The 288358-nt window shown below is 44.5% G+C and overlaps 6 protein-coding genes across 8 annotated transcripts; 3 read left to right on the top strand and 3 right to left on the bottom strand.

Annotated features, from left to right (window-relative positions):
• Positions 1 to 26685: 26685 nt before the first annotated feature.
• On the top strand, positions 26686 to 74782 carry NGEF (neuronal guanine nucleotide exchange factor). The gene is made up of 13 exons (XM_081243049.1): positions 26686 to 26938; positions 27652 to 27794; positions 33059 to 33372; positions 52056 to 52216; positions 61247 to 61399; positions 62670 to 62799; positions 65656 to 65730; positions 68078 to 68167; positions 69788 to 69951; positions 70424 to 70579; positions 71448 to 71527; positions 72299 to 72403; positions 73824 to 74782. Exons 1-13 carry the CDS (start codon positions 26832 to 26834, stop codon positions 74012 to 74014), a joined length of 1869 nt encoding a protein of 622 aa, XP_081099175.1. The 5' UTR covers positions 26686 to 26831; the 3' UTR covers positions 74015 to 74782.
• Positions 74783 to 77204: 2422 nt separating this feature from the next.
• Positions 77205 to 83918, bottom strand: SNORC (secondary ossification center associated regulator of chondrocyte maturation; the record flags this gene model as incomplete). The annotated part of the gene is made up of 3 exons (XM_081242272.1): positions 83726 to 83918; positions 77393 to 77575; positions 77205 to 77314 (listed from the first exon to the last, which is right to left on the bottom strand). Exons 1-3 carry the CDS (start codon positions 83796 to 83798, stop codon positions 77205 to 77207), a joined length of 366 nt encoding a protein of 121 aa, XP_081098398.1. The 5' UTR covers positions 83799 to 83918.
• Positions 83919 to 94007: 10089 nt separating this feature from the next.
• Positions 94008 to 225867, bottom strand: GIGYF2 (GRB10 interacting GYF protein 2). 2 transcript variants are annotated; one of them, XM_081241819.1, is made up of 29 exons: positions 225778 to 225867; positions 220481 to 220546; positions 200814 to 200897; positions 190270 to 190399; positions 189195 to 189290; positions 182575 to 182686; positions 178234 to 178345; positions 177352 to 177392; positions 152834 to 153013; positions 148058 to 148275; positions 147803 to 147965; positions 147526 to 147714; positions 144344 to 144540; positions 143212 to 143371; positions 136722 to 136888; positions 133431 to 133522; positions 132259 to 132366; positions 131150 to 131250; positions 129359 to 129459; positions 127294 to 127455; positions 125714 to 125872; positions 122105 to 122341; positions 107182 to 107304; positions 104279 to 104485; positions 103938 to 104143; positions 102615 to 102769; positions 100941 to 101125; positions 100006 to 100153; positions 94008 to 95850 (listed from the first exon to the last, which is right to left on the bottom strand). In XM_081241819.1, the coding sequence occupies exons 3-29, from the start codon at positions 200852 to 200854 to the stop codon at positions 95783 to 95785; spliced, it is 3858 nt and encodes a 1285-aa protein (XP_081097945.1). In that variant the 5' UTR covers positions 200855 to 200897; positions 220481 to 220546; positions 225778 to 225867; the 3' UTR covers positions 94008 to 95782. The 2 variants fall into 2 exon arrangements, with proteins under 2 accessions (XP_081097945.1, XP_081097946.1); XM_081241820.1 differs by lacking the exon at positions 220481 to 220546 and having other exon boundaries at positions 225778 to 225856.
• LOC308621375 (transcription elongation factor A protein-like 2) lies at positions 151379 to 152825 on the top strand. The gene has a single exon (XM_081241821.1). The coding sequence runs from the start codon at positions 151585 to 151587 to the stop codon at positions 152263 to 152265; it is 681 nt and encodes a 226-aa protein (XP_081097947.1). The 5' UTR covers positions 151379 to 151584; the 3' UTR covers positions 152266 to 152825.
• KCNJ13 (potassium inwardly rectifying channel subfamily J member 13) lies at positions 167759 to 174040 on the top strand. Of its 2 annotated transcripts, none has more exons than XM_081241822.1 (2): positions 167759 to 170805; positions 172925 to 174040. In XM_081241822.1, exons 1-2 carry the CDS (start codon positions 170346 to 170348, stop codon positions 173545 to 173547), a joined length of 1083 nt encoding a protein of 360 aa, XP_081097948.1. In that variant the 5' UTR covers positions 167759 to 170345; the 3' UTR covers positions 173548 to 174040. The 2 variants fall into 2 exon arrangements, with proteins under 2 accessions (XP_081097948.1, XP_081097949.1); XM_081241823.1 differs by having other exon boundaries at positions 167759 to 170569; positions 172925 to 173067.
• Positions 225868 to 236033: 10166 nt separating the features above from the next.
• EFHD1 (EF-hand domain family member D1) lies at positions 236034 to 276678 on the bottom strand. The gene is made up of 4 exons (XM_081242167.1): positions 276289 to 276678; positions 253197 to 253344; positions 245283 to 245417; positions 236034 to 237346 (listed from the first exon to the last, which is right to left on the bottom strand). The coding sequence occupies exons 1-4, from the start codon at positions 276579 to 276581 to the stop codon at positions 237212 to 237214; spliced, it is 711 nt and encodes a 236-aa protein (XP_081098293.1). The 5' UTR covers positions 276582 to 276678; the 3' UTR covers positions 236034 to 237211.
• Between the last annotated feature and the right edge of the window lie 11680 nt (positions 276679 to 288358).

Genomic DNA, 288358 nt, shown 5'->3' with positions numbered 1-288358 from the left:
GGGCTTCCCACACGAGGGAATGCCAAAGGGGTCTTGGCTGATGTGAGAAGCAGCAGAATGGAAGTTAGAGCAGTAGGGGCTGGAGGCTAGATTAGAGGATTAACGTCTTCTGAGACCCAGATGGCCAAGGAACCAGTCCTCTATTTGCTAGAAGTTTGGGTGGTGTTGATATGAAGCATGTAATGTTCTTCTTAGTGGTCAGTGCCTATCCCCAAATGTTCTAGAATTGTCCACAGCTCACCCAAGGGTGTCCTGTAAGTCCTCTTCCATATGCCCACAAGCAGGGGGTTCATGGTGTTGCTGGGCAGTGCAGCAGGAGAGGAACACAATTACTATAGACAGACGTGCTAGCAAGAGGAGTACAGGAAGGGAACTAATGTCTTTTGAGGGTCTTTATGTATACTATCGCTTTAAATTCTCTTACATTATTCCCATCTCACAGATTAGAAACTAAGACTCAAAGTTAGTAAGTAGCCTGAGGTGGCACAGCTAGTAAGAGAGCCAGACCAGGAACCCAGAGGCTTAGACTCCACACCCCATCATCTCCCACTTCCCAGGCTGCCCTGGATGGAGGTATTGCCAGGGTAAACTTGGCTGTGAGAAGGAGGGTGTTACTGTTAACCTGCCCACAGTGGGCAAAGCCCAGAGGCACCCCCAGTCTGTCACCAGATTGGTCCCTTAAGGGTCCTCTCAAGTCAAGATGTTATAAAGTTGGGTCTTTACTATAGATGTAATGTCCCAGAAATCATTTCATATCATAAAAGTACCAAATTGATAAATATAGATACACACATATGAGAAAAGCACTCAAACATGTGCTTTGATGAATTGACATTTCTATATAAAATTAAACTACATTATAAAATTTCAAATGGGGCAATTTTTCTGCATGAACTGAGCAGACTGATGCCTCTTAAAATATTTGTCCACTGACCTTCCGACTGAAAATGCCTTTGTCTTTTCCTGGCAGTGCCCTGAGGGAATTGCAGGAGTTTCTAATTGTTCCAAGGATTGTCAGCCTGTATTAAGCATTAGAGTCACCCCAGGGTTAACACTCGCGGGGCAGCCAGGGGCAGCCTCACTCAGTGTTAACAGCTCTGATCTACTTGATCCAGCCAAACCTTCCTAATTATTGAATACTGTGACTATTAACCCTGGATCCATCTCCAAAATGATCACTGCCATGAAATCCCTCACTGCCATTAAAGGCTCATGCATGGCACTGTGAGTCTTTGAATGCTGATATGAGGGAGGGACCGGTTTCCATATTGGAAACTGTATATGTTTCCATGGAAATATGCAAGTTCCATGTATTGTAACCCTGGGGGCAGCTTGTCAGATGTTCATAAATGCTAGTCTGGGTTGTCACTAGGAGAGCCCCACAGTCTTTACAATCCGTAAACACAAGAAACAAATGTTGAGTCACTGCAGATTGGCGGCTGCCTCTTTGATTCAAGGAAGCTGTTTTGGGTTTTGCCATTAGTCAGTCATTTGGGGCAATACAGGAGCTGAAGAAATGCAGCCTGACTCGAATCAGCCTCTAGAGCTACCAGTTTATAAGAAACACAGGAGCAAGAGGAACCAGTAAAACACACTGCAGTCGCAATCAACAAAATCCAACAAGACGGATGACCCAATTTCTCAACATAGTACAAGGAGAAAACAAGAAAGTGAAGTAGCAATTCAAAGGTTCTCAAGGAAGAAACAAGAAAGTGAGGTAGCGATTCGAAGCTTCTCAAGCAACATCGACCAACTGCAACACATAGACCTTACTTGAATCCTGTTTCAAACAAACACTGTGTCCGTTTTCTAGAATGGAAAGTTTCAAAGACGATCAGGGAAATTTGAACATGGATCAGATGTTTGATGATACTAAGAAATTATTAATTTTTTAAGGCATGTTAAAGGTATTATGCCTATTTTTAAAGTCCTTTTCTTTTAGAGATACATTCTGAAATATTTTGGATGAAATGGATATGATGTCTGGGATTTGCTTCAAAATAATGCAGGCCCAGGAAGGCGTGGGTAGGAGTAGGGATGAAAGAAGATAAGCCATGAGGTGGTTAGGAATCCACCTGCCAATGCAGGGGACACGGGTTCAAGCTCTGGTCCAGGAAGAACCCACATGCCGCAGAGCAACTAAGCCTGTGCACTACAACTTCTGAGCCTGTGCTCTAGAGCCCGTGAGCCACAACTACTGAAGCCCGTGTGCCTAGGGCCTATGCTCCACGACAAAGAGAAGCCACCACAGTGAGTAGCCCGCACACTGCAATCAAAAGTAGCTCCCGCCGGCTGCAACTAGAGGAAGCCCACACACAGCAACGAAGACCCAACGCAGCCAAAAATAAATAAACAAATTTTAAAAATTAAAGGGACTTCCCTGGTGGCACGGTGGTTGGGAATCCACCTGCCAATGCAGGGGACATGGGTTCGAGCCCTGGTCCGTGAAGATCCCACATGCCACAGAGCAACTAAGCCCGTGCACCACAATTACTGAGCCTGTGCTCTGGAGCCCGCGAGCCAGAACTACTGAGCCTGAGTGCCACAAATGCTGAGCCTGCGTGCCACAGCTACTGAAGTCCGAGCGCCTACTGCCCATGCTCCACAACAAGAGAGGCCACTGCAATGAGAAGCCCACGTACAGCAACAAAGAGTAGCCCCCGCTCGCCACAACTAGAGAATGCCTGCGTGCAGCAGCAAAGAGCCAACACAGCCAAAAGTAAATAATCAATCAATAAATTTATTTTAAAAAAAAAAGAAGATGAGCCATGAGTCTTTAACTGTTGAGCTGGTGATAGGTATTTGGGTGGTTCATTATACTTTTCTGTCTACTTTAGTGTATGTTTGAAATTTTCCGTAATAAAAAGCTGACTTTTTATTATATTTTTTGGGAGCTTATTTTTAAAAAAATAAACAGGCAGGAGTGGAAGTAGAGAGGCCCTTCAGGCCCCACCCCAATCCCCCTGCCTGTGTCCCCTTTTCCAGGAGGTTGGGCAGAATCATCAGCCCCTACCACTGATCATGGTGGTCTAGGGGACGTCGACTGTAGGCTCCCTGAAGGCAGGACCATGTCAAGTTTTGTTCCCCCTGAGCACTTAGCACACGCCTGACTCACCAGGAGCACTCAATATTTGCAGAGGCAGGGAAGCTCCCTGGGCAGAGGTTGCAACCGGGGAACTTGACAACCCCCTGAAGGCACACCTGTGCAAACTAGTCCAGCCGTGGCCCAGGACTGCTCAGACCAAGGCTCTCACAAAGCCAGATCACAGTGTCACCGGGATAGGTAAATACTGCAGTCCTGGCAGGAATGCAGCAGCTCTAATGCGGAAGGGTTTGCCTCCCACTTCTCCAGCTCCTCCAGTAAGACAAGAGACCCAGTACCCTCAACAATAAAAATGCAAATGGAGCATCATCAGTTAACCTCCTCTCCGGCATCCCTCTACCTGGGCACTGGCTAAGCCCGGGAGTGCCCACCCCTTCTGTGCAACATGAACAAAGGACACTGCCACGCTCAAAGGATCTCAGGCCACTTGGACATGGTGACTGAAGAGGCTTAGATTTTCTGTCTCTGAAATCGTTTCTATTCTTAGACTGTCTCAGAACAAATATAACTGTGACTATGCAGCTAATTTCATATATTTTTGACAGCTCTATCTTATTTTCAGCAGTGTTAAACTTTTCTTCCCTTTGGGAAGTTGAAGGACTGTGTTCCCCACCTCCCCACCAGGCCTTGACACGGGCTGCAGGGCAAGTGGCTCTTTCAGGGTGACCTTGGGATGGGCATGACCCCCAGCTCTCCCTCCTCCTGCTCAGCCCAGAGGTGACCAGACAAAGGCTCAGGAACTTGCAAAGGACTCAGATCTTGAGGGATTAAATGGACAGTCTCTTGGATTTGCTAACTCCTTCAACATTTGAAACAATAATAATAGTAATAATAATGGGCATGGGGCAGAGCTTGACACGTAGGTGTTAGTTTGTTTTTCTTGCCTGCATCGCATGCAGCTTTCGGGATCTTATTTCCCTGACCAGGAATTGAGCCTGCACCCCCTGCAGTGGAACTGCAGAGTCTTAACCACTGGACTGCCAGGGAAGTCCCTGATGCATGGGTTTTACCTATGTAATTATATCTTTGGTGTTTTAAGCTGTTGACATCTTCTGACTTGTTAAGTTGTCCTTTTAGGTTACTTTTGCCTTAATTGGGTTATTCTAGTTTATTTTACCTATCATTCTTTTAATTTTTAGGCTTCCTTATTTTACCCTTTTACCTTCCTTCTTATTCTCCGTCTATTTAAATCACCTTTTAAATGCTTTCCTTTTAGATTTTACCTTTATAATTACTTCCACTAATAAAATCCAGTGTTTCTGGCTTTGTTCTAGTACCAAATCCTCCCCCGAACCCTACCACTTTATTTTGTTTTTAACTTAACTGTTTAACTCCCTAAGCTTCTGAGGGGTTGTAGGTCTTAACTTATTGTTTTATTTCTTATTTCTTTTTAAGCTATAATGTTTTATATGCCCTTTTATTTTGTTTGCTTGACTGTTTACAACCATAACTTTTCAATAACTTAATTTTGTTCTTAAATTATTATTTTATTGGTTCTACCCCTTATGCATAATGTTAATTATTGTTTCTTTTGTTAGTCATAAATCTGTATCTTATTGGTTGTATTTTTCTCTAATTCTTTTGAATTCTTTCTTTCTTTCTTTCTTTTTTAAATTTGTTTATTTATTTATGGCTGTGTTGGGTCTTTGTTGCTGTGCACGGGCTTTTTCTCTAGTTTCGGCCAGCGGGGGCTACCTCTTCGTTGCGGTTCGCGGGCCTCCCATTGCGGTGGCCTCTCTTGTTGTGGAGCATGGGCTCTAGGCGCGCGGGCTTGAGTAGTTATGGTTTGCGGGCTCTAGAGTGCAGGCTCGGTAGTTGTGGCGCACTGGTCTAGCTGCTCCTCGGCATGTGGGATCTTCCCGGACCAGGGCTCGAACTCACGTCCCCTGCATTGGCAGGTGGATTCTTAACCACTGCACCACCAGGGAAGCCCTTGAATTCTTTTCTTTTTTCTTTTTTTTTTAAATTAATTTATTTATTTGGCTGCTTCGGGTCTTAGTTGCGGCACACGGGATCTTTAGTTGCAGCATGCGGATTCTCAGTTGCAGCATGTAGGATCTAGTTCCCTGACCAGAGATTGAACCCGGGCCCCCTGCACTGGGAGCAAGGAGTCTTAGCCACTGGACCACCAGGGAAGTCCCTCTTTTGAATTCTTAATTTCAAAAATTTTACCTCCTGGACTGGCCCTGGGGAGGATGTGGAAGCCGGGGCAGTGGATCTAGGAAACCTGTTTCTCTCACCTTCAAGACCCGCCCTGCTCTGACCTTAGGAGGCCCAGGAGGATCCTCATACAGGCAAGAGATCAGAGAAGTTCAGAGCAGGGCTTGAGTCCTGGGTTGTCCTCATACCAGCATGTGGTTTGGGGTAAATAAATTCTCACTCCTCCCAAGCCTCAGTCACCTCATACTATAAAGGAAAAGAGTCGAGCCTGAAACCAGAAAACACTCGGACAGTGTGGAGCACATACAAGCAAACAGTAAACTGCATCTGTCTTTGGGAGGGATCAGACAATACATACAGTGTGATTTCATTTTGGTAAAATTCAAAAACCTGCCAAACTAAACAAGGTGGGCAAAGCCTGAATCTAATCATAGAAAACCTCAGAAAACCCAAATCAAGAAACAGTCTACAGAATAATTGGCCTGAAATCATTGTCAAGGTTACAAATGCCAAAGACTGAGGAACCATTCCAGATTGAAGGAAACCAAAGCAGCTAGACAGCTAGACACACTGGATGACTCTGGATTGGATCTTTTTGCCATGAAGGACATTATTGGGACAATAGGTGAAATCTAATGGAGTCTGAACATTAGTTGGCAATAGTGTATCCAAGTTAACTTTCTGATTTTGGTGATATTTTGGTTATATAGGAGTTGGTCCTTGGTTGTAGAAAATACACACTAAAAAGTATTTGGGGATGATGGGACATCAGTCAACAACTGACCCTCCAATAGTTCAGTAAAAGTTAAAAAGAGAAAAAGGGTCTTTGTACTGTACTTTGTACTGTACTTACAACTTTTGAGATTCTTTCAAAATGTAAGAAAAAATTTTAAATATCTTGAGCCTTGAAAAATAAAGGCTGCAGGCTCTTGATCTAGATTCCCAAGTTTGACTCTGGCTCCATTATTATTATTATTATTATTATTATATTTTATTTTATTTTTTTGCAGTACACGGGCCTCTCACTGCTGTGGCCTCTCCCGTTGCGGAGCACAGGCTCTGGATGCGCAGGCTCAGCGGCCATGGCCCACGGGCCCAGCCGCTCCGCAGCATGTGGGATCTTCCCGGACCGGGGCACGAACCTGTGTCCCCTGCATCGGCAGGTGGACTCTCAACCACTGCGCCACCAGGGAAGCCCTGGCTCCATTATTTACTAGGTGTGATCTTAAGCAAGTTACTCGGGCTTGCTTTGCCTCAATTTATGCATCTTTAAATTGGGGGCGATAGCAATGCTTAACTCACTGGAGGCATTCTGAAGAAAACTAAGTTAATATCTATAAAGTGCTGAGAACAATGATCAACACCCAGCATGCATTACCTGTTTATCTCAAAAGGGACCCCTGGAATTGGACAGTGCACAGCCTGAGCTGCTGTACATGGCAGCCCTGAGGACAAATCAACAGTTGCCTTCATAGATGATCTGTTCTGTTACCCATATACCAGTAGGAAGAATGCATCAGTTTTATGGTTAGCTGCTCTAAAACAAAAATCATTCATCTTGGCAGATGCTTCACCCTGCAAACCAGAGGAATCCATTTATTTATGTGTTCAGTCATTTAGTGAATATTTATTGAGCACCTCCACTGTTCTGAGTGCTGATTTCTATCAGAAAACTCCTTATTTGGTGACTCAGGGGAACATTTAGCAACCACTTCCCTGAAAACTTCCCAGAAAGCCTCAATGCCCTAAAGCCTATGGTCCAGAAGCCTATTGTTGGGCTTTAGTTGTGTGGCTCTGGCGCATTCCTTCTTGGAAAGGTTTCCAGGCCCCAATCAGCTCAAGTCATGCTCCATGGAAAGAACTGTGACCTTGACTACGTGTCCTGGAGCATCCACAGAACAGCTCTTCCAAGGAAGATTATGGCTCTGGGCAGATCACTGAGAAGTTTGTGCCACTTAATTTTCATAAGACGATGTATGTCAACTATCCTCTGGCCTGATTTATTACTGTTTGTTTCTCATTCATTCATTTTGAGCACATTTGTCATGTAGGAGTAGCAGTCTCAGATTTAAACCATCAATACCAAGAGGTAGATACACCAATCCCTTTTCAAAGAGAGATTGATCAAGGCAATTGATTATGTTGCCAAGATTTTCCAGTAAAAAGATGGCGAAGTCAGAAAATACAAACCCCCAAAATGTTGTTTGGCAAATAATACTATTTCCTTCTAGAAAGTGACCCATGAAGTTAACTAATCTACTATTGGAAAAACATAGTAATCACCATGAGAATAATCAATAAAATGGTACTAGATGCAATGATAGATCATCTCCCAGAAATCCTGGAACTCTTACGTTGGCTGGTAGATAAAGCAGTGTACAAGAAAAAAGCAAGTGCCAAGCAGCAGAAAGGTTTCTGAAATTTAGTAAGTATTACCCTGCTCCACAGACTCATGAGAAATCAATTAAATCAATGAAAGAACGTATGGAAAACATTTAAAACAGGACTTGCCACATAGGAGGTGCTTGATAAATGTCTGTTGGAATTTGAATAGCTTGAATTTCCTCTGCAATTCTTATACATATTAACAATTCTTATATTACATGGTTCTTATGTGTTGTCCTTGGATTTATATTCATATTTCCAGTTTCCATTAGCATTATCTGGCTTTATTTTTTATTTTATTTTATTTTTTAATTTATTTATTTTATTTATTTATTTTTGGCTGTGTTGGGTCTTCGTTGCTGGACGTGGGCTTTCTCTAGTTGCAGCGAGCAGGGGCTACTCTTCTTTGCGGTGCACAGGCTTCTCATTTTGGTGGCTTGTCTTATTGCAGAGCACAGGCTCTAGGCGCACGGGCTTCAGCTCTAGGCACGCGGGCTTCAGTAGTTGTGGCACGTGGGCTCAGTAGTTGTGGCTTGTGGGCTCTAGAGTGCAGGCTCAGTAGTCATGGCACACGGGCTTAGTTGCTCCGTGGCATGTGGGATCTTCCCGGACCAGGGATCGAACCCGTGTCCCCTGCATTGGCAGGTGGATTCTTAACCACTGCTCCACCAGGGAAGCCCCACTGGCTTTATTTTTAAAGAGCTGCCTTAATCACCATGCAGAACACACAGGTTCCTTGCCTGAGGTGTGAGCCCCAGCCTGTCACCAACAGAACCCTCCTGGTGGCAGCTGAAGGTTTTGCGGCCCTTTTATCCTTTGGTAACCTGGATTTTGTCCCTGGACGGCACCAGGCCCTCACAGCGCTCTGTGCTTTCCCTCCACCTTTCAACTCTAGCAGCAAAGCCTCCACTAAGCCTCACTTCAATGTCCTGCCTCTGGCTTACGGTATAAGTCAGCCACAGACAGACAAATACTGTATGTTTTCACTCATGTGACATCTAAAAAATAAACAAATGAACAAAACAGAAACAGACTCACAGATACAGAGAGCAAACTAGTGGTAGCCAGTGGGGAGAGGGGGAGGGACAAGATGGGGGAAAGGGATTAAGAGACACAAACCACTGGGTATAAAATAAATAAGATACAAGGATGTAATGCACAGCACAAAGAATATAGCCAATATTTTATAACAACTTTAATGGAGTTTAATGGAGCATAATCTGTAAAAACTTTGAAGTACTATGTTGTACACCTGAAACTAGTATTGTAAATCAACTACACTTGAAGTTTAAAAAAGGAGATACCATAAAAAACTGCCACTCAAAATTGCCCGTCACACTGACTACAGCAATACCATTGATCAAGTCATCTTTCATACAAGAATCCACAGGAGAAATGACTTCTTTCACCTATAAACAATGTACGGGGATTTCCACTGCACATAAGGGAATTGGGGGGTGACGGGCGGGGTGTGCCGGCTAGAGAGAGAAAAGAGCAAGTGATGTGGCCCTCGGCACCCTGGTGGCACCAAGAGCAGGCAGCACGCAGCGCCCTGGGAGTGTCAGACCTCCCCCCTTGCTTTTCTCCTGTCTGACGTGGGTAATTGGCACTGCCTGTCTCCTAAATCCTGACACTGCCAGTCATGCAACTATAAAACCTCCAAATTAAGATCTTGACTCCACACTGTAGAATAATCACATGCTCTATTGTGGCCAAGTTTAATTACTATGCCAGGAGTCAGGTCTTCCCAGGTTGCAAAGTTACATGCCAGCCGAGACAAGGCCATCACACCTGGCCTGGGGAGACATGTAAGAACCTGTGTGTGAACCAAGAAAATGAGATGCTGGGTTTGGGTTCAAGGCGGAACAGCAAATCACAGGTAATTCATTTTACAGAAAGAGTCTGCTACATCTAAAGAGGGCCACAGGAAGTGCCTGGGATGATGCATGTGTGTAAAATCCCGTGCTGCCGGAGGGTAACTCCTGGTCAACCAGAGAGGGCTAAAGGGACAGCAGCTTTGGCAGAAAGGACCCAGTGTCTTTGTCCACTTTGCAGTCTTTGCTTTGGCGAGTGTCAAACACACAATGGAACAGCGACACTGGTTGTCCTCAGAATTTTCTGGCAAAAAGCTCAAGGAATGTGGGGTATTCCTCCTCCAAGACACCCAGTGACCCCACTGCCCAGTATTCATGGCCTCCTATTGAGTGTGGGCTGGACTTCATGACCACTTCTAACTGATAGGAAGGCTTAAAGGCATGTAAATTAGAGTCAAGGTCATAAAAGGCAGCAGGCATTAGTCTCTCCCTCTTGTGGATCGCTTGCTCTGGGGAAACCAGCTTCCGTGTCATGAGGACACTGGGTAGCCCAAGAAAGGCCCACATGGCAGCAGCTGGACTGCATCCCCATGAAAGAAACATGTGCTTCCTGGCCCAGGAGAGAATAAATGTTGCTGTAAGCTGCAAAGTCATGGGGCCATTTGTTACACGGCAATAGATAACTAATACATTGGGAACATTCTATAAACTGGGCTAGAAGGTAAATTCTACCCATATACACAATATGCTGGGCAGAATGCTTGGCATCATATCCCTCTGACCCCATCCGCCTTTCTCCTGTTCTCCTGCCATCTGGGACACTACACACACACACACACACACACACACACACACACACACATGCAGGGCCCTCACAGCCCTCAGGCAATGACTGACACCACAGTATAAAATTCCAGCTTCCTTGTGACTGAGGGGCAGTTAATGTCCCACACTCTTGTGGGGGCAGCTGAGACTGGGGCTCTGCCTGAAACCCTCTGCTTGGCACTTCTTCTCCCTGTCCTGCTTCTCCACTCCCTTGCTCGTTTCTCCTGGGAGCTCTTCCTTAAGGAGTCATCTGCACTCGAATCTTTACCTCAAGGGAATCTGACCTAGGATACCCCATATTAAAACCCGGCCTCCTTGAAAAAAGAAAAATAAAGATGCCAAGTATTAACTGAAATTTCCCCTTAAAGTTATCAGATTCGTAAAGAAATTCTTCCATTCCCATAATTAAGATAACTTTTAAACAAAGAAAATCTGTTTACAACTTTAAGTGTACAATTTATCCAGTAATTTTTCAAGAAGTATTTACTAGGCCTCTATGATGGGTAAGTCAATAAAATAAATCCTTCAGCAACTATAGATGAAATAATGGGCCCTCAACGAGCATCTTTTCAGAAACCATCAGTGTAATATTATCAGCATGGTGTTGTTTGTTGTTTTGGGGCTTGCACATAATGACCATTTAAAGTCAATAACATACGGTATTTGTTTTTCTCTTTCTGATTTACTTCACTCTGTATGACAGACTCTAGGTCCATCCACCTCACTACAAATAACTCAATTTCGTTTATTTTTATGGCTGAGTAATATTCCATTGTATGTATGTGCCACATCTTCTTTATCCATTCATCTGTCAGTAGACACTTAGGTTGCTTCCATGTCCTGGCTATTATAAATAGAGCTGCAATGAACATCTTGGTACATGACTCTTTTTGAATTATGGTTTTCTCAGGGTATATGCCCAGTAGTGGGATTGCTGGGTCATATGGTAGTTCTATTTTTAGTTTTTTAAGGAACCTCCATACTGTTCTCCATAGTGGCTGTACCAATTCACATTCCCACCAGCAGTGCAAGAGGGTTCCCTTTTCTCTACACCCTCTCCAGCATTTATTGTTTGTAGTTTTTGATCGATGGCCAGTCTAACTGGTGTGAGGTGATACCTCATTGTAGTTTTGATTTGCATTTCTTTAATGATTAATGATGTTGAGCATTCTTTCAAGTGTTTGTTGGCAATCTGTATATCTTCTTTGGAGAAATGTCTATTTAGGTCTTCTGCCCATTTCTGGATTGGGTTGTTTGTTTTTTTGTTATTGAGCTGCATGTGCTGCTTGTAGAGTTTGGAGATTAATCCTTTGTCAGTTGCTTCATTTGCAAATATTTTCCCCCATTTTGAGGGTTGTCTTTTGGTCTTGTTGCTAACACATATATATGGAATCTAAGAAAAAAAAAAAGGTCATGAAGAACCTAGGGGTAAGTCGGGAATAAAGACACAGACCTACTAGAGAATGGACTTGAGGATATGGGGAGGGGGAAGGGTAAGCTGTGACAAAGTGAGAGAGTGGCATGGACATATATACACTACCAAACGTAAAATAGATAGGTAGTGGGAAGCAGCCACATAGCACAGGGAGATCAGCTCGGTGCTTTGCGATCACCTAGAGGGGTGGGATAGGGAGGGTGGGAGGGAGGGAGACATAAGAGGGAAGAAATATGGGAACATATGCATATGTATAACTGATTCACTTTGTTATAAAGCAGAAACTAACACACCATTGTAAAGCAATTATACTCCAATAAAGATGTTAAAAAAAGAAAAACAAATATATTTAATGCTCCATCTATTATACAGAAAGAAAATAGATAATAATTTTTTAAATCAATGTATTTCGGCCAAACTCTGCAAAGAAATAAATAGCAAGTAATTTGTAAAAATAAAATAAAAATAAAGTCAATAACAGGCAGCTGCGTGTTAGATGCTCCAGTGGGTGCGGAGGCCTAGTCGTCTGCAGGGGCTCAGAGTGTGGATGCTCAGCAATCACTCGTGGAATTAATTACTGGATACTTGGCAGCTGATACACATTTGTCAGCTGTTCTTCCTTTTTTTCTGAAGCATGTGGTGAAATCAATCATCTGTTGGTGAAACAGACTGAACCAGCAGACAAGGCAAGTCTGGTTTTGATGGTGACAGTTTCAGAACAAACTGTCTCAGAGGAGGGCAGGGGGATAGGCAGTGGGAGGGGACCTCCTGGAAGTAACCTGAGGTCACAGCAACTGTCAGGACTAAGACCCTCCCCTGACCCTCTCCTTGCCCTGGTGGCCCCGGAACAGCACATGTCCGTGGAGAGAGGTCCTGCCCCCCTGGTTGTCCCTTCTGTAAAATCGGAATACAGCTCTTCTAGCCTGGCTGAAGGCAGGGGCTGGACCAAAAGACCCTGTCAGACCTTCCTCTGCTCCCCCAGACCCTCATCACCTAACACCCTGCCCCACACCCCAGTGGGAAAGTGAAGCCAGGAATCCCGGGGCGGGCTGTCAAGGGAGAGTGGCTGCAGAGCCAACCCTACTGCCCATCCCTCGGCAGCCCCAGCAGCCCCGCTGATACTTCCACTCACACATATCGTAGAAATGTTCGTTTCCTACAAAATGGGCCATGTTTTTTAAAATTAATTAATTTGTTTATTTATTTGTTTGTTTAATTTTTGTGGCCGTGCTGTGCAGCTTGTGGGATCTTAGTTCCCTAACCAGGGATTGAACCCAGGCCCTCAGCACTGAGAGCTCAAGAGTCCTAACCACTGGACCGACAGGGCATTCCCAGGCTACGTTTTTTAAAAAACGTATACAAACAACACAGCTCACTGAATTTACAAATCCATTGGAAAACCATAAAAACCCTAAAATTAAAACAAGCAAAAGAGGGCTTCCCTGGTGGCGCAGTGATTAAGAATCCGCCTGCCAATGCAGGGGACACAGGTTTGAGCCCTGGTCCGGGAAGATCCCACATGCCGCAGAGCAACTAAGCCCGTGTGCCACAACTACTGAGCCTGCGCTCTAGAGTCCGCGAGCCACAACTACTGAAGCCCACGCACCTAGAGCCCGTGCTCTGCAACAAGAGAGGCCACCGCAATGAGGAGCCCCCGCACAGCACTGAAGAGTAGCCCCTGCTGGCCGCAACTAGAAGAAGCCCACGCGCAGCAACAAAGACACGATGAGGCCAAAAATAAATAAATTAAATTAATTAATTAAAAAACAAAACAAAACAAGCAAAAGAAAAACATTACCGAACCAGGCTGGGTCCACCCCACACACAGCAAGCCAAAACGCTGAGGCTCCGAGGTTTGCAGCAAAGAGAGGGTTTATAAAGAAAAAGGATGGGCCGACACATGTGGGGAGCATGGGAAGCACGGGGAGTGTGGGAGAGTGGGGAAAGGAAATTGGGAAAAGGTGCAGTCATTATCACCCTGCTCAGATGTAACTAAGCTACAGGCCTCTACACGTCCAACAATGGAGGCTCTTAGCACGATCTGAGGGTGGGGTTTTCAGGCTTCTGACGTCAAAGGGTCACCCACTTGCTCGTGCCCAGCTGGAGGGTCAGTGGTCCTATCCAGTCTTAACCAGCCCATCTCTAACCAGATGCGGCTGACTTTCAGCTCAGCTCAAACTAGAGGCAGCTGACTCCAAGTTCCTCGGAAACAACTCAGGCAAACATCTCACTGTTTAGGCTAAGTGCCATTTGGAAGACATGCAAGTCTTAAAATGACCTTAATTATTGAAGGCAGGTGAAATGGATTTGACTAATAATTACTCAGTTTCAAAAAGATTATTCACTAAAGAAAAATACAAAGCCATCATAAACACACACAAAAACCCAACTTTACTAGTAAAGAAAAAAAATTCAAAACAGTACAAGGTTTCATTTTTCATGTACCAAATTGAAAAATTGCTTAAAATTCAAATATTGAATACTGGAAAGGGTACAGAGAGAGACACTGGTTGGGTGTAAACTGGCATAACATTTTTTAATTTCATGAAATATGTGAAAAGCAATAAAAATCTTCTTAATCTTGACCAAGAGTCTATCCTAAAATAATAATCAGAAATCAGACAAAGGTATTTATCATTGAGCTATTTACACTTCATTGTGTCAGACAGATGCCTGTTGAGCACCTACTATGATCCAGGCTTTGCTCTAGGTACCAGGGGGTCAGTAGCGGACACAGGAGACCAAAAGCTCTGCCTTCCTGGGGCTCCCATTCCAGTAGGGTCTCCCAAGCTTGGCAAGGTGACTAGCAAAGGCCACTTCGTTCCCTCTGCCTGTATACCATCCCTAACTCAATATTCTATACTTTACATCCGACTGCATTCAAAATTGATTGTTAATACAGTTTTTTTAAGCCAAATGTGCCCTTTCTCTAAATACATTTTTCCTTTCCCCCAACTTCTTATAAAGAAAGAAATTTAACCTACAGATATACCCTCAACCTAGACCTCCTAAATTATTAACACCTTGTATATTTGTATTCTCTTTCTCCCTCTTCTGTTTCCACTAAACCATAGGACAGTAAATTGCAGGCATAGAACACATCACCCCTAAATATCCAGTGCAAAGCTTCTAGGAATCAGTATTCTTCTACATAATCACAATGCCATTATCACACCTAAGAAGATTCACAATCATTCCATAATCTATCTACTAGCCAGTCTATATTCAAATTTCTTCCAACTGTCCCCAAAATGTCTGTTTTCTTTTTTTTTTTTTGTGGCTCTGCTGAGTAGCTTATGGGATCTCAGTTCCCTGACCAGGGATTGAACCCCGGGCCACTGCAGTGAAAGCTCCAAGTCCTAACCACTGGACCACCAGGGAATTCCCCACAAAATGTCTTTTACAGCTGGGATTTGTGAATAAAGGTCTAATTAAATTCTGAGCACTGCATTTGTCAGATGTTCTCTTTAGACTCCTATAATCTCAACAGTCTCCCCATTTTTTTCCATGACTGACTTTGCGAAAATCCAGGCTTATCAATTGCAGAATGGCCCCCATTGTGTGTCTGACTGCTTCCTTGTGCAGACTTTTAACCTGTTCCTTTACTCCCTATATTTTCTTTAAACTGAAAGTTAGGGCTAGACACTTGGTTACATTCAGGTTAAACATTTTTAGCAAGAATGCATCTAGGTGGTGTGTACTTCAAACTGCACCCCATCAAGAGGCACTAATGTCAGCTGGCCTGATATTCCTGAGGTTAAGTTTGATCATTTGGTTAATTCAGGAGCTGCCAGACTGCTCCAAAGTAAAGGTACAATTTTTCCTTTCGCAACTAATAGGTTATCTGGCAAGTGATAGTTTGAGAACATGTAAATATCCTTTCCTATTAATCTTTCACTCAGTGGCTTTTAACATCCATTAATGATCCTTCCTGTATCAACCATGACATTGGAAATTGTAAAATGAGAAGGTTCTGTTATTCCTCCTACTTGTATTAGTCCATATCCTTCTGCAAAGAAGACCTCTGTTTTTGGTTCTATTTTGGTTTTGAGTTTCACTCTGGATTCACGGTGGTTGATTGTTGTTGTTTAATTCAACCCGTCCAGTGAATCCATTACTGTCACTAATTTGGCCAGTAAGAGCCCCTTTAAGCTGCCTATTATGTCCCTTTGACACATTCCTTCATGTCCTTGAGCATTTCCTTACTTCCTGACACAGGAAGATACTTTATATAATTTCTACATCCCAGACCTGAAGTCAACCATTTCTCCAAGGAGCCCTAGTTTTAGTGCAGAACGATACTTAGAAACCAAGATCTTCAGGCTGTATGTGCTCCTTACGACTGGAAGGTCATCGCTTCTAGGACATTTCAGTGGACGGAGCGAGGAAACGTGTTTGTGCTTGTGTGTGTGTGCATGCATGTGCGCTCATAGGGACACCTTCAATTCCAACCCGACACACGGCATTCCTCCTCTCTCCCTATTCCATAGTTTCATCTCCTTTTTCTAACAGTGAGGCCCTTGGGTCTCAACATCAATGTATTATAGGATAATGCTCTATTCTATAAATACTCAAAGAAGAATTTCACAATTAATCTACCTATATCATAACCAATAATGAATCTACTGTATTAGTTTCCTAAGGCGCTGCAACAAACGACCACAAACTGGGTGGCTTAAGAGCAGAACTTTGTTCTCTCACAGTCTTGGAGACCAGAAGTCCAAGGTCAAGGCAGGGCCACACTCCCTCTGAACCTGCCCCATGCCTCTCTCCTAGATTCTGGTGGTTGCTGGCAACACTTGGCGTTCCTTAGCTTGTAGATGCATCACTCCAATGTCTGCCAACGTCTTCACATAGTGTTCTCCCGTCTGTGTGTCTGTGTCTCTGTGTCCAAATTTCCCTCTTCTTATAAAGACACCAGTTGTTGGATTAGGGCTAATCAGTATGATATCATCTTAACGTCAATACATCTGCAAAGACCCTATTTCCAAATCAAGTCACATTCAAGGTACGAGGCATTAGGACCTCAACATATCTTTTCAGGGGACACAATTCAACCCGCCACACCTACAAAGTAAAGTTTAAAATGTCTTTGCTTTTTTTAGTCCTAGAATAGATCTCAGTAGTGGCACAAAGACAGAGAACTACATTAAAAAGTTACTTGAATTTTTTTGTGTTGTTATATTATCAACTTGATAATTACTTCAGTTCATCTGTTTCAGTTTATTTTCAATTCTAGGCTTTGATTTTACCCCCCATACTTTTATATTTTTAAAAATTATTTGAATACATAAAACATCTACATGGTTATATATTCAAAACTATATAGACGGTACACTCAGAAAGGTCTTACTCTCTACCCCAGCTCTGGAAATAACCATCTTTACTGGTTTCTCTTCTTTCCTTCCCGTGTTTCTCGTTTGGGATGGGGTGGGGTGGGGTGTGTGATTGTATGACTTCCTCTTCTTTAGTTCACAAACTGCATGTGCTCTTCCATACCTTGCTTCTTTCACGTAGCACTGGAAATCACTGCATACCCGTTCAGAAACGCCTTCCTCATTCTCGATTCTGCTACATAGGACTTCGTTGGGTGACTATACCATGGTGTAGTCAACCAATCTTCTTTGGATGGTTATGTAGGTTGTTTCCAATATTTTGCTCTAAAAAATAATGTCATGAAGAATGACCTTCTGCACATCTTATTTTGTATTTCAGGGCGTGTCTTCAGGGTAATTCTGAGAAATGGAATTGCTGGGTCAAAGGGGAAATGCATGTTGTTTCAGTCCAACTGTGCCACTCTAACAAAATAGCATAGACTGGGTGGCTTGTAAACAGCAAACACTTATTTCTCACAGTTCTGGAGGCTGAGAAAGCCAAGACCAAGACGAGGGATCTCTCTGGGGTCTCTTTTATAAGGGCACTAATCTCGTTGATGATGACCCCACGCTCCTGACCTAATCATCTTCCAAAAGCCCCACTTCCAGCACCTTGGGGAGTTAAGATTTCAGCATACGAATTTGAGGGGGACACAAACACTCAGTCCATTGCACATATGTGGTTCTGTTAGTTAGGGTCAAATTCCCTTCCATATGAGGTTGGACAGTTCTGCTCTCCCATCAGCAATGCACAAGTGCCTGTTTGTCCTGAAGATTTCCAATTCGGTCATAACAGAAAATTTAGAGCACTCCATCTTTAAGACCCGCACACAGCTGGTGGAGATTCACAACATGTGAAGTGCTGAAATGAAGGCCTTAGGTTACGGAAGGGACACCATGTATTCTCAGGTGCTCCCAACAGGAAGGAATTTTCCAGTTCGGTTCTATTGTTTCCCTGACTCACTGTGTCTAGGAGGCTTTCCTCTCTCCTGGTAAAAATCCATCACTTCTTACAGAAAACACTCAACTGATGACAGGTTAGAGCCTCTTTCTTTTTAAAGAACAAGTGCTAATTTCAAAGGGAAGAATGTATTTCTGGCGAGCTTAAGACCCTCTTCTGAGACCCCCTACAAAAGACCCTCATGGTTAGGAAGAAAAGGGAGACTAATAAAGACCATCTCTTTACCCTGAGCCTAACAAAGAAATAAGCCTCGAGATCCCACTGACACTGTGACAAATAAAAGCTACTCCAAGGGCTGAGCAACACTTTAGAAATAGCAATAACTTAGCATGCAATCTTCACTGTGTGGAAAAAATGAGACATGGGTTTAAAATTAGGAAAAGAAGCATCAACCGGTCAGCTCAGGGGAGGGGTGAACAGTATATAGGTAAAGAAACAAAAGTGAAATTTCACTTCTTTGCTGGTAAACTGAAGTTTACCCCGGGAAGGGATGGTACTTCAACTAACAGTGCACTCACCTGTTAAGGCAGTAGCAAGGACAGGAAGTTTGTATTTAGTGGGTGAAAGGAAAGGGTTTGTAAATGTTTCTATGACTGTAATTTACCAAGCACTGGGATGAGACCAAAAGAACGCCTGTGCTTTCAAGCCTCCTCCACTCCACCTCCATTTGGTGACTGTGTCTTGAGCTTCCAGGATGTACAAGGTCTCTGCAGGCACAGTGAGGGGGTGGACATCAATCAGGCTGAGTCCTGTATCCATGAACAGTCCAGGAGGACAGAGAATTCATTCTCCAAGAATACGATCACGCCTTAAAGACAACCCTGGTGAGGTGCTACAGGAGACCCTAAGTGAGCGAATACAGCCTGCCATGAGATAGGATGCAGGGTGGGCTTCATGGAGGAGGTGGCATTTGAGCCAGCCCAGGTGGGATATAGCCATGCAGAAGGGCAGGTAAAGGCTTGTGGTGTTAGGAGACCTGCCTTTGATGGGAGGCAGTTATTTCTTTGATGACTCCTTCCATGGGACCAGGACTTCAGTGGAAAAGGAAGGAGCATTCTGGTTAGGAGTTGTTCATGTGGGTTTATGGAAGGAAAAGGGGAATTTCTGGAAAAGGGACTATTTTTACAACCAGGCAGATTAAAATATCAGGTAAGTGCTTTAATTTTAGAGATTGCCAGGAAGTAATCTACTGCAAAATTTGAATTTGTGATTCTTTGGAAACTGAAGAGCTTTTTAAAAGATAGGTTTATGTAATGAATTGAGGTGTTTTCCCCCAAGTAAATCTAGAGAACACAAAATAGCTAAGCCTCCTTTTTCAAGTTCATCAGGATTCCCTATGTTTATGTGAACACTTTACACTCATGTTCTAGATGTATGCACATTAAGGGATTGATTTTTTTAAGTAACTTTTTCCCCCTTATTACATAAGTGACACATTTATTGCAAAAAAAAATTTTTTTAAACACATCTGAGTAAAAAGATGAAAATTCCCTCAGAATCTGACCAATCAACCACAAGTACTATGAAATGTTTTTGGTGATCATTCTTCCAGTCCTTTTCAAATACATATGTATGCTTAAAAGTCCATATATATAACTCTATTTACAAACAAAATAAGATCGTGCTACCATCCAGTTTGGGAATCTGCTTTTCTAGTCAATATATTATGGACATCTTTCCAGATTAGTAAAGATTTTCTAAATCATTTTAATGATATTCCATTTTAGAGACATGTCATAATTTAAAGTCGATTTCCTATTATTGGACTTTTAGGCTACTCCAAGTATTTCACTATTATAAATAACACTGTAATAAATATTTCTGTAGCTAATTTTTCACATGGATTCTTACAGTTCATTAGGATACGTTCCTAGAATTAGAATCTCTTTGCCAAAGAGTATGAACATTTGCAGATTTATGATACGGGTGTCAGAATGCCCTCTAGAAAGGTTGCACCAATTCACACTCCCACCTCCAGAGGCAAACGACAGTTTCCAAGCCTTGGCTAACACTGGCTGATCATTTTTTAAACTCTTTGATTGCTGTGTATCTGCTGTGCTTTTGAAATATCGTGCTTTCTCTTTATTATAACACTCATTTGTTTGTTGTACACTGTGGTCCCCAGTTGCCTTATTTTAGAGCCTTCCAAATAGAAATACCCAACAGTAGTCAAAAGCTTTGAATTCCTGGGAAGAAAGGCATTTTCATCAACATGATGGATGACAGGCAGTCAAGGACCTGGAACCAGGCACTTTGTCTGGTGGGACACCTCCTTCGTGCTTCTAACAGCTCTTGTCATAAAGTGACCAGTCTCTACCAAAGACATATTGGTCTTTTTATGAGACTCTAAATCCTTGAACATTTAGTCCTGGTGACTCAACACAGAACATTCTTTCTACTGGATGTTAAGGGCGAGGTGGTTTGCTTCGGTAGGAAATGAAAAGTTGTCATGCTACTTACTTCTTGTTAAGGAAAATATTTCTCTAAAATCCAATTATTTGCAATTTTCAAAGAACAATGTGTGAACAACGTCTAGTTATTAATTTTGTTAACTGCATGCTTTTCCTTCAAGTATATTTTATTTATGAATGGACATCTTTTTCTTTCTTGTTTCATATCTTAAATAGTTTTGCTACATTTGGTTAATAGTTATGGCAATGCATTCTCCATTACAATAGCGAATGTATTTTAGCATTAAATGTAGGCTCCCTAAATAATAATAAATCACTTTCTATTTGTATAGTATATACTATAGTTTACAAAATGCTCTAATTCATATAGTACTAAATTAGATCTAACTATATAGTTTGTAAGGTGATTTAAAATGAATAAATGTTTGAGTGGAAGGAAGTGGGCTATCAATGCCTTTACAGTTTGATTTCCAACTAAGAGTGTATAAACCCTAATGGCCACAACTTAAAATGTAAATTATTAGATTAGGAATGTACCAAGGCAACTCCTAATCTCATTTCCTCCGAATTTCATCCTCAACATATTTTGGAAAGAGCAGTATTTTCTCTTAGGTCCCCCTTATTTCAGAAATGCTCCTATTGGTCAAAAGTATATGACATCACCCATAGCCAAAATCCTCAGGCTCTATGTGTCCCCAGCTCCTTGGTTAGGAATGTTCCAAAGAAACCCACATCCCAGGCCCACTCTCATTTTCCGCAGTTTCAGACAAACACACAACATGATAGTGTTTTATCCATGAGTTATTTTGGGGAGCCTGTTTGAGAAATACATTTCTATCCAGGCCATACAACTGTCTGCATCTCATAATTGACGATACGGCCACCATTTGTCTCAACCTTTTAAGGACAGTACTAAGGACACATGAACCGTCAAATTGCTTTGGAAATTCCGACATTTCACTAGCCAAACAACATCATCCCGGCCGCCTCTCACGCCTGGAAGTGGAGCAAAGCTTGGCTGCCTATTTTTGATTCTGAAAATGTATTCAGCAGAGCAATATCGAAGCTTGGGCAGCTAAGCCCTCGGACCGCGATGCCTACTTCCCATGATCACAGAAACCTGTCCAACACTCGCATATCTTCTTAAATCAGACAAAGATTTGTGTGCATCTCTTCATCCCTATGGGCTTTTCCCTATTTAACCAAAACTATAACAACTGTCCACCACAGCAACCACGTCAAAAAAGAACAAAACAAAAACAAAACACTTCACCAAAACAACAAATCCAGTTTTAATGGGTTTTTTGACTTACCACAGCAGGTCAGTTACCTCCCCCACGCCTGAGGCACCAACCCCAGAAACCTGCTAGTTCCCAAAGAGGGCAATGAAAGAATTACCTTCTAACCCAAGAAGGCCAAGATGTAACACCAAGGGAGTGCTAGTGCTAGACTCAGTAACTGTAGAAGAAAGAATGAAACCAAGGACATGTCCACATAACACCTACCAACTTCCCCATATTTACTTATTCACTGACTATTTCCTGATGCTTACTGGCTGGGATGGATGCTGGGGATGCAGAAATAAATGACATCTTCAGAGCTGCCCCACCCCCAAATCTCAGGTCACTGGGAAGAGAAACCATGCAAGTGGGTGATAACAGGGCAGAGCTAACAGAGCAAAGGCAGACTCATGGGAGCTCTCAGGGGTGACCCAGCTCCCAACCGGGCAGCCCGAGTCCAGGCTGCACATGAACTCCATTAGCAATGAAGTGCCAGCAAGGTACTGGGGAGTCACTGAAAACAACAGACGTGCGGAAACAGTGCTTGAGGGAAACTAACCTGGCAGCGGCGTACGGGGCAGATTGACAGAGAGAAAGAGAGACCAAGGAAAGGAAGGCTGTAAGAGGAATGTGGTCACTGTACTCTAAACCAGATTCAAGGCTTGCAAAGTTAGGGAACAACCCACAAGACCACCCTCAGTTCAAAAATTCATGAGAAGGACTCAGAGCTGTTACTGATGGTTATGGCTTATTACAGTGAAAGGCTACAGTTTTAAATCAGACAAGGGCAGAGATGCATAGGACAGAATCCAGAAAATTTCCACTCGGAACTTCCAGTTGTCTTGTCCCCATGAAATTGTGGACAGAGCTAACATTCCCAGGGAACAATGTGTGACAATATTGCCAACCAGGAAGCTCATCTGAGCCTGGGTGCTCAGAGTTTTTACTGGGGCTCCATCAGCTAGAACTAGTTGGCCACCCAGATGGCTGACCTCAGTCTTCAGCCCCTCTGGAGGTTGAGCTATTGTCACGTGGCCCAAAGCCTCCACCTTATCTGATGTGGCCCCAGCCCCCAGGTAAGCAAAGACACTCTTATCAGACATGCCAATGGCTTAGAGGTCACCTCCCGGGAGCCCAAGGAAAAGGTTAGACCTCTCTTTGGGTAAGATTAATTCTTTACTAAACAGGGATAAATTGATTGTGTTTTTTGTTTTGTTTTGTTTTGGTTTTTTTGTTTTTTTGGGTACGCAGGCCTCTCACCATTGTGGCCTCTCCCGTTGCGGAGCACAGGCTCCGGATGCACAGGCTGAGCGGCCATGGCTCACGGGCCCAGCCGCTCCGTGGCATGTGGGATCCTCCCAGACCGGGGCACGAACCCGTGTCCCCTGCATCGGCAGGCGGACTCTCAACCACTGCGCCACCAGGGAAGCCCCTGACTGTGTTTTAAACTTATTTCTGTAAAGTGTTACAATCCCACATTTACAAATTATCCTTCTGATAATAAGTAAGGAAAGATCTCCCCCTCCACCTCACCAGTAAAATACTTCTAACCGCACAACAGAAGAATCTAAATTCGGAGAGTCTCCTTGTGGGGAAGTCTTTTTATCCACTGAGTATGGTTTCTCTTGGAGCTGCAGTGAGAGAGGCTACATCTTGTCCTTTTCCCAACTTTCACCTGGATTTGGGGGGTCCATTTAGCCTCAAGCCTGTCGCCTTCTGGGGACTGACTGTTGGTGCTGCTCCTCTGGTTTAAATTTGTTGATTTCCAAAGCAACTGAAAAAGTCTATTAAGAGTGACAAAAATAAACTGTGTTTATGGATTTAAAAGCTATAGTTAATTAGAAGTTATCAAGCACCTGTTTCTAGAAGTTTTTAAATGTATATTTGAGGATTACCGTCTCACTACAAAGTCATTTTCCTACTAGATTTAAGACGACAGATGTGTTTTAACCTGTAATAATCTGGTGGCATACCATATGACCCTAAAAATATTTAGAATAAGAAAACAGAAACTTGCAGTTCCTTAATCCACACAAGGTAGTCTTGACTTACTAGCACATACTTCCAAAATCTGCCATTAGCCAGCTTTGTGATCTTGGGCTTGTCATTTTAACCCTCTGGTTCTGCTTCTTTTCCTGTAAAATAAGAGTTGGACCAGATCATTTCTAAACTTCCTTCTGCTTCTAGCTATTCTCCCTCAGAATAAAGTAACATTTTATAAACATAAATGAGAATGCATTAAGGCTGAGGTTGCTACATAAATAAGAATCCACTTTGTTTCCAATATTTACCTTTTATAACCCAAAGGAAGAAATAAAGAATCTTTAGATAAAATATATAAAATAACTAAATATTTTTTAAAACATATCATTAATTCCTTAACAAATGCTTATAGAGCACCAACTATGGACTAATCAAGTATAAATATTTGAAATATTTACCTATACTTTATTTTGTGAATGATTTAGAGCAAAATGTCAGTTAAATGGAGATTTAATAATAGCCTACCCAATAAGCACTAAGTATGATTGAAAATAGAACATGGGGAATTTAGCTTAAGGTTATATGCCTTCAGAACGCAGTGACTTTCTAAACTGATTTTATAATTAGAAGGATATTTTTAGCTTATTTTTCAATTGGAAGGTTTTATTATACTCATCTTAATACATGTAATTCACTTGAATATTTTCTGATTTAAAAAAAATGAGTCTTTTCTCCTCAGTGCAACCAAGTGTGAAAGTGACAGCTTCCATTTAGTGTTACATCAAATTTCAAGGGCAGTGAAACCATGCAAAGCAGCAGGCCCTGGTGAATGCCCAGCCAGTGCACCTCCTTGGACCCTAATGAAAGATGAGTAGGACACCAGGGTGCCCACCCTAGAGGAGCCCATGTCTTAGTGTAAGGATGGCCCTCTTCACAGGGAATGACAGTGCCAGGCAATGCCGCTGGTTATACAGGGTTAAGGGCCTGTTGGGGATGCTCCAGGGAGCCTCAACCAGTAACGGTGAGGATTTGGGGGGTAAGGTGGGCAGTTCTAGCCAAGGAAGATGGCAAGGAGTGGGACACCTGGTAAAGAGCCCATTACAGAGGCAGAAAGTGGCCTTCGCCCACAGGGGATGGGACTCCAACAGAGGTTTTTAAGCAGGGGAGGGACAAAAGCCGACCCATAGGTTAAAAAGGAGACAGAGAGGAGGATGGACAGAGAGAAGGAGAGGTCTAAATACCAAGGAGGGGACAGCTTTGAAAGCTTTTGGGGATCCAGGGGGCTCAGTGAGGCATTGACATGTGGGGTGACAGGAGGTACAGGGGCAGTTGAGGCTGTCCCTCGCGTTCTGCCTGGCCTCCTGGTTGGCTGCTGGTGGTGGTGGGGATGTGAGTGTTTAGCAGACATCTAGGTGAAGACTGCCAGTGGACCGATGAAAATGTAGAGCTCAAGAGAGGGCTGTCCCGAGATATGCAGAATGAGTCAAGGAAAGGAGTGGCTTGGGTTGGAAAGACAGAAGACCAGGTGGTTGTCACGCAAATATTATGAGGCCTTAAGGGCAAGAGGAGATCAGACCTGTCCGTTCAGGCCCCTCGAGGGGAACGAGGGCTAAGAGGCAGCTTTAGGAACTGGTTTGCGTCAACCTGAGCACCTTTTCCTGGAGTCCGATGGAATGCGCAGGGACCGCCGGCGTCGCCAGCTGAAGTCTGGGAAAGGGAGTTCCCCTCGTGACAGAAAGGCCCCTTGCTCAGCTGCTTTCTCTCCTTTTCCACTCCAACTCTCCCTTTACAATTGCCGCGCTCTAGACGGCTGGCTAAGGAATGCATTAAAGCCAACCTACTAACTAGTAAGTAAACCCCTCCCAGCAGAAGTATTTGCATCGAAAAACGAGGAATTTGTTAATTTAAACAAATGCCCCGTGGGTAGACTGTGCAGGGGAAGGTGCCGAGAAGATTTTCCACTTTGGTCTGCTTGTACAACCCACCCACCCCCAGGTACCCTCCGAAGAGCGGGAACTGACTCTGGCCCGCAGAGGCAGGCCGCCGTCCCGGCACCCGGCACCCTGCCCCGCCCAGGGGAGCGGGGAACGGAGGGGCTGCCCTCAGAGAAGGCCACCGGGGAGGGCTCCAGTTCTCTTGCTGGACTTGGAGTCGGATTTTGGAGCTGTCCCTCTAGATTTCCAAGTCACACGGGACCACTCACACTCCCCTCGACTCCTGTTTCCCATGTTTGCTTGCTCTCTGTATCCGGAAGCGAGTTGAACTAGCTAACACAAAGGTGCAGATTCCGAAAGTCATGTGACCGGGCAGGGAAACCGGGTGGAGGCTTGGGGGCACTTTGTTTCTCCTCCACTCCCTCCCCTATACCCACCCCGTGCTGCCAGGACCTCGGGGCAGCTGGGGGCAGCCAGACTCGTCCGGGAGAGGCTTCCGCGCTGGCCCCCTCTCCATAGTCAGGTCAGGAGCGGATATCCTTGAGGGTCCCTCGAGGCTGGGCCCGGAGCGACAGAGGCGGGGGTCTCCGGGCGGGTCCCTGTGAAGGACCTCATAGGATGCGTGGGGTGGGCAAGGCGGAAGTTCGAGGGCGCGCCGGGCAGAGGGTCACCTCGCCCCTACCTTCCAAGTTCGCCCCGCGAGCTGTCGGGATCTGGCCAGACGGCGAGGAGGGGGTGGGAAGACGAAGGCGCAGCTCGCCGGCCCCCACCCATATCCTGCCCTCCTCGTCTCCCCGGCCGGGGCAGAGCCGCGGCGGAGGAGGGAGGCGCGGACCTGGCCGGCGGTCCCGGGCAGCAGTCGGCGCCCGCGGGCCCTGGGTCGCGCCCAAGGCCAGGCTCCCCCGCCCGGCTACCGCCGGGCCTCGCCCCCGCCGCGCGCGCCCCACCCGCCTCCCCCGTTGCCGTGGCAACCCCGGGAGCCTCCAGGCGCGCGCCGGGGCGCCTTGCTGGAGCTCTTGGCAGCGGCAGCGGCAGCGGCAGCTCCGGCTCCAGCTAAGCGCGCTGCGACCCTGCTCCGGAGCCCGCTCGTCGCCCCCCCGCCCGGCTCCGGGTCCCCAGCGCGGTCCCCGACCCGGCCCCACAGCCTGCCTGGCTGCCGGCCCCCATGGAGCTGCTGGCCGCAGCCTTCAGCGCCGCCTGCGCCGTGGACCACGACAGCTCCACCTCGGAGAGCGACGCGCGCGACTCAGCGGCGGGACACCTCCCTGGCAGGTGAGGACGAGCGGCCGTCCCGACCCCTGCGCGCCACCACTGCGCGCCTGTGGCCCCAGCTTGCGTCCCTGGCCGGGGACGCCTACCCGAACTGCCTGTCCCGCGCCCCCCGCCCCGCGGGCCCCGCAGCCCCTCACTCCTCCCGCGGCAGCCATCGTGCCCGCACGCCGCCTGGGGTCGGGGGTGCTCCCCCGCCGGACCGCCGACACCCCTGTCCCTGCCCCGGGCCGCCTCCCGCGCCCTCTCTCGGGCGCCCAGCGCGCACGCGTCCCGTTCGGTGGCCCCTCTCCGCGCCGCGTGGCCCTGGGACTGGAGGATCGCTACCCAAAGGGGGCCGTGGGCCGTGTGACAGCGAGCGGCGCGGGGTGCGCAGCGAGCGCAGGGCCCCTGGCCGCGGGACCCGTCCGGGCGGCGGGGCGGCGCCGCGAAGCGGGCAGGACGCGCCAAGTTTCCGACGCCTGCCCGCGAGCTCCGAAAACATGAAGGTTTGGGCGGGCTGGTGTGGGAATGAATTACCCGGTCGCGCCCTGGTGCGGTGACAAAAAGGGCCTGTGGGGCCTGCGTGGCAGGGAGCGGCGGCGGCCGCTCGGCCTGGACATCCCAGTCAGGGTCCATCTGGCCAGGGCCGCCTGTGCGGACGCCTCTCGCGAGCTGGCCGAGGTGTGTCGTTGCTTAAAAATAACCGGCTCCTGCCTCTCCTCTCTCTCTGGCAGCGAGTCGTCCTCCACCCTGGGAAATGAGGCCACACCCGAGGAGTGCCCGGCCCTCGCCGACAGCCCCACCACGCTCACCGAGGCCCTGCAGATGATCCACCCCATTCCCGCCGACTCCTGGAGGAACCTCATCGAACAAATAGGTGGGTGTCCCCAGCGGCGACGGGGCGTCACTGGGGGAAACGTGGGTTCCTGGTGGACTCTGAGGGCTCCCCTGCTTGTGGGATGCCCTTGCATTTCCCCTGGACAAATGTTTCTGACAAGGAAGGTTACTGACATGTTTGGTTCTAAATGGTTCCAGAGGCAAAACTGCCACGTTTTAATAGTGACTGTATAATTGGGCTTTAGCAAATGCATTTGTTTCATGCTCTCTTGGAGAGATGTGCTTGCCCAGGCCTTTCCTGGGGAGGGCTCTCTGTCCTCTTGTGTCTTCTGCCAGAAAGTCCAGGGGTTAGGTGCTTATGGGCCATGCAGGACGGGGGGCTCCATGCATCCCCCGCCATCCCCACCCGGGGGCCTGGAGAAGACCTGGAAAGGGAGGGGACCCTGCAGAGGGGACTTCTGGAGAGAGTCAGGCTGACTGGGGCAATTCAGGAAGGGGTGGCAGTGGCAGACTTTGCACAGGGGAAGGAAAGGTAGAGAGAAGCTGGGAGCCCCAGAGGCCCCTGGGTTAGGAAGGGAAGCCTGGCTCCACCTGCCTGCCCAGAGAATGGCCAGAAGTGCAGGGCACAACCCGCGTGTCCAGCTCCTGCACAGCTGCAGTTGAAGCTCTGTGAAAGCAGAAAGTGGATTGAGAAGGCGTCCCAAAAACCCGAGCACTCGCATTTAAAAGTCAAAAATTGCTGATGACATCAAACTAGTTCTCATCTTCATCACCAGAGGTGGCCACAAGTGGGTGACGTGGGTTCTTCGGGAATGGTACCGCCTAGAAATCTTTCTGTTCTTCAGGGTGGTCAGAGCAGCAGTTCATTCGTTAAATTAAAATTTGGGCTTGAGAATGTTTTTTCCTAAATTCATCATTATTGTTCTCCATCCCAAACACTCAGACGGACATGAAGTGTCTCCAATGGAAGAGGAGCTTCCATTGCCCCAGGAGACCCGTGTTTAGAAGACTTTTTGGGCAGGTTCCCTTTTCCCTGGCTGGGGTTTATTCTGGGCTGAACCCTGGGAGGAGCTGAGCCCTTGCAAAGCTGAGGGTGGAGCGCACACTGCATGCTGTTAAGCAGCGCTGACTCCAGGGCTATTGTTCCTAGCGGGCCCCCTGCGTGTCGGGCTGGGTGCTGATGGTGGTGGCGGCTTTTCCCTTTGTTTGCTGGTGGAAATGGAGAGGGGCTGATCTGAGGACAAACACACCCGAAAATCCCTTTCTTCCACCTCTGCCACGTTGCCCTTTATAGAGAGGAGGGCCACCTCGGCCTTGGCATGTGCTGGAAGCCTCAAATTCCACCCTCTAGAAAGGGATCCTCTGGCTGAGATCAATGTCGGCACTAGGAAGGAAATCGAGGTGGGAGTGGGGAGATCCATGCCTCCTCTCACGGAGAGAGAGGCTCCCTTCTGCAGTGTGGGCGTGTGGAGACCTCCTTCCTGGAGAGCCCGTGGCATAAGCTCAAAGCTGGGAGAGGGGAGCCCTGAGCTCTGGTACCTGCTCATCCTGGCCCTCAGTTTCCTCATTTGGTAAACAGTAGAGACTGACATTCCGAGGCTTTTCTCCCACTATCTCCTGGTGTAATGGTGACTGTGTGTTTCTGGCTCCTGGGCTGGATCCACGGTCGGTGCTCAACAGATGTGCTGAATGAAAGCACAGGACCGAGGCTGCCTTCTTCTCACATCCTTCATCATAGGCTCGAGGCTTATGCCAAGCAGATCGCTACAGGAGGCCAGCTGCTTTTAGCTCACCGAATGAAGTGAATTCTTTGCCAGGTATCAGGAAAGGACAATGCGTTCCTAAAGACACAGTGGAATTAAGGGGGAAGGAAAGTGGGAAGACTATATGGGCATCTTGTAGACCGCTGTGTTGAATTTTGCAGTGGCTCCCACCCAGGCAAGAACAAAATGATGCCAGGACTATGCGTGATGTGGTATACAATTGTCATTGTAGTTGATGGTGGCCCTGAAGATCATAGACCCTGTGATTGTGTGTGTGTGTGTGTGCTGTGGTTGTCTCTGGCACCTAAGAACTGCTTGGTGCATAGAAGGTGCTCACTAAAAAATAAATGAATTCTCTGCCCTTTAGAAGTTTCTATCCGAAGGATTCAGAGAAAAAAATTATTCCCTTCAGAAAGTAAGATTTTGAAGGACTCCAGGAGCTTATCCTCCTTCTGCAGGGTAGCACAGCCAGCCTGATATAGATCATTTTAATTAGGAGAGATGGGAACTGAGCCTTCTAATTCTGCATGAATATAATACCAGGTGCCAGCTTTTACAGGTAAAATTAGTTTTGCTTACTGAATGTACAAAAGAGAAAATAGAAAAACATGATATATCAACAGTATATCTCTACTACAAAAATTTAATCAGATAACATAGTTCCTCAGGTAAGGCTAATAAAAATAAACAGGTCATGAAAATGGTTACACAGTGTGTCAGATGACTCTTTGTAATCATAGTAACTCCAGGAAAATGCGTGTTTAAATTCATATTCTGAAGACTTCAGAAAGAAGTATGAAGTTTTAAGAAAATGCTAAGATTACTTGTATTGGGAGTCTTTGGCTGAGTGTAATAGAATATCCAGCGCCCCCCCAAAAAAATGACCTTAAAGAATGAAAGTATTCTATCTCAGTTGACTCCAGGAATGAGGTAGGAAATTGTGCATTTGGTTCATTAAGTCAAGCAACCACCTAGTTCCTTTCCCTCTACCATTCTCAGCATTTGGGCTTCATATCACAAGATGGCTGCCAGAGCTCCATGCATCACATCCTCAAGCAACCATGTATAAAAAACAAACAAAAAAAAAGAGTGGTTTGTCTTCAAGTGTCTCCTGGGGGGGGACATCTTTTTGAGAAGCCCTTCTTAAAGATGTAAGATGTCCCCTTAGTCTCCTTGGCCAGGTCATGTCACATGCTCATGTCTAAACCCAGCAGTGGCAAGGGGAAGGGAACCATCATGGTGGTTTTGATCAGTCAGCATTCATCCACTTCTCTGGGCACAGACTAGGTCAGCACCCAGACAGAACCCCTCCCTGCCAGCTGGGAAGAAAGGCTGTGAGGGATAGAGGAGAGGCAGCCACAGTGTCTGCCACAATGTGATTTCAGAAATATTATTTTCAACCCAACTACCCACAGTGCTGATATTTTTGTCTCTTTTCCGCATATGTATCACATCATCATGTGAGATAGCATTTACCCATGATTTACCCATCATGCTGACCCATGATACACATGATGTGCCATGTAGCATACATAAGCCATATTTTTGAACTTTCAAAAAGATGCCAAATTGGTTAGATATTTTTGAGAAGCTTGGACACTGCATTTTTAAAGGTGTTCAACTCAACAAATATGTGAGTACCTACTATGTGGGAGACCCTGTGCTAAGCTTTGAAAAGTGAATCCAAGTCAACTCGTGGAATCCTGGTTTCCTTAAACCTCCGTTAGAACAGTATCGGAATCACAGGAGATTAATTGGTTTGATGTTGGCAATAGTAATCATATCTTATGCTCATGACTGAACTGGTTTATGTAGTGACTTTAAACCTCTGTCTTTATAGATCTTCAATCTGGGTTGCATTTAGCATAGATTTAGATTTTCTTTTTCATTCCTTTGTCAAATTAACTCCATGTTGTAATCTGCTGGATTGTAACGTAAAATCACAGGATCTTTTTTTTTTGAAGTGAATCTTATACTTAGCATAAAGCCTTTATAATTTAGCATTATGGAACATAGGAAGCCAACTAATTTAATCCACAAGGTAATTTATTGAGTTCCTGTTATTTATAAATTATGAATATAATTTATCCAGCCATTTTTCAGAATTTTGAAGATCATCTGTTTTTTTCCTTCCTTTTTTGTACTGTTTAGATATATTTAACAATTAAAGAAGGAATAATAGCTAATGTTTGTACTGCATTGCATGAGAAAGTGCTTTACAAGTGGTACACTTATCCCTGTTAGAACTTTCCCGGGAAAGTCATCTTTGTTTTACAGATAGATATATCAAGGGGCCCAGCCGCTTTCCCAGGCTCCAGACCAGTCCAGCTGCCCACTGGTTCTCTCCACCTGCATTCCCTTCAGGTGCACCTGGATCTCACCACCATCCCATTCCGCAGTCAGATCCTCCTCCTATGTTCCTCATCTCCTTGAACAGGGCCACCGGACCCCCTTGCCAACTAGTCACCCAGATATCGTTCATGACCCAGCACCAGCCAATCACCAGGACCTGTCTTCTACCTTATAACTGTCCCTGAATCATGCACATGGCCCTATCCCTCCACCACCACTGCAGTTCAGGCCTCCATCATCACTCCCTTAGAGAACTGGCATGGCCTCTGTCTTCCCATCCACGGGCCTCCTAAGATGTAGACCAGAGCTGCTTGCCTGAGGGGCTTCCCTTTTGCCCACAGGATAGACAAAACCCTTGGGGTGACCCTCCTCTCCTCCCAGCCTCATCGCCAGCAGGACGCCCCCTTCCTCTCCCCACCCAGCCCTGCTTGCCCTCTCCCTGGGCTGGGAGCCCCCTTGCCACTGAAGCTTTTCCGCTGCTCCTGTGTGGAGAGACCAACCCTCTGCCCTGCAGCCAGGACATCCAAGATGAATTTTTCCCTGTGGAGGTGCTACATTTTTGCTGATTCCTCTGTACCCCCAAATCTCCTTGGAGACTTAGACTGCATTTATTTCAGGTCAGGGAAGTAAGTCTGAAAGTGTGAAAGCAAAAAAGGAATGTTTCCCTTTTGAATCATAAGGTTGATGAAATATTGGCTTTTTCCTTCAAAATGAGAATTTATAACTATTCCCATTTCACCAATGAATATACTTGAGTTTTAATATTGAAGCATTTAGGCTTTGAGAAGCATCCTGTTGGGATACTGAAACATAATTGGGGCATTTCCATCAACTCTGTACACATTGGTTATTAACACGTCAAATTCTGGATTCTTGTTGTTTGCTAAGTATGTGTGTGAAAAGCATATATTTTTGTGACTGGATTTTGAATCTGGTCAGGGATTTCTTTATTCTTTGTTGAAAAAAAAAAAAAACTCATGCATACTGATCCTTCCCAAGAAATGAAGACAGTGGCAGTTTGTTCAGTGATAGAGCCTTTTCTGAGACCTGTGCGGGTCTGGCTTTCTTTGTATTTTCACAGGCAGAGCATCTGCCCTTGATAGGCGTCCAAAGCCTTGACTTAGTGATTCCAAAAGATCTTCCTCTGAAATCTTTTTCATGTCTTCAATACAACTCCATTTGATTTCAGGGCTCCTGTATCAGGAATACCGAGATAAATCTACTCTCCAAGAAATTGAAACCAGGAGGCAACAGGATGCAGAAATCCAAGGCAATGCTGATGGGTCCCCGGCCAGTGAAGAGACCCCGGAGGAGGATGAAGAGGAGGAGGAGGAGGAGGAGGAGGAGGAGGAGCCTGCAAGCCCACCGGAGAGGAAGGCTGTGCCCCAGATATGCCTGCTCAGTAACCCGCACTCGAGATTTAACCTCTGGCAGGATCTCCCGGAGATTCGGAGCAGCGGGGTGCTGGACATCCTCCAGCCGGAGGAGATCAGGCTGCAGGAGGTAATGGGCTGCCCTAGGGTGGGAGCTTCCAATCAGAACGTACAGGTGTTTTAACCAACGTGGGTGAGCCTTCTTCTGCCAGGTGAGACTCCCTGGCTGGTTCACCAGAGGAATTACTTGCAGAGTACATACATCCAAAACATGCAGGAAAATTCACAGGCAACAAAAAGTACCCAGTGACCTTCTAGGATAGCTCAACCCCAGTACTGAGTGTTCTCCACATTGCTGTTTCGTCAGATAGTAAGATTGCGTTCTCTAAACCTTTAGTTGTTGTCGTGGGGGCATTTCCGTGTAAGCCTGAACGCTGATGCAGTAGGTGATGCTGAACTCACTGTGACAGTGAACTAACTAGTCATCTGTGCTTTACTTTTCACACACAGTCTTATCCCACATCTTCCTTTTGCAGTCGCTTGAAGCTTGGGTGGGGCTCTGAAAGAAAGCCCTCGGCCCCCTCCTGAAACGGTGTGGGGATCTGGGACTTGTGTCTCTCCCACTTCATCCGATGGTCCAGGCAGACTGCCCATCAGTTAGGCTGAGGCAAGATCACGGAGTCACCTGATAGTTTGCTGCTAGCGAGGAGAAATAAAACATGAACAGTAATAGAAAGGAGTAGCTAAGAAGTCTAGCTAAGTGTTCATTTTAGTTGAACTAAGATTGTTTGTGTAGAGAGGGGAAATCTGGTACAGAGAGACAAGTTGGTCAATAGCAAGAGGAGAGACTGGGGACAAGAAATGGTGACCCTGCAGGTGTGTGTCATCGTGAAAGTTAAAAGGTGGATGCAGAGAGGAAAAGTGAAGAGATTTTTTTTTTTTTTTAACTTGTTCGGGCCAATTCCATCCTCTCTATCCTCTCACGCTCCCTCTCGCCCTCAACCCCCACTCCCCTCCGCTCACATGTTCCTTCAAGCCATGCTTGAACTTGTTCCTAGTTGCAGTCCTGACTCCAGATGTTCTGTCCTTCTTTAACTCTTGGTTCTCCTGCGCGAGATTCTATAGAAAGGCAAAACTGCAGATTGTGTGCACAGGTAATGACCAAGACTGAGACTAGTTCCCGACGAGGGTTATCTGACGCTGACTCGTACAATACCTTTGCTCTTCTAGAAGGCGTGGTAGCACTCGACTTTTGAAGGGCCACCAAGGTTCACTGTGCCCTGCCCCGCAGACTCAGGAGGGATGGGTTTAACCTCTGACATCACGTGTGACTTGCAAGCGGTGATTTGTAAAGGATGCCACAGTTTTTTTATGAAACTTCTGATGTCAGTAGTGTCTCGTCATCCTGATGGGGCTTATCCCAGCTTCTCACAAAGATACTGGTGAGGGGATGTAAAGAACCACTTCACCAGAAGTGAAGATGCATGGTCGGGGGGATCTCCAAGAGGCAGGTGGAACTGGACTGAGGAATGCCACTGAAAGCAACCATGTGGAAGGTGCTGGAAGCCACAGAGAAATCCCCCCCACAGGTGGCTGTCCACCAGCCACTGACAGAGCCGTAATCCTAACTTTTGGGTTTTTTTTTTTATCATCCCTAACTTTTTTTCCTTCCAGTTTTATTAAGATATAACTGACACACAACACTGTATAAGTTTCAGGTGTACAGCATAATGATTTGACTTCCGTGCATCATGAAATGATGACCACAAGAAGTTTAGTGAACATCCATCATCTTGTATAGATACAACATTAAAGAAATGGAGAAATTTTTTTTCCTTATGATGAGAACTCAGGATTTACTCTCTTCCATATGTAACATATATATATACCAGCAATCTTAATTACATTTATCAGGTTGTACATTACATCTTATAAGTGGAAGTTTGTACCTTTTAACTGCCTTCATCTAATTCCCCCTCCCTATCCCACTTCCCCACCCCACTGCACCCCGCAGTTTGATCTCCTCTTCTGAGTTTGCTTTTCGTTTTTAAAGTATAATTGACCAGGGCTTCCCTGGTGGCACAGTGGTTGAGAGTCCGCCTGCTGATGCAGGCCACACGAGTTTGTGCCCCGGTCCGGGAAGATGCCACAGGCCGCGGAGTGGCTGGGCCCGTGAGCCATGGCCGCTGAGCCTGCGCGTCCGGAGCCTGTGCTCCGCAATGGAAGAGGCCACAACAGTGAAGGCCCGCGTACCGCAAAAAAAAAAAGTATAATTGACCTACAACACTATGTTAGTTCCTGTTACACAACGTAGTGATTTGGTATTTCTGTACATTTCAAAATGGTCACCTAAACGTTTTGATTAAGTCTAGTTATGATATGCCACCATACAAAAGCATTACATAGGTATTGACTGTATTCCCCACACCGTACATTTCATACCTGTGACTCACTTATTTTGCAACTGGAAATTTCTACCTCTTAAGATCCCTCACCTATTTCTTTCCTTCCCTACCCTCCTCCCCTCTGGCAACCACCTGTTTGTTTTCTGTATCTCTTTCTGTTCTGTTATGTTTGTTCCTTTGTTTTGTTTTTTAGATTCCACATATAAGTGAATCTTTTATAACTGCAAATATAATATTTGTCTTTCTCTGTCTGACTTTTTTCACTTAGCATAATACCCTCTAGGTCCATCCATGTTGTCTCAAATGGCAAGATTTTATTCTTTTTTATGAATGAGTAATATTCCGTAGTATATATATACACACCATATCTTCTTTATCCATTCATCTATTGATGGGCACGTAGGTTGTTTCCATATCTTGGCTATTGTAAACAATGCTACAATGAACATAGATGTGCAAATATCTTTTGACTTAGTGTTTTCATTCTCTTCAGATAAATACCCAGCAGTGGAATTTCTGGATCATATGATACTTCTATTATTAATTTTTGAGGAATCTCCATACTGTTTTCCATACTGGCTGCACCAACTTACAATCCCACCAAGAGTGCATGAGGGTTCCCTTTTCTCCACGCCCTCACCAGCACTTATTATTTGTTGTCTTTTTGATAATAACCATTCTGACAGATGAGAAGTGATATCTCACTGTGGTTTTGATTTGCATTTCCCTGATGATTAGTGATGTTGAGCATCTTTTCATGTGTCGTTGCTCATCTGTATGTCTTCTTTGGAAAAATGTCTATTCAGATCCTCTGCCTTTTTTTTTTTTTTTTTTTTTTTGCGGTACGCGGGCCTCTCACTGTTGTGGCCTCTCCCATCACGGAGCACAGGCTCCAAACGCGCAGGCCCAGGGGCCATGGCTCACGGGCCCAGCTGCTCCTCAGCATGTGGGATCTTCCCAGACCGGGGCATGAACCCGTGTGGCCTGCATCGGCAGGCGGACTCTCAACCACTGCGCCACCAGGGAAGCCCTCTCTGCCCATTTTTTAATCGAGTTCGTTTTTTGATATTGACTTGTATGAGTTCTTTGTATATTTTAGATATTAACCCCTTACCAGATATATCATTTGCACACATCTTTCCCTTTCGGTAGGTGGCCTTTTCGTGTTGTTGATAGTTTCCTTCTTTGTGCAAAAGCTTTTTAGTTTGATATGGTCCCATTTGTTTACTTTTGCTTTTGTTTCCCTCGCACTATCCCTAACTTTGACTTTCATATAAAAGGGATTATACAATGCTATTTTGCATTTGGCTTTCTTCACACAATATTACCACCATGGGGCCTTTTTTGTAGTCCTCAAAATAAGGAAAAGTGTCTAGTTTCTGGAGGAATACTTGTTTATTTTTTTACCTTGATAATTAGAGAAATAAATTTAAAATAATTTGGAAAGCTTAGAGATAAGCCCCAGTAGGACTTAAAACATGGTATAAACCTTCTCCAACAACAACCAGAGAAAGCAACAAGCAGAGAAAGCAAGGATCTTGTAATAAAAGGAAAGCAAACAGTAAAAAAGCACAAAAAACAAATAGCATAAAATAAGGTGGCAGGGACTTCCGTGGTGGTCCAGTGGCTAAGACTCCAAGCTCTCAATGCCGGGGGCCCGGTTTTGATCCCTGGTCAGGGAACTAGATCCCAAATGCCACAACCAAGAGCCGGCGCAGCCAAATAAATAAATAAATATTAAAAATAAAATAAGGTGGCAGAGTTCATAGCAAATGTATCTGTTATAACCACAAACGTAAATTGCTTAAATCCTCCACTGAAAGGCAGAAATTATCCAACTGATTAGAAAACTAAACCCACGATATTATCATACAGATTACAATTCAGGGCAAGAAAAGTTACCCAAGGGAACAGTGAGTCATTTTGTATTGTTAAAGTTTATCACTTTATTTTTTTAAGTTTTAAAATTAAATAAGCTACTCATTAATACATTTTCATTATTTTAAAAATTGCAAACAACGCACATGTTTGCAGGCCTTTTCTTGGCCCCTGGGCTCTCACTGGAGGACCAGCTCTGTTCACTCTCTCTCTCCTGGTAAATTATAGTCATAAAGCCCGTTGTGATTTTGGACTTTAGACACTTGTGAAGACTCTTAAGTGCAAAATCCTTGTAGATCTTTATGATGTTTTCCCCCATATTTTACACTTGTTTATTCAAGAGCAGTTTGATTTTGCTTTTGTTTTTAGCAACTCGCCTTTAACTGACCTCTTAGAGCTTTCAGCTTACTTTTCATAAAAACAACTCTCTTTGCACTGAAAATTCTTTAGTTTTTATCAAGTAAGGACGTAATTGCAGAGCAAGTACGACTGGCTCGCATAAGTTTAAGGACAAACACGGGGCTCACCGGTGGGGAGAGAAGTGTGCAGGTGGCGGGCAGCCTGTGCCCGGCTCTCAGCAGGTCTTCGCAGGGCTTTGCAGGGAAGCAGTGCACGTGACCCTGGGCACATGGGTCATGTGGAGCTGGGTTAGGAGAGCTTCTGTGTGCCTTCATCTTCACGCCCGTGGGAGACCACAGCCGTAGGATAGATGCCTGGAAGTGAAATTGTCGGTGAAAAGTGAAGTGCGTTTTCAATGGTGGTGGACACCACCAAATCGCCATTCAAAAAGGCAGTTCAAATTTCACACTACGGCAGTGCGACAGAGGCCATTTTCACACACCCTCCTAACCCCGTTAGCAAACTTCTTGATTTTTGCTCTAATCTGTTGGATGAAAAATCATATCTTGTTTTACCCTGCCTGTCCTTGATGACATAAACTGAGCATCTTTTCTTATGCTTATTGGCTGTTTCCATTTCTTTTTCTATGAATTGCCTGTTGTTATCCTTTGCCCATTGTTCTATGGGGTTATTTATGTTTGTCTTTTTGATTGATAGCATCTTTTTACATATTACGGATATGATTTGTTTATATGTTTCAAATGTTTTCTCCCACAGTAAAAACATAGGGAGGTGATGTAGCACAGAATTTATGCACACAGGCACAGGAGCCCAACTCCCTGTGTTTGAATCCCAGTTCTGCTACTTCTTAGCTGAGTGACTTTGGGCAAGTCACTTGACTTCTCTGTGCCTTTGCTTCCTTATCTGTAAAGTTGAGCTCATACACAGGGTTGTGAAGATCAAATGAGTTAGTACAGATAAAGTGCTGGCAACAGGCTGACATTCTTCAACAAAAAGTTGTATCTTTTTCCACTTAAAAATCTTTTCTCGTTTTTATAGAAAATCTGTCAGTCTTTTTATTTATTTAAACCTGATCTTCTGGATGTTGTGTTGTATGATTAGGAAGGCCATTCCCAAAGTGTAAAGGTGCACTTTACAATGAAAAGATTACTATGATAAAGTATCTTGAAATGGAAGCCAAACAGAGCAGAGTCGGTCAGAGACGTGAGCAGAAGCTGTGGTACATGCTGTACTGTTTCTGTAGGAGTGGGACATAACAGGGATATAAGGAATCTGGAAAAAATGATGAGGTTGACTTACAATATTTTCACTGATCTTTGTACTCTCTAAAGCTGCACTGCCCACTTTGGTAGCCCCCTGCCACATGTGGCTCTTGAGCACTTGACACATGGCTAGTCCTAATTGAGGTGTACTGTGTGTGTAAAATACACACCAAATTTTGCAGATTTAGTACAAGGAAAAAGAAAGTAAACTATCTTATTAATAATTTTTGTATTACATGTTGACATAATATTCTGGATATATTGGATTAAATAAGATATATTAAAATTTCCCCATTTCTTTTTACCTTTCTTTAATGTGGTTACTAGAAAATTTAAAACTGTATATGAGACTTACATCATATTTCTGTTGGACAGCACTGCTCTAAAGAGAGGCAATATTTTATTTCCCAGTGTCCATAGATACCACCAAAAAGCAGCCATATATTAAACCATAAGAAAAAGCTCAGTGAGTATTTATTAAAATTGTATAGGCCATAATCTCTCACTACAGTGCACTGAAACAAGAAAATAAATTTAAACAATGTAAAAACCTCAAATCAGAAATGTTTAAAATGTTCCTAACTTTTGAGATAGGGAAATAAATTTTATGATTACAGATTATTTCAAAGATAATGAGGAGGGTACTACATTAAAAAATATATGGGGCTTCCCTGGTGGCGCAGTGGTTGAGACTCCGCCTGCCGATGCAGAGGACACGGGTTCGTGCCCCGGTCTGGGAAGATCCCACATGCCGCGGAGCAGTTGGGCCCATGAGCCATGGCCGCTGAGCCTGCGCGTCCGGAGCCTGTGCTCCGCGACGGGAGAGGCCACAACAGTGAGAGGCCCGTGTACCGCAAAAAAAAAAAAAAAAAAAAAAAAATACTGGATTGCATAAGGCAGAGCAGGGAGGTGGTGGATTATAAAATAAACCTGCAAAAATTAGTTGTTTTTGTATACATCAGCAAAACTCAGGTTTCCGTCAGTTAGAAAGCTCTATGGATAAGAAAAAGATAAGCACCCTAAAGAAAAATGGGCAAAACAATTCTCGTAGAAAAAGTGGCTGGTGATTAAATGAAAAAAGGAAAAAAATCAAAGTCACTGGTAGTGAAAGAGGTACAAATTAAAGCAACATTGAGGCACCGGCATTTCAAAATGGCAGAGACTTTTAAATATAAATATATTTAAAACCTAGCGTTGGGGGGATTTTTAAATGAGTTCTCTCGAACGCAGCTGATGGAAGGAGTACAGCAATGCTTGTATTAACCCCCTTACAAGAATATGTTTATTTACCGACTAGTGTTCCTGTTTCTAGAAATTTATCTTGAAAAATAATCAGAAGTGTACACGAATACTTATTAGGCTGTCCATTCAAGCAAAAATTAGGGGAAGAATGGAGGAAGAACCCTAAATGCCCAATGATAGGGAATTATTTATTTAGGGAGACAGTGTACAACTGTACAAAGGCACGAACATTAAAAAGCATGTTTTCAAAGAATGAAATGAAATGTTTTTCATTTCAAAAAATGAAAGAATAACATATTGTTTTTAAAATGCAGGATAGAACGTCACATGTATAGAAGAGTGGGCATAGAAACTAAAGATATTTAATAAATTATATTTTTGTCATTTCCAGTGGATGAGATCAAGACATTTAAGTAAGCTAGGATGACCTGAGAATAACCGTGGTCACGTGCAGTAGTGAACAGCACAGGGCACACAGGCTTCAATGCATCTCTCTCTGAGTCTTTATAGACTGACTTTTCATACTTATTTTAAAGAGCTTAATGTGAGTTTCTATTTTCTATTTTGTTAATATCTGGCAATGGACACAACACTGAGAACTTAAGACTTTATGTTCCAAATCCGTGACTTCTGCATCAGATCGTCGTTTCATTTATCAGAGCAAGTCGGGCAACTTGCACTGGCAGCTCAACCTGTTGTTGAAACACCTCTTCCTTTAGCTACAAAAGCAGCAGGTCCCAATGCACTACTGTTCACACAAGGAAAAGACCCCCAAATGATGGCCTTTTCGTGGGCCTGAGTCTTAATCAGTCACTGAAGAATCAGGATTTAAGAATAAAATTGTATGTTTTCCACCTCCTTTTTAAAGTAAAAATTAGGCAGCTGAAATTAGAAAGCGTTGTCTTAGATGTAGTGTAAGATTTTCTTGGTTTACTTTTTGTTTTTAACTTACTCTGAAGCGCTTGGTTCCTACCCTCCTATTTGGAATGGTTTCTCAATTACTGTTTCAGAACACAATGCTTTGAGAAAATAAGTAGACAGATATTCAAATTACAAAGTTAGGAAGGGGGCAGCTGGGGAAGGGTCGGGCGTTCAAATGGGGGAAGTGGGGACAGTCACTGCGACAAACCGACAAACCATCAGGCAGCGCTTGACTCTCGCCACAGCTGACACCGTGAGAAACAGGGGAAGCTAGAGGTGCTGCCCCAGCACCGTCCCTGGAGCAGTCGCTCCTGCGCTGGCCTGGGTGGTGCCCCCAGATCAGATAAAGACAGACTTCACATGGTCCCTGATCTTGGGGGGCTGGCTGTGCACAGCTCGAAAAATGAGCCGGCAATGATATTTTGAGCATCTCCATGGAAACAGGGCTACATGTACACTCCTTGGGGCGGTCCACCCAGGCTGGCACTTGTGGTGGCACCGCCCCTACATGCCCGAACTAGACTTCCAGCCTCGTCCCCCTGGGAACGAGGAGGGAGTGACTTCCCAGGGAGCTAGCAAGTTTGGATATAACTCACAGTCTGAGTGTGCTCAGCCTCTGAAATCAGAGTTGTATTTTTGTTATTTTTCAATTTGTTTTCACAACTTGGAACTGAAATATACTTACATTTTTTTTCCAAAAGAAAACAGTCCATTTTAGAAGGAAATTACTTACGGTTTTTAACATGATATACTTCTATCAGAAAATTGAATCGTGATTATTTTATTTACCAACCTTCATTGAATCATATATTTCTCTCTGTAGGATAAACCCTAACAATTCAGCAAATTAATCCCAAATTCAGAGGGGACAGGGATCTTTGCCCCATGCTTTAAGGTGGACAGGAGCCATCACCCAAAATATCAGATAGCTCCTCTTCTATTTGATTTAGAAAGCAAGCACCTATACCTACTTTAGCAAAGTGACAATGTTACCATTTATCTTTTTTTTTTTTTTTTTTTTTTTTTTTTTGCGGTACGTGGGCCTCTTACTGTTGTGGCCTCTCCCGTTGCGGAGCACAGGCTCCGGACGCGCAGGCTCAGCGGCCATGGCTCACGGGCCCAGCCGCTCCGCAGCATGTGGGATCTTCCCGGACTGGGGCACGAACCTGTGTCCCCTGCATCGGCAGGCGGACTCTCAACCACTGCGCCACCAGGGAAGCCCCCATTTATCATTTTTAAAGTAAATCTTTTGGATAAATAATTTATGCACCTGATATAAAGTTGAAACAGAGCAAACAGAATTACAGCGAAAATAGTTTCCCCCGCCAACCCCTGGCCCTCAGGGCCAGTATGTGCGTGCTTGTGCGTGCGTGTTTGTGTGTGTTACACAAATGGTAAACTCTATGTACACTGCTGTGTGCCTTGCTTTTTTGTTTTACTTAGCAAAATGTTTTGACAGTATTTCCAGATCAGCCCAGAGTTCCCCATTCTTGTTTTTCTTTTCTTTTCTTACTTTTTTTTTTCTAGCTTTATGGACCTCCATTGTTTATGATGTTCGATAATTTATTTAACCAGTCCCCTGTTGATGAACTGCAACTAGAAATGTTATGTATCAAGGATGTTCATTGCAGCATTATTTATAGTAATAAAAGACAGGTCTGTACAATGGAATACTATGGGAATTGCTAAGTGGAACTGTTGGGTTAAAGATTACATACTTTTTAAATTTTAAGAAGATATTGCCAAGTTGTCTTCACACTTCAGCTGTATGAGAGGGTGCTGGTTTCCTATCACCAGTGTGGTACAGCATCCAACGAGTTTATCTTGACCAGTGTGCAAGATCATAAATGATACTGTGTTGTGGTTTTACTTTGCATTTCTCTTGTTGTGAATGAGGCTGGCCATCCTTACCGGCATGTGTCTTTTAAAATTTATGTCTACTTTAGTGTGTACTTTTTTGTAAGTTATCTTATTAACCAGGTCATCTTGAGAAAACGTAACAATTGGCTTGTGATGTGTGTGAGCTTGCCAAGGCTTGGGTTTGGGCAGCTGGTGGTATGGAGGCACATTGGGCCCCCCAGGGCCTGCATGCCAACTCACATTTAATGTGTGATCCCTAGTTCCACAGCAACCCCGGGACTAGTTGAGATCACCCTGGGTGACGCTGAGGCCCTGTGGCCCCCGTGGAGGCCCCTGGTCTTGGCACTCCTTGCATTTCCCACACTGACTAGAGACCATGCTGCAGCAGAGCCTGGGCTCTGGAATCTGACTCCATCGTAATTATTTGAGGATGAGAGAGAGGCTCTAGGGGCTGCTTCTTAACTAAAAGCCTTTTCGGAGTCACTTCTGTCCACTCTAATGCCTCTGGGGTATGAATTACTCTTCTAGCCGCAGACGTGAGGAAAGCTTTGTGCGTGGACAGTAGGATCATGCGGGAAGCAAGGTCTGGCAGGGCAAGGATGCAGATCCACCCAGGGTGGCCGCTGCTGGCAACAGAAGGGCTCAAGGCCCAAAGCAGAGAGTAGGCACAGCCTCTGACGGAGGACACCGCTCCCCGGCTCCAGCTGACACCCCCAGAGGAGAGGGGAGGCAGCTCACCTGAGTGGCTGGGGCAGCCTCAGGCCCTCGGGGGCCACGGGTTTGTCTTTGGGGTCTGTGGTCTGCACAGGGGCTGAGCATCTTGAGCACAGGGCTCAGCCTACAGCCAACCAAAGTGGTCATAACTCCCACCAGCACAAGGGCACAGAGCCTGGACTGTGACGTCCCATGGCCTCTAAGGCAGCCTGAGCCCGAGGAGGGACCCCCCCCCCACAAACCCCTTGGCATTCTGGCCCAGCTTTCTGTCCATCTCCTCCTACCCTCCAGGTACTAACAGCAAAGTCCGGCATTGGGCAGGTGCCCTAACGCTTAGCACTCAAGGTGATAAGTGCAAAAGAAAGGTACCCGGGGAGGCTTTGGGGCTGGGGGCCCCCAGCCCTGGCACCAGGGGTCTTCAGACTCTGACATGCCTCAGAACCACCTGGGGATCTTGTTAAAGGACAGGTTATGCAGGGGGCTGGGGAGGTTCCTGGGGATCTGCATTTTCGCAAACACCTGTGGTCGCGGGACCAGGCTGAGAAATGCTGGGTTTTTTTTTCCTTTTTGCCTGGCTAAATCCTGTTGGCTCTTTGACTCTGACAGCCCCTTCCGGAGCCTTCTCTGGCTGCCTGCCTGCCTCCGCATCTCCCCCTGCCATGGCAAAGCCCCCTCCCACTCCACCGTGGGCATCACTGCAGAGCTGTCATTGGCTGTGCCCAAGCCACCTCCTCCCTGGTGTGTCTGTGTCCTTCTGTGTCCCTAGCATCAAGCCGAGCCACTACCTGGAGGTGGCTCTGGGCACGTGTCTGTGGCATGAGTGAGGTGGGGAGGGCAGGACAGCATCACGGACCCCAGCCCCCCGGCAGCTGTGGTCTCCTGAGCCGGCGACCTCCCAGGGGCAGGGATCAGCTCTTGGTCATCTCGGGAATCCCCAGTGCCCTCAGCCCCCAGCCCCCAGCTCTTGGGAGGTGCTCAGTAAACATTTGGAGTTTCCTGGGTGCTGCACCCAGGCCAGGCCTTTCAGGAAGCCACCTGGTAAAGGAGATGGGACACCAGACATTCAGGCCAGCAGGAGCCAGGGAAGGAGGACGAACGACGGGCACAGCTAACAGTGTCCTTGTAAAGAGACACAGACGGCCCCGAGGGGGACAGGCCTGGGAGCCGAGCCTTTGGGTGGAAGCTGTGAGTCGTGGGCACGACTCACCCACCTGTACGACCCATCAACCCGACGCCAGGCCTGGTTCGCATTTGAGCACTGGGTTAGAGGTTTTCTCTTAACGAACTTATGATCAAGCACCTACTTGAAAGCACCATGTAAAGCTAAAAAGATGATTAAGAACCTGGAAAGAACCTAGGGTGGGAAGGAAGTGACTTCTGCATAAATAACAGCAGACCGAGACCGACCTGCAAGGAGAGGGGCTGCCAGCCTGGCGCCACTGCAGGCCTGCAGGCTCACGGGAAAGCCCGGGCATTTCTGTGGAAGGGCGTCTCTAGCAGGGCGGTCAAGACATAGAGCCCTGAGGTGAAAAGGATGGGGTGCGAGCCTTGGTTTTGCCACTCACTGGCTGTGTGGCCTCGGCACTCTCATCTGCACAGTGGGGATGGTTGGATGACCTCCAGGATTGCTGTGAGGACGGAGGGAGGTGACACGTTGGAAGTACTCAGCATTACACCAGGCACGGGTTAGGAGTTGGACAAATGGCAGCTGTTACTATTATTTGCCCGCTGGTGCCATTTTTCTGATAACCCTGCCTAGACAAGGTGGAGAGAACAAGGACGTTTATAGCCACTGTTTACCAATGAAGTGTCACACCCATCAGTGTGTCTCAGACAGGAAGGTACTAAGAGAGAAATGTAGCCAAGAGTTTCCTCGATTTGGAGAGAAAGTGATGCCTAAACTGGCAAAAGGGCATCGGGGAGTGCTCAGCAGATCTTGCAAAACAGCCTTTTACTCCCCAGTGTGATTTTTTTGGAAGCAGTACATGCTGTTTTACAGAATATTGATGAACAGTCATCATTCTGGTCTGAACCTCCCCAGTGACCTGGGAGCCTACTGCAGAGAATGTCTCCTTTCTCTGGACTCTGGTCCCAGGCCTCGTTTACAGCAGTTTGGAATAATGTCTAACGTTGCCTTGTTCCTTGAGGGATGTGTGTCCTGTGTCAGGAGGGGCCCCCTGCCCTCACCCTCCAGTCCATGATCTGGGCTGCCATAACAGAATACCTCAGACTGGGTGGCTAACCCACAGACATTTATTCTCATAGTTCTGGGGGCTGGAAGTCCAAGATCAGTGTGCTGGCAGGGTTGGTTTCTGGTGAGGCCTCCCTCCTTGGTTTGCAGGTGGCCACCTTCTCACTGTGTCCTCACATGGTCTTTCCTCTGTGTATGTGCATCCCTTACACAGAGGTGTGAGGTGTCTGTCCCTCTTCTTGTAAGTTCACCAGTCATATTGGATTAGGGGCCCACCCTTCTGAGCACATTAACTGTAATTACCTCTTCAAAGGCCCCATCTCCAAATGCAGTCACACTGGGGGTTAGGACTTCAACATGTGAATTTTGGGGGACACAATTCAGTCCATAACAGGTGGGAAAATGCAGGCTACCTGAGAAGATCCTTTCTGTACATCTGCTCAGACAAGAGCTTAGTCCCGGCCACTGTAGACAGTCTGTCCTGGAAGGAACCTGGGATGCAGGAAGAGGTGAAGGTGCCTCCTGGGACCCTTAGGGGTAGGGGGATGCTTTTGCTTCCTGGCTCTGCCAATGACACACCAGACAACAACAGTAGTGAAGGGAGGTGGTGGGTATAGCGTCTGTCCTCGGTCAGCCCGCTTTTGTCTCTGACCCCTGGTGACTCAGGCCACACAACAGCATCATAATAAAGGTTATGGCATCAAAGATCACTGTGAAGCATTCACACCAAGGCCAGGAAGCCGAAACCAATCCAAATCGGGATAGAATGACCACACACGGGGTCCACAGAGAATCTGAATTGTAAGGTGGAGACGGTGCAGGTAAAGAACAAGGCAAAGGACTGTTCAGCCTTGAGCTTCGCTGATGCTGTAAGAAGGAAGGACCCATACCAATGGGGACATCAGGGTGGAGTGTGGAGGCCAATGATGTGAGCTGCCTGCCCGGACCACGAGGACCCGCGTCGGAAAATGAGATACCACAGGCTGAACTGTCTTAGATCACGGGAAACTGTGGGTCAGTAAACTGAGTTCTTAACGGACAGTGCTCTTTGTGTGTTAGGGGCTGTTTTTTCACTTTCTTTGATCAGAAGCAGACTTTTCTTGGTGTCCTGGCTTCCTCTTTCATCCCCTTGCTGATGGGTCAGGGGTCTCTTCTGTTTCTTCAAATGCACTGCTTGACTAGGGTGATCCAGGTGGGCCTGACCCAGGGCCACTCTGGTCCCAAGGCTGCGTGAGGGCCCTGAACCCAAACAGCACCGAGGCCTGGGCTGCGTCGGGAGAGGGGTCCTGGTTCTGTGCATCTATGGGGCATCTTCTGTTCCGTGGGGTGCGGGGCTGGCCTGGGGTCTGCAGGCTCGGAAGTTTCTGGACTCCCCCAGGGAAGGGGAGATGCTCACCGACCAAAGCTGGACCCTCTCAGCTCAGGAGACTGTGGCGATGGTCTCAGCTGGAACTCCGGTGATTTCTCTGATACGTTGTTTCCTTTTTTTGGAGAAAAATCTAAGTTTACTGAGAAAAATATAATCCAGTTCTTCCCAAGCCTGTGGGGAGACAGGCATGGCTTCTCATCCACAGGCCGGCGGGGGAAGCGGCAAGAGGAAGCGGCGAGCGCACGTGCGGAGCCCAGGAGCATCGAGCGGCCCCGGGACTCCGGAACGCAAGGCTGTGTGGTGCTGGTCCACACGGCGGCCAGCAGGGTGGACTTAAGACTCTACACAGAAGCCTGCTCTGTCCCCACGTGACCCCCCTAGTGGCCTGGCCTCCAGGCCCCTCCCCCAGCTCCCTCTCCACCACCCGTCTCCCACCTCCACCTGGTGTCCACACCCCTGCTCTGAACGGGTCATACTTTGGCACTCAGACCCAGTGTCACCTCCTGGTACAGGCCCTCCTTGACCCCTCTGGCTGGAGCTCCATCAGTGAAGCACTTGAGGCCCTGTGAAGACGACACACAGATGTCGGATGGATTACGACCCCAGACATCTGTCTGCCAGGTGCTTTGAGATGGGCCGGCTCCAGCTGGGCCTTTCCTCTGGGGACTGTGGTCCTCATTCTGCACACGTGGAAACTGAGGCTTAGTGGGACGAAGTGATTCTCTGGCTAACTCCAAGGCTGAAACCTTGACAGCCCTGCTCCTCGGCGGCCTGTGGCGGACACCAGGCCCAGCACAGCCCTCACTGGCTGCAAAACCACCTGGACTGGGCCCCTCGAAGAAAGGTCCAGAGCTGACCGGCTCTTACCCTTGGCAAAGAACCCAGGAGGGAGTTGGGCTTAGTAGCAGCGGGGTTGGAAGAAACCCAGGAAGCATAACATGACTGTTGGCGGATACCAAGTGGAATAATCCAGCACTAAGCACCAATGGGAGACCAAGCTGTGATTCGGAAAATTCGGGTCCATCTAACCGAGCTCCCGAGGATAACGGTCCTGTGTGAGCCCTGCAACCCGGCGGTGGGCAACGCGGGACCTTAGCCAGCCGGGCCGCAGAGCAGTGGCTGCTTTCACCAAGGAGGGATTCTCTGCAGTAAGTAACTCACACACACACACACACACACACGCACACACTGACATATACGCAGTCACGCACACAGTCACACGCGTATATACACACTCTCATTGCTCACACACACCTCTGCCCGTCTGCTCGTAGCATCCCTCACACCCAACGGGATGCATTTTACTCCTGTCTGCTCTGCCTTCACTGCCCCGGGATGGAAGCAGGGAGTTTGCTGTGTTCACGGAGGAGGAGTGCCGGGTGCCTGGACCAGTGCTCGTCGGCGTTTGTGGACGAATGAATGAACGAAAGAGTGGATGGGTGAGCAGGGCCTGAGTCCCTGTTGGCTCCACACGCCATGCAAAGGCTTGAATGACTGAGAGTGAAAATAACATTGATGAGGAAAAGACGACCACATTGATGTGGCAAATAGTTTGACATATAAAGACAAACACCCTGGAAAACAAAAATCCACGGATGACTAGTCGCCTATAAACGGAGAAAGGGGGTGAGTTTGTGGTGAATGGGCACAGCCGGGATCAAGGAGCAGTGATTCAGGCCCAACGCCCGCTGCATGTCAGCGGCTGAGAGGCCCACCTGCCACTGCCCGGCGGCCCCCGACCCCTCGTCCTCCCGGGGACCAGGATGGTGATGCTCTCAGGGGTCTGGGCACCTTTCCCACGTGTGATCCCACAGCTGTGCCTCACAGGCCTCGCTCAGGGAGACGTTTATCTGCGGGGTTGCATCCTGGGCACGGTGGTGTTTTCCCCTCTTGGTATCTGCAACACTCATCTGTCTCCGTTTGGGGTGTTTTGTTTTATTTCTTTTAGTTATATTTGCTTAGAACTTGCAAGCTGTAATGGCCTGACATTTTCTTAAGAAACTTAAATCTAGCAGCAGGAAAGTGATTTTTGTTTTCAACATCTGTAACAGAGATGCTTCCAGGAACTTCCTGCCCAGCGCGGTCTCAGCCTTGCCAGGCAGGGCTTGGCTGGACGTTGGCGGAACAGAGGGCGGGGCCTTCCGTGCGGAGGCCTCAGCTCTGCCGTGAGTGAGGCCGGCGGGATGTGCTTTGTGTGGTTTCGTATCTTTAAGCAGACCGAGCATCTGTGACTTGGGGACAGTTACAGAGAGGCCGCCAGCCCGTTTCAGTGCCTCCTCTCACTGTGTTGAGTGAGGCACAGACACTAGGGGACTGGTGGGCTCTCCTCTGATGGCGGCCCACGGTCTGTCATTTGTGGGCCACCCTGGGGTGAGCTCTGTATGAACTTCCTCAGTGGTGCTGGGCAGTTTTATGCTGTTAAGCATCCCCAGCTTACAAATATGTCGCTTATTTTAAAGTGCTTTGCCAGGTTGGCTGTTTGCCGGAGCTTTGCAGGGAAGCAGCAGAACGGCTGCCCAGCAGGCCAGGCCACCTGCAGACACCATTGAATCCCAGCTCTGCCTGCGTCTAAGTCACAGGGGTGGGTACTGGTGGGCCGAGCCCAGAACTTGGAAAAACCTTGGGTTGCATCTTCCACACCCTCCAGCAGTAACTTTGGGGCATTACTTAACCTCTGCATCTGTTTCCTTTTAGTGAAATGTGAGCTTCTGTGTGTCCTTCCTGGGGGACCAGTGAGGATGGAACGGGAAAGCGCCTTGTGTGTTTGGAACACGTGCTGGTCCTCCCTCCCCCTTCCCTTCCCTGTCTCCCTTCCTTCGACCATCCTTCCTAGCCCCGGGAGCACTAGCTTTCGTGGCCAGAGCCTTGAGCCCTGCCTGGGTCAGGGTTCTGGCCAGTGGAAGGATGGAGGACCCCAAAGGGAGTGAGATGTGGGGTGGTCGGGACACTGGGAAGGGACCAGGGCCCCCTACACTCATCGCTGTCCCATCTCCCAGCCCTGCTCTGTCTGTCTGTGTTTGTTTCCTGGGCCTGCAGTAAGAAATGACCACAAACTGGGTGGTAATTTACTCTCCCCCAGTTGTAGAGGCCAGAAGCCTGAAATCAGCGTGTTGGCAGTTCTGCCTCTTTCCGCTTCTGGGGGCTCCTGTTCCTTGGCTTGAAGCAGCATCACTCCAGTCTCTTCCTGTGTCCTCACATGGCCTTCTTCCCTGTGTGTCTGCCAGATCTCCCTCTGCATCTCTCCTGCAAGGACACCTGTCGTTGGATTTAGACCCTCAATCCAGGATGGTCTCCTCACCTTGACATCCTTCACTTACATCCGCAAAGACCCTTTTGCCAAATAGGTTCACATTCACAGGTGCTGGAGCTTAGCATGTGGACGCAGCTTTGGGTGGGCGCACAGTTCATCCCACTACACTGTCCCTTTTGGGCAGCCACCGTGGGCCCAGACCTGAACCCACCCTAACTGAGGAACAGCAGAGAGAGATGGGGGAGAGGAAGGTGAGGGTGGTCTCAGGAAGGGTCATGGGTTTGCTTGAGAGTGAGGAAGGAGGGTGAACCAGCAACTACTGCCCTTGCTTCACAGATGACACATGAGGGAACAGAGGTCCGGTTAGTTTGCTGTTTCATAGACTCAATAATCAGGTGATAAGCATGATAGAGAATGAAGGCACCTCCAAAAAGCTTATCAGATTATAGATTTCTTTCTCTGTCTTTTTTCTCTCTTTTTCAAAATGAAAATTGCTTTATCGATTACATTATAAAATAAGACCATGGGGCTTCCCTGGTGGCGCAGTGGTTGGGAGTCTGCCTGCCGATGCAGGGAACACGGGTTCGTGCCCCGGTCTGGGAAGATCCCACATGCCGCGGAGCAGCTGGGCCCGTGAGCCATGGCCACTGAGCCTGTGCGTCCGGAGCCTGTGCTCCGCAACAGGAGAGGCCACAGCAGTGAGAAGCCCGCGTACCGCAAAAAAAAAAAAAAAAAAAAAAAAAAAAGACCATGAAAGAAACAATATATGTTCAGTCTTCAATTTTTAGACAATTGAAAAGGTAAAAAGAAAAGAGTAAAAGTCACCCCCAAACTCCACCCCCTACTGACACCTGTGGTTGACATTATGGCCTGTTTCCTTCCAGACATTTTTCTGGGCATGTAGAAGTGGGGTCCTTCTACTGCTGACTCTCTCACCCATTCCGCACCAGGAAACAGTCCTGAGTCACCCTTAGCAGCTTTCGGGAGCCCAGCAGATGGCTGGCCCCTAGTGTTTGACCTTGTTCCGTACTCGGACACGAGGCTATCTCCGGCTTCACTATTGTGAACGGGGCAAGCGGTCTTGGCCGCAGATGGCAGCGCCCTTGCCAACGCAGACCCCGACAGCAGTCTTCTTTCACTTTTAAAACTTTTGCATCCAGGGGCTTCCCTGGCGGTCCAGTGGTTAGGGCTCGGCGCTTTCACTGCAGGGGGCACAGGTTTGATTCCCAGCTGGGGAACTGAGATCCCGCAAGCCGTGCATGGCGGCCAAAAAACTAAATTAAAATAAAACCTTTGCATCTGTCTGAGAGCGGGGGGAGACGAGTCCTGGGTGCTGACCGCTGGCCCTCCTCATGTCCCAGGCCATGTTCGAGCTGGTGACGTCCGAGGCCTCCTACTACAAAAGCCTGAACCTGCTGGTGTCCCACTTCATGGAGAACGAGCGCCTGAAGAAGATCCTGCACCCGTCCGAGGCGCACATCCTCTTCTCCAACGTGCTGGACGTCATGGCCGTCAGCGAGCGGTGAGCCTCCGCCCCGGCCCTCGTGGGGCCCCTTCCTGTCCCTCCTCCTCGCCTGGGGCACGTCCGGGGCTGGTGGCACTGCCTGTTAACTCTGGCTTCTCTGCTTTTGTATGTTTGAGATTTTCTGTAATAAGATATAACTAAATACATAGATCCAAAGATCTCCCAGCAGCGAGGCCCGTTGCGTCCCCCTGGACAGGACGGCTGCCTGCAGGTCCCTCCTGGCCACGCAGGTGCTCCGTGTGTCTCCCACACTCAGGCACATCAGTGGCGAGTGTCACGACCTGGTCCGGGGGTGTCCGTGTGAGCTTCTCTTTATCCTGACCTCACAAGGCCCTGGCTTGGTGTGTGCGGGGCCTGAGACCCTCTGAGGGCCAACGCGGAGCACGGTCCTGGATTTACACTTTCTCGTCTCCGGTTGCGTGGTGTTTGCAAGAGTGTGTGGAGGTGGCGATTGGGACTGTACTTCTTTTGCCTAAAGAAGGATGGGATGAGCTTAAGTGGAGGAGGAATAGACATCTATTGACTGATTATTGCAAAGAAGAAATGAACTCCAGTCATGCCGTTAGGATAAAAGATCCATTTACCCTTTTCACTGTAGCCTGGGGAGGTTTGCAGCTAAAAGTGCAGAACTCAGCTTTTATGAGCTGGTCCGTCCCCGCCTGTTAGATGTGAAATAGCACGCAGGCAGCAGCAAACCCACACCCGTGTGTGGCTCTCCATGGACCCTCCCGAGTCGGTCCCCCTCCACATGGACACCCCACCTTTCCGTTTGCAGCCCCCAGATCCTTGTGGCAGCCCCCCACCCGATAGGCTCAGGAAGGCGAGAGCTGACTGAGACCAGAGCAGCCTCGGAGACCCCTCGGTCTCTGCCGCTCACCCCCACTGGGGGAGGGGTGTCTATTTATTTTTGTATTTTTTTTTAAAGTTTATTTATTTATTTTTTTAATTAGTTTCTGCTTTATAACAAAGTGAATCAGTCATACATATACATCTGTTCCCACATCCCTTCCCTCATGCATCTCCCTCCCTCCCACCCTCCCCATCCCACCCCTCCAGGCGGTCACAAAGCACCGAGCTGATCTCCCTGTGCTCTGCGGCTGCTTCCCACTATCTATCTACCTTACGTTTGGTAGTGTATACACGTCCATGCCTCTCTTTCGCCTTGTCACAGCCCACCCTTCCCCCTCCCCATATCCTCAAGTCCATTCTCAAGTAGGTCTGCGTCTTCATTCCCGTTTTGCCCCTAGGTTCTTCATGACATTTTTTTTTTAATTCCGTATATATGTGTTAGCATACGGTATTTGTCTTTCTCTTTCTGACTAACTTCACTCTGTATGACAGACTCTAGGTCTATCCACCTCATTACAAATAGCTCAGTTTCGTTTCTTTTTATGGCTGAGTAATATTCCATTGTATATATGTGCCACATCTTCTTTATCCATTCATCCGATGATGGACACTTAGGTTGTTTCCAGCTCCGGGCTATTGTGAATAGAGCTGCAATGAACATTTTGGTACATGTCTCTTTTGGAATTATGGTTTTCTCAGGGTATATGCCCAGTAGTGGGATTGCTGGGTCATATGGTAGTTCTATTTGTAGTTTTTTAAGGAACCTCCATACCGTTCTCCATAGTGGCTGTACCAATTCACATTCCCACCAGCAGTGCAAGAGTGTTCCCTTTTCTCCACACCCTCTCCAGCAGTTATTGTTTCTAGATTTCTTGATGATGGCCATTCTGACTGGTGTGAGATGATATCTCATTGTAGTTTTGATTTGCATTTCTCTAATGATTAATGATGTTGAGCATTCTTTCATGTGTTTGTTGGCAGTCTGTATATCTTCTTTGGAGAAATGCCTATTTAAGTCTTCTGCCCATTTTTGGATTGGGTTGTCTGTTTTTTTGCTATTGAGCTGCATGAGCTGTTTATAAATTTTGGAGATTAATCCTTTGTCAGTTGCTTCATTTGCAAATATTTTCTCCCATTCTGAGGGTTGTCTTTTGGTCTTCTTTATGGTTTCCTTTGCTGTGCAAAAGCTTTGAAGTTTCATTAGGTCCCATTTGTTTATCTTTGTTTTTATTTCCATTTCTCTAGGAGGTGGGTCCAAAAGGATCTTGCTGTGATTTATGTCATAGAGTGTTCTACCTGTTTTCCTCTAAGAGTTTGATAGTTTCTGGCCTTACATTTAAGTCTTTAATCCATTTTGAGCTTATTTTTGTGTATGGTGCTAGGGAATGATCTAATCTCAAACTTTTACATGTCCCTGTCCAGTTTTCCCAGCACCACTTATTGAAGAGGCTGTCCTTTCTCCACTGTACATTCCTGCCTCCTTTATCAAAGATAAATTGGCCATATGTGCGTGGGTTTATCTCTGGGCTTTCTATCCTGATCCACTGATCTATCTTTCTGTTTTTATGCCAGTACCAGACTGTCTTAATTACTGTAGCTTTGTAGTATAGTCTGAAGTCAGGGAGCCTGATTCCTCCATCTCCGTTTTTCGTTCTCAAGATTGCTTTAGCTATTCGGGGCCTTTTGTTTTTCCAAACAAATTTTGAAATTTTTTGTTCTAGTTCTGTGAAAAATGCCATTGGTAGTTTGATAGGGATTGCATTGAATCTGTAGATTGCTTTCGGTAGTAGAGTCATTTTCACAATATTGATTCTTCCAATCCAGGAGCATGGTATATCTCTCCATCTATTTGTATCATCTTTAATTTCTTTCATCAGTGTCTTATAGTTTTCTGCATACAGGTCTTTTGTCTCCTTAGGTAGGTTTATTCCTAGATATTTTATTCTTTTTGTTGCGATGGTAAATGGGAGTGTTTTCTTGATTTCATTTTCAGATTTTTCATCATTAGTGTACAGGAATGCCAGAGATTTCTGTACATTAATTTTATATCCTGCTACTTTACCAAATTCATTGATTAGCTCTAGTAGTTTTTCGGTAGCATCTTTAGGATTCTTTATGTATAGTATCATGTCATCTGCAAACAGTGACAGCTTTACTTCTTCTTTTCCAATTTGGATTCCTTTTATTTCCTTTTCTTCTCTGATTGCTGTGGCTAAAACTTCCAAAACTATGTTGAATAAGAGTGGTGAGAGTGGGCAGCCTTGTCTTGTTCCTGATCTTAGTGGAAATGGTTTCAGTTTTTCACCATTGAGGACAATGTTGGCTGTGGGTTTGTCATATATGGCCTTTATTATGTTGAGGAAAGATCCCTCTATACCTACTTTCTGCAGGGTTTTTATCATAAATGGGTGTTGAATTTTGTCGAAAGCTTTCTCTGCATCTATTGAGATGATCATATGGTTTTTCTCCTTCAACTTGTTAATATGGTGTATTACATTGATTGATTTGCGTATATTGAAGAATCCTTGCATTCCTGGGATAAACCCCACTTGATCATGGTGTATGATCCTTTTAATGTGCTCTTGGATTCTGTTTGCTAGTATTTTGTTGAGGATTTTTGCATCTATGTTCATCAGTGATATTGGCCTGTAGTTTTCTTTCTTTGTGACATCCTTGCCTGGTTTTGGTATCAAGGTGATGTCGGCCTCGTAGAATGAGTTTGGGAGTGTTCCTCCCTCTGCTATATTTTGGAAGAGTTTGAGAAGGATAGGTGTTAGCTCTTCTCTAAATGTTTGATAGAATTCACCTGTGAAGCCCTCTGGTCCTGGGCTTTTGTTTGATGGAAGATTTTTAATCACAGTTTCAATTTCAGTGCTTGTGATTGGTCTATTCATATTTTCTATTTCTTCCTGAGTCAGTCTTGGCAGGTTGTGCATTTCTAAGAATGTGTCCATTTCTTCCAGGTTGTCCATTTTATTGGAATAGAGTTGCTTATAGTAATCTCTCATAATCTTTTGTATTTCTGCAGTGTCAGTTGTTACTTCTCCTTTTTCATTTCTAATTCTATTGATTTGAGTCTTCTCCCTTTTTTTCTTGATGAGTCTGGCTAATGGTTTGTCAATTTTGTTTATCTTCTCAAAGAACCAGCTTTTAGTTTGGTTGATCTTTGCTATCGTTTCCTTCATTTCTTTTTCATTTATTTCTGATCTGATCTTTATGATTTCTTTCCTTCTGCTAGCTTTGGGGTATTTTTGTTCTTCTTTCTCTAATTGCTTTAGGTGCAGGGTCAGGTTGTTTACTCGAAATGCTTCCTGTTTCTTAAGGTGGGATTGTATTGCTATAAACTTCCCCCTTAGAACTGCTTTTGCTGCGTCCCATAGGTTTTGGGTCGTCGTGTCTCCATTGTCATTTGTTTCTAGGTATTTTTTAATTTCCTCTTTGATTTCTTCAGTGATCACTTCGTTATTGAGTAGTGTATTGTTTAGCCTCCATGTGTTTGTATTTTTTACACATCTTTTCCTGTAATTGATGTCTAGTCTCATAGCATTGTGGTCGGAGAAGATACTTGATACAACTTCAATTTTCTTAAAATTACCGAGGCTTGATTTGTGACCCAAGATATGATCTATCCTGGAGAATGTTCCATGAGCACTTGAGAAAAATGTGTATTCTGTTGTTTTTGGATGGAATGTCCTATAAATATCAACTAAGTCCATCTCGTTTAATGTATCATTTAAAGCTTGTGTTTCCTTATTTATTTTCATTTTGGATGATCTGTCCATTGGTGAAAGTGGGGTGTTAAAGTCCCCTACTATGATTGTGTTACTGTCGATTTCCCCTTTTATGGCTGTTAGTATTTGCCTTATGTATTGAGGTGCTCCTATGTTGGGTGCATAAATATTTACAATTGTTATATCTTCTTCTTGGATCGATCCCTTTATCGTTATGTAGTGTCCTTCCTTGTCTCTTCTAATAGTCTTTATTTTAAAGTCTATTTTGTCTGATATAAGAATTGCTACTCCAGCTTTCTTTTGATTTCCATTTGCATGGAATATCTTTTTCCATCCCTTTACTTTCAATCTGTATGTGTCTCTAGGTCTGAAGTGGGTCTCTTGTAGACAGCATATATATGGGTCTTGTTTTTGTATCCATTCAGTCACTCTGTGTCTTTTGGTGGGAGCATTTAGTCCATTTACATTTAAGGTAATTATTGATATGTATGTTCCTATTCCCATTTCCTTAATTGCTTTGGGTTCGTTATTGTAGGTATATTCCTTCTGTTGTGTTTCTTGCCTAGAGAAGTTCCTTTAGCATTTGTTGTAAAGCTGGTTTGGTGGTGCTGAACTCTCTCAGCTTTTGCTTGTCTGTAAAGGTTTTAATTTCTCCATCAAATCTGAATGAGATCCTTGCTGGGTAGAGTAATCTAGGTTGCAGGTTTCTCTCCTTCATCACTTTAATTATGTCCTGCCACTCCCTTCTGGCTTGTAGGGTTTCTGCTGAGAGATCAGCTGTTAACCTTATGGGGATTCCCTTGTGTGTTATTTGTTGTTTTTGCCTTGCTGCTTTTAATATGATTTCTTTGTGTTTAATTTTTGACAGTTTGATTAATATGTGTCTTGGTGTATTTCTCCTTGGATTTATTCTGTATGGGACTCTCTGTGCCTCCTGGACTTGATTAACTATTTCCTTTCCCATATTGGGGAAGTTTTCAACTATAATCTCTTCAAATATTTTCTCAGTCCCTTTCTTTTTCTCTTCTTCTTCTGGAACCCCTATAATTCGAATGTTGGTGCGTTTAATGTTGTCCCAGAGATCTCTGAGACTCTCCTCTGTTCTTTTCATTCTTTTTTCTTTATTTTGCTCTGCATCAGTTATTTCCACTATTTTATCTTCCACCTCACTTATCCGTTCTTCTGCCTCAGTTATTCTGCTATTGATCCCATCTAGAGTATTTTTCATTTCATTTATTGTGTTTTTAATCGATGCTTGATTCATCTTTAGTTCTTCGAGGTCCTTGTTAACTGTTTCTTGCATGTTGTCTATTCTATTTCCAAGATTATGGATCATGGAAATAGAATCTTGGATCAGCTTTACTATCATTATTCTGAATTCTTTTTCAGGTAGACTGCCTATTACCTCTTCATTTGTTAGGTCTGGTAGGTGTTTATCTTGCTCCTTCACCTGCTGTGTGTTTTTCTGCCTTCTCATTTTGCTTATGTTACTGTGTTTGGGGTCTCCTTTTTGCCGGCTGCAGATTCGTAGTTCCCGTTGTTTTTGGTGTCTGACCCCAGTGGCTAAGGTTGTTTCAGTAGGTTGTGTAGGCTTCCTGGTGGGGGGGACTAATTCCTGTGCTCTGGTGGTTGAGGCTCGATCTTGTCTTTCTGGTGGACAGGTCCACGTCTGGTGGTGTGTTTTGGGGTGCCTATGGCCTTATTATGTTTTTAGGTAGCCTCTCTGCTAATGGGTGGGGTTGTGTTCCTGCCTTGCTAGTTGCTTGGCATAGGGTGACCCGCACTGTAGCTTGCTGGTCGTTGACTGAAGCTGGGTGCTGGTGTTGGGATGGAGATCTCTGGGAGATTTTCGCTGCTTGATATTATGTGGAGCTGGGAGGTCTCTTGTGGACCCGTGTCCTGAAGTTGGCTCTCCCACTTCAGAGGCACAGCACTGGCTCCTGGCTGCAGCACCAAGAGCCTTTCATCCACCCGGCTCAGAGTAACAGGGAGAAAAAGTAGAAAGAAAGAATTAGTAGAAGAAAGAAAGAGAGAGGGAAAGAAAGGAAGAAGGGAAGAAAGGAAGGAAGGAAGGAAGGAAGGAAGGAAGGAAGAAAGGAGGGAGGGAGGGAGGAAGGATGGAAAGAAAGAAGGAAAGAAAGGAGGGAGGGAGGGAGGAAGGAAAGGAAGAAAGACAGGAGGGAGGGAGGAAGGAAAGAAAAAGAAAGTGGAAAGAAGAAGGGTGGGAGGGAGGAAAGAAAAAGAAAGAAGGAAAGGAGGAGCGGAGGGAGGGAGGGAGGAAGGGAGAGTAGGAAAAAAAGAAAGAGCAGGTAAAGTAAAATAGAATAAAGTATGAAATATAGTAGCGTTATTAAAATTAGAAAGTAATTATTGAAAAAAAAAACAAAAAAACCGGACCGATAGAACCCTGAGACATATGGTGGAAGCAAAGCTATACAGAGAGAATCTTACACAGAAGATTACACATACACATTCACAAAAAGAGAGCAGGGGGAAAAATCAAAAATCTTGCTCTCCAAGTCCACCTCCTCAATTTGGGATAATTCGTTGTAAAAAGAGGAAAAGGGCGAGAAGTCTGAAATCTTGCTCTCTAAGTCCACCTCCTTAATTTGGAATAATTCGTTGTAAAAAGAGGAAAAGGGGGGAAAGTCTTAAATCTTGTCCTCAAAGTCCACTTCCTCAATTTGGGATGATTCGCTGTCCATTCATGCACTCCACAGACGCAGGGCACATCAAATGGACCGTGGAGCTTTAATCCGCTGCCTCCGAGGCTGCACAGAGAGATTTCCCTGCCTCTGCTCTCACAGCTCCCGGGTCTCAGCCTTGGACCTGGCCCCGCCTCTGCGCGTAGGTCGCCGGAGGGCGTCCGTTCTTCGCTCAGACAGGACGGGTTTAAAGGAGCCGCTGATTCGGGGGCTCTGGCTCACTCAGGCAGAGGGGAGGGAGGGGCGCGCAGTGTGGGGCGGGCCTGCGGCGGCAGAGGCCGGCGTGACGTTGCAGCAGCCCGTGGCGCTCCGTGCGCTTTCCCGGGAAAGCCGTCCCCGGGTCTCGGGGACCCCGGCAGTGGCGGGGTGCACAGGCCCCCCGGAAGGCGGGGCGGACAGTGACCCGCGCTCGCACACAGGCCCCGCGGCGGCGGCGGGCCGCGGCGGGCGGCGGTGGCGGCGGCGGCGGCGGCGGGCCGCGGCGGCGGGCGGCGGCGGCGGCCCACGCCCGTCTCCGAGGTCCGTGCCTTACCCGCGGCTCGCGCCTGTCTCCGGCGCTTCCCCAAGCAGCCCTCTTAATGCCCTCTCCTCGCGCACCAGGAAACAAAAGGGAAAAAAGTCTCTTGCCTCTTCAGCAGCTCCAGACCCTTTCCCCGGACTCCCTCCGGGCTAGCCGTGGTGCACTAACCCCTTCAGGCTCTCTTCCTGCCGCCAGCCCCAGTCCTCTCCCTGCGCTCCGACTGAAAGCCGATACCCGAGCCTCAGCTCCCAGCCCCGCCCGCCACGGCGGCCGAGCAGACAAGCCTCTCGGGCTGGTGTGTGCCTGAGGGCACCGGTCCTCTGTGCCAGAATCTCTCCGCTTTGCCCTCCGCACCCCTGTTGCTGTGCTCTCCTCCGCTACTCCGAAGCTTTCCCCCTCCGCCACCTACAGTCTCCGCCCGCGAAGGGGCTTGTAGTGTGTAGAAACCTTCCCCCCTTCACGGCTCCCTCCCACTGGTGCAGGTCCCGTCCCTATCCTATTGTCTCTGTTTATTCTTTTTTTCTTTTGCCCTACCCAGGTATGTGGGGAGCTTCTTGCCTTTTGGGGGGTCTGAGGTCTTCTGTCAGCGTTCAGTAGGTGTTCTGTAGGAGTTGTTCCACGTGTAGATGAATTTCTGATGTATCTGAAGCATGTCCTTGCCTCCTATCACACTGGAATCCCATCAAGCCTTCAGGCTTCCTACCAGCTTACAGGATGGAATCTGCTGGCGTCTCCCCGCTTTTCCCCTCCATTAATGGCAGGGTCCCAATGTGTACTTGCGACCCATGCTTTTCTCAAACCAGTGCTTCTCCCGTTTAGCGCGCGCCAACCCCCCTCGCGGGCTCCTTGCAAAAGACCTATTTTTGTATTTATTTATATTTTATTATGGAAAATCCCAAACATGCAGAAGTAGAGACACCAGTGTCACGAGCCCACACTTCAGCATCTAGGTTCCGCCAGGGGATCATTCTGAAGCAGATCCCCATCGTCAGCTCACTTCAACTGTAATCGCAGCAGTATGGATGTAAAAGATGAGGTCTCTCCCTTTTAAAAATGCTCCTGATGTCACTACCCACCTCAAAAACTGAACAAGTAATTCCGTGATGTGACGGAATGTGCCCCCCTTGCTGGGACCTCCTCCTGTCGTGTCGGTTGGTTTGGTGGAGACGTGTCCCGAGTCTCCGCAGCCAGCCACCCCTAACCCAGCTGCTGCCCGCTGCAGCTTTCTCCTGGAGCTGGAGCGCAGGATGGAGGAGAACATCGTCATCTCAGACGTGTGCGACATCGTGTACCTCTACGCCGCCGACCACTTCTCCGTCTACATCACCTACGTCAGCAACCAGACCTACCAGGAGAGGACCTACAAGCAGCTGCTGTGAGTATGACTGGGCAGCGGGGCCATCGCGCAGGCGTGGCCCCGGCGGCCCCCTCCTCTTGTGCTGACACTGAACTGTGGTCCCTGGGTCTCTGCTTTCCCAGGACAGCATCCAACTCCGGCACGTTCTGGGGCTTTCGGTGTCACTAGGGAAATGTTGACCCCGGGACAGTCAGCCATGGCGCCCACTGGACCTGTGTCCAGATGGCCGTGCAGAGCTCTGTGAGGTTTAGAAAAGGGAGCTTGAGGCCAAGAGGACAACTCGAGGCCCAAGACGGCAGGAAAGTGGTTTGAACTAGAGACAAGGCAAGGGTTGCGGGGAGGGAGTCTTTTTGGTGGTTCTCCAGCAAAGCGCTTGAATTTACTAATCTGCCCATGTTGTAAACTTTCTTGGGGTTTCCGTTGATGAGAGAGTTTTTTAATTAACTTCCCTCTTTTGAATTCTTCACATGTCTGTACCACGTTTCAACCACAGTTTAACCAGTGACATGTTCTTAGCACACTCATGGGCACCAAAGGGCTCTCCGAGTAGTGACCTCTGGACGTTATGCTTCGTTGGGTCTTTCCATCAAGCTGTGTAGTTCACTGGGGATGTTTTAAAGTTTGAGTCTTCAGGGGTTTGGGTGTTTTACATTTGGGGTTTGAAACTGGGACTTGAGGGAATCGGGATGCCAGTTTTGAGGATGAACATTGAAAAGACAATCACACAGGAGAATAGGATTCTAGATGTTGCAGTGCCCTGGTGTGGCCCGTGAGAGCAGACTCTCTGGGCCTGAGTGCCACTTCCCTAATGATGGGCAGTCCAGGGCCCACGTCTGATCTCCAGCAGTGGTTCCCACTGCCCAGCCCGTCTGCAGACGAGACATCCCCACCTGGCAGGAGTAACACAGGTTCTCCCTACAGCCGTCTCCAGCCTGCTGCCTGCTCCTGTCATTACGTGGGTTTACCTTGCCACCGTTTCCTGCTGGGTAAACCATCGAATTCTGCGTCTGATTCATAGTCTTGGCCACGCAAGGAATTCTTGCCCTCCCACACACAGCATATTTTGCTAAGTCTTCTTGGGCCTGGCGTGTGAAGTCACTATTGTTACTTGACTTGTACATGAACAGTTTATTTTCCATTAAAAAAAAAAGAGAGAGAAGAGAAGAAATCGACGCGTTTTCTGTGCTTGTGGGCTGTCTGGTTCTTAGGGGGCTGAGGACGGGGAGGAACCCCCTCCGATTTGCGCCTCCCATGAGCCAGAGACCTACTCTCTTGTCTGTGTCCCCAGCCAGGAGAAGGCAGCCTTTCGGGAGCTGATCGCGCAGCTGGAGCTGGACCCCAAGTGCAGGGGGCTGCCCCTCTCCTCCTTCCTCATCCTGCCTTTCCAGAGGATCACGCGCCTCAAGCTGTTGGTCCAGGTACCAGCCTCTCTCCCCTGACACACGCTTCTCCTGCTGCAGGCTGTTCCCTTTGGTCATTCCAGGCTGGCTTTCTATTTCCAGAAGTCCATTTGTTCCACAAATCCTAATTAAGCTCCTACTGTGTGCCAAGCAGTGGGGGACTCAGCCCCTGCTTCCACAGAGCCACACTCTGGGGGAGGGTGGGGAGAGAGACACACACACACACACAACCAGGAAGTGGTCATGGCTGAGGACGGTGAAACAGAGTGACATGATGGTGGTGACTGCCTGCCCACTGCCAGTCGGGGGATCAGGAAAGACTCGGCTGAGTGACATTTAAGTTAAGACTTGGCTGACAGGGAGGAGCCATTCATCTGACAGGGAGCTGCTTATGCAAAGGCACTGGGGCAACAAGGTTCACAGACGGGGCGGCCAGCGGTGAGCTGGGGGAACATGATGGGAATGGGTGTGCACATGTGGGCAGAGGCTGATCAGGGGCCTAAGGAGCCAGGTAAACATTGGGTTCTATCCTCAATGTGATGGGGAGTCATTCCATCTAGTTGACGCTGGTAAGAGCTCAGAGCAGCTGCCGTGTGGAAGGTGTCGGGCAGGAGGGCCAGAGTGGAAATGGGAGAAGGGGTTAAGGAGCAATTAAAGAAAGGTGGGTTTGTGAAGGCTGGGGTGGGAGATCCTGGAGGGAAATCAGTGAACTGAGCTGTGCACTTGCTACCGTGAAGAGAAAGGGAAGGAGACTCTTCGGTTTGAGCGGCTCAGGTGATGGTGCTGTTTCCCGAGATGAGGAAGGTGGGGTTCAGTGTTGGACCAGCTGAGCTTGGGAGGACTTTGAGCCATTGCATATCCAAGTTTAAAGTCAAAGGGAGAAGTCAGGGTGTGAGCCCTCGGCATCAAGGTGGCATTTAATAGGACAGACCACCAAGGATGGAGAGAAAGGCGTCCCAAGACCCAGCCTTGGGACATTGTGCCCGAGAAGGAACGCAGCAAGGGAAGAGGCAGGCCAAGAGAGCTGGAGTCAGGGGAGCCTATAGAGGGTGAGATTTCCCGAAAGGGCGTCTGCAAGAGTCAGGCTCCAAGCAAGACAGGGCGGAGAGCCCTTGTGCCTGCCGCATGCTGGTGGGTAGAGGGAGCCCCCGGGCCACCAGGCAGATGAAGTGGGTGGTGTGGATCCTGCTGTGGCTCAGAAAGGAATGGGCTGAGACGCTGACCTGTGACCCACAGTTAGGGGAGGTCAGAGGTCAAACAGGCGGGAGGCCAAAGGCCATGGGCAGCTAGTTCCACAGGAGAAGGGCAGTGTCGGAAAGGAGAGGTCGGAGGCTGGGAGGAAGGGGCTCTCGGAGGCCAAGGACCAAAGAAACCCAGACAGGGGGCAGTGGGGGGAGGTGCATGGCACGGTGGGAGAACAGCTGGGACCAGCCCACGTCATAGGACGCTGCGACTGAAGGAGTTGCATGTGAATTTTTTAAACTTGGAAACAATGAAACAGAAGACAGTAACATTTCCTAATTATGCAGATAAAAAAATTTATAGGAAAAGAATATATAGTGATATATTAAAAATCTTAACTTCTGGATGATAAAAACCAACAAAACTAAGATCAAGACCTATCTTAATGTTGTCACAAGGAGAACGGTGGCATGGGGTGGGGGGTGCAAGCAGGGGGACTGAGGTTCAGAGGCAGCGTGTCTGAGGGGTGAATGTGGGCGGGGTGCTCCAGGTAGACCCGCCAGTTACCGCAGGAGGTAGGGAGGGGCCCACCAGAGAGGAGGCCAGTGTGGAGGGCTTGTGCACCAGGCTGAAGAAGCCACACCATCCTCTGCCTGAGGCCAGGAGCAGGACCTGGTCAGATAGGGTTTTATCCCAAGAGAAAAGGTGGAGCCTGAGCCATCCTGTTCGCTGAGAGATGGATTTGGGAGTCGGGGGATGGTTACAGGCAGGGTTGGTGACCCCATGTTGGTGGGGGGGAGGGTAAGGAGGCATCGGAGCTGACTGCGTGTGTCTGGCTTGGCTGGCAGGCAGAGGCGGGGCAGGTGACCGCACAGGGGAGGCTGGGGGCCTGCAGCTGAGGGACGTCCAGAGGCAGGAGGGATCTGGGTCTGGTCTGGAGCTCAGGAGAGAGTGGAAAGGATGCCCAGCATCCTGGTGTCTGGCTGGCAGCAGGTGGCTGGGGACGTTTGTGCCACCACATGGGGCAGCTGGGGGGAGGTGAGCTGTGCTCAGACGCACCCAAACCTCTTCACGGAATGAGAGCAGATCAGAAATATGGGCACGGGAGAACTGTGAGGCGGAAACCAATGCAAATGTTGTAATTTACAGGCGAAACTCAAGAAAACCCAACCACTGGAAAATAGACATTTTTATCAATAAGACCAGAGTTAACGAAGCCTCGGGGTCGTTGCTACTTGGCTTCAAATGGTAGTCCCACTGATGCTGCTGCAGACATTGAGCTCCCCTCGGGGACAGCCAGCCCCGAGCGACCCTTCCCTCCCTGTTGGGCCGCGCCCTCCCCCTTCCCCAGCGCACTTGGTTGCCCCCTTTGCTTCGGTCTTCGCTGTAAGGAGACTGGGGCTCGGGTTTGGCCCTCGGGTTTGGCCCTCGTAGTTAGTCCTCGTGCAGACCTTGACTTGTGGTTACCATCTTAGAGCCGAGCAAGGCTTGTGCGCGATGCTCGGCCCTCGGCTGGTGGAAGGTTCCCCCGCCCTCAGTCCGTAACCGGTGGGGCTCTTTGCTCCGGGTTGTTGCAGCAACACAAGGCTGTTTGGATCAGTGCGGCAGGGAGGCTGCCACTGCCAAAGGGGGCGGAGAGGGGAGGAATGGCTGTACGTGACGAAACTAAATGCAGACTTTGTCTGTGCTCAGAACATCCTGAAGAGGGTGGAAGAGAGATCTGAGCGGGAAGGCACTGCCTTGGGGGCCCACAAGGAACTGGAGCTGGTGAGTTGTGCTTCCTCTTTCCACATTTCCCCATCAGCTGTCTTCCTCCTCTAGACCCGCCTTCCTGTCCTGCCCCCTCCTGTGCCGGTGTGTCTCTGGAAGATGCAAATTCATTTTAATAGTTAGCAATCCAGAGAAGTCACTGGGTCCAAAAAAATAAGTCGGGTGGGCTTCCTCCTCACCCCAGGCTGCTGACGTGTGGGGTGGACCAGGCCGGCCGGGCACTCTTGACCTGCAGACATGTTCATGGACCCTCCCGCCAACCCCGCTCTGTGGCCACCCACAGGCCCAGGCACTCCCCTCAGCAGCCCTCGGAGGCCCGACGCTCGTCCTTACCTGTTTCCAGTGTCAAAAGCCATGGCTCTGGGCTTCCCTGGTGGCGCAGTGGTTGAGAGTCCGCCTGCCGATGCAGGGGACGTGGGTTCGTGCCCCGGTCTGGGAAGATCCCACATGCCGCGGAGCGGCTGGGCCCGTGAGCCATGGCCGCTGAGCCTGCGCGTCCGGAGCCTGTGCTCCGCGACGGGAGAGGCCACAACAGTGAGAGGCCCACGTACTGCAGAAAAAAGAAAAAAAAAAGCCATGGCTCTTGCCTCCCTTGCCGCGCTCTGAGGCCGGCTCTGGCTCTTCTTGGGCCCTGCTGCAGCTCTGCCCTGTGCGCCTCTCCGACCCCCCAATCCCGCTTCTCCCGGCCCTCGAGCTGCACCTCTCCTATCCCTGCGAGAGGACTCCCCGGCCCTGCCAAGCCTGGGCTCTTCCTGCCCAAGAGTGGAGAAAGCATCTCTGCTCCCGAGGATCCTCCTGGAAGCTGCCAGCAGAGCAGGGGCTGTGCGAGAGGGGTCAGTGAATGTGTCTGTTCCCACATGTTTGCCTTAAAGCAGCGCTGTCTCGTGTGTTTGGCTCCAGTGTGTCCGCTGGAGCTGCGAGCCCACTCCTGGCAGCCGTGCAGGGGCCACTCTGTCGTGCCGGTGACCCTGAAACGGACGAGAGCCTGGTGTTGGGAAGTCCTTTCCACTTAGTGTACCAGTGGCAGCGGCTTAGTAAAAGGACCAGCCCAGTGGGCGTCAGGTGGTGGTTCTAAGCCACGTGGAGCCACATGGAGCCACGAGGACTTTGTCGCTTAATACAGTCTTTTCCCCCCAGGGGCCTCTCCTCGCATCCCTCAGTCAGGCCAGTTGGCCTCCAAAATCCTCCTGGCAATTATACCCTTTGGATACTGGGAAAAACAGCACTCCCCTCCCAGCCTAGCTGGGGAAAGCCTGGAGCCTCGAGCAGGCTGGTCAGGGAGGGTCAGTGACCTGCCAGCCAGGCTGCATCTCTCGGGACCCTCTGCCCACCCCTGGAACGCACACACCTGATCAAGGTGGGAGCTTCATCCTGGCCCCCACTGGGCAGCCGGCCACACTGGGCCCCAAGGGGTCTGAGGGCACCAGCACGTGTTTTCGGTTTTCAAGTTCTTTTCATTTCCCAGGTATACACTTGCTTCTCATTATTTACCTTTTTTTAATAAAGGTGGGTTTTTTCCCTTAATTTATAAAAATGATGCTGAATACAAACAAGTCCACAAACTATTCATAAGCAGAAAAAGAGGGTAAAGGTCAGCAGTTCTTCCACGCCCCACTGCCAGCATGCTGGTGCCTGCCCTTCCAGACCCCTCTCCAAACAGACGCCTGCACACACAACTGTATTCTTTGCAGGTGGGCTTGTGCTTTATGAGCTGGCTTTTCCCTCCATTTTAGTGCATGTAAAATTATTGCACTTCTTCATGATTTCAGAGTACAGGGTTATGTGGATTTATGAGCGTTAATCAACCCCTGTTGATGGACATTTAGGTTGAGGACAGTTTTTCTTGCTCTGAACGCCACTGCAGGAGACATCCTAGTAGGCACATCTTTGGGCTCGTTGCTAAATGCTGCGTGCCTGCTGGGTGCCGGGCCCTGTTCTAGATCCTGTGCAGATATCACCTCTCGGATTGAGTCCCCAGAAGTCCCAGAAAATGTGGTTTCATTCGGCCCCTTGGTACCTGGCTTGCCTCCCAGGAAGGTAGGGGTACTCTGTGCTTTCCCCACAGTGTGTGACGGATCCTGATCCCCAGACCTTGGGCATTTCCAGTCTGACAGATGAGAAAGGACGTCTTCTGGTCGAAATTTGCTCTCTTAGGTGACATGAGGGGTCGGCATCGATGTATGTGTTCTCTGGAGTTCACGTCCCAGCAAAGACAAGGCCCTGATTTTCTGCACTGGAACTGAGACCCAGCTGAGACTGACCAGCTGTGGCCTGAGTGGGCCGAAGGAAGTGGTCAGAGACAGCTGGCTGCGGATGGCCTGACGTGTCCTCCTTCTCATCCCAGGTGGTAAAAGCATGCAACGAGGGCGTCAGGAAAATGAGCCGCACGGAGCAAATGATCAGCATTCAGAAGAAGATGGAGTTTAAGATCAAGGTGAGCCCATGCCCAGCCATGTGTCCCCACCCCAGCCCGGCTGTCCTGGAGCATTGGGCACTGGCCGGGCTCGCTGAATGGCTGCCCTTGGGTCTCAGCACAGCATCACCTCCACGGAGACCTTCCCTGACCCCTTAGCTGAAGGCCCCACCTGCCCCCAGTCACCGGGCCTTCACATTGGCCTAGACCAGGGGTCCCCAACCCCCGGGCCGCGGACCGGTAACGGTCTGCAGTCTGTTAGGAACCGGGCCGCACAGCAGGAGGTGAGCTGTGGGTGAGCGAGCGAAGCTTCATCTATATTTACAGCCGCTCCCCATGGCCCCCCATGGCTCCCCATCACTCCCCATCACCCCCCATGGCCCCCATCGCCCCCCATGGCTCCCCATCGCACCCCATCACCCCCCATGGCTCCCCATGGCTCCCCATCGCCCCCACCTCCCCCCATGGCTCCCCATCGCGCCCCACCTCCCCCCATGGCTCCCCATCGCGCCCCATCTCCCCCCATGGCTCCCCATCGCACCCCATTGCCCCCCATGGCTCCCCATCGCACCCCATCGCCCCCCCTGGCTCCCATCGCACCCCATCGCCCCCCATGGCTCCCCATCACACCCTATCACCCCCATCACCTCCCATGGCTCCGCATCGCCCCCCATCATCCCCCATCGCTCGCACTACCGCCTGAACCATCCCCCCGCCCCCCACCCCCGTCTGTAGAAAAGTTGTCTTCCACAAAACCAGCCCCTGGTGCCAAAACGGTTGGGAACTGCTGGCCTAGACTGTCTCCTGCAGGGAGTCGGGAGCCGCCTGCTCTCACTTACTGGCTGTGTGACCTTGTACAGTCAGCTCACATGAAGAATGTGACATGGACTGCTCCAGGGATTCTTAAATGTGGGCGATTTGAAAATCTGACGGAAGTTACCGACTCTTTCCCCAACTCTGTGTAAAGCTGCAGGCATTAGTGACCCTAAGGGCCCTGAGGGCTTGGGTTTCTGGGGTTTGGGGCACATGAGCGCACGGTACCTGCCGAGGGTCCCTGAGGTCATGCTAGGTTTGGGAGCTGAGCCCCAGCTGAGGACGCAGACCTCCGGGCCCCCCACGTAGTTCCACCTGCAGGCCGCGTGCTGGGTGCTGAGTGCCTGCCCCGGAGCCATAGTGTGGAGACCTGCCGGCCCAGTGTCCTCGCCCTGTGGGACCCAGTTCTCCCCTCTCTCCTGTGAACTTGGCCTCTCCTCTGATCCTGCATCACACAGTAGTAGGAGGATGACAACACACACACACACAGAGGCACCCACGTGGACACACTCACACGTGAGTACAGACACGTACAGGACACGTGGACACACTTAGACGTGAGCGGACATACGTAAAAGCACACGCAGATACATAGACAACAGACACACACCTGCCCACTCAGGCGCACTGCGCATGCGCACACACTCGCCCTTCCCGTGTTTGCCCAGCATCCGTCCGTCCCTCCCACCAGCGCCACGCGCGTCCCGGGCCCAGTGCGGGCCTCACACACCGTTACTCGCGGTCGTCACTCCTGGCAGAGCGCGAGGGGAGCCTCGGCGGGGGGCGCGGAGGGGCACAGCCGTTCTGACGCCGTCCCCCCCCACGCAGTCGGTGCCCATCATCTCCCACTCCCGCTGGCTGCTGAAGCAGGGCGAGCTGCAGCAGATGTCAGGCCCCAAGACATCGCGGACCCTGCGGACCAAGAAACTCTTCCGGGAAATTTACCTCTTCCTCTTTAACGACCTGCTGGTGATCTGCCGGCAGATTCCGGGGTGAGCGGCAGGCAGGAGGGATGGGGGGTCACCACGGCCTGGGGGCGGCGGGCACGGTGCTGCGATGGTGCCAGGCCCTGGACCCGCTTTGAACGCCTGCTCCGTTCTGGTCCAGCCTTGGGCCTTCGGGCAGGTGTATTTCAACGCCCTGAGCTTCCGTTTCCCCTCCGTCTAGCGGGGGCTGTACCCCTAAGGACGTGGAGAGTCCAGCTCAGCGCCTGACGCCTGGGGCGGGCTCGACAGAGCGGCCCCTGCCGTGTCATGGGTGCTGACCCCTCGTCCGCCGTCCACACTGTGCAGGGCGGGGGCTGGGGGTGAGGGGGACAGGCGGTCAGGTGGGGGGCTTCCAGAAGGAGGTGAGGAGTGTCAGCAGTGGGGCCGGCCCCGCTGGCCAGCGTAGAGCATATCCTGGAGATCCGAGCCGCCGCCTCCTCGGGACTGACATGCCTCTGCTGACACCCTCGGTCCCCAGAGACAAGTACCAGGTGTTTGACTCGGCCCCGCGGGGCCTGCTGCGAGTGGAGGAGCTGGAGGACCAGGGCCAGACGCTGGCCAACGTCTTCATCCTGCGGCTGCTCGAGAATGCAGACGACCGGGAGGCCACCTACATGCTGAAGGCGTCCTCTCAGTGAGTGCCCAGCGCCGCTGTCGCCTGCCCGGGTGGTGCGAGGCTCCGGGCCCGCCCTGTTCCTGTCCTTCCTCCCCCAGGGCCCTGCCGGGAGGGTTTCTGTTAGCGTCAGGGTGCGAGCACGTGTGTGTGTGTGTGTGTGTGTGTGTGTGTGTGTGTGTGTGTGTGTGTGTGTGTGTGTGTGTGTGTGTGTGTGTGTGTGTGTGTGTGTGTGTGTGTGTGTGTGTGTGTGTGTGTGTGTGTGTGTGTGTGTGTGTGTGTGTGTGTGTGTGTGTGTGTGTGTGTGTGTGTGTGTGTGTGTGTGTGTGTGTGTGTGTGTTCCCTTGGACGTCAGACTCTGGGCAGGCGCCTCTGTTCTGATGAGTTGTTGTAGAGCCCTTGGGCCCGACCGATGAGTGAACCACGGTCGCTGTGTGGCCTCAGGCCCACCTGCACCTCTGAGCTGCCAGGCCAGCCGCCCTGCAGCCCCTGTGCGGTGCCCAGCACCCCCCAGCCCAGAACTCACAGGTGTCGCCCTGCACGTTGCGGTCCAGTTCTGACTGCCTGGGGCAGGGGTGGCGTCAGCCTCTCCCGATTCCACGGGCCATGGCTCAGGGCAGCTGGCAGCTGAGGGCGCGCCTCTGGGTTAACTTTGGGGTATCGTGGGCTCACCCTCACCCACTGACTTTAAAGATGTACCAGGGAGGTTCTATAGCACTCCGCCCCCGGCCCGCCGCTGGATTCCCGGCCCCGTCCACGCTGTCCTGCCACGGCCCTGTGCCAGGCCTGGGACCCAGTGGCCAGCTTGCTGGATGCCTGGTGCAGCGGTTCCCCTCACATGGGGTCCGTTGCTCTGCGGTTGGGGCATTTGTCCTCTTCCCTGTCCCAGGAGCGAGATGAAGCGTTGGATGACCTCGCTGGCCCCCAACCGAAGAACCAAGTTTGTTTCCTTCACATCCCGGCTGCTGGGTAGGTGGCCCACTGGGGAGGGGGCACCCGCCGGGTGGGGCAGGGGAGGGTCCAGGGAGCCTCGTGGCGGCCCTGCCTGTCACAGCTGCGTCAGCCTCGGGGGCCTCTGCACTCCACCTGAAGGGCCTGCGGGGCCGCTGGGAAGACTGCTTCGCCTGCCCGGAGGTCCCTAGCACCCCAGTGCAAGCTTAGTACCCCACGGAGGACACGGGTGTGCCTGAGCTTTGCAAACGTTTTGATGGTTAATGAAGAAATAAAAGCCACTGGGTCATAAGTGACAGAGACCACAAGGAAACCAAGAGGAATTCGGGCCCAGAAGGCAAACGCCAGCGTTCTCTGGGGTGGCCAGTTGTCTGAAAACCTTACAAAATATAAAAAGGCGAAGGTCCAGCTGCCTGATAGAGACGCTGCCATCCTGACCGAGCTCAGCGAGTCCTGACTGTCCCCAAACTGCTCCCAGGGCCCAGCCCAGGACCAAGCAGCTCCTTTTGAAGTGTCAATAAGAGCCCCTCAGGCCTGTTCATCCCTGTATCCACGTACTTTTTGTTCAGAACTCCTGGCGCTTTAACGGCCTTTTCTTCGGAGCCACACACCCCTCCCTCCAACGAGCCCTCTTTCAGTTGCTGCGGGAGTTTGCGTTGTCTCTTGGACAGGCCGCGTGCCCCTGCTAACTGCTGAGGCAGAAGTGGGGGGCCAGGTTTTGCCCGTGTAGGGACCAGGGCGGGTGCCGTGGTGATGAGGACATGCCGCCCCCCTCTCTCCTCCCTTCAGACTGCCCCCAGGTCCAGTGTGTGCACCCGTACGTGGCCCAGCAGCCGGACGAGCTGACGCTGGATCTGGCCGACATCCTGAACATCCTGGACAAGACAGAGGATGGTGAGGCCCCGGGGCTGGGCGCCTCTCGCACTCGAGGCTCCCTGCCCCACCCCCTCCTGGGGCTCTGCCCCAGCCTGAGGGATGCAGTGGAGAAGCAGACAGAAGAGCCAGCTGAGAGGCGGGCAGAGCCCAGGGCCGTGCTGCCTCTCTGCTCCCGTAGACCGCTTTGCCCCTCGTGGCTTCCACTGGCCTTTCCTCAGCAGAGAGCAGGCATTTCTCCCAGTGCCTCTGCTCTCCTTCCCCGCCGGAGCTGTGAGGTCCACCTTCCCCCACTTAGCATGAGGCCCAGCTGAGCACCTGGCTCCATGTCCCCTTCCCCTCATCCAGCCCTGGCATCAGCCCCCATCACAGTGGGAGGGATGATGGCCAGGAGCACCCTGACCCTGACCCCATATTTGCAACAAGCTTCCAGATGAGCCTGTGACCACCAGGCTTGTAGCCCCACGTGGGCCAGAGAGCCACCCGCCGGGACTCACGCCCACTCCTGCTGTCGGCGTCGGTGCCAGAGGTTCACTCCCCTCCCCTGAAAGATTGATCCCTTATTTCTACATGAGTTGTTCCTAATCTAAATCCCCAAAAGTGCAGAAAGCATCTCCCTCCAACCCCAGTTCCTCCTCTTTTTCAAGACCCTGGCTGGAAAGTCTCAGGCTAGTGACCTCCAGAGAAGGCCATTTCCACCCTTCCCAAATCCTAGGGGCTCACCCAGCATTGGGAGAACAGTGGTTCCTGCCCTCCCGCTCCCCCCGCAAAATAGAAACCGCCTGACACCCCTCCCACGTGGCCTGCAGAAGGCACGCCCCTGGCCCTCAGGCCCCAGGTCTTAGCCCTGCCCCAGGACCTGCCAGCAGGACCTGCAGTTCGGGCCCCAGGCCCCCAGCATAGACACTGTGATACGGGGGTGGGGGGTAGAGAGCTAGGGCACTCGGCCAGTTCGTGCCAGCCACCCTCGGCTGACCACCCAGCTCCCAGGAGGCTGAGGCTCAGGGAGGGGCTGCCCAACCAGAGGATGACAGTAACATTCAAAGCCAGGGAACCACGCGGTCAGCTACCACCCCACCGGCCCCTCGATGCCTCGTGCTTTTGGGGGTGGCCCCTGGGGTCTCCTGGCCTCACGTGGGGCAGCCTAGGATGGTTGAGAGCTTGGGGGTGAGTTCCAAAGTCAATACCTCCGGGACACGCAGTGGTTCTGCACCCACCCTGTGCACACACCGCGCTCCCCGGGAGGGCAGCACGCGCCCAGCTCATGGGGGATAAACAAGGTCTGGGCATTTCCAGCAATGCGTCTGAGGGCAGGGGACCTCTGGAAAGGCCAGCTGGACCCCTGCGTCTCCCTTTCCTCTGCTCCCCACACAGGCCAGGGCAAGGCCCAGCCTGCGCCACTTGGAGAGCTTCTGACCCTCCCCTTCCCCTCCCTACGCAGGGTGGATCTTCGGCGAGCGTCTGCATGACCAGGAGAGAGGCTGGTTCCCCAGCAACATGACTGAGGAGATCTTGAATCCGAAGATTCGGTCCCAGAACCTCAAGGAGTGTTTCCGTGTCCACAAGATGGATGACCCTCAGCGCAGCCAGAATAAGGACCGCAGGAAGCTGGGCAGCCGAAATCGGCAGTGACCCCTGGCCCCCGGCCTGGCCGAGGGATGTGGGTGGGCGGGAGCAGGGTGTGGCGGGCAGCCCCCCAGCGGACAGCGGAGGGGCTCTGCGGGAAGGCCGGACGCCGCCGCAGGCAGCACGGTGTGACCTGGGGTGCCTTGGCAGGAGTCGCCTCCACCCCTCACCCCTGCTACGTGGTTAGTGCTCATGTGTCTTGGCCCCTCGCTCAAGACTGCAGAAAAGGTGCCCACGTCTCTCCTTTGCTGCATTTGTAAATGAAAACGTGTATTTTAAACAGTGTTACACCACCTCTTCTTCTTGTCTCTTGGGGGAGCAGACAGAGGACGGGTATGCTCCAGGGCCCTTCTCAGGCACTGAGAGGCCCCAGACCCAGGGTGTCCCTGGCCAAGGGCAGGTGCAAAGGTGATGATGTCATGACCCCTGCACGTGTCCTCTCCCCTGGAAGCTGTTAGAATCGGCCAGGTGCACAGATGGACCACCCTTGCCTGATGAGCTTGACGAGCGTCCTCTGGTCTCCGACTCAAAGGACTGAGAGACCAACCGCCTCTGTCCACCCCTGCCCCAAGCCTCCGCCAGTCTCTGGCTGCACGGCCAGGCCTGCCTCACGGCCACCAGAGCTTGGCTGAGGGCCCACGCCACCTTTGGCTCCCTGATGGGCTGGATGTAACTCATATCTTCTGGCCCCTTCCGGAGCCCAGGTGTTATAAAGAAATGACTTGGTCACTGCATCCTGTATGGGTTATGGTTCCGAGAAAAGCAAATATCATTTCTGGCTGCATTAAAAGAAGCATCATATATAAAATAAAAGAGACGAAGGTCTACTTCTTATTACCCTTGTGCGCACAAGAATGAGGTGTTTCGGTCTGGCAGGGAGAGAAGAGCCCCCTTCAAGCCCAGTGGAGGAGGTGTGTCCCAGGGAAAGGGCTAAGGAGGCTTCCCGTGGAGGAAGAAGCAGCCGGGGTTGGGGCCTCAGGACGGGAGTGGATTTGGACCTCCACTTGTGGAGGAGCTCCAGAAACCGAATAAGCTGTTTGCGGCAGTGGGGGACACCCTTCTGCAGGTTGAGAAGGCAGGTTTGAACACTGTGGGACAGAGGTGTCGGTGGTGGTCCCGTAAGGGATCTGACCACCAGGTTTGGGACTGCGGCTTCCCACCTGGCCAGTCACTGGCCTGGGACACTTCTTCCCACCTCCAGAGGCGGCAGCCAGTTACCGGAGGCTGCAGCTGGCCCTCGGAGCCACCTGACACCCGGCTCTGTCCTGGAATGTGGAGGGCCTTGAATCCCACCCCGCCCAGCCCTGCCTGCCTGTGGCCATGCCCTTTCTGCCAGGACACACTTAGATTAGGAGCCCAGGATTTAGATCATGTGGGACGTTGCAGCATCTTCCCACAGGCCACAGCACGGCCCTTGGCGTTCTTGAGACCTCAGACCCTTTGAGAACTGGATGAATCCCTAGAAGATGCATACATATGCAACATGCTGGTCCAACTGGAGAGGGACCCCCCCCCGGTCCCAGTGAGGGGCTGATGCTCTTGGGGTCTCCTTGCTACAAGCCCAGGGGGAGTACCTGCACCTGAGTTTCCCAGGAGTGAGGGGATGGGGAGAGGGACCATTTCGGAGTCCCATACTGCTCTTGGCGGGGTGGGGCTGGGGAGGGGAGTCATTGGTCCTGGCCCTTATCCCGCTTTTCTTTTTGGAGCTAGGAAGCAGCATACTGACTTGGGTCACCTGCTCTAAGGAGGGCTTCAGCTACTGCAGGTTATGTGTAATAATGTAAACAGTTTCATGAAAACCAGTCAGTTTCGTAACAGTCTTTTATAAGCAAAAACCTAAGCCATGATGTGTTTTGGGGAGTGTGAGTGGGTACCACGTGTGGCCATCTGGCGTATCCAGGAGGAGAAAACTGATCTTAGCCAGAACAGGTGGGCAGGAGCTCAGAGAAACCAAGGAGGCCAAAACAGTTGCTAAAGACAATGGTGAAAAAAAAAAGAGGAACAGCTCACTCCACCAGCACTCACTCAAAAGGATCCTCTTGTGGCCCAGGTGTTAAACCATCACTGGGGTTTGCAGACAGTGCCCCCTCTAGGCCTTAGGGTCCTCACTCCAAGGGCCCTTGGAGGATGGGGACAGGATGCACTTCTGGCTTCTTTCCTGCTGCACCCAGAGCAGGTAAGCCACTATTTTAAATCCCTCTCTCTAAATTATAGAAGTGAGGCTTCCTGGGAAGTATGGAAAACAGAGGGCATGACCAAGGACCCAGTGCCAGGGCCAAGCTGGGGCGTGGCACGGCTGGGTGGTTCCTCATCCCTCATTCAGCTGCCATAATTTCAGGGTTGAAGTGAAAAGAGAGAGATGAGCTTGAAAAGCCTTTTTGTTTTCTTTCTCTAAACAAACAGCCGTCCTGCATGGGGTTGCCCACTCTGCCAGAGGCTCAGCAAAGCCCCCTGCACAAGCTTACCCAAGCCAGGGGAGGGAGGCGGTCTGGGGCTGTGGGTTGGGAGCCAGGACAGGGGCCCGCACCCGGGCTTCACCCCTCTGCTCATTCGCTCCTTGGTCTCCCCGGGGAAGAGGGGCCCCCAGGGGTCCTGAGGGTGCAGGTCTGGGGCTCAGAGCCCGCAAATAGCGCGCTGGCTGCCAGAGTCAGAAGACGCTTTGAGGATGGCGGCATCCTCAAAGTCACTGGCCTCTGGTTGGGGAGCCGGGACAGCCGAAGGTCCCGCGGACCCCACCATCACCCAGCGAGGTGCAGAAAGCAGGGCGGCGGGCCCGGGGCAGGCCGCTGCCTCTCCTGCCCTCGGGGCCTCACGCCGGTCCGCGCTCGCAGCGCTCCAGGGCCGGAGCTGGGCAGGCCCCGGGCAGTTTGCGGGACGAGCAGGGGACTGCGGCACAGGGACTCCGCGCTCCCAAGGCCTCGCCGAGAACTCTGCCCAGAGCGCTCCGCAAGCCCCGCTCTCGCACACCGGCGACCTCCGGCGCACGCGCATCGCGCACGCACCCGCGCTCCTGCGGGGCCCCGGCGCACGTGCGCTCACGCACGCGCACGTGTGCGCGCTGTCGCGCGCCTCAAGCCCCGAGCGCGTGCACGTCGCCCGCCCACACACTCATTCGCGGACACATGGAGACACGGGGGCGCGCACCGGGGGTGCCGCCGAGTCGCGCCACGGCCAGGACGCGGCCCCTTTATTCGCTTCAGGAGGCGGAAAACTTTCTCAGCGCGACGACGACGAGCGCCAGCACCACGCAGGTGGCCAGCAGGGCGGCGATGACGATGGCTGCGATGGCGCCGGGCCCCAGCGAGCCTGCGGAGGACGGAGGGCCGCGTCAGCCCCGAGGTCCGGCCCCCCCCTTCCTCCCGGCCCCCGCGCCCCAGCCCGTACCGCCGCCCTGGTCCAGACGCTCCCGCGCGGTGCTGTCCTCGGGGCTCGGCGCTGCGGTGGTCGCGGGCGGGCCGCTGACAGCCGGCTCCCGGGCGGGGCTGGTGCTCTCCACGGGGCCTTCTCCCGACGGCAGCTCGGCGGGCTCGTTCCACAGGGTGGGCACGGGCTCCTGCGGGCCCTCGGCTGCAAAGCCAAGGACAGGTGTGGGGGCCCGGGCGGCAGGGCCGACGGGGACGTCGCCCCCGCCGTTGACCGACTGGGAAGGGGCGCTGAGTGCGGGGCTCTGGGGCACAGCGCGGTGCTTGCCGCTTCGCAGGTGACGCGACGGAGGCCGAGTGGCCCACGTGTGGCCCCAGAGCCCCCGCTGGGTTCTGCTCGCCCCTGCCATGAGAGGACAGGTTGATGGGGGAGGAGGGCACTGAGGGACCAACAGGCCCACTCGGGAGGAAGCTGGAAGAACTTCGGGCTGGCAGCGAGCTTCAGGGCAGGGGGGCCGGGGGAGGCAGGGCACTTCGACTCCCAGCAGAGCCTGGGGGCCCCCCATCCGAACTGCTGGGCTCTGTAGGTCCTGGGGAAGTGACACTTGTAAAGGGCCCTCTCCCCGCACCCGCACAGGGCAGACCCAGGGCAGCCTTCACCTCGGAGAAGGCGCCCTCTCCAGGAACCAGGGTTCCTGCCCAGCCGGTGAGGGCCCACTGCTGCAGGAGGTGGAGAGGAGAGGCCCGCCCCACACCCCGGGGGCAGCCGGCCCTGCTGCTTCTCAGCCCTAACCTGGGCAGAGTGGAGCAGCCCCCAGGGCCTGGGGTCTAGCGCCTGCACATGCCTCCACACGCCCCCCGAGTGTCTGAGCCTTAAAGCGCAGGGGCCTCTCTAGCCTAAGGAACTGTGATGCCGGGCTTCCCTGGTGGCGCAGTGGTTGAGAGTCCGCCTGCCGATGCACGGGACTTGGGTTCGTGCCCCGGTCCGGAAAGATCCCACATGCCGCGGAGCGGCTGGGCCCGTGAGCCATGGCCGCTGAGCCTGCGCGTCCGGAGCCTGTGCTCCGCAACGGGAGAGGCCACAACAGTGAGAGGCCCGCGTACCGCAAAAAAAAAAAAGAAAGAAAGAAACTGTGATGCCAGCACGTTGCTGCCTCCAGACAGAACAAGGCCAGAGGGGTGGGCAGGGGTGTCTGTGGTCAGTGTAAGGAAAGCCCCAGGAAAGGGTAAGCCCTCAGCCCCGCACTGGCTGGGGCTCCGTCAGCACATCAGTCTCCGGGCAGCGTTTTCTGCAGGAGCCTTTCTCTGCTCATGGGTTGGGGGTTAGCAGGATTTAGGGTACCCAGGGGCCCCAGAGAACGAGAGGGACAGGCTGAGAGGCCTGCATGGTAACTCCAGGCAGCCCACACCATCTTTGCTCCCCCGTCAAGGATCCTAGCCTGAGGAGCCTCGCAGCAACACCCCAGCCCTGAGTGATCTCTGTTGTGATCCAGGGATGCTAGAATGGGCTTACTGGGCATCACAGCACACCGTCTCATTGATACCAGCTGCTCTATGGTCTTCCAAGAAGACCAAGACTCAGGTTAAGCTGAGGTGGGCGCTGCGCTGGCAGTTAGGTGCTGCTGGGCATTGAAGCCCCTGAAGAGGTTGTGCTTCCCGAGAAACTTCCTGGGAAGTTGTGGTTCCGTCAATACAACCCTGGCCAGCCCACCTGCCGTCCCTGGGGCACATTTCACACTTAGGGGCTCCACCCCTGAGAGCTCCCCCAGGGCACAGACAAGCCAGACCCACACCCTGCTTCCAGGCTCACCAGCTCCTGGAGAGGGGGGTGCTCTGGGAAGACACAAAGGTACTTCCAGGGTTCTTCTGCCAACGTGTCCACCTGAGGCAGATGATGAGTAAACAGCCGAACCCAAATTCCAGGGCAGTCTTAAAATAACTAGGCTTTCAAAAACGTTAAGGTCATGAGAAACAAAGAAAGGGTGAGGAATTGTTCCAGGTTGGGGACTAAGGAACTGTGACAACACAATGCACCGTGCGTTCCTGGATGGAGCATTATGGAGTCCACCGGTGAACCATGAACAAGGCTGTAGTTTAGGTGATAGTACTGCGTCCGTTTTCACTTCCTGATTTGGATAACTGCTTATGGAAGAGAATGTCCTTGTCCTTAGGAAGTATTTAGGGACAAAATGGCATGATGTCTGCAACTTAACTGTCAAATGGTTCCGCAATCAGATAGGTAAGTGAGTAAATAGAGACAGAAAGACGGTGAGAAGAGCAAATATGGCAAGATGTTGGCGGTGGGTGAATCCAAGTGAAGAGCCTACTGGAGTTCACTGGATTATTCTTGTAACTTTTCTGTATACTTCAGATCGTTTCATGACAAAATTTTACAAGGTCCCCAGCTACCAGGCCCCGCCCCTGGTGCCTCTCCCAGGCCTCAGCTGGATCAATTCCGAGGCTCAGCTTGCAGGTAGGGACCGCTGTCATATTCCCAGGGCTTGCCCGGGCCTGTGCCCCTTTTCAGAAACACCCCTGGCAAGGAGGCCTCTCAGGGGCGGAAGGCCCCTGCACCCACTGTGTGGAAGCCTCCCTCTCCCAGGGCCCAGGCTGAAGCAGTGCTGGTGTGTGGGGGCCACCCTGGTCCACCACCAACTTCAAAGACTTCCCTGTGAGGAAGGGGCAAGTGACTCTGTCAGGCCTCCCTTGTCGCTGCCTGGGAGGGCTGGGGTCTGCAGCCTGCAGCTGCCATGGAAGGCTCCAGGCCCTAGGCATGCCTGCCTCAGGCTCTCCGGGGCTGGGCAGAAAAAAGGCCAGAGTCTACCCACTGCTTGGCAGGCCCTGAGGTCTAGGGCTCGCAGACTGCCTGTCTCCCAGATAAATGAACAAACCACTGGTCCCCACTTGCACACCACACGCCCAAGACAGAGTGGCAGCCAGGCACCTCCCTGTCCTACCACCACCAGCCAAAGCTCACCTCCAACTGCCAGGTCTCTGGCCAGAGAGGCCACCACAGGGCTACTGGGTATCAGGGCCAGCCAACCTGGTGGCGTCCAAGGAGTCAGCCCCAAGCTCAGGAAGAGGAGTGACAGACTCCACACCCCCTGGAGGGCAGGGGCTCACTCCCAGGAACTAGTGGTACCCTCTGCCCTTTGCCAGAGCCTGGGAGCCATCTCTGGGGGAGAAGTGCCCTCTGAGCAGGGTACTTGGAGACCCACCCAGACCTTCTCCCTGTCTGCCCCCAGTGACCCAGCCTCACTCTGTTCCTCCCCGCAGAAGCCTGGACCCTCCCTGCCAGATACACCAGCCCAGGCCCCCTCATCCCTGCTGTGTGCACCCCCTCCCGCCCCTTCAAGACTCAGCCGGTCTCTGAAGCTTAAGGGGCTGAATCCATTGGCTTCCAAATCGAGAGGGCTGGGTCCAAATCCCGGCTCCGTCACAGCCTCACCCTGGGACCACCGCGGACTGACTTGGCCACCTGCCTTCGCTTCCCGACCTGTGGGATGGGGGTTGGACTGTGCCTCTCACATCCCTCACAAGGTGGTGACTGTGCTGTCAAGGCCATCGTCGGCTGCTGCCTCTGCCCTAGGGCCTTTCTGGCCTGGGCACCATGGCCCTTGCCACCCTGCGGGCTTTGCGCCTGCTGTAGCTGAGACCATCACCAGGAGCCCCCAGAGGCCGATCCGGGCTTCAAGGACTCATCTGCACCCAAGCAGCCAGGGCCCAGGGGCCAGCCAGCTCCCTGCCAGCCCAGGTGGGTGCCCCAGCGGCACACATGGGCCAGAACCACAGCCTGCGCTCAGTCACCAGCCCTCCGGCAAAGGAGGCGCAGCTGCCGAGGAGGGCCAGGCGTTTTCTCGTCCTCATCTACGTGCCTCCGTGTTCTCTCAATTTGCTGTAGTCAGAGGGGGAAGCAAATCTATCCCCCAAATCTATCCTTCTGGGGAGCCATGAACAGAAGCCGTTGTCAGGGAGCTTCCCCACGGCAGGCCCCATCTGAGGAGGGGGAAAGATGGGGGAAAGAAATGCCAGGCAGAGGGACTGGTATGAGGGCCGGCGTGGAAGGCGAGCGGAGATGTCACGTGAGGACGGAGAAGGGGGAGGACAAGGACCGGGGTGAGCAGCGACCTGCGACTCCGCGCGCTGACTGAGAAGACCAGGAGAAGTGGGGGCCTCGTGACCCTGCCACAGGCCTGGGCACCGCAGGCTCTCCTCCAGCCCCACCGCCTGTCAGTAAATAAGCTTGTTTAACGCTCAGTCTGACCACTGGGCCCGGAGGCCAGGCGCCCGAGCTCACAGACGGCCTTTGTGCGGCCATGAAGGGCCTTTTCATCCCTGCCCTGGCCTCCCGCCCGCTCAGCCTGGCCTGCTCCCCCCACCTCGGTAGCTGTGGCCACGGGCGACCCGCAGGGCGGGCAGCAGGCCGCCCCCTCCCCGCCTGCCTGCTCAGGACCCCAGCCCAGGGAGCAGCGGGCCAGGGGCCTGTGGGGCCGGCTGCACACCTGCTCTGAGCCTCCAGCCGGGGGTGGGGCGGCCAGGAGCCTCCCGAACCCCCTTCCTCCCGGAGTGGCAGGGCGAACCACAGCCAGCCGGAACCCCAAAGACTCCGGGGTGGGGCTGGCCTGCCTGCCCTTGGTGGGACACAAGGAGGGGACTCGGGAGGTGAGGCCAGGTGAGGTCCCGCTGCCGCCAGACACGAGGCTGTCCCCAGGCATTCCTGCGGCGGCAGACACAGCCCACCCACCCAGGCTGTGTGTGCACAGTCTGATCCAGCGCTTCTGGCTGGCAGCCTGGCTGGGAGGGCTGGCTGCATGGGGACCAAGAAACTGGACAGAAGCTGCCCACACGGCCCCACCCCAGGCAGACGGACGCCAGCACCTTCACCTCCACCCACTTGGACCAACAGGCCGGAGAAGCTTTTCACTGGGGTGGGTGGGGTATAAGGGAGCCACGGGAGACGCCACCCCGCTTTAGATCACTTCCCCAATTCCCTGGGCACCACACCAGCCCCCTGGCTTGCCCAGCTGGCCCCTCTCCCACCAAAAGGGAGGCTGGGTGCTTTCCTAGCCACGTGAGGAGGTGCTTCGGCCTGAGACTACCCTGCACCCAGCAGAGCGGCTGGGGATGTTTTCCTCCTAACATGTGCTGAGCGCTACCAACTGCCTGTCCTGTCCTGAAAGCTCACGTGTGTGAACTTGGCAGACCTACAGTCTCCTGCGAGAGAGGCGGAGGCGCTCTGATTCTCGCCATGGTACAGCAGAGGAGAGGCACAGAGAGGCTGAGAAACAGCGAGGAGGACAGGGCCGGAAACGAAGCCAGCCTGCAAGCTTCTTCCTAGGGCATCTAGAGGGAGGCCGGCAGGCCCACAGGCTCCTCGCCACCCCACCCCGTTTCCTTCCGTGTTCGTGCCTGAGTGTGTGACCGTAAGGGTCCCCCCAGGCCTCGCATCCCCCAGCAGCTCTCCCAGCACCACGTCCACACAGCCCCCCTCAGATCCACAGACACTCCCCCGAAACCCATGCCGTGGAGGGTCTCCAGGGGCTCCCCACCCGCACATTTCTCCAGCCCCAGGACTGCCCTCAGGAGCCCCGAAACACCTCCCTTTGGCCCACCTCACAGCCATCAGGGATGGCTTTCTTCCAGGAGAAAGACCACCCATGACCCGTCTGTGCCTTCTCTTGCTTATGCTTTGAAGCCCCACAGCTGTGCCCAGGACGGGGGCTCAGGTCCCAGGAGCCTGCCAACCCAAGCCTGGTGGGACCCTTCTCACCAGACCCCAGACCCAGCCATTTTCAGCCTCAGTGCAGCACCTCAGTCCAGCATCCTCATGGTTTTACAGAGGGGTCTCTGGCCCTGTGCTCCCTCTGGAATTTTTTCCAAGATGGAAACAGTACCTGGGTCTTCACTCTCAAAGGACATTTCAGAAAACTAGCAGAGAAGGGCTTGCGGGGCTTGACAAATAAATGGTAGGGCTCTGTGGTCTTACATCTAGGGGCCTGGGGCCTCCGCCCCTCAGCTGCTTGCCTGGTGCCCCCTCCTGACTCCCAGATCTGAAGGCCTTCAGATATTAGGGTGCTGGAGTAATCCCCATGTCCCCTAGGCAGCTAATGTCCCTGGCCCTGCTCCCCAAGTCACCCTCCTACTTCAGAGGTCACCGTCTCTATGACTAACGATTCCCTGAGGCCTCTGACACAGCTGCTGCCAGCCTGTCTTGGGGGAGCCCTTCACAGAATCACCCCAAACTGCCACCCCATCTCCTGTGAATGGCCTTGCCGGTGGGCATTAGAGATTCTGGCCTAAGGTACTTCTTAGCTTTGGGAGGCTGGTGGTAGCAGAGCCCAGGGAGCACCCTTACCTGTGAGCACCGCAGGGGCCAGGACCCCGGACAGGAGCAGCAGCGCCATGCGCAGGGCCAGACCGAATGCCATCCTGGCCCGTGAGTGAGCGCGGCCGGCGAGCGGGATGCACGGGGGACGGAGGACTGAGCTGGTTAACTTCAGGGCAGAGGGAAAGAGGCATCAAAGGGCTGGGAAAGGTTTCATCAATGCAAACTCTGTCCTCCTGGGACACCGTGCCCGCCCCCCACACATGAAAACACACACACACACACACACAGAGCAGAGCTTACAGAACTGACTGCTTTCCTGAACTCTGGAGCAGCCCCACCCTCAGAGAGGGAAAGAGGAAATTGCTCTCTTTCCCGCTCTCCTTCTCTCTTTCTCTCTCTCTCTCTCTCACACGCACACACACACACACACCTGGGCCACTGAAAGTGAGAGAATCTCAACCGCCATGTGCAGGACTCACCCAGGGAGCTTGATAAATGCAGATGGCCCTGGCACTCTGTTTCAGTGGGTCATGGATGGGCCCAGGAATCTGCATTTTAGTGTGCAAGGCCCAGGCTTGGGAGACTCCAACCCTAGGCTGGCAGCACTGATGAGGGCCAGGTTCTGCTCACGTTTGGGCTCTTGATGCCAGGCGGGGAGTGGGCACACAACAGCCCTCGTTAAAGCAGCACTTTTTTTTTTTTTTTTGCGGTACGCGGGCCTCTCACTGTCGTGGCCTCTCCCGTTGCGGAGCACAGGCTCCGGACGCGCAGGCTCAGCGGCCATGGCTCACGGGCCCAGCCGCTCCGCGGCATGTGGGATCCTCCCAGACTGGGGCACGAACCCGTGTCCCCTGCATCGGCAGGCGGACTCCCAACTACTGTGTCACCAGGGAAGCCCTAAAACAGCACTTTTAAAGCAGTTTCCATCCAAACCTTCTGGCAGCTCTAGTCTCTCCAGAAAAACTCACGTCATACAACGCCCTGGGTTCCTTCTTGCTCTCTCTTCTCCTAGGTACCTGGGACTTGAAATACCACCTGTGTGTTCATGACACACATTTCCAACCCAGTTCTGGCCCAGAACTTCAGCCCCGTCACCCACTGCCTCCCGGACAGCCCCAAGGGTACCTAATGAGCATCTCCAACTTAACGTGTCCAAAACAAACCTTGACTGCACTGCCTCTCCAGCCCTGCACAGTAGGTAAATCCCAGTCCCCCACCTTCCAGATGTCGTAGCCACATAATTAAAAGTCATCAGAGGTCTCTCTCTTTCCCTTGTCTAAGCTCTCAGAAAGTACACCCCCCTACTTCAAACCCTTCATGGTTTCCCACTGCTCTTAGAATAAAAAGCCAAATGAAGGACTCGCCTTGGCCCTGCGCACTATGTTCAGTCTGCTGGCCTTGACGAGGTTCCTCCAATCCACCAAACTTAATCCTGCCTCAGGGCCTTTTCACTCGCAGTCCCCTCTCCCAGAAAGCAGTCTCTCAGCTCATTACATGGCTACCTCCTAATCACCATTCAGGTCTCAGCTCTGATCATTCAGGCCCCCATTCACCCATCACATGGCTTTAAATTTCTTCTTGGCATTTATATTTGTATGAAACTCTCATTTCCTTTTTTTTTTTTTTTTTGGTTAATTATTTGAGGGATCTATATATTGTGAAGTACACAAATCTTATGTTTACAGCTTGATGAACTTTCATACATTTGTAAACACCACCCAAATCAATATAGAACATTTCCAGCACACCAGCAGGATTCTTCCTGCCCCTCCCTAGTCAGTACCCCCAAGGTGCCAGTCTGTCTTCTATCACCATAGATTAGCTTCCTCTACTCTTGAACTTCAAATAAACTGAATCCTATGACATGAACTCTTGTGCCTGGCTTCTTCTGCTCAACTTCTGTGAGATTCATCCACATTGTTGCACGTGGCAGTGGCTCATTCTTTTTTATTGCTGAACGGTATTCAATTGTATGACTATGCCACAATTTATCCATTCTTTTATCCATTTTATCCATTTATTTATGTCAATTTGGGTTATTTCCAGGTCTGAACTTTTATGAATATAGCTCCTGTGGGTATTCTTGTACCTGCCTTTGGTGAACATATACACTAAGTTCTCTTGGTTATATATCTAAAGATACGATTGCTAGGTCAGAGTACAGTGTTTAGATTCTGTAGATGCTGACGAGCAGCTTTCCAAAGTGTTTGTTCTCATTTATACTCATCAGCAGTATGAGGGTTCCTGTTGCTCCACATCCTCACCAATACCTGGCATTGCCAGTCTTTTTTATTTCTAGCCGTTCTGATAGGTATGTAGTGGTGTCTCATCGTGGTTGTACTGCCATGACTAATAAAGTTGAACACCTTTTCATATTTATTGACCACAGGAATAGCCTCCTGTGTGAAGTGTCTGCTCAGTTTTTTTTTTTTTTGCTGATATATTAGGGTGGTCTATCACGTTGAATTTATTTTTAGGATTTTTTCGGTGTGTGTACCCAGATAAAAATTCTTTGTCAGATATATGATATGGTGCCTTTAAATGAAGTGTCCATTGGTTGTCTGTCTCTACTCTGTGACTAAGTCCCAGACAGGTGGGGCTGTGTTTAGTTCATCAATGTATTTCTAGAACCTAGCGCATGATAGGAACTTAATACTGGACTTCAACCAGTTGGGATTTCTGGGGTAGAATTAACATCGAGCATCTTCTCACTTGTTCAGTCTTTTGTTGGTGCTGCTCGTTTGCTGTCTCCCGTCCTAACCTTTCTGTGCCCTCAGTGTAATGTAGAGTCAGACTCCCAGATCACACTCCTGAGAGATTCTTGCCAGCTGACTCCCTGTTGGCATCTGCCGTGGAGGCACTGGGGGGAGATGAAGGCGGGAGAGAAGTGTCTCTTTCCGATACAGATTCCTGACAATGTCTCTGGCAGCAGCAGCAGCAGCACTGGCCACACCAACTTCAGTAACGAATAAGTGTGGCTTGCAAAATTACAGTCCAACTGAATTCACAGCTGTGTCAATTCTTTCAGGTGACATTTACGGCACTGAATGGGAAGGAGTGAGACCTTGAGATCTGGAATGGGGGTATTTGGGCAGACTCAAACAAATCTGAGAGTCTTCCACTCACAAATCCTCAGGGCTCCCTTGCAGAAGCAGCAGGCTCCTTAGAGAAATGGCTAATTCCAAATCTGGAAAAGTACAAGTAAATGATGTGCCTAGAATATCTCATGCCAAATTAAGAAAGTGCTCAAAGGATGATAGGGATATGGAAAAAGGACACAAATGTCAACTTGGAGGGGCTCCAAATGGACAAGTTGTGCACAACAGTATCCGATTATAACCTACAGTGTGTGCATGCATGCATGCATGCGTGTGTGTGTGTGTAAAGCTCTTCCTTATAGAATGCTGACTAATAAATTACAGGAAAGCTTGACAACCACGAATTGTTCAAGCAAGAATCATCAATGACTGCTAAAACTAGTGGATAAAAGTTTGATGAGAGCTGGATATTTACATAGTCTCAAAGTATCTCCCATAAAGAGAAAAATCATTACAGTGGAAAAACCTGGCAGATACTGTCTTTAAGTAATTAAAGTTAACATCACCAGTAATGGTTCAAACTGACATCATGTACCTCCTGATATGACACATCAAGGACATAACATCACTTCTGTAGTATTCCTGCCCAATTGCATAATCTCAATTAAATCATGAGAAAAATACCAGACAAATGCAAACTGAGTGCATTCTACAAAATAATTGTCCTTTAAAAATCTCAAGGTATGAAAGATAGAGGAACTGTTCCAGATTAGGGAAGACTCAAGAAACATGACATCCAAATACAAAAAGCAATCATGATGGCATTCTGTACCTTTTTGTTTTTCCTTATAAAAGACATTAGTGGAACAACTGGTGAAATACGAATGAAGCCTGGATATTAACTAATAGCATCATATACTTTATTTCCTAATTTTAATAAGTGTACTGTGGTTATATAAATGTCCTTTTCTCAAGGAAACACGCCCTGAAGTGTTTAGGGGTAAGGGACATAATGTCTGCAATTTGCTTTCAAGTGATTCATAAGAAATAGTTACTGAGAGTCATTATTGTGAGTGTAGTTATTGAGGAAAAAAATAATAAAGCAGGTGTGGTAAAATGTTAGCAATTGGAGAATCTGGATGAAAGATATGTGGGAGTTTTTTCTACTGTTCTTGCAAGTTTTAAGTCTGAAATTATTCAAAAATTTTAAAATGCCCCTTCTCCCCAAAAAGAATCACTATATTTCAGTGACTAATGAAATAATAGACCTAGGCAATGATCATCAATGAATGTTAAAACTGCTACATGAAAGATCAACAGAACTTTTATAATGGATGAATCAGCCTGATAGCAACAGGACTGATGAATTGTGACATAGTGAAAATGGGACAACCAGACAATGCTGCCTGTGATGCAACAGGACGTACAGCAAGTAAGTATTCTTGGAGGGGGAGGGGAGAATCTGAATCCAATAAAGTTTCTAGACCTGACTACTCATTCACAGAAGATGTGGGGGAGAGTAACAAATTGACACTATAAGGACGCTCCTTGCTGAGTCCACATTATGGGATGTTCTGTGGGTAAATGATCTTGTTTTTTCAAATTTTTTTTTTTTAGGGGAAACTGGTTAGACTAAAAGAGACTTAAACAGAGCAACCAAATGCGATCCGTGAACCTCATTATGATTTTGATTCTGATTCAAACTTTTGTAAAAAGACATTTTAAAGATAATCTGAAAAAATCATACAGACTGGGTTTAGATACTAAATTATTAATATTCTTAATGTGGTATTGGCATGTACTTTTTTTTAAAGGTATCTTTGTCTGTTACCATGCACATTAAAACATTTACGAGTGACTCAATGATATCTAGGATTTGTTTTAAAATATTCTAAGGGAAAAAAAGTGAGATTAAAAGAACAAAATTGGGCTTCCCTGGTGGCGCAGTGGTTGAGAGTCCGCCTGCCGATGCAGGGGACACAGGTTCGTGCCCTGGTCCGGGAAGATCCCACATGCCGCGGAGCGGCTGGGCCCGTGAGCCATGGCCACTGAGCCTGCGCGTCCAGAGCCTGTGCTCCGCAACGGGAGAGGCCGCAACAGTGAGAGGCCTGCGTACCACACACACACACAAAAAATTGGTAAAACGGTAGGAGTTTGTTACATTAGCTGCTGTGACTGAAAGTTGTGTCCCCCAAGATTTTAATGTTGGAAGCCCTAGTCCCAATGGGATGGTATTCAGAGGTGGAGCCTTGGGGAGGTGGTTAGGGTTAGATTAGGTCATGAGGGTGGGGTGCTCGTAATGGGATAAAAAGACGATTTTTAAGAGATAAAAAGATGGGATAGAAAGAGAAAGACCTGAGATCTCCTTCTCTGCCATGTGAGGACATAACAAGATGGCGGCCATGTGCAAAACAGATGACTCTCACCAGACACTTTATCTGTCAGCACCTAGATGGTGGGACTTCCCAGCCCAGACTAAAGACACTAGTCTACTTCAATGTATGCTTAAGTATTTTCAATTAAAAAGAAAAAAAACTGAACTCAGGCAAAAGCTAATTAAAGACGAAAGCTGCAGTAACCTCAGCACTGTTAGGGACTCAAACCCCTTGGGAATGAAGGTTTAAGTCAGCCACCAGCTCAGGGGCTGGTGGAAGGCAAAAAGAACATGAAATGGGAAGTAAACAAGGAAGTTGTACAAATATCACCCACAGCCTCATGACAAGGAACAGAAACAAAAACTGATGTATATTTTATTCCTTGCTGTATATATACATATATACATATACACCAATTTTTCATATATATCTGTGTGTGTGTATATATATATATATATATGTAAAATAAAATTTAGTCATTAAGATAATAATTATCCAGGTGAGACTGTGAATTTAAGAGATATTAGTATCACCTAGAAAAGGATGACTGACCATTAGATAAGGTATTAGTGATTTCCCTAGTTACTAATCCTTCAGTAATCTTACCTTCCTACTCTTCCAATGCCAATTCTTTTTTCTCCCCTGCCCTCCGCCCGCATTTCTTTTGACTGAATATTTAAGACGGTTTCTGATTCATGATGGGACCCTGACCTGCTTAGGGCTTAACTTGACGTTATCAAAAGAAGTCAGAAAATCCAAGTCAGTGACCCGTTCCCTTAACTGAGGCTCACCATGCTTACATTTTGACCTGCGTCTGCTTTAGTAAAACCAAAATGGGTATTTGTCAGACTCACACTAAAACACAAGTGCTAAATCTGCAAACACCAAGTGTCAGCAATATGCTGCAAAGATGTACAGATGCACACACAGATCACACTTGCACATATGCACTCAGGAGATGAGAGCTGAAGGAAACCTCACAGATCAGCTAGGCCAGTAGTTCCCCACTCAAGCTGTCCATTTAGGATCACTTAGGGCACCTAAAAAATAATTTCCAGTGCTGGGCCCCACCCTAAATAAGAAACCATGGGACATGGGGCTCAGGGACTGATTTTTGTTTCAAGTTCATCATTTGATCTGGGCCAACCCCCTCATCTGACAGGCAAGGAAACTGAGACCCAGAGACAGGACAGGAAGGACAGGTTAATAACGAAGCTGGTACTAATATCCAGTCTCCTGGAACCCACGCGATATTAGCTCCCTGAGGGGTACTTCTTTACACTGATTTTCAGATGTCTAAGAGGGAGGCTGCCCATTTTTAATATGTTCCACTGCACCTACACATGAGCCCACAAACTCCCTTCTCCCTTGCAAAATGGCCTACAAATATTTATCAAGCATTTATGTGCTGGGCATTGTACTATGCAATTACATTTTAAGTTACTGATCACAGCTACCTCACAGTTCCCATTTCACAGATGGGGAAACAAATACTTGCCTAAAGGAGATAGCAGGATCAACTTTCAAATCTGACAGCTTTACTCCAGTGCCCCCATCCACAAAACCACTCATAGGTTCATGCCACAGGGTACCTTTAAAAACACACACACTCACACACACCCCAAAAACCTAGATTCTGTATAGAATTGGGGGTTGCTAGACACAGCAAGGTTGAGCCCTTGGAAATCACTCGTTTCCCAGCTCTGCACAAGAATGGAACAGAGCCTGTGCCAAGCCCCCTCGTCAGGGTAACCACTAGGATTCCTTTCCCATGATGGATGTGCACAAACTCAACCATCCCAAACTCTTCCAACTTCAAAGCAGGCTGAAGAGAATGACAGTGGTAGAGGCCGCTAAGTGCCAATGTAACATCCATTCCCTGTGTTTCTTAGAAACAGAATCCCAATGGTATTTGGGGTGGCAAACCACTCAACTAACCCCCCCAAATTTCCAGCCTTTTTTTTTTTTTTTGGCGGTACGCGGGCCTCTCACTGTTGTGGCCTCTCCCGCTGTAGAGCACAGGCTCCGGATGCACAGGCTCAGCGGCCATGGCTCACAGGCCCAGCCGCTCCGCGGCATGTGGGATCTTGCCGGACCGGGGCACGAACCCGTGTCCGCTGCATCGGCAGGCAGACTCTCAACCACTGCACCACCAGGGAAACCCTCCAGACTTTCTTGAACTAACTATAGTTACGTATCCACATTCCAGTTGAAGAGACTTAAGATGTTTGGTAGAGCTCCCAAAAGAGCTCCTCAAGGAAGGCTGACTAACAGGGAGGTGTGCTCCCTGAGCCTCACCCCAGTCCTTCGTCCTGCCTGGAATATAGGCACGATGGTTGGTGCTCTAGCAGTCACCTTGGACCATGAGTGACCTTGAGAATGGAAGCCACAACCAGGAGGGTAAAACAGAAAGAACCTGGGTCCCTTAGCCACACCAGCCTTGGCCTGATGACCTCCAGATTTCACTTGAGAAATAAACTATCTTGTTTAAGTCACTGTTACTTTGTATCTTACTATATGCAGCCAAACCTAACAATGACCCACTGACCTTCAGGACTACTTCTCATGCTAAAGGAGGCATTCAAAGGAGAAAACTGGCTACCAAGGGAAAATAATCCCCCACTCCTAGATTTGGGGGGACAAGTAAACAATCTTTAAGAAATGATGTCTCTGCTTAAGACCAGCTGGACTGAACTGAGTGTTGAAGCTATGGTGAGTTCCATCCCCATGATGTCATCACTGCCAGCAACGAAAGGGGAGGCAACTGCAGCTTTTAGGCTGCAGGGCAGTTGCTGCAATTAGGGAAGAGCCCAGTTCTCTTCACTTGCTTCCCAACATCTATGTGCTGTTTCTCCCATACATTGAACCACAGCAGTGTTTGTTACTTTAGCTGCAAAACATTCCCACTGACGAATCCCTGGAGGGAAACTCTTCTCTCAGAGGCCCCAGGTGCCCTGTCCAGAACCAACACTACCAAAAGCTATGCAGGTCCATCGTACTCAGGGCATCTGACAATGTCTGTAAAATGATCACACACCTGGCTGCCTCACGGTTCCCAGGCTCTCCACGGTCCCAGCAAGCACTGCTGCTTCATCAGGAATTGCCTGTGCTCACAGCCATCCTCTAGAGCTGGGCTTTTTTCTTTTTGTTCCCAAATAACCTATTAACTATGAGGCCAACTTCCATTTGGAATGTGCTCTCAGCTGCACCTTACTCTACGTAGCACGTGCATGCCTGCTGCTCTTTTAATGAAGCTCTGCTTCGCACACTGGAAGCACAGGAGAGAACTAGGTTCATTTCACATCAGAATCATACACAGACTTTTTCATTAATAATGTGGAGAGGACATTTTGTTTAAAATAAACTTCAATTTCTTCACCTGATCAATTTAAAATAAGGTGTAGAAAATGGCACACACTCTATTTATGCGTGTATATATTTGTATATATGTATTATTTAAAATAAAGCCTGAAGTACCATTACCCTGAAATTAAAAAGAAAATAATCCCTCAATTTAGAGTCAACGAAGAATTGAAGTTCCTTGATGTATATGCATAAACTAATTTTATGCAGCTATTTCCCCAAAACAGCAACAACAGTACCTCTCATCCCACATGCTCTTCTATAAAGTGACCACTCATTCCATCAAGGGAGATGTTGGAGGTGACCATGTTCCCCAACCCCCTGAATCTGAAATAGCTTGTGACTACTTTCACAAAGTGTCACAGGAGTGACACTATGTGACTCCTGAGTCCAGGTCAGAAGAGATGTGATGCAGCCTCTGCCTGGTTCTTTGGGGAAGCCAACTGCCAAATAAGAAGTCCAACTACCCTGAAGCTGCCATGCTGGAAAGGGCACACGTAGTTCCTCCAGCCACCAACCCAGCTGAGTTCCCCGGCAATAGTCAGCATCAACTGCCATTCACACGAGTGAGCCATTGTGCCACCCAACCTATCAAACCTTCCTAAGATCGCAGCCCCAGCTGACCTCTGACCATAACCAGAGGAGACACCATGGAAGAACTGCCCAGCTGAGCCCTCCCCCCAGAGTCCTGACTCACAAAATTACCAATAAAATGCAAGGGTTGCTGTAAGCCAGTTTGCGGGTAATTTGTTATGTAGCAACAGTAACCAGAACACCAACTACCTTGGGCAAAGTATCCATAATCAAACTACCTTGTCTGGGTATGTTTTTTAAATCTCTGACTTAAAACAACTGGAAGCAAACAGTGTACAAAACAAATACTTTAAAACTCAGGAAGAGTTTAGATAATCTGCAAGTAAGTTCACAGAAAGAGATACGAACGTGTTTGCTGAAAGTGAAAGAGTGAGCAAATGAGAATGTGAAAATTGGGAGAATTGAGACAGAAACAAACATTCTTAGGAAAGAGTGGTTTCTTTCCACCATGTGGGAAATTCCTCAGGTAGAAGCAATGCTCCTCATTAAGCAAATGGAATGTTCCATGACTAAAACGACGTTGCTCCCTGAAATATGCCTCCCCCTCCCCCAAATGTTTGTGTTTTATTTTTAAATTTCCCCTGAACAAGCATACAATAGAATCTAGCTTGGAAGGTGTGGGCAGGCTCTGGAGGGGTGGGCACCTTCAGGGGTGTGTGTCTGTGTTGTGAGGACAGGAGACGATCTGCAGGTCAGCAGAAAGGGGCAAAGGAGCAAAGACATTTAATCAACTTACCCACGTTTACCTTGACCTCTACATTCTCAAATACAGAACCAGTCAGCATTGCATAGCCTGCCAGAGAAAGCCACAGCTGCGTCCATATCTTGGGTGCTCACGTGTCTGGGGCTTTTCCATGGTGCCAAGAAGATGGTTTGGTGGAAAACTCAGCCTCGACAAGGGTGAGTACAAGAAGTGTACTCAGATAGAATACCACCAGGTTTTATTTAAGTTCCTTTTTATTTTCCTCCACACTGGCAAAAGTTCCGAGGGAGCTTAAAGTTTTGTAAACATTTTAACTATCCCTCTTCCCCACCCCCCACTTTTGAATTTACAAAGCAAAGGAGAGCAGGAGCCCCAATTTTTAATGGTTCCCCATCTCCTCATGCTATTTGATCCAAAAACTATGTACAAGTCTGTAGCAGTCTCTGTATAGTTACTGTACATGTTTAAGAGGGAGGGAGGCAAAAAGGGACAGGGAGAATGGTGATCCAAAAGAATAAAAACAGAAACCCAAATATAATCATCCAAAACCAAACTGCTCTCAGAGCAACTCCAGCCTTCTTCGGGCAATGATGACAGAAAGAAAAGGCGCTCTACCAGGAGCCACCCGAACCACAGCACTTCTTGCACAGGGACGGACGGTCCAAAGGCTCCAGACCAAAGTGTGATTGGCAATTCCAGGTGATGTTCTGTGGGGGGTTGGCAGAGGCAGGAAGAGTATTGTTTATAAATAGGGCTTGAATACATTTGTATCTGAAGTGAAGGGGTATTACGAGGCCACAACCAGAAGCCAGAACCAGGCTTCTCTCTCCTGTTCTCTCCCATCCCCTCCATCCCACTGCAATCTCCTGTATAGTGGTTTCCATGGATGAAGGTCTTAAAGATGGTCAGGTTTTGTATGTTCTTTTTTCAGAAAAGGCAAGCAACTTGCCATTCCAGAATCTTTAAACAAAACCTTTCGGGGCCACAGCAAGACACACACGCAATGCTCTGAGGAACCAGATGAAATTCCGGGCTTTTATCAGAAGCAGAAGTTTATCCCTATCCAAAATGAAATTACACAAATTCATACATATGGTAAAGATCCTAACTGCCTCTTAAACGAGACAAATTTTCAGCAGAAAGGCCCAAAACAAACTGGTCCTAGTCCTCTGAAGTAAAAATATTTATGGGAAAAAAATCCGTTTTTGTAAGAAAGAAAAATTAAAAATAAGTCCCTCTCCCAGGCCACAGGGCTTCCTTTGTCCAATCAGGTTGGAGTATGCCAGGGGAGAAGTCAGCTTGCTTGGAAGTCACTATCTAATGAAGAAAAAACAAGAATCCTTTCTCTGAAAGGATGCTCAGAAAGAAGAGGCGAGGGGTGTGCAACATCAAACCAATCAATCTAAACTCCATCCCACTCAGGGCCTCTTTGATGCAATCCCAGAGTTAGCAGTGACAACGCAACCTTCAGACTGCAAGAGCTCTCACTGTCTCTGTCGGACACTCAAATCACAGTCCATGGGCGTTTTTGTTGCTGGCCAATGTCTGTTACCATTAACTCTCTTCATGATTGCACCAGTCAGACCCCATGCCCGTTTTTTTTTTGGGGGGGGGAGGGGAGAAGGAGAAGAAAAACAAAATAGAAGGAAAAAAGTGACAAGACAAAGTAAATTGCTATTGGCAGATCCCAACACACTTTCTGGGAGACAGTAGGTGAAATCACGGCACAGTCAACACGTCTCTGCCCCAAATCAGCCTTGTTGGGGAGTAATCCCAACTGCCACCCCAAGACACAGGGTCTGGTCCACTTATCTACAGTCTGAGATGCTCACCAACAAAAATGGTTTAAAGAATCTTGGACACAAAGGGCTGGAAGAAAAAGCCTGAGATGATCGGTTCTGTGATTTGTTGCAGTGATAAAGAGTATATGGTGAGTAAGTGTCGTGTCCAAAGGTGCAGAATCCATGGTCAGCAGAGAAAAGAGGGAAGGCCAGTCCGCTCTGGCAGGTGCTCAGTAGTCATCCAAAGTCTCGATTTCACCCATATTGAGTCGCTCCGATGAAGCATTGACTGAAAACCCTGCAGGGAAAAATTGGCAACGAGTGACTGACCACACCCAGACAACCATGTGGCTCAAATTCTAGGCAGGCAGCTGGAATTTTAGTCTCCTGTTTTTGAGCACACAAATAGGGATACTAAAAGGAGGGAGAAGAAAGGATAAAAGTCAGTGTAATGGCTTTTTTGCCTTTCCAATTAGACATTCTATTTTTATATGCTTTATCTTAAGGTTCTGATATAATTTAATTAGGGAGGAAACACACACACACACACACATAAACCCAGCACCACTGCTTAAAAAAAAATTGCAAACCACTGCCTTAGAGAGTCCTGAGTAGAGCCTGGGTTGTAAGTGTGTTTTAAGGCCAGGCTGGCTAGGGGGGAAAGTTCATTCAGAAGGTGTACCTTAAAAGAATGGGGCAGGGGGAGGACAGGAATAACACACTAAGTAAGTACTTTGTAACCACTCGAACAAATGATTGTGAAATGTGAGTGGGAATAACACTATTGGGTTGGCCAAAATTTTCGTTCGGGTTTTTCCATAAGATGTTATAGAAAAACCCAAATGAACATTTTGGCCAACCCAATACTTCAGCCCCATTTGCTATCAGGAATACTCTGGGTCCGAAACTTTGTCAAAGTTCTGGTCCAGAGATTTTGCTTTCAGTGGTAGGAGGCTCCAGGGAAGACCCCACTCACTACAAGATCCTTAGAGCCCTCAGATGTGCTTCCTATCACAGAGAAGACAGTATAAAAATATTCAAGTACTTTATTCGACTCCATCTACTCTAAGTAGACTAGCAAAGGCAAGGATTTCATTTAGCAAATATTAATTGACTGAAATGCAATCTGGTTTAGAAAAAGCAGTACTACCACAGCCACCGAAGGCAACAAGCAGCACCTACAAACACTACTGAGGTTTGAAAACCTAATGCCATCAGCCACGTGTAATTTTTCAATGAACTCCATGATCAGAGATTGATAAAAAGTACTATTAACAGGGCCTCTTTGGAATGAGTGATTCTCGAAAAGCTTTCAGTTCATCCACCCGAAATGAAATCCCAAACTGTTTCAGCTGCTATTTGAATATCAAGAAGTAAACAGGCGATGCTCTCCAGTCTAAAGGCAGTTCTGTTAATATGGAGTTTTCTGCCCCCTCCTGTTTGTTCTTTAATGTTCAAGTTTTCAAAGACACATTTTAAATGTACCAATAATAAACAAAAAAAGTCTTACATAATAAAAATAGCTTAATTACATTACATTCTTGATTCCAAAATATCATGATTTGAAAAAATAAACACGCCTATTTATTAACCAAGGAAGCTGTGGTACAAGCTGCTTACAAGGCCTCCTACTGGGAGAGGCTAGGATTCCAAATCCCAACCTGAGTTCTACCCCTCAACTGTGTTCCCATAACCTGCAAGATTTTTTTCCCTTGAAAATAATGAAAGGCTTAGTGTTCGTATTTGAAAATAACAGTTAATTAGGTAAGTATAAAAACCTAAAGACCAAACAGTTTATGAAATGAACTATTACTCTGTTCCGAAGCAGGTTTTTCTTTGACTTCACATATATCTCAAGAACAAATGAAATGTGACAAAAACAATGAGCTACATGAAATAAAAGTGGGAATGTAACAAAAACACAAACTAAAACAATTTTAGTCATACAAAGACAGGAGGGAAAAGAAGCCTGGGGCCAAAAAAAAGTTAAGTATTCGGTGCTATAATATGACGATTACCGGGCTGGGCTTTTAGCAGACCTGGTGGTCTCATTTACCTGTCAAAAAAAACAGAAAGGAGGGCACGTCTCCTCCCCACTTGACAGAAGGGGGAGCTCTGGGATATAATGAGACCCCATGCAATACAAATGAGGATGTAAGCCCAATATGCCCAACTCTGAAGACTATATTAGGTTCAGAACAACAGACTCCCACTCACATAATTTCTTTAAGGTTTGGCAGACCGTTTATATAAGGAAAGTATGACTGGTGAAGAAATGGTGTTGTGTGTGTGTATTTCTCACATCCAAGTACAGGATGCCGGCTCACAATGGCACTTGGTAGCTCTAAAAACTAGAGGAAAACACAAGAGTACAATGGAGGACATGATCAGTAAAATGAAGCTGGGATCTCTCTGAGGTTTGTTTTAGAAGCAAAATTCTCTTTTGATCAACGACCACTTTCTCAATGGATACTTCAGGGTCAAATTTGAACCTGTTTTCCCATTATGTGCATGGGGAACTTGTGACTGATGGATATTTGTTAATTTTTCTTAATCTATAAGTCAATAAGGCATAGATCAATTAAAAACAATAATAAATGGATATGAGTAGGTAAGGGGCAGAAGTTATCAGAGGAATTTCCAGAGGAAAGTTTATAGTTGAGCAGAAATTCTCACTAAATGGTCCAAGCAAGAGCCCACCCAAGTGAGCTTCTTCAGTATTTTGTTGAACAGTTTTACTTCCCTTATATTTAATTTTTTCCCTTCCCTTTCAAGATATATATTCCTTAAAACTCTATTCCTAGAATGACCTATGTCTCATTCCCTTGAAGGGGGATTTTAAGCCCCTTCCTTTCTTAGGTCTATAATAGGAGATGGGGTCAGATCAGATATTTAATCCAAAAGCCTTTACCTCATTTTCAGAGGAACCTTTTCCCTGGCCACCTCAGCCCGGCCAAGCACCACAGCTAAATAGCGGGGGATTCTTAGCTGGAACTCACAACCAGAACTAAAGGAACACTCTTAACTCTACATTCACCTATCTCTGTCAAAACTGGATAAAATTTTGGACTGTTCCATCCATCCTTAACATAAACTTCCAAGACATGCAGAAGAGAACAAAATTTCACCAGATCTCTAGGTTTCCAAAGCCAGCTTGCAGAGCATCGGTTCCAGAGGGCAATCCTCAAAGCTGGGTTCCTGTTACTGTTTGATTTCCCCAGCGCAGGAAACCTCTGCAGCGTGGATCCTACCAAGGGCAGGGCCATCTACCTCTTGCTGTGCTACCCGCTCTTTCATCTCCGTATCACGCCTCCTAGTCACTTCACACTCCATCTACCCAACACTTAAACACTGCATCATTCCCCCGTAAGCCTGCTCCACTTTCCAGGGCTCATCATTTTAGCAAAAGGGCAACTCTTTTCATCCGGCTGCCCAAACCTTTCCCTTCTCCTTGTCCATCCCCTAAATTTCTAAAATGCATCTAACTCCTCTCCATCTCCACTGCCAAAACCCTATTCCAGGCCACCAGTATCTTTCATCTGGTCTATAGTGCAGCCTCCTAACTAGTCTGCCTGACTTCCCAATCTGCCACCTTTGCCAATATAACCATTCTATTCCAGACAACAGTTTTACAATAGCCTATTCTACATCCATAAATAGAGAATAATATGAATTTCATCATTGCCTGTGAGGTTGTTAGGCCAATTTAAGAAACACAGGTGGCCCATCAGCTTTGCCTATGCTGTTTGTTATTCCAGAAACACCATTCCCTATTCTTCCTGTCTTTCAAAGCCCCAATTCAGGTGTCACCTTTTCCCCAAGGCTGGCTGCCCTGTATGAAGACACTGGTCCTCAATGTTAGATAAGAGTAGCCATGGGTAACACAGAAGAGTGAAAACAGGCCTGCTCTGAAACCCCAGCTGCACTGCTAAATGCTGTGTGACTCTGGGAAATGTCTTAAATCCTCTGGGCCTTGGTTTCCTCATTGTTTTAAAGCTGGAACATTGCCTCATAATGCAGGATAATTATGAGAATTGTATTATACATACAGTGAATGTCAACAAATACTGGTTCTTTTCTGTGAACATCTGATTGGATTTATGGTCTGCTTCCACACAAATCAGCATTTTAAATTTTAAACAACTTTTTCTGTTGTCCATTAGTATTATTTTCCAACTAAATTGAAAGTTTTTTTAAAGAAATTCATATTAGATATGAAAAAAGACTTTAAAACTGAAGGCACCGCACAATGTATTACTTTTCTTACTCCCTATAGTACATGAGGCATAGCTCCTGCACTGAGATGCCCAGTAAATACTGACTACTAATTTTGAACTGGTCAAAAACATTTATTTTTTATAAGAAGTATTTCCCTTCATGAAAAACATTCCACCATGGGACTCACATATCATCTCCCCCCAACACCCAGCTAAGACATTAGGCCTGTGCTCACCTAATAAACTTGGATCTGCTCGGACCATCTTCTGCTTTTTCTTCTTCTTGCCACTTTGTACAGCTTCAAAATTGGACTGTTGGTTGTTGCTTTGATTGGTCTGAAATACTGAATGGAGTGCACTGTGGTTCATCCCCCACACCGAGTCCTGTAGAACGAGAGAGCACAACTGAGGTTCCATGGTGGGTACAGGCGTGGCCCACCCTAAGGAAATGGTGGATGTGGGTCTCACCTTACCAAGGATGAGTTTAAAAACAGAAAGCCTACCGTGGATTCTGGTAATAACGCAACTAAGAACAGGCCACTGAGCCACGCTTTCCCTTCATTTAGATTCAGACATCCCGCTTGAGCTCGGTCTCCACAAGGCCCGTCCTGGCAGCGCCAGGTGTCCACACAGCTGTGAGAGCACAGCTGTCAAACCCTCTCCAGACATACAGGGACTCCGCGTCATCCACTAGGAATGGGCCCTTTGGCAATCCACACCTCGCACCTACTCAAAGCGGAAGGTTCCTTTGTTCGCCGGGGCCCATCAACAATGTGTGAAATGTCTGGCAGATTATAGTATTGTCAGTACTGGGTACCAGTGGATCCTGAGCAGCAGAGAGCTAACATTTGTAAGTTTTAACTATTTAAAACCCAATTTATGGTCTATGACAAGCTGGAATTTGCAATTTGACAGAGGCACTGATATAAACCAAGAACAAGGGGGCTGATATGCCTAACAGAGAATGAATGGCTCTATCTGCTAATTGGGAAATTCACAAAGGTCTCTGGACACTGAATTTGAAAATATCAAGTCCACCATGTTTTAAAAGGTTCCAGTCATGTGATGTACAAAAATGGGAACACTGCTCGAATTTTCATTTCTCTGGCCGCTCAACGTTTCAAGACATTAACACTCACAAGGGCACGGCACTCACTCCGCTGCCTCATACCTGCTGCTGCTGCGGTGGCTGTTGCTGTTGAGGCTGCCGCTGGCTGGCTTTCTGTTTGGCGCGGCGCTCGAGGAACTGCTTGGCAAACTCCTTGGCCTCAGAGGTATCTCCTAAATAGGCCCTAATGTAATCATGGACCTCATAAGGAGATTCTACTTCTTTCAGGAAAGAAACAAATGTGGGAACTGTAATATGAGAGGGAACAAGACATAAAGAGTAACAATGAAATATCACACAGAAGAGATCAGTTTCAGTTTTTAATATATTTTAACACCCAATACAGACATTAATGATGGAAACTTGAAAGGCATGCAGCTATTATGTTAAATATTCTTCAGTCTCCTCTGGAGTAGTAGTGGGGGGGACCCACTATCACTGCAAGGCCCCAAATCATCTGAAATAGCACAGAGACAAAGATACCATGCATGTTTCGTTTCACTAAACGTTATTTTGGTAGAAACGAAAAGTCACGTTGATCGAAACAACTGTTTGCCTAAGGCTAAAGTCATCTGGGGATTCATTTCTTTTTTTCTTAAATTCAATCAGTATTTATTAAGTGTGATAATGTGGGCAGGCACCACAACAGATACTGAAGATATAGGCATAGCCTCCTTTCACTTCACGGAGATATATCCTAAGTTTACAAGAAAAACGGAACATGAAGCAGTGTGGTGCAGGAGAAAAGCACAAGTATCAGAGTTAGACAGACATGGGTTTAAAACCTGATTCTGAAGTTTGCTGACTGTGTGACCTTGATGAGTTACTTAACCATTCTGAGCCTCCGTTTCCTAATTTATAAAATGGGGATAACATCACCTACATTGTAAACGTATATCATAAAATTACTGCAAAAATTAGATACCTAGGATAACACATGTTAACCCCTAGAAAGTGCCTAGTACATGGTAGGTGCTTAATGGATGGCAGCCATTGCTATTTTTCACTACTGTTTTCTCTGGCTCGAGCCGACTATTAGCTATTGTTACAATGCTACAAAGGAACCCTTCAATTCCTTTACTGCTCTGTTTTTAAAAGATTCTTCGTTTTAGAAAAGACATCAGAGGTGGACTAGTTCAACAAAGCCCAAGAGTTATGGGAATCCCTTCCACACCAAGCTGGAGGGTAAGGGAAAGACTCACTTCCATCCAAGGCTGATAATTCTCTTTGTGAACAACTAACCATGAGCAAGTTTTTCTTCCAATTGAGCTGAAATCTTTTCACTTGCATACACGATGGGTCTTAGCTTTATCCTACACAAAATAAGTCTACTTGCTTTGTCACATGATTCCCATCCCTGCCCCCAAAGGCAGGAAGGGAAAAACCTCACATCACCTCAGCCCTCTCTTGCCCAGGCTGACCTCTGTCCCCACTATAACAGTTACTCTCCTCTGTCCATCTGGCAATGCCCCCCATGAAATGAGCAGTATGCAACTATGACCTCTTCCGCCCTGTACATCGTAAGACAGCCTAAGATAGCACCTACTTTTTGGTAACCACTGATAACCTATTTCAGCATAGTATTATTAAAGAGTCAAGTTCCTATGGTAGGTGCAGGACTTGACCTCCATCAGATTTCACCTCCTGAGTGTTGGCCCATCATCATTCCAATTTTCTAACTCTTTGTGGGTCCTGCTCTGCCGTTCCACATGCTGGGTTTCCCTCCCCAATTCTTACCATCCAAGTTATTTGCCGTATTAAGGGCATGAAGCATCTGTTCACACCACTGGGTAAATCCATCTTGGGCTTTATTTACTCCCTGAAAGAGCTTCAGCAATTTTTCTTCTTCTTCTACTTTCTTATTCTGCCGGTTAGACACACCTACAGATTTACTAAAGCAAAACAATAGGGCGATATTATATTCCCAGAAACTGTTACTATATGATTATACTCTAACACCATAAATAGATAATGTCTTGGCAACACTGGATGGCTGTCCAGCAATCCAATTCTTGGTTCCAAAAATGAAAACAAACAAACAACAACAACAAACCCGAAACAAAAAAACTAAAATACTGGGGGTGGGGGGGAGGGGGGGTTACTCAATACCCCCTTAAAATCTAGCCTCAGTTAATACATTCTAGTTTGTGAATACAGGGCTTCTTTTCAGAGAAATTATTAAATGCTCCCCTATGTGTCCTTCAGGAAGACTTTAAATTTTGCTAAGCCTCAGTTTCCTCATCTGTAAAATGGTACTAATACTTCTTTGGGTTATCAAAAGGAATAAAGATACTATATGCAAAGGCCTAGAGCATAGTGCCTGGCAAAAATGCTCAATAAACTGACATTTAGTGTCCTATTCATAACACATTAAGCCCTCAATCAAGAAGATATATTCTGACAACACTACCATTTATTAAGTAGTTACTATGTGCCAGGCACTTTACTAACTACTTCACATGTATTCATTTAACCTTTAGAACCACACCCATGAAGTTATTATCTTCATTTTACAGATGAGGGAACTGAGGCTCAAAGAGGTTCCCTCTTGCCCAAGGTCACACAGCTAATAAGTGGTAGTGCTGGGATTTGAGTTGATGTGTTTAACATGAAAACCCATGTTCGTTCAAAAAACCTGTATACTGAGGAAAGAAAGATGAATGTAAAATGTAACTAATTTATCATAAAAATAAAATGGTTTTAGTGTTTATAATACTCATAGTATAAGTAACTTAAAAATATAAATTTAGAGAAAAATGCTAAAATCTAGAGAATACCTTGGTGAAATATTCCACAGCAATAACAAAAATATTAAGTGGTTACCATGTGACAGGCAATGGACTAAGTGTCCAGCAACCAAAGGAGCTCCTAGTAATAATACAGATGTGTTTCCACAGGGAAGAAAAGCAATCATCAAACTATGATCTCACGTGTTAGGATATAGGTGAAAATAAGTAAAAACTAAATAACTACCTTTCTCTGGCCACCCCATATCCTACTCCTCATACGCCGCATCCCCCAACCCACCAAAGGGCATAGGTTGATCATTCTGAGCCCTACCTGAGACTGGCGTTGTTTTTATTTTTGTTTGTTGAATTCCTGGGTCCCACCTCTTTCACTGCATCATCCCAGAATCCCATGTTGGAGTTTTTAGTGTCAGCATTACTCCAGATACTACTGACTAGGTCAGATGCCCACTGGTTAGGGGGACCAGCATTTATCGAGCCCCAAACAGAATTCCCAAGGCTGGTGTGCAGGTTGGAATGCTGTTAAAGAAAAGGAGACAAATAATTACAGTTAACAATATTAAAAAGATAAAAAGGGAGTCCACAGAAGTTGGGAAAGATGACTTAACTTATAACACCAGTCCATACAGTGACTGCTTAGGAAAATGAACCCACCGGATTATTCCGGGCTCTGCTGGGTTGCTGGTGCTGCTGCTGCTGCTGCTGCTTCTGCATTTGCCTGGCTTCTTCCTGTTGTATCTCCAGAAGGGACTTTGCAGTACCTGCGGGTTTGCTGACATTCCCCCACCCTGAGAGTTTCTGCTGTTGCTGCTGTTGCTGCTGCTGGAGAGCTTTCATCAACTCCCTCTGCTGGCGCCTCTGCTGCAGGCACAGAAACAGAGGCACCTCAGGATTCCGTTGTTAAACAAAAATAGTTACAAATGTCCAGTATACTAAATGGAATGTAAATACACAGCAGCTATATAAAATTAAGCACCATGACAGAGTTAACTCCTCTACTGCAAATAAAGATGTAAACTGCCAGAAGTACGAACAGGAGAATAAAAAGAAATTAAGAATTACTTCTTAAAATTCAGTAGGGCTTTTGGTTAAGCATAAAAGCAAAATATATGTTGACTTCCAAAGCCCTACCAACATGACAGAAAAAAAGTTTTTTCTAAAGCATAAACCTTAAGGACAAGAAGAATAAAATAGACTTTAAAAGCTGGAAAGCAGGCAGATAAAGATAGCCAATATAAAAGACCGAGTAAGTTGAAACCTAAGTAAAGGAAGCTCAGAAACAGGCCAATTCACAGAGAAAGCTCAGGAATTAGAGGTAGGGGTATCTCACATAGAAGAAGACAGGCTGAAGGTCTGTAATAAAGCAGCACGGAGACCCTAACTACCTCCCCAACCCAAAGCAGTTAACAGCTATCCCTCTCTCCCCAGAAGAAAATTAAAACTTTCCTTTTTCAAGAGGCTGAACCAGATTAGCAGATTAGTCTATAGGAAAGCTGACCCAGGACAAGAGAATACACCCACAGATACCAACAGATGGTGGGACTCCAACAGAACAGACCATTACAGCAAAGCCCAGCAAGGTGCTGTATATACCAGAACCTCCAAACAGCTTTTCTGTGCCTTATGCCTAAATATGAACGAATAGCTCAGGATCAACAAACACTTGACAGAGCTTCTAAGATGAAAGCCAAAGACCAAATCAAACAAACAAAATTCTGTGGAAACAGAAACAAGACAAGGGAAAACAGGAGCTAGCTTTTTAAAATGCTATCAGTAAGTAATATTTTTAGAGGTAAGATAGTGCAGTCAGTAAAACAAGAGTAAGAGGCTATAAAAAGAAACACTCAGAGGAACAACATACGGACTCAGAACTTCAAAATAAGAGAACATACATTAGAAGTTCAATAGAAGGACTGAAAGATAGGACTGAAGAAATACTCCATCAGAAAAGATAAGAGACGGAAAGCGGGAGAGAAAATATGAGAAAACCAAAATCAGTCCAGGAGGGCAACGTGCAGATGACAAAAATTCGAGAAAAACAGAGCACCGGTACAGCAAGCCAAGCACGTTCAGATCTGAACAGGTTACAGGGTCCTGGGAAGGACACCTCCAGGGAAAGAATGAAACAGAATTGTCATAGGTTTTCCCTATGTGAGAAATACCTACGGAGTGGCATTTTATACCTTTGGAAGAGTGCAGGAAGACTTAAGAGTTCAAAGAAAATTAATCAAATAAAAACACAAGGCAATAATTAACTTCTAACAGACAAAAATATGAATAAGAAAAGACCTGTGATTTCAACTCTGAGGACCACTATTATTATTTTTAAGCAGAGACCAAAATTATTGGAGCAATTTCTAGCCTCGAAGGGGGAAGATATACTCTGCTCTGCATTCAGCTGTTAACCTTTTAGAAAAGAGAGATGATTTCAGAGAAAGTTCAGTCTCTTTTTTTTTCTTAAGAGCGTGGGAAATAAGGTAGTTTTTAAGGTGAAGCAACATTTTAACCTACTGGATGACGTCATGCACGCTACATGGTAACCGTGCACAGACAATTCCCGTGGTCTTCAGTGCACCACACCACCCGGACCAGGATGACAGCTGGCATTCGCGACCAACTTGACGGCTCCGCCTCAACTTATATCCACATGAATCACTTTCTTCAAGACTCTGCTACCTCATACCACCTTCTCAGAGAGGCCTTCCCAGACGGCACTACCTAAAACTAGACAATCACTACCACCACCAATACTATCCCCAACTCCTAGGCCCCTCCTCACTTCATTGTTCTTTCTGACACATACTGCCTTCTAGAACTCCATGTTTTACTTCATTTTTATTGTTCATATCCCCTCAACTAAAGGTAAGCTTTATGAAGGCACAGAATTTTGTCTGTTGTAGACTCAACTGTATCCCCAGACTAAAACTGCAACTGAGGAGCAACTATGTGATGGACAGATGGATGGATGGGTGGGTGAATATGGCACCTAATGGCATGCTGAGCCAAACCATTTTACTTACTTTCTCTTTTCTGTCAAGAACTGTGTTCTGCTGCCCTCTCCCTAACACCTTTCTCTCTTTTGTATCCTTCCTATCCTAATGAGGAACTATAGGATAAAGACTTATAGGCAGAGAGGCGTTATTTGTGTCATATTTTAAGTTTTTCTAGGTTAGTCAGAAAACCCAATACCCTTTAGGGAAAAAAGTGTTCTGCATTCTAAGCATCAAATTTACAAAAGGATATCTGCACAAAACTCACCCCTAATTTTGAAACACCCAAGTAACTTTTATTTATGAGCTATTCTCTCAAGAGCTATGGTTAAAATGTTTAAGGTAACTGAACATTTATGTACCCAATCTTAATGTTATTCCTATGAGAGCCTCCTTCATACTTGCTAGAGACCATATTACAGGATAAAGAGTTGAATAACAAATATCCAATTCAGACACACAGCAGCTCTGACAATAATAGTTATCTTTAGTAGCCACTCAGCCATGATGCACACTAGCTATTCTGAAACACTGATTGTCTAGATCACTGTTACTTTTAATATTTACCTCCTCTCGAAGTTGCCGTTCTCGTTCCTCTTCTAGTTTTTGGATTTCAGCCAATGATAGCGTTGCCTGGGACTGACATGCTGTCGTACTGGACTGCTGGCCCCATGTTGAAGAAGAGGGAAGCTAACAAAAAAAGAAGGCAAATGAGTTCATAAGGAAACATGGACAGGAAACAAAGGGGCAATAATGCATTAGGTACAGCCAGAACATTCATGTTTCTTTCAACTCCATTTAAAACACTCAATTCAAATTTCCTTCTTCAATCCTTTTACGGACTACTCTCCCAGTCAGTCTGCTTCTTTTACGTAATTTTTTTGTCACAAGATTTAAAACAACTTAAGTACATCAATACACTTTTATTTGATCTACCATTAGGAAACTGCAAATTTGTTACACCTGGCATTGACATATACAGCAATATACAACCATAAAGAGAAAGAAGTAAACAAAAGAATCACTAAGTTTTTAATCCAAGGAGGTAATAAAGGACAAGATATGCTACTTTCCAATGAAAGTAGCAAGGGCAAGGTTTCTGAAGGGAGAGCTGAGGAAAGATGCCAGGCACAGTTTTCTATCAGTCTTTCATGAAAGGGAGTTAACCAGGCTGTGCCTTCTAGTAGTGAGCACTAAGCTGGTTTTAATCAATAATTCTATTTTTCCTATGCCTTAAAATTATCAACTAAAATAAAGTGTAAATATATGAGTCCTGAATACTTTAGCGTTCTCAAAATCTTGATTATTTCTAGGGGAATCCCTTGGTCTTTCTGGGCCAGAAGAAAGATACACTCTAATTTTGAGACATCTTATGGCTCTTAAAGGCAAACAAAAACCAAATATAACCAGACTTAAAATATGTTTAATAAAAACAATACATGAGCATGGATGGATCAAAACAAACAAAATGCCAAACAGTCCCAAAAAAGAGTGGCTCTTCAGTAGGAATCTCTAAAACTGGAACTGATGGGATAAGAGTAAAAACAGTTTAAACTGTCACTGATGTTACCAGACAGCTCTCCAATGAGTACCCTCAACACTACCGAACATAATAGATCCTTTAACATTTTTTGCCCAATGATGGGTAGTAGCGGCACTTCTCTCAAAATGCACCTGCGCTAGGGTAGGAGAGGGGTACAGGAGGCAGCTAAGAGAGAAAGATGGGGGACTAAGCAGGCCAAGTTGAGCACAAATGAACTCTTTTTCTCCACAGGAAATGACATGTTTTGGAAAGCACTATCAAGATCAAACCTGGCAGCAACACCTGGAGGACCCGTAAAAATGTAGATGCCCCGGCCCCACACTTAAGGAATCAGAAGACCCAAAGGTAAAGCCAACTAATTCGCATATTTTTGTAATTCTGATGCAGTCAGAACCAGCAACCACTGATGCTGTCGAAACTCTCAGTGGCTGCATCAGCCCGCCGTACCCAGAAACCAATCGCCAGTCCTCTTCAGCAGAAACTCAGCCAGCATCAAGAACTGATTCACTGCCTCCTGAAATGGCCTATTCCTCTTTCAAGAACCTCTGAAATCCTCCTATATTTTGTGCCAAAGTATACTTCACTGTACTTTTTGCTCATGATGCATGCATGAGTCTGCTCTCTGGAGTAATGCAGAACAAATCCAAGTTTTTTCACATGACAGACAAACGTCTGCAGATAGCTATCAATTCCCCTTAAGTCTTACTTGTACATAAGAAATAATACTCCATCACTCCATCAACATTGCCTCAGGGCATTTTCCAGTTCAACCAACATCCTGTACTGCCCACTCAGAGAACTGAAGTTTGTCCATCACGCTTTTCAGAACAACTCTTTCCCAAGTCAGAAGCAAACAGTTGGGAATTTGGTACATTTTCTGCCCCCTGAATGTCTAATTATGCTTTGCTTATTTAAAAAACCTTACTTTTTTTTTTCCTGCCCTGACACTGCTACCTTACTTTTTCAACACTATCTTTGATAACATTTTTTAAAGAAAATCTGCTAAAACTCAGTAAGAACAGAGAGTCTGTGGTACTAGCACCATGACCCACTCTCTCCCAACTCCTAGCTCAGCCAGACAGAAACACTACTTCAGATGAAGGCAGCAAAGAACACAGGCCTCCCTCTCTCCCCATTAGCTGACAGTCAGTGGGCTGGCTTCCTGGAAAGAGCACAATATCAGCAATTCTCATCCTGGCTCCAGCTACCTGTTGCAAAGGCTAAGTTACGGACAAATACAGCTGAGAGGTGGGGTGGCTCCCTTCTTATGCCTAGCCCCGACTTCTGGGATGGAAACTACACAGTGCTTACAGAGACTACTAGGGCCCTGACTGCCACTTTGAAAGGCAGAGGTTCCCCGCCACCAGGAGAGGCAAGCCAAGAAGACCTAAGGCTACTGCCCCTCCCCCAAGGGCTCAATTCATAAAGCAGGCGCCACTGTTCCCAGCTCCAGAGCTGTGACTCTGGGACTTCTGTCTTGAAGCACAGGTGGGAGGAACAGATTCGAATAGAGAGAGCTGCAGATCTCTTCCCAAAGGAACTGGCTTCATTTGCAACAGTGTGTGGAGAGTGAGGAGTTCAAGCCTAAGGGCACTTTCAAAAACAGTGGATGTTGCAGTGAAAGGCAAGGGGTTAACTGGTAGATTCACTGGAGATACAGGCTAAACTGTACTCTGCTTCTTTGTCTCAGAGAACCAAGCTACAAGGAGTCTGCCTGGGGTCAGAACAAATCTCAAATATAAACCTCAGGAAGTACCTCTTCAAAAGAGCCTGAGTTTGATTGGATCAGGCTTTTGGAACATTTTATGCCCGAGGGTTCTTCTGAGAATAGAGTAATCCAGTTGGCAACTAGTGGAGTGAGTTTAACAGCTAAATGTGGAACAAGCCAGTCAAAGAGAGCCCAGCCCAAACCACTGTCAGCCCAGAGTGACTGTGAGCATGCCCAATGCTGCATCCCCAGAGAAGCTGCAGCAGAGGCTTCACACTACTGGGGAGAGGCGGGCAAGTTTACTAAATTAATCTAGCTAGCCACAAAACAAATAATAATAAGGAGTGGGGGCGGAGGGAGGACCAGAACCCAGAATTGCTACAATGCATTAGCAAAAAAGTCTAGTTTCCAACAAAAAATTATGAGACATGTAAAAAAATTATGAGAAAGTATATCTATATACCAGGAAAAAAGCTGGCAACAGAAACTGCCTGTGACAGTGAGTGATCAGATGTCAGATTAAACAAAGACATCAAAGCCTTATAAATATGTTCTGAGAAGGAAACCATGATTAAAGTAGTAAAAGTAGACATGTTAACAATGTCACATCAAATAAACAATATCAATAAAGATACAGAGATTATTTTTTAAATAATCCATGAGATTAGAAAATGCTATGAGATTAGAAATGAATTACAGGGAAAAAAACGTAAAAAACACAAACACAGAGAGGCTAAATAATACGTTACTAAATAACCAAGAGATCACTGAGGAAATCAAAAAATACCTAGAGACAAATTACAAAAAAACACAACGATCCAAAACCTATGGGATGCAGCAAAAGCAGTTCTAAGAGGGAAGTTTATAGCAATACAAGCCTACCTCAAGAAACAAGAAAAATCTCAAATAAACAATCTAACCTTACACCTAAAGGAACTAGAGAAAGAAGAGCAAACAAACCTCAAAGTTAGCAGAAGGAATGAAATCATAAACATCAGAGCAGAAATAAATGAAATAGAAACAAAGAAAACAATAGCAAAGATCAATAAAACTAAAAGCTGGTTCTTTTGAGAAGATAAACAAAATTGATAAACCATTAGCCAAACTCATCAAGAAAAAGAGGGAGAGGACTCAAATCAATAAAATTAGAAATGAAAAAGGAGAAGTTACAACAGAACCACAGAAATACAGAAGCATCCTAAGAGACAACTACAAGCAACTCTATGCCAATAAAATGGACAACCTGGAAGAAATGGACAAATTCTTAGAAAGGTATAACCTTCCTAGACTGAACCAGGAAGAAATAGAAAATATGAACAGACCAATCACAAGTAAGGAAACTGAAACTCTGATTAAAAACCTTCCAACAGGGCTTCCCTGGTGGCTCAGTGGTTAAGAATCAGCCTGCTAATGCAGAGGACACGGGTTCGAGCCCTGGTCCGGGAAGATCCCACATGCCACGGAGCAACTAAGCCTGTGCGCCACAACTACTGAGCCTGCGCTCTAGAGCCTGCGCGACACAACTACTGAGCCCACGTGCCACAACTACTGAAGCCCGCACGCCTAAAGCCCGTGCCCCACAAGAGAAGCCACTGCAATGAGAAGCCCGCGCACTGCAACAAAGGGTAGCCCCTGCTCACCACAACTACAGAAAGCCTGGGTGCAGCAATGAAGACCCAACATAGCCAAAAATAAATAAATAAAAGTAAATTTATTAAAAAAAAAATCTTCCAACAAACAAAAGTCCAGGACCAGATGAGTTCACAGGTGAATTCTATCAAACATTTAGAGAAGAGCTAACACCCATCCTTCTCAAACTCTTCCAAAAAATTGCAGAGGAAGGAACACTCCCAAACTCATTCTATGAGGCCACCCTGATACCAAAACCAGACAAAGATACTACAAAAAAAGAAAATTACAGACCAATATCACTCATGAATATAGATGCAAAAATGCTCAACAAAACACTAGCAAACAGAATCCAACAACACATTAAAAGGATCATACACCATGATCAAGTGGGATTCATCCCAGGGATGCAAGGAGTCTTCAATATATGCAAATCAATCAATGTGATACACCATATTAACAAACTGAAGAATAAAAACCCTATGATCATCTCAATAGATGCAGAAAAAGCTTTTGACAAAATTCAACACCCACTTATGAGGGCATAGAGGGAACCTACCTCAACATAATAAAGGCCATATACAACAAACCCACAGCAAGCATCATTCTCAACGGTGAAAAACTGAAAGCATTTCCTCTAAGATCAGGAACAAGACAAGGATGTCTACTCCCACCACTATTATTCAACATAGTTTTGGAAGTCCTAGCCACAGCAATCAGAGAAGAAAAAGAAATAAAAGGAATCCAAATCAGAAAAGAAGAAGTAAAGCTGTCACTGTTTGCAGATGACATGATGCTATACATAGAGAATCCTAAAGATGCTACCAGAAAACTGCTAGAGCTAATCAATGAATTTGGTAGACTAGCAGGATACAAAATTAATGCACAGAAATCTCTTGCATTCCTATATACTAATGATGAAAAATCTGAAAGAGAAATTAAGGAAACACTCCCATTTACCACTGCAACAAAAAGAATAAAATACCCAGGAATAAACCTACCTAGGGAGACAAAAGACCTGTATGCAGAAAACTATAAGACACTGATGAAAGAAATTAAAGATGACACAAACAGATGGAGAGACATACCATGTTCTTGGATTGGAAGAATCAATATTGTGAAAATGACTATACTACCCAAAGCAATCTACAGATTCAGTGCAATCCCTATCAAATTACCAGTGGTATTTTTTACAGAACTAGAACAAAAAAATCTTAAAATTTGTATGGAGACACAGAAGTCCCCAAATAGCCAAAGCAGTCTTGAGGGAAAAAAACGGTGCTGGAGGAATCAGACTCCCTGACTTCAGACTATACTACAAGTCTACAGTAATCAAGACAATATGGTACTGGCACAAAAGCAGAAATATAGATCAATGGAACAGGATAGAAAGACCAGAGATAAACCCACACACCTGTGGTCAACTAACCTATGACAAAGGAAGCAAGGATATACAATGGAGAAAAGACAGTCTCTTCAATAAGTGGTGCTGGGAAAACTGGATAGCTACATGTAAAAGAATGAAATTAGAACACTCCCTAACACCATACACAAAAATAAACTCAAAATGGATTAGAGACCTAAATGTAAGACAGGACAGTATAAAACTCTTAGAGGAAAACATAGGAGGAACACTCTTTGACATAAATCACAGCAAGATCTTTTTTGATCCACCTCCGAGAGTAATGGAAATAAAACCAAAAATAAACAAATGGGACCTAATGAAACTTAAAAGTTTTTGCAAAGCAAAGGAAACTACAAACAAGACGAAAAGACAACCCTCAGAATGGGAGAAAATATTTGCAAACGAATCAACCGACAAAGGATTAATCTCCAAAATATATAAACAGCTCATGCAGCTCAATATTAAAAAAACAAACAGCCCAATCCAAAAATGGGCAGAAGACCTAAATAGACATTTCTCCAAAGAAGACATACAGATGGCCAAGAAGCACATGAAAAGCTGCTCAACATCACTCATTATTAGAGAAATGCAAATCAAAACTACAATGAGGTATCACCTCACACCGGTTAGAATGCACATCATCAGAAAATCTACAAACAACAAATGCTGGAGAGGGTGTGGAGAAAAGGGAACCATCTTGCACTGTTGGTGGGAATGTAAACTGATACAGCCACTATGGAGAACAGTATGGAGGTTCCTTAAAAAACTAAAAATAGAATTACCATATGACCCAGCAATCCCACTACTGGGCATATACCCTGAGAAAACCATAATTCAAAAACACACATGCACCCCAATGTTCACTGCAGCACTATTTACAATAGCCAGGTCATGGAAGCAACCTAAATGCCCATCAACAGACGAATGGATAAAGAAGATGGGGTACATATATACAATGGAATATTACTCAGCCATAAAAAGGAACGATACTGGGTCACTTGTAGAGACGTGGCTGGATCTAGAGACTGTCATACAGAGTGAAGTAAGTCAGAAAGAGAAAAACAGATATCGTATATTAACACATATATGTGGAACCTAGAAAGATGGTACAGATGAACCGGTTTGCAGGGTTGAAATTGAGACACAGATGTAGAGAACAAACATATGGACACCAAGGGGGGAAAGCGGCAGGAGGGTGGGGTGGTGGTGTGATGAACTGGGAGATTGGGATTGACATATATACACTAATATGTATAAAATGGATAACTAATAAGAACCTGCTGTATAAAAAAATAAATAAAATTCAAAATAAAAAACAAAAAAGAACCAAAAGGAAATTCTGGAGTTCAAAAATGTAATAACTGAAATGAAAAATCACTGCAGGAGCTCAAAAGTATATCTGAACTGGCAAAAGAATTTAGTGAACTTGAAGAGAGAGCAACAGAGATTATGCAATCCAAAGAAGAGAGAAAAAAAGAATAAAAAAAAATGGAGAGCCTTAGAGAAATGTGAGATACCACTGAGTGCACCAACATGTGCATAACACAAGTATCAGAAGAAGAGGAAAGAGGAGCAGAAAAATTGTGACCTAAGTCTCAAATTTATAGAAAAAACACTAATCTACATATCCAAGAAGCTGAACAAACTCCAAACAGGATAAACCCAAAGAGATCCACAAACAGACATTATCATGGTAAAAATGCTGAAAGCCAAAAACAAGGAGAAAATCTTGAAAGCAGCAATAAGGAGGAAAAACAAATTATCACTCACTAGGGAATCCCAATAAAATAAACATCGGACTTCTCATCAGAGACAATGAAGGCCAGAAGGCAGTGGGATAAGATATTCAAAGTCTTCAAAAGAACAAAAACTGTCAACCAAGAATTCTATATTCAGTAAAGCTACTTTTCAAAAATGAAGGCGAAATAAAGACATTCCCAGATAAAAGTAGAAAATGTGTGGCCAGCAGACTCACCTTACAAGAAATACTAATGGAAGTTCTTCAGGCTAAAAGCAAGCGACCCTAGAAAATAGTCTGAATCCGCATGAGAAAGTGAAGAGCACCAATAAAATTAATTATGTAATTATAAAAAACTGTAATACATGTATATTTCTTCCTCTTTTAACTGATTTTAAAAGCAACTGTATAAAACAATGTATATATATTGTTGGACCTATAACATACAAAAATCTAATATGTCAAAAATGGCACAAAGGAGTTAAGTGAAAACAAAGCTGTATTAAGCGAATGACTCCATATGGTTAACTTGAATCCACAGGTACAAATTAAGAGAAGCAGAAATGATAAATAAGGTTATATAACAAAAGCTATACGTACATACTTGCTCTCCTTCTCTCAGCGTCTTTAAGAGACAATATAATATAAAGTAATAAATATAACATTTTATCATTGCATTTGTAACATTTACAAGATGTGATACAACAAAAATACCACAAAAAAGGAGAAAAAAGGAACAGAGTTTTAAGAGAGTAGCATATCTGTGTCAAACTGGAATTAAGTTAGAGTAAACCTGAAGTTGATTCTGGTAAGTTAAGATGTGTATGGTAAGCCCTAGATCAACCACTGAGAAAATAACACACAAAAAATATAGTGATGAAAATCATTAAGGATATTAAAATGCTATATTAGAAAATAATTTATTTAACACAAAAAGAAGCAGTAAAAGAACAGAGAAACAGAAAGGATGTAAAAAACAGAAAGTAAAATGGCAGATATAAATCCAACTATATCAATAATATCATTAAATATGAATAGGCTAAAGAATCCAATAAAAAGGCAGAGATTATCAGACTGGATAAGAAAATAAGATTGAACTATACTGTCGAAAAGAGATGTAATTTATATTCAAAGGTATAAACAGATCAAAAAGTAAAAGAATAAACAAAGATCAGGCAAACAGCAACCACAAGAGACCTGGAATCACTACACCATTATCAGACAAAACATACTTTAAAACAAAAAAAATGTTAATAGAGATAAAGAGGAACATTTTATGATAATAAAAGGGTCAATCCAGCAGGAACGTATATAACAATTATAAACATATATGCACCTAACAAGAGAGCACCAAAATACATGAAGCAAGAAATGGCAGAAATAGAAGGAGATATACAATTCAACAGTAATACTTCGAGACTTCAATACTCCACTTTCAGTAAGAGGCAAAACAACTACAAGATCAATGAGGAACTAGAAGACTTGAACAACACTATAAACTGACTAGACCTAGTAAACATCTATTGAACACTCCACTCAACAAGAGTAGACTATACGTTCTTCTCAAGTGAACATGGAACATTCTTCAGGATAGACCTAAAGAAGGTAAAACTTTATGCCAGAAATAAAACTTTATTCTAAGACATAAAACTAAACTTCAATAATTCATTTAAAAGAATAGAAATAATACAAAGTATGTTCTCTGATCACAACGGAACAAAATTAGAAATGAGTAAGAAATAAATTTTGGAAACTCTCAAATAAGTGAAACTAAAACACTCCCAAATAACCAATGGATCAAAGAAGAAATCAAAACTTACGGGTAGCAGCTAAAGCAATTTATAACTGCAAATGCCTAATTGAGATACTAGAGAAAAAGAGCAAACTAAGCTTACAGCAAGCAGAAGGCAAGAAATAATAAAGATGAAAGAAGAAATTAATGAACTAAATAAGCGAAAAATAGAGAAAAATCAATGAAACCAAAAACCAGTTCTCTAAAAATATCAACAAAACCGACTTAACCTGACTGTCCATGAGGAAAAAACCCCAAAAGACTCAAATTACTACAATCAGAAATAAAAGAAGCACATCACTACTGATCTTACAGGAACAAAAAGAAACAGGAATACTATGAACAAGTGCTTGCCAATCAATTAGATAACCTAGATGAAAAAGACAGATTTCTATAAAGATATAAACTAACCAAAACTAACTCAAGAAGAAATAGATGATCCAAACAGACCTATTAGAAGTAAAGACATGGAATTAGTAATCAAAAAACGACCCACAAATAAAAGCCCAAGCACAAATGGTTTCATCACCACTGAACTCTACCAAACATTTAAAGAAGAATTAATACAAATTCTTCACAAACTCTTCCAAAAAATTGGAGGGAACATTTCCCGACTCATTCTTCAAGGCCAGCATTACCCTGACACCAAAACCAAAGAAATCACAGGGGAAAACAAACACACACTACAGACAAATACCTCTTATGAACATGGACATAAAAATCCTCACTTCCTTTAGCCTAATGAAGGGCATCTACAACATTAAATTTAATGGTGAGAGACTGGATGTTTTCCCCCACATCAACCCAAGATCAGAAATAAGACAAGAACATTCACACTTGCCATTTCTATTAAACACTGTACTGGGGTTCTAGCCAGGGCAATTAGGCAAGAAAAAGAAATAAAAGACTGGGGGGAAAAGTAGTAAAACTACCTCTATTTGCAGATAACATGATCTTGTGTACAGAAAATCCTAATGACTCCACTATGACACTATTAATTAACCAGTCCAGCAAGATTGCAGAATACAAGCTCAATACACAAAAATCAACTGTACATCTATACACTTGCAAAGAACAATCTGAAAACGAAATTTTGAAAATTCCATTTACAATAGCATCACAAAGACAAAATACTTAAGAATAAATTTAACAAAAGAAGTACAAAAGTTATACTCTAAAAACTACAAAACACTGAAAAGAAATTCAAGAAGATCTAAATAAATATAAAAACATCCCATGTTTACAGATTAGAAGCCTTAATATTGTTAAGATGTCAAAACTCCCCAAACTGATCTACAGAGTTAATGCAATCCCTATCAGAATCCCAGTTGGCTTCTTTGTGAAAACTGACAAACTCATTCTAAAATTCATATGGAATTGAAACACAGGAGAGCCAAAACAATATGGAAAAAAAAGAACAAATCTGGAGAACTCACACTTTCTGATTTCAAACTTAACTACAAAGCAACAGTAATGTCAAAGCAGTGTTTTACTAGCACAGTGATCATACAGATCACCTGACTAGAATTCAGAGTGCAGAAATGAACCCACATGTCTAATTTTTAAGACGAGCACCACAGCCATTCAGTGGACAAAGAACAGTTTTTTCAACAAATGGTGCTAGGACAACCAGATAAATCACATGCAAAAGAATGAAGTCAAACCCTTACCTCACATAATTTACAAAAATTAACTCAAAATGGATCAAAGAGTTAAAACTACAAAGCCTTAGAAGATGGGATTCTGTAAAACTTTATGACCTCAGATTTAGCAATTCTTAGATATGACAACAAAAGCACAGGCAACAACAACAAAAATAATTTGGACTTCATCAAAATTTTAAACTTTTGAAAAAAAAAATTTTTAACTTTTGTGTATCAAAGGCCACTATCAAGGAGGTAAAAAAAAACAAATAATAGAAAATATTTTTAAATCATTTGATATGGAACTTAAATATTGAACATATAAAGAACCCTTAAAAAGCTCAGTAATAGGGCTTCCCTGGTGGCGCAGTGGTTGAGAGTCCGCCTGCCGATGCAAGGGACACGGGTTCGTGCCCCGGTCCGGGAAGATCCCACATGCCGCGGAGCGGCTGGGCCCGTGAGCCATGGCCGCTGAGCCTGTGCGTCCAGAGGCTGTGCTCCGCAACGGGAGAGGCCACAACAGTGAGAGGCCCGCGTACCGCAAAAAAAAAAAACAAAAAAAACCCCTCAGTAATAAAAAGACAAAACAGTTTAAAAATAGGCAAAGGAGGGCTTCCCTGGTGGCGCAGTGGTTAAGAATCCGCCTGCCAATGCAGGGGACAAGGGTTCAAGCCCTGGTCCGGGAAGTTCCCACATGCCGCAGATCAAGCCCTGGTCCGGGAAGTTCCCACATGCCGCGGAGCAACTAAGCCCGTGCGCCGCAACTACTGAGCCTGCACTCTAGAGCCTGCGAGCCACAACTACGGAGGCCCGCATGCCTAGAGCCCGTGCTCCTCAACAAGAGAAGCCAACATAATGAGAAGCCCACGCACTGCAACGAAGAGTAGCCCCCGCTCGCCGCAACTAGAGAAAGCACACACCCAGCAAGGAAGACCCAACGCAGCCAAAAATAAATAAATAAATAAATTTTAAAAAATAGGCAAAGGATTTAAATAGACATTTCTTCAAAGAAGATATACACATGGTCGATAAATACATAAAAAGATGCTCAACATCACAAGTCACCAGGGAAATGCAAACCAAAATCACAAGTTATCACTTCACACCTACTAGGATGGCTATAATCAAAAAGTCAGATAATATGGGTTGATGAGGATGTGGAGAAACGTGAACCCTCATACACTAAACGTAAAATGGTGCAGCCACTTTGGAAAACAGTCTGGCAGTTCCTCAAACCATTAAACACACTGTTATTATATGACCCAGGAATTACACTTCTAAATGTGTGTGTGTGTGTGTGTGTGCGCGTGTGTGTGTGTGCACATAAAACTTGTACATGAATATTTAAGGCAGTAGTCATAAAAGCCAAAAGGTAGAAACAGCTCAAATGTCCATCAACTGATGAATGAATACACAGAATCTGGCATATCCACATAATGGAATATTATTCAGTTAAAAAAAGGGAGAAGGGCTTCCCTGGTGGCGCAGTGGTTGAGAGTCCGCCTGCCGATGCAGGGGACACGGGTTCGTGCCCCGGTCTGGGAAGATCCCACATGCCGCAGAGCGGCTAGGCCCGTGAGCCATGGCTGCTGAGCCTGCGCATCCGGAGCCTGTGCTCTGCAAGGGGAGAGGCCACAACAGTGAGAGGCCCGCCTACCGCAAAAAAAAAAAAAAAAAAAAAAAAAAAAAAAAAAAAAAAAAGGGAGAAAAGTATTGATATATGGTACAAGTGAACCTTAAAACATTATGCTAAATGAAAGAAGCCAGTCACAAAAGGCCACATATTATATGATTCCACTGATCTGAAATGTCTAGAATAGGCAAGACAGAATAAAGACAGGAGGTAGATTAGGGGTTACTTAGCCCTAAGTTAGGGAAAAATAGGGGCTGGGGTGTGACAGTTAGAGGGTTTGGGGGGTGGTAATGAAAATGTTCTAAAATCTATTTTGTTGATGGTTGCACCACTGAACTGTGTGCTTTAACTGATTGAATTGCATGGTATGTGAATTATATCTAAATAAAGCCGTCTTAAAAAGCTTTTTTCTCACGAGAGCCTTCAGCAAGTCCTCATAACCATCTCAAGCTCTTTATCTTCAATCAGAATGCTTATCCATAAAGTAGCTCTACAGTCTTCATGGGAGGATAGGAGGGCAAAACCAGACACACAAAAGACACAGAAAAGTTAGGGATCTGGAAGTTACCCCTGCCTTTGTCTTCTCTCTCACCTCCACATTCTTATCGGTCACCACAGCCTGTGACGTAGGGCCTCTTAAGAAAGCCTTTTGACAGCCTTTTCGAGGCCCTGGAGCCAGAGACACATGGGTTCTAATATAGGGCTGTGCTATCAACTGTCAGCTGGACCCAAGGCAAGCGACTTGGTTTCTTAACATTTCTCCTCTTTGGTAAAACACAGGTATTAATACCTAAGCATTATAGGGGTGGTTGTGGGAAAAAAAATGGAAAACTGTCAGTACGTGCCTGACACAAAGCAAGCACTCAGTTATTAGCAGCTTCTCCAACTCCTCCTTTCCAATTTTGCCACCAGTAGGCTTAGGTCAAACTTTTCTATTCCTTGCCTGGACAACTCCATCACCCCCTCTCAACTGGTCTACTGACCTCCAGTTTTGTTCAAGTCCATCTCCTATTTAGCTCTCAAAGTGACTTATTCCCTCCTATAGATCTAGCAGTGTTATTTCCTAGCTGAAAATTCTTTTTACCACTCTAGGTCCTAATTTCTTAATAGAGTATATACAGCCCATGGTGATATGAACCCTGCCCACACTTACCTCTTACCTCACTCTCCAGCAACTTCACTCTGCTCTCACAAACACCCTCTATTCCCCAAACTGTCTGACTTTTTTTTTTCTTTAAATTTAATTTTTTCCCTCCCTTAATGACTCAGTTTAGAAGCTATCTTCTTTCAGGAAGCCTTCCCTAACTTCTCAGGTGGACAGTGGTTCTCACATATTAGTGAGCATCGGAATCCCTGGAGGGCTTATTCAGACAAGATTGCTGGGTCCCATTCCTAAGAGGTTCTGATTCAGTAGGTCTGGGGTAGGGCCCAAGAAGGCGTATTCCTAACGAATTCCCAGGCGATCACGCCCTGAGAATTACTGCCTCATGCCCCCTCTCTCACTACACCCACGCCCCTGTATTCTAATTTTCTGTTTATGTCTTTATCCCATGAGCTCCCTGAAGACAGGGGACACTAAGCCTTATGGCTAGCCATACACCCCATGAGAAGTTATGCAGACTCTACCATAAACCTGCTCCTCCCTCTCCAATTACTCAGAGTTCACTAACAGTCCCACTACTTTCCCGGTCACTGGAGGCTTTTACCATCTAAGAGCCATTCCGACTCCTGCCCCTGTCCCTCAGATCCAGAGAACCACTAAGTCTCGCTGATGCTATTAGGCCAGTTCTCATCCTCTGGCCCTACTCATTCTTACCATCACCATCACACTCTCTTTACTGGTCTCCCAGTCTCACTTTCTACTTATTTGAAATAATGCTTTGAATCCTCCTAAAACAACACTTTGCACACATCACCTCAATCCAACTTTCCATGAACCCCCACCGTCAGCTACGTTTCAAGCCCTGTACGATGGTTCCTATTTACACATCCGAATGTTTATGTTTCCTGCCCTCAGAAGTCTATGAGCTCTCTGAGGACAGTTGCCTTGTCTCATTTATCTGTGTCTTAGCAGTGCTGAAATGATACCGAGTAGGCCCTCCAACGTTTAAATTTATGAACCATACAGACGTACTTGGCTTTGCCTGCATCACTGCTCCTGTCCTACCCTCTTGTATTTGTTCTTCCCTTGTTTAAATGCCTAACACAAAGTACAATGCATCGTATTGTTTCCTTGATCAAAAAACGAAGGTAGCAATATGTAACACAAAAAATGTGCACTGTTTCACTGCTACTGCACTGCCAGCATCTACTTAACTTAAAAAAAAAAAAAAAAAACAACGCTAACCAGTAGCTCCTACGGACGGTCTGGTCTGGTCTAGCTGGTGTCTAGGCTTTACCTTCATCTGCGCCAGCTGCTGCTGCTGCTGCTGCTGCTGCAACCTGCGGAGAGCCTCCTGCTGCTGCTGCCTCTGGCGCAGTAACTCCTTCTGCCGCTGGAGCTCCAGCTCTTTCCTCTTCCGTTCCTCCTCCTCGTGCCGGAGTCTGGCTGCCTCCTCTTCCATTCGCAGCCGGTTCTCCTCTAATCGACGCTGGGCTTCTTCTTCTTCCCGGGCCCATTTCGCAGCCTCCTCTTCCTTCCCAGAAGGAAAAGTAAATGACAATAAAATTTAACTGGGTTTAAAAAGAAAATCTGAATCACTTTTCAAGGCTTCAGTCAGAGGCATGCTTACAGGATAATTATCATGTTTAATTTATTTGCTAATTTCTACATAAAAGGAATGTCACTTTGAACATCTGTGTAAGTACTGATCTCTTAGAGATCACCACAAACTGCAGGCAAGTCTCTTGGAAACTGTTCCAACATTGAGGCAGAGATAGCTTTTCAGGGTGCTGAGTGCAAAGAGCTGTCAGGACCTGCAAGAATACGGATTACCAGGAAAGCCTCAGCCAGTTCTGGACCCAAAGCAACTTCACAAAACCACTTAATTCCATCCCAGGTTCTCACCCGTTATGGCTCACAGACCCCTTGGAAGGTCTCTCCTTGACCCATCTTCTACCCCTCTACTACTTTCTGCAGTACCTTGGCTCATTTTCCTTCTGCTTCCCTCCCTCAAAACCATTCCATGTGCCCCATGGAATTTTCTTGGCCTTCCTCCATGCAGTCTGATCACTGCACCTGCAATGCTCTAGAGCTCAGCGGTCCCCAACCTTTTTGGCACCAGGGACCATTTTCGTGGAAGATAATTTTTCCAAGGACTGGGGGTGGGGGTGAGGTGGCTTCGGGATGATTCAAGCTCATTACATTTATTGTGCACTTTATTTCTGTTATTATTATATCCACTCCACCTCAGATCATCAGGCATTCGATCCCGGGGGTTGGGGACCCCTGCCTAGCTTATCCAGACAGCACATTCCCCTCCATTCTCCAGAACTCAGGGCAGACACCAGCCACTCTATGAGTACGTCCCTAGCCTTCAGGAGGTAGACTTCCCCTCTGCCTTTTGATTATGCCCAACTATACCTTGTCCTCCTCTCTCTGTTTGCTCTTAGCCCATCTGTGGCAGCAACTGTTAACTACCTATCCAGCAAAAATTCCTTTCGGGTTGCTTCTTTGCAGACAGAACCTCCAGTCACATCAGAGGTTTAAAATGCCAGATTTTGCTTTTTAAGCTTCCAGTGTAAACGGGGACAGCCATGTGATCTGATTTAGGCCAAAAGGACGCTTCCAGAAAAGATATTCTTCCCAGACAAAAGGAAAGAAGCATGAGAGAAGGGCCACTCCCTTTCTGGGTACAGGGTATGGTATGATATCCAAAACTCCTAACCATGAGGCAGAAAATGTGAACTCAGAAGTCAATACAGGGCTTCCCTGGTGGCGCAGTGGTTGAGAGTCCGCCTGCCGATGCAGGGGACACGGGTTCGTGCCCCGGTCTGGGAGGATCCCACATGCCGCGGAGCGGCTGGGCCCGTGAGCCATGGCCGCTGAGCCTGCGCGTCCGGAGCCTGTGCTCCGCAACGGGAGAGGCCGCAACAGTGAGAGGCCTGCGTACCACAAAAAAAAAAAAAAAAAGTCAATACACCAGGATTTCCCTGGTGGTCCAGTGGTTAAGAATCTGCCTTCCAATGCAGGGGATGCGGTTTTGATCCCTGGTCGGGGACCTAAGATCCCACATACCGCCGGCAACTAAGCCTGTGAGCTGCAACTACTGAGCCCACGCACCACAACTAGAGAGAAGCCCGCGTGCTGGAACAAAGAGCCCGCGCACTGCAATGAAGATCCCACATGCCACAACTAAGACCCAATGCAGCCAAGAAAAAAAAAAAAGGTCAACATACCAAGAAACGGTAGAGCAGAGTGTGCACCATGAGGTGGAAAAGTCAACACACCAGGAGATGACAGAGGAGAAGCATGCAAAGGACCTGGATCCTTAATGATATCACTGAGTCACTGAAATTCATGTTTAACTGCCTTATTTCCAAAGAACACCTTGACATGTGAGGCAATAACGTTATCTAATGTTTAAGCCATTTTTAGGTGAATATTTTGATTTTTCAGCTGAAAGCATCCAAAATGTGGCATTTATCTTTTGTAAAATCATCACCTACATAGCCTGTGAGCTTCTTGAGTACAGAAACAATTTCTTAAAAAGTTTTGGACTCTACCAGCAAACAATCGTAACAACTGGCATATGGTATATTAACAAAATCTATTAACTGTTAAATGAATAAACCAAAGAATCTAAGCTGGAAGTTATCTACCTCTAAAGAATTTAGATTTCTCAAAGAGTTTCAGTCAAGAACTTAAGCAAAAGCAGGTAATCTCCAGCTTCGTGTCAATCCAACCAACAAACAAAAACCTACACCCCTAAGTGTGGACTGCTGTACATGGTGACTTCCTTCCAAAGAGTACCGTAAGGGGGGAAAAAGAGTAACTTCACAGTGGAGACACCTGACAAGCACTACTGCAGCCAGGTGATCAATGTCAACATCAATAACCATAAATCATGTCGGTAATATGTACCCTTGGTATGTGATGAAAATGGTACTTCACTTCTGTGATCTGCTTCTGAAACACCCATAACTCCAGTCTGACTGTGAGAAAACCTTCAAACAAACTCCGATAGAGGGTTACCCTACAATACACTGACCAGTACTCCTTAAAAGTGCCAAAGTCATCAAAAACAAGGGACGTCTGAGAGAGTGTCACAGCCAAGAACAAGCTAAGGAGACAGGACGACTAAACGCAATATTCTGGATAAGATCCTGGAACAGAGAAGGGACACTGGGGGAAAGCTGAAGAAATGTTAATGAACTATGGTCTTTAGTTAATAATAATACATCAGTACTGATTTATTAATGTGTCAATATTGCTTTATCATAACAAATGTACCATACTAATGTAAAATAATAATAGGGGAGACTGCACTATCATCCCAATTTTTCTGAAAATCTCCAACTGTTCTAAAAAGAAAATCTACTAATAAAAAAAATCTACCTCTGTTCTTAAACATTAAAATGAAATGCTTTAGGGGTTCTGGCTGCCTGTAACAGCAGAATGGTATGGTTACAGTAGAGTCAGATAATGGTCATCGCTGCCATCAACGTATGGATATACTAAGCAGCAAGGAACTGTGCACTCTAAAAGTGTGAACTGGGGAGTACCCTAAGGCAAAAAGTTGTCAACTTCCAGATCTCACGTTTGGTTTTTTTTTTTTCCTTTCTTTTTTCTTTTTTTTTCACGTTTGGTTTTTTAAGAGCAGGCCTTCTTCAATTTTTCTCTGGTGCCCTGGTTTTTTGTTTGTTTTGATTCCTTGACATTTCATTCAGCTTTTATAATTACATGTGGGATGGTTATCACAAAAGTAATGAGAGTCAGTCAGATCTCTTTGGGTAATTTGCAGCAACCTGAAAAAGTTTTAGATAGGCTCTCCTAATAGCCTAATACTTTCTTAATCACTAATTCCTAGCTTCAAAGAAGCAATGAGAAGAGCAAACCATCTGATCACCTGCTTGCGTAACAATTCTTCCTGCTTCCGCCTTTCTTCCTCTTCTCTTCTCCTTTCCTCCAGTCTTCTAAGAGCTTCTTCTTGCTGCTGTCTTTCTTCCTCTTCTCGTTGTCGCCGTAATGCAATTTCCTGCTCCCTCTGGCGTCGCAGAGCCTCCTCCTAAATTAAAAAAAAAAAAGTGTGTGTGTGTGTGTGCGTGCGCACACGTGCGTGCACCTCAATTAATATATTACATCATAATTTGGAAAGAAACAGGCTATGTGCTGCTAAGATCCTGTTAACAGTATATATAAAAAGTATCTAGGGCCTCCCTGGTGGCGCAGTGGTTGAGAGTCCGCCTGCCGATGCAGGGGATACGGGTTCGTGCCCCGGTCTGGGAGGATCCCATATGCCGCGGAGCGGCTGGGCCCGTGAGCCATGGCCGCTGGGCCTGCGCATCCGGAGCCTGTGCTCCGCAACGGGAGAGGCCACAACAGTGAGAGGCCCGCATACCACAAAAAAAAAAAAAAAAAAAAAAAAAAAAAAAAAAGTATCTAACCAGGATCTAGGGCAAGAAGTATATATGTGAGCTGGGGAGTAGGTATATTAAGAGTTAAAATAATCTGTATTTAAAATATTAATAGTTAAATAGCACTACGTGCAAAGTCCATCCTGGTTTCTACATTAGCTACATCATTTCCTGATTAACACTAAAAAGGACGCAGGCTTTGGTTTCTCGGTTGCTACCATCAGTCCCTATTTTTTTAATCAAATGAGAACCTAAGGCATAGAGAAGTCAAACCAACACAGCCACCAAAAATGCCTGGTGAGGTAGAGAAGTTTTCCAGTCAAAAGTATTGAATAAAGCCATGTGTCTCAGAACATGTTCCCAGAACTAAAGTCCCACGGATATTAAATATACAGAAAAGGGTCCCACTGTCAAAATAACTTAGAAAGAAATAATGAGCAACACAGAATTAAACAGATTTCTTTACTGCAATACTTCTTAAAGTCTTTACATTGCTAATGTAGAGTGTGACTCTAATACTAGTAGGTCTAATCTAACCTCAGCATGGACATGGATGCCTTTTTTCAGAGTTCTTCTTAGGGCAAAAAACAAGAAGGAAATGTGAAGCAAAGGTTAGACACTGGGGCTGTTACAGAGTGGATTCTTTCAAATGGAATCTTTAAAACTCCCAGTAGAAAAATGGTCCAAGCACGTAATAGAGAATTTCCAAAAAAGAAATACGAGTGGCCACAAAACATGAAAAACATTCAGTGTCACTGGTTATAAATACTTCAGGACTTAATTACTTCTGAAATCTAACTGGTTTATAAAACCCCAGGAAACAGGTAAAAGCAACCAACTCAATGAGTTACTAGGACTGAAGAATACCCCTCCAGTGGGTGTTGGTGGATAACAGACATTTTTCCTAAAGGGCAGTGAGTCTCCTAAAATTCTAATCCCACTCCTGCTAACTCCGATGCCTCAGGAAAGCCTTCTCCGGGAGAACTATGACCTGTGAAACGACGGGAGTGAGCAAGATATCCCGCAGGCCCTCCTTCGGTGCTAGTCGTACGCGCAGAGTTCTCAGACATACCTGTTTCCTGCGGGCAAGCTCTTCTTCCTCTCGCCTCTTCCTTTCTTCCTCCTGCTGTCTCCGAAGAATTTCCTCCTGTTGTCTCCGGAGTTCTTCTTGCCTCTTTCGATCCTCCTCTTCCCGTTTTGCCCTCATTTCTGCCTCTCTTCTCTCCTGCTCCAGCTGTGGTTACACAAGGGTGCTCTTAGACACTTGAGGCCAAGCACGGGAACACTCCAACATCACTGACCAGTACTGTTAGGAGCTGGTCAGTGCAGACGCTGGAAGGTGGAGACACTACCATTCACTCAGTTACGTGTAGTTCAAGTGGCTGATGAAAGCAGCTCTGTGAGAGCTCTAAGCTCTGCTGTGTCACAGTAAGCAGAAAGTTGTATGCTCTTCTAAGCTGGATGCACTCACCCCTACTTCTACCTGTCTCTTCGCTCCATACTACTACTGCAAACCTCCTGTATGTGGGAGAGTGGCCTGTGTTGAGAGTAAGGTCAGAATTCTCTTGGGATGGCATTTCTTTGTTCATCCCTACAAAGGATTTTCTGATTGAAGATCTAACAATGTGTCTAACAAGGTTTCAACCGCAATGTTGTTGAAAAATTCCAGAAATTCTTTCAAGTCTGAAGACCAACCACTTAACAAACTCTATCATGTATAATTCCCAAATACCAGTCAAATCCAGCCCCTAATCTCCAGTCCTATTGCCACACATATAATTCAGGCCTTTACTTTCTCATCCACATTCCTAATAGTCTCTTACCTGGTTTCCCAGCATCCTATTTTGCCCAGAGTCCCCAGTTCAACATCCAACCTCCACCAAAAAAATCACTCCCAGGCTTACATTTAATACTATCCTTCACCTTGACAATAAATCCTAAGTCTTTAACGTGACACGGGTAAGGATCCTCCCGATTGGCCTGCCTCACCTTCTTCAATCTCTCTCATCATTTATTCCTCAGACACACCAGCTCTAGACTGGACCAAATTATTTAACTGTTTCCTGTGCCAGGATGTTCTCATACACTTCTAGCCTTTACAGGTCTTGTTTCCTCCAACTGCAGTTTAATGTTCACCTCCTTCTACTCTGTCAACCCAAAACCCTTCAACTGAGCTAAATCCTACTACCCTTCAAGTGAAATCAGCTCAGGTATTACCATCCATCCGAAGTGTCACCCAATTCCTGATCTCCACCTCTCCTGCTAGGTAGCTGGCCCATGTGCTTCCTTGTGTTACTTGCCTGTGTCATCATCTTCCCAACGCCCCCAAAACACACACACACACACACACACACACACACACACACACACACACAGAATGCACACTTTCATCATCTATGTGTTCCCAGCACAAGGCACTATGGAACAAGAACAAACTCAAGAATTGTTTGAATTATGGTCTGTCACTCATATGGAGACAGATCCTGACTCTGAACTCACTTCATATTCTGGGCACTCTAAGGATACTGTCACTACCTCGGGATAAGAATGCACTAAACACAAAATAGGAACAAGATTCTCTCGGAGGCATGAGAACCCAGAAATCATTTCAGTAACACTAGGTGTTCACAGACAACCTCTTCTGACAAGTACTAAAACCAAAATTCAAGATTCCTAGCTCCTCCAGAAGATGTGAATAGAACACAGAATGTAACATTCATGTTGAGCTTCTCAGCTGCGTGTCTTAGGCACGAGGAGGCATAAACACCACCGTAAAGACTCAACGTGGGAACTCGAGCCTCAGACCAAGGGTCTTATAATAAGCTATGTGGTGGATATTTTCTTATGATCTTACAAGCATTTATACCATGAATAACGTAACATACCACCATGATCATTAATGTGTCGACAAACCAATTTTAACTGATTTAAACTTGTTACTTTAAATTGTTGTGAGGTCTTTTTGGGGAGAAGGCAGCACAATAATGACAGAGTATGAATGTGTTTAAACCAGCTACGTAGCCGTGAACTAAAAGGAAACATGTATAAGTAGCTAGAGAAATAGAGACATCAATAAACAAACGTCTATGACCTGCAGTTGGAAAGCATGCACTGCTATGGAAGAATGAGTTTCAGACCTTTGCAGCTTTGGCCTTCTCCATCTGCTGAAGCTGTTCAAGGGCAGGTCCTGGAGTTGTGGTGTCAAGGGGAAGATCCCATACACTACCACCTTCCCAAACTATAATACATGAGGGGAAAAAAGTGAGGCATATCAGAGCTTACATACATGGCTAAATATCCAGAAGCAAATGAAAAAAGCTGTTTCCCTGTCCCTGAATGAGCTCCATCACCTATATCTGTTCTGCTTCTAAGTAGACTGAACTACCAGTGGGCTCTAGTTTATATCTATACCCTTCAACACATCTAGAAGAAAGTACCAGGCGTTTATTGGGAACTAATTTCATCCTCAAAAAAACCCATATCTGTTCATATCCCCATTTTTACAGATGAACAAGCTAATAAGGGTCAGAAGTAGTTTTGTAACATTCCCAAGGACACATGGCAAGCACATGGCTATGCCAGGACTGAAATCCCAGTGTATATAGATCCCAAAGCCAATGGTATTTCCAGTAGCCACACAACTTCTTACTGCATACGAAGTGGAGAGCGGGGTTAAGAGAGGTATGGCTGTAGAACTAGAGAGAACTCAATGGTTGCACAATATTGTGAATGTATTAAATGCCACTAAATTGTTCATCTTAAAATGGTTAATTTTATGTTACGTGAATTGCATTTCAATGAGAGAGAGAGAGAGAGAGAGAAAGAAGTACAGCTGGAGCTGGGAGCACTCTGGAAAGGCTAGGCGGGTCTCACAAATGACACTGGGTCCTGCTGACCTGAAAGGCAGCACAGGGTCTGATATCAAAGTAAACGAACAGATAAAGACTTCTGAGCCTGTTTTCCTATTGCCTGTAAGGTTTGCTGACACCACTTTTCAGCATTCTCTATTTCCTACATTCCTATTATAGTCTATTTATGGGCTATAAATTATTGTCTGCATAAAACCAATAGACTGTTTGTAAAGGACCTTAATTGCATCATACCTGAAGAGAGAAAATATTTAATAAGGTATTTATAGTTTTTTAAAAAGTGAAGACTATTTTAACATCCTAACAACTATAAATGACTCCCAAGAAAAAATAAGGTACATACAGCATGGGAAGTTGAGTTGATAAGAGATAATAATCAGTCCTTCTCCTGCCATAATCCCCAGGGTCAACGTTAGCAAGAGAACTATGACATGAATGGCTCAAAGGCTCAAAGAAAACTCCATCAGTGCCCATGGTCCTTACCTCTTGTAAGGACCATCCATGGTTCAAACTACCCACACCTCTGCATGGATCAGACCTTAACAAACAGAACCGTTGCACCAATATCAAAATGTTTAAAAAATCCCAGCCCTGAATTTTCCAATTTGATGCAAAAAGATGAGTGAATGAGGTATGGGTAACCTTTTCTGTTCCCAAAATTTCTGGGTACCTGCAGTGTTAAACTACTCATCAACCCTCGACTCAAAAGAATAGATCATCATTACTTATGTTTTTAACTTACACTTTTTCTCACTCTGGTGAAGAGAATAAAAACAATTCAAAAGACTTTTCTACAGTGATTAGAACAACATAAAAAAAGAGAGGCTGACTCAAGTTCAAGAAATCTATCTACTAAGTAATTTCTAGCAACTCCTTAACAGCTATTTTCAATAGCTGGGGTCTATTTAAAACAAAACAAAACAAAACAAAAAACTCACTTTTTATTAATATCCAATACAAAACACGTCAAAAAAACTGATATATTTTTTAAAAACTGAATTATAAGTTATACGAGTCTAAATCCTGGGAGCTATACTAAAGGCCAATCTAAGGTTTTACCTGTAGGCTGTGAGGCTGTTGGCTGGAGTTCCCAGATAGAACCAGTATCTGGCACTGACACAGACCTAGTTACTGAGGGAATGACGTTCTGATCAGATATTCTGCAAAAGGGAAATTAGAAAATTAACTTGTTCTTGTCATCCACGAAAATAAAGAGGTATTTCCAGATTATTTGTAGGTTTCTGAGGTTATTTGGCCAGAAAACTTCATTGTTTTAACTAAAACATAACACTAGCAAAACATTTAGGAAAGGAAAAAGGATAGAGGCAAGGTAATCACACTTCTGGACCCTCGAGCTATTAGCAAATTTTGATTTCCAAACAATGGATATGCCTACTGTCTTTAAAAAAATCCAGAATATCTCAATAAGAGTCACAGAGGCAGCATGTTATCATGAAAAAACTCACAGACTTTATGTCAAAAGGTCTGCCTTTTAATTCTGTCTCTGAAGTGTTCTGTGTATTATGTCAACCAAGTCCGTTAGCCACTCTGAGTCCTAGTTTGCCCATCTTTAAAATGGAGACCTGAACATCTAACCTGCCTACCTGCAGAATGGGTTATGGCTCAAAAGAGAAATATAAAAGGTTCTGGTTAAACTGGACAGTAAAGTTTTTAACAGCAGTGACTGACACCTCTGCAGGAGGCATGCAGGAGACCTACCACCTTGCCCATCTCCTTGTAGGAGACACAACACATACTACCCTGAATGTTAACTTGAAACAGCAGGAGTTTAAGACTTTTAGCATAATTTCCTTTTCCTTAGACCTACCTTAATGGCTTTGGGGTCTGGAAAATTATAACCCTGTGTGGCACTGTTAATATCTTTCTTGAGACATCACAGGTAAAAATGAGATTAAACTTCTCGACTACATTTTTTTGTTGTTGCTGATTCCATGAGCCTACACTGCTTTTCAAGCGTTCTTAGTATTCTTTGGTTATTATTCAAAATTTATCCTCTGAGTAAAAAGACCAAATAAATGCTTTACTTAATTATTTTTTTTTTAAAAACTATATTCTATTTTTACACACAACACACAAAAAATTTCCTTTCCTCTCTTTCTTTAAAACATACACACACAATGTGACACATCATGGAAACGACCACCAACCTCATCTTCAGTGCCTGGAACTGTTGGAGAAGAAGTGCCAACTGTTGCTGCTGCTGGGAAGACAGTGCTGCTTTCTGCTGTTGAGCCAGAACTTGTGCATATTGTTGTCTTCAAAAAGTAAAATACAGTATAACCTGTCTATCCACATTTAGTTCACTTTACTGAGACATTAAAAGACAAAGTTCAGGCCCCCCCAACAAAAAACACCATTAAAAATAGCTATCAAATATATTTTTACAATTCTTCATAATAGTCACACAAACAGTTCTGTACTTTATTCTAGAAAAAACTGAACTAACAGATGGCATGCCTCTGAGTGAAAAGAGAACAGAAAAAAAATAAAATAATGAAATGCCCAAAACTGGAAAGTTCCCTTAAGATGATAGTAACCTTTTATCAGAAAACAAGTGAGAAATAAAACAGATTCAAACGAACAGCTATTTCCACATGAAGAACTCTTTGCAAAAATAAAATCACTTGTATAAAAATCCTCAAATTTATACGTTTTAGCTTGGAAAATTTTAGGTAAGATTTTTTTTCACTAGATCAGAGGTGGACAACTTTTTTTTCTGTGAAGAGCCAGACAGTAAATATTTTGGGCTTTGCAGGACATTCACAACTACTCAATTCTGCCTCTGTGGTGCAAAAGTGGCCATAGATAATACACAAACAAATGGGTATGACTCTGTTCCAATAAAACTCTGCTTATGAAAACAGGCAGCCAGCCAGTTTGCCAACCTCTGCACCAGATGATAGCAAATCTTACTTCTTCTATGAAAGGGGCCCCCAACCTAAGTGACCACCATCATTCCACACCACTACTAATAGTAGAAACTTTTACTTCTTTCCTGCCCCCTCATCTGTTTTTTTCTCTGCAGCATTCAAAGTTGAGCCATTTAGAAGACACTTAGTTCTTAAAATGTTTGATTCTTGCTTTAGGAGCTAAAGATCTTGCAAAATTATAGTTACGTGTCATCTTCTACAAACTTCTGGTATTTAAGAAACAAGGTAAGACCAAACTTAGAATGTATAGTGGTAACATGCCACTAGCTGGATTTGATGACTGAAGTATCCTATTTAGTTTTCTGCTGTAAACGGTGAAATTTGGGAGCAGATTACATCTAAAGGCCCTTTTGGTGCTGCAGTGCACCCAACCGCATTACTGCTCTTACTGTATTAAGAACTGCTGATACTGGAGGTGCTGCATCTGGTATAAGGCTGTGAGTTCCTGCTGCCTGGTCAGTCGTTCCTGGTCCAACTCTCCCTGGGAGTAAAGGGGTGAAGGAAAGAAATACCACTGAATAAACTGAAAGAGGCTAAAAGCAATTTAGGACTTATATCTGAAAGGAAAATGAATCCTAGACCTTCACATCCCGTCCCACCTTTACATCCCAAACCCAAAACACCTATTAAAAAAAAATCAGGGCTTCCCTGGTGGCACAGTGGTTGAGAATCTGCCTGCCAATGCAGGGTGCGTGGGTTCGAGCCCTGGTCTGGGAGGATCCCACATGCCGCAGAGCAACTGGGCCTGTGTGCCACAACTGCTGAGCCTGAGCTCTAGAGCCTGCGAGACACAACTACTGAGCCCACATGCCACAACTGCTGAAGCCCGTGCTCCGCATCAAGAGGGGCTGCCGCAGTGAGAGGCCTGCACACCGCAACAGAGAGTGGTCCCCGCTCGCCGCAACTAGAGAGGGCCCGCACGCAGCAACGGGGACCCAGCTCAGCAATCAATCAATCAATCAATCAATCAATCAATCAATCAATTTATTTTTTTAAAAAAATCAGGCATCTTTAGAAACTAGTGCCATCTAGTGGAAGAAGGTGGTATCAGCATTATAAGAGATTCCCTAAGGTGAGAAAGGTTCCTTATTTAGCTGCTGTTCTCCCCTCCTGCCCTTGAAGCTGAATGTTGTACTGTACTCCAGAGTTATTACTGTAACTAAAAAAATGTATAATTCTCCCAATCTTAAAAGTGATTTATAAATTTGGAGATTATGGAGAAATTAGAGATGTAGGACAAAACAGAAAGGAGTAAAATTAAATCTTATGGTAGGATTTTATAATGACACAACAATTACAGGGAGGTAGTGTATAAGTATGTCCCCTTAAAGGGGATGAGAAATGTAAAATTAAATGGAATACAAAAGAGCTTTGAAAACTGTTTAACTCTCTATCCAAAAATTAGGTGTTCCTATTGCTATTAATACACCATGAGTTTAAAAATAAGCTGTAGTTGGGACTCCCCTGGTGGTCCAGTGGTAAAGAATCTGCCTTCCAATGCAGGGGATGTGGGTTCGATCCCTGGTCGGGGAAGATCCCACATGCCGCGGAGCAACTAAGCCTGCACGCCACAACTACTGAGCTCACGCGTCTCAACGAGACAGCCCACGTGCCCTGGAGCCCGCAACAACTAGACAGAAGCCCACATGCCTCACTGCAGATCCCACACACTGCAGCTAAGACCCAACACAGCCAAAAAAAAAAAAAAATTTTTTTTAAATACGCTGTAGTAAAACCCTGTTTTTTAGCTTGTATGTCAAATAACACGGCTGGAATTTAAATTTTGGGAAGCTAATAGTGGGAAAAAAATGAAAAGTGAAGTAAAGATAGTAGAAATAAAAGCATAAGGATGACATAGACTAAATTTAGACAAATCATTAATGAACAGTTTATATCCTTATTGCACACTGATTATAGTTTGGAAAATAACATTTAATATATATGATTTACTTGGGGTGAGGTTCATCTGAAATTCAAGGACATTTTTCTTTCTTATTAAATATTCATGGATAGAAGCTACACTAGGTTAGTCTAAAATTAACTTAAGGGCAAAGGCAATACCTGACAGGAAGCAGAGCTTCCCATGGATTTTCCCCTTAAGTGTGTCTGACTGAGGCTCAGCCCCTATAATTGGAAGTCAGGAAATGGATTAGAGCAAGCATGCCAAGCTCTAAGTGATGAGCTTTCAGCGCTGAAACATGCAAGATAAAAACCCATCCCAATTTCTGAGTAGGTGGTAAAAATATAATTTATATACAGTAATACACAATACAATTTTTCTTTGGATTTACAACAGAAATGCCAGGAATAATTCCCCTCACCTAGGAATTTTCATTGCTCTCCAAACTATAGGAGGTCTCAACCCATCAGTGGATTGTGAAATCAATTACTGGATTGTGAAATCAATTACTAGGTCAAGATCAACATTTACATATTGGAAAAAAAAAGAAAAGAAACGGAAAGAAAATATGTACATGGCACCAAATGTTTTGTGAAACTTGTTTCAGATATACCTGCACATTAATAAGTATACAGAGTAGTGACATAAAAATCTTTTTTTTTCCCCCTATGGGCTGTGATCAGAAGTTTGATAGCCATTGTTCTCACTTATGAACACTCTTGGCTACAGACGTTGTGACTGACATTCATCTTCATCACGTAAGAACCTAACACAGCCCTGGCACAGATCTTCAATATATAATTGGTGAGTAAATCAATGGATATTACTGTAGAAATCCAGTGTTCACACTAAAGGTTTTTGACTATGGCCACTTTTGACTATGACCAGCAACCAGACACTCCAACCTGGAGAAGCAAAAGAGAGGCACAGATCCAAAGCCCCCCAAAAGGAACTAAACAGGGAGAGGCCCAGGAGCAGCTGCAAAAAGACTTCACCTTCAAAAGTACTCCAGGGTCAGCATACTAGAAGGGTTACGTTATGATCTAATTTTTAGTTAAAATGTCAGTAACGAATGTTAAAAAAATTAAAAAGTCTTCAAAATATTCTGAAGCAGTGGAATTTTATATTAGTAACATTTGCTTTAAGGCAAAACTCAAATTTAAGAACTCCAGAAGTCAGAAAGCAAGAGGCAAATAAATGGAGAGGAGAATGCGCATTCTAACTAGAGGCGACAAGAAACTCTAAGTCAATTGTGTTGAAGCACAGCAGATAAAGGTAAAAGCTCTGAAATGAACTTAGAAAGGTAAGGAGCCAGAACATGCATGACCTGGTAGGGAGGCCAGGATAAGATGTTCTTCTTTCAACACCTGCTGGAAAGCTACTGCAGGATTCTGTTTCTTGAGAGAGAGAGAGAGAGAGAGAGAGAGAGAGAGAGAGAGAGAGAGAGAGAGGGAGAGGGAGAGAGGGAGAGGGAGAGAGGGAGGGAGAGAGAGAGAGAGAGAGTGTGTGTTTGTGCGCGAGGGAGAGGGAGAGGGGGAGAGGGGGAGAGAGGGACAGAGAGAGAGAGAGAGAGAGACGGACACAGGTACACAGGTATTTGAGTTTTGAAAAGATCATTATAGCTAGGTATGTAGTCTCTGACTCAGACTTCCCATTGCCATTTCAGTTAATTACTTTCAAGGAACTAGTTTCTTCTTCGTTAGATGTAACATCTGTTTACAAAGAGAAGTAAGTGCTTCTGTGTCCACTATGTGTTCTGGGTGAAGCATAAGGTACTTACCATATGAGGAGGGGGAGCTGGTCCAGGAGAGAAAGGGACCCTTCCCCACATTTTCATGATATCACCAAGAGGCTGGAAGCTTTCATCACATGCTCTCTTCACCAACAAAGACATAGTGAAATAGCCCGCCTGAAACCATTCCGCCATCTCCTGATTATTGAAGGGACCTACAATAGCATTAATTAAACAGAAAGGCAGTAAGAATCCTTTCAAGCTAAAGAGGAAAAAAATATTTCTGGGGTCTGATCCTCACCCAGAGGTAACAATTTGTTTCAGATGGCACCTATCAAATATCTTGTATAACATCTTAATTTAATTTATCACAAAACAGAAACAATTTAGAAATAAGCCTATGTCTACACATCCCAATTTCTCAGCAGTGTTTTAATTATTTTAAGGAGCATAAGTGTCTCCAACTCACTCAATCTCCAAAGTTCATTTGTCAGAAAAGCATAACACTGAAAAGAGTTAGTGTTTGTTAGACTTTGTAGCACAGAGAAATAAATACGCAGGGCTGAATACGCTCTTCTCTAATTTTCATTTTCTGTTAGAGTTTACTGGAGGTTAGGCAAAATATAAACAATAATGAATTAAATTAAGAAAAATTATAATTTATTTATCTAGGGTAAGACTAAATCTGGCCTTGGTAAGGGAAAAAGAAAACTAACATTCTCTAGATGTTTTACAATAAGAAATAACCGAATATTTTATACATAAAATTAACAAACTCACTATCAATAACCATTGATTCAGCAACTATTTACTGAACACCAGTCACACAGGTCCAGGCAGGAAGATACAGCAGTAAACAAAACCAAGCCCTGGAACTTCCGCCTCTGGGAAGGTGGAGGAGATGTCCTTCTCCCTGCTCCCCCTGCCAAATACAACTAAAAACCCTGGACATTACATATAAAACAAACAAACAAAGAGACTCCTAAAGGTAGAGAGAAGGCAGCAGACTGACTAGAGGCCTTGGAGCCTGAGGAACCAGCTGGTGGTGAATTCCCTGGGTTTTCATTTTACCTCACACTTCCCAAATTTGGAGCTGAAGAAGCGAGCAACAAGAAACATGGCCCAATATATACAACTGAAAACATGACCCAATTACAGGCTATCTACAAGGAAGTCACTTAAAATATAACAATATAGGCAGGTATAAAATGAAAGGATAGAAAAAGATATATCAAACATTAATCAAAAGAAAGCTGAAGTGGTTATATTAGTATTTAATAAAGTAGGCTTCGGAGCAAAGAAAATTATCAGAGACAGAGAGGGACATTATATAATAATAAAGGGTCAATCCACCAAAATGTATGCACCAAATAACAAAACTGCGAAATATGTGAAGCAAAATCTGATAACTGAAAAGAGACACAGAACCGATCCACAAGTTGAGGAGTTCAAAGAGAACAACGGATAGAACAACTAGACAGATAATCAGAAAGACTACAGAATTCAACACCACATCAACCAATAAGATCTAACTGACATCTACAGAACACTCCAAAGATAGCAAAATACACATTCTTTTCAAGTACCCACAGAACATACAGCGAAACGGACTATATTCTGGACCGTGAATAAAGCTCAACAGATTTTTAAAAACTGAAATCGTATACAGTGTGTTCTTCGACAACAACAAAATCAAACCAGAAACCATATACAGAAAGTTAGAAAATCTCTAAACACTTGGAAACTAAACTACACACTTCTAAATACTACATAGGTAACAGTGGAAGTCTCAAGAGAAATTTTTTAAAAATACACTCAATGAAAATATATGTATCAAAATGTGTGGTATGCAGTTAAATAAGCTCTGAGAGAGTCATGTATAGTATTAAATGCTTACATCAGAAAAAAGTCTCAAATCAATAATATAAGCACCCACCTCAAGAATCTAGAAAAACAGCAAAATAAACCCTAAGATGCAGAAGAAATAATAGATAAGAGCAGAAATCAATGAAATTAAAAACAAAAACAGCGGAAAAAATCAGTAAAAGCTGATTCTTTGAAAGGATCAGTAAAATTAACAAATATTTAGCATGACTTACAAAGAGAAAAAGAGAAATGAACAAATTATCAATATCATAAATGAAACTGGGGATTATCACTACAGAAACTGCAGACATTAAAAAGATAAGGGAACACTTTTATCAAAAAGATAATAAGGGAATAAATAAGGGAATACTCTACACACATAAATTTAGATGAAATGGACCAATTCATCAAAAAACAAACCACCACAATTCATTCACAGTAGATAGATAATTTAAATAGTCCTGTAACTATTAAGGATATTGAATTTGTAACTTTTAAATTCCAAAAAAGAAGTCTCCACCTGGAGAATTCTACCAAACATTTAAAGAATTAACACACTGTGGCAAATGTATGGATGTTTCTCAAAAAACTAAAAATAGAACTACCATGTAACCTAGTAATTCCATTCCTGGGTATATACATCAAAAACACAAAACAAAACAAAAACAAAAACACTAATTCGAAACACGTTCCCCTATGTTTACAGAAGCATTATGTACAATCGCCAACATATGGAAGCAACCTAAGTGTCCATCAACACTTAGAATAAATGGATAAAGACAATGTGGTATATACATATATAATGGATTGCTACTCAGCCATAAAAAAAAGAATGAAATTTTGCCATTTGCAACAACGTGGATGGACTGGTGAAATAAATCAAAGAAAGACGAATACTGTATGATATCACTTACATGTGGAATCTAAAAAATACAACAAACTAGTAAATATAACCACAAAGAAACAGACTCACAGACATAGAGAACAAATTAGTGGTTACCAGTGGGAAGAGGGAAGGGGAGAGGGGCAATATAGGGGTAGGTTAGAGGTACAAAGTATTAAAAAAAACCACACACACACACACACACACACACACACACACACATACACAGAGAATTAACACCAATTCTAAACAATCTTTTCCATAAAATAGAAGGGGAGGAAATAAGTGACAGTTCATTTTATGAAGCTAATATTACCCTGATACCAAAACCAGACAATGAGAATACCAAAAAAAAAAAAAAAACAAAAACCCCAAAACTAAAAAATATCCTTTAGGAACAGAGACACAAAAATCCTTAACAATATATTACTGAGTAAGATTCAGCAATATATAAAAAGAATTACACAGCATGACCAAATGGAGTTTATTCCAAGGATGAAAATCTGGTTCAAAATTCAAAAACCAGTCAATGTAATCTACCATATTTAACTGGTTAAAGAAAAATCACATGATCATATCAACAGATGCTGAAAAGGCATTTGACAAAATCCAATATCGGATCATGGTAAAAGCTCTCAAAATAAAGGTTATTTCCTTAACTTGATAAACAGTACCTACAAAAACTCAACAGCTAACATTACCACTTAATTATTATTAAAGTTCCCCCTAAGATAGGAAAGTAGGATAAACAAAGCAAGTATGTCAGCTCTCACCCCTCTTATTCAACACAGTGTTGGAACATACAGTAAGGCAACAAAAGGAAATAAGAGGCATACATATTGGAAATGAAAAAAGAAAACTGTCCCTATTTGCAGATGACAATAATAATGTCTACATAGAAAAGCCTATGGACTCTAATGAAACAACTCCTAGAACTAATAAGTGAGCTCAGCAATGTCACAGAATAGACAAACATCTAAAACTCAATTCTATATAGTAGCAGTGAACAGATACTGAAATATAAAATATACAATTGCTCAAAAAAATCATATACTTAGGTATACATTCAACAAAACATGTATAGAATCTATGTTGAAAACCACACAGTGCTAATGAAAGAAATCAAAGATCTAAATAAACTGAGAGACATACTATGTTCATCGATGGGAAGACTCAACATGGTAAAGATGTCAATTCTCTTCAAAATTATATAGAGGGGGCTTCCTTCCCTGGTGGCGCAGTGGTTAAGAATCCACCTGCCAATGCAGGCGACACGGGTTCGAGCCCTAGTCCGGGAAGATCCCACATGCCGCAGAGCAACTAAGCCCGTGTGCCACAACTACTGAGCCTGCGCGCCTAGAGCCCGTGCTCTGCAACACAAGAAGCCAGCACAATGAGAAGCCTGCGCACTGCAACAAAGAGTAGCCCACGCTTACCACAACTAGAGAAAAGCCTGCACGCACCAACAAAGACCCAAAGCAGCCAAAAATAAAATAATTTTTTTTTTTTTTCCTGGTACGCGGGCCTCTCACTGTTGTGGTCTCTCCCGTTGCGGAGTACAGTCTCCAGACACACAGCCTCAGCGGCCATGGCTCACGGGCCCAGCCGCTCCACAGCACGTGGGATCTTCCCGGACCGGGGCACAAACCCATGTCCCCTGCATCAGCAGGCGGACTCCCAACCACTGCACCACCAGGGAAGCCCTAAAATAAATTTTTTTTAAAATGATATAGAGGTTTAACATAATCCCTATTAAAATCTCAGCAAGATTTTTGGTAAATATAGACAGGATTATTCAAAAACTTATATGGAAAAGCAAACTAGAAAAACTAAATGCTCTTTTGATAAGAGGAATCAGTCTACCCAATATCAGGACTTACTTTATAGCTATAGTAACCAAGACTACATAGTATTGGCTGGAGGGACAGAAACAACGATCAAATAAAGAACCCAGGGAATTTCCTGGCATTCCAGTGGTTAGGGCTCTGCGCTTCCACTGCAGTGGGCATGGGTGCAATCCCTGGTCGGAGAACTAAGATCCCATAAGCCGTGCAGCGTGGCCACAAAAAAAAAAAAAAAAAAAAAAAGAACAAAGAACCCAGAAATCGACCAACACAAATATGCTCAACTAAACTTTGACAAAAGTATAAAAACAATTCAGGAAAGACAGACTTTTCAACAAAAGGCCCCAGAACAACTGGACATCCATAGGCAAAAAAAATAAACCTTGACCTAAGTCCCATACCTTATATAAAAATTAACTCAAAATGGAACACCAACTTAAGTGTAAAACATAAAGCTATAGATTTTGGGGGGAAAAAACCTTCGGGATGTAAAGCTCAGCAAAGAGTTCTTAATACCCAAAGCACAATCCATAAAAGAAAAAAACTGATCAATTGCATTTCATCAAAATTTAAAACTTTTGCTCTGTTAAAGACTGTTCAGAGTCTGTTGTGAATCTTGACTGTATCAATATGTCAATATCCTGGGGCTTCCCTGGTGGCACAGTGGTTGGGAATCCACCTGCCAATGCACGGGACCCGGGTTCAAGCCCTGGTCTGGGAGGATCCCACATACCGCAGAGCAGCTGGGCCCATGTACCACAACTGCTGAGCCTGCGCTCTAGAGCCCGTGAGCCCCAACTACTGAGCCTGCATGCCACAACTGCTGAGGCCTGTGTGCCTGGAGCCCGTGCTCCACAACGAAAGAGGCCACCGCAATAAGAGGCCCATGCACCGTGACAAGGAGTGGTCCCCGCTTGCCACAACAGGAGAGGGCCCACGTGCAGCAATGGGGACCCAACACAGCCAAAAATCAATAAAATTTAAAAAAAAACAAAATATCCTGGATGTGGTACTGTTTTACAGTTTTGTCAGAGGTTACCACTGGGGGAAACTGGGTAAAGGGTACATGGAATCTCTATATTATTTCCTACAACTGCTTGTGAAGCTATAATTATCTCAGAGTAAATTAAATTAAAACACACACCTGTATATGTTTTAATTACAACAGATTCTACAGGCATGTGAAGAGATCATGAACAAATATATACAGTGCCAGGTAGTGACAGACGCTATGAAGAAGAATAAAGCAGGGTAGGGGGACCGAGGATAGAAGGGGAATAATGATGTTATAGAGAGAGGTCACAGGCTGTACTTGGTAAAACATTATCATGAAACTGACACTAATACAGTGAACAACCAATTTCAGGTTATAAGCAAAAACTTCAAAAGCAGAAATGAAAAATCAACCAATGTCCTTCACAGCATTCTCTCCCCATTCTAATCTAACTTATGCACCATACACATAGTTTAAGCAATTAGTTTATAATATGGTACTCTTTTTTCAGATATTTTAAATAGTTCTTCCTCATTTATGATATCAACTCCACTTCAGTGAAACATTCAACCAAGGTTTTCCAAGATGGCTGCCATCATCTTTTTTTATGGTAGGGAGACTGAAATACAGTGAATGTACGAAACTCAATTGCCTAGTTAATACCTGACATGCCAGAAATGAGGATGTCTTAAGCATACTGTTTACAACCCTATCATATTAGTCATCACATTCTGTCTTGTATTCAAATTGTTCTCACTAGACTCCCTCCCATCACTGAAACTGTAAAGTACGATGGAGGGAACCTATAAACAAGCCTTCTATATATGAAGAAAGCCGGTAGCACTGACTTTTGTTCTACTAGTATGCAAATTAACGTTAAATAATTACCATCCTACAGAATCTGGAGGTAATGGCATACTTCTGTACCTAAAGTAGAATGGAACAACCTACCTTGAATTTCTCCCTGAGGATCTTTGTAATACCACTTCTGCATTGCTTCATGCATCAGTGGAATTGAGACTCCCTTAGCTCTGTGCTCTTGCAGTTTTGATGCCAGTCTCTCATCATCTAGTGCACTGTCTTGTAGATAAGCCACCATCTTCTCAGCTTGCTAAGGGAAAAATTAAAAAATGAAATGTGGAAACAAATGATCCTGAATTAATACTTGTACATATAAAAATTGTCTGCCTTTTTTGGACTACTTGATCTGTGAGAGGCATTGTACAAATAACGCAGCAGGCAACAATTTAATTCGTCCAACATGCCATGAAATAGGTACTATCCGCATTTTACAGAGGGGGAAACTAAGGCTCAGAGGGTGTCAAGTCTTGCTCAAGGTCTCAAAATTATTAAGCAAACCCAAATGAGACTGAAACACAAGCTGGTATGGATCAAAGCCCAAGCTTCTAATCAACACACTTTAAAGTGCCATTTAAACAAATAAACAATCCTAAGTTATATAAACTAAACCTATAAAAGACATGAGCATTAACAGATCAAAAGGTTCAATTGAAACAATTACAAATAAAATCTTTTACAAGTTTTACTAAGACACTGTCCCCTTTCTTCCTTTCTTCAACATTTCCTGCCACCAACCACTCCACCCTGAAGAAAAGAGAATTTCTTTTGTAGAAAGCAAATTATCATTTACTTTACATATAAACAATAGTATATAAAATCTTAGGGAACTCTAGAGACATGAATATGATGGTAATATACTGAGAGTTTAACTATTTTCCCTGTTACACTTTAGGCAAAAAATAGAAGACACAGTGCCTATCCACAGCTGCCTTGTATTCACCATTTTTGGCATTCCATTAATTTCCAAAAAGAAAAAAGAAAAGCAAACAGCTTAAGGGCAACCTCAGAAGAGCAAAAAATAACCTGATATAATGACTCTACACAGCAGAAATGATTTGAAAGACAATTACTCACAAAAATAAATACTAGACATAAAAACAACTTTTTCAGTACACAAAACCTAGCGCACAAAAGTTCCATTTTTGAATATTCATTTAATGCTTTTCAATGTTTATGGCAGTTCGAGAGGGGAAAAAAAAAAAAAGGATTACGTGATTTGTACCTGCTCCAAATGTTTGAGACCCTCTTCATCATCTGGCTCTGTGGAAACAGTGCCCATACCAGGAGCACCTACGACCGGCGTTTCAACTGGCCGGAGGGCAGGACTAGGATTGGGAACAGGAGGTGGAAGGATGAGAAGAGGAGAGGCTGTATCTGAAGGAATCTGTGACAGGGGCTGCTGGACACCAGGAACCATTTCTAGAGGAAAAAAATGTAGACAGATAAAAATCCTTTAAAATATAGAGACTCTTATGAAAAACAACTATCAAGTTGGGCAGCTTACTAAATGGGCTCAACAGATACGTGAACCGTGTCATGAACACTGCTGCTACTTCTTATGCAGAAGTGTAGCATTTCTCCCTAGAATGACAAAAGTACCTGCATAGGATGATAACAAATAAGATTAAAAGGTATCCAGAAAGGCCTTTTACAGTGCCAACCTGTATCACTAGAGCATCTACCCAATAGTTATAGGTCTACCTCCTGAAAACAAACAGAATCAGTCCAATCCCTTCCTTACATCATGTCTCTGAATAGTAAAGACAATTTAAATAGCACTGCAAATCTCCTCGAAGATGCCACATCTCAGCATAAAAACCTTTATTAAAAATATCTGCAATTATTTTGAATAAGTACCTATTTCAAGTTATTATTAACATAATTCAATGCAACACATTTTGTAGGATAACAAAAAGCTCTCGGAGTCTACCTGTACGGTATAGGAGGTTCTTTGCAATAAGAATAAAGACTGCAAAAGAGGTTGGGTCTTGGTTCCTATTTCTAACCTCTCAGTATGCAGGTTCTTAAGAAGGAAAGGGGGATGGAAGTAATTAGATACAGTTGCAGTTTCCCCTTTGAAACCTTGTTTGTTCAATTACAGATAGCTTCTGCAAATGCCTGTTCCTCTCACTCTATCCTTTCTTTGCCAAACTTCTTAACAGGACAGTCTACACAACCTGTCTCTACTTCACCACCATCCACACGCTACAATGTAACTTGCACTCCCAAGCCCCCAGAAAAGCTTCTCTCCCAAAGATAAGCAGTGACCCAAAGTCCCCAAATCCAACAGCTCCTCCTCGTCCCCATCACCTAGCCTTAGTCTGACATTATCTTCCCAATTCTAAACTGGAACATTCTCCTTCCTTCATTTTCCTGCACTCTATTCTTGCCTCTGAAGATTTTTCTCTGGCTTCTCTATGTACCCTCTGAAAATAGGAATTACCCATGTTCTATTCTCAGTCCAATTCGTCTCATCCCTAACAAGTGTAATCTTTTAAATTTTCATTCTCTCTGTGGCCCTAAACTCTTCCCAGTGAGCTACAGTCCCCTCACTCAGAACTGCGCTCTGGCCATCTCTACCTAATTTCTCATCAACACCTCAGACTCAATGTTCGTAACTGAATTTGTTCTCTACCCTCGCAAATGTGCTCCTCAACTTCCACTCTTTTTCTGTTAAGGATACCATAATCCTCTCAGGCACCTCACTCATCTTTGACTCTTCCCTCTTCTTTGCCCTGATATACAACAGTAACCATGTCCTGCCAATTTCTACTTTGAAATCTCATCTGCCACTACCTCCCTTTACAAGTGCACTGCCTACATCAGTGACTGCTCAGGACACCAACAGGTCACAGAGCAGCCCATCTGTCATCACAACCTACCCTACACAGAGAGCTGTCAAATATATGTTCCAACCGTGTTTCCCACAAGCCTCCTTTTCACACCTCATAATTCATGTAAATAAAAACAGGAGCTGATTTCCTGCCCATACCTGGATCAGTCCTACTTCCTCACTGTAGCTTTCACTGCTACCTAGTACTGGAATGCCCTCTTCTAATTCATCCAGCTACACCTACCTCCAAATTCTACTTATTATTCCAAGACAAGCTCAAAGACACTTGATTCCTGAAGCATTCCAGGAGTCTGCCAATCATGAATTCATATCATTACTTTTTGTCCTAGGTTATTGAGATACACATGCTTTATTTCCCCCAGAAACTATAAATCCAGAATTTCAATCTTTAATGCCACCTATGCAGCTTTCCCAAACCCCACCCTAAAATCTCCTGGAGTAAGGCCCCAGGCATGTACATTTAAGAGTATGAACCACAAGTAATTTGGGTGGGGCACGTCATAACTGAAAAATGAAAGAGGTCTCAAAGCATACAAGTCCTAGGTGCCTTGTACATATAGTAGAGATTCAAATACTTGCTGAATTCATTCATTCAGCTTTATGACAGACATAAAAAACTGAAAAACAAAAAATCCTTGGTTCAAGCTCTCAAAATAGTATTTATTGGGCAAAAAAGAGAATAAACAGATTTTATAATATTGTATTGCTATGTTAGAAACAGTGTTGGTTGTTTAAGAAGAAAGAGAAGACACCTAACCTAGCTTGGGAACTTGGGGTGGGAGAGTTTCAGGCACAGAGAACAGCATATGCTAAGGCACAAAGGCAAGAGAACAAGGCACATTTCAGGACCTAACAGGCTGTGAAGCTGGTGAATAGAGTACAAAGTAGAGAGAGTTGGTGCTGAAACTGCACGGAGCGGAGGCAGATGCCAGGTCATGCAAGGTCTCTTAGGCCATGTTAAAGGGTGTGAATTTTTATGATGAATAAATCAATTCACCTTTCAATATCAGGCATTATACTGTCGTTTTATGTCCAAGAAGAAACATGGGAATGAACATTAATATTACCTACTAAGGTATATGAGCAACTTAAAATCAATATAATGACATTGGAGAAGGAGATACACTTTAAGCTTATTCTCCAGCAAAGGTGATGGACTTGCACAGATTCATCTTGGCCTCTTTTGAAACAATAGCATTCTGGTGTGTCATCTGGATGCACATATAGCCATTACATAAAAGGAATCTGATATGGGAATCAAGCTACCACAGAGGATCCCAAACTCAGTTTGCTTGACTGATACCAGGGTGGCTATATCATAGCACCCTAGGAAATGATACTACTTTGCTGCTTCTAATTCTGTTTTGATGAATTCTGAGATAGATACACAGGGGAAGCAGTGTTTGAGAAGGTTTACTGGTAAAATAATCTATTCCAATAATTTACCACTAGAAGCAGTTCAAAGAGGCATAAACAGAAGCCTCTCTTATCGGTGATCACTGGCCCCAGCAAAATCCAAGTTTGGCTTGTTGCCTCTCATAAATACATACCATCTCCCCTGCTGGTTACTTTGGTTGATAGACTATTTTCTGTCCGACTCTCTTCTTCAGCTTTTTCCATTTGCTCAGTTTTGGGTTCCTCTTTCCTCTCAAACTGTGGTGCCTCCTGAGACTGATGGTCTGAAGGAGTGCCTGGTCTAGCAGATGAGGTGGACGTTTGGGGGGTTTCCTCACTAGCTTCTGTAACATGATGTAATCTTAAATTAACAACTTAGGAAACTTTTAGTTTGATTTTTTTTTTTAAGTAAAGGACAAAAATGAGCCTTACCAACTCCTACTCTGTCTGTCTTTTCTCCTTCCTTCTTATTTGTCTTATCGGGTTCTTTGGCTTCTTCATTATGGCTACCTTCAGAGTCAGAGCATTCCTCCCCTTCTTCTACAGGCCGGAAGTCCATCTCCTGCTCTTCTGGGATAGGCTCTTTCTGTACTTTCTGTAGCAAGAAAATTAAGCCAAAGATTAATAGCATATTTGGATTTGGACGAAGGTCAGTACCTGTCATAATATTTAAAACAAATTTCTTACCTTTAGGGACAGGAAGGCTCCAGATGAGTCAAATGTGCCCATTTCTTCTTCAGCATCCTCTAAGCACCATTCAGGCAGGCTATCCCTGTCATCATCTATGCTTCCGCTGCCAGAGCGCACCCTTCGGTAACCCCGCTCATCATCCCGATCTCGAAACTCAAACTCAAACCTTCGTCGTCGTTCCATGTGTTCCCGCCAGCCTGCAGAACGAGGGCCATCTGGGATGAAGAGGAGGACACTAAACTTAGAAAAGTTTTATGACAGTATTTGAGAAAGAAAACCATAGATAGGAAACAAAGGAGGAAACTACAACTGATGGCAACTTCAAATGGATCAATCTACTAAAGAGAAAATTAGGCAAATGAAACGAAGCTCAAAGCTCAGTATTATATACGATACACCATCACTCAGTGACAACAGTAGTTATCTTCGTTAACTACGGAGCCACACAACATACTCTAAAGCTTTTAAAGATAAATTTTAAACAAATCACTTTTAAAAGACAGTTCTTCAAAGTACATACTTTTAATAAGCTCTAGATATCTGACTGAAATGCTGATAGGCCACTCACGTGGCCCACTCCTAGCCCAGACTTACAGCACTGGATATCTTTCCATACTGAGGTCCATGCCTTCCCTTTGGCAAGTCCTAAAGCATTTTCGTTCTTCTGATGAAAATATCCTTCTTTATGGATAAGACCAGCTCCTTTGATAATATAATAATATCCAGGATACTATGATATTATGTCAATTCATAATATCAAACTCATCATGTCCACTTACCAGCGCTAGGATCACATTTGCAATTCTGATTCCCTAAAAAAGTCATGGAATTATAGTACTGACATATCATATTTGGCCCACTATCCTAGTTCTATAGTTTAAGAAGCAAAACCTCTGACAGCAGAAGTAACGTGCATAATGAAAAGCAGCACTCGAATCCAATTCCGCATCCTCTGCTGCTTTTTCCACAATAACATGCTTCCTCTCCTTTCCCTTTTCTCTCATCTCTTCACTCTCCCTAGGGAGTTTTAATTTAACACCCCCAGGGACATTCCTAAATCCACCCTTGCATATTATGTAGCACATCTACTTTCCAACAAAAAACGAATGCCTAAGACCAAAAGCTACAAGTTAAGGTATTTTCTCTCTAAAGAAAAGGGGTGTGTGTGTGGTTCTTGTTAAAATCTGACAAACCTGAGCCTAAGAGAGTCTTAAGAAGAGACACATGTTTTAAACTATATCTTTACTTTCTCTGTGGGAGACAGCAAAAGAAATGAAGTCAAAGTTAAATGTTACTATACTACTGAGGCCCAATTTGCTAAAACCAGCAATCTAAAAATCAAACTGAAAACCAAAGGGCAAAATGTTAAAACACCAAATACAGGTAGCATCTTATAAGCCACTTACAAAAAGGTAAGAAAACATTATTCTCCCACTTCCCACACTTCACTTACAACAACAAAACACAATTTACTATCTTCTATGAAAATGAAGGAATTTTATACCCAGACCACCTAAAGGTTACCCTAGAGTCATTATCCCAAAGAAGTGCTCAGGATCAGAAGCTGATTCCAGAGTACTCTGTCTGCTACTCTCATTTCTAAGTAGGCACTGTGATAGGAATCTATCCTTCTAGGCATGTGGCTCATTCTTCCCTCTTAACCAAGTTTCCTAAGTTCACCTCCCAGAGTGGGTGCTTAGCTGTCCTTAATGCTCCCAACGCTATACATAGCCAACTGTGAGCCATACTTTAATAAAACTATATACCATAATTTTTTTGTTGTCTTAAATAGTGAATAAAATTTTGTTCATGAAACTAAATTTAGCAGATAAGGAACATCTCTAGCTTATTAAGACTGACCACTGCTTTACAGACCTTATATCAGAACTAAAGTTTGATACTATTTTCATAAGTCAAAATCATGATATTTAAAATTTTAATCAAAGCCTAATAAAGGATTAACTAAAGTGTTAAGAGTAACTGATAACAACTGATATAATCAGACTTATTTTTAATATGCTGGGTTGAAAAAGTAATGCCTATTTACAGTGCCTATTTACAGTGTTTTTTCAGCCCCCATGCATCTTTATGTCCCCCAAACTGTCTTTTTAAAATATATGGATAAAAAATTTGGAAAACTGTCAAGTCGATGACAAAAATGACATGAAAAAGTCAAATACTGGAGAGAAAGATTTAGAAAAGATGGGGGAAAAAAAAAGGACTATATATACCCAAAATCTAAGCTCTTGGGTGAGGGGGGTAAGTGGTAGAATATAACACTAAAGTTTTACTTTTAACTTGCTTCAACAGAATCAACATCAGACGTTTGGGCTCAGAAACACTGTTCATCTTCCAAAACATTCACCTTGTTTGTTTTTGATCAGCTGGAATTTTTCTTTTTGCTCAGCCCAGATCCTGTCCATTCTTCCAGTGAATGCTTGTTAGGAACACACAGTCTACAAACCCTTCTGCTTACAGGCAAGCTCAGCACAAAATGCCGTGATGCCTTGAAGAGAACTATAACAGTTGGTTGCCCATGACACAGACTAATGAGAACTGCCTAAATAACTGTGATGCAAACAATGCCCACTAACGACAGAAAACTCACCCAAGAGGCAGCCAATGAGGAGTTGGGGTAAAAACATTATAACTCTATCCAAAGATAAACTTCACTAAGTTGCCACCTACCCACAACGCCACAAAGCATCCTGAATGCCTGTTATAATGTTAACTCAGACCGAGACTAATGGTTTGTTAATAACTTGATTTTAAAAAATAAATAAAAACAGTTTACATTATTATTATAACTTCCTCTATTAAAGTAAGCTTCCCTGGCATACAGCCAATAGATAAAACAATGTTATGCATGTGAAATTCAAAAGACATGTACACACTCTTTGTATGCTTCAGTTCTGCATGACCCCAAGATTCAAACTACAATGGCATCTGATGATCATGAGGCATAGAATCAACACTTGGGTAGGGAACGATCTTTGACACAAAGCACCAGTGTCTTCAATTACCAGCATATCTAATGTCAGGGAAGAACAGTTTGAAGCATTCTTAAGAGTCAAACAGAAGAACTTATAAAACCACTAATCACGACTATTCTCTCTCCTTTTTCCAAAGTTAGAGGGACAAAAGAATAAACTTGTGATTATGTTTTTGACCTGGGTTTAAAGTTTATTCTTCAAATAATGTGAGCAGAAATCACATTTTTAGGACAAAAAGAGAAAAAAAAGAATAATTCCTCTCTTATGCAGGAAAAAAAACTCACTTTATGGGGAGCCCATATTCCTAAGTAAGCATATAATTATCACCTAAGAAAAACGCATGCTGAAAAAAGATTCAAAAATTTAGGAAAACTGGGCTGTCGGACCCAGAGCCGTCTGGGAGCCCCTAATTGTTGCTCCAGGTTCTTTCAGGTGTACGTGTCTGTTATTCCCAGGGCTCTACTGGGCTAGATAAAGAGGAGGAACCTGTCCAGAATCCCCGCAGGACAGGAAAAGGAAGGGACACTCAACATGGAAAAACTCTGCAGTGAAAATGAAGGAAAGCCTGAGAACCAAGGCAAGATGGAAAACAAAGAACAGCCACTGGATGCGGGAAAGCCGGGAGTAGCTTGTACTGTGGAAGACAAGGAAAAGTTAGAAAACAAGGGAAAGACAGATCTCAAGGGAAAGACAGAAGATGAGGAAGTACTAAAGGATAAGGAAAAGCCAGAGAGTGAGGCAAAGCCAAAAGAAGGAAATCCAGAGAGCCAAGGAAAGCCAGTGAGTGAGGGAAAACCAAAAGAAAGAAAACCAGAGAGTGAGGGAAAGCCAGTAAGTGAGGGAAAGCCAGCGAGCGAGGGAAAGCCAAAAGAAGAAAAGCCAGCCAGCGAACCAAGGGCTGCAGGAAAGTGCCCAGCTGGGGATGATGTACCCAGGAAGGCCAAAAGAAAAACCAACAAGGGGCTGGCTCAGTGTCTCAAGGAATACAAGGAGGCCATACACGACATGCATTTGAGCAATGAAGAGATGATAAGAGAATTTGACGAGATGGCCAGGGGGGAGGATGAGGTGAAGAAAACCAGACAGAAATTGGGGGGGTTTATGTGGATGCAAAAAAGTTTACAGGACCCCTTCCACCCGAGGGGCCCAAGGGAACTCAGGGGTGGCTGCAGGGCCCCCCAAAGGGGCTTTGAAGACATTCCTTTTGTGTAGTGCCCCTGGCAGGCATCTGAAAGGCCTTGTGCTTTATTTAACCTTATGCTAATACTATGCTTTAGGTGTCACTCTCTTTATCCAACTGCAGCCCTGTGTGTTTCAGTAGCAGATTTTCATCCATTGCATGGAAAAATGTTTAAAAAACCAGTTTTCAGAACCATATATACGGCATCAGTCCATTTTTGTAAAACTACAAAGATACTTACCTAGTGATCCATGTACAGAAAAAACTCGGAAAGCTGTGTCTACTAAAAGATTAACAGTGAAAAAAAAAAAAATTTAGGAAAACTGAATGAAACCCTTTCTCATTTTTGCAGTTAAGGGCAGGTGCTTCCCATTAACCCACACTGCCCCAGAAAAATAAAAGTGACTTTAATCAACTAAATAGATGTGGGGAATATTTTACGTTAAAAATTTTTGTGGGAGCAAGACTGAGTGTGACAACATAAACATGACCCCTCTTGTTTTTCTTTGCCGGTTTATGTTTTCCACTTTATCCCTAACAATGCCCACCAAATCCTCACTATTTCAGGCCCTGTGTGCTTTTACTCAGCAGAATTCTTACCAGGACTGTGAGGCCGCCACCTCTCTCCATCCCTCCTTGATCCAGCTAGTCGCCAACCTCCATCTTCATCTTCTCCATTCTGTTCCTCTCTAAAAATACGCCAGTTTTCACTTTCTGATCGTATAAATTCATGCTTTCTTCCTACTGATGTTGGCCCACCTTCCTCAAAATTTGGTCTCCCTGTAAAGAAAGTGAGTCAACATAAGCTTCAGCCAGCAAGGATTTTGAACAGACTTGATTGCTCAAATCAAGCTTTTCTGCAAATGTGTCCATTTCAACGTTCAGGCAGTATAAATAACTGTGGATATATGTGTATATTATTAGACACATTTCTCAAAGCTGAATGTTCTAAGACTGGGAAATTATTTTTTTAAACAAAATAATATGTGCATTTTTTAAAAGGCCATGCAATGAAAACTGAATCAACCTTCCCGCTACACAAGAGCCCCCCAGTGTCTTGCTCCCCAGAAGTAGCCACCATCAACAGTTTCTTACAAAGCCTTCCAAACACTGACCATGGCTATACTTATGCATATATATACAGATCTCTCATTCACACTCACATAACACTACCCTCAGGCTGTTACATATGTTGTTTTGTACCCTTGCTGTTTTCACTTGGCAGTCCTTCCTTACCAGCATATACTTCTTTTTTTTCCGTTTTTAAGTCATACAATATTTTTAACTATATGATTTACTAAATCAACCTAATTTATTTAATCAACTTCTACTGGTGATTCTGTCCAAATAGGATATCTGTAAACTTCAACCTCTCTTTTATTCCAAAACAGACTGTAAGCTCAAAACCAGAGAGTGGAGGCACTCTACTTTTCCTTTACTCTAGCACCCAGTACACTACAGGCGTACAGCAAATTGCTCTGCAACAGAATTCAAAGCTAAGCTACGTCTAACCTGATGCAACTCAAGAGCTACATTAACAGTGAAAGAGAGCCTGTTATGCCAAGTAAACTAAGTTGGTTTCAAAGGACAAGAGAATTCTGAACTGTGCAAATTCTTCAGTCACCATACCACATGTGCTAACACTTAAATTCACAACAAATTACCCCAAATCTCACATTAAAGTATGCAGCTGAATATCCAAAACATACATTGATGTCTTCAGTTTATAACAATAAAATATACAAATTCTCACAGTAACAACCTCAAGTCTTTTCATTAAACCATCTTAAAAGTGAAAAAAAATTGTACATTTGAAAATGAGGAAATTCTAATTTCTGGTCATCCTCTTATATTCAATTTCACATGTATTAAGATTCCATACCCTGTTCACCCAAACAGTTATTAGGCTGTTACAAGATATTATTCTATTACAGAATAATCTTGGAATGGGGGGGGTACAATTATTTGCTGGGCAAAATACCCTTATTATGACAGGCAGCCTCTAAGATAGCCCTCAACAATCCCTGACTTCTGGCCTCTGTGTAATTCCCTCACCTTAAGTGTGGGCTGGACCCATTACTGACTTGCTCCTAACAGAATCCAGCAGAAGTGATGAGATGTCACTTCTGATACTAAGTTAAAAACTTCCATCTTGGACGCTCTCTCTGAGGGAATCCAGCGGCCCTGTTGTGAGGCAGCCCTGTGGAGAAGCCCACATGGCAAAGAACTGAGCTTGCCAACAGCCTCGTGAGTGAGCTTGGAAGCGGGTCCAAGCCCAGACAAGCCCTGGGATGACTGCAGCCTCGAGAGAGACCTAGGCCAGAACCACCTAGCTGAGCTGCTCCATCCTGGCCCACAGAAACTGAGAAAATAAATGTTTGCTGCTTTCCGCTACTAAGTTTTGGGGTAACTTATTACATGGCCACAGTTAATAAAAACACTCACTTAACTGATTTAATCTTCATAACAATACTCAGTATTAGAAATTATTTTTCCCATTTTACAGCTGAGAATATTGAGGCTCAAAAAGATAACCCAGGAGAATTGTCCAAAATCACACACCACTGCTTAAACGACACAGGATTCAAATCTTAACCTTCTGACTCATTTAACAAATATTTATTGCATATTCCACTAAGTGCCAAGTTTTATGAATTCAAGTATAGATACATTCCATGTCTGCCCTTGGGCTAGAAGGGTCAGAAGACATTTCCAGGTTCTCTTGCTCAGAATAAGAAGGGGTGAGACATTTTACAAAGCCCACATCCATTATATGACTTGATGAAAAATACAGCTATACTCACAGAAGAAAAATTTAAAACAAAGAAATCCCTAATGCGTATAAATTGATAAGTGATGGGAAATGACTTTTAACACATGTAAATCATTCAGTCACAAGCAATATGTGCCAGGCATATTGAGAATACAATTGCCTGATGGATGAGCTGGTCAAAACACTGATTTTCATCTACTTTTACACTACGTCTTTGAGAAGTAATGAATGTACCAAAATAAGCAAAGGAAACCCACTAATGGCAAAATGTTTAATGCATCAAAAACTGGTCATTACAGTTTTTTCTAACAGATGATAAGTTGCAAAAAATTAAAGATGTTAAAAATAAAAATACCAGTAATTCCTCAACCATAGAAATAGAACTCCACGTATCTGTGGTTAGCTTTTACATAACATCTTTAAAATGTAGTTTCAATCAGTGTACCCACTATTTTATAACCTAAATAGCAAATACTTCTCTGTGATTATACATCTTACTGATAATATAAATGGATACACAGCAGGTATACCTTGCAGCTGTTGCACTATCTAGTAGATTATTCCCCACCAGACATTTACATCATAACTAACTTTTTGAGAACTAGATAACAAGGAAGAAATATCTGCGTGCATATGCGTTTTGTTTTTCTGAACTACTTCTTCTGAAAAAAAACTTCAAAGAGTAAAATTACTAGGTCAAATGACAGACTTCATACATTGACATACCTTTCTCTCCTCCTCCAAAAAAGGGCAGGTAAGACCACCAGACCATTTTAGATTATCAAAACTAAGTGCTGCTATCCTTTTGAAGCTTTTCTACTTTAATGGTTGTAAATATACTAATGTGGCTCGAATATGAATTTTTCACATCAAAGATTTTTCATATTGTTTGCTGACTTTATTTCCCTTTATGTGAATAATCTGTCTGCATTTTTTTCTAAACTAGCAGCTTCTATAACCTTCATAATTGTCAAGTCCTATGTATACGTTTCATATTGGTACCTAGGAATAAGAAAAATATAAAGGGCAGGATAGGGTAAAAATAGGGAAAGTAAAGGAAGAAAAAAATCTGGCTTTTCTGCTTACTGCAAACTCATAATTCTCAACCTGTTGGAAAATCTGTAACTCATAAAGTTTAAATGACTATTTATGCCATTCTTTGTTCCAAAAAGGATTTGTGACAGAAATTTTGAAGATAGAGAGGAGCACAGTACTAAAGAAAGTAGGAAGATCGTGGAGCCACAGACCTGATTTTAAACTATCTCCAATTCTGATCTGTACACCTTGACTAAAGAAGATCCCATTCCTAATATGAAAGAGGGTGTGTGTGTGTGTGTGTGTGTGTGTATTACTGAGGCAGCCATCTGAATTTACACAAACACTAGCCAATTCCAGTTCAAAAATTCTATAACAAAGGAGTTCAGATCTTGTTACCAAGTGCTTGTTTCTACAAAATAATTCCTAAAAACTGCAATATATTTTTTGATGTATCAAATGTTGCATAACGAATAACTGAAACAGAAAGATCTGGGTGACAACTTCTCCAGTAAACCAAGGAAAACCAGAATAATATAGTTCTGACATGCCAAACATATCCCACATGTAAGTGCAAGGTAAAGAAAGTTTTGCGCTCAGGCATCACTGTCATTTTCATAAGAGAAGGATGAAAAGGATTCAAGAACTTTTAAATGTACCATACTCACCTCCTCCCCCTATCTTTAAGAAAACTTACTATTGGACTTCCTTGGTGGTGCAGTGGTAAGAATCCACCTGTCAAGGCAGGGGACACGGGTTCGAGCCCTGGTCCGGGAAGACCCCACATGCCACAAAGCAACTAAGCCCGTGCACCACACCTACTGAGCCTGCGCTCTAGAACTCATGAGCCACAACTACTGAAGCCCGTGCCTGGAGCCCGTGCTCTGCAACAAGAGAAGCCACCACAATGAGAAGTCCGTGCACCGGCAACAGAGCAGCACCCGCTCGCCACAACAAGAGAAAACTTGCGTGCAGCAACAAAGACCCAATGCAGCCAAAAATAAATGAATGAATGAATGAATGAAAACTTATTATTGAAGTCTAACATTCGTATCAAGAAGTACACAAATCATAAATGTACAATTCAGTTTTCACAAAGCAATATATATCCACCTACCTACTAAGATTTAAAAAAAAAAAAATTATCAGGACCTCTCAAAAGTCTTCATGTCCTCCCAATCGGCCTTTACCAAGGTAAACACTATCCTGCCTTCTATCTCCAAAGATTAGTTTTGCCTATTTTTGAACTTTTTTATATAAATGGAATATTAGTTTACGTCTGGCTTTTTTTAAATTGAAGTATAGTTGTTTAATTAACAACTGTTAATTTCTGCTGTACATCAAAGTGATTCGGTTATACATATATACATGCCCTTTTTTTTAATATTCTTTTCCATTATGGTTTATCAGAGTATTGAATATAGTTCTCTGTGCTGTACAGTAGGACCTACTGTTTACCCATTCTATATATAAAAGCTTACATCTGCTAATCCCAACCTCCCACTCCACCCCTCCTCCAACCCCCTCTCCCTTGGTAACCACAAGTCTGTTCTCTATGTCCATGATTCTGTTTCATAGAAAGGTTCATTTGTGTCATATTTTAGATTCCACATATAAGTGATATCATATGGTATTTGTCTTTCTCTTTCTGACTTCCTTCACTTAGTACGATAATCTCTAGTTGCATCCATGTTGCTGCAAATGGCATTATTTCATTCCTTTTTACAGCTGAGTAGTATTCCATTGTATATATGCACCGCATCTTTTTTATCCATTCATCTGTTGTTTCCATGTCTTGGCTATTGTGAACAGTGCTGCTATGAACACAGGGGTGCATGTATCTTTTTGAACTAGAGTTTTGTCTGGGTATACGCCCAGGAGTGGAATTGCTAGATCATATGATAATTCTATTTTTAGTCTTCTGAGGAACCTCCCTATTGTTTTCCATAGTGGCTGTACCAACTTACATTCCCACCAACAGTGTAGGAGGGTTCCCTTTTCTCTTACATCCTCTCCAGCATTTGTTATTTGTAGAGTTTTTGTTTGTTTGTTTGTTTTCTGGCAGCACCTCATGGTTAGCTGGTCTTAGTTCCCCAACCAGGGACTGAACCCAGGCCCTCAGCAGTGAACGCTGGGAATCCTAACCACTGGACCACCAGGGAATTCCCTATTATTTGTACAGTTTTTTTAAAATAAATTTTATTTATTTTTATTTATTTATTTTTGGCTGTGTCGGGTCTTCATTTCTGTGCGAGGGCTTTCTCTAGTTGGGGAGAGCGGGGGCCACGCTTCATCGCGGTGTGCGGGCCTCTCACTGTCACGGCCTCTCTTGTTGCGGAGCACAGCCTCCAGACGCGCAGGCTCAGTAGTTGTGGCTCACAGGCCCAGTTGCCCCACAGCAAGTGGGATCTTCCCAGACCAGGTCTCGAACCCGTGTCCCCTTCACTGGCAGGCAGATTCTCAACCACTGCGCCACCAGGGAAGCCCTTGTACAGTTTTTATTGATGGCCATTCTGACTGGTGTGAGGTGGTACCTCGCTGTAGTTTTGATTTGCATTTCTCTAATAATTAAGAGACATCAAGCATCTTTTCATGTACTGTTGACCACTCGTATTTCTTCTTTGGAGAAATGTCTATTTATGTCTTCTGCCCATTTTTCAATTGAGTTCTTTGTTTTTTTGTTATTGAGTTGTAGGAGCTGTTTGTGTATTTTGGAAATTAAGCCCTCGTCAGTTGCTTTGTTTGCAAATATTTTCTCCCATTCTGTAGTATGTGTGGCTTCTTTCATTGAACATTACGGGAAATTCATCCACGTTGTTACAGAGAACAGAAGCTTGTTCTTTTGCACTGTGGTATGGGATCTCATTGTATGAACAGACCACAATGTATTACTCTACTACTGATTTAGGTTGTTAGTTTTTTGCTATTATAAACTGCGTTGCTATAAACATTCCTGGATGTGAAATTTGGTGAGCGTATGTTTCCAATTCTGTTGATATTTACCTAGGAGTGAAACTGCTGGGCCACAAGGTATATTCAACTTCAGTAAGTGCTACCAAGTATTTTCCCAGAGAAGCAGTACTACTTTACCATTTTTTGTTTGTTTTCTCATACCTCTAGCACACATTAAGATGAGTGCTTTCTCCATGAACAAATACAGTTAAAGACATATGATTGAAAATAAAGAAGAGACTTAGATATAGCACCTACCCCCTCCAGGTCCACAGTCCAGGGACACACATGTAAACAAATGACTTGATACATTACAGTTGACAAAATGCATTGATATATCTCATCCCATCCTCATAATAACCACAGGGTTGAGTCAATCTTACCATCTTTTTTTTTTTTTTTTTTTTAAACATCCAAAGATTTTATTAGGGGAAATGCCTGCATGAAAGGAAGGAGGGAAGAAGCCAGGGAAGGCTGGGATAGCCATCAGACCAAGATGCAAGGCACGGTTAGATACTTGATAAAGATTTATTGAAGAAATTAGGAGCTTCTTTAAGAACTTTGAAGTCAGGGGTCAGAATGATAAAGTTACATTCACATAACTTCTTACAGATAATAACATGAAAGAATTTTAGGGCAGAAAAAATCTTAGATATAAACTAATACTGGGTAGTGACTGTGAGAGCCAAGGACTTCACAGGGTCCTGGGCCTCACTCTGTGCTGGGACCAGCCACTGGACTGGACTGGAGCAGGGAGCTCATTTACCTTCAACCTTACCATCTTTATTGTTCCTGTGAGGAAAGGGATACCTGTAGGGGGATCTCCCACGGTCACACAGCTGAGTAGTGACCAAATCAAAAATAGAACATAGATGTTCAAACTCCTAATCCAGGGTTTACTCACAAATTAAACCCATCAGAAGCAGCCAGAAATTCTACAAAAATAAAGTAGAAAAAGGAAGTTCTGGGATCTAAGTCTAAAGAGCTCTAAAAAGGCAACAGACATATCATGCATAGAAAAGTTTGGGGATAGAGACTGCCAAGATTGTCTAAATGGAACTAAATTTGTTAACCTTCCAGCAGATAAACGATAACAAAATGTGTACCCCTGAAAAAAATGTTAAGATCAACTTAATATATAACAATATAAAAATTTTACTCAAAATTATTTTGAGGGGTAAAAAATGACTTCAAGTACAACCTAATAGAATATACATTTTCAATTACTACTAATATAACTTACAATATAAATTATACTGTATGCAAGAATTGCTCTAAAACATTAAAATAAATCCTTTATAACCTAAATGATTACAGCAGATTTGTATGTATATAAATTTGGGTGGGGAGTGAGGGTGCCAAAAAAACTTTATAATGAGTTAACTCATTACAGGGTTAAAAAAATAAATATATTTATGTATTATTGATACAACTTAAAATAAATGATAAAGTTGTTCATGGGCAACTCATAAGATAATATCTAAAGCTCCTTTAATGTCTAAAAATTACATGACTCCAGAGTGACCAGGGCTAAAATGAACGAGGGACACCCACACCTACGTGGCCTTTCTCAGCACCTAAAATCAAAGTCTTCCTCTTTCTATAACATCAGCAATATGACAAAGTTGAGTAGCCAAATATTTTAGTTGACTTTTATTTATTTATTTATTTTTTTCTTTTTGCGGTATGCGGGCCTCTCACTGTTGTGGCCTCTCCCGTTGCGGAGCACAGGCTCCGGATGCGCAGGCCCAGCGGCCATGGCTCACGGGCCCAGCGGCTCCGCGGCATATGGGATCCTCCCAGACCGGGGCACGAACCCGTATCCCCTGCATCGGCAGGCGGACTCTCAACCACTGCGCCACCAGGGAGGCCCTAGTTGACTTTTAAAAAAATCTTAACAGATTAATATGTAAACAAGATGATTTAAAGGTAAACATAATTAAATAATTTACAAATTAATGCCTGAACTAAATATTTCTAACCTATAGTCAACAAATGAGCTTGGGGTTATGAATCCTTAAACTGGAAGCACATATCACGCTGGCATGCTTTTATCTTTTTTCAGGGAAAAGGGTCTAAGATTATTGCCAGGGTCTTAAAGGTGTCTCTGACCTGTAAAAGGTAAAGAAATATAAATTTAAAATATATTTTTTCTATTCAATATGGCAAACATGACAGTCTTATGAGCAAACTATACTACCTGTATAACACATTTTATATTCTTACATCAACAATTCCTCAAGATGCATAAAAGGTGCTAAGGGCTTCCCTGGTGGCGCAGTGGTTGAGAGTCCGCCTGCCGATGCAGGGGACACAGGTTCGTGCCCCGGTCCGGGAAGATCCCACATGCCACGGAGCAGCTGGGCCCGTGAGCCATGGCCGCTGAGCCTGCGTGTCCGGAGCCTGTGCTCCGCAACGGGAGAGGCCACAACAGTGAGAGGCCCGCGTACCGCAAAAAAAAAAGGTGCTAAAATACAACTGCACTACATATATAAATACTTTCCCCAATGGCAATAAATACTTGGTTGTTTCTGTCTGAATGTACTGTCTAAATAGGACTCTTCTAAAAATAAAATAAAATTAAAATGCAGTATTGGTTTTAATCTGGTGTAATTGAGTGGACTTCCTAAGGAGAAAGAGCAGTAAAAGGGCACCTGTGTGCATGTTTGACTTACAGCCAGAAATGGTGTTTATGGAAAACTTCAGATGGAGCAAAAAGGCACTCAGCCAACAAAATCTACAGCTGTGAAACTTGGAACTTAGAAGCGCCCAAACTCCAAAAGCAAAAGTGGAATTATGGGACAGACTTTGAAGCTTGTTTATGTGCAAATTTTTCTAGCAAGTAACTTTGTATTTCTCTATTCAGATATATATTCTCTGATTAACACTAAAAATATTTTCTAATACCAGAGAAAACAGTGAAGGGGAATCCCATCCAGGTATTGATATTGACCTTTCCCCCCAACTGTAAACAAAACTCAGGGTAACTAGGATGGAGTAGTTTAAATTCTAAATCCAGAGATTTGCAACTTTTCTCCCATCCTAACCCCTGAGGAAGTAACAAATCTGCTCCACTGGTTAATATGGTCCCGAAAACACAGCAGCTCCTGGCTGGGAGAGACTGGAAGGGCTGCTGTATATCAAACTCTGAAAAAGCACCTCATGTGGTCTAAATATGCCCCATATTCCTATAACCTTTATGCTCAGTCGTCTGCTGGTATATACCCAGACACTGCCTGAAATCTCGGGGGAAGATGATCAGTAGTGGGCTTCAATGCAGAACTGGAAAGAGACTAGGCATCTTCTAAAGAAAGCTAAGTACACTGTGTAAGAAAGAGCATTGGAGACCAGGGCTAAAGGTTAAAAAATTGTGAGATTATGTATATACATAGGCAAGACACTGCACGCCAGCTAAAGGTTTTGTTGTTTTCAGGTACAATGTGGTACAATTATGGATTATATACTGGAGTGCTTTAGCCAGAATGAAAAGCAAACAATTTAGGGATACAGAATTGAATTTAATAAAGAATAATGTACCTGATTCTTGGCATCTTGCTTAATCATTATAATTTGGAATAAAAAATAAATCAATCAATGAACAGATATCTAGCAGCATGTATGTTCATTTATAGAAGAATGTTTTAGAGCCATCTCCAACTGAAATCATTAATTCTGTTTAGACGGAGGGCCCATGTATTTTAGGGTAAAGTTGGTTTATCATCTGTGCCAATATCAGTTTAATCTCAGCAAACCGGGCAACTTCAAACAGAAATGAATTTATGTGCTCCGGCTATTATAATGGGAGTGCTATGCTCCTTAAGGAGACACTCCAGAACTGGTCTACGACATCCATTCAGTTAGCAATTAGGAATCACTGTTTACAGACCACAGCAGACTTTCAAAGTGTGAAATCCAGGGCTTCCCTGGTGGCGCAGTGGTTCAGAGTCCGCCTGCCGATGCAGGGGATGAGGGTTCGTGTCCCGGTCCGGGAAGATCCCACATGCCACGGAGCAGCTGGGCCCGTGAGCCATGGCCGCTGAGCCTGCGCGTCCGGAGCCTGTGCTCCGCAACGGGAGAGGCCACAACAGTGAGAGGCCCGCGTACCGCAAAACAAAAAACAAAAAACAAACAAAAAAAAAGTGTGAAATCCAGAAACCAGAATACTTCTTCACTTGAGACATTTCTTTCTTTTTTTTTTTTCTTTTTTTTTTGTGGTATGCGGGCCTCTCACTGTTGTGGCCTCTCCCGTTGCGGAGCACAGGCTCCGGATGCGCAGGCCCAGCGGCCATGGCTCACGGGCCCAGCCGCTCCGCGGCATATGGGATCCTCCCAGACCGGGGCACGAACCCGTATCCCCTGCATCGGCAGGCGGACTCTCAACCACTGCGCCACCAGGGAGGCCCTGAGACATTTCTTTCTTGACAATCATCTTGTAAATCATTTCTGTCTGAATATATTATGGAAACAGGCTTCTAATGTTGGTAAAATCCTTTACTATCTTGCTTACTATATAATGTCTATTCAAGACACATGGCAGGTACACTTTCAGTACTCCTTTCTGAAAGGCAGTGTTACACTATATTTACTCTGTCTTCCCTCTTCCGCCCCCAATCAGTAAACTAGCAATTGATATAAAGTATAATTCCTACCAGAACATGCAGGGAAGGTGCATCATATCACAAGTCTCTCCTTTATGCTTTTACCTTCTCTAGTTCTGAAGGTCAAAGTTTGCAGTGCTGTGTCTGAACTTGTATTGAAATGTTTGGCATTAATAAAACAAAGAAGGAATTAATGTATTTTTTAATTGTGGGGGGAGGAGAAGGAATCTACAAAGGCGGATTTCACTTTCTAAGCAGCATTATATTGGTCTAGATTAATAATTTTCCCAGCAGGCCTTGCATGATTTTACTATGAACAATCGCAGCCTTTGTATCTCAGATACCCTTACATGTGACATTTGATCAAAGTTTTAAAATCAGCAGCTAATGGAGGTGGAGAAAAGTCCTGCTCAGTAGGGCATTATACAAAGCTATCCCACAGCTCATTTTGAGATTGCTACAAGCTGGATCACAGACGTTTTCCAGCTAAACAGTATTTAGACGTTAAGTTAAAGTTTCTGTACCCTGAACACTATATTTATTGCATGTCATCATACTTCTCCTGAGGGAACATCCCCTAAACATCACTAAAGCAGGACTTAAGAAAATTCTTCAGTTCTTTAACACAGGTGTGTTTTTTAGAGATAAGTGTAAGGAACCAAACAATTAAATGTAGTCTTATTCAAGGTTTCTGTACATAGCCTTAAAAAATAAAAATAGGGGCTTCCCTGGTGGCGCAGTGGTTGGGAGTCCGCCTGCCGATGCAGGGGACATGGGTTCGTGCCCTGGTCCGGAGGGATCCCGCATGCCGCGGAGCGGCTGGGCCTGTGGGCCATGGCTGCTGGGCCTGCGCGTCCGGAGCCTGTGCTCCGCGGCGGGAGAGGCCACAGCAGTGAGAGGCCCGCGTACCGAAAATAAATAAATAAATAAATAAATAAAATAAAAATAAAAATAAAAAAGTCTGCCTCCTTGCTCCCCAAAAAAAGATTTCAGGTAACTAAATTACCTCTATTACTAGTTCTAGAATTAGTGGTAGTCATTCTGATGAGATGGGATATGAAAAGAAAACTAGTAAAATCAATTCATTAATTTCTACCTAAAAGTCCTCATCCAAGGAAATATTCCCAAAAGAAATGGAGGAAAAAAAGATTAGTAAAGGAAATATCTCACACTTAAACATGCTATATAAGGAAAGACGGCTGAAAGGAAATCTTGCAGGGAATTTTATCCCTTTGAACTTTTAAATAAACTCTTAAGTAAGATTATGCAAACTTACTAAAAGACCAGTCCTGATTAGAGAGAAAAAATGCACCCTTTCTCCAAGTCAGTTCTGGAGGCTTTCTCCAGAGTTGTTAAGGTCTGTGATGGGTAAAGAAAGACCTCCTAACAAACCAGCATTCTTTTCCACAGGATCAGAGCTAACTGGCCCCCCGCAGACTAAGTGACCAATCACATCAGCTTCAGCTGAAACCAGCCCCCACGACATTATAAACAGAGCAATGTGAACCGTAAACCCAGTCCAAGAAGAGAACCTACAAGCTGGACTTGTAGATTAAAATTACCTCACCAAAAAGACAGGCTCTGAAAGCTTCCTCCAGACCTACCCGTGTATAAAGCTGGCCCAGCAAAAGAACTGGTGAGTACATGAGAAAATATTCAATCTTATTTCTTTCCTTAAGGAGAACAGAGAAAAAAACTGACTGACAAATAGGGATGGAGCTAGATATTGCCAATAGAGTTTTAAAACAAAGACATTACCTACAGAGTCATACATTAAGGTTCTTTATTCTTTTTCCTTAAACTTTGGAAATACAATAATAGTCCTCTTGAAAGCATTATTGGAAATTTTCTTCTTAATTGTTTTAGTAAATGTATACTAATTCTCCATTATAATATAGAAATGGGAAGAGAAAGACACTGGAAAAAATTCAGTGGCTTTTTAAAAAATGTATCTTTTTCTTTTGGAAGGGATTAAAGAAACCCAAAATGAGCAAAAAAAAGATCCCCCCCCCCAAAAAAATCATTTTGTTTTTACTTTTTTAAGCCATAGGAAAAATGATGAGTGTCCTAATTTCTTTTTAAGCATGAAATTATTGCTGAAATTAGGTGCTTCTACAAATAAGAAATTAAAATATAAAAGAATCTCTGAGCTTATATAATAGAATTATAACTCATACTATTTGCCCTAATTATGGAGGGCAGGAGAGATGATTATGACTCTCTCCACAGTCTTAAACTGTTTACACCAGAAGTGAACAAATACACAGTAATACTGTACTCATTTAACATTTGTAGTTATTATAACTTATATCTTAACTGTTTAATATGAACTATACTACTACATTACAACATGACAATAAAAGACATAATTCTGAGTGCTACAACCTAATGAGTAAAATGAATCCATTATTTTGATGACCAATGAAGCATCCAAACTATCATTTTTATAAAGTACTATTTTTTCCATCAAACGGTTTATAAATGGGCAAATATTTTATAGCCCACACAGAGAGATACAAGCAAACCATCCCAATTCTACTTTCTACTGGGATCAATTTACAAGAATCATATAAATACAGACTAGGAAAAACACATTCAAAAAGCACTTGTGTACCTGTAGAGATATGAAAATAACCTGGAAATATAATAATATAAACATAATGTCTGTCCATGAGACACTTTTAAATTTGATGGAAAGAAAATCCACATACATTGGGCAACAATAATTTAATGTTTTAAATGCCATACAAGCATATATAAAATTATATAGAAAAAAATCACACAGGAAACCTGTATCAGTGGAGGGAAATGGTAATGAGTTTACAAACATGTAGGATTTTAAAGGATCATGTTATTTAATTTCTTCTTTTCTTTCTCTTTTTGATATAAGGAAGCCCGGCCAAGGGGATTGGGTAGCTCACCCAAACTGACACAGCTATGTAACCAACAGAGCCAGAACCGGGTCAGCTAGATTTCCCACTCTGTCCTCGTTATGCTAAACCACACTGACTACATGAGTGCAAAGAATGGAGTTATTCAGGGTAATCTGTTACATGGGGATTGAAATCTTACCTCTCTCAACTATTCCACTTTCCAACACCATCTAAACAAGATTTAGGAAGGTTTTATATATAAAAAGGATAATGCTTCACTGTTTTGATATTAGCCTTCTGACTGCCCTGTTCACAGTTTTCGTGTATTTACTTAGTTGCAAGAGAAAAAGAACTGTAAAAGCCTAGAGCAAGAGTACTACAAAAGCTATAGGTAAGAAGTTACAATCCTGAAAAGGCCCAAATGAAAATAACTAATTTTGTTAGTTATAGTATGTATACAAAGGCTGTCTCCTCAGGTAATGAATTTTAGAACTTAATGAAGCAAGCTGAGAATCAAGAAGAATCATGGACCTTTCCGCCCACAAATTACTATGATACAATAAGCAATCAGTGGTTCCATAAGTGGAACAGCACTAGTGTACAGCTTCATCATGGGCATTTTCACATAGGCAGGAAGCAAGAAACAATAAAGGTCAAAGCCATGGACAATGCAAAACCACACAGTGGTTCACAAACTTACTGAAGGCAGCCAGCTACCCTTTATTGCTATACCCTTCTTCAAGTGTCAAAATGTCTTTTCTTTTATAAAATTATGATGAAAGTATTATATTTTTAAAATTATTTTCTCACCTGGCAAAATACGAATTTGGCAATGCTTTATAAGAACTCTCCTCTCCACCTTTTGTTTTGACTCTGTTGGTCTATAGGATCTAAGACTAGACTATGTACAATAATTCTGATTGTACTAATCTTCAAATCTTGCAAGATGTCTTCCTTAACTGAAAATATCCTTCTTGCCTACAAATCAAAGGTCTTAGCCTAAGCATTTCTGAAGAACAAATATTCTGTAGGGGCTCTTGGACAAAACTAGTCAAATGTAACGTGTTATTCACAAAAGCTAACTAGGGTCAAAATGTCTATTTTTGAGGCAATATAGCACTGACTCTGGACTACGGACTGAGCAGGAACTGACCACCACTTACTACCTTTGTGACCTTAGGAAACTCACTGTGGCTCAGTTTCATTATCTATAAAATGGGCATGAATAATGGTACTTATTACTAGGAAAGTTAAGAAACATTATTAATACCAGTAAGGCAACTAATAGCTCAAGAGGTTACTCTGTGCCAGGCATTGCTATTGGCTTCACATGAGTCAATACATGTGAAGTGCTTGGTATGATTCCTGGCACATAATAAATAATATATATTAGCCAATATTATTAATCATTACTGACATAAAAATCATGCATAAAATTAACAATGATTTAAAATGGATATTTGAGACATTTCTGGGGACAGGAGAGTTCTAAAGGTGCTAAAAATCAGGCTGTCAAAGACTATTTTGGGAATGCAGTACCAATCATCTTGAAAGACTTTTTATCTCACCAAACTCTAAATAGACAGCTTCTTGTAGTTAAAAAAATAATAATAATCAACTGTTAAGTTAGTCAGACTTGCAAAATAATCCATACGCCTTGTGAAAACTTCTTTTATCTGCCTGATCCTCAGTGATCTCATCTGAAAAATAGGATAAGAATGTCTACCTTTAAAAAAAAGGGGGGGGCTTCCCTGGTGGCACAGTGGTTGAGAGTCCGCCTGCCGATGCAGGGGACACGGGTTCATGCCCCAGTCCAGGAAGATCCCACACGCCGCAGAGCAGCTGGGCCCGTAAGCCATGGCCGCTGAGCCTGCGCTCTGCAACGGGAGAGGTCACAACAGTGAGAGGCCCATGTATCGCCAAAAAAAAAAAAAAAAAAAAGAATGTCTATCTTGCTGAGATACCAAAGAATTAGAGACAATGCAGTAATGAAAGCACCTAGCACAATGCCTATGAATATTTTGTTGCTATTATTATACAAAAGGGCAGAGATCAGGTCTTCTAAAACATCAAAAAATCTAGCAAAATGAGTAATTAAATAGCTGTACCAAGAAAAAAAAAACTAAATAAAATGATAATGACAACTTGTTAGGATAATAAATTATAAAACATTAATGCCCTAAGATTTAAAAAAAAATTTTAACATGAAATAGAAATGACCATCTAATCTAAATAAAGTTAACAAATCAACCCAGTGTTCCATCAGCAACTCATATGTGAAGAAAATGTAAGAGAATGTCTCTAACATCACCAATAAATGTTAAATCAGCCTTAGGACAAAAGGGAAAGTATATACCCAGCTGGCCAATGCCCAATTCCAACAACACAGGAAGCCAGTCTCCAAAGCCCCAAAGTCCCTAGACATAGGAGGGTCCATCCAGCAAACTCAAGCAAAGTATCATTGTCATTCAAAAGGTAGGAAGGTGATATGCAACACCTCCAAGGGCATCTACTTCTGAAGGAGGAAGCATCGAAAAGAGTCATGTATAAACTCGTAGTACTGGATTGTGGCAAAGAAGAAAGGCAGATTCAAGGGAAGCAAAGTTGCATTTCCCATTCTGTTTCTGCTTGCCTCTGCAGAAGTCTTTGACACCTCTGTCATATGCAAGGATGGTCACATGGAAAGCGCACATTAGATTTCGACTCACCACACAGAGAAAAGAAACACAGATGAAAACCGTTTATAGCTAAAAACTAACTTTACTAATGTTTCTAAAATTGACATTTAATGTCTTAATGATTATTTTGGTTCATTAAACTCGAAGCTTTTTCTTCTGGTTCATTTACTTCTTTTTTTTCTTTTTTAAGGCAATGCCTTTTTTAAAAAAAAATTATTTATTTACTTATTTGGCTGCATCAGGTCTTAGTTGTGGCATGCAGGATCTTTAGTTGCAACACGTGGAATCTTTAGTTGCGGCAAGTGATCTCTTTCAGTTGTGGCATGTGGGGTCTGGCCCTCTGCATTGGCAGCCACTGGAATCTTAGCCACTGGACCACCAGGGAAGTACCTGGCTCGTTTACTTTCAAAATTAATATTACCTTGGAATCTTTACCTGGAATTTCTTATTTTGCCAAGAAAATAATTTTCTCTCTACCCCACAATCTAATCAGCATCTAGAATATTCAGAAGGGCAGCAATCCATGAGCCATAGAAGGGAAGACTCCATGAAAATGACCACAAAGTAACAAAAACAAATAAAACCTAATCACAGAACTTTCAATAGGCTAATTATAAAGCATACAATGGAACTATGGATCTCTAAAAGCTTACTCTTATCCTAGCAATAAGTGTGGCTTCAAAACATTTTCAGACAGTTCAACACTACACTTCTAAATGATTTCTATTTATTTAAACAGAGGAACACATATTTAACGTTCCTTTTCATTATGAATTATTCATAGTTATAAATTATTAATTATGGAAAGTTGTTACACATAATGTTTAGTCAAATCAATACATACTTGAAGCCTCGACTTGCGCAAGAAAGATACAAGAGTGTCAAAAAGGACATGAATCGTAATCCCAACCCTTGGGGATTTGTTAAAATGCCAAACAATATTTTAACAGTCATTAAAGGAACCAATAAGAGATATCCTAAGGCAATCCATGATTAGCTATCAAATGAATAACTTACGTCAGTAAATGCTCCCTTATGTAAAGAGAAAAGAGAAAGAGCTATCAGACTGGGAAAGCCTGCTCAGCAGTCAGGGAAGCATTCCAAAAAAATTACAAAACAAAGTCTCAGAATTTATTAATATTACCTGAAAAACCGTTAAGGGTTTACTAATTTACTCTTGATTTCAGAGAATTACAGCCTGAGATGGATGGCAGTAATTGCAAAGTTATTGCTCCTCTCCTAACTCAGAGATACCGGAGGATGGTCACCAAGGATGGCCATAGCACACTTCAAATGGATGGCGCTCAAAGAGGTCTTGCATATCTTCGAGACGCTTGGGGAATCCTAATGGACATGCGCTGGCGCTGGATGATGTTGGTTTTTTCTGCTTCTTTTGTTATCCACTGGCTTGTCTTTGCAGTGCTCTGGTATGTTCTAGCTGAGATGAATGGTGATCTGGAACTAGATCATGATGCCCCACCTGAAAACCACACTATCTGTGTCAAGTACATCACCAGTTTCACAGCTGCATTCTCCTTCTCCCTGGAGACACAACTCACAATTGGTTACGGTACCATGTTCCCCAGTGGTGACTGTCCTAGTGCAATCGCCCTACTTGCCATACAAATGCTCCTAGGCCTCATGCTAGAGGCCTTCATCACAGGTAATTGTTTTTTGTATTTTGTTTGTTTTATTTTTGGCTGCGGTGGGTCTTCATTGCTGCGCGCGGGCTTTCTCTAGTTGCAGCGAGCGGGGGCTACTCTTCATTGCGTTGCACGGGCTTCTCATTGAGGTGGCTTCTCTTGTCGCGGAGCACAGGGTCTAGGCACACAGGCTTCAGTAGTTGCGGCACGTGGGCCCTAGAGAGCACAGGCTTCAGCAGTTGTGGCACGCGGGCTCTAGAGTGCAGGCTCAGTAGTTGTGGCACACGGGCTTAGTTGTTCCGTGGCATGTGGGATCTTCCCGGTACAGGGATCAAACCCATGTCCCCTGCATTGGCAGGCCGAGTCTTAACCACTGCGTCACCAGGGAAGTCCCCACGGGTAACTGTTTTTGTTCTTAAAAAAAAAAAAAATGTACGAATGTTTTGGAATGGGTATAGTCAGTTATAAGCAACTGTACTACAGAATAATTTATTTGCATTATTGGCAGGTAATGCCTGAGACTGAAAGGGAGAGCCTAGGGTCAAACAATAGGAGAAATTTTAAGAAACCTCTCTCTATACTTAAATTTTACATATTGAAATTTCTTAAGAAAAAAGGGATCATTATGCTACCAGCCAAAAAAATATTCACAAAAAATCTAAAAGGAGTTTTTCAGAGAAGCTAAATATTTTGTTAAATAAGTGAATAAATATGTTCAATGCATATTTTGACAGTCATTTTACCTAACAGAGGAATTTGATTTTTTTTTTTTTTAACCTTTACTGGGCTAGAATTTTCTCCTCTGAGTTCATCTTTTCAACATTTACTCATTACTAATGAGCCCAGAGCACCGTAGCCAGCATTGCAGATGAGAGAACAAGTATACATATCCTGAGCATGTACTGGAAATAGGCCACAATGATTATGGTATTTTGCGTATAAAACTGGCAACACATGATACTCTTTGCTCTAATAAAGTAGGGCTAGTGATATATACAATTAAAAAATAAAAAACAAAACAAAGAGAAAACCTTGTTTTAACACACTATGGGCGATATTAACAGTGGTCTGGAATAAAGGTCCCAGTGTGCTACCAACTGGCTTTTACAACCTGTAGCAAATCACTTAATCTTTACAAGAAAAGTTCTTACACTGGGCCATTCGATAAAATTTAGAGAATATGTGAACTTAGACAGGAAAAACTTGCATCTTTTTTTTCTTTTACACTAACCTCTAACTGAAATTTGGTATTTCGTTTGATTATAAATGTAGGCAACAAAAAACAAAAGCATCGGCAATACCCGTAACTTTGTTACAAACAGAAATCCCAGATATTTTCATATCATACTATAATTAATACTTCAAAATTACAGTACTAAACCTCCACTGTATTTTTTTATTTAATGCATTAAAAAAGCACATATAGTACACATTATAATTTTTTAAATGTTCAACTGGATTTCAGTGTATTTGGTTTCCTTTTTATATACTTTATTTTAATGCATTTAAAGCATAATTCTAATAAAAGGTCCATAGACCTCACCAGCCTGCCAACATCTGTGGCACAAAAGTAGTTAAGAAACCCTGATCTACCTGCTGGGGGGCACATGGAGGATGCACTTGAAGGGTACACTGAAAACCACCTTAGAGACAGAGCCTTCTTAAAAGAAAAAAGGTTTGTATAAATTTCAAAGTTAAAAATTCTTCAATGGCACTTGTTCTACAGGTCCCCTCCCTACCCCAAATCATTCTACTATGAATCTAATCTCTATTTACACTTGAAGTAATCTGGTTGCAACTAAATTGCATTTATTTTCTGTTACATTATTTTTAAAGCAGGGGCAGGAATACAGGAAATGACCACTCCTCCACTTCATAACAAACTAAAGTTTTACATTTCTATGTAACAAAATGAATTTTGCTTACCCATTCTGAAATCGCAGTTTTACAATAAAGAATGTATGTACCGTTTTGCAAAATCCTTCAGGCTAATGAGAAATTAACAAGTTCAATTCCTGACTCATTTCGAAGGCATGGCACCCAGAAATGTAGAAACATTTGCAAGATCCTTCTCATTCAGAAAAGGTATTGATATTTAAACTGTTCATTCTAAAAAAAATTCAATGGTTTCTAATTTAGGTGCCTTTGTGGCGAAGATCGCCCGGCCAAAAAATCGAGCTTTCTCAATTCGCTTTACTGACTTAGCAGTAGTAGCTCACATAGATGGTAAACCTAATCTTATTTTCCAAGTGGCCAACACTCGACCTAGCCCTCTAACCAGTGTTCGGGTCTCAGCTGTACTCTATCAGGAAAGAGAAAACGGCGAACTCTACCAGACCAGTGTGGACTTCCACCTTGACGGCATCAGTTCTGAGGAATGCCCATTCTTTATCTTTCCACTAACCTACTATCACTCCATTATACCACCGAGTCCCCTGGCTACTCTGCTCCAGCATGAAAATCCTCCCCACTTTGAATTAGTTGTGTTCCTTTCAGCAATGCAGGAAGGCACTGGAGAAATATGCCAAAGGAGGACATCCTACCTACCCTCCGAGATCATGTTACATCACTGTTTTGCATCTCTGCTGACCCGAGGTTCCAAAGGTGAATATCAAATCAAGATGGAGAATTTTGATAAGACTATTCCTGAACTTCCAACGCCTCTGGTCTCCAAGAGCCCAAACAGGACTGACCTGGACATCCATATCAATGGACAAAGCATCGACACTTTTCAGATCTCTGAAACAGGACTGACAGAGTAAGAAATATCCATAGCGCCCTATTTTTTTAATGTATTAAATATACTCAGCCAGTTATGCACCTATTTTTCCTTCATCATATCTCACGTTTTCTTTTTTCCAATGCTGATTACATCTTTCTGATTACATCATGGTGATCAAGCCTCTGCCCATAAAAAAAATGGCTAGCAATACACATTGTGGAAATATAACATTATACAAAGTTTGTATCTGTGGTTCTCTGCTGAAATCAATGCATCTGAATGTAACAGATATTTACAATAACAGAAATGCTGTTGGTGAGTTTGTATGGATGTGGTATGATACCAGTAATGAAGGTAAAATAGACAGTGAAGTTTAACACAGCTGAACGCTAAGAATATCAGCCATAAATTTCTCATTTTCATCTGCAAGTTGAAGCAGCAGCCTAGTTTCAAACCTAGCTCCCTTGGTAGAATGATGATTTCACAATATTTAGTGAACACTCTTTTAAAACTGTTATTTCTTCAAGGCAACAAAGATCAGTCCTTTGGTTCTTTATAAAACAAAACTAGGGTAAATATTACCCCCTTAATTTTTAACAGCTAAGAACAAAAATTCACAAGAAAACAGCGAAGAATAGATTTATACATAACTCTAAAAGCATTTGAGCATGATACCCAAACGTATGCACATATTCATACATTTGTGGCAGAAAGTGATCAGAGCAAGTTAAAATAAGCTCTAGGCTGAAGGAAACTGCAGGGTGGTATTTGAGCACCGGGATGCAAAATTATATCTGCTTTAAAGCTACCATGCATACTAATCAAATAGTGATTTAAAAATTATAACCAACTATTCATCTGAATAACTTCCGACCTAAGTAAAGACATTCCCTTTCTACTCAGGGTCCATTCAAATGGTATAAAAACCTCATAGATGCAAATATATTTACGTTTTTGTAGATATAAAGTTTTAGATATAATTCAACTAGGGGAAAAGTCTTCAACAGAAAAAGCAAAAAATAATTAGGCAATGAAGTATTTTCAAACCCAAATTCCTGTTTCAAACTTCAGATAGTTTTTTCTATAAACACAAAATGAGTGTTTATTCACCAGCAGGAGGCTGGACTAGATGAACTCTATTATTTCTTTCCAAATCTAATACTCCATGAAAATTATGCTTTCTCTGCTTTTTTAATTTTGCATATACTAGGATGAACACTTCCACTTACCTCCAGTTTAACTTAAGACTATCCTTTGTAAACTTGTCATTTCAATAAAAAAATCAAACTGTCCTCAAACAGGAACCAAAAAAGTCACCCTATCAGATCTCAAATAGATTTGTTGCTGTTATTCTTTTCTGAAATTTCCCTTACCCAGGTTTATGTGAAAAAAGTGAAAGATTAACCCTCCCTACTGGTGATGACCCACACAGGAATCATCTCTTAAAATAAATACTAGCTAGTAAAGGGAAGCAGTTGTGAAAAGCAGGGCACAGAAGCAAGTCACATTTTTCTACTCCTAGACCAAAAGGAAGAGAAAATAAAGAACTTTGGAGTGGTCTAAGACTAATTATAGCAAAGTATATCAAGGACACAGAAACTTAATCACTGTGAACTTTTGCTGTTTGAAAATCTTAGGCATTCTTAAGTACTAGCTAGACCAACAGGTTTTCCTCCAACCCAAGATTGTTGTAACACATACAGACAGCAGGAATTCTTATTTCTATATAAAGTTAACAAGATTCACCTAAACTGATGAAAATAAGTACTGAAGATTTACATGGTATATTTTTTCCTAAGAGCTCTACATCACTTACATAGAGCAATTCCAACAGTTCAGAGAGGTTGCCTAAAGTCACGCAATTAGGAAGTGAGCAAGACCTGTCTAGGATCTGAGTCTCAATATAGCTGCAGTATATTCTCCATTCAAGTCAGAGAAGTGTCTTACTATACTATTTATACATAAACTTTGCATCTGAAAATTAGATATAACTTTCCCTACACACACACACCCCAAAGAGAACTCCGTTGGTATACTAATGCTATTTAATAAATAGACAACAAAGAAATGCAATCAAATACCTCTGTCTAGGAGGCTGAAAGCTTCTGAAAGAACTGTTCATGATTCTTTTACTTCAAAGAATCACATCTTCTATGTTAAGGATTAAGTTTTCTGCAAAGGCCCCATTATCCTTTCAGGTGAATGGAGTACAGACTAAAAGAGGGGGAAATTTACTGGAAAGTGGGAAAAGCAGCTCTAACTCCTGGCTCTACGGCTCACTTACCTGGGCCACCTGAGAAATCAGTGACGATATCTCGGATACATGATCAGGGAGACCACGTTGGAACTAAGTTAAAAAATGCTTGTGGAAACCAATCCAGATAGCATGACAGTCCCAATAAACTGAAGACAAGTAGATTCTAAAAATCATAAGGCCTACTTTTTTTTTTTTTGCGGTACGCGGGCCTCTCACTGCTGTGGCCTCTCCCGTTCAGAGCACAGGCTCCGGATGCACAGGCTCAGCGGCCATGGCTCACGGGCCCAGCCGCTCCGCGGCATGTGGGATCTTCCCGGACCAGGGCACCAACCCGTGTTCCCTGCATCGGCAGGCAGACTCTCAACCACTGCGCCACCAGGGAAGCCCTAAGGCCTACTTTTATATATATACAAGCCCATAGTACCAACTGCCAGCAGCAGCCTAATAACCAAAAATTGCTATGCCTGCTTCAAAGCATTTCACACCAAAATGCACTGAGTTGAACCTTTCGGTATCACCTGGATTTTTTTAAATGATCTTGTAATTCCATCCTCACAGAACCATACTGTAAGATGATCACCAGAACTGATCTCCCCCTATGCAGCAATCAATTTCTATTGAATAGGAATTATAATTTGAATATTACAGGCCTTTTTCCACCTCCACATTCTCCCACGGGTATTCACAAGGGTCATGCACAATTCTAACCCACATGCCTCTAATTCCACCCATTTCTCTACACATAAGAAACAAATATATGATAAGAACCATCTCTAACTTTAAAAAGAACAAATCATTCTGGAACCTTCAGTACTCAAATCATCTTAATTTGATGTCATAGGACGTCTCACAATTGATCAATATGTCAGTGTGTCCCAACAAACTAGTTAAGTACTGCTGTTCTTTGAGAGAGTAAGATACAGTAACAGCAATCTTTTTTAATCTACAGTATTTTCAACAAAAGTGGATTACTTATAAAAAGAGAAGCTCAGAATCATTAACACAGTTTATTTAATAACCTGAAGTGAGCAGCTTATTTAAAAAAGCATTCAATAAAAGCCACTACAAAATATTTTCATAGACCTATGTGGACATTGCCCTGAAAAAAAGAAAGATTATACATCAAAAAGACCAGATGAATAAACGACATTCATAGTAAGAACATTCACAGTTTTAGCCTTTGCTCTCTAATACAAAAGCGAACATTCTAGTATTTTCTCTATTTCTTCTCACCTGTGACATACTATCTTCACTGGAAAAGGAGTTAACAGCCTGCTTCCTAACTTGAAATTTCAATTCGTAAGATAGCCTTAATAAAGAATATGTGTCTTGCAGAGAACACACGGACCTAAAAAGTTAAATCAAGTAAATCCTAACGGTTATATTTATCATCCCTGGTTTCATGCAATAAAGCCCTCAAATAACCATGGAACTCTAAATGCAAGCAATGCTACAACCCCATCTACTGGAGAGATGCAAGTAATTGAGTCAATTTTTAATAAATGTATCCTTATGTGTGAGCCTTGTTAAGAACCAATATCATGGAAATCCAGATAAAAATACTTCAAAACAGTAAGAAAGTCTTACCTACATCTTTTCGCCCTGGTTTTTCAAAACGTCTATCACCCCTAGAAAAGGTAAAAATAAGTTTCAAACAAATCTTGATTTCCCATCTATGACACCCATTTTCCTATCTTTCTTAATAGCATTTCTTTCTTTTTCAAATTATAAAACAAATACACTGTTATTGCCTAACCTTTGGAAAATACAGAAAAGCACAAAGATGAAAACAAAAATATCCACCATCTCACCTACCAAAAGCTAGCTTCTATAGACCCAGAAATGTTATTTTTTTAATTAGATACATGTTTTATTTTAGGTATCTGCTGTACAGAGCTTTATATACTGCTTTTAGAATGTGTTTTAACATATCACTAGACATTTTCAAAATTATCCTAACTTTAATGGTTATATACTATTCTACTGTGTGGATACACTATTATATAAGAAACCACACTGATATTAAGCTGTTTGGTTTATTTCGCATTATTTTATATTACAAATATTATCACAGTGGACATCTTTGTACATGTATCTGTGCAACTGCCTTTGCTCATCTTGAAAGACTTCATATAAAGTCACAAACAATATAGAGAAGATGCTTTGATTAACAGCAACGAACAGTAAAATGAAGATGCTTCCCACTGAGCACTAATCAAACAGCAAATCTAATTAACTATTAAATATCCATGCTGGCACTAAAATATGAATGTATTTATCTAGAATGCTTCTTCCTTTAAATAAGGATCATTTAAACATTTCTAACATAATTGATATTCAATTAACAGCATTTTTTGAAAAATGAAACCTTCTAACTCTACAAACAGCCTTCTCCTCTGCAGAAAGCATAAAAGAAATGTTTTTTACACCAAGAAACCTTTATACCAAGATGTGGATCCTTTTAGTTACCTTTCCTCCCAGCTCTGCGACCTATGCATTTCCCTGCCACCTCCTCGACCAAACACACCCTCTACTTCATCAAAGCTTCTTTGGTAGAAACCACATTCACCTCTGCCTCTGCCTGAAAATAAGAAAACAGAAAAAATGACAGTCAGATGTCAACATCTGGCACAAGTTCAACGCCAAACATTAACCTCTGAAGTTCTGTCTATATACAAAGTAGGATGTCTACATTTAAATATTTAGCAAGGCCCACTGAATCTTTACCAGTGAGACCAATGACAGCACTGAAGCAGCTAGACCACAGGAGGATAAAAAAACAAGTTAGAAAACTGTGTAAGAGTCCCAGTTCCAGTCCTGAACAAGAAATAGTATCAACATTAAGCTCCTTAATAAAAAATTCAATTGTGAAATTCTAAGATCAGTAAACCATTACTACAAATCAAACCTTTTATTGTATTATTTTCAACAAAAATGGAAGATGTGGAGAGTTTGAGAAGAGAGCAGATAAAGTACAAAAGGCAAGCACAGATGTCAAATTAATTTCTTTAACTCCAGAGAAAGGATAATTTAATTGGGTCAACTCTAAACTAACAATTTTGTGAACTAACTCCTTAAAGGATATTCCACAGCAACCAAAGGCACTCTTTCCTGTTTGCTCAAATCTTGAAGAAAAATATCAGGAAGCACTAAATATTCGAACTGCACAGCCGGTAAGAATGTGTGGATGTAGGAATTTAGAAGCTCCAGTAGCTCAAGTGTACACTGGCCTTTACTGAAAGCAATTTGATTAATCTATCAAAATTTGACTCAACAATTCTAACTAGAATTTATCCTAATAGAGATACTCGCACAAATATGCAAATACATATATACGAAGATGTTCACTGCAATGTTTAAAAAAACAGAACTTAATCAGTAAAGAATTGGCTAAATAAATTCTGATAAAACAATTCAGTAGAACACCAGGAAGCCACAGAAGATAAAGTACTGACATTAAAAGAAATCTACATTATTCTGCTGAATGACAGAAGTATGCCAAAGAACAATACATATAAAAAAGATTCCATGTATATAAATGATATGGCTGCATACTTAGGGTCAGGAATGATATAAATCCAAACGTTGCATCTGGGGGCAGAAGGCAGTATGCACTTTCAGCTTTATACTTTCTGTATAGTGTGAGGATTTCCCAACTAACCTGTGTGTTGGATACACCATTTGCATCCAACACACAGGTAAGAAAACTGGAGGGCAGGGAGGTGCCTAGGGATGTATTTATACCTAGATGAAATCTTAGCCGTTATCCCTAGCTCAACTTCTCCCGCGGTATAAAACCACCCAAAGAAAACTGATGATGAATCTTGGATAAAAGCATGAATGCATTCCAAAGCTAAATACAATTGAGTTAAATAATTGTTTCAAATATCCATGCAGTATTTCTACTTCTTAGTTATAATTCATCAAGAATTGACTCAATACAATTGTACTTCTATATGACATTATGGAATACAAAAATAATGCATAGAATTTTATGTACATAAATACCCTCTCAACTAATCCAAGTATCAATTTCTTCATCTGTAAAATGGAAGTGGGGACTAGGGTTGAACTACAATAATCTTACCTTCCAGTTACCTTCCAGTTGTACCAACTTAACTTCAAGTCATCTTAAAGTCAATGTCCAGTTTCGAACCTCTATCCTCAGGAAATACATACATTTTATTTAAGATCCTAAAACAGTGTAATACAAACTGTTATATTACACTGGGGTGATCCCCTACAACGAGATTTTTAGGGTGAAAGAAAAAAAGTCCCCTGTCCTTTTAGAGAACAATTTTCTCAAGAAAACCATTAAGTACATAGCACCTTGAAAAAGTGTTTTATTCTGGAAACAGATGAATACGAAAAACAGCCTTCCAAAGTTGCCAGAAAAATAAGCAAACCACAGACAAAATATTTTCTGCCAGTTACGACTAGCACTGGCACTGGTCCTCCTTATGAGCCTAAAGCTTTGTAAGTGGGCACAAAAAAAGAATCAGATTCTAGAGCTTTCCAGCTTGTAAAATGTAAGGAACAATCTTCAAAGTACAAGGCCCATAATCATCTATAAATGTAGTCCCCATATAAGGAGGAGCAAGTAAATACAACATGGTAAATCTTTCATAAAGTTAAATTTAAATGACTGTCCTATTGTCTGAGTTTTCACCCTATTCTCTGGGAGGATTAAAATATACTTCCTTTAATAATGATGAAGACAGTAGCTGACAGTTGTGTAGATATGCTTTACTGTTGAACATCTTAACCAGATAAATAAAAAGATGACAAATTCATGTTGTTTTCCTGTTTGTTTATTTAAATTTTACTAGTTCTCATGATATTCCGAAGTCTGGAAGTCAGTCGATTTTCACATCAAAGTTTTCTCAAGTTGGAAAGGGCCAGGATAATCATCTGATGTTAGTGCTGCCCGTGCAAAAAAAAGCCACATTAATCACTATTTATTTAACCCATAAGTTAAAATTAAGTAATAAGTGAAGAAAACAAAACCACAGATTAAAGGTCTTATGAAACCATTAAAAAGAATCACAGTTGGGACAGTGGGGTTAGAAGTATTTTTCACCCAGTCAGTTCATTCATTTGACTAGTTTCACATCATTCACTCACATCAATGTTAATTAAGTCACTGCTTTTATCACAGTATCTTTTATACATGCCCCGTTTAAATTCTGAATGTAAGAGTTCTATCCTATGGGATAACCCTACACACTTCAAAGAAACCAGAAGGCAGGAAGAAATTTATCAACCCTTCATTAGTTTCTTGATATGGAATTTTTTTAAAGCCTATTTAGAGAGATTGGTTGGTATTTGCAATACACAACATTGGTGGTCGCTTGAGGAACAAAAAACAGCTGCTTGTGGTCCATACTTCTTAATTAATATATGATCTCTCAATGCCATGCCCTGAAAAGCACTAGCGGCAAAGCTGCGTAAGTGCAACCTCTCCTCGCTGCCAGCCCACTGCAGAAAAACACAGGAAAACACCCAAGGACCAGGCCACAGCCAGCCTCAAAACACCATCATCACACCACCGAGAAGAACAGATCTCAGACGAATTCTGGATCAATGGAACCTAATCACATGCATATGGGAGTCTAAACGGCCTGTGGACTTCTGAAACACAACACACACATGCTTAAATCTCCGTTTTTGCAGACACCCAATTCTTCCTAAAGCACCTCTTAAAATTACAAGGTATGTTTACACTTCTGCTATGATTTAACCAACTTAGAAGTAAAAGCTCAAGTAAATATTTATATTACAAACATTAAGAATGCCCTTAAGGGGACTTCCCTGGTGGCACAGTGGTTAAGAATCCTCCTGCCAATGTAGGGGACATGGGTTCAAGCCCTGGTCTGGGAAGATCCCACATGCCGCAGAGCAACTAAGCCTGTGAGCCATAACTACTGAGCCTGCGCTCTAGAGCCTGCGAGCCACAACTACTGAGTCCGAGTGTCACAACTACTGAAGCCCGCGCGCCTAGAGCCCGTGCTCCACAAGAGAAACCACTGCAATGAGAAGCCCGCGCACCACGACGAAGAGTAGCCCCCGCGCGCCACAACTAGAGAAAGCCCGTGCGCAGCAACAAAGACCCGATACAGCCAAAAACAAAATAAATAAAATAAATTTATTTAAAAACAAACAAACAAAAAGAATGCCCTTAAGTAGCAGAAGATCAACGAACCCCAAATAGGGAGCAGATATCAAAGAACAAGTATATCAAAATAAGAAATATTCTTCCAAGAAAAGACACAAATCTACACAATATGAAACTACAGGTTAAATAAAGGATGACTGCATAATTTTGTTGTTGTTGTTCTACACCCTAAAATAGGTCTAGTATTGATGAGACAGCTTTTACAAACGCCTCTCTCTGGCTGGGGACACTCCTGGCACACGGCCTTATATGGCATAGACCCTGTGTCACAGAGGCCTGGCAGGGACCTGGGTGCCACTCCAGCGGCCAAGGCACTTCAGGGAGCTCTGGCTCTCAAAGTGTAAGATCCCCTGGGGATGAGGACAATGGATATTTGCAAAAGATAACTAGGACCATCTAGAATGGTTCACACTCAAATCTCTTAAGCTAGAATTACCTTCCTCTACTCCAAATCAGAGGTTGTGGAATAGATGCGCTGAGAAACAGTTCAGAAAACAAATGTTCAGGATATTTATTAGGCAATTAATGTCAAAGAGCAGTCTTTTAAAAACCAAATATCAAAATATTTTTAAAGCGATCTCCCTATCCTCTCTCTCCACCGTCTCCACCATTACTTTCTTCACATGAAAGCTCACCTCGCCCTCTTGAAGAACTTCGACCTCTAGGAGCCCCTACCACGGTTCCTCCTCCTCCTCGTCCTGTCAGTCGCAGGACAGCAGCACTGTTTACAGACATGGAAAAGTTTCTCTGCCAAAAAAGAGAGAAAGAAGAAAATGAATAAAACAAATAAAACTGCATGCTGTTCCTGGCCATCTCCCACTGCATCTATAAAATGGCACTTAATGACTACTAGAAATGGGAAACAATCACTACACAACCCACTAAGATGCTCCAAAACCTGATTTTAGCTGAAAATTTCAAATTAACATTTCAGATCAACAAACATTAACAACCAATGCCTTACACTATGTTAGGTACTGTGAGGAAATATTAAGCAGACAAACTCTAAATGCTGTATGTATCCGGAAGCAGACAGGATATTTATGCATCATAATATATACAGAATACTCGGTAAAAGAGATCTGGTTTGAAAGGGTCCCTTAACTACTGAAAGGTGGAAATGAGAGGGAGTCACAAAAGGTTTGAATCAACAGTATGATAAAGAAAAAAATGATCATTTTGCCTCATTCTGCTCACCACTGTGAATTAGCAACTCCAACTAGTATCTAATAGAATGACAGGTATCAGGGGTGAATGGGGAAGGGCAAAGTAAGAACCTACATAAGATCAACCATCTAAACAGGTACGGGGAGAGAATGTTTGAAAAAAATAAACAAAATCCCAATCGCTTGGTCTTTAGCCTGCACTTGCACCCACAGTCAATCTGGAAAAGGGTCAAATACAACAATAGTAGTGGGTGGGCATCCTTCAAACATGAAGAGGGACACAGGAAGACAGGAGGTCTGGGATTCAAAAATATCAATCAAAAATGTTTAGTTGATACTTCTGGATAAGTGGAATATACAGAGCTTAGGAAAAGGTAAAGCAAGAAGCAATTATAAAAATACTGAAAAATGATCTATAAGATATCAAAATCCTGGGCATTTGAAGGAGGATTTCGTAAGAGAGTTTTAAACTCAGAAAATGTTGGAATATATCCTTACCTGAATACTTTCTATAAACTTAGAACCTAATAGACATCTGTGCAAAAATGCAGGTGTGGTAACAGTGTGGCAAATCCAACTTCAGCATGGCTGTAGCCAAGGGCCCTCCTGGCAAAGGGGCAAGAAGTGAGGCTTAAGAGCACACCAATCTGGTAGCAGCTACCTAAATCACAGGGAAATAGAATCCTGCAATTCAACTAATATTTTAAGTCCAAATTGTTCTCCACTGTGAAGTCCTGATTTGCTGTTCTGATTCAAGATCAATTCAAATGTGATTGTCTATACCTCTTTTGAAGAAATCAACATGTAATTGGTTTTTAAAACTTCTACTTTCATTACTGAATTTCTTGTTTTAATATATGGCTCATTTTCTCCTCATTACCTGTCATTACTTGTCTTTTTCAGAACTGCATTCAATACAATTTGTTCAGATAAATTTTAGAAACTTATCAATGGAAGTTTTTTCCTTTGACTTTTATAGGTATATAATCATATAATCAAGTAACTTCAACACTGAAGACTTAAAATGTAATTGATAACTAAAAACTAGAGGCAGATACCAAACTTGATTAGTACTTATTTCCAAGTATTTTTAAATAAAACTTAAAAGAAAAAAAAAAGCTGGTTGAAACATATGCATTAATTTACCTTTTAACACAGAGTAACCAGTGGAGTTACTGAATAATGCCTCTGGGATCACAATTAAGCAAGACTATGAAGTCCCAAAATCTAGATTAATATATTCTAAAATTAGAAAAACAGAGGTCAGAGCTAACTGTATTATGTATACCAGCATCTGACACTGTTGAACACCTCATTACCAAAGTATTACATGTATGAAACTCAAATGCACCCATCTATGGCGTTCAGGGAAACTCTCATATGCTTTCATACATCCTCACACATTGCAGCTCAAAGGGCAAACTGGTATAATCTCTGGAAGGCAATTTCTCAAAGTATATTTAAATGTCCATACCCTTTGACACAACAATTCCTCTTCTTACACATGTGAAAAATAACATAAGCAGAAAGATTTTAACTGCAGTACTATTTGTAAAAGCAAAAATGGCAACCTGCTAAGTATCAACCAAAAGGAGCTAATTTAAAAATCATGGCCATCTATACAGGGAATTCTGTGCAGTTGTTTAAAAAAATGAGGCTGGAACTTCGCTGGCAGTCCAATGGTTAAGACTCCAAACTTCCACTACAGGGGGCAGGGATTCAATCCCTGGTTGGGGAATTAAGATCCCACATGCCAAGCGGCGCAGCCAATAAACAAACAAACAAACAAACAAACAAATAAAAATAGATAGATAAATAAATAGATAAATAGATAGATAGATAAATAAATAGATAGATAGATAGATAGATAAATAAATAAATAAATAAATAAATAAATAAAATAGGTGATCATGTTTTTAAAAAAATTGAGGCAACTCTATTAGGGTTGACCATATAAAATGGCTAATATTCAACCATTTCTGATCCAGAAAGCTACAATTTCATACAGTCAGCCTAATATATCAATACAAAGATATAAAGCATAGCTGGAGTTAAGAGCATGGAGAGGCTAGACTGCCTGAGAGTGAATTTTGGCTCCTTTACTCAACTTCTCTGTGCCTCACTTTCCTCATCTATATAATGTGAATAGGAATCTACTGCGTGGGTTGTTGCAAGCACTTAACATATTAAGCAACAAGTGTTTAGAACAGGGTCTGACACATATTAAAAGCTAAACAATTATCTGTTATTATTTCCTAAATAGATGCTCAGGTGAAAACAGTAAAGTGTAGAACTGTATGCACAGTAGGCTACCATTTATGTTTATGTATGTGTGTTTAAAAGAATAGATGCATAGATAGTTGCAGATGTATTAAATACCCTAGGAAGGGAACACAAGAAAATGGAAACAGTGGTTATTCCTGAGAAAGAATAATAGGTAGCGAGAGTCTGGGTTACTCACAAACTTGCTTTTCACTATATGCACTTTGTGAATTTTGTATATACATGTGTTATCTATTCAACAATGCATAAGTGATTTTCTTTGATGTCAAATAAATAAAACACACCAATCTGGTAGCAGCTACCTAAATTACAAGTGTAATGTGTAGAGTCATGCTTTTTCAAACTGTGATATACATACAGGGAAATGTCAAAACAAAGAGCAACTGGGAGATCTTATTTAAGCGTTTTGTTCTCAGAAAACCTTTTACCTAGTTATATTTTATACATGCATGCATGTATATATATGCGTGTATATATATGTGTGTGAGTGTATTGGGGCGGGGGGGGCGGGGGTCGTGAGGGAATGTGCACAAGCAGAAAACTACCTTGCAGTTTAAAGATAAAATATTCCCTTCAGGTAACTTCAGGAACCAAGATATGCAGCAAGAAGCTACTTTAGGTTATTAGAATTATTTACCTCCCCAATCAGAGTAATAGGGTGAATAAGTATACAAAACTCTAGTCTAGGAAGATCTAAGCAATTCCTGAACAGGTACATGACCATCCAAAGTACACACTTCAAAATGTTAATGAACCTTTTGCCAGCTTTTTTTTTTTTTTTTTTTTTTTTTTTGGTTTTTTTTTTTTTTTTTTTGCGGTACGCGGGCCTCTCACTGTTGTGGCCTCCCCCGTTGCGGAGCACAGGCTCCGGACGCGCAGGCTCAGCGGCCATGGCTCACGGGCCCAGCCACTCCGCGGCATGTGGGATCCTCCTGGACTGGGGCACGAACCCGTGTCCCCTGCATTGGCAGGCGGACTCTCAACCACTGCGCCACCAGGGAAGCCCTTTTGCCAGCTTTAAGTACTGTCCTACTCCAACATATTTTACAAAAAGAAAGGCTACCAAGTGTCAGAAATTCCTAAATGATGCCTTTTTAAATGCTTCCAAAAATGCACCCTGATGGTCTTCTGTGATTACCATGAAAACTTCCCAATCCTTACATTAAGCCCTTGTGATTATAGCATCCAGACCATAACACCTTAAGATAAACTTTTCCATTATAAAAACAAAATGAAGAGTTACTCCTTTAGTCATTCTAGAACTAATTTTGGTGTGTAGGTGTACTGCATACCTAACTTTATTCCTTTTCAAATTGTTAACCAACACTTCCCAGCAGCATTTGTTGAATAATTTTTGATTTTTCAAATGATTTGTGTAGCCCTTAGTAAATACAATTTCTTAGAAATGTTACAGGATTTTTCTGAATGATTCAATTACTTTTTTTTTTTAATTAAAAGTCTATCACGTTTTGGTAGTTAGTAGCAAGTCCTCCTCCCTACTTATTACAAAGCTTTTCTGGCCCATGTAGTCTCTAAGAAATCCAGGCAGTCATTTAAGGAAAAATAAAAAGAAACTATTAAAAATATTCATAAACAGTTGGAAAAATAATCACAAAAGATTGAAACTGGTATACTGAGCTATATAAAAATTAGCTTCTACATTAAAAAAATCCTAAATGAAATCAAATGCAATTAAAAATTTAGAAAATTTAACAGGTATGGGTTAGGGCTAGCTCAAGAAAAAGATTACTATCCAAAAGAAAAACTGGCAAAGACAAGAACAAAAAATTAAAAGAAATATAAATGCAAACATATAAGAAACTCTGCACTAGGGAAAGAAATGCAAAGTAAAACAATGGAAGAATATTTTATCCAAATCTTCAGAGAATTTTTTCAATAAAAATAATGTTGGAAGTATAGAACAAAGCTTAGTATACACCATCGCCTGCACAAAAAGGGGGAAAACATATTTACTTGGAAAAATATACAAGAAGCTGCTAACACTGGCTGCCTTTCGGAAAAGGAGACAGGTGGCTGGGGGAAAGGATGGGAGAGAGATTTTCTATTATATACTGTTCTGTAAATTTTGATTTTTAAACCATATGATTTACTGCTTATTCAAAATAATTAATTAATTAATAAAAATACTGAACATGGCAGAAGTAATGGTAAAATGCTACAGGTATGGCAGCAGTGAAACAAAAGAAATATCCTCATACAAAGTTGCTTGAAAACAATTTAGCAGTATGGAGTGTTTTTATTTCCAAACTTTCAATTCTAATCAGCTGAGCTATATGTCTATCCTTAAGCCACAGTTTTGATTACTGTAGCTTTGTAGTAAGTTCTAAAACTGGAAGTATAGGTCCTCCAGCTTTGTTCTTCTTTTTCAAAATTGTTTTAACTACTTAGGGTCCCTTGCAATTCCATATGAATTTTAAGATCAGCTGGTCAGTTTCTACCCCAAACGCCACTGGGATTTTGATGGGGACTGTACTGACAGTAGATCGATTAACAATATTAAGTCTTCCATGGCTTAATAAACGCTGATGCCTTTCCACTTATTTAGCCTTTAATTTCTTTCAACAGTGTTTTATACTTTTTATGCAAAAGTTTTATACTTCCTTATTCCTAAGTATTTTGTTTTTTTATTTTTATTTTTGGCTGCATTGGATCTTCATTGCTACACATGGGCTTTCTCTAGTTGCGGCCAGTGGGGGCTACTCTTCATTGCAGTGCACAGGCTTCTCACTGCAGTGGCTTCTCTTGTTGCAGCTCACAGGCCCTAGAGCATGTGGGCTTCAGTAGTTGTGGTATGTGGGCTCATTAGTTGTGGCGCTTGGGCTCTAGGTCGCGCGGGCTTCAGCAGCTGTGGTGCATGGGCTCAGTAGTTGTGGCTCGAGGGCTTAGGTGCCCCGTAGCATGTGGGATCTCCCCTGACCAGAGATCAAACCCGTATCCCCTGCACAGCAGGTGAATTCTTAACCACTATGCCACCAGGGAAGTTCAACCAAGTATTTTGTTTTTAATACTACTGTAAATGGAATTGTTTTCTTAATTTCCTTTGTGAACTGTCCATTGCTAGTATACAGAAATACAACTGATATTTGTGTACTGATTCTGTAGCATACAACTCTGCTGTATCCACTTAGTACACTATAAAAGGACAAACACAAAATGTGCTACTTTCCAGCCCAAAACTCTAACTTTCTCACAATATCATTTTAAAAATCGGTGACAGGGCCACAACTACTGCAGCCCACGTGCCTAGAGCCCGTGCTCCACAACAAAGACAAGCCACCACAATGAGAAGCCTGCACACCGCAACGAAGAGTAGCCCCTGCTCGCCGCAACTAGAGAAAGCCCATGTGCAGCAACGAAGACCCAACGCAGCCAAAAATAAATAAATTTATTAAAAAAAAAAAATTCGTGACAGAAGAGCATATTTTTAAGCACATTGTAAGCTGAAGATCTACATTTTCCTTTAATGTAAGAACTGGTAAAAAATTGGTGAGAATTCATGTTTTGCAGAAGAACTGAAAAACGACATGTTTCTGAAAAGACGGCCCTCTCCCCCCAAAAATAACTTTCTCTCTACTCAAATACATCTCCTTATACTCAGCAGCTTCAGATCTAAAGCAGAATCTAGTCAACTAAGAGAGGCATCCAAACACCAAGAAAAGAGTAAGAAGGAAGCAGATCTGGGGGGAATGGAGGACACTCCTTAGGGCCTGAGTAGGAACTTCACATTTTCATGCCTCACTGGGAAGGAACAAGGGTTTGACTGGAGCTCAAAGGGAGATACCAACCTGTTCTTCTTCTGTAAAGGGTACAAGAGCCAATGGCGGCAGGGGTTCCTCCTGTAGGATAGGCAGAAATTCTTTATCCAGAAGGTCTGAAGGTATCTGTTTGACCAAACACATGACCAAGAGATTAATGCTATCCCTCTAATTACAAGAAGATAAAACAAGAAAATATTCTTTGATTCACCTGTTGCTGATTATTAAAAATATGGATTAAAGCTTATTGAGACACAATTAATATTCTGAAAAGGTCAAACATTAAAAACCCCAGTCACTCTCCCTGTCCTCCCATCAGACTACCACTCTCAGATTTGATATACAGCACTGACTCTGGTATTCCACAGTGCACATTTAACTCAAAGCACAAAGTGGTAGGAGAGTTTTACAAGCAACTTTATCTGTCCTAAGCAACCATCATTAAAATTTGATTCTTAATCCATTAATAAAATTAAAAACAAAGTATACTTAAAAAATAGAAAATGTTATTTCTCACAAGTCAGGTAATGAAAGTGTATTTTATATAAAGCAGAAACTAACACACCATTGTAAAGCAATTATACTCCAATAAAAATGTTTTTAAAAAAAGGTATTTTATACTGTTTGAGTTTTGATCATTTAAAAGTAACACAAATGTGGTGTCACATTTTAAGATTTTGTCCCCACTGAAAATTTTATATTTAACTCAAAAGAAAAGAACAACAGAAGCATCTGCCCTTCTCACTCCTAACTGGAAAGAATAAGGAGAGATGCAATAAAGAGAGAAGAGAAAAATTCTTCCTTTCTCAGCCATCATACTGGGATAGAAATAGAGGTTAAGAGGAAATTAGTTAGACAAAGCATTAAGTCCTGACTACTCTCCTGTTTTCATGAAGCTTTCTACTCCTGTAATGAAATGTTAGGTCTTCTCTAAAAAAATAAAGAGTACGTAACATTTAGAAGAGCCTCTGTGAACTACTGCAGGTTTCAAAGCAGGAAAAAAAAAAGGTAGAGAGAAAAACCACGGCTGTTTCATGTATCAGCACATAATTGTACATAACCTGAAATCTCATTCATAATTCTGAACTCTTTCCTACTTTCTTACCTTGTTGTCTTTAAGGAAAAGTGCTAACATTTCTTCTCTGCCATAACGATAGTCTGCTAATTTATACTTCGGCAATGCTGGAGAAAGAGGAGGGGATGTAATACTCCCACCACTGGACAGAGCTCGGAGCCTAAAACAGTAGACAGAATATAAAATGAAGTGCCAAATATTCTGGCAGTAAGGACTTTTTATTTTCATATAATATACTATAAAAATTTTATAAAATAAAAAAGAACAGAAAAAACCCCCATTATCTCAAAGTATCCAAGATTTTAGCTCTAACACAACCTGCTATAATAGCTCACTAAGAAAACAGCTCATTGAGAAATAACTAGACAACCATTTGAAAATTCCTTAACGTAGAAAGTATTGTGGCATGTCTGTGAGAAGCTTAGGGGGTGAGATGGGAACACCTTTTTCCAAACTATAAAAATAACATATAATTAAAACAAAAGTCATATATCACCTTACAACCACTAGATTAATAAAAATTAATAAATCTGACAATACCAGTTGTTAGTAAGGATGTAAAACAATGCAAACTCTCAAGTAGTATTTGTGGGATTATAAACTAAAACAGCCACTTCAAAGAATGATTTGCTAATATTTAACAAAGTATGCTACACAAAAGAAAAAGCAAAATACAGAAGCATATAAAAAAGATGATACTTTTCTATATGCCCGCAATATTTCATAATTCTCTTTTAATGAAAGCAATTAGTGATCAGTGTAGAGAATTTAAAAATGCAGTGAAAAAAGTGCAGTACAAGGAGAAAAAATATAAAAGCCATATTTACTAAGAAAAAAAAGTAAAAATATACTGCTAGCTGATAATAGCAGCTGCCTCTAAGGAATGGAACTGGGAAAAGAGAAACATTTTAATTTTATAATAAGATGTTTTTATTTTAAAAAGGAGCAGGGTGCGGGGGAGAACCTCAGCAAAAAAATGGCAAGAGTATGATCGTACTGCAGCACTGCGTCAACTAGCAAGTGGGAAAACTACCATCAGGAGTAGCTGATTATCTGGGAGTGGCCCAAAGTTCTATAAAGTAATAGATAACAAGGGTAAAAGGGACCACGGTACTGCAATACAGTAGTTTAGCACAAAGGAAAATTCAACAGAAGCATTAAAATATATCCCCCAAATTGCTAAGCTTTATTGACAAAAAAGGGGAGGGGAGAATGGTCTACAAATTATACATTAAAAAGTGTGAAGGCCCAGCAGAGTCAATACTTGCACATTATTCAAAAATGGCAGAAAAAAACAGTATGTACATAGTAAATATATAAAATGTGCTTACATGTAGAAAGCAATACCAAAAAAAAAAAAAAGGAGTATGCATTAGTAAAGTTAGACTCTAGGGTTTTGTTTTTTATTTCAGTGTTTCTATCTTCTCTTTCCACTTATTTTTTAATGTTTTATTATGGACAATTTTGAACATATATAAAAGTAACAAGAATATAACAAACTGCCATGTACCCATCACCCAGTCCCCAATCCATACTGCTCCTTCTGCAGCATCATCTAACCATCCTTTAATACTATTTTGAAGGAAATCTTCGGCTTTCAAGATTTTTAAAGGAAATTATTTTCAGGTTTTGAGAAAATCTTTTGAAGAAAAGTTATCTCATCTGTAAATATTTCAGAATGTTCTCTCTAAAAGATAAGGAGGGCTTCCCTGGTGGCGCAGTGGTTGAGAGTCCGCCTGCCAATGCGGGGGACATGGGTTTGTGCCCCGGTCCGGGAGGATCCCACATGCCGCGGAGCGGCTGGGCCCGTGAGCCATGGCCGCTGAGCCCGCGCATCCGGAGCCTGTGCTCCGCAACGGGAGAGGCCACAAAGGTGAGAGGCCCGCGTAACGCAATAAATAAATAAATAAATAAAATAAAAATAAAAGATAAGGATTTTTCTTTTAAGTCTTGATTTTGCTGATTTTATCCCTGTGATATAGTTTAACATGTTTCTCTGTTCTCTGCATTTCATGTAAATTGGTGACTGGATGCAGAGCCTTATCAGACTTGGCAAGACTACTTCCATGTGGTGGTGTGTTATTCCATCAGGAGGCACATACTGCCTGGTTGGTTTTGCGAGGCTAAGCAGTCCCTGACGACCAAAGCTTAGATCCTTAAGTTCACTAAGGTTGCAAAGTGACTTTATCATTTCTTCTTTATTTGCTAGCTTGAACAGTTCTACAAAGAGAAACTTCCCTCTTACGCTATTTGGTATTACCTAATAGGATATAGTCCATGTAAGAAAGGAAGGAAAAAGCCTTCATTCTTCTTTTTCACTTATTAATTTTCAAAATAATGACTTGGTTCACTAACGTCCTCCAATAGGAACAAATTATTTTTTATTAATGTATTTCAGTTCACTGCAATTATTCTTAGCAATACTCAAACTATCTCATCTTTGCCCAGTGGGAGAGGCTTCAGGTTGGCTCCCAAGTCCTTCTGACCCAACCCTAGTAGTCTTTAACAGCTTCTTTTCTATCTGGTATGTCAAATGTTCCAAAATCAGCTTATTTCTTGCCTCAGACTTAGATTCAACCATTTCACCAGGGAGCCTGATCCTCTTTCGTAATATATATATTAAGACACAATCTGGGTGCTAGCAGTGTTCACTGCTACTGGGTTGGTCTTTGGTTTTCTTTCCAATTATTCTTGGACTCAGAGGTCACTGAGTCCAACTCCTACAAGACAGGTTAAACAAACCAGTAAGAAAACAACATGCCCGTGAAGGAGTGATCCAACCACTGCTGAAGGACCTTCCGGTACAGTGGTTTGCATCAAATTCATGTATATTTGAGCTCTTTCCTGAAAAAGTGGAATTAATATCCACTAAGAACTGAAGCTGGGAACGTTACACATACATTACCTCATTTAAGTTCCACAACAACCCCAATATAAGAGATGAGAAAAATGAAGCCAAGGAATTAAGCAATTTGCCCACAATCACCGCCAGCAGAACAAAGAGTGCAAAACTAGGTTTTTATGACTAAAAAGACCAAAATCTTTCCAAATTGTTATTTAAAATAGCCAAGGTTTATTCTGCCAAAAATTAATTTTTAAATATATATACATATGTATAATTAATATATAATTTTAAAATATCTTTCTTATACTGCGTCAATATGCTCCCCAAGAGTTTCTACCACTTGAGGGCACATCTAAGCGCTCTTCCAAGTGAAAATCATCCCAGTATTTGCAGTTATTTCATCTCACCAGAGACTCTCCCTCTCACTGCCCAACATCCCTAATTTCATCTGCTCCTCACAAGGTTTCAAAGCCACCCACAAACCCCACCGGCTTTCCATGCCTGTGAACTGAACACTTCTTATAGGCACCAGACCTAAAAAGTAACACGGCCAGAATGCATACTCAAGAGATTCCTCTAGCTACTGTGAAGAGAACAGACCAAGGCAGGCTGAGAGTAATTCAGACTTGGAGAAGACGGTAGCCTGAATCAGGATAATGGCTGTGCTGTACTAAATAATTAACAAATCCTATCCCGAGTCTTCCTTCACCTACAGATATGTGGAAAAGCTAAAACATATGTGGATAATGTCTTTCCCTAAAAATCCACCAGTGACCTTTAATTCCGCTAGGATCTTGCTCCATACAACCCTCTCTTAGAAATTCAACCCTTCCCTATTGGCTTTCCCCTCATCTCTAAATATAAATATATCTAATAGTGATTTGTTTGAAACTCCTCTAATGCAGCATCCCCCTCTACCTATGCAGCACTGGTCATCTTTCCTCTTCATTTCAGAGACACCTCCACAGTCTCACTTCCCAATCACTTCAAAACCCAGCACAACCTGGCTTCTCCCCTAGCACTCCACTGCGCTAGAAAGTTCAGTAACCTCAACACTAGGCCCAAGTGAAATTTCTCTATCCTTATCATCTTCATCTTCCTAGCCATATGGAGATCTGTTTAACACAGGAGGCCCAGTGCTACTCCTAGCAGTACTAGTAGTAACTGATAGGTAGCAGCAGCAGGGCTGTCTAAAACCCCCCGATACTCCACAATCCTCACTTGTTAACTGTTATCCAAAATCCAAACTTCAGCTTAAAAATGTAATTTAGAATTTCAGTGTAGATGTGTGAAGACACACGAATCAAAAAGCACTTCTGTGTAAGTTCACAACTCTCAATTCCAGCTCTGAACTCTTCACTAGAGAGTAGGGTTTTCTTATTCAACCACTCACAGCCCTTCAAGTTTATCATATCCAAAACCCTACTCATCAGTTTATTCATCCCAACCTCCTTCATCTCCTGTATTCCCAAAGGCAAGTAAGGATACCACCATCTACTCAGCCACTGGATTAAGAGTCTAGAAATCATCCTTTACTCCTCACCTTCTATCCATCTCCCAAAACCAATTACAACGTCCCACCAGTTTTTTTTGTTTTTTGGGTTTTTTTTGGTACGCGGGCCTCTCACCGCTGTGGCCTCTCCCGTTGTGGAGCACAGGCTCTGGACGCGCAGGCCCAGCCACTCCACGGCACGTGGGATCCTCCCGGACCGGGGCCCGAACCCGTGTCCCCTGCATCAGCAGGCGGACTCCCAACCACTGCGCCACCATGGAAGCCCGTCCCACCAGTTTTAAATCCTGTATCTCTCAAACCATCCCGTGATCAAGTAACCTATTATTGTTCACTTTTATTTCTTACCTCGACTGCTGCAACGGCATCCTAAACAATTTAATTAGTCATAGTCCATCCTCCACACTACTACCAGTTATTTATTTCAAATGCAAGTCTGAATAAAACACTCCCTGCTCAACAATTCTTCACTGGTACACAATGATCAAATAAAATCCAAAGCTTCTTAACATAAAAGGGCTACCTGCAAGCTCTTCTCTCCCACACTTCACATTACAGTAAAGGCAAACGTCTTGGAATTCCCCTCTTAAACTTACACTTTCCTGTCCCCTTGTCTTTACACATGCCCTTTCTATCTGGAATATTTTTTCCAATCTAATATTTTTTCACCTGGGGTGTGGTGGGGACTGCCTGGAAGCAGACAGGTTAAGTGGAAAGGAGGAAAGGAAAAGAACAGAGACAATGAGGAGGATGGGGATTGGAAAGAGAGTGGCAGGAGGGAAAGGAGAGAAGTCTACACACAAGTACCTGCCCAATGTTCATGGAACTAATTGTCTAGTGGGAAAAAAAGCTAATAAACAGTCATACAAATAGGGACCTGGTGAAAGATTCTGGAGAAAACTTGATCCAATTTACATTTTAAGATTACTTTGGCTGCAGTGGGGAGAGCAATTCGAAGAAAGAATGGAAGCCGGGAAACATCAGAAGGCCACTCCTTAGTTTATGTCAGAGATGATGGTGGCTTACACTAGGGTGGAGGCAATGAAGATGGAAAGAAATGAATGGATTCAAGAGATATTTTGGAGGTAGAATTGACACAACATTGTGGTGGAATAGACGCAGGGATACAGAAGTAAAAGAAAATATCCAGGATAACTCCAAGACTTCTGGCTTGAGGAAAGGGGCACACTGTGGTATTAAGATGAAATAAAAGAAGAAATTTAAAAGAGCAAAATTCATAAGCTCAGTTTTGGAAAAACTCTGAAGGATGAGATGCCTACAGGCATCAAATGAGCAGCTGAATATCCTGTACTGGCATTATACTCCCTTTACAGCACTGACATACCTGTGAGATTATTTAGTGTCAGCTGCCCCACTAAATAATTCAAAAGTAGGTACCATGTCCTTTATCCTTGTTGCCTCAGCACCTAACCCAAGACATAAAACATATGAGGCACTTGATAAAATGTTTTCTAAACAACTTTTAATATTCTCTTCTAAAATACACCCTAGGATAACATCTAATTTATCATTCCTTCAGATGGCCGTTATCTTTTACTCTTTTTGCAAACTGGGACTATTAATGCATTCCATCCTCTAGAACATCTCTCATTTTCTCCACAATTCTACAAAGATCATGAATAGTAACCTAGCAATCTCAGGTTTGAATTCTCTTGCCCCCATGTCCCCCACCCTAAGACTTGAATCATTCAACATGTATTTACTAAGTACCTACACTAGCTCAACAATGGGCTTACCAAAATTGAGAAATACAGTGCCTTTCTTAATGGAATTAGTTCTTTTCTGAGTAAGGTAAACACATATAAAGAGACACAGTACAAGGTCATAACTACTTTAACATAGGTCTGTCTAAACAAAGTACTTTGGGAAAAACAAAAGTGCCTCATTCATTTTTGCAAGGAAAGACCTGGGGAAACTCCCTTAAGGCCATGGAGATGAGAGTGAGGTTCCTTGGCTCCTTCCCCATAAAGCCAGGTAACTGTCTGTAATTATTCACTCAGCTATAATAAATTCCTTTATTATCCAGACTTATCTAAGTAGATTTTGAATGCTCAAAATAAAAATAATAAATAAATAAAAATCCCAAAATAAAGCAAGTTACAATGAATGTCTTGCTTTTTAAAAATGTCTTGAAGGGCTTCCCTGGTGGCGCAGTGGTTGAGAGTCCGCCTGCCGATGCAGGGGACACGGGTTCGTGCCCCGGTCCGGGAAGATCCCACGTGCCGCTCCGCGGCTGTGCCCGTGAGCCACGGCCGCTGAGCCTGCGCGTCCGGAGCCTCTGTGTCCGAAGCCTGTGCTCCGCAGCAGGAGAGGCCACAACAGTGAGAGGCCTGTGTACCGCAAAAAAATAAAAAATAAAAAAATAAAATAAAAAAATAAAAATGTCTTGAAGTATATCATTATTTGCAAACAAGAAAGAACAGGAGGATACAAACCAAAATATTAACAATGGTCGGCCTTTGGGTGGCACAATTAAGGGTAACTTAGATCATTTCTTTCTCCTTTTGTACTACTGCTTCCTCCAAGGTTTTATGGAATGAGCGTGAATTACTTTACTACTGGGACTAACAACAAAAAAATTCTTTAAAATCCTAAATCTTCCAGATTTAGAACTAAAAAAAGTTTTTCTTCAAGGTGGTACTCTGTGTTCTGTCAAGGGTGAAGTAAACAGGCAGCGGATGGGAATTAAATTCATACAATCCTTCTTGTGGTCAGTCTGTCCATATATCATCCAAAGCCTTAAAAATTAAACTTTTGATTCAATAATTCCACTTCTAAGATATTACTCCAGAGGAAATAATCAGCAACACAAAAAGAACTGTTCAAGGATGTATATACATATTGACAATAGCAAAGTATTAAAAACAACTTTACTTTCCAACAATTCACTCATTCATTTAACAAATATTTATTGAGTACCTACTATGTGCCAGGCACTGGAGATACAGCAATGAACAAACAGTACAAAATCGAGACCAAAGTACTTGCCCTCGAAGGAGCGCACAGTCTAGTGGGGGCTGGAGGATGGAATATAAATAATAAAGAAAATAAGTAAAATATTTGGCATGTTATATTTTGGTATAGACCATGAAGAAAAAAATTAAACAGGGAAAGGGAGGTAGGGAGTAAGGGGAGTTGTTATACAGGTGGTCAGAAAACATCTAGGGTGGTAGTATTTGAGTAAAGATTTAAAGTGACTCTTGTTTTATACCTAAAAAATGATTTACTCCTCCATTAAATCTATCTCACTCTTTTAAAAACTGCTTTGGTAATTATGTAATACATTTTTTTATCCTAAATATAAAGATAAGCTAAGACCTAATGATTCTTCCAGACCTACCTTAAAAAGTCCATGCTTATGGTCATTCATGGTCTGTCCCTAGCACAATTTTCAATGCTCTCCCATCTTCACTACTGTCAAATAAACCTCTTCCTTTTACACATCTCTTACCGAACATTATGTTTTACATCATTATAAAAATGATGACCTTAGTAGAAAGAATATAGTATCACTAAATGTTTCTGTATGGTTCAGTTACACACAGATTCAGTGTAATCACTCTAAACTTTGATTCTCAAGTTATTCTGGACATAGCTCCTTACCTCAAGTTTCACAATGAATGTAATGTTACATGCAGAAAAAACACAGCGGCAGTCTCTATTCATACTGCAGCTTTCTAGATCAGGGTTACCTGAGTTACTTCAAGGTCTCATATATTCCCTTTGCCAGAAGAAATTTTGATAGATGGTGCAAAGAAGGCAGTGTGCCTACTTAGACCTTTGCTCCTCAGTTTATCAGCATTTCAGATGACTAAGGGAAGGCTCCTAAATTCTATAATGCCTGCAGGGTAACAGAGGTAACAGTTAGGTAAAGCTACTGCTTTAGCATGGAACTGGTAACTTTCCTCTGCTAAAGCTACGTCAATTCAAATTTTGTGTAAAACACTGGGCTGATCAAACAAAACACCATCAAACAAAACTTCAGAGTACCGATGAAAAGTATGTGTAAGACGTTACTGATAGACTGGGTCAATGACTCACTGAAATGATTTTGGGAACCCATGGTTTAGGACAGGGGCCAGCAAACTTTTTTTTGTAAATGGCCAGAGAGTAATATTTAAGCTTTTTGAGCCAGATGGCCTCTGTTGTAAGTACTCAACCTTGCCACCAGTGTGAAAACAGCCAGATACTATGGAAACAAATGAGCGTGGCTGTGTTTCAACAAAACTTTACAGTCCCGTGGCCATAGTTTGTCAACCCATTCAGCATGAAGTTAAATGTGTAATGACTCTAAAACATCACCAGGAGTGCGTTTTTTTCCTTTTGTTTTAGCTAAATTCCTTGTACTGTCTCTCTTTGTTGTTTCTTAATAGAGATACTGGAAGGAAAAAAAAAAACTACCTTAAATTAGCTGACAATTTTAATCATGTTTTTACAAAGAAAGAGACAAGAGAGTGTGTAAATACAAAAGAGCAGCAGTTACAAATTCTAGATGAAGGCAGAAAAGCTGCACACAAAATGGTTTACAAAGTGGGCTATATGACCACCTGGTAAGATGTGAATAAAGTTTTAGCTTCAAGAACGTTCATCAAAAATATTTTTATAATAATGAAAAACTGAGAACAGCCTGTATGTGCTACATCTAGAAGACTAGTTAAATAAATGATGGTACATCCATACAATGCAACCATTTAAGATAATAGGAAATATTTATTGATAAAAAAAGATATTTCCGATGTGTTTTTTTTTAAATGCAGGTTACAAAACTGAATGTACAGTATGATCCCATTTTTGTGAAAATAAATGTACATTTACACAAATAAGATACACAAAACTACCTAGAAAGATACACCAACCTGTTTACGGTGGTTACCATGGACAGTGAAATTATGGTGATTATATCTTCTTCTGGATTACTTCTAATTTCTAATTTTTCTAGAAGTATATATTGATTTGGTAATAATAAGAACTAAAAAAGGTGCAGAATTACTTAGGTCAACATTTCCAAAATAAACTCCCAAAGTATATAAGTTGCATCAGTTCTTAGAATTTCAAATAGTGATTTCTCCTCAGTCTCCAAATGCTAGCTATAAGGGCCAAGAAAACTTAGGAAATACACATCAAAAGAAATGCATATAATAAGGTAAGTTAATAAGAGTTCTCAAATAGGGAGTCACTACAGGAAGTCTGGATCATTTATCAAACCACCACCACCTAAACAATCAAGAATATTTAAGAGACTATTCCAATTTATCTATTTTATATACTGCCTCTGGTTCAATGTTTGAATAGAAAAAGCAACTATCATTATTCACGCCACTGATGAGAGGATCTTCAATCACCAACTTTGGGGGGAAAGAAAGAAGAGGGGGAAAAAGTCACACTACAAGGTGATGGATCTCAAAATTCCATGAGAATTCCATATTCGGGGTCCAAACATATCTGTAAGAGACTCAAAGGTCAATTAATTGTTATTATGGCAAATGCTAACCCGATCCTAAATGGGATGTTAATAGCCAGTGTAATTCTGGATCACCTGCCTAGCCCATCAATAAAATAAAACTCAAATAATAATTTCATAAAAACTATTTTTTCAAATGAGTCTATGAATAGCACTCACAAACAAACATTGTAGCAGAAAGCATACACACATAAAAATGTTACAATTATATAAAATTATATATGCACCTAGATAAGGGCTCAAGCACAAATAATTTACTAGGGTGGTGGGACTCTGGGGAGTTTTAAATCCATTATCATTACACAACCAAAACAGGAAGTTTGTTGTTTTTTTTTTGCAGTACGCGGGCCTCTCACCGCTGTGGCCTCTCCCGTTGCGGAGCACAGGCTCCGGACACGCAGGACCAGCGGCCACGGGCCACGGCCCACGGGCCCAGCCACTCCGCGGCACGTGGGACCCTCCCAGACCGGGGCACAAACCCGTGTCCCCTGCATCGGCAGGCGGACTCTCAACCACTGAGCCACTAGGGAAGCCCAGGAAGATTTTTTAATAAAGTATAAATGCAGTCACTAACCAAATACAACTTATTCGTAGACTAGCTATATTGTTTTCAAGCAGGCACATAAAGCAAAGTCTCAAACACATGCACATTTTATAAACTCCCCAACACCTGCACAAATACCTTACTATTGTACTAGTCATCCAATATCGAACAGGATGAGACTCTGAAAACTCACCATTCAGGCCCGAAGTTCAGCGTCTGCGTTTCCGCTGCCATTCTTTTCCGTATGTTTACAATAGATTTTTATTTGAGGAGAAACCTGTTAAAGAGAAAAATATCTCCATACAGTTGGTCAAGATTAAATGCAGAATTCCAGCCCAGAAAGTATAGTTCGGGAGTGTGTTTTGCTTGTGCTCCTCTCAACCAGTCACCAGAATGAGGTCTTTTAATCCCTATTTATAACAATATAGCAGGCAAAGTAAAAATGAATAAATCCACCTTTACATCCCAATTCACCATCTTTTTATGTTTATGTGGGGGAAGGAGGCATGGTACAAGATGATGCTGGTGAGATAGGTGGTAGAAGACCATGCAGGGCACTGGGGACCAAATTAAGGATTTCCTTTTTTAGCCTTCGCGCAATGGGGAGGGAATGAAGGGTAACAGATTTACATTTTAATTTGTGTTACTCCCTTGCAATGGCTCTCCCATCACCATGAGGTGTATCAAAGATTCTCCTTACCTATCTCACAGCTTCCGCCACAACTCTCCTCTCCCCAGTGTCTGCTTAGCCCTTTACACTCTCCCCAGTGTCTGCTTAGCCCTTTACACTCTAGTGATTCTTTAAAAGTTACCTTGGACCATCAAGTTAAAATAATAAGCTAACCAATTTCATGAGTGATCCTTCAAGAGCAATTTCAAGATATCAGATCTTAAAGTGAAGTAAGTCAGACAGGGAAAGACAAATACTGTTTATTACTTATATGTGGAATCTTTAAAAAGCCAAACTCATAGAAACAAAGAGAGCAGAGTGGTGGTTACCAGGGGCAGGGGGTGGGGGAAATGGGGAGATATTGGTCAAAGGTACAAACTCCAGTTATAAGATTAACAAGTTCTGGGGAATCTAATGTACAGTATGGTGATTATAGCTAATAATACTGTATTGTATACTTGAAAGTTGCTAATAATACTGTATTATATACCTGAAAGTTGCTAAGTTGCTAAAAAGAGTTTCTTTTTCACAAAAAAGAAATGGTAATTATGTGATAGGATGGAGGTGTTAGCTAATGCTATGGTGGTAATCACTTTGCAATATATAAATGTATCAAATCAACACATCTGACACCTTAAACCAACACAATGTTATATCAATTATATCTCAATAAAGCTGAAAAAAAGGATATGAGAGTTTAGAAAACAGAAAATACTGTAAACATTGTAACATACTGTAAATATGTCCAAGATGTATCATCACCTCACCCTGACTGTTGCTGTTTAAAAGATCTAAAAACAATAAACTAGAAATTGGTCTAAAACACAGAAACGGCAAAGTAAAAATGTGCTTAACGTCCATAATCAACTATTTATCTGCCCTCTTCCTGGAAAGTATTTCTGGCCCCATGTCAACCATGTGGGTTCCAAGGAGATTCCCATGTTCTTACTTAACCCTGATTACCTTTTGCCTGGCCAGACAAGCGAGCACACCAGACCCAAGCTGAGATCAATTTAGTGCCCTCCCCACCTCATACTGATGATTCCAAAAAAACATAAGGCATATGGTTTTTCACACTTTAAACTCTCTGAAACTGGAATGTATCTTCATCAGTGCCATGCTACAACTGCTACTGGCCCACAGTGGAAGCTGTGTCACAGCTATCGTTGTCTGCACAAGGGTGAAACTTGGTCAGAGCCGCTCCTTATCGTCATCCTTTCAATTGTGTCGTTCCTAGTACCCGATTTTAAGTGCTGCTTAAAACACCTTCAAAAAGATCATGCTATGATTCTAAGTTGAAACGTACTGTGTAATAGAAAAGAAAGCAAATACAGCAATAGGATATTAGTGAAGCCAACTCTTCATCACTGGAGGAATGATTTCAAGTGCTTTGCAGAACCTGAGAAAGGAAAAAAAACCACATGACGATAAGCTTGTTGTGGTCTGCTAGTGAGACTTGACACTGCACAACCCATGTGGCCACATGCAGCAGCCCTGAAGTATTTAGAGGAGGAAAAATTAAACAGCTTAGACTGCTTTTAAGAACTTCACTAGCACCAAATCACTGAATTTTAAATCAATGAGAGAATAATGGAACACTCTCTTAAGAAATGCTTCATCGCCAACACCCTTAATGGCATGCCACTACACGGGTGGGGAAAGGGAAGAAGGAGACTTCTACAATCCTAAGTTTCCAACAATTTAGAAGAGTCAGACTTAATGTGTACAAAGCTGAAGAATATCTTAACCAATTTATTTCACTTCTATTTTCCTTTTTATATATGCATAAAATATATACTATATAATAAAAATCTATTAGCCTTATTTGCTAAATAAGTTTAAAAGAATTCTTTTTCAAAATGTAAAATAAAAAGTCTAAGTAATTAAAAAACTGTGCCAGTGTTTACTTGGCAGTATTTCTTTCTTTCTTAGTAATATATAAAATGAAGAATCTCACAACTGATGCATGTTAGATTCAATTAAATTATGGTACATCCCAAATGAAATCACTTGTCAGGTAGTGATAAGTCAGGTAAGGTGCCCACTGTAGATGAGGACAAGTATCCTGCTTACAAAATCAGCTGTGTAAACTTATTTAGCATAAATCAATTCAGTGTGCTTTAAAAAAGTACGTGGACCTACTTGGCTAACAAACAGACCTGTAGAGACTACAACTATAAGATTTTACTGTAACACAAAACATCTTGAAGGAGCGTTTTTACCACCATTTTAAACTCCACATAGCCAAATGTTTTATATTCAAACCCCTATGGACTTTGGACTTTGACCACTAGAAAACAGCTCTGAATTAATAAAGCAGGTCCAGATTTGAACCAGACTGAATTTATAAAGCACGTGAATCTCAATTAAAAACTGAATTATTTGTGATATTTGTGGAAATACTAAAATCATTCTTAGAGATTTAATATTCTTTTCCCCTTTAAATTCCTACAAGGCTACACAGGTCGTGGAAATACAAACTCCAGGGGCGCCATTACCACAAAGGATGCAGATGGAGCCCCTAGAGTTGTGTTGTGTAGGCAGTGGTCTTGAGTCACAGAAGCCCTGGATGCAGGCAGCACCTAAAGAACATCGAGCAAGGAAATCTTTATCACTCATTCCACCTATAAACCTTTAGGTAGAGACAAAATACCATACAGCAAAAACATTAAAAGCTCAGAAGTGTTTTTAATGCCTTGAGCTGGGAGCCTAACCACCATTCACTACTTCCTATGGTAAGAGTTTTCTCGAGAACTCTTAAGAACCTAGAATAATCATCCAAGCAATTGAATTGTCAACTAAAGAGACCTACGTTACTCAGAACGGTGTTCTGCTCATTCTCCTTTAGGAATTAAAGCAGGAAATCTACAAGCTATGACTGAAGAAATCTACACATTTGAAGTACTGTAACTTCTAATCCTGAATTCCCCACCTCACATTGCTCCTTCCAAATCAATTTAAATGAGCCCAGTTCTAATGTATTCATTTATATGTACTGGAGGGATTGTCTTACACGATGTCTTTGAATTATAAATTATTTGGAATGGAAAGTGGGACTTATTTCTCAATTGCCCTTTCTAAGGATGCAGTGAGGTATCAAAATGAGCATAGGCTTGGCCGTCATTTAAACCCCACCAAGCTAAATGTCAACTCAAACTCCCAGCAGACTTGTGACCAATTAGAAAACAGCTCTGAATTTTTACAGCAAATCAGGATTTGAGCCAGACTCTGAAGGCTGTGCTCCCACCATGCTCTTCTGCCTCTTTTTTTTTTTTTTTTTAGTACGCGGGCCTCTCACTGATGTGGCCTCTCCCGTTGCGGAGCACAGCCTCCGGACGCGCAGGCTCAGCAGCCATGGCTCACGGGCCCAGCCGCTCCGCGGCATGTGGCATCTTCCCGGACCGGGGCACAAACCCGCGTCCCCTGCATCGGCAGGCGGACTCTCAACCACTGCGCCACCAGGGAAGCTCCTCTTCAGACTGCCTTTTCTTGAAACGATTTCCTTCCTTTTCCTCCAGGACCAGCAATATACTGATATATTTTTCCTACCTTCACTTCCTTCCTATTCAGTCACCATTCCCCAAACGCTTCTCTCCTTTTCTAACTTCCCTCAGCGTACCCATGGTTTCTTTAACTATAAATTCTGTGTAGATGCTATCTTGAGTCTTCCTTACAATGGTGTTCTCTACCGACACTTCGGGTAGGACTCTGCCTGCTGACTCACGGGGGATCTAACGTAGAACATGCAGTGGAGGTACGGTCATAGCAAGAGCAACCAAAAATTCTTCCACAAACTTCGGAACTGCCCCCACCCCTGCTGTGAATTACATATTTGACCTTTTCCTTCCATGACCTATGTGGCTTTCCAGCAGCCTGCTCCTCCCAGATATCCATCTAACAACAACTGATCAAGGTACCACTGTTTTCACCATCCACTGGTCAGCCAGGCTCAAAAGCCTAGTCATCGGAAATTCATTCCTCTTCTCTATCCCTCATATCCAACCATTTTGCCTGAAATTTGGTCAATTCCTCCTTCAAGATTCCTTCTGCATTCTCCTTTCATTATAACCAACATCTGTTAACTCATGTCTGGATTATTACAATAAAATCCTAACCTGCTTCCCTGACTCAGCCTCTAATTACATCCAATAAGATCAATCTTTCTAAAGCACTGCCCTGGTCATGCCTACCCTTCTTTATAAGTCACTAAACCTACTGTGTATGGGCAAAAATCCTCATATTTTCAGCTTCCCATCAATCTGACAATCTGCACCTTCTCAACTCAATCTCCCACTGTTTCACCTCCAAACTCAAAGCCAGATGACAACTTTCTACTTCTCTACTGCATTCTTCTTCTGTGGTTCTGGCTCATGCCATTCCCTTACCCCAGAAGGCCCACCCTCCCTCCTTTACAGGGGCTTATACAAAACCAAGGATCCATTCAAATAAACACTCCATAAAATATTTCCCAAAGTAGGAAGGAAAATCTAAACAAAGGATGCAGAAATGGAATGGAATCTATAGCATGCAATACTGGCAGTGGGGTGCTTTTTGAATCTGTATAGAAAAGCTTTAAAGGAAAGAGAAGATGGAAGAGAACCAAATTTGGGAGGAAGGACACACCGTTTTGGACAAAATGAATGTGAGGTGTCTGAGGAGCCATCCAAAAGACCATAATATACATACACCTTGAACTCCAGTGTAGAGTCAGGATAAGAGACATAGATTTGGTAGTAAATCTACAGAACTGAAACCAAAAATTGAATGAAACTATCCCAAAGCAGGAATCAAGAAGGGACAAGCTCAAGAGGCAAGAACAAAGCCTCAGCAAACACTGTGCAGGAGGATACGGGAAGGAAAAAAAGACCATGCAGTTAGGTATCTCTAGCCCTACCTAACCTTTCACCTAAAATCAAATTCACTGACTCTAGCTTTCTCCACATTCACTTTCTCTGAAGCAGAAAGGAGAAAGAGCTAGGTTCTTTTTGGGGAGATTATCCATTTGCTCAATAAGGTTAAAAACTAAAGTGAAGTTTGGTAAAGCAATGGTCATATCACAGAAGTCTTTGTATTTTATATCTCAAGAGCAATAAAAGGCTATGAAAAGATTTACGCAAGAAAGTGTCCAGGATGAAATCTGCACTGTAGAAAGATCATTCAGGATGCCAGGAAGAAAATGAATCAGTAAGAGCTAAAGAGAAAGGAGAGGTGTTATAAATCTAACAGATTGTACGTATCTACATACCAGTAGAGAAGAGAGAGCAGTAATAATAAGTATATTCACTGACATGAAAAAATAACAATATGTTAAGTGTTCAAGACAGGTTATAGAATACAGAGAATATAATTATATTACACACATTTTAAAATACATTCTTAGTGGGTACATATAGATATGCCCACAGATGTTCATATTCTGAATGGTGGAATTATGAGTAATTCTTTTCCCAGTAAGTTACTAATTGGTGTTAACAAAGATAGCACTGGCAAAGAAAAAAAAATGGACAAATTCAGAAGTTTCAAATATTGAAGTCAAAAAAGAGAAAGACTGAAAACTCTTCATTAGCTGCCACAGTGAAGTCACTGTTGACTTGAAGAGCACAGTTATAGAAGCGTGGCGAGGGACAGAGCCAGAGTTCAGTGGTTGGGAGGTGAGGAAAGGAAGACGACAGATGCAGTCAACTTCTTCTAGACTCTTAGCTGCGAAAAGGTGAAGAGACATGAAGCAGAGGAGAAAGAAAATTTCCCCTTTTATTTTAGACGAAAATATCCTAATGGAAAAGTACTCACAGAATTAAAAAGTAAAGAAACAATTTGACAAAAATATGATAGAAATGAAGCTCTGAGAAGGCAGGGTGGATGGGGCTTCAGAGAACAAATGGAAAAAAAAAAAACTATGCCTATCCACTTGCGACAAGAGCAAAGTATGTCCAAATGACTTAAGATACGTGCAAACTTATTTTTGTAGGGTTTTCTTTGGGGAGGTGGGGAGGAATAGTAAGCTGTGGGGAATTCACATTGATGGCCTCCATTTTCTCAAATAAGTAGGCAAATGACAGAGCAGACGACAGGGTAAGGTTTGAGAAGAATGAAGAAAAGTTAGCTGCTGTGATCTACAATAGTATTGTTTTTTTAAAAAAATAAACTTTATTTAGGAATAATTATGGACTTATAGAAATGTTACAAAGACATTACAGAAAGTTCCCTCAGTTTCCCCTAATATAAACAACTTACATTACCACAGTACATTTGTCAAAACTAAGACACCAACATTGGTACACCACTAGTAACTAAACTTGGATTTAACCAGTTTTTCCAACAATGTCCTTGTTCTGTTCCAGGACCTAATCCAGGACACCACACTGCAGCTAGCTACACTAGTTCTGAGGGCCCAATCAAGATGGAGATGGCACCTATCTGCATGGTTGTGGGCTTCTTTCTCCAACTTAGCAGCCTGGGTAGAGGGCAGAGAGAGCTGACAACAGGACTGAACCTGGGTTAGGATTTTGTCAACAAAACGGAAGAAGAAGAGGGCAAAGTGGAGGATGCTGGCAAAAGTGTGACTGAAGCACAGTGAGGAAGGAAGTAAAAACAGAAGATAGTTTACAAATTTGAGATGTCGCTAATGTCAAAAAGCAAGTATAGTAGGAATAAAAATGAAAGCACTAGACGAATTAGAGATGGAGCTAAGTCAAGGAACCAGGAGCCTGGGAAGATTGGATCAGTCATCCTATGGACTCTGAAGTAACTTCCGAATAATGGCAGAGAGAATAAAGAAGAAAATGAAGGATGACGCCACAGGGTCTATATCTGATAATGAGGGGAACAGATAGTTGTATTGTCAGACAGCATGAACTTCAGAGGAAAAGAGATTTTGCAAAAAGGAGGAGGAACCATGGCTAAAGTGACTATACCTAATCTATCATCTAAGCCAGAAAATGTTTGTGTGGAGAGATATTAATAATTACATAGAGACAACAGGCTGAACGGTCATCTGAGTAAAGAAACAGAACAGGCATGTGAATGGAAGAGGATGAAGATCCTGATGCTGTCTGCTGATTCACCTACCACTGTGCAGGAAAACAGTACGGATAACCTCAGAGGGATAAAGGGAAGGTAAACTTATCAGGGCAAGATGGGCTTCAGTTACCTTAACAACACTGAAAAACATCCTTTGAATAGTTTAACACGTGAAGAGGTAATAACACTCTCAACCTCTCTACTTCGGCCTCTACTCTCCTTTGGCTCCTCCAATTCTAAGGATAAGGACCTCAGAGAAAGGTCTACCCTCAAATTTCAAATAGAGTTTACTTAAAAATAGCCAAGAGAATATTTCTACATACCTGCTATTTCAGATCTTGTCCATTATTCAAAATTCCTTGTAAGTGAATTCAAGTAATATATTTCTTCTGCAGTTAATACCAGAAAGTTGTTCTTCTTCGATAAACCGCATCCTGTGCCTGACAATGAACTTTATTTAATCTGGCCTTTTTGTCAACTTTTTAAAAACTCTAAGCTAAATCACTCCTCACTAGCAATTATTTTATCTCTGATTACTAGTATATAATTATTTTTCTTTTTTTTTTTTTTTTTTTTTTTTTTTTTGCTGTACGCGGGCCTCTCACTGCTGTGGCCTCTCCCGTTGCGGAGCACAGGCTCCGGACACACAGGCTCCGCGGCCATGGCTCGCGGGCCCAGCCGCTCCGCGGCATGTGGGATCTTCCGGGATAGGGGCACGAACCCGTGTCCCCTGCATCGGCAGGCGGACTCTCAACCACTGCGCCACCAGGGAAGCCCTATTTTTCTTTTTTTTCTGTATATTTTTCTAGTTTTCCTGACATCCTCAGCTCCTCTTTGGGACCTCATCTATCACTCTGTGTGTACATGAGTACATGTTCAAGGGTGAAGAAAGAGAAGGAATCAACCTAGCCTTTTCTTACTGCTGGGTTTGCAACAAAGAAAAGGGAGACCCTGGCCTCACACAACCTGGCACCGTGTTGAGGAGTCAGATGTCTTCTGGGCACACGCAATCACTATCAACATGAGCTAGCTACAGATCTACACAGTAAGTTCTGTCTGGACAAAGACAGCCAGGAGAAGCCAAAGCAGAATCAAGATCCAGCATAATGGCTAATTATGAAAGTTTTACTCTGAAAGTGTTCCCAATATTGCTTCCCAGGAGAAGTCTTGATATACTGATTAGCTACCACTATTATACTAACAATTCAAAACACATACTCCTTTGAAAACCCCCTGAATCTTTCTTATAAACAGTATCTACTACTGCAAATCTCCCTTACCTGGGTATGTAAAAATTACCCAGAAAAAAACTATGGCAAACCTGGAATGAAGTCCAACCGGTACCATGCATGTGGTCTGTCAAAAGACTAACACAGAATGAACACCAAGGAACCTGAATCTGCCTCCACCTTCCCAACCTCTATTTTTCCAAAAGCAGAAAAAAGAGCTACTCCTCTAGCACTCTTTACATGTACCAAATAAATAGTTCTGTGCACATTCCAGCAAACAGCTATTTTTATCTTAGCCAAATCTGGATTAAGGTAACACAAAACGGGGGAATTCCCTGGCGGTCCAGGGGTTAGGATCCTGCTCTTTCACTGTTGAGGACGAGGGTTCAATCCCTGGTCAGGGAACTAAGATCCCACAAGCCGTGGGGTGCAGCACACACACCCCCAACAACAACAACAAAAAGATAACACAAAATTAATAACTCCATTCCTGCAAATTAGTTCAACCACTTCAAAAAAGTTTGGCAGTATCTATTACATCTGAACATACACCTATCCAGCGATCGCACAATCCACTGCTAGACATACATGCAAGGAAAATGTCTACTAAGAGAAAAGTATAAGATATTCATAGTAGCTTTATTCATAACTACCAAAACCTGACATTTGGCTATTATGTTTATCAACACAAATGTCCATCAACAGATGAATGAATAAACAAATACAGGGGAACTTCAAGGTTGGTGAAGGTGTGGAAACAATGGCACACCAAAGAGCTGTGAAGCTCTGCATTCCTTCCGACATACCTTGCCCTATGCATCTCTTCCATCTGGCTGTTACTGAGTTAGATAACATCATTAATAATGAGACAAACTGACACCATGTGTTTCCTGATGTAATACACTAAGAAGGACACGGCATCACTTATGTTATATTCCTAACAATAATGCATAAACTGAAATTAATCTTGAAAAAAAAATCAGATAAGCCCAAATGGATAGACATAAAATCAATCAACCACAGTCACTAAAAATACCAATGTCATAAAAGACAAAAGCTGAAGAACCATCCCAGATTAAGAGAGACTACAGAGATACAAAAACTACGTGCAAGTATGATTCTTAACTCCATCCTGAACCAGCAAAAAATATGCTATAAGACACATTAAAGGGACAAATAGAATAATTTGAATAGGAGCTATGGATTAGACAATGGTATTGTATCAATGTTACTTTTTTATGATTCTGAAATTTTTACTGTGATTATGCAGAAGAATGTTCTTATTCTTACAAGGTAACACTAAAATATTTAGAGGAAAAGGAGCATGAGGTCTGTAATGAACTCTCAAATGGAACAGGAAAAAATTACATAAATTTAAAATTATATTAAAAATTATATACATACATATGTGCATATAAGGAGAAAGAAAAAAGAAAATGAAAGATAAAGTAAATACAAGGAAATGTTAAAAACTGCTGACTAGGGAATTCCCTGGCGGCCCAGTGGTCAGGACTCTGTGCTTCCACTGCAGGAGGCACAGGTTCAATCCCTGGTTGGGGAACTAAGATCCAGCATGCCACGCGGCCAAAAAAAAAAAAAAAAAACTAGTGACCAAACTGGGTGAAGGGCATATGGAAAGTCTAAGTAATTTTTTGCAACTTTTCTGTAAGTTTGAAATTATTTCAAAATAAAAAAATTTTTAATTGTAGTATATTTATACAACAAAATACTCACCAACAACAAAAAAAAGAACCAACTACTGATAACTGCAACAATATTACATGAATCTCAGACATTGTATCAAACAAAAGAAGCCAGTCACCAAAGAATATATACTATATGATTTCTATAATGTTCAACAGGTAAAATAATCAATTTCGACAGATGTCAGAACACTGCTCACCACGGAAGTAGGGACTACTTACTGCAAAGAAGACGAAGGAATCTTTCGGGGTGCTAGAAATGCTCACTATCTTGATTTAGGTGGTGACTACGGAACCACATGCACATGTAAAAAATTTTCCGGGGACTTACCTGGTGGTCCAGTGGTAAAGAATCTGCCTTACAATGCAGGGACGCGGGTTCGATCCCTGGTCAGGGGACTAAGATCCCACGTGCTGCGGGGCAACTAAGCCCGCGTGTCACAACTACTGAGCTCGCACACTGCAAACTACAGAGCCCACGTGCCCTGGAACCCACTCGCCACAACTAGAGAAGAGAAAACCCGCACGCCACAACGAGAGAAGCCCGCGTGTCACAACGAAGATGCCGCACACCGCAACTAAGATCTGACGCAGCCAAAAATTAAATAAATAAATAAATAAATAATAGATCTTTACAAAAGAATTTTCCAACTATACACTGCATATTTGTGCACATATTTACTATATCTTATACCTCAATTTTTAAAACGTTAAAATAAACCATAAATGATTTAGCTAGAGGGAAAAAAAAGTACAATTAAAAATATTTTAATAGACATGAAGCAAAACTATTTTAAATGCAAATCTTCTGATAACAAATATTAAATTCACTCCCTACTTAAATTTCTGTCATTAAAAAATTCTTGTAACACTATTTTGATAAAATAATCTGTAAATCTGTCGACTCTTTTAAGACCATAAACAAGTCCACATTCAAATGAACCAAGACTCAGCCACTAGGCTAAAATACGTTAGGTCTCAGATGCATTTTTTTCAAACTTCAGAAAAAGGCTAAGTGAAACAATGAAAAGAAAAGGTCCAACCATGAGAGGGGAACCACATATACCACATCACTTATAATTGTATTAAGACTGTAAGCAATCTCGTAAAAACAGCACATTCTCTCAACAGACTACAGGTACAATAATGTCTGCACACAAAAGTATAATTATACATACAGTCAACCCTTGGTACCCGAGGGGGACTGGTTCCAAGACCCTCTGTGGATACCAAAATCCAGGGATGCTCAAATCCTTTACATTCGGCCTTCCACATCCAAGAATATGGAACCCATGGATACAGAGGGCCAACTATATGTCATAAATAGACAAAGACAACATAAAAATAAAGAAATGTTCATGAGGTGGGATTAATGATTTTTTTCTATTTCCATAATTTGCAGTAATATTCTTCAATTACTTTTATAACAATGTGTATCTTAGCACCCACAAGAAGCGTTTGCCTCCCGTTTGAAATACTTTTACAGCCCAAACATAAATGTCAAAGAAAGTTAATTTCTTTTGAACATTAACCCGGTTTAAAAAAACAATTTTAAGGTACAAAAATAAAAGGAAATTCTCCTCCCATCTATTATAGCAGAAAACACATTTTCCTTCTGCACCCATCTGTAATGACAATACCAGATCTCTTCACTTTTAAACATGCAAACTTTTTAAAATAATTTTTAAAATACGATCTGTTAACATATCTACTAATGATAAAACTTCATAGAACAAAATCAGGCTTCCATTATTCACTTTATTACTAAACATTTATCTTAAAGAACTGACAAAGAACTCCCCTCCCTCCCCAGGAAGCCAGAATTGTCTACATCTATCTGGATCACACATTTTTATATGAAACTTTGCAAAATACTATTTATTTCTATGTTAATTATCCTTTTCATGGAATATCTTCAAAAAATTATAGATGCTCTGTTGGCTTTTCTCCTCATCCTAAAAAGAATTTAAATTCCTAATTTACAGTGTTGAAATAAACACTGCAATCCAGAATAGTCTGAATCACCACCATTGCCAACTTTATTCCTAACAGCCCCAAAGCAAGATAAATGGATAGACACATATTATAATGACCATACCTTGGAATATCCTCAGCAATAAAAACACCTAATTACTGACACATGCAGCAACATGGATGTATCACAAATAATACGCTGAGCAAAAGAAGCCAGACCCAAAAAGAATACATACTGAATAATTCCATTTATATAAAATTGTAGAAGAGGCAAAATTATCTATAGTCACAGAAAACAAATCAGTGGTGGGAGAGGGGAAATGACTGCAAAAAAGGAGGAGGAAGGTTCTGGGAGTGATGAAAATATTACCTATCTTGACTGTGGTTATGGTCCCCTAAGTATATACACTTGTCAAAACTCATCAAGATGTACACTTAATACAAGTATACTTAAAATGAAGGCATTTTATTGTATATAAATTAAACCTCAGAAAGTTAATTTTTAAAAAGACTAAGCTTAGTAAAAGTAGACTGCCTCCCTCAAAAAGCAATGCATTTCAAGACTAACATTCTATATTTCTTTTATGTTAAACTGCCTTTCTTTAAATCTATTAAAATTGATGTTAAATAAAGTTTTGGATAATATTTAAAACTGAGAAACACTCTCTAGAACTGTACCCATTAACCACATGTGGCTATATCAAGTTAAATTAATTAAAATTTAAAATCTAGTTCCTTGTGGGGGAGGGAGGAGAGTAACTTTACAGTGGACAAACCTGACAAAGTATGAAAGTCAACCAAGTATCAAAGTTAATGTTAACAGTGATAATCAGTCAATATTAACAGTTATAAATCAGTATATGCTGTTGATATGATGTGATGAAAATGGCACTTTACCTCTGTGGTCTTCCTCCCCAAAACCCATGACCCATAACCAGGAGAAAAACATCACACAAATTCCAACAGAGAAGCATTCTACAGAATGCTTAACCAATACTCCTCAAAACTGTCAAGACTGTTAAAAACAGGGAAGTCTGAGAAACTAACACAGCCAAGAGGAGCCTATGGATACCTGACTAAATGTAACGTGATGTCCTGGATGGGATCCTGACATAGGAAAATAAACTCAGGAAAACTAAGGAAATCTGAATAAACTACAGACTTAGCTAATAAGCAATACTGGCTAACTAATTGTAAAAAATGGACAACAGTAATGTAGGAGGTTAACAATACAAAACCTGGGTGTGGTATACATGGGAGCTCTCTGTACTATCTTCTCAGTTTCTCTGTGAATCTAAAACTGTTCTCAAAAATAAAACCTGTAAAAATAAGAGAACTTGAGTTGTAATAAAAAAGTAAAGGTTTTCTACATTTTAAAAAATGCGATTCCCTCAGTCACACTAACCACGTCAAGTGCTCCACAGTCACATGTGGCTAGTGGCTACAGTATTTGACAGTGCAGATTTATAGAACACTTCCATCGTAGCAGAAAATTCCGTGGGACAGCGCTGGTGTAGAAGACTATTTTTATGGGACCATTTTAGAAGAGTATTTTATAACTGATTGCAACTTATGAATAAATCTGTATCTACCCAAAATTAAAAACCCTCACTGAAATGTAAAAATCCTCAATGATATGTTTATTCCAGTTTCTATTTCAAACAACTACATTTTTTTTTTGAAAACTCTTTTTAAAAAGTTAACGTAGGGCGTCCCTGGTGGCGCAGTGGCTGACAGTCCGCCTGCCGATGCAGGGGACACGGGTTCGTGCCCCAGTCCGGGAAGATCCCACATGCCGTGGAGCGGCTGGGCCCGTGAGCCATGGCCGCTGAGCCTGTGCGTCCAGAGCCTGTGCTCCGCAACGGGAGAGGCCACAACAGTGAGAGGCCCGCGTACCAAAAAAAAAAAAAAAGTCAATCTAATATCAATATATATAAGTGTTAATACTGAAAAATGTTCCACTCCCCAGAGCAGCAATTCCCCGAAACACTTTCAAGATATCCAAGATGGCAAAACTGTTAATACTAAGATATTCTTTGCATTTTTCACTATGTTGGCACTGCGCTAATCATGGGTAAAACTGCTGGCACCTTAGCATCATTCAAATTAATGGCACCAAACTACTGTAGTCTTCACTGCCATGTGCCATATATTCACGAGAGGAAAAAAAGCCAGGTTTACTTAAGAATGCCCTTGATAAAGCAGTAAAAACTATTAATTTTTATTAATCTTGGTCCCTGTGTACACAGCTTTCTAATATTCTTCATGTGATGAAATGAGAAGTACACATAAAGCACTTCAGCTGCATACCAAAGTCTCAAAGAAAAGCATTTATGTGACAGCTTTGAGTTACAAACTCAACTAACTGCTTCTGCTCATGAAACATCATACTGACTTGAAAGAGCTGACACACAAATAAAATTATCCAGAACTGGGTATATAGCAGACCTTTTTTTCAAAAATGAATGAAACAAGACTGTCACTTTAAGGAAAACAATTGATAGTACTTGTTGCCAATTATAAAACTTGAGCTTTCAAGCAAAAGTTAAAATTTTAGAAAACTTCTATTCATTACCATAAGCTTGACGAGTTTTTATAGTACTTATACGTTCCAATAAGTAACGGCTTTTCTGATGGGTGTTGATATTAATGAATGTGTTTTTTTGATACTGTATAAAATATCCATTTAATGCACAAGATAGACCAATAGATTTTAATGTAATGGAATATAAAAGTGCATTGATATAATTCAAATTTCACATTGCAACTAACCTTTATAAACTACTACTTGTCGAATTTTAGTGTAATATCAAAGAAAATCTGCAATTATCTGAAAAAGCTCTTAAAATATTCCTCCCTTTTCCAACTACATACACATCTCTGTGAGGATAAATCTTCTGCACAGACTTCAACTAATACAATAAACAGCAACGGGTTGAATGCAGAAGCAGCTGTGAGAATCCAGCTGCCTTCTACAAAGGAAGACATAAAATGCAATTTGTGAAAAGGTAAAACAGTGTCACTCTTCTCAGCAAATTTTTTTAGAAATGTTTTAGAAAATAGGTATTTTTCATTAAAAATGTATTTATGTTAACATGTAAAGAAACTATTGCTTTTTTTTTTTTTTAAAGAAGATGTTGGGGGTAGGAGTTTATTAATTAATTTATTTATTTTTGCCGTGTTGGGTCTTCGTTTCTGTGCGAGGGCTTTCTCTAGTTGTGGCAAGCGGGGGCCACTCTTCATCGCGGTGCGCGGGCCTCTCACTATCACGGCCTCTCTCGCTGCGAGGCACAGGCTCCAGACGCGCAGGCTCAGTAGTTGTGGCTCACGGGCGTAGTTGCTCCGCGGCATGTGGGATCCTCCCAGACCAGAGCTCGAACCTGTGTCCCCTGCATTAGCAGGCAGATTCTCAACCACTGTGCCACCAGGGAAGCCCGCTATTTTTAAATAAATTAATAAATCATTTTAAATTTCTCAGTATCAGAAAGATAGATATAACTGAAAAACCAAAAGCTCTTTGGGGTCCTCTAACTCTTAAGAAGGTAAAGGAGTCCTAAGATAAAAAGTTGAGAACATCTATCTCAGAGAAAGAGGAAAAAATGACAAATAAAAGAAATACATAAATTAACTTAAAATGAACAAACATACATACCCTGGAAAGCATATCAAGAGGCATAAGATATCCCTGACAACAAGAACACCAAGATCCAAATATGACACTTATTCAAAGAATATCTAGGGTTTTAAAAATGTATCTTTTCCAAGGACAGAGAAACTTTCCACATTTTGAAATTTACTTATATGATTTCTTGACTGCCTCTACCACTAGGCTGGAAGTCCCATGAAGACAGGTGTTTTGCTCACCACTATGGCTAGCCCAGCACCTGGAACAAAGCAGGTATTCAAATAATTGCTGGACTGAAAACAAAACAAAACAAAACAAAAGACAGAGGACTTAAAAACAGAACCCACCAAGGCCTCTATTCAAATTATAAAGATGACATTTTACAATCAAAATGTATCTATTTACATAGCAATAACAATCATAACCGCTACCATTTATTGAAGATCTATTTACTATGTGCCAGGCATTGTATTGGGCATTTTACTTTTAATTCCCAAATCACCATGGGATATACTTTACAGTAAGGAAAGTAAGCCTCCAAGAGGTTAACTTATTTATCTAAAGTTACAGGTAGTAAATGACAGAAAATTAAACCCACATTTCTCTGCTTAATAGCCACAAGCTTTTTCTCTACATACTGACATAGTGCTCAAAACTGCTTGGTTACCTTTCTTTTTTTTCCCATTTCCTTGCAATTTTCAGGGGAATTCATTTTGTGGAAGTCCTTTTTCTCCTTTTTCCAATCTCCTTCTCTTTTCCACTACCCTCCAACTTCTACCCCTCTGCATCACTCAATTAAGCAATACAGTGAGCTCTCTGGTTGAGGAACAGTATATCTTCTCATAACACACTATCAGAAACTTCATAAACAATGGCAGAAGTAATATGAAAGATTAAATAAAGAGTGTCAGATTCCAGAACATGAATTAAGGCTCTCTGACCCATTGATCTTGCAAGACGGCTTCATCCAGTTACTCAACTGGCCACCGTCTGGGTAACAACATCTCAATTCCCAAGGGGCTGACCATGAAATCTGGATGTAACCATCTCTTCAAGCACTGAGCCATGATTTGCCAATTATTAAGTACCAAGACAGTACTTCTGCCAATTCTTTGTCAGTCTCTGCAAGCAAAGGACCAATACTGAAGTGGCCAGAGCTCCCAAGACTTCCTCCAGGTTCAGGACAACTAGAATAAAAGGAGCTTTGTTCCCAAAGAACATACTGGCCACAATATCACTACAAGAAAAAGCTATTACTGTTACTGCCATTCTCCCCACTGCTTCTGAACAATATATAAATGTTTCTCTTTTTTCCCCCTTCTGGTGAAAGGAGAATAAAATTAGCAACCACTTAACTATTCAAGGAAAAATTACAGTGCCATAAACATTACCATATCATTTGATAATCTCACCACAAGCCAATCCTTTACAGAGAGGGATGCCCAGAGCCTGTGAAAGTTTTACACTGATTATGTGGAAATCTTTTTAAGCCTCACAAAGCCCTACATATGCTTTACCTCAACACCCAGATTAAAGAATATGTACAATATAAGAAAGGACTCTTCCACCTTAAAAATGAATTTAGCTGCAATCTGCTAAAGAAACCTTGGCTGAAAAAAAAAAAAAATCATAAGAGGTCACATCTGTGGTCTGTCATTCCATACATCATTCTATATTAGATCACTTTGATTAGTAATTCCTATGCTTTGCATCAAACAAAATCTGGATACACTGATATACTAACATAACAAGATGTGAGTTATAAAAAATGACTTAAGCAATTAGATGCTACCAAGTACATACAAGCTACAAACAAAAATAAAGAGAACTTCAAAATGCTCCATTAAAAAAAAAAGTTTGGGGCTTCCCTGGTGGCGCAGTGGTTGAGAGTCCGCCTGCCGATGCAGGGAACACGGGTTCGTGCCCCGGTCCGGGAAGATCCCACATGCCGCGGAGAGGCTGGGCCCGTGAGCCATGGCCGCTGAGCTGCGCGTCCGGAGCCTGTGCTCCGCAACGGGAGAGGCCACAACAGTGAGAGGCCCGCGTACCGCAAAAAAAAAAAAAAAAGTTTGCGGGGCTTCCCTGGTGGCACAGTGGTTAAGAATCCACCTGCCAATTCAGGTGACAAGGGTTCAAGCCCTGGTCTGGGAAGTTCCCACATGCCGCGGAGCAACGAAGCCCGTGCACCACAACTACTGAGCCTGCGCTCTAGAGCCCGCGAGCCACAACTACGGAAGCCTGCGTGCCTAGAGCCCATGCTCCGCTACAAGAAAAGCCAATGCAATGAGAAGCCCATGCACCGCAACGAAGAGTAGCCCCCACTGGCGGCAACTAGAGAAAGAACACACCCAGCAAGGAAGACCCAACGCAGCCAAAAATAAATAAATTAATTTTTAAAAAAGTTTGCTTCAATATTACCTAATAATTCTAGTATACAAAAACATGTAATACAAAAGCTTATACTGTCTCCCTGATCCTTTCCCAAAAGTGAAAGTCCCTGCTACCGCTCAAATAATGTGAATATAGATTCATATATAGAAGTCCTACCCTTCAAATTCTCTATGGCTTCCTCATAATCAAGTGTTACTTAATACTGTAAAAAGTACACAGAAATTAAAATTTATAATAGCAATCAATGAAAAATAAATAAACAATGAATTTTTCCACAAACTAAGTGTCTTATTTGCTTATGTTCATTTACTAAACCTTTACCCTAGATGGTCCTCTGAACCCCCAAATCAAGAAGTTTTGTTAAACACTGCCCTAGGAAGTTCCAAGAATGCTTGGTGAGACCTACTAGGCCTCATTCACCAAAAAGATACGCATATATTTTAACTCTTCAGGACAGGTAAATTGAAACTGACAAGATATATACAGGAATTTTTCTAGGAAAAGGAAAAACATCTAGAAGCTTCTGTGGGATTCTGACTCAAAAAGGCTACATTCCACCTCCTCTGAGACCTGCCCCCACTCTTAGGAGTGGGACCTTTCAAGACCCCAACCCCATGGCCACACTAATTGGACCAATAATGGAAATTTGGACCAAGTTCAACCAATCAAATTTTCCCTCCCAGGAATCTGAAGTGGGGACACTGAGCTAGTAACTAGTTGGCTAGTGGCACTAGAGCTTAAGTTTATATGTGGCTCCAAGAATGAAGTAGCAATTTTCTTCTGTTTTTGTTAAAGCAGAAAAGACCAGAGTGTGGAAAGACAACTAAAGCAAGATATAAAGAGACAAGAGATGACACCTACTAGCCAGCAAGGAGAAAAGTGCTCTCTGGACCACCATGTCTCCTGAATGCTTCCCAGTTTCCGGTTCATGTCCTTCATGAAGCCAGCTGCTCTTGGGTGCCTTAAGGTACCTCCTTACCCTTCCCCTCAAAGCACTCCTCTTCCTGTTTCATGCCATCAAAAAATCATTATGACAATTTAAGACACAAATTCACACCAGGATCAATGCAGAAAGGGTATGATTACTCTCACGGTTCATAAGGGATCTGAGTGGTACCAGAGAAGTTGTTTCTATCTGCTATCTATAACTTCAGGAGAAATAATAGGACAAAAATAACCGGAGCCTTAAAAGCAAAAATTATCTGTTTGCATAAGCCCTCGGGCTTTGTGCTTCCCTTCAAAACTCACCTGTTCAAAAGTTCTGCTGGTTCACAGCAGGAGGTTTGAGCAGACTTTATTCAGGTCCTTTTAACACTGTAAATAATAAAAGTATTAAAGTAAATTACTCAGCAATCTCTTAGGAAACGTTAGAAATGTAATTTTTATCATGAACATTTTATAAGAAATGGATTCCAAACCTGGTTAAAATATTAGAATCACCTGATATGCTTATAATCTAGATACCCTGTCCTAACAACTAAAGAGTCTCTCTCAGTAGCTCTGGAATGGGACTGAAAAATATATTTTTTTAACCGAAGTTCTAAGTGATTCTGATGAAGCTAACAAATGAGCACCACTACAGGGTTTCAGGAAATGATTATTTGGGGTTTTCATCCAAAACTACATTACAGGGATTTGGTATTAACTTTTTTAACATATCTGATAGAAAATGACAGCTAGCAAGACGGCAATACAGCATGTATCCTATGCAAATAATCAATGAGCCCCAAGATGTATGACCACTGCCAAAACGTCCAAGGAGCAAAGCTCCAGATGTGCTTTCAGCTGCAAAATCACAACCTTCTTTTAATGCTCTGATGAGACAATATCTTAAAAATCCACAAGACGGTGATATTTCAAGTGACAAGGAATGGACTGGAACAACAGCCCTAAGTGATTTCTTAGCTAAAATCAAATGATGCTTTGAAGGCTGCTGCTAAAAAGTCAAAAAACAGTAAAAATTAAAGTTGACAATTTTACTAACAGCAAGAAAGCAACTTGAAAAAGCCAATTCCACCTCTGATTTAATTTTGCAAAAAAGTAGCCGTTACAATGTCCAAAAGGTCATCCAACTTTATCCACCGCACTCTACTTTTTTTTTTTTTTGGCTGCGTTGGGTCTTCGTTGCTGCTCGTGGGCTTTCTCTAGTTGTGGCAAGCACAGGCTCTAGGCTCGTGGGCTCTAGAGCACAGGCTCAGTAGTTGTGGCATGTGGGCTTAGTTGCTCTGCAGCAGATGGGATCTTCCCGGACCAGGGCTCGAACCCATATCCCCAAGCATTGGCAGGCGGATTCCTAACCACTGTGCCACCAGGGAAGTCCCGCACTCTACTTTTTATAAGAGCAAGCAGAAGCAAAAGAGGGAAGAACTAGGTAATAAAAACTCTTCTCTGGGCCTAACTCAAGAGAATAAGCTCTAGGGTATCTCCTATTATTATAACTATAAATAAAGTTCAATTTCAATGAAACTCTGTAGTTAACAAGAAAATATAAAATTGTGTTCCTTAATTACTTGAGGTAGGGAAGTGTATCATACTTTGAAAATATTTTTATAAAATTAATTTTGGCCACTTAAGAGAATATTCTTGGGGCTTCCCTGGTGGTGCAGTGGTTGCGAATCCACCTGCCAATGCAGGGGACACGGGTTGGATCCCTGGTCCGGGAAGATCCCACATGCTGCGGAGCAACTAAGTCCGTGCGCCACAACTACTATGCCTGCACTCTAGAGACCGTGAGCCACAACTACTGAGCCTGCGTGCCACAAACACTGAAGCCCGCGTGCCTAGAGCCCGTGCTCCGCAACAAGAGAAGCCACCACAATGAGAGGCTTGCGCGCAGCAACGAAGACCCAACTCGGCCAAAAATAAATAAATAAAATAAATAAATTTATTTTAAAAAAAGAGAATATTCTTTTGTTTTTCAAACCTCTCCCCTCTTCTCCCTCAACCTCAACTAAAATTATGGGCAATCCAACAAAGGTATCATTCTGTATTCCTATATAATTAATCTAATATATTTCTCAGCTATCTGAGAGCATAAAAAATAATAAAATGCTATCCTGGTCAAGAAATATTAGGAGTCTAACTATAAGTACTTGTCTGTGGAATAAAAATCCACTTATATTTTTAAAGACATGTAATTCTTCAGGGCGTTAAAAATGAATGGAAATATTAGGACTTAATCACCATAAAATCCTAGTGGGGGTTAAGGGCGAAAAAAAAAAAAACTTGGGTTCAGAGTTTTACAACAATGACCAAATAATGTTAAGGCAATTCGAACTGCTGAAGAAAACAGACAGTGAACTTGCCTCTAATATACCTGGATTAACACCAACATAGGCTGTAGATTCAACCTAATGAGACTAGTCCCACTATAATCTATAAGAAATAGAATAAAACAGTACTGAAAATTTAGTCGTCAGGGGCTAACAGAGAACGGCAAATGAAGTCAGTCTTAAAAAATGGCACAAATCAAAGATCCTTTAGAAGGGCAAGGATAAACAGGACGGTAATAATCTGGTCACCCAAAGTGGTTCTCCCAGATAGCAATCACTATCAATAGTGTCATCTTCCAGTGTGAAGGTCAACAAAAATATAGATATATGGAATACTAAAATGCAGAGTCATGAGAACAAAGGAGCTTATATGACATCAAAGACATTATAATTTGGAACTGTGATTTCAAAAACTCACCGAAGGAACAAGAGAGAGAAATGCAATTCGTTAAAACACTATCTCCTTGCTAGCATCACTATGTCTCCTCTTGGCCAAGGAGCTCCACTCACACCCTGAAGTTGCAATTCCTAACTTCTCATGATTTTCAGGCAAGCCAAGACAAATTCTTTTCGTATATGCAACTCACCAACAAAAGCATTTCAAAGCCAAAATATTAAATTCCTCAGATGAATTAAAATGAAAGAGGAAATTTATGAAAGCTCAGTAATAAGAATATGGAGATAAGCTGAAAGAAAATCAGAAAAAAATTTTTTCCAAGAAAAAGTCTACTAGTATAAAATTAATTGAAGAACTAGCCTGAAAGGTCAAAGCTGAGGAATAAAAAACTTAGCACAGCAAGTTCTACACGTGTACAATGCTATAAAAGATATACAAACAAGTTAGTTGAACAGTCCCTGAGGAATTCAAAACTAGGCTGGACAACACAGAAATCATTAAGAGGAATTCTTTACCGTTAAAAACAACGTGAGCTAATACACTTCTTCCAGGTTATATTCCTTAATGACCTGTGTTTAAATTTCAAAGGAAATTCATTTCCCTACGTTTTCAAATATTCTGAAGTAATTCAAAGATCCTCTTCTTAGAAAGCAATTTCTTTCGAAAAATCCTTTTATCATCAATCTCATTTAAAAACTTTTACTTTTGAGAAAGCTATTTCATGACAACTTCCTGAAATACATTATATGAGCATCCTGAATTTTCCAAATTGGGGGAGGGGAAGGGTGTCATGTTGGAGGAAAGAGGTGTGGAAAAAGACTCCTGGACAACTGAATAACCCCGCTCATCTCAGAACCAGTGAGCTGGGTACACACTTCCTACTAGGTTCCCTTGTGATCATGCCTCTCTGGCTAGGCTTAGCCTCCATACTCTTCCTAGCCACACCTGATCTGCTCCCACTTCAGTTTCTGCCTCAGGGTCTCTGCCCTCACTTCCCCAGCCTGGAGCATTCCTCCTCCAGAGAGCCACAGGAATAGATCCTTTACCTGTGTCAGGTCTTCCCTCAAATACCAGCTTCTCCCCGTGGCCTTCCCAGGGTACTCCACCTCAAATTAACCCCTCCCCCAGCTCCCTATTATCCTATTACCCTGTCTCATGTTTTTCCCACATCACTTATCACTACACTACATATCTTACCTAAGTATGTATTTATCTGTCTAGGAATGAGCTCCATGGAAACAGGAATTTTGGGTCTGTTTTGCTCCCAGTACCCACCCGTGTAGTAGGATCTCGATATTCTTCAAACAAATAAATGCACAAATGAAAGAATAAATGAATGGAAGCATATAGTCCCTTCTCCCTCCTCAGTCTCAAAATCCGAAAATGCTTTGTCCAGTATAGAAAAGGTTCAAAGCCCTTTCTTTTCTAGTGAATCACCACCATCACCAGTGTATTCCCCAGTATTAAATGTCAAAAAGACTGTGTAACATTTCTCCAGCTACATACCACTTTTACTTTTTTTTCTAGTCTCTTCTACTGATGTAACATTTGATGTTAACAGGAAAGTACATATTCCAATTTGAGCACTCTGAAAGCTGCGACACTAACTAGTTACAACACATAAAAACATACAACAAATGAGACAACGCTTTGTGTTCTAACCAAAACAGACAAACTCTGAAAGGCCAGAGCTGCAAATATTAGAAAGATAAAAGTTAATGTTCAGAAAGAATGACCTTTTTTTTTCATCTAGAAAATCACTAGATTCTAAAAAGGAAATATTATGTGAGGAAAGAATATCTTCCATGCATACAAACTGGGAATCAAAACTGCCTATCATCCAAGGTATTTAACACTGACTAAGTATAATCCAAGGTATACAACACTGGATAAGAATCTGTTCACAGGTTCTGGCCCCTTCCTCAATTTCTTGCAAGTTAAACTGAAATACTTACCTTTCTTACAGAGAAATTAGGTGTGCTTAAGTGCTCTTTCAGGGAAAGAAAACATTTTTTAAAAAAACAAACAAAAAACAGTGCTAGATAAACGCAAAGCAACGTTACTGCTTCCCAAACACAGTCACACAACCTGCTTTCTTGACGCCCCCCTTCTCTGGTCGCTTGGTTTATGCTTCAGCCACAAAACTGAAATATTCTGAGTGCTTCGTGGGGAACTACTATCACTTAAGGCTAATGCCTATTTCAACCTGATGTGAACGTTCGGGTTCCAAAGCTGCCAGGGGTTCTACCTTCCCAACCTCCGTCCCAGGTTCCGATCATGGATCCACCTGGCTTCAGGCCTGGTCCAGACCCAGTCCTCTCGCCACGGAAGGAATCTCCCCAGTGCAGATGCTCGGCGAGGAAGGCAAGGGCGCATCTCCCAGAGACCAGGTGTGGGGAGGAGCGCGGGCAGGAACAGCTGTCTGGCCGCAGCAGCTGTTACCCCGGGCACCCCGAGGCTGGGCGGGTGGCTGGCCCCGAGGACCAGGTAGCAGAAGGCGAGCCCTCTGGCCCTAAGCAAGCCGGCCTGACACTGGCCATCCCACCACCCTCTTCCCTTCCTCGGCTCCCCCTGCGATGCCAACGGGCCCCGGAAGAAGGGGCTCTCCAGCTCGGCGGCCGAGACGCGCCCGGGTCCGGCTTGCCCCCGGACGGGGAGTCACTCCGACCCCGCACCTGAACCGTCCCTTCGCCTGACGCCCGAGCCGGCCGCGGCGACTGCCGGGCGGCCTGGGGGTGTCCATGCGGCTGGGCCGGGTCAGGCCGGAGCGGCGGGGACGCGAGCGCGGGCGACAGGCCCGGGAGACCCAGGCGGGACGGCGGAGCCGGGGCGCGGAGTGGAGCCGGGCAGGGGAGCGAGACCGAGTCACTGGTTACCTGCGGTCCGGGACAGGGAGTCTCTCAGAACCCAAGTCAGTCCTCAGCCTCAACAACACAAGATGGCCGACACGTCCCCACGCACGTCACGTGACAGCGTGCTCGTCCCGTCACGCCCCCTGCTCTGCCCTCGCCCCGCCTCCCCTCCCTCCCAGCTCCTCCAGCCTCCCACGACATCCTTCCTTTCCGCTGCCTCCCTCCCCTCTTTCCCGGGCACGCCTCTGCCCGAGCCCCGGATGTCAGGCTGGAGGAGGGCGGGGCCGCGGCAGAGCGCAAGCGCCTGTGGGTCCTTTGGCCGGGGCTCCCTGCCTGCCCTTGAGTTGAGTAGAGTTGGTGTCCAGAGCTGGAGCTGGGCCAAGCGCCGTGTGACTCACCGTCCTCTGCGCCCAATCCAGAGCCCATTGGCAGTTCAAAAAGCTCTGCATCATTTAGGAGCTGATTTTCCACACCAGAACTTTTCCACAGGTTTTCATCCAGCATTTTCCTGCCCGTTTGCCATCCTAGAGAAGATAGGGAAGTGACAAAAGCTGAGGTGAGGTTCAAAGCAGTTTGTCTGCTTGTTGACGGTTCCGGAAGAACTGAGAATTCATTCTAGATTACTGGAATGTGACTGCAGGGGAGGACTTTAGAGCTCCAGCTCCGTTCTAGTGCATCCGGGACTATAATTCTTTGACCTAAAAATCTCCCGATTGGGGGTTGCCAAATGAAATGCAGGCCACCAGTGATATCAGGGACATACTTATACTAAAAATTATTCATCATTTTCCTGAAATTCAAATTTAACTGAGCGCCCTGTATTTTTTTTATATATAAATTTATTTATTTAACTTTATGTTTGGCTGCGTTTGGTCTCCGTTGCTGCGCGCGGGCTTTCTCTGGTTGCGGCGAGCAGGAGCTACTCTTCGTTGCAGTACACGGGCTTCTCACTGCGGTGGCTTCTCTTGTTGTGGCACACAGGCTCTGGGCGCTTGGCCTCAGTAGTTGTGGCACACGGGCTTAGCTGCTCTGGGCATATGGGATCTGCCCGAACCAGGGCTCGAACCTGTGTCCTCTACATTGGCAGACAGATTCTTAACCACTGCACCACCAGGGAAGTCCGGGCGCCCTGCATTTTTATTTGGTACATCTGGCAACTCTACTCTTCTCAGGTCATCCCGTTCTTTCCTTGTGCCTCCAACCTCTCCCTTATTTATGGGATCCTTCCCATTAGCTTTTAAAAATACTCAAATGTCTTTCATCTTAAAAGTTAATGTTAAAAACTCCAATTCCCCCTCCAACAACCTCCCTACCTCTCTGTTCCCTTTCAAAGCCAAACAGCACAAAAGAGGTGTGTATAAGCACTTGCCTGATTCCCACACCGGGCAAGCAATCATCGACCATTCTAATGTGGCTTCTATACTGACCCATCCACCAACTGCTTGCTCTAAGGACACCTCAACCTACAGGTAGATAACCGGAATTTTTCAGTCCTCATCTTGACTTAGTGCTTTCCCGTCTTCATTGTCATTGACCACTCCCTACTTTCTGAAATACGTTCTCCCTTGACCTTTATGCTGTCTCTCGCTGCTCGAAGTGATCAATGGACCAGCAGTATCAGCCTCACTTGGAAGCTTGTTATAAACGCAGAATCTTGAACAGATCCTTCACAGTCCCATTCTGCTGAACTCTAGAATCACCCACATTGCTCCCCTCCCCTTCCTCTGTCCCCTTAATGTAATGCTCCGGATATGCCCATGTATGAAGGTCCTCAAATATGCTAATTTGTTTTAGCCTTTGCACATGCTGTTCCCTCTTGTCATGATGCCATTCCCAACACTTATGCCATTTCTCACCAACCTGCATGACTCCCGCTCATCTTTAAAAGCCTAAATCATGTGTTATTGATGTGGCTTATCATGCCACATCTCTGATGCTATGCCACCTGTGCTAGTAATTTTATATATGTATAAAATATACATATATAAAATTATATATATGGTATAATTTACCTATAGTAAATTTAGTATTTTTAGTATGCAGCTTTGCAACTTTTTTTTTTTGAGGTATGAGGGCCTCTCACTGTCGTGGCCTCTCCCATTGCGGAGCACAGGCTCCGAACGCACAGGCTCAGTGGCCATGGCTCACAGGCCCAGCCACTCCGCGGCATGTGGGATCTTCCCGGACGGGGGCACGAACCCGTGTCCCCTGCATCGGCAGGTGGACTCTCAACCACTGTGCCACCAGGGAAGCCCCAGCTTTGCAACTTTTGACACATTTATACAGGTGTGTATAACTACTACTAAAATCAAGGTACAGAATAGTCCTATTGCCCACAAAAGTTCCCCAATGATCCTTTGTAGTCAGCCCTCACACCCACTTCCAGCCCCTGAAAACATTGTTCTGTTTTCTGTCCTTATAGTTTTGCCTTATGATGTCATATAGATAAAACCATAGAGCATATAGCCTTTTGAGACTGGCTGCTTTCACTTAGCATCATACATTTGAGATTCAGCCACACTGTTGCATGTTTCAGTACTTCCTTCTTTTTTATTGCTGAGTAGTATTTCCTTGTACGTATGCACTACATTTGTTCATCCATTCCCCAGTTGAGGGACATTTGGATTGTTTCCATTTGGGGAGATTATGAATAAAGCTGCTATATTCACGTGCTGGTATTTGTGTGAACAAAGGTTTTTATTTCACTTGGGTAAATACCTAGGAATGAAATTGATGGTTATATGGCAAATGTTTGTTTAACTTTGTCAGAAACTGCCAAACCATTTTCCAGAGTGCCTTAGCCATAATTTTAGCCCTAAAGTATAAGCTTTCAGAGAGCAGGAAACAAATTTAAGGCATGATGATGGTGGTGATGATAAAAGCTTACGGAATCCCATGCTTTTAACCATTACACATACTGCATTATTCAACTTTGCATCCTCAGCAGCTGGCATTGTCTAGGTACACAGTAGATACTCAAAAAATACCTATAAATTCTTGATTACCTACTCCTCAGGAAGGGCGCTTTTCTTCTTTTATTCACTCTGACTCTCCTATGTTTCATCAAATAGTAGTTGTAAAATTACAGCAGTAGACTCTGCCTGCCCTAGTCAGGGATAATAACAAAGTTTCAGCTTTATTGTAACATTGATAGAAGCAGAGAATTTGAAAATAATAGATCATTAGAGGGAGGGAGGAGTAAGAGTTTAGCTCAAAATAAATTTAATTTGTAAGGAACACCAGTTGATCAACTGTGACAGATGTATTTTTCTAAAGAAAATACAACAACATCCGTTCAACACCATCTGTTCAACATACTCCTATAGAACCTTGCCACTACGTTCTCTAGAGGTAGTCCAGTTCCCCTCCCCTCAAGCCCTTATAACCAATAGACTGTGGTGGAAGTGAAATGAGATGACTCCAATGCTAGACCATAAAGGCTATAGAGCTTGTTTGCTCACAGCCTCTTTTGAAGCAAGAGCTGATGTATGGTTAAGTCCAAATGCCCTGAGGGTGCCATTCTGCAAGGAAACCCAAACAACAAGGAGAGGCCCAAGTAACTGGCCCCATCAATAGCCCCAACTAAAGTCCCAGCATCAACAATCATGCACTTGAGTGAAAACTGCCACCAGATGATGCCAGCCCCAGCGGTCGAGTCACACCCAGGTATCCAGGCCCAAGACATCATGAAGCAGAGACAAGCATCCTCACTGTGCCTTGTCTGCATTCCTGATCCACCAAATCCATGAGCATAATAAAATAGTTGTTTTAAGCCACTAAATTTTGGGATAATTTGTTACACAGCAATAGTGACTGGAACATCATCGTTATAGATTGAATTGTGTCCCCCCAAAAGATATGCTGGCCTCCTAACCTCAGAATGTACCCCAGGATATGACCTTATTTGTAGATAGGGTTTTGAGGTAATTAGGCTAAGATGAAGTCATTAGGGTGGGCCAAAATTCAATATGACACATGTCCTTATAAAAAGAGTATATTTATACACAGACATGCATGCATAGAGAGAGAATTCCGTGTGAAGATGAAGGTAGGAAACCAGGTGATATTTCTACACCCCAAGGAACACCAAAGATTGCCAGCAAACCACCAGAGGCTGGGAGAGAGGCATAGAACAGGTTCTTCCTCACAGCCCTCTGAAGGAACCAACCTGGCCAACACCTTGATCTTGGGCTTCTATCATCCGAACTGTGAGACAATGAATGTCTGTTAAGCCACCCAATTGGCGGTATTTTGTTATAGCAGCCCTAGCAAACTAATACAATCATCCAAAAATTTAAAGAGGCAGTTTGAAATGAAGGAGATTAGAGGGGGTCAGAGCTAAAAACCTGAGAGCCACCCATAGAGAGGAGATCTTTGAAATCCTGAGGAATCACTGCAACTGCAGTGATTACCAGCAACTGCTGCAGAGAGGAAAAGTATGGAGTTAAGGCAGGCTCTTGGGAAGAAAAGGTGTAGCTGGTGGACAGAGAGAAGTTACAAGTAGGACCAGGTAGAAGCAGGAACCAGTCTCAGAACAGAGGGAAGAAGAGATTGATCGGCAATGCCAAATCTGCAGAGTTATCAAGGAGTCTGGGGCTGGGGACCAGAGGTGTCTATGGAGCAGGAAGAACAGGAGATTAGGAAAGAGTAGGTGATGAAGAAGGGAGGAAGCAGAAATTTGTAAGTGGATAAAAAAGGAGGATGGATTCATCAGTGGAGAGGGAAGGACCACTCAGATTGGTACCCCAAATCATAGTGTTGGGTACACAGCTGAAAAGCAAAGAGAAAACACAAGGAAGAGAGTGTGGGAAGAGAGCAAGCCAGAGAGCACAGCAAACATCAAGGAAAAGCTGCTCAGATGATAACTATGGAAACAGATCCATTCTTATGTTTGAAAACATTTTTTATTATAAAAGTACTTGCATATTTTAAATTATTTTTTTTTAATTTCCAACCTCCAGATGTATACCAAGAAAATTAAATCGTAAAAACTATCTTGCAATACAGGTGAATGCCCCACGATGTGTCCCAAAATGTTATTCGTTCTCTCCTGAGTCTTGCATATTTAGGATTTCATACTTTCACTGTCCTAAAGAGTTTCCACATGCATGTTCAGCTGCTCTTCTCACTTTCTTTCTGGTCAGAGAGTCCCCTCTCTTTGTTAGTAACTGTTATTAACAGTTGCAATAGGAAAGCAGTGCATGTTTACAGTGTGAAATTTTTTTAGAGTTCAAAAACATAGAAAGGAAAAAATTTAAATCCCCCCCCAAGACCTACCCAGGACCCTTAGGTTCTCTCCCCTTTCAAGTAACCCACTGGTAACAATTTCTTGTATGGCTTTCTCCAAAATGTTGTATAAATAACAAGCATGATGTACTTCTTAGTTCTCAGCACCACCAAGAGCTGAGGATACAAGCAGTTTGACCCAAAATCTACTTGGCCACTGACCTCATGCAGCTTAGTTGACATGGGCAGAGACATGGCTTTATATCTCTCATGTAAAACCAAACAAAACACCTGAGCAGTACTGTGCATGCTGCTCAGCTCCTGGCCTTTTTCCAAGAATATGCCATGGGGTCCTCCACATCCTTTTCATTGGCTGCCTAGCAGTGATTATTTACATGGATGTATCATAATGCACTTAACTGACCCCCTGTTGATAGACATCCTGATTGTTTCCATTATTTTTGCTAAAACAAACAATGCAATAACAAGTATCCCTCTAAATATACCCTTGTTCATGTTTCTATTTACCTGTAGGATAAATCCCCAGAGGTAAAAATCCCTGGGTCAAAGCTCATGAGTATCTCTGCAGCAGTCATCTGCCATTCTTTTGCAACTGTTCTGCATCTGAAGTATGTTCCCATGTTTGGGGGAAATAAGCATCTTGCTGGGAGGCAGACCTCACCTCCCCTTACAGAAGACAAATTGTCCAGATCCTAACCCTTCCCATCTCCAACACGTGGGCGTGGGGCTGGACTCAGCCTCAGACTCAGAATCTGGAGTAAGCACCTGAAGAAGCAGGACACCCCACAGTTCTTATCAGCCAGGGCAAGGGCACCAGGCCTGGCTTGTTCCCACGGCGTGCTTTCGGCTGTAGTGCCCAGCCACCTGGCCTCCTGCCTGTTTTCTTAGCCTGGTCCCCCAACCCCACTAGTGATTCTGCGAGTTCCTCCTTGTCTTTTCAATCAATTCTCCTTCTGCTGGACTGATTGTCCACTTAGATTCTGTTACTTGTAATTAAGAACCCTGACTGATTCTGTAGTAGCCAGCCTCCACGATGGCTCCCAATAATTCTGACCAGTCGGGCTGACCTGTGTAACCAGTAGGATATTATGGAAATGACAGAACGTGCTTTATTTATTTATTTATTTATTTATTTATTTTGGCTGCACAGGCTCCTCGTCACGGCGTGCGGACTTCTCTAGCTGCAGTATGTAGGATCTTAGTTCCCCGACCAGGGATCGAACCCGGGCCCCCTGCATTGGGAGTGCAGAGTCTTAACCAATGGACCACCGGGGAAGTCCCAATAGACCATGATTTCTGAAACTTGGTCTTAAAAGACATTGCAGCTTACCCCTTTCTTGTATCACTTACTTTGAGGGAAACCAACTGCTATGCTGTGAGGACACTCTAGCAGTCCAGTGGAGAGGTCCACGTGGCAAGTAGCCAAGGCTTCTGGCCAACAGCCAACACCAACTTGCGAACCACATGAGTGGTGGATGAGATCTTCCAGCCCCGGTCAAGCTTTTAGATAGCAGCAGCCCCAGTTGGCGTTTTGACCTCTCATGAGAGACCCTGAGCTAGAACCCAGTGAAACCACTTCTGACTTCCTGACCCGCAGAAACTGTGTGAGATAATAAATGTTAATTATTGTTTTAAGCCACTAAGTTATGGGATGATTTGTTAAAGCAGAAATAAATGACTAATACAAATGCCATTTAAAATTTTAACTGTCTACCAAATTATCCTTCCAAAGGACAACAGCAACGTACTCTCCCACCAATACCATGTGGTAGAGTACCAAAAGCGATTGGTTTTGGAAAGGAGAGGAAGGGAGCAGGGAAACTGACCCCCGATAAAGTCCCTCCGATAAGGACCCCCAATAAGTGCCTCCCTAAGTTGTAGAATTGTAAGTTGGCCCCCTAGAACCAGTTGGCCTCCCCCACAACCAGTCAGGCTGGTGGGTAGGGATGTGGCCAGAATCTGGTCTGGTGTACAAGCAGGGTCAGCGAGGAGAAATCTGAGCAGGGACAAGGCCACAGGTGTCAGGTCACATGATCAGGCCAGGCGGGCTCAGCAAGTGTCAGCTGCAGGGGCGTGGCAGGTGAACAGGCAGCTTGGCAGAAATCTCTCCAGGCTGGTTGGGAAAGGAGACTCAAAAAAACAGAGGAGCTAGGTGAGTGGGCATCTGGGCTTGGGGCCAAGGCAGCAGCCAGGACTGAGCGTTTCTGGGCCACCCTGGCCTGGAGTCCCTCGCATGTGACTTTAAAGACCCAAGGCTCAGAAGGAGACAGAATTGTAGCAGTGCAAGGTAGAAGACAGAGAGGGGACCCGTATGTCCTGAGCACTAAATATATGCCAGGGATGGAATCTGCCAGGTAGACAATCACCATTCCCATCTTACAGAAGAGGAAACGGAGGCTCAGTGAGGCTACGTTACTAGCCTAGTATCTGATGGCAACTCCTATGACATCACACAGTCTCCAGGGCAGAGGCAGAACTGATTTGTTTGTTGGTGTTCCCTATTTCTCAGTCAAAGGGGGGCCCTTGGGGAGTTGACTCATCACCTTTCCAGTGAGACAGATGTCCACGCAATCTCTGCTGTCCTCACTTTCAGAGCTGTCCTCTCAGGCTAGGCTCCCATGTCAGGTGCTTAGAAGGTCCCCGAGTCAGTGGCAGTGGTCTTCCCTTGCCCATCTCTGTCTGCTCCAACAAAGCTGATACGTCCTTGTGAAACAAACATGCATGTGCGGTGGGAGTTTGTCACATGCAAGGCAGCATACTAGGCCCACAGCAGTGGGTAAGGCAGTTTCTGCCCTTCAAAGAGTCCGTAGTCCAAAGAAGGAAGAAGAGAAGAAAAGAGAAGGGTACTGCATAATGTCATAAGGATTACCATAGAGAAAAACTTAGGGTGAAATGGGAACCCTGAGAAGGGGCACTTGGGCTGCAAGCATTAAGAAAGCTTCCTGAAGATAATCTCTTAGCTGAGTCACAAACAATGAGAAATAGTTTGCCAGGGGAAGGGAGGGAGTGCCAGGCACAGGGAACAGCATGTGCAAAAGTCTGGAGGAGTGGCGCTTTCTAGGAACTGCTAGGTATTGCATATTCCGGGAGTGTACCATTTGGAAGGGAGGGGGAAGGGCAAGAGATGAAGCAGCAGACGGTGAGCAGGGCCCAGATCCTGAAGGTGGGAGAGATGTTAGCAACGATCCGCAGTTTATTAAGATTATTCTAACGGCAGTTTGGACAGTCAGGGCAAAATGATGGCGGGGAAACCAGTTCGGAGGCCACTGTAGAGAACCCAGGAAAGAACCAATGAAGGCCATGGCCATGGAGATGGAGGATGGGAACTGTGGGTAAGAAGCACGAAGGGAACACTATCTATAGGACTTCACGACCAAGAGGGGGCAAAGAAGTGCCGCCTCTGGTCTTCGTAGTTCCATAACCCAATATTTGTCCATTTTTTTCCCTTAAGTTCTTTTTTTTTTTTTGCTGTATGCAGGCCTCTCACTGTTGTGGCCTCTCCCACTGCGGAGCACAGGCTCCGGAGGCGCAGGCTCAGCAGCCATGGCTCACGGGCCCAGCCGCTCCGCGGCATGTGGGATCTTCCCGGACCGGGGCACGAACCCGTGTCTCCTGCATCGGCAGGCGGACTCCCAACCACTGCGCCACCAGGGAAGCCCCCTTAAGTTCTTTTGTGTTACATTTTCTATCATTTGCAGTCAAGAGGTTTTAGCTCTTACATGGCTCTAGTCGTCCACAGAGGGAAATGGACACTTGAAGTAATTATACTATTGTCTCCATTCCTTCCTTCCTTCTTTTTTCTTTTCTTTTTTTTTTTTAATTAATAGACTTTCTTTTTTGGAGCAGTTTTAGGTTACAGAAAAACTTAGCAGAAAGTTCAGAGTTTCATAGACCCCTCTCCTCCCTCCCCCTCCAGTTTCACCTATTATTAATATCTTGCACTAGTGTGGTACATTTGTTACAACCGGTGTGCGCATATTGGCACATTATTATTAACTAAAGTCCATAGTACCATTAGGGTCCACTCTTTGTGTTATACATTCCATTTGGATTTTGACAAATGTATAATGACCATTATAGCATCACTTGGAATGTTTCACTGCTCTAAAAATCTCCTGTTCATCCCTCCCTCCCCGCCCTAACCCCTGATAACCCTAATCTTTTCACTCCCTTCATAGTTTTGCCTTTTCCAGAATTTCATATAGCTGGAATCATATACAATGCAACCTTTCCAGATTGGCTTCTTTCACTTAGCAATATGCACTTAAGTTTCCTCCATGTCATTTTGTAACTTGATAGCTCATTTCTTTTCAACATTGAATAATATTTCGTTTTATCGCTGAATTATTATTCCATTGTATGGATCGACCACAGTTTGTTTATCCATTCACCTGTTGAAGAATACCTTGGTTGCTTCTAAGTTTTGAACTATGAATAAAGCTGCTATCAACATTCGTGTGCAGGTTTTTGGGCGGACAAAGTATCTCAGCTCGTTTGGATAAATACCAAGAAGCACGATTGCTGGATTATATGGCAAGAAGTCTCTCCAGGCCTTTTTCATATCCACTTCCTCTGGTGGGGAGGTTGGGGTGACCCTACATGGAAGAAGGATGCCTGAGAATTGTAGGTCTTGGGTTTGTGCAGAAACAGAAATTATTCTCCCTGGGGAGCTAAGGGTGTTCTTTTAGACCAGGGGTCTTTACCTAGGTCCCCTAAATACCCTGGAATTATACATGGGAGGGAAGGGTCATTGGCCCTCATCAGAGTTTCAAGGGGTCCAGGCAGCAAGAGAAATTAAGCTGCAGATTTTACCTGCAGCTGAAAGAATCCTCAGTGATGGGAAGGGGGAGAGTAGCTGACAGGCAGCCTCAGTACTCAGAATGCCCCGGAGTGAAAGCCAGACCTCTAATCACCACTTCTAACTCTACTTCGGGGACTTGGTGTGAAAGAGGAGCCTAGGCTGGATGTGGCCCCCACAGAAAACACCCTTCTCTCCCCTCCAATTCACAGAAGACGAGAAGCACATTGATGTCATGGCAAAGTCCATTTGCACTGTTTATTTAAAAAGAACAGCCATAAGGTAAAAATGCAGATGTTTTCTTTTTTGTAGAGACAGCAGGTAAAAAAGAGAAGAAATAAATATGATGTTAGAAATTCTTTTATAAAATACAAAAAAATCCCCTGATATTTGTGAGCAATCCCAAGAACTCATAACATATAAAAAATTATGCTGAAGAACAGCTTCACCTCAGCACCTTAGAGCAGAGGTTGGAAACCAGCTAGATGGTGAGGATGGTCGTGACTTTTGGGATTTGGAAAGGCTCTGGATTTGTCCCTTGGGAATGTCAGGGGTCTACTGTAATATAATTTGCATAAAGTCAGAGTTAACAGGAATTCTTCTACTCATTAATATTACTTATAATCATTCTTTCATTCTTACAGTTAAGTAGCACAGTATTTAAGGGTAGGAAAAAAAGGCTGAAGTGGGAAGAGGAGTGAAAAGGATAGATATAGGGGGAATGTTAAGAGGACAATGTTAAGAGGAGAAAGGGGATGGGAAGGAACAGAATCTTCTATCCTTTCACTGTGTTGTGTCATCTCAGCAGCATGCCGTGCCCCCTGTTGGAGAGGGGATAGGGAGTGGTCCAGCCTGGCCTGCCTTAAACCTCACCATCATCAGAGGACAGAAGATGCAAAAGCACCCGGCAGGATCAGGCTAAGAATGAGAACAGGGAAGTTGGATGAGAAACAAAGGAGAGAGGGGCATGACGGGAAGAGGCACAGAAACAGGATTACTCAAGAAAATGGGCAGCATTAACATCGTAGGCCTCCAGGGACTATCTCCTCTGAGGACCACCAAAGAAAGAAGTATCTGTACAAATTAATACAGCAGACCACTCTGATGTGGAGTGGGAAAGAGACAAGGAAAAAGTAAAGGTTGCCAAGTAGAGGCACATTCCGGCTACAGAGAAGCGCAGAGGAAGGCGAACAGGAGAGGGACTTGTCGGGGGCAGCTGGAACCCCTGGGAGGGGCTCCCAAATGGGGATGAGAGCCGCCCCCTGCCACCCCTATGAGGTTAAGGAGTTTGCGCTGCGTGGTGGTTGTGAAGGCTTGTTGGGGCAAAGGGTCAGCAGGGGCGAGGATGCCCGGCCAGCTCTCCCCGGGTCATCTGTGAGGCACAGCTGTGGCCAGAGGTCAAGGTCAGCTCAACTATGTACTGAAAGCGGCCTTGAGTTCCCGGAAGGCTGCCTGGCGGAGCCTCCTCTTCTCTTCCGCCTGCTTCCGCTCATCTTGCTCTGCTTTTAGCTCCGCTTCAAACTTACTGGCAGAGTTCAAGGCTTGGACCTGCAGAGAAACAGCGAGGACAGACCAACAGAGTGAGAGAGGAAAGAGAAACCTGCAGAGGGAGCAGCCCATCAGACAGAATTCGCTTGTCTCCAGCCACGTGACCTGGGATCCTGGTCCTGTTGGGGGCCTGACCCCCGCCCAATACTCCCTTCCCTTGGTCTTCCAGCATTTTCTTTCTAACAGCGAGGACACCGTCACTTTATTTGCTGCTGTGTTACACATGCCCCTTCCTATCTGCTGGGGTTGGCTTTTCCACCTCAGCTTCTTTTTCAGGATACCCCTAACATCCACACCGATTGCCCACTTCTACTTTCCACCTTTAATTTCACAATAATATTCTTTAGTTCTAGGGGAAAACAAAAACCAAATGAGCTTCCTGCAGGCATTTCGAATAGGATTGCATCAATCTGCCTGTGGCAGAGGGATATCTTTATGATGTACAGTTTTCCCTGAATAACTCAGTTTTCATTCAGTACTGGTTGTTTTGGGTTTTTTTAATGTTACCGACTAAAATTTTCAGCTTTCTCTGAATCAATCCTTCCAAATTTACTTCCAAATACTGAATGTTTTTTGTTGGCATTGTGAATGGGATATGAATCCATCTTCAATAATACAGTATCAGATAAATCCATCTTATCCTCTATTCTAGGACTGATTCTTTTTTTTTTCCTCTCTGTGTGTCTCATCAATTTTGTAGAATTTGCAAACATGTTGGGCATGTACATTATTTTTAATAAAGACTGCTAAACTGCTCTCCAAACAGCTGCTCCAGTTTGCACCCCACCATCACGGAATGCAAGCGCTCATTTCCCAACCTTACCAACACTTATCATTAACCTTTTTCCTGTTTGCCAATATGACAGGCAAAAAAATTGGCACCTTCTATTATTTCCTCTTTGGTGAATTACCCATTTGTATGCTTTGCCCATTTTTCTATTCAGTTGGTTTTTTCTTTTCCTTTAATTTGCAATTCTTTACATAATTTAGGTTTAGTCCCCTATTATATACTTTTCTTCAGTTACTTTTCTCTAGTCTTTTGTTTGTCTTTTAACTTCAAGTTATCTCGGGTCATACAAATATTTAAATTTTGATGTCATCAAAAATTTCAACAGAGACTGCTCTTTCTTGACTCTGGCAAGAAGTCCAGGTTGGAGTTTACTATCTACCCAGCCTCCCCGAGCATCCATAGAACCCTACAACCAGGGTTCACACTCCCATTCTCTAGTGTGTTGGCCTCGCCCTAGTTTACTTTCTAACCCGAAAAGGATGCCTGACCGGTCTTTGCAACACACCTGTCACAGTACCTCCAACTCCCAGGACCTGCACTTCTTTTTTTTTTAGGACCTGAACTTCTGCCTGACACACTTCACCTCTCTTCTCCCAGTCTGCCAGGTGCTGCCCTTGGACCAAGGACTTTGTTCCTGCTTGCAGGCTGAGAACGTGTTTTGCTTAGAAGTTTCACAAGGACGGTGCCTGGACCCTCTGGGAGGTGAGGATTTCCAGTTTGGGCTGGGCCTTCAGTAAAGCTCAGCCCTCCTCCTCCCATCTCTTTCCCCATAGCGGTCATCCGAACAGCCGCAGCCTTTAAGGATCCTGCCACTCTCAGCAGCCCACCTCCTCCCTCATTTAGAAAACACAGAGGAATGCAGTCCGTCCACTCTGGACTCCTCACCCACCCATTTTATCCTTCCCCCTTTCCCTATGCTTCTGGAAGTGAGACCCTGGGCGCTTCATTGAACATCTCTAGGCTCAGAGGTGTACTGTCTGGTACCTGCTTGCAAGCCAGTTGTTTGATTTTCAGGAATTTTATGAGCTGGTTGTTAAATATAGCCATTGTTAGGGATTTCCCCGGTGGTCCAGTGGTTAAGGCTTTGGCTTCCAATGCAGGGGGTGCAGGTTTGATCCCTGGTTGGGGAGCTAAGATCCCACATGCCTCACAGCCAAAACACCAAAACATAACAAACAGAAGCAATATTGTAACAAATTCAGTAAAGACTTTAAAAATCGTCCACGTGAAAAAAATCTTAAGGGACTTCCCTGGTGGCACAGTGGTTAAGAATCCGCCTGCCAATGCAGGGGGGGCATGGTTTGATCCCTGGTCAGGGAAGATCCCACATGCTGCAAAGCAACTGAGCCTGTGCACCACAATTACTGAGCCTGCGCTCTGGAGCCCGTGAGCCACAACTACTGAGCCTGTGTGCCACAACTACTGAAGCCCGCGTGCCTAGAGCCCATGCTCCGCAACAAGGGAAGCCACCGCAGTGAGAACCCCGCGCACCGCAACCAAGAGTAGCCCCGGCTCACCGCAACGAGAGAAAACCCGCGCACAGCAATGAAAGACCCAACACAATCCAAAAAAGTTTATAACAAAAAAATCTTTAAAAAATATAGCTGTTGCTAAAAATTAGATTTGTATACTTTCACAATTAAATAAATTATATTGCAAACAAAAGTAATACATACTTAAAAGTCATCACTTCCTGATTATTTTACTACATTTTACTATTATTTGTGTTCTTGAGGTTACCTACGTCTGTTATACCTCTAAGGTGGAAATCCTATATGATGACATGCTACCGTGAATCTTCCCAACTCCGCGTTCAACAGCATCCTGTTGGTAGCTTGAAAGCAACCCCAGTGGGAGTATTTACATCTTGGAACAACTATGCTACAAACAAGGGTTTGATTATTGTTTCATTGACTGCCTAGACAATCTTTTCTTAAGAAAGTGATGGAAAAATATTTAAAATGTTTTTAAGTTTTAAGTTTAAACTTAAACATGTGTAGTGTTTGTAGCCTTTACATTGTGAATAGCTCCAAGATGGAGAGAATGTTCTTCCAATATTTGGAAACTATTATCAAATTCAGCGAAGATGTTCACGTCATTGATGAATGAATGAAGTTCTGATATATGTCCTTTCACCTTTTTCTTAGAAATTAATTTTAAACAAAATACCAACCAACATTCATGTTGGAATTACATTTTTTTTTTTTTTTTTGGCTGCACCACACAGCATGTGGGATGTGTTAGTTCCCCAACCAGGGATCGAGCCTCTTGTCCCTGCATTGGAAGCACAGAGTCTTAACCACTGGACCACCAGGGAAGTCCCCAGAACTACATTCTTTTGTCAGTTGCAATCATAGGCTGCCGACAGATGCAAGAATCCAGCAAAGGGGGATTCCTGCTCTGTCCAGGGGTTAGGATTCCTCCACACTTCCACTGCAGGGGGCACAGGTTAGATCCCTTATCAGGGAATTAGCCCCCGCTCACCGCAACTAGAGAGAGCAGCGCACAGCAACGAAGAACCAAAGCAGCCAAAAATAAATAAAATAAATAAATTTATTTTTAAAAAAAGAATCAATAGGCTGTATGGAATCTACAATTAAAATAGTATATATTTTATTATTTGCAAATTGTGTGCTGCATATCTTTTATATCTGCAAAATATATTTATAATAAACTTAGGCATATATATATATATATATATATATATATATATATATATATATATATATATACAGTTTGTCCAGATAGCCATTTGCTTAACATTTATCAACAAACCACTGTCTAAGTTTCAATTTCCTCATCTGCAAAGTGGGTCAGTAACACCTACCTCCAGAGTAATTGTGTGGGCATTAGATAACACATGAATCTGAAGCGCTCAGCAGAGGGTCTGGCCAATCGTCAGCGCTCACATGTTTGTCAGTCACCCCACCTGCCCGTTCCTGGCCAGGTCAGAGGAGGCTTGGGGGCCCTTGCAATTACTTTACTTGGGCTCCTCCTTCTCCACATTAAAAGTCTACCTCATCTCTTGATTCTGTGATCTCCAAGTCCTTGTCCCATCAATCACCCCTTCCTTTTTTTATCTTCATGTTTTCTTCTGCCTGGATCACTTCCCTGTGACATAAAAACACACCAACATCTATCTTCCCTAGGCTTTAAAAAGAAACCCAAAAACTCAGAAGTTCTTTCCTGATCCTAAGCTACCATCCACACTTTGTCCAGGTCCCCTCTGCCAACCTTCTAGACAGAAAAGCAGCCCTCAGGACTCCTTCCCCCCAGTTCCCACCCACCTCTTGCCCTGTTACAATCTGCCCTCCACAGTGAACCTCGTCTCTCAAAAATCTCCACTGACCCATTTGCTGGACCCAAGACCTCTGCTCTGGCCTTATCTGATTCAATCTCTTCTTGAAATTGCTCCTGGCCTCCAAAATAGCATTTTCTCCAGGGTTTCCTTGTATCTCTGGTTACTTCCTTTCCCACAGTCCAGTCACCATTACATTCTGCCCTTGGTCAATTCCCTCTAGTTCTCGGGTTTCAGCTTGTATCTCGTGAAGATAGATAGCTCCTGTGGTCTGTGTGGCTGAGTGTCCATGAAACATCCATTTCCTCCTTCTTTCTTTCTATGAGATGCTCCCCTGGCACATGGCCCAAGGGTCTAGGGGAGACTGACCTCACCCCTGGGCTCGAGGAGCAAATCCAATCAGGGTAGATGCTCCAGCCCTTGCCAGCGGTTGGTTCAGGAGTGGACAAGTGTGGAAGAGATTATTCCATGACCCTCAGTATCTAGTATGCTCATCTTCCTTAGTAGCAGAATTACAACTGGGCACATGGATCCCCAGGAAAAAAAAAGGCATTTTGTAGCCTCCCATTTAGCTGGGTGCGGCCAGGTTCTGTCCAATAGAACCTGAGCAGAAACTATTAGCAAACAAAAGGCACAAGGTCTTTCTTTTTTACTGTGTCTGCAGACAATCAATAAATATATGCCAAGTAGTGAGAAACACTAGAAAGAAAAATACCTAATCTAAAGAGGCTTGGGTAGCAGGGGCGCTAAAACAAACCCAACAGTGTACCCTTCTGATGAAGGGGCCTGAAGTCACCTCGGACTTAACAGTAAATCCCAGCTTACCACTTTTCCTCCATAAACCATTCACATTCACGGGCATGGGTCCTGTCTTGATTCTTTTAAACATCAACCCCTGGCCACACAACTCCAATAACCTCGTGACATTACACTTTCCACCTCCAATCAAGTGGTCGTAAATATGGAGAGTTCTAGGGAGTTGGGGATTCATCCTTATCTCCTCCCCAGCCCCTTTGTCATGCTCTTCATCGGACCTGCAATTCTTCTCCAGCCATCTACGGAGGCTTCCCTGAGTCCAGCCTCCCCCGGGGCAAGTCTGTCCCCATAGTGCCCACGGCTGATCCCATCAAGGCCCTGCTCTCCAAGCCTGGCTATGCACTGCATCCACCTGCAGAGCCCAGGTAGACTTGGGTGAGGTCTGGGAAGCTGGTTGGCAGATAATTCTGGTGATCAGCAGTCTGCAGAAGGCCTGACCCTCAGGGGAGCCCAGAGCCTCCTGTCCAACTGCGTCCAGTATGGACAGAGGCCAGCCTCCAGACACTCCCCCCACCCCCCGCCATGCCTTGGAGCCTTTGCTCTTGCTGTTTCCACAGCAGGAACGCCTTCCCTTTCCTGATTACAAGGTGAATCCCCATTCATCTCTGAACATCTGTAGCAAATGTCAGCTCCTTTATGGCCTTCTCCCAAACTTGGGCAATAATTCCTTCCATTCGTCATTCATGCAAACATTTCCTGAGGGCCATTATTAGTCAGGCACTGTAATTACAAACATAACACGCCTGCCTTTGAATCTGTGGGTGAGGAGGCAGACGTATAAACACAAAAAATTGTATTGTTATTCTTTTCATCTTTTCTCCTTGTTGTAAAGATAATGCACACACATTATAAAACCTTACAAAATTATAGAAAATAAGTTCCTCTGACATCATCACTATTACTAATACTTTAGTATATAATTATCCAGGTTGTACTTAACTATTTAATGAAATTGGGTTTCAAACATACTGTTTTGCCTAATTCATTCGGGAAATCTGTCCACACATAAATGCAGCTGCATCTCATTCTTTGAGAGCTGCAGGGTGTACAAATGTGTGGGTGTACCACAGTGGACTCAATTCCCTGGTACTGGAAGTTTGGGCTATTTCCAATTTTCCTCTGTTATAACAATACTGTATGAAAATCCTTGTCTATACATTTATGTGCATTTTCATGAGTATCTCTGAAGGATAAAATCCTTGAGGCAGATTTCCAGAGGTGAAGGATATGAAATGTTAACAGCTGGCCCCAAACTGCTCTCCAAAAAGTTGGGTCAATTTATACTCTTACCAAGAGCGTCCAAGAATGCCTTGAACAGATAAACTATAATACTGCTTCCATTTATCATAGAGGCACCCAGAAGAGCATGGACAGTCTCCGCCCTGAGAGTCAGGAAAAGCAGCCAAGAAAAGGCAGCTCTTTAAGGTGGGTTTGATAGAATGAGTAGAGTTCTCGTGGAAGAGGCATTTGGGTGGGACATTCCAGGCAGAGGAAACAGCAGGTGTTGAGGCCCAGTTGTGAAAAAACGTGGCAGTACTTGAAGAACTGTGCAGAGGGGTGAAGAAGGCTGGAGCTGGGATCAGAGCCAGATTATAAAAGGTTGGGAATGCCCAGATAAGACATTCCCAGAGACTCCATACAGACTTGAGCGCTCGGCATATCGTGCTACAGCAGTGTGCTGAAAACAGGGTCCTGTTAACTTTGGGTTTCAATCCCAGGCCCCTGCCCAAGGCATCTCGGGAGATCTTCAAGTGGTGATTCAGTCAATGAATAGAGAGGACTCATCCCACCATCCCTCCTCTCTACGCATCATTATCAATGAGAGTTTCTCCAGAGCTTGATTTGGTGCCTGGCATTTCTGGAACTGAGTTGAACCAATGTTACGTCATGAAGGAAGGGCCAAACCACTTTCAAGATTGGACATACGATGCTGGTGTTGAGGGTGCAGTGAGTGGACCGCCTGTCCCTGAAACTGCCGGGTGACAGCGGTAGGGGATTCAGGCAAAAGGAGGCCACCACGATTCTCAGTTTACATACTGGCAGAAAGATGACGGACTCTTGTCTCCAAGGCAACGTCACAGAGAAGTGAAGAGAGAGTGCTGCTTAGGGGCCTGAGCAGGCTGGGCTGTATCACCAAGGACACTTTGTCTCCGGGCAAACTCCTGGAATAAGCCGAAACTCCACAAGAGGCTGGCTGTCTCCTGCCTGGAGGGGAAGGGCGTCCCCACAGCTCATATCACATACAGAGTGCTCTTGGTGAGCCAGGAGCTTGCTAAACACTTCAGACACATGAATGCATTTAATCCTCATGGCAATCCCATTATCAACCCCGTTATACAGATGAGGAAACTGAGGCACAGACAGGTGACAGGTAAGTAGAGGAGGCAGAATCTGAACCCAGGTAGCCTTATCCACTGCACTCCACTGCTGTGGAGGGGGATTGTGCCCTGCGGAGAGGAAAATGACAGCACCCAGCAGGGGTAAAATCTCCATAAACGTTCAACGACTGTATGAACTCGTGAATGAATGGAAGCACCCAGAAGGGCTCCAAGACCAGGCACTGGAGATTCCTTCCCAGCTCCCAGCCATTGTCAATGATGCAAATACGTTTTCTGATTCAGGGCAAGCCACCAAGGCACCCTCCTTGGGCCCCATTATTCACTTGTTTACACACAGGTGTCTAAGATGCAAACATGCAGGTAGCTGTTCAAGTAACTCAACTGTGGTTTGGGGTAAGGAGGAATTCTTTAGGAAAGTCTGGATTCAGAGTCAATCTGGCAGCATTGCACCAGCAAACCTGTTTGAATCTGAAACCAGGATCAAATGCATTTGCCGTCTGGCAGGTTTCCTGTTTTGCTTTTAATTTTCAGGTGGCACACAAACGCGCTCTCATTTCCCTACAAGCTCACACGATTAAGCCTTGCTGTTTCACTTGTCCTGAGGGAGTTAATGAGCTGGTCTCGGGCTGGGAGCTCCTGCTGGGCAGGGTGCACAGAGGGAGGGATTGCCCCGCACAGGAAGGAGGCACCTACCTTGGCTTCAAAGAAGTCCTTGGCACCTTTGACGCCCTCCAGGGCAACATTGATCTCAGAAAGCTTCGCCAGCGCCATCAGCCCACTGTCCTCCTGTAGTTCCCCCGCTGCGGCCTTGTGGAATATGAGCAGGAACTACAGGGGAAAGTTGGTTAGGGTCAAAGTCAGCATCACCGAGAGATTCGCAACAGTCCCCTCTGGCCTGAGCTAGGGTCATTATAGCCCAGCCTATTAAAAGGGGTGTATATGTGTCCGTGTGACAAATTATTTTGTCAAAGCTGAAAACGTGGGGAATTCCCTGATGGTCCAGAGGTTAAGACTCTGCCCTTCCACTGCGGGGGGCGTGGGTTCGATCCCTGTTCAGGGAGCTAAGATCCCACATGACCCGTGCCAAAAATTAAAAAAAAGAAAGAAAGAAAGACAGAAACCAAAGCTGTCTATTTTTTCCACAAGGATGTAGGGGAATGGGCACCCTTATATCGAGTTAATGGGAATGTAACTTGAATCAAAATTTTTGGAGGGTGCTTTGGATATATTTACAAAAGATAAAATGTTTCCACCCTACCAATCATTAATTCCACTGCTGGGAATCTATCCTTTAGAACCATTTACACAATGGTTTAAGAAGCATTGTCTGTAAAAGCAAAAAATTGGCAACATCCTAGTTAACAGCCATGAAAGAAAAAATCCAGTAGACCTGTATGTACTATTTTTTAAGACTAAATAATTCAATATTTCTGACAGTTTTGAACCATTCCTATTTTCCATTTGTGTCCCATTTTGGGCATTAGACTATTTACCTTTTTTGGTGTTTTCTAAGAGATCTTTATGGAACCTTGTTCCAAATCCTTTATGTTTCAAATACATTAGTTCTGTCATTTCCCTTTCAATTTTGTTTACAGCAAAACTTTTTCAAAAATTATCGATCTTTCCTTTTCTCTCACCAATGTTATGCTTAGAAAATCCTCCCTTGCCACCAAGGTTACAGAAACAATTGCCTGTGTTTTTGTCTACTGCCTTTATGACTTTTTTAAAAGCGTAAATATTTAATCTCAAATTTATTCTGATTTGTCATGTGAAGTTGATCATTAACCTTATTGTCTTCCAAATGGTTAGCTAGTAATCCCCACATCATTTATTGAATAATCCACCCCCTTCCTCCAGATTCAAAATGTGACCTGAATGAATTTGTCTTTAAAGCCAACTTGTACTAAGACCTCTGCAAAATAAATTTTTAAATAAATAAATAGGCCAACCTGAAAGAGCTGTCCCTGCCCCTCTCCACTCCCACCTGCACGTCCTTCCATCACCCCCAAGGAAGTTTTATGGCTTTTTACTTCTCTTCTTTTTTTTTTTTTTTTTGGTTTAATTTATTTATTTTTTGTTTTATTTTATTTTTGGCTGCGTTGGGTCTTCATTGCTGTGCGTGGCCTTTCTCTAGCTGCAGGGAGCGGGGGCTACTTTTTGTTGCGGTGCGCGGGCTTCTCATGGCGGTGGTTTCTCTTGTTGCAGAGCATGGGCTCTAGGCACGCAGTCTCAGTAGTTGTGACCCGCGGGCTCTAGAGCGCAGGCTCAGTAGTTGTGGCGCACGGGCTTAGTTGCTCCGCGGCATGTGGGATCTTCCCGGACGAGGGCTCAAACCTGTGTCACCTGCATTGGCAGGCGGATTCTTAACCACCGCGCCACCAGGGAAGCCCAGTTTGCTGTTTTTTCTAAACCTACTTTGCGAATGAATGGGGCGGAGTGAGGCTCTAAGTGTTATGCAGATTGTGAAACTGAGTTTTTGGATGGTTAAGTGACTTTTCCAAGGTCACAAAGCCATAGAATGGCCAAGCCAAGGCTTCAGCTGCACCCCCTGGGTCACTCCCAAGTGCATATAGGGTGAATATGCCACCCCTGCTCTTAACCAGGTCCTGAAACCAGGTGTGTGATCTCAGTTGGAATACTGTGGGTTTTGGCCAGGTTCGAGTCTTAGCCAAAACCCAGACTGGGACTTTAACCCACGTGGCCGAGTGGTCTCAGGACTTAATGAAGCTCAGGTTCTTGATGTCTCATTGCAGAAAGAATTCAGTGAGAGACAAAGTGATAGGTAAGAAGTTTTATTTATTTAGAGAGATTTATTTAGAGAGAAACACACTCCACAGACAGAGTACGGGCCGTCTCAAAAGGCGAGAGCAGCGTTTACTTCTCTTCTTTAAAAAATTTTTGTGAATTTGTCTATCAGACATCTTCTATCCAACTTCCATAATTTACTTTTCCATCTAGAAAGAATAAAAATTGATGTATTCCAATTCATCCCAGAAAGAGGCTCCTCCAGGTTTTCAAGTGCCTAAAGTATGTGTGAAATTTCAGTTTTCAGGAGTTTTTTTCATGACCATCTCCTCTAAAGATTGTCTTCCCCAAGAGGAAGGAACATCAGCTAAAGCAGAGTGAGAGGTAAGACAGCTTCAGTGCGCTTTTTCCAAATTCCAACTTGTGTCTTTTACTGCCAACGCTCCTAATCCCTAGGGGGAAGCGTGTTTCATTAAGTGAAAGTCTCGGCTTCCACCACCAGCACCCCAAAATGCCTTGCCGGCAAGCCTTTCTTTGTAATTCTTGCTTCAGGGGTCCTAACTCCACTGTGGACATCGCCAAATACAAAGCAAGCGGTGAAGCAAGATGTTCCAGGACTTTCAGCTTCACGGAGGCCACCATGGTCAGCTTGACTCTACAGAAACGCCACGTTCACCCACCTGCAGCTTCAAACTCTCTCACTAGAGGCCGGCAGAGACTCAGTTTGCTGCAGACTATCCGAGCCAGAACACTGGCTCCAAAGAAGCCTTGGAAATCAAGCCTAATGAAGGAGGTGAGGCCCCCCAAAGAATAGGATGGGGGACAAGGGGGCAGGGGGACGGTTGTGGTCGGGCTCTCATGGAAGAGACTGAAGCAGCCAAGACTTCAGCGCTGCAAACGTGAGCCTCGGGCAGAGAGCAGTAGTAAAATACCCATCCACCCCTCAGTACCCGGCCCATCCTTAAAGCACTTAGTTACAGAAGCCACCCCCCTCCCCAGTGCTCCATACGGTAAACACAAAACAGAGAGCCCCTCCATACCAGGGAGGCAGCTTAGGAAAGATGGAGCACTGCCCCCAGCCTAGAAGCAATCCAAGTGACCTGATGGGGAGGGGGTGTCTCTTCATCTCTGAAACTCATTTTTCTCACATCTGCAGCAGAGATGGCAATGTTGGTGTTTACAGAAGGACTCAAAGTATTCCTCAAGGGTCCCGGCCACGTGTGCTCACTCTCACTCTGCCAGCTCAGCGGATGACCACCAGCAGCTCTGTCCTAACTTAGGGGTCCCCCCAGCCCCAGCCAGTTAAAGAAGAAAAAAGAAAAAAAATCCAGCTCAACCTGAAAATGTTCAGCCTTCCCTAAAGCATGCCAGACTTTCCCATTTAATGTATTACAATCACCAACCCCTGAATGACAATTTCTCCAACTGCCCAGCCTTGTTTGTCTTCCTATTTATAGTCCACAAAGACTGGTATGTTGTAGAGAATTGGAAAGTGTCCTAGCTGTGACTCTGAGCAAAGAGGGGGGAGGGAAGGAGAAGCAGAAAACAAAGAAACAGAGAGAACTAACAAAGCTAAAAAGCAGTTTCAGACACAAGCTGTCAAATGCTTCTGATAAATTTAAGGAAATTTTTTTGATTGAATTTTTTAAAAGATTTTTTTGATGTGGACCAAATTTAGTCTTTATTGAATCTGTTACAATATTGCTTCTGTTTTATGTTTTGGATTTTTTTAGCCACACGGCATGTGGGATCTTATCTCCCCGACCAGGTATCAAACCTGCACCCCTTGCACTGGAAGGTGAGTTAACCACTGGACCGCCAGGGAAGTCCCAAATTTAAGGAAATTTTAAACTTCATGGCTCTGACTGATGATGCAAACACTTCCCCACATTAGTTAGAGCTCTTAGATGGCAAGTGACAGAAACACACTTGTTGGCTTAAGTAAAAAGGAGGTATTCATTATACAAAAAGGATGTCTCAAAAACCCAAGGGTAAAATACAGTGACCTGGAAGAGGACTGGAACAGGGAGAGGCAATGTTCTCAGGACTGGAGGCAACATTCCCTCTTGAGCTCTTGTGTCTGGACCATGTGGGAGAAAATGGCTGCCCCACATTGAGTTATTCTTATGGGAAGAGCCACCTGCACGGCCAGCATGTAGTACTTCAGCCCCAGTTTCAAATTCCCAGATAGGGAACCCAACTGACCTAGTCTAGCCAGAGGTCCATCCATGGTCCAATCAACCATGAACAGGCAGGGGTGCAACCCAGTACAGCCAGGGCTGCCAGGGACCCACCCCAGAGAGGGTAAGGTGGGAGGAGAAAACAGGACCTACAGTTCTCAGTACTAACATGTAATCTAGTAAACCCCTCATCCAGCCTTTGTACAAAACTACCACACATCTGGTCTTGGAGTAATTCTCTTTGAGACAGGTGTAATGGAATTAGTAAGGACTACAAGAAAAAGAGGGGAGGATATTAAGTCCTCGCTGTCTGCCTCCAAAGGAGAATGAGGTTCTGAGTGTCTGGAATAGGATTCTAGATCCCTACAATTATGGACATAGAACTGCTAACTCTGGTCGATCCTTCTGACTTCTTCTACATGTCTGTACACGTACATAAGCCACAAATGCAAACAATTATATTTTATTTTTTAAATTAATTAATTTATTTTAATGATTACTTCTTTTTAAAAATATTTATTTATTTATTTTGGCTGCGTTGGGTCTTCGTTGCTGTGTGCAGCCTTTCTCTAGTTGCGGAGAGCGGAGGCTACTCTTTGTTACGGTGCGTGGGCTTCTCATTGTGGTGGCTTCTCTTGTTGCAGAGCCACAGACTCTAGGCACGTGGGCTTCAGTAGTTGTGGCTCGTGGGCTCTAGGGTGCAGGCTCAGTAGTTGTGGCGCACGGGCCTAGTTGCTCCGCGGCATGTGGGATCTTCCCGGACCAGGGCTCGAACCCGTGTCCCCTGCACCGACAGGTGGATTCTCAACCACCGCGCCACCAGGGAAGCCCTAAACAATTATATTTTATATACAGTTTGGAAATCTGCTTTTGTCCCTGCTTTTGACGTTGTCAACATGTGTTCTATGGTCATCAAACACTGTGCTATTGAATACATCATCATTTTTAATGGTTCCATATATGCCATCTTCTAAAATGCCCCTCGTGTGCATATATATTTTCATAATTGGAAGAGAAATGGTTTAAAAGGAAGATCGATTTCCTTGTATGTTGGGGGAAAGTAGCTTTTATTTAGATGTAACTCACTTCAGTTGAGTTAATCCAAAGAAGAAGAAAGGGAATACAAACTCACCAAGCACCTACTAAGTGCCAGGTCATGAGGACACCTGTGATGATGGTGGAGCTGTTGACTATGGTGCCTCGTGGCACATGACCTGGATCTAGCCAATCACAGTACCCTGGATGCAATGACTGGTCCAGGAGGTGGGCATGTATCGCTATTAGGGCCAATCAGAAGACTTCCCCTGAGACTGGTAGGGACTCTAGGACAAAGAAGGCCTCTATCCCCTGGGACAATGTAGCCTGGAGCTGCCAGCAGCCATCTTGTCATATGCCAGGGACAACACCCTATTTGGAAAGAAAAGATGAGGTGGACACAGAAAAAAGCACATTCAAGATACGGCAAGAGGAAGACCCTGGATTACTTGTGACTAAAGCACTTCCACTTCTTCATCTCCCAGGTATGTAAGCCAATAGTTGTTTGTTCTTTTCTTGTTTAAATTAGCTAGCATTCTCTTTCCCTCACTTGCAACCAAGAGTTCTAACTGATGGATGCATAGAAAGAGAACTTGGTTCTCGAAACAGTCCTGAGCAAAAGCTATTAACAGCCCTATTTTAAGGACAGAAAAACTGAAGCTGAAAAGTAAAATAACTTGCTCCAGTTATGCAGCTCTTTGTGGAAGATGGAGGTTGGGCTGTAAGCCTCTTTTCATTACACAAACACAGCATCGGCCCACTAGTGGCTTACAGCATGTGCAGAAACCAGCAGAGTGAAATACTAAGAGCAGGAGGTTAGACTGTGGAGTATTAATGGCAAATGCATCTATACGTCCAAATCCTGTACCTCTGGGTACAACTCCTAGAGCTGGGGCCACAGTGGGGCTCTGAACTGACAAAAGACTGAATGTGAATGTCACTGAAGGCCTGTAGGCAGGTTGAGGACCCACAACAAAACCCTTTGGAGATGTCCAAGCCTCTGATGTCCACTGTCTGGGTGAAATGGCCAAGCCAGCAGCTAACCAAAAGCTAACTGAGCATCTTGGATGCAGAGAGGGGCACATTTGGGTGGCTCCTGGGTAAAACAGGCAGAGGGATTTTGTCTTAGCTCAGTTGCTGACTTGCACAGACTTTCTAAGCACCCTCAATTTCTGTTCTCCAGAGGCCACAACTTTGCCGTGGAAGTTCTTTCCCCAACCTTGCCTCCAAAGCTTCGCCAAGGCATGATCCTTTACCTTCTATACTCCAGGGGTACCCAGATTGGAAAGAGCCAATGCCCAGCACGATGTATGAATGATACAAAGGAACCAAATGAGAGGCGAGGGAGACAGAGAGGCAGCTGGGAAGTTGAATGTGGTGAATGATGCGGGGGAGGCTGTAACCCAGGCCCAGCCCTGAGCTGGGACCTGATTTCAGGCAAGTGCTGACCCTTTTGGTCTTCTAGCTCCTTAGCCTTGAAATGAGAAGTCTGGTACCAGATTATCCTGAGGGCTATGCCCAACACAGGTTTTCGTGATCCATCTCCATATGTGCCAGTTCAGGAAAGAAAGAGATGGGAGATTCTGGAGTTGATCTGTGGGCAGTGAGAGGCAAGGCCAGCTGGGGAAGGGACTCATGGCTGCTAGGTCAGCTGCAGAGACCCCCAGGAAGAGCATCCAAAGGCCCTATCTAGCCTGGAAAGATGACCAATATTAGGCTAAAGTTCTTACTCTCAGAAACCAGGATGCCTGCACTCCACTCCTTCTGGAATAACCAAGGTTAAACACCAGGAGACAAGAACAGTCCTCTCTTCTCTCAACTCCTGAGGGCCCCCAAAGAGACATGACTGAAAATGAGACCACAGCAGCTGGGCTAATGTCCAAGCCTTCAGCCTGGATGGTGTCGCTAAAGTTATTCTAATAACAGGTCACTGACATATCTAAAAACCTTTCCGCAAGACTCAAACACACAAAACATGGAATTCCCTTCCTTGTGGAGCTGCATCCTTGCCATGGAAGAAACCCAATGGCCTTGAGATTTATTCCCCAAAATAAAAATGGCTGAGGTTTTCATCCACTGGGGGATCAGGTGACTCCATGTGCTCTTCTAGGAAGATATTTGTACGAACACAATTTCAGGGTTTCAAAGACCAAAAAAACCCATCCTTGGACCTGTTTGGAGGGGAAGGTCCATGGGCACAGAGTTAGACCCTTTGTATAATTTCTTTTTTCTTTCTTTCTTTCTTTTTTTTTTTTTACTATTTTTAAATGCTTGTTATAAAATTAACAGTTTAAATATATTTTTTAAGTATAAAATTATAAAACCACCACCACTTTGCACCCACAAACATCCACAATGACTATTTTGGTGAACATCCCTCCAGATTTCTCAGTACTTATCATTTTACCCAAATGAGGTTATTCTACCCACACTGACTTTCAATCTGCTAGCTGAGCATTTTTTCATGCCAGCACTGTGGTTCACTAGATCCTTAAATTTATTTTAAAAAGCAGAACTGTAGGTTAAATATCCAAGCAGCGCTCAAGAGAGGCCAAAGCCATTTGCACTCCAGGGGATGGTAAATCTGCAAGTCCTCTCAGGGCCACCCCCCTCCTCCAGGGGCTCAGGGCCAGCAGGACGCAGGTACCTCACGGAAGCTGAGTTTGCCATCAAAGTCCTCATCCACCTCCTTGATCATGCTCTTCAGGCCCAGGTGGGTCTGGGGGGCCCCCAGCTTCTCCATCATCAGCTTCAGCTCCATCAGGTCAATGAAGCCATCCCTTCCAGCATCATACCTGTAGGTCAAAGGCAGGGCACTGGTGAGGGATGGCCATGGCCAGGACCAAAGGACACTTGTTAATCTACCAAATGTGCAATGGTTTTGGCCTTATTTACTGAAAAGTAACTCAAAAGACTCCTGCCTTGCAGTGCCCACCCGGGTCACTGCATTGGAAGCGTCCCCCTCTCTCTCCTCCAACACCTCTGGGGCTCTGCGGGATATGATTCAAAGCGGGTCTTGTACTGCAGGAGTGTTCTCATGTCTTTCAACTCCTTAATTAGGCCATAAGTTTCTTGAGGATGAAAAACATGCTCGTCTACCTTGATTTTTCCCAGTTTGGGTCAACGAACATCAACTGAACCTCCTGATGCTGGACTATAGAATAGCTGCTGCAGGGCGCCCCACGCACCCACTCTATTATGTGGAGCAACTGACTGCTCTGGAAGCCTCCCCTTGGCCACCGGCCCCTGGGTCTCTGCCGCCCCCAGTTCCACCAACCCCTCCTCTTGTCCTCTGGTCTCCTGTCTCTGGAAACTGCTTCCCGCCCTGGTGCTGGGCTGTGAGTCAGGCCTGGCCCCAGCACTGCGGTTTCATGCTTTGCCCTCCAGCTCACAATCTAGTCTCCAGGTCTGAACGGTCACACCTGTGTGTCACAGATGAGCGGGGTGGTGGCTCTGCCCTCCTGGCCAAGTTTCGACACAGGGCCAGCACCTTTGCTGGCTGTCCCCCCACCCCCAGCCACCTGCAGGAAACGACCCCAGCCTCCCCATGGCAGGGGTCCTGGCCCGGCCCTCTACTCCCGAGTGCCTGGTCAGCCCCGTGGAGCCCTCCTCAGCCTTCTGTCCTGGTCACTCCACCACCCCCGCCCTTCTCTATACACTTGGGCTATTATGGAGCTTCCTCACAGACTTGCTGGCTCTTCTCCCGTCAAGTCCATCCCATTTTCTGCTCCCCAGAGATCACTTGTTGCTCAGGTATGAACATCATGCTTTAAGAAACAAATCCATTCATAATAGCCCAAAGGCAGAAACAACCCCGAGTGTCCACTGACAGACGAACAGATAAACAAAATGAGATATATCCATACAGTGGGATATTATATATTTACACAATAGAATATTATTCACCATTTAAAAAATGAAATTCTGGGCTTCCCTGGTGGCGCAGTGGTTGAGAGTCCGCCTGCCGATGCAGGGGACACGGGTTCGTGCCCCTATCCCGGAAGATCCCACATGCCGCGCAGCGGCTGGGCCCGCGAGCCATGGCCGTGGAGCCTGTGTGTCCGGAGCCTGTGCTCCGCAACGGGAGAGGCCACAGCAGTGAGAGGCCCGCGTACAGCAAAAAAAAAAAAAAAAAAAAAAAAAATGAAATTCTAATACATGCTACAACACGGATGAACAGTGTCACCTTTATGCTAAGGTTGAAATAAGCCAGACGCGAAAGGACAACCGCTGCAGAATTCCACTTATGTGAGGTATCTAGAATTCATAGAGACAGAAGGTAGTTACCAGGGACCAGGGGAAGCGGGGGGTGGAGGGGGTTATTATTTCACGGGTTTGAGTTTCAGTTTGGGATGAGGACAAGGTCCTGGAGATGGGCGGTGGCGAGGGTTACACAAGAATGTGAACGTACACTGCTCTCAACACTGACACGGTTAAGATGGTAAACGTAAAAATCAAATACAGGAACAAACAAACAAAACAGGCTTCCTCACTGTCTATCGCCCCCCAGCCCCAGCTCCACAAAAGAAACCACCATTGTTAGGAACCACCGTGCCAGCCGCCAAGAAATGTAGCCTGTGGGCAGCCAGAAATCTAACCCTGTGGGCTGCTGGTATTTTGAGGCCCCATGTGGTCATGCTGGAGATGAGGCCCAGTACTCCCCAGTGTGCCATGCTCCAGCCACAGTGGCCGACTCATGCCATTCCTCCCACCCAGAATGCACCTCCACCCACCCTCCTCGGTGGCCTTTTCTGTCCCCTGGAGCTGGGGAGCTGCCCCTTCCTCCTCTGACCGCTGGCAGCACCAGTCTGCCCTCTGTGCCTCAGCAGACGCCTCCTCCTTCAAGCAGGTCTGCGCTCCCGCTGGGCTCCCACTCCCTCCCTGCCTGGAAGGATCACGCTGCTGCGAGATGCTAAAGGACACAGACAACACCCCTGGAATCCTGTGGGTGAGCTCTGAGGACCCTGAAGGACAAGACGGGAGTTCCAGTGTGGTTTCCAGGAAGCGGGCAGAGTGTATGAATCACAGATGGACCAGTCCAGGATCTGGTATTATCAAGGGATGGCACTTAAAAGAGGAAGCAATGGTTGCCAGGGGTCCCCTAAAAGTGATTCGAGGATTGGCCTCATTCACTTGGTTTTTAACTTCTTTTTACAGATTTTTTTTGGTTTTTTTTTTTTTTGACCGCGCCGCACAGCATGCAGGATCTTAGTTCCCCGACCAGGGATCGAACCCGTGACCCCTGCAGTGGAAGTGTGGAGTCTTAACCCCTGGACCCCCAGACAAGTCCCCACTTCTTTTTTTTTTTTTTTTTTTTTCGGTACGCGGGCCTCTCACTGCTGTGGCCTCTCCCGCTGCGGAGCACAGGTTCCGGACACGCAGGCCCAGCTGCCATGGCTCATGGGCCCCCCACTTCTTTTTAAAATAACGGCTTTATTGAGATATAATTCACATACCATAAAATTCACTCTTTTAAACTTGCACAACTCAGTGATTTTTAGCATATTCGCAAGGTTGTGCAGCCATCATCACTATCTAACTCCTCAACATTTTCATCACCCCAAAAAGAAAGCCATGCCCTGTAGCAGTTGTTCCTCATACCCCTCTCCCCAGCCCCTAGCAACTACTAGTTTGCTTTCTGTCTCTATGGTTTTGCCTATTCTGGACACTTCATATAAATGGCATCATACGATAAGCGACCTTCTGTGTCTGGCTTCTTTCACTTAGCATAATGTTTTCAAAGTTCACCCAGCTTGTAGCACATGTCAATCAGTACTTTATTCTTTTTATTCATTGCTGAATAATATTCTATTGTATAAATAGACCATATTTTGTTTATCCATTCACCTGCTGATAGATGTTTGTGTTGTTTCCACTTATGGCTGTGATGAATAAGGCTGCTGTGAATACTCACATACAAGTTTTTGTGTGGACATTTGTTTTCATTCCCCTTGGGTATATAACCAAGAGTAGAATTGCTAGGTCATATGCTCATTTGCTTTTGAAACAGGGTTGTCAAGCTGGTCCAACAGAAAAGTGCGGTGACTGATCTATTATCTCTACCAGAGTCAGCAAGCCCCCTCTATTAGGCTCCTAGGGGAACAACAGACAGTAGTAGAGGCCCATACAATTCAGCGGCTTGCCTGTTAGGTGTAGGGCCACCTAGGAAGAGCACTGACTATCACATTTGCTGGTGACACAAAGCTGGGACAGAATCTAGGCCCAAAGGATCTCAGCAAGCTGGTGACGGCCGGAACTGGGCTCTGTGTGTGGACATGACAGAGACGGGTATTAGCCAAGCACAAGGAAGACCTTTCTGGCAAAAACAGCTAACACAAGACCTGAGGCGAGAAGAGCTCTTACAAACAGGCCGGAAGGACGGTCTCTGTTACAGGGAGTCCTAGTCAAAGTAAACAGGCTTCTTTAGTGTGGAACTTTCCAGAGCCTTCCATATGGTCACGTGTCCGAAACTTACCAGAGGGAAACAGCACCCAGACTCATCCAACCACACAGTCCTCTGTGTTCAGGGATTTTCCACTGGAGGAGGCACGTCTAAGCAATCGAGTGTTCCAAGGAAAACACTTTGGGAAGCGCTCCTCAGGCAATTCTACCTTAGGAAGGCAGCCCGTTAAACAGCCCCTATGTTCCCCTCCAGGCCGAGATTGTGAATGAATGTCCTCTGCCTGCTGCTCAGCGCACAGCGCATGTTCCTGCGAAGTTTGCAGAGGAGACTGAAGCCACGAAGGCGGATGCATTCAAGATGTGGATCTTTCCGAGCAAAGGCAGAGGTTTGGGGTCTGAACGCAGAGAAGAAAGGAAGGAAAGTGAAGGGAGGAGGAGAGCAGCTGAAAAGCTCAGGGGTAAAGAGAGGGGAGGGGGCCCCAGGAATAGGAGATGAATTGGGGCAAGATAAGAAAAGGTCAGGGAACAAGGCAGGAATTTGTCCTCACCCAGCAGGGGCAGGAACACAGCTAGCTCAGCCTCCCCAGCACAAATGGCAGTCAAGATGGGGTCATGGCAGAGAGGGGCTCGGAGATCTTATCCCTGGCATTTCTCTGGGGTTCTAACTGAGAAGAGTCAGGAAGGGTTGGAAAACTTCTTTTAGGCCCTCAAGCCAGAAACATTCTCCAGGCCTAAGAAAGAGGACAAATATGTGAGAAAGGGCCTTTGCAAAGTCTGGGTGACAGGTTAAAGGAATTCCAATTTCTTTCAACAGGCAGGAAATTTTGGTTTGACCACTTTGGTGAGTATGTGCCTGGGAGCAAAAGCACACCACCTTAGTGGGCAAATCCCAGACAGAAGAAAGGGCCAGGGGACTTCCATGGTGGCACAGTGGTTAAGAATCTGCCTGCCAACTCGGGGGACATGGGTTCGAGCCCTGGTCCAGGAAGATCCCACATGCCGTGGAGCAACTAAGCCCGTGCACCCCAACTACTGAGCCTGTGCTCTAGAGCCCGCGAGCCACAACTACTGAGCCCACGAGCCACAACTACTGAAGCCCGTGTGCCTAGAGCCCATGGTCCGCAACAAGAGAAGCCACCGCAATAAGGCCACACACGGCAACCAAGAGTAGCCCCCGGGCTTCCCTGGTGGCGCAGTGGTTAAGAATCCGCCTGCTGATGCAGGGACGTGGGGTCGAGCCCTGGTCCGGGAAGATCCCACGTGTCGCGGAGCAGCTAAGCCCGTGTGCCACAGCTGCTGAGTCTGCACTCTAGAGCCCGCGAGCCACAACTACTGAGCCCGTGCGACACAACTGCTCAGGCCCGTGCACCTAGAGCCCGTGCTCCGCGACAGGAGAGGCCACCGCAATGAAAAGCCTGCGCACGGCAAGGAAGAGTAGCCCCTGCTCGCCGCAACTAGAGAAAGCCCGCGCGCAGCAGCGAAGACCCAACACAGCCAATAAATAAATAAATAAATAAATATAAATATATATTTAAAAAATTTTAAAACGAGTAGCCTCCGCTCTCCACAACTAGAGAAAGCCCGCTCACAGCAACGAAGACCCAACGCAGCCAAAAATGAATAAATAAATTTTAAAAAGAAAAAAAAGAAAGAAAGGGCCAGGCGTCCTGCCGGGAGCACCAGTTTGGCACAGGAATAAAGCCAGTGTGTGGACTGACAGGGGATGTCTCCAAGGCAAGAAGGGCAGGAAAGAAATGGGTCACGAGTCAGCCACTGCCTCGACTCCCAGGGACTCAGCAAGGACTGCATCCCTTTGTTCCTGCCCGAAGCACCAGCCAAGCCCATAGTTAAGTCCTGGGAGGACCATAAATTGACCACATTAGTGGTGTCCTCGCCCCTCCCCATGGAACTGGGCTTTGTAATCCAGAAGTGCATCTTTCCCTCTTTAAAGTGACCATCTCTGAGGGTTTGTCCACAGCCACTTCCTTCAGGGCCTGCATATGCAAGACAGGCAGGAGAAACCTCCCAGGTCCCCCTCATCAACTTACTGTTTCATCTGCTCCTCTGAAAGCATCCGACTACCATATGCGTTCCGCGCACACAGTGGGATTCAAAGCCCCTAATAACTACAACTAGCCTGCTTTGCAGTTCACAACACATTGTCTCATACACTAACCCTTTCATCTTTTTTTTTTTTTTTTTTTTTCTGTACGTGGGCCTCTCACTGTTGTGGCCTCTCCTGTTGTGGAGCACAGGCTCCAGATGCGCAGGCCCAGCGGCCATGGCTCGCGGGCCCAGCCACTCCGCGGCACGTGGGATCTTCCCGGACCGGGTCACAAACCCGCGTCCAATGCATCAGCAGGCAGACTCTCAACCACTGCACCACTAGGGAAGCCCAACCCTTTATCTTTATGACAGTCCTATGAAGAATTCATAACAGCCGGCTGCGTTTACTGTTTATTGAGTGCTTACTAAGTGCCAGGCACTGTGCTAAATCACCTGATTTAATTCAGCAGTGCTGTGAGGTGGTAATGAGTCACCCCATTTGACAGGTCGTGAAAGCTGAGGGGTGCAGTGAAGCCAACTGCTGTGGATCAGAACTAACCTGGGGCTTTCAAGCGGGTGCCTGGCTTCACGTTGGAACAGGGAAGGCAGGAATGACCATGAACTAAGCTTATACTATGTGCCCCTTAACTCAGTGGGGAGCCAGGGGATGGATAGAGTGCAGACACAATGTCCCAACAAACAGAACACTAGTTAACTGTGCGATTCACACATTTTACAATTTATATCTGATGACTTTGGCAGAAATAATAGGAGTCATGTTGCTGAGTCCTGTACGTGTGTAGATTCTGATTCTGGTCTCGGAGTGCGGTATCGCCAGCTGCCCACATACGCAAACTTATTCATTTTTGCCCGAGAGAATACCAATGTCTCACAAACATTTGAAGACACAATCTCACCAACACAGCCCTTCAAATAGATTTGATCTGCTTTAACCCTCCAACATGCCTTTAAGGAACGTCACACTGTCAGGCCGACGAAGAAACCAACCCACCTAGGTCAACCAACCGAAGGTCACTAGGCCCAGTAACGTTAGCCCCGGTTATCCCCACTTGATGCCCAAGCCCACAGCCTGACCGCAGGGCTGGGCAACACAGCCACCAGACGTAGGTTTGGGGGAAGGAAGACTTGATAGCCGGTCAGTCCTTACAGGATGCCAACGTGGCCCCTCCAGTGACGGTTGACAGAGACAAGCCAGCCAAAGCTGGGGCAGAGAGGTGTCCTGGGGAAGCAAGGTATTAAATGGATAAAGGCCCTTCTGAAAGCTGTAGGACAACTTCAGCAACGCATTCCACCGTGGGTGCACTTGAAGGAAGCTGGAGGTAAGGACTCCTAGCAGAGGCCCCCAAGGTTGGACCGGAGGCAAAGCACTCACCCTCAACCTGCTCAGAGCTCCTCTCCTCAAGTAACTGCAGTGTGAGGACCCCCTGAGACAAGGCCATCTTGTGATGGTGACCTTACACCAAACTTCTGGGCCCGTGGGAGAGATGAATGCAGTCGGATTTGTTTTCCTCGTTCTGGAAACCTCCTTTGCTTCCAGTCCCTCCACGAAAATTCCATCACATTCCTTGCAGTTTGGAATCCAGCCCCATGGAAAGGGAGCAGCACCTAGAAGAACCTGCCCAGGTCGGGCCCACCTGCACTGCTCAGCTGGCAGAGCCACCCACTAGGGTGGGACCAGGCCCCAGGGGAGTAGGGGAGGGAGCTCCAGCCCTAGGCTCATCTGGGGCTCTCCTTCTCCCTGCAAAGCTGGCCTAAGCTGCATCGCTCTCCCCCTGTTTCAAACCATAAAAATATCTCCTCTCCCCCCATCCCAGTACTTTCTATCTTTCAAATGCTTTCAGGCTCACTGGGGCTCCCTTAAGCCCCTGGCTCCTCCCCCTACCAACATCTTAGCTCCCTGTACCAGTTTTTTTTCTGTAATTTAAATTTTAACCAAGATTTTTCTTATTAAAGGCAATCCAGGATATTAAAGAATCAAAAAACAAGAAACCTCACTCATAACTCCAAGACCCTGCATCCTTGTTTGTTTCCTAGGGCTTCCTTCTAACCCTCCTCTGGATTGGTGAGCTTTTTCCATGTTTTTGCTTTAAAATGTCCTCATTCCCTTCATCTTCCTAATCTCCAGGATCTGTTAGATTCCAGTTCCATCAGCACTGCACATGGTCCTGCAGACACAGGCCTGGGTGCAAAGCCAGACCTGCCATTCATTTGGGAGAGATGGGCTGCCGAGCCCACTGCAGGCTGACTATAACTGAGCTGTCTGTGCCTTGAAGAGCTGTAAAGGGGCCAACAGGAGATAACACGCCAGCACTGGTCCCCGGCACCCAGTAAGCAAGCAATGGGAGAGAGCTATATTTAAAAGTAGGACTTGTCTGCAGCCGTGAAGAGGAAGCAGACAACTTCCAGGGCTGCTGCTCTGAAGAGCTGCCCACACCCACTGGCCTCAAACAGCCTCTACCATCTTTAGCATTCTGGGGGAAACCCAAATCCACAGGCTGCTGTGGCCCCTTCGGCTGAATTTCCAGGAAGCCCTTGATGAGTGACTCTCATCGCCCCACCTGTCCTGTATGAGAGCATCACATCTGTCTTCCAAGGGCTCACTTGAAAAGGCTTCCCGACTCAACTGATTGGGGTCATCACTGGTCAGGGGAATGGGGTGGATTGAGGCAGGATGGGCTGAGATCCCTGAACCCTGGGCCCACCCCCCTGAGTGCCTATGAACCTGGGAAAGCCCCTGGCCTAGCCAGAGGGGCCCAGGTGACCCCTAATCCTCACCCCACCAAAGGCCTGCCAGTAAGGAGACAGGAGCAAGGGCTCAGGGGCTGGTTTCCCATGTCCGCCCAGTGCTGGTCCATGAATGGCTTGCGCTCTCAGCTCCACTGTGCAGAGCCCCTGGGTTTTCTTGGTTTTCACCTCCCCAGAATAATCCTGCTATCAAGGAAGAAAGAAGCAGGCCAGCCTTTGTCTGCCTGAAACTCAGCCATCAGAAACTCCCCAGGGATCCCCAGGGGGTAGGGGGGTTCTCAGGAGGATTGCCCCAGAAAATGCCTTACTCTTAGTGTTGGGGGGAACCGCCTCCACCTCAGAGACCCAGAACATGGGAACACACCGGCTTTTCTCCAGAAAGGCCTTGTATGGGAAACATGCACTGCCTTTTCAGACAGGCAGGCTCCGGCAGCCACTCAAAGTGTGGTCCCCGGACCAGCAGCATCACGGTCATCCACGATTATTCCAAGTGCAGGATTTCAGGTCCCTTCCCAGACCTGCTGAATCAGAACCTGCATTTTCACAAGATTCCCCGTGTTGCTCAGGCTCTTTCAAGTAGGAGAAGGGCACTGTGCCAGACCATCCCCAGAGCAGGCCCTTCCTGGGGCTTTCCTGCTTCTCCCATGGGTGTCCCTACCTGTGCCTATCCAGATGAGCCTCAGGGTCCCCCGAGCCCACAGGACTGTTGTTCCTCCGTGCTTCGCTGCCTGCCCCTCCTCTGAGGTCCTGGTTTCCGGTCTTTTGTGTGGGTCCCCCTTAGCTGTCAAATTATCTGCCCTTTCTTTCCTCCCTCTCTCCCTCCCTTTCTCCCTCCCTTTCTTTCCTCCCTCTCTCCCTCCCTCTCTCCCTCTCTTTCTCCCTCCCTCCCCTCCTCCCTCCTCCCTCCCTTCCTTCCTTCTGATTTGCTGCAGACTGAGAAACCACATCTCCAAGTGTGTTACAACTGCATGCAAAGTAAGAGAAAGCAGGATCCGAGGAAGGGGGGACTCTGAGGAATTAAGTACAAAAGCTTGAGCCCAGAGTCTGATTTCCAATCAGGCTGCTCCCAGCTGCCTTTGTGGGATGAACGCCTGGTTCTTTGAGTCACCTGGCTCACATCTACCTGGGGCCTCTGCAGAGCAGAAGAAAAGCACAAAGACCAGTCCCAGCGGGAAGGCAGATGTACATACAGTTGAGCTGTGATAAGGCCGGAGCATGGGCAGCGCTGGCTCTAACAGGAGCGAGCGTGCAGAGCCCTGGGAGGGAGCCCCTGTCGCCAGTGCAGTCCAGAGGTGCCGGGATGTCCCAGAAGGGGGGAGGGGGCCAGCTCCCACAAGGCATTCTGGGAGAGCTGTGTCTTCTTACGGGTAAGAGCGGCAACCCCCAAAGAGTGTGAAGCAGAGAAGTGACATCAGATGGCTGTCTCAGAAAGACCCCTCAGCTCGATGTGCAGGATGGATTTAGGGGGTCAGTAGGGGGGAGAGTGGAGTGAGCAGTTGGGGGGCATGCAGTAGTCCTCACTGTGGAGAGATGCAGGGAGAGAGAAGGTGAGCTGGGAGTGGCCCTGGGTGCAGGTGAGCGCCAGCTTCACCTGTCCTGTGCACAGCCAGTGCTGCGGGGACTCGCTCCTGGGAAATAGCCTTCTTTTTCAGGTAAGAGGCCAACATCTTTACAGGCTGCAGGAGACCAGTTGGGTCTCCCCAACCACAGCCTCCTATAGTTCTGTACATGGTGTCTGGAAGTTCATAAAGAAAGGGAAGGTGGCAGGGCGGAGCTGAGGGGCCATCCCCACCCCTACAGGGCACCCACTGTGTGCTCAGGGCCCCGCAAGACAGCAGAGGGGATGCAGAGTCAGGCAGCTGCTACCCAGGCTTTTGAGACGAGCAGGGACATCCTCTTTGTCCCAGATGCCTGCAGCGGGAGTGCACTGAACCTGCCAGGGACTCCCACGCGGATTCAGAAGGAGAGAGAGCAGAGTGTGCACCAAGCTCCCCCAGCCTCGCGCTCTCAGACTGGCTGCCGTAGCCCAGTAGTGCAAAAGACCTCAGATTGGGAGGTTTCAGCTCCACGCAGACTCTCCCACTGATGCCAGCAGCCCAGCGTGGAAACAAAGCAAGCCAGCCCCCGTGACCACCCTGCAAAGGAACGTGCCAGTGGCAACCAGTTAATAGGCCAGGAGTGCTAAGTGCTTCAGCCACACTGAGGGCACAGATGCCAAGAACCCACGAGTGACCAGGTAGAGAAGGACAAGCCTTGGAAAGCTTTTGACCTGGCAAATGTAGCAGGGAACAATTCAGTCTATTGGAGCCTTGCTGGACTCCTCCTGAGGAAGGTGGAAGGCAGCAGGGGCTGGCAGTGTGCTCCTGGGGTCAGACTGCCCTGGTTCAAGGCCCCGGTGACATCCTGTGCTGTGTGTCCTGGGGCGAGTTACTCTCTGGGCTTTGTCCAGTTGCTGCCAAGATTACAGGAAGACAGATAAACTCTCAGCTTATCCATAAGCTCATCAGTAAGGGCTCACTTTTTTAGTTTTGGCTCATTAAGAGAAGGACCCTAATCCTGGGGTCTCCCCTTGGTCCTTTTGAAATCGGGGCACCTTTGCTGGGTTTGGATAAGTACAGGCGGCTGGGGACTCACTTGGGAACAGGGAATGGAGAAAGTGGATCTGGGAATTCAGAGTTACCAGCTATCCATCCAGGAAGGAGGAGGAGAAGGGCATCCCAGGGGACGCCCGCCCTGCGCACACCCTGATGGAGGCGATGGGGAGGCCACAACGGCTCTTCTGATCAGGGGTGTCGAAATGAGCAACGGTGGTTCTTTGCTGTAGTAATGGGGTGTCTCCCCTTGGTTCCCCACACCTCCTATAAAAGGCCTGACGGGCTGGGAAACTGGGCCAGAGGTGCCTCTGGAAACCTAGTTTGCCTGGGAATCCCCAGGAGCCCTGTGGATCTCGGGGGCCGGGTGCCCCCAAACAATCCAGGGTTTCCACCCCCAGACCCAGTCAGGCCTGGTGCAGCCCCGGTAGTGACCCACACTCCCTCGACTCCCAAGCCCAGCAGCCAGGGAGGGAAATGGCCAGGGAGAGGCCCTGAGGGAGGGGGAGGTCAGGGGCTACAGGCCCAGTGGAACTGGACTGTGGGGGGGACTCAGCCATCCCTCCACATAGAAAGGAAAAGCACCTGGGCTGCCAGCCTCTGGGTCTTCAGAGCCTCCACCCACAGCTACCCTGCCGGGGGCCCCTTTCCAGTGTCCTTCCTCTGGGCTGGCACCACCTTAAATCCAGCAGCCCTGCTAGGGGCCTGGACCTGCAGCTCCCTCAGTGGAAAGAACCTGGGGCTGGACCTGGAGTGACCTAGTTAAGGCTGCGACTGCACACCAAGTGGTCACGCGATCTTGGGGACAACCTGAGAAGGTGGTCACTTTCCTTTTTCCGCATCTCACTTACAGGCATGTGCCCTGTGTCACGTGGTTGTTGGCACTGCCGGAGGGGACTACACAACCCCACCGAAGGCTCCTATTCCTGACAGCCCTGGGAGCTGGGAAGCTCCTCCACTGGGGCCGTAATTAGGGCCTCAGGGCAGCTCCAGAAGCAGAGTTCAGGCCCCTCTACAGAGGTCAAGGATCCCCTGTCTTGCCTGTGGCCCTGGGTCCAGCCCTGGGGACTGAAGGAAGAAAGAAGTCAGCCACAATCAACCTTAAAGAGCGGACCCTGCTTTCCCAGGGCAAACACCTGGGAGGAGGGAGAGGGGAACCTCCTAAGAATCAACAATAATGGACAGATTGGAAATTGGGGGTTATGGGAGAGAGACGGTGGAGAGGCAACAGCCCAGCAAGAATGGGGTCAGGCTGGGGCAACCAGCGAGAGAGAAGAATGCAGTAGCCAGTTGTGACCGGCCTTGAGGGTCAGCGTGAAGAGTCTGAACTTCGTCCCACGGTCCCCATCTGTAAAATGAGGGATGATATAAGCACCCATCTCATAGTGCTTACGATGTGTAAATGCCAAGAACAGTGCCTGCACACAGTAGGTGCTCTGTAAGCAGTGGCTGTGCTCAATGAAGTTGGCCCTTGTAGGAAAGGGTGGGGGGAGTATGAACCATTTAGGGAGGGGACAGAGACCCTGTCACTGAGGCCAAGATGGACAGAGCTGCACAGGATCAGCGGCCAGCACCTCTCCAAGGCTGTGACAGAGCTCACCATGTCCCTGCGGGCGCAGAGCTGAGCCTGTCAGCAGCCAGATCTTGTTGGGAGAGGGTTGATGACCAGGGACCACGGTCCCAGGCACAGTGTTCAGTGAGAATTGCCAGGTGGGGCTGGGGGTCCCCGGGAGCTGCCTAATCCCAAGGCTAGGATCAACTGCAGCCCTGGGGTCCCTTGCCATTCTGACCAGGAAAGGGCAGCAGGGCCGGCCTCAGGCATGTGACCGTTTATAAGTCCTGAACGACATCCTTCTACTTCCTGCGAACCCGATCTGAGCTGGCAGACTGCTAAGGACATAGTGTCAGCCAGAGGCAGCCTTGTGTGGAGACAGACCACCCAGTCCTCACCTCCAAAATCAAAGAATTTACCTTCATTCAGCAACACGGGGGGCAGCTAGGCGGAGACTGAAAGAAAATAAAACCAGGCCTGGACACCCTCCAACACACACACCTACCCACCCACGACTTGTACAAAGGGCTCCACACTGAGAGAAGGGCCGTTAGCAGCAGAACATCAGGCAGGCACTGAAAGGAACGAGAGCCATCAGTGCAGGTGACACGCACCAAAGATGGCGCTGGCCACGTGCACTCCCGCCTCTCCACCTGGAGACCCTTCTAAAAGGAGAGGGAATCAGAGGCACTCAACTCATGATGATAGAGGGAATAAGGGAGGTTGGAAGGGGGGCTAGGGAGAAGGGGGGGGTGGTCCAAAGACTTGAGATGAAGAACACCTGCTTTAACCACGGGGCTCAAGGAGGCAGCCACCCAAGGCCAAGGTCTCTGTGCAACCAAGTTAGTTTTCGTTTTCCTTTACATCTGGAGGGCTTTTGTTCTTTGTGTTTTGTTGTTCTGGTTGTTGTTGTTGTTGTTGTTTTGGCCGCACCACGAAGCTTAGTTCCCAGGCCAAGGATCGAACCCGTGCCCTCTGTAATGGAAGCACAGAGTCCTAACCACTGGACCGCCAGGGAAGTCCCTAAGCCCTTCCTGACCACAGCCCGGCTCAAACACACCTTGGACCACCTCTCAGAGGAAGTAACACCAAGGCAGCCCTTCCAGGGTGCAGAATGTCACCCAGGGATCCCAGCTGCAAGGCACCAGCTGCCCGGCCCTCTTAGGTGGCAGGAGAAGCAGATACACATATTGCTCCTACTCCAGCAATAATCTTCCAGAAGCAGCTCTGGGGTCCTAGAGCTCTGGGATCACTCTGCCGTCCACTTCTGCTTCTGCCTCTTTTTCCCCTGGGGGCTCCAGGTCTGCCCCAACCAGTGAAACCACAGGCCACTGACAGGGAGAAAGGCCGAGAAGTGAGGAAAGGGACGAGCAAGACCACCGACAACTCACAGGGCTCAGGATTCAGAAGATTCCAAAGCAGTTGCCTAGAATAGGGGCCGGCAAACTATAGCCTGCAGGCAAATTCTGCTCACCGAGTCTTATCTGGACACAGCCATGCCAGTTAGTTTAGGTTCCTTGATGTATTGTCTGCAGCTACTTTCGGTCACAGTGGCAGAGTTGAGCAGTGGCAACAGAGACCCTAGGGCCCACAAGGCCAAAATAGATTTACTACCTGGCCCTTTACGGACCAAGCTGGCCCAACCCTGGCCCAGAAGGAACTCTGACCGTCGTCGTACAGCCTATCCCCCAGCCTTCCAAGAGCCTCCCAACCCTTCCCTGCTGCAAAACTCTCACTCCACGAAGACAGACCACACCTTCCAATGGAACTCCGGAGAAAGGGGCTTACCACCTTTGAGACTACTCTTTTTATTTCTCAACAACTCCAACCACGAGAAAGTTCTTTCTTCTCTGCGCTGAGCCAAGGCCGTGGCGTCCTTTCACTGAACCCTCATTACCCACCTTCTGCCCCCTGAGGTCGAGCAGATCCCCACCAGACTTCAAACTCTCAGCCCCCATCCTCTGGCTCCAAGAGCCTCGGCCCCAAGGCCTTTGATCCATCGAGGGCCTGAACCCCTTCCCAGTCCTGGCTGGCTGCTCCTCCCTGGCTTTGTCCAGAAAGACCACGACCCCCTGCCCTGAATGCAGCATCTTCACAGTGTCTGCTAGGCTACCCGGGGTTTCTTATACATGGGTGGTGGATGGCTTTTCCAGGATTTGCATCCTTCCCTGTCAAGCAGCATCATGTTAAATCCAGCCCATTGTTCAGAGTTCATAGAGCTTCTCGAGGGCAGAAACCCCTCCAGATCAATCTGTATATTACCAGTACCTGGCATGTGCTTCACTGAATGAATGAAAAAAATGAATGAATGAATGAATAGCTCATAGACAGCAGGTGAGAAAGAGGCTAATCATTAACATCATTATGGTATCATAGGAGCAGACATTAGCAAATGTACAGACAGTGCTGGCCATGGGAGCCCAGGGGTGGGAGCACTGGGAAAGGGGTCACAGAAGGTCCGTGCAGCCTTGGAACCAAAGAAGGATTCAGTGCGGGACTTGGGTCTGTGTCTTGGCAGGCCATAGAGCACAGGTAGAGTTTCATCCTGCAGGATGGCACAGTCCACGCTCCAACAACTCAGATATCCCTGTATGTAGGCCTTCCAAGGACCATCTAGCATTTAGGACCAGGGGAGCCCTTCAATCACCAACACTGAAGGGACACAGAAGCAGGGGGAGGCTGCAGAATGTGAGCCTGCAAGAGTGCACCTGATACATAGATATTCATGAAGCAGGAAGCTAATAATAGCAAGCTGTGCAAAACCTAGCGTGTGTGCTGGGATCCTACACTGAGTATCTCTTCCCCAAGTCACGGACAGGCCTGGCAGCCACTAGCTCCAGAGCCTGAGACCTGATTCATTCGACACATCCTTAGAGATCACTGGTTCAGCCACGCCGTGAAACCACACATGATGTAGCCCGTGTCCACCAAGTCCCCCAAATTCAATGGAAGATGGTATTTCTATTTACTAGTTAGTCTGGTGGGTGGGGAGGTATCACAGGGCTAAGAGTATAAATAAAGTTAGAGTCCCCTGGACCTTAACACTTTGAAACTAGGCACTTAACTAATTTTGCAAGAGAGAAAGGAAAAAGAACTTTTTTTTTTTTGGCGTTACGTAAGATTTTAATAAGTCGCTCGAATTCTCACAAAATGTGATGCTCTGTAATAAGGAGGGTGGAGGAGGCTTCCCAGAGAAAGGAGGTGAGGAACAAGGAATGAGGAGAAATGGAACTCTCTGCAAAGATAAAACTGCCAGAAACAGGGGCACCTCCTTCCAGCTGCCCCGACATCACACTCTGGGCAAAGAAAACCAGTGCTTAAACCTCTCTAAGAAATAGTTCCCGGTTACAGCGTCTTTCTGCCGGAGACCAAGGCCCAAACAGAAGCCGGCCTGGGTTCTGGCTGACTGCCCGCCAGGAATTCAGACAAGCCCTGGGTTCTCCTGCCCCACCTTCAAGCAGAACAGTCAAATGTGCAAAATGTGCAAAATCCAGTGCAGGTGAGGGAAGTTCGACTCTAAGGTGGATCACCGTGCACTAAAGACACAATCAGGAGAGTCAGAAGCCCTCGCCCTTCTCTAAGGGGGAAAAAAAATCACTTAACTAACTTCCAGTTATTTCCATCCACCTTTCCCTGTGTATAAGGCAATTCGCTCAAAAGATACAGATAAAGATTCACCTCCCCAGTAAACCTCCTTAATGGGGCTCCCTTCACCCCTTTGGCAAATTCCCAGCCCCCCAAGTCCACACCCCTTCCTCCCTCCCTTAGAGAAAAGTCTAGGGAGGAGAAAAAGAAACTGGGGGTGGGGGAGATGAGAAATGAAGAGTTCCGGGGCAGCCCTGCCTTTTCGGGGTTCAGCAGTGATGGGGAGTCACGTCCTGGCAGGGCGTCCATGATGTCATCATTTCCGATTCTGATAAAAAGACAACTTTCCGGGCCTCCCTGGTGGCGCAGTGGTTGAGAGTCCGCCTGCCGATGCAGGGGATACGGGTTCGTGCCCCGGTCTGGGAGGATCCCATATGCCGCGGAGCGGCTGGGCCCGTGAGCCATGGCCTCTGGGCCTGCGCGTCCGGAGCCTGTGCTCCGCAACGGGAGAGGCCACAACAGTGAGAGGCCCGCATACCGCAAAAAGAAAAAAAAAAAAAAAAAAAAGACAACTTTCCCACAGCCAAAGGCTCCTCTCCCCACCCTCTCTCTGGGGCATTGAAACACAAGCTTTTAGTATGTTGCAAGAACATCACAGCTGCATTTTAAGATGCTGTATTTGGGTCCACCCTTAAGTGGCTGCCCTCATTACCTCCCTTTGAAAGGGGCCTCTGGATAAGCCCAAGGTAATTAAAATTTCCTGTCTAACCTTCACTGCTCCACCAGCTCGTATTACAGCCCTGGACACACACTGTAGAGTCAGTTTCTTCGGGGCCTTCTCACTCTTCGTTTAAAATCAGGCCACTATTCTCTTGGCCCAGCCTATCCAGTAACACTCTTGGAAACGGAGAGGGAACTTTCTCTGGCGGGGCTGGTGACGCCTCTGGCTTCCCACACTCATTAGAAAATTCTCTCTCTTCTACAACACACCAGGCTCATTTGTAGTAGGTCCCAACAATACAAAGGCAAATAAATGACCCCCGCTCCAAGAAGCTGATGTGTTCACAGGTTGGAAAGGATCCAGGGTTTTTTAAACCTTGAAAATGTAAGAGATCCCTAAGTGAAATACTTTTAAATAGGAAAATCAACTTTAAAAGATCAAAGCACGTTTTGCAGTGTCTGCATGAATCTATATAGCCCCGGACAAAAAGAACAGGCGTACTTTGTTCCGGTCAAGTCAGGTTCTGAGTGAACTCTAAGGCGACATCAGAATCTGGATCTAGAAACGGATTAAAAGCGAAATTCTTGCTGAAAGTAAGTGCACTCCTGGCACAAGTTGGGGGTTTTCTATTGGTATTGTTTTCTGTAGTTAGATGGCAACTCCATTTGAAATAGGGTTAGGCTTTGAGAAGACTGATCCCCCTTCTGTTGAGGGTAGGAATCATTCTGGCTTTGGTTACATCTCAGACCTCCTAAATCACCTAAACAATCTAAAGTGGTTAAGACTCTGACATGTCATGATGCACATAGACAGAGCACCTCTGCCCAGGGGCAGTAATGGGTTGAAGAGGGTCCCCCCCAAAAAAAAAATTCACAGTTATCTAGAACTTCAGAATGTGACCTATTGGGAAATAAGATCTTTGCAGATATAATAAATTGAATTAAAATGATGTCATTCTGTGGAATTCCCTGGCGGTCTAGTGGTCAGGACTCAGCATTTTCACTGCCGTGGCCCGGGTTCAATCCCTGGTGAGGGAACTAAGATCCTGCAAGCCACGCAGCGTGGCCAAAAAAAAGAAGTCATACTGGATTAGGGTGGGCCCTAAATCCAAGGACTAGTGTCTTTACAAGAAGGCCATGTAAAGACACACACACACAGGGAGAACACCATGTGACTATCAAGACAGGGTGATGCGTCTGTAAGCCAGGGATGCCAAGAATTGCTGGCAACCATCAGAAGCTAGAAGAGGCATGGAAGGGTTCTTCCCTAGAGGCTTGGGAGCGAGCATGGCCCTTCTGACACCTTGATTTCAGATTCTAGCCTCCAGAATGGTAAGAGAATACATTTCTCTTGTTTTAATTCACCAGCTTGTGGTCCTTATTACAGCAGCCCTAGGACACTCATCCACTCACCCAGAAGTAGAACGAATAAGTCCCCTCAACAGAGCCCTGGGGGCAGTCCCAGGGGGAGCAATTACCCACCAAGCGGCCACGTCCCCACTCCACAGCTCAAGCTGCAGGTGAAATCAACTTCAAAGGAGAAATCAGACGTTGCAAAGTGTTTGTAAATTATTTAACAAAAAGGACAACACACAATTTGCACATCCACCAAAATTATGGCTGTGAAAATTAGTGCCTGAAACTTACTGGCCTCACCATGGGCCAAGCATTGAGCTAACTGCTTCATATACATGAATTTATTTAATCCCCACAATAAACTCACAAGGCAGGTACTTCTCTATCCCCACTTGACAAAAGGGGAAACCGAGGCACAGAGCTTTTCAGTAGTAACCTGCCCAAAGTAACCTTCCAAGTAGCAAGTGGTAGAGTTGGTGTCTGAACCCAGGAAGCCCGGGTCCAAGTTCACGCTCTTAACAGCCTCACAACACTGCTTCTGCAATGGATAGAATGTGGAAAGCATGAAAAACAAGTTGAGATTTTTCACATGATTTTTTTTAATTTATGCATAAAAACCAAAGGAAAAAGAAAAAGACACATTTCAGTTGGGGGCATATGTGTGGCAATGAGCAGCTGCTGACTGGACAGGGTGATGGCGGAGTGACACACCCACAGGGCAGGGAGACGAGTCGGGGAGGGGTGGGCATGCCCAGGGCTTCTCCAGGAAGAAGAGGCAAAGGGATCCGCTTGCCCAGCCCTCAGAGAGTGGCCAAAGCATGTGCAGAAAAGGTTCGATGCAAGAGTGCGCATGGGGATGGGGATGTGAGCAAAAATTAGGCTTTCAAGAGGACCTACCCAGATGTAGTTTTGGGGTTTTTAAAAATTTTTTTTAAAGTCATGCCATTTTTTTAAAAAAGTCAAGTAGGACAACAGGAACAGGAAAATATGAAAGAGGGCCAGCAGAAAAGCTGGGCTGGGCTGTGAGCAAAGCTGGGACCTCATCAGCTCATCAGCTGCGGAGGGCCAGCTACAGGACAGGTGGTACTGCCAGGTCAACGGGTGGCAAATCCCTAAATCCCAAGCCCCACAGCAGCCTTCCCAGGTAGGAGGGGGCCCACAGCCTACCGCAGCCTGAGCAAGGGCAGTGGGTGCAGGCAGCCCCCAGGGCTGGCGAGATCGGCAGAGAGGGTCCTGGAGCCAGCTGGCCGCCTGGAGGGAGCTCAGGGTAGCAGGATGGCAGAGAGACCGGGGGTAGCAGGGGGGCTGGCCTGACTTAGCAACCATAAGGGGCCCTCCATGAGATGAGGGGTTTGTCCATCAACTAGAGTCACCGCCACGTGCCAAGCACCGAGGATGGATGAGGACTAAAACCGGAGCTGTGTCAGAGATGTCCAAGTGACAAAATCTCCCAGACTGGGGAGTCCCTGACCCTGGTGGGGTGGGGAGAGCAAAGTTTCAGCTGCCTCCCAGGTGAGGAAACTGGGTGGAAACACCTGAGGGGAACCCCATCGGGCTCAGCTGGAGGAGGCTGAGTCTGGAAGCTCACGGGGGGGGGGGGGGGGACCGGGTGTGGGTAGCAGGGCAGCCTGAAGGCACGGCAGGGCGGGAAGCGTTCTAAACATGGACATAAGCCTGGAGCCAAGGTGGAGGGGGGACAGCCTTCAGCAAAAGGCCCCTGTTCCACGTCACATGCTGACTTGGCACTGGCCACCCCCTCCTCTCACTCAGTTCTCACCAAACCCTTGAAAGAAAGGGTTGCCCCCGTTTTACAGATGAAAAGACAGAAGTGGTTAAGCAACTTGCCCTTGATCACAGCTAATGACCCTGGAATGAGGGGGCTATAGCCCCACCTTCCTCAAACTCATGATGGGTAATTGGGTCTCTTTTTTTTTTTTGGCCGCATTGTATAGCATGTGGGACCTTAGTTCCCTGACCAGGGATGGAACCTGTGTCCCCTGCAGTGGAAGCGCAGCATCTCAACCACTGGCCCACCAGGGAAGTCCCAAGATAATTGGGTCTTGATACTAGGTTTAAGGGGTGGGGGGTGCCTTTCCAAACCACTGTTGGGGGAAATATCATTCCCCGAGTGGCCCCTGTCCCTGGCAGTCACAGCAGCTACCTGGCCTTCATGGGAAGGTGGTACTCTTACCAGCAAGAAACTAAGGCTTCGAGGGACCATGTAGCTTGCCCAGGGTCACAGGTCCTAGGCCCTGTCTGACCCTATGCCTGTGAGGCTCCTCCTGCCACACTGGTGTCTCCAGCCACCACTTGGCCGACTCTAACTGGAGCAGTCTTGCCTCCCCTGCCTTCTAGGACATGGGGGGAAATCCCCAGGAAGGTTTCTTTGCAATTACTCGTGCCTCAGATGCCAATGCCTGATGACCGGAGCTGCCAGTCCTGCCTCAGGACACTGGAGGCTGAAGGGCTGAGTCTGCCCACAGTCAGGTCCGGGATGGAGCTGTGAAAGACCTTCACAGTGAGCAGCGCAAATCCCCCCTCCTCAGCAAGAGCCCCACTGCCAGTCCCCCTGCTAGTCTCCGCAGGGGTAGGGCACGTGGCTCAGGCCTGGCCAACCAGAGCAACGGGCTGCTCTGGCCACAGCAATTGGTTCAGAGCCAATAAGAAGCAATAGTAAAGCTACAAAAGACACACACACAGTAAGGTCTTTGCTGTGGTTACTCTTCCCACTGGACTTGCTGGAGTTGCTGTGGCCACACTGCCACCACCAGGGATAAGCCACCTGAGAATGGGGACAACACAGAGAGGAAGCTGGCTTAAGAAAAAGAAATTAAGCTCTGATGACATCATTGGAGCTCCCTGATCCAGTCATACCTGACACCAGTCCTTTTTTAGTTTTATGAACCCATTAATCCCTTTTTTGTTTATGCCAATTTTGGTTGCAAGTGACAGAAAACCCAACCTAGACTTGTGACTGACACAGTAGCTCTGGAGGAAGAAGTCTTGTGCTCAGGCTGGACTGCCAGCTCTGTGGGACCCCAGACCACACACTGGCTTCCCTTTAGCTTGACCCTCTTCCGGTATCTGTTTCCTCACCAACGCGCCACCTTGCTTGGTCTCCCAAGCCCCTCTGATTGTGTGGACTCCCTTTATTACTCTTAGGCAGCCAACAAACAAACAAACAAACATCCTTTCAAAGATTGTTCTGCAGAAAAAAATAACAGTAATAAAAACAAATGAAAGAAATCTGAATCACCCCACAGTGATTGGAAGAAGAAGGTCCCCAAGATGTGCCCTCTGAAGCCAGCTGGACTGGGAGGAAGTGCTGGGACCTGGGAGCAGTCAGAAAGGGAGCAGAATGCCAGGAAATGCATAACCCCAAATAAATCAAAGGGGCTGTGACGCACCATTCACTTTTCTGTCTCTGCCCCAGTGCATTCTTTTGCCTCAACTCAGCCTTCCTTAATGGCCCAAATTATACCTATCGGGTGTTAACACCAGAGATCAGTGCCTGGAAGCCAGGGACGCGGAACTCAGGGTGTCAGGGAAGCGGAGAAGATGCGGAGGCTCCGGGTACCAGCCTCTGCTGACCTCCGCGCAGGGGCTGGGGCTGGACAACAGCCCAGCCTCAGGAAGGGGCCCAGGCTCCTGCCACACAGCGCCGGCCAGAGCGCCTTTAAATAGAACCTCCACGCGGGAGGACAAACACATTCCAAGCGCATTTTAAACCGCCCCAAGCATGACCTGGCCGGCGGCCTCCGCTCCCCCAGGCATTTTTCCGGTCTTGGCCCAATTCTGGAACTAATATTAATAGCTCAGTTAGGAGCTTACGGTGTGCAAAATACTTTATGGCCTTAAAAGGCAGGGACGATTACTTCCCCCACTCTCCAGATGAAGAAACTGAGGCCCAGGGAGCTGCCAAGCTACGAGGCCGACTACCGGGGGTCTCTCTACGCTGCCTCCACCGCCCGATGGGGCTGACACGGCAGGGCCGGAATGAGCCCCCGCCGGACCAGCTGCCACCTGCCTTGCCCGGTTCCGGAAGGGCGCCTCCTGCCCAAGAGGCAAGAAGGGGGAAAACAGCCAAGGCGACGCTCCCAAGAGGCTCCCTGAACGTGCTCGTTCCAGGAACGTCCTGATCTTTCGTGAAGAGTTTAACAAACTCCCCGTTCTCAGTCTCTGTTGGTACATCAAACCCCGCGCGGCAGCCAAGGATAACTTTCCTCCTTTGTTTTAAAAGATAAAGGACAACGAGGCTAATTTCTCCCTCGGGAGATAAAGTTAAAGTTGGCAGGTGAGGCGCGGCGCGTCTCCGTTTCCTAGAAGTTGCGCCCTGGGCAAATCTCGGAGCCGGCCCGCAGAGGGGGCGGGACCCGCCGTCCGGACCCGGGAGCCCCGGACTCGGGCTCGGCTGCCCGAGGGGAACTTCTGACCTGGGTCACGGAGAACGGCGGCTCCTGCTCTAGGTGTCCCAGCCCCGCTGGATCCCCCCCCTCCACCGCGCCGGGATCGGTCGGGGCGCGCTGGATCTGGGGGGCGTTGGGTTAAATGCTAAAGACACCCCTGGAACCCCTGCACTATCCCACCCTGTGTCCCACCACCCCCCAAGCGGGGTCCGGGACTCCCAGCCAGAAAGACCAACCCACCGCCACCTCCACCTCCCCCCCCCCGGGCTCAGGGTCCCCGGGGGCGCACGGCGCAGGACGCGGCGGGGAGCTTACAGTTTGAACATGCTCTCCAGGTCCTTGATGAGACGGCGGCTGAACTCCGGGAACTCGGAGTAAGGGTGGAAGACCTTGCAGCGGCGGGGCCGCGCCGCGCCCTCGTTGATGTCCAGCCGTCGGTTCAGCTGCGCGCTCAGCTCGGCGTCGGCTCTGGCGGTGGGCGCCCAGGCGGAGGGCTGCGGCTGGGGCTCGGGGACTGGGGCGGCTCGGGGCGCACGCTGGAGTCCGCCATCCGCCTCCTCCCAATGCATTCGCCGCTGCAGCTTGCTCGCCAGCTCCTCGCTGGCCATGGCCGCGGTGGATCCGGGGACGCGGGGACTGGGCTGACAGCGCGCTCCTCGCCGACTCGCGACTCTGCGACACTTTGCCAAGACGGCGGGGACCCGGCGGTTGGGTGGAACAAGGGCGGGGGAGGGGGAGGGGGAGGGCGGAGGGGGGAGGGCGGCGGGCGGGGCGGAGCCGCGGCTTTAAGGAGGCGCTGGGGCTCGGGGACCGCCCGCCCGGCCACAGGCCAGAGGCCACAGGTGTGTGACCTCGACCTGTTCTCCACTACCTGGGGCTCCAGACCGGGAGCTGAGCGCCTTCCGGGACGAGGAGTGGACCCTCGGATCAACTCTGACTTTGCCGCCCGCTCCCAGGGAGCCCAGGGACCCTGTGGTCCCCGGAGAACGGCACCGGGAAAAGTTTCAGTACCGTTCTGGCGGTTCCTTTCTCGTCCCCCAGAAGTGCCCAGACTGGAGCCGCTCGCGGCGGGGGACAGACTGGGGGTGAGGGGAGCCGAGCGCCTCCGGATGACACCTACGCGCCCCCAAGGCTGCGGGTGGCACCCAGTGGTCTCGAGGTCTGGGTGAGGGAGGCGCCCGCAGGGAGAGCGGGGAAGGGGAAGCTGAATTTCACTCACTGAAAAGAAATGTTTCCAAAACATACTAAAAACAAATAAGCAAACCGAAAAAAGAACAAGCAAGGGAGACAAACTCGTGGCTCTCCTGGTGGTAAGACACCAGCGCCACTTCGGGGGCTCTGGCTTTTTCTGTGAAACACAAGAAAGAAAAGAAAAAGAAGCTTGAAAATAAAGAAATAAATCAGCCTTTTTAACAAGAGGGTAAAAACAAGTACAGTCGTCACTCCCCTAAGGATGGCTGTTACATCAGCCAAGCCTTGAGAAGAATCTTGTAAACACGGATCCGCCCCTACTGGGACACACTCTGTTCTGACTGCCTCAGGGACTGCTGACCCAGGGCAGGTCTGCATCACCCGGCTGTGGGTGCCTGAGACCCAGGACCAGCCTTTGGCATGCAGGCATGTAGGGCCCACAGAGGTCCTGCCAGGGATTCTGAGCATCTGTAGAGGCCTAGTGAAAAAAAAAAAAATATATATATATATATTTTTTTTAAATTGGGGAAAATATTATGTTTTTAAATAAAGTGATCAAATAGAATCTTTTTAACATCCCTACTAAACAATTTTATTCGGTTTTATAAATGACCTTCTTTACATCAAATTTAATGCTTGAAATGGCAATTGATGGACCCCTTCAAATACACCACAGGACGCTACCCTTCCTGACCTGGTGATGGTGACTAGATTTGCTTTTTTTTTGTCATTGGTGAACACTTTATGTGACATTATTTCACACACATACACCAAAAAAAGAGATGTAAAATTCTTAACACTCTACATCAACAAGAAACTTTACGTGAATAGGTTTTAAAAAATGTCAGCAACCGTTTTACAGGCTAAAATTTACCACAGTTCACATTAAATTTAAAGACTCTAATAGCTCTTCCTTTTCTTTCATTTATGATTCAAGTATAATGTTGAAAATTCTCACGTTCATGAGAATGGATTTTAAATGCAATTTGACTTTTTCATTTAAGTGCCTCCGAATGAGAAAGAGCTTTTAAAAAAAAAACAAACAGCTCTATTGAGGTACAATTGATACACAAAAAACTGCACAGCTTTAATGTACACGATTTGATGCACTTGGACATGTGCAAACACCCACGATACTATCACCACAATCACGGTATTAAACATTTCCATCACCTCCAAAGGTTTCCTTGTGTCCCTTTGGTTTTTGTTTTGGCGATTTTTTTGGTGAGAACACTGCACATGAGGTCTATCCTCTTAACAAATTTTCAAGTACACAAGACCATATTGTTAACTACAGGCTCTGTGCTGCACAGTGGATCTCTAAGGAAGCATTTTGGAGTCACATACATGTGGAATACAAGCTGTCCCCCAGGCACCACTCAAAAGGCACATCACCTACCAGGGGCAGAGTTTGGGGGCTGTGCCCACCAGGCATCCCCAAGCCTCTCTGCCCTGAGGTTAAGAGTGGAGGAGGGAATGCCTCCTAACCCCTGGCACCAAAGCAGAAGGTACCCAGAACGCTCACCAGGCAACAACTGGCCACCCCTAGGGAGAAAATTTCAGTATCTCACTAGTGACCCAAAGTGAGGCACAATCACAGCCAAGACTGGAAACCCTGCTTCCCATCTCCCTTTTTCCAGTGTCCAGCTGGGTGCCTGACAAAGAACTCAAAACAAGATTACTGAATGATGGGTCAATATGAGTACTACTGTGCAAATATGACCCATGTTTTATAAAATACATTTCTATGTATAGAAAAAAAAAAAAACAACTAAAGGGAAAGAGACCAAACTATTAACAGTTGTAAATGCTAGGACTCAAACCATTTTTATCAACTATTTTAATTCTCAGTTCCCTGACTTTTCTACAATGACTATATAAAACTATTATACCAGAAAACAAATGTTATTGCTTGCAATGGTGAAGAACGAGAGGGTGGATATTTTATCTGTAGAGCAGGCGAAAGTATTGGGTTGGCCAAAAAGTTCGTTCAGGCTTTTCCATAAGATGCTACAGAAAATCCGAACGAACTTTTTGGCCAGCCCAATATTTTTGCCTGTGTCATCCCATGAGCGCGTTTATTTCACTAACATTCCTCTGGGATGGCTATAGGAGCTTTTGCATTCCATAGGGAAAATCAAAAGTGTTTTACCTGCAAGACTTCTTTTTCAGTTCTCTATTGCTGTGTAACAAACCATCCCCAAACCTATGGCCCAAACAACAAATCTACTTTGCTCATGAATCTGCAATTTGGGCAGACCTACAAGGGGAACTCTCTTCTCTGATCCACTTGGAGTAGGCAAGGGCAGCTCTGAGGCTGGGGTCGAGAATCATCGGAAGATTCATTCCCTCCCAGGTATGGGATTGATGCTGGCTGATGCTTGGCCCTTGCTTGGAGCCGTTGGCTAGAACACCTACACGTGGCCTCTTGATATGGCCTGCGCTTCCTCACAACATGGTCACGGGGTTCCTAGGGCAGGCTAGCAAAGAGGGAGAGTCAGGTAGAAACCGTATCACCTTTTATGAAGTAGGCTCAGAAATCACTTAACTCAACGTTATTGGTCAGAGCAGTCGTGAAGGGGAGAGAACACAAATCTCCACCTCTCAATGGAGGAGCGACAACATCATCGAAGAATAGCGTGTGAGATGGGATATGTATCATTGTGGCCATCTTTGGAAAATACAGTTTGCCAGTCCTCCCTCTGAAAATCCCTAAAGGCTTGAGTCTATTGTGGTTCTGTGGCATCCAGACAAAAACAGGTATGTCCTTCAGCCCGGATGTGTTGGCACAATTCTCTGGGCCCTCCAGAAGTACGGACCTGCAAGTCACAAAGAAGTCAGAATGAAATGAAGTCCAGAAAGGGAAAGCCCTTCCAAGAGGGCAGAAACCTGGGGCTGCGTCCATCTTTGGAGGCATTCAGTCTTATCTTCACATTATCAACTTCTTCAATGAGTCAAAATCTCAGGGCTTTGATATGTTTTAGAGGAAATTGTTTTGTCTTTTTTTTTTTTGCGGTACGCGGGCCTCTCACCGTTGTGGCCTCTCCCGTTGCGGAGCACAGGCTCCGGACGCGCAGGCTCAGCGGCCGTGGCTCACGGGCCCAGCCGCTCCGCGGCATGTGCGATCTTCCCGGACCGGGGCACAAACCCGTGTCCCCTGCATCGGCAGGCGGACTCTTAACCACTGCGCCACCAGGGAAGCCCTGTTTTGTCTTTTTAAAATGAGGTAAATGTTAGTGCCAGGTGCTCTTTCTAAGTCTCTTCACGCCCTAGCTCACTGAATTGAGAATATTCTAAAATTAGAGAGTGGAGGCAGAATCAAGATGGCGGTGGGGGAAGACGTGGAGTTAGCGTCTCCCCACAACTAGGGCACCTGCCGGCCGCTGTTGGGGGACTCTGACGCCCAAGGAGATGGGAGAAACCCCACAGTGCACTGGTAGGGGTAGGATGTAGAGGGACTGAGGGGGGAGGAGAAGTGGAGGCCAGACAGGATCAGCATCCCTGAGGCTGGGGAGATCAGCAGGCGGGAGGGGCCCTCCGGTAGGAGCGGAGCGGGAGAGGAGTGGAGGGTGATTGCCCCGCCCACTCGAGCTCAGAAAGCCTGCTGGGCTCCCAGGTGAGGTCCCCTGCCTTCTCAGACCAGGGCTGGGGGGCACGCCTGGACTCTTTCTGTTCCTTGAGCCTAAGCCCCACCCCCCAGGCCCCCAGGGCCTTTTCAAACCCTGTGGGTCCTGAGCATTGGCCCCACCCACCACCCAAACCTCGCCCTTGCTTAGGCCCCGCCCTCCACAGCCAAGGCCTTTTCCCCCTCCTTTTTTTTTTCCTTTTTTTTTTTTTTCCCCCCTCCTGCTCTTCTTTACTATTGTGGTACTGTTGTACCTTCTGATTGTTGATTCATCTATATTTTTATTTTTATATTCTTCCTAACATATCTGTTAGTTTCCTAGTCTAATTTCATTTTTTACTTTGTTATTTTGTTGTTGTTGTTTTGCCGCCCCAGGCAGCTTGCAGGATCTTGGTTCACGAGCCCAGGGTCAGGCCGAAGCTCCTGCGTTGGGAGCTCTGAGTCCGAACCACTGGACTAACCTCAGACCCCGGGGAATATTCATTGGAGTGAAGTCTCACAGAGTTTTTCATCTCAGCATCAAGACCCAGCTCTACCCAGTAGCCTACAAACCCCAGTGTGGGAAACCTCAGGCCAAATAACCAGTAAGACAGGAACACAATCTCACTCATAAAAAGATAAATAAAAAATGAGACGGCAAAAAAATATGTCACAGATGAAGGAGCAAGGTAAAAACCGACAAGACCAAATAAATGAAGAGGAAATAGGCAATCTACCTGAAAAAGAATCCAGAGTAATGATAGTAAAGATGATCCAGAATCTCAGAAATAGAATGGAGGCACGGATTGAGAAAATATAAGAAACATTTAACAAAGAACTAAAGAAAAAACAAACATAGATGAACAACATAATAACTGAAATGAAAAATACACTAGAAGGAATCAATAACAGAATAACTGAGGCAGAAGAATGAATAAGTGAGCTAAAAGACAAAACGGTGGAAATAACTGCCGAGGAGCAGAATAAAGAAAAAAGAAAAAAAGAATCGAAGACAATTTCAGAGACAACACTGGGACAACACTAAATGCACCAACATTCAAATTATAGGGGTCCCAGAAGAAGAAGAGAAAAAGAAAGGGTCTGAGAAAATATTTGAAGAGACTGTAGTTGAAAACTTCCCTAACATGGGAAAGGAAATAGTCACCCAAGTCCAGGAAGCACAGAGAGTCCCATACAGGATAAACCCTAGGAAAAACACAAGACACAAATTAATGAAATTAGAAAACTACATAACACCATACACAAAAATAAACTCCAAATGGGTTAAAGGCTTAAATGTAAGACCAGACACTATAAAACTCGTAGAGGAGAACATAGGAAAAACACTCTTTGACATAAACCACAACAAGATCTTTTTTGACCCACCTCCTAGAGTAACGGAAATAAAAAAAATAAATAAACAAATGGGACTTAATTAAACTTAAAAGCTTTTGCACAGCAAAGGAAACCATAAACAAGAAGACAACCCTCAGAATGGGAGAAAATATTTGCAAGTAAAACAACAGACAAAGGATTAATCTCCAAAGTATACAAACAGCTCATGGAAGTCAATATCAAATAAACAAACAATTCAGTTAAAAAATGGGCAGAAGACCTAAATAGACATTTCCCCAAGGAAGACATACAGATGGCCAAGAGGCACATGAAAAGACGCTCAACATCACTAATCATTAGAGAAATGCAAATCAAAACTACAATGAGGTATCACCTCACACCAGTCAGAATGGCCATTATCAAAAAATCTAGAAACAATAAATGCTGGAGGGGGTGTGGAGAAAACGGAACACTCTTGCACTGCTGGTGGGAATGTGAACTGGTACAGCCACTATGGAGAACAGTATGGAGGTTCCTTAAAAAACTAAAAATAGAACTACCATATGACTCAGCAATCCCACTACTGGGCATATACCCTGAGAAAACCATAATTCAAAAAGAAACATGTACCGCAATGTTCATTGCAGCCCTATTTACAATAGCCAGGACATGGAACCAAACTAAATGTCCATCGACAGATGAATGGATAAAGATGTGGCACATATATACAATGGAATATTACTCAGCCATAAAAAGAAACGAAATTGAGATATTTGTAGTGAGGTGGATGGACCTAAAGTCTGTCATACAGAGTGAAGTCAGAAAGAGAAAAACAAATACCGTATGCTAACACATATATATGGAATCTAAAAAAAAAAGCATGGTATTGATGAACCTAGTTGCAGGGCAGGCATAAAGAGATAGACATAGCAAATGGACTTGAGGACGTGGGGTGGGAGGGCGAAGCTGGGGCAAAGTGAGAGTAGCATCGACATATATACACGACCGAATGTAAAATAGTTGGCTGGTGGGAAGCAGCAGCATAGCACAGGGAGATCAGCTGGGTGCTTTGCGATGACCTAGAGGGGTGGGATAGGGAGGGTGGGAGGGAGGCTCAAGAGGGAGGGGATATGGGGACATGGGTATGCATATGACTGATTCGCTTTGTTGTGCAACAGGAACCAACAGTATTGTGAAGTAATCATACTCCAATAAAGATCTACTAAAAATAAATAACTAAATAAATAAAAATAAAATTAGAGAGTGATGATGGTTTTACAAACTCCATGAATATACAAAAAACCATTGAATTGTATACTTCATAAAGATGAATTTTATGGCATGTGAATTATATCTAAATAAATCTGTTATTTTTTAAATGATGACAGTAAGCCATTGCACATTAACATGAAAAATATAAGTGAGAAGAAAAACATTGCTTTACATTTTTGCATGTCTTTAATCCCTGCCTTAATAGAAGACACTTGGATATCACATCTGCTTCTACATTTGATTTGCTGCAACTTGTTGCTGTGTTTGCAGTATGTGATGAAAATCCAGGCTTCCACAGATGTCTGGGAATTTAGTTGGATATATAATTGGAAAAGAGAGGAGTATTTGTTCAGTCTTTTCGGATAACTGTGGTTATTATTTTTCTTTGTTACTACACCAAAACTGCTAAGTGATAGTTTCCTGAAGTTTAAATGCAACATGGAAAGTGGAAGCATCCAAACCAAACTCTCCATACTCTGTTACACGGAAATCCATCACTCTACCTTGCACATGTAATGGGGCCTTGATTTAGGCATAACTTTGTACCATTATGCATTGGTCATGTTGACACATTTCACTTACATGATAAAGTCCAAAATTCTAACTTGCGCTTGGAACTCAAGTGTTATTATTGATAGCAAATACTACCAACTGTTTCCAGAAGGCCCTCAATTACTTCTTCCTTTTCTCCAGGGATGTCTCCTTGAGGGCAAGTTTCAGGTCTTTATTTTTATTTGGGAAACCCTTAAAGTGACTCACCTATCTGACCCCAGGCTGGCTGCATCTTCCGCAAAGGAAAGCCCACAGGCACTACCTAAATGGGTTTTCTCACCTTTCTCTCTAGCCCAGTCAGTACAAAAAGAACCCCTAACCACTCCTTGCCCTGCACAGCTGCCGGAGAAATTCCTGGCAGAGAACCAGGCAGAAAAGCTGGGGAGTGCTTTAAACCTCAGACTCCAGGCCCCAGGGTGGACCTAGAGGCTCCGACCCCCAGGGGAGGCCTGGTCCCCAGGCCCCTTTGGCTCCAGGCATCCACGTCTGTGGCCTTGGGGACTTGCCAGGGAGCTCCCAGGGGTGTCGATGAGCTCAGACCCAAGTTCCCTGGGTGGCCTCAGCTCCCTGCCTGCTCAGAAAGCAGAGACGCTGGGCTGTGGTAGATGCTGCTGAAAGCGAAAATAATTCACTTTCCTATTTCTCACCTGATGGAGCCGCAAAGAATTATGAGTGGGCGAAAATGAATTCTACAGGGTTGGAGGAGAGGCAAGCCAGACCCTCCCACGGCTCTAGGGACCCCTGGCTGTGACTGTCAGACCACCCACCCTGCCCTCTCTTCTCCCCACCACGCCCATCAGGGCTGGCCTTCCCTCCCCCTGCTCACCTAGTCAGTCAAGTGTTGGTTCCCCTCCCTGAGGCCGTTCAGACCTCTCCCCTTCTTCCTTGAATCCAGCCAGAGCTCGCCTCTCTGGAAGGGCGATAGGGGACAATGCCATCCCCTGAAGCCGACTTGCCCTCTGCCCATCTGTCCTCCATTCGCTCACCCAGGCAGGAGGAACTGGTCTAGAACAGTGTTGTCCAATAGAAATAGAATGCATACTTTTATTTTAGAATGTGTATTTGGTATTTTAAATTTTCTAGTAGCAACATTTTAAAAAGTAAAACTAAAAGAAAACAGGTGAAATTAATTTTCATCATATATATTTTTTTACCCAATATATGCCAAATATTATCATCTCGACAGGTAATCAATGTAAAAAATGTTATTGAGATATTTTACATTATTTCCTACTAAGGCTTTGAAATTTGAGGTATATTTTACACTTACAGCTCATCTCAATTCAAACTAGCCATCTTTCAAGTGGTTGATAGCCACTTGCAGTTGGTGGCTACCATCTCGGATAACTCAGGACTAAGGCAAATCACAGGGGTCCCTGCTCCCTGGCTCTGACCCTCAGCTGGTGAAGAAGTTCTGCTACTGAGAAGTTCCTGTCTGGCCTCACCTCTGGCCTGTACTCCCTCTGATTTGAAATAACGCCCCCAACACCCCCCCCCACCCCCCACACACACTCAACTTGTCCCTAACACAAGGTACTCGGATCCACCCAGATCTGACCCAGTGCTCCATGGATGCTGGACCTGAGAATAATATCCTAAAATAAAGACCAAACTGTGCCACTGGTCCCAGTTCTCGGTCTCCTTATTTGTTCCAGTCTGGCGCCCTGTCAGTGGCTGCAGGAAGCTGGTGGGAGTGGGTGGGGCTGCCCTCCCCCTGCAGAGGGGACACCTCTGAGGTTCAAAGGTTTGCTTGGTTGCCAGGCACCTGATGATAAGAGCATTTCTTAAAGAGTTTAGGGATATTACACTTCATTTGATCCCCCAAGTTCTCTGACAGTCTTTACATATAGCACAGGGTAAGATAGGCTTTTGGCTATCTTATCTAATAATAATAAACTATTCTGGCTCTTCCGTTTAGACACAGAACCAGGAGCCCTCAGTCATGCAGGCAGAGGTGGAAGGAGGAGAGCAGCTGTGGAAATGCTGCCTCTGTCACTCAGCGGCTGTGTGACTTTGAGTTAGTTACTTAACTTCTCTGAACTTCTGTTTTATCATATATACAACAAAGATATAGCCGTCGTCAGAGATAGTGAAGGTTTGGTTCCAGACCACTGCAATAAAGCGAGTCACGTGAATTTTTTGGTTTCTCCGTGCATATAAAAGTTATATTTACACTATACTGTAGTCTATTAAGTGTGCAATAGCATTATGTCTAAGAAAACAATGTACACACCTTAACTTAAAAATACTTTATCGTGGGAATTCCCTGGCGGTCCAGTGGTTAGGACTCCATGCTCTCACTGCTGAGGGCCTGGGTTCAATCCCTGGTCAGGGGACTAAAATCTCGCAAGCCATGCGGCGCGGCCAAAAAAAAAACCCAAAAAACTTTATTGCTAAGAAATGCTAACCGTCATATGAGCCCTCAGTGAGATCACTGACCACGGATCCCCATAACAAATATAACAATAATGAAAAAGTTTGACATATCGCAAGAATTACCAAAATGTGACACAGAGATATGAAGTGAGCGAATGCTGCTCGAAAAATGGCACGAATAGACTTGTTCAAGGCAGGGTTACCACAAACCTTCAATGTGTAAAAAACGCAGTATCTGCGAAGCGCAGTAAAACAAGTTGTGCCTATAATACTACCCACAAGACATACAAGGCAGTCGTGATGACTGATTGCATGTAAAGCACCTAGCAGGTGTTGAATTAATGTCACCCTTTTGCTACAGGTGCAGCACAGGTGGTGCCTGACGGTGGGGCTGAAGGAAAAGAACCCGAGCCACAGGGCAGGCCCAGGCTCTCCAGCTTTCACCAGGGCACCAACTAAGTCTGTTTTCGCGGGGGGGGCGGGCGGGGGGAGCATCTTGCAGCCCTCACCCACATTCCGGCTACGCAGACAAGCAGCTCGGCCCTTCCTGATTTCAAAAGCCTACACTGTCCAGCGTGATTTGGAGACACCAGGGAATCACATCACAGTCACGGCCACAAGTGATTTGACACACCTCCCATTGAGAGGGTCTGTGTCCCTGCCCCTTGAACTTGGATGGGCTCATGTGGCTGGTGGACCAAAAGAATATGGTGGAGGTGAGACAACATCGCTTCTGAGACTAGGTCAAGAGAGGCCATGTTGCTTTTCACCTCACCTGCTGGGAACATTCATTCTTGCAACCCTGAGCCCCTGTGCAAAAAGCCTGGTTACTTTGAGGCTGCCAGGCTGCAGGTGCCACCTGTAGGGCTAGAGTCTGCAGGCCCAGAGGAGCTTGTCCATCCCATGTGCCACACATGTGAGTAAAGAGTCATCTTGGAAGCAGACTCTCTGGCCCAGCTCTTCCAGCCCCAGCCATTGGGGTCACCCCAGCTGAGGTCCCAGGTATCCTGGAGCAGAGAAGAACCGCCTTCCCTGTGCCCAAACTCCTGATTCAGAGAGCCCATGAGCATAATACAGTGATGGTGGCTGTTTCACATCACTGTGTTTTTTTAACTTGCGGTTAAAAGAAAACAACAAAACACACAACATAAAATTTCTCATCTTAATAATTGTTAAGTGTATGGTCCAGTAGTGTTAAGTATATGTGCAACAGATCCCAAAATATTTCATCTTGGGAAAATGAAACTCTGCACCCATTAAACGACTCCCCTCTCCCCCTCACCCCTGTTCCTGTCGACCAGCATTCTACCTTCTGTCTCAATGAATTTGAAGACTCCAGAAACCTCATCTAAGTGGAATCACACAGTATTTGTTTTTTGGTGACTGGCTTATTTCACTTAACATAATATCCTCAAGTTTCACCCATGTTGGAGCATGTGCCAGAATTTCCTTCCTTATTGAGACTAAATAGTATTCCATTGTACGTAGAGACCACATCTTGCTGACACATTCATCCATCAGTGGACACTCCAGTTGCTTCCACCTTTTGGCTATTGTGAATAATAATGCTGCCATGAACACCACTAAGTTTTGAGGTGGTTTGTTACACCATAGCAAAGAGCTGGAACAACACTGTGCCTCAATAAAAGTGTATTAAAAAAAAAAGATAATTAAAGATGACTACACTTAAAAAAAGTATTATCCAGCAAAGCATTCTTACAAGGATTAGGCAACATGCAGACGCTCAGGGAATGCAGCCCTGTGACTTCTTGAAAAAACAAAACCCTTCCGTGCTGGACAGCACCATCCAGAGATAAATCCAAATAAACAAGGCTAGGCATGGAAAAGCTATAGAGGAAGGACTGGTGGAGAACACCAAATCTACTCTATTATAGAAACTAAAGAAGAGGGGGAATCATGGTTATTCGGTTGAATATGTACGATATAAACCTGGAGGTTTTAAGCAAAGTTATGTAAATAATCCTATTATTTATAGCCATATAATTACAGGCGTAACACTATCTATAGTTATACATATATATACATGAAGAAGGT

The sequence above is a fragment of the Mesoplodon bidens genome (genome assembly GCF_964165515.1).
Source record: "Mesoplodon bidens genome assembly, chromosome: 8".
NCBI classification, from domain to species: Eukaryota; Metazoa; Chordata; class Mammalia; order Artiodactyla; family Ziphiidae; genus Mesoplodon; species Mesoplodon bidens.
The sequence above is the reverse complement of the archived record's forward strand: the minus strand, read 5'-3'. Positions and strand labels throughout refer to the sequence as shown.

Bases quoted from the DNA above. Each gene is read 5' to 3' on its own strand.
- GIGYF2 (XM_081241819.1), bottom strand. From the start codon at position 200,854: ATGGCAGCGGAAACGCAGACGCTGAACTTCGGGCCTGAATG. The intron at 178,346-182,574 runs GTGAGCTTTCAT...TCTTATTTTCAG, and splicing joins AAGTTCTTCAAGAGGGCGAG to GCAGAGGCAGAGGTGAATGT. The intron at 131,251-132,258 runs GTTGGTGGTCGT...TCCCTTTTGCAG, and splicing joins TTCCAGGCACTGAAGATGAG to AATATCTGATCAGAACGTCA.
- NGEF (XM_081243049.1), top strand. From the start codon at position 26,832: ATGGAGCTGCTGGCCGCAGCCTTCAGCGCCGCCTGCGCCGTGGACCAC. The intron at 33,373-52,055 runs GTAATGGGCTGC...CTCATGTCCCAG, and splicing joins AGGAGATCAGGCTGCAGGAG to GCCATGTTCGAGCTGGTGAC. The intron at 61,400-62,669 runs GTGAGTATGACT...CTGTGTCCCCAG, and splicing joins AGGACCTACAAGCAGCTGCT to CCAGGAGAAGGCAGCCTTTC.
- KCNJ13 (XM_081241822.1), top strand. From the start codon at position 170,346: ATGGATGGCAGTAATTGCAAAGTTATTGCTCCTCTCCTAACTCAGAGA. The intron at 170,806-172,924 runs GTAATTGTTTTT...TTTCTAATTTAG, and splicing joins GCTAGAGGCCTTCATCACAG to GTGCCTTTGTGGCGAAGATC.
- LOC308621375 (XM_081241821.1), top strand. From the start codon at position 151,585: ATGGAAAAACTCTGCAGTGAAAATGAAGGAAAGCCTGAGAACCAAGGC.
- EFHD1 (XM_081242167.1), bottom strand. From the start codon at position 276,581: ATGGCCAGCGAGGAGCTGGCGAGCAAGCTGCAGCGGCGAATGCATTGG. The intron at 245,418-253,196 runs GTACCTGCGTCC...TTTCCCCTGTAG, and splicing joins GCAAACTCAGCTTCCGTGAG to TTCCTGCTCATATTCCACAA. The intron at 237,347-245,282 runs GTAGGTGCCTCC...GTTTCTCTGCAG, and splicing joins AGGACTTCTTTGAAGCCAAG to GTCCAAGCCTTGAACTCTGC.